General features: G+C 36.5%; 3 protein-coding genes and 1 pseudogene across 3 annotated transcripts in view; 2 read left to right on the top strand and 2 right to left on the bottom strand.

Annotated features, from left to right (window-relative positions):
* Positions 1 to 27,130: 27,130 nt before the first annotated feature.
* On the top strand, positions 27,131 to 29,126 carry LOC138307047 (uncharacterized; annotated as a pseudogene).
* Positions 29,127 to 29,258: 132 nt separating this feature from the next.
* On the bottom strand, positions 29,259 to 38,508 carry LOC138307046 (uncharacterized). The gene is made up of 2 exons (XM_069247671.1): positions 38,128 to 38,508; positions 29,259 to 29,411 (listed from the first exon to the last, which is right to left on the bottom strand). Exons 1-2 carry the CDS (start codon positions 38,506 to 38,508, stop codon positions 29,259 to 29,261), a joined length of 534 nt encoding a protein of 177 aa, XP_069103772.1.
* A 26,946-nt stretch (positions 38,509 to 65,454) lies between these two features.
* Positions 65,455 to 200,170, bottom strand: LOC138307496 (cyclic nucleotide-gated channel rod photoreceptor subunit alpha-like). Its single transcript, XM_069248275.1, has 5 exons — positions 197,242 to 200,170; positions 94,896 to 95,189; positions 74,819 to 75,124; positions 72,508 to 72,931; positions 65,455 to 72,475 (listed from the first exon to the last, which is right to left on the bottom strand). The coding sequence occupies exons 1-5, from the start codon at positions 198,635 to 198,637 to the stop codon at positions 71,929 to 71,931; spliced, it is 2,967 nt and encodes a 988-aa protein (XP_069104376.1). The 5' UTR covers positions 198,638 to 200,170; the 3' UTR covers positions 65,455 to 71,928.
* A 61,492-nt stretch (positions 200,171 to 261,662) lies between these two features.
* The window catches only part of LOC138307223 (uncharacterized), a 5,362-nt gene continuing 488 nt past the window's right edge, over positions 261,663 to 266,536 (top strand). The window contains exons 1-3 of the mRNA XM_069247856.1: positions 261,663 to 262,565; positions 265,293 to 265,386; positions 266,278 to 266,536. The exon at positions 266,278 to 266,536 is cut by the window's right edge and continues 488 nt beyond it. Coding sequence (XP_069103957.1) covers positions 261,888 to 262,565; positions 265,293 to 265,386; positions 266,278 to 266,536 — 1,031 coding nt within the window. The 5' untranslated portion in view covers positions 261,663 to 261,887. The remainder of the gene's footprint in view (positions 262,566 to 265,292; positions 265,387 to 266,277) is intronic.

Here is a 266,536-nt window from a genome sequence, read left to right as displayed (position 1 = left end):
GTTAAACAATAGGTATATATTGGCATCAACGCTTAATTATATTTTTTTTCCAAATCCATACGCAATGTCGATGTCATGATAGCGTCGGATTTACGCGCATTTCTCGGATTTTTTCTTCAAAGAGTAGTTATGAATAAAAATAATTGGCCAATCACAAAATATCTGAGTGTACTCTAAATAAACAGCGAAGCGGTTTATGATCATAGTACATTCAGATTTTTGTGTTTCATCTCCATAACACAAAAAATCTATTCATGTTAATCCTTCATTATTTTTCAAATCAATATGCAACGTCAATGTCTATTGTGACAGCACAACAACGTCGGGTTTTCTCGCCATTCTCGGATATTTTTTTCATAGCGATATGAAAAAATCGGCCATTCAGAAAACCAGATTTAGTATTAAAACAAAGAAAAATGATTATTTTGGTATGAAAGTAAAGAAAAAAATACCATTGTACTCAGTTATTAACGATTATAACATGTGCGGTAGACCTCTGGACGAAGTTGAATGACGTCACTCACACCCGATTAGGTAACGTCACTAGATCTAGAGTATCTTACAAACCACACAGGTATTGTGGGTATTTAAGGTAGCTCCATACTTTTGGGAAAACCCATGTCATTTTTTTCTAACAGGTCTTATTTTCTTGCATTTTTCATGTAGATTTCAAATCTGTAAAGATAAATGGGTGTTCTCGAACTACTTTTTGAGATATTTGAGCTTGAAAAATACCATCCATGCAAATTTGCTAGCCGAAAATAGATAAATTCATAAAATTATGTTTTCTGTAATATTAGGGTGAATGTAGTCTCGATCCTGTTGATTTTTTGTCCTAAATTTCTAACGATAGAACAATATACAAAACTCTTGTATTTTTACAAATGGTAACTAATTTTTGTTATTTTTCCAGGACCGTTTCTATACGTAATTATCATGTTTTGCCATATTTACGCCCGTAAAAAAATCAATGAATAGGCCAAAAAGGAAATGAAAACCCATGTCAATTTCACAATATTTGTATATGATATGCCCAAGAAAAAATATTTTTTTTCAAATATCATATAAAAACATGGGGTCCTCGATCAAAATTTCACAATTTTGTAAGCTTGAAGTTTGTAACTCATAACCCTACCCCCATTCCATCCATTGCTAAGATGGGTCATATTTGACTATTTTTTGAAAATCATGCCGCAAAAAAACATTACACATCAGTTCATATGTTTTTGTGATAGTATATCTGGTTTATGTCTGTTTGTTTTTATGATTTTTTCCAAATTTTGTGTTTAAAGGAAATCCGTATGCGATTTTTTTATAATTCCGGAATTTCGGTCCGGCCGGGTCCCCTCTTATCATTTATAGCGACGAACGGCTCTTCCGGTGTTTGAAAATCCATTCCCATTTACGAAAAAACCTCAGAGATTTGATTTATTTAATGATTTTAACATTCAATATTATAAGTAGACGATTTTCACATATTGAAAAAATATCCAAGTGGGATGTCGTGGCGTATTCTGGAATTCAAAACAACCTCCGCAACTTCCGGTATAGCGTCATATGAATTGGCGCGGTTTTCAAAAGTATGGACCTACTTTAAAATCTCTTTCTGGTGGTTCTATCGAAGGATAAAGTTGAGTATGGTATCGATATTTGGAATGGACCGCGAAGCGGTCTATGAAACAAATATCGATAGCCTACTCAACTTTATCCTTCGATAGAACCACCAGAAAGAGACTTTAATCCTTATATTTACAGTCTTGATTATTATTTTCATAGCTCAAAATTTACCCGTAATAGTGTTTGTGGCATTTATAAGACTTAAATTGAATTATATCGTTTGGTTCCGACAGGCATTTGGAACAACGACTCGAAGTGGCGGAAATTCCCGCCAATTTATCATTGAACATACAAATAAAATGAGTTCCGTCTGATGAAGCATATATCTGGGGTTTTCCTGGTATTGATCTATAAATCGTTTACCTGTTGTTAAAACACCATGATGCAAATCAGTTTGGTTTTAATCTTTTGCTTCGTATTATTACACACGCTTACACAATTCATAACGTGGCAGGATATTTAACGTAGTTGTGACGCGGCTTCCGATTCAAACCGGCTGTGTCAAGGAGGTGTGACATCAGAGAGTTTCTTCAATTTTGTGATCACTTGAGCTCTACTAAATCAGTTCACGTTTGAAATTTCTTGAATACACGGATGTTTACATAGCTCCATGTATTTATTTCCGGATTTTGGAGATTTTCAAATGTATCGGACGTCGTTTCGAGGAACATGTACAAACACAGATAGGCCCAATACTGTAAACGTTTACCGCTCTCAAAATGTTAGCTTATATTTATATTGTTGTTTCAAACACTTCAATAAATATTAGAGATATCTATTACAAGTATTGTAAAGCTACAATTGTAGGATTCCGTTTCATTGATATTTCGAAACACCCAAGCGTATATAATATTTTCAAGTTTGCTGATTTATGGAGTATGCTGGATGTGGGTTGTTGGTTCATCGTCTGTGAAGATTCACGTAGTTGCTGTGTTGATGAAAGACGAAGGACTCCAATGTAGTGTCGACGTTTTATTTCGTGTGGTACATTTTACAATATACGTGAATACAGAATCATGCCGTGCCTAGCATCTTGAATCCCAAGTGGGACCGTACTCCCGAGGGAGCGGTGCAGACCTGAGACTCTCTAAGACTCCCTAAGATTCTATCTGCCTATCTCTGTCAGGCCTTTTTATACCCTATGTGAATATGTGCCTACGTGTACAAGTTTGTCAGAATAGATACGACATGGACATACTTGTCAATACAACATATTAAGGTTATTACATATTACATGTATATGTCACATCTGACCAGACACTAACATTTAATCGGACATGTAAAACTGACAAATCTGTCATGTTATGGCCTGGGGACATATACACGACGTATCAAATGTATTTCTGAAATATGTGCCTGAAGAATATTCACACTGGTCAATCATATTATCAAATATATATAGCTACCATCTTCATCCAGCACAACGGAAGTCCTCATACCACCCCGCTACGAATACCGGAACCTCAATTCAACGTTGTATCCACGCCTGACATCTTTAATGCCACCTCCAGCGATAGAAGTGGAGCAGTAATTGCTTATAACAATAACTTTATGATGTCTTCATTGTATTATCGACTTGTTTATGTATTGTTATGTATGACACTAGATACATGTAGTTATGAGATAAGGGAGATAACTCCTATAGCTTTTTTTTATCAATACATCCTATGAAGGTCATATCATTGATTTAGGTTATAGAACTTTCTAGAATATAATCATGTATAAACAAATATGTTTGTAAACATGTTGATTTTAAGTAGATATCTAGAATGATCTATTTCCAGAAAGTTATGTGTGTTTACTTGTTTACTGTTTTTAGTTAGATATTTCTAGAAGTAGGAGGATCTCCAATATTCTTGAATTACGGTTTAGCTATATATACTCCAGCTGCCCAAGGCTAATCAGAACTGTAATGAGACCTGTAATAAGACATATCAAGAATTGTACAGCGCCATATAAGATTCTATTGGGAGAGCTATTGTGACTTTATCTGTGGATTATTACAACACTTTGTGTGGATTTATTCATATTGCCTGGAACTTTACAAATCATCTGTGGACATTCAATTTTCCTTGTGGATTTGTGATTATTGTTAATTTGAAACCTGGAAGGATCAAGGATTATACCAGGACATTCGCATACAGATAAGTAACACTTTAAATCATCGTACTAGTCTTGTACCACCACCAATTACTTTAGATATCGTAAACCATCTCTGTATAATATTGTATATATAATTAAATTGTGTTTTGAATTTAGCTGCTGGTTTCTCCTTTCTGTTATTCGTTAATGTAACAGAAATTGGGGGCTCTTGTCCGAGATCGATATTTTATTTGTGAAATCTAACTTTGAAAAATTAATTAAGAAATTTTCAAAATTTGTGTACAAACTTTGAGTTTACATTTGAAACCAACAGCTAGATAAATATGACTTCTATGCAGGTAGAACAGTTTGTTAAAGCGCCATCCCTGGAAGTTCTTTTGCAAGTTAGTAAGAAGGATTTACTGTTATTGGGTAAAACATTTAGGCCTTACTATCAAAACTAATTTGAGGAAAGCTGAAATTAGGAATGTAATTATAAGATATTTTGTTGACAATGGCAAATTTGACTCTAGTGCATTAGATAGTATAGAGGAAACAGTCACTTCAGAAATCCAAATTAGACAAATGGAACTTGAACATGAAATGAAAATGAAAACAAATAGAGAATGAAATGAAAATGAAACAAATAGAGAAAGAAATGAGAGAAAGAGAAATAGAAAAGGAGTTAAGAGAAAAAGAAATAGACAAAGAAAGAGAGTTAAGAGAAAAAGAAATGGAAAGAAAATTAAAAGAAAAAGAGATCGAGAGAGATCAGATGTTAGAACTAGAGAAGCAGAAAATTCAAGCTGAAACAGAACTTAGAATTAAAGAATTAGAGCTAGCTTCTCAAGACGGTTCAAGTAATCCAACTTTTAGGGGTTTACAAGGAAACAGAGGTTTTGATGTCAGTAGAAATATTAGGTTAGTTCCTCCTTTTCAAGAGAAAGAAGTTGACAAGTATTTTCTACATTTTGAGAAAATAGCTGATAGTATGAAATGGCCTGAAGATAAGCTTACAATGCTTCTTCAGAGTGTCTTGATTGGTAAAGCTAGAGACATTTATTCTTCTTTATCTGTTGATGATATTTCAAATTACCAAGTAGTCAAGAAAGCTATTTTGAAAGCTTATGAGTTAGTTCCTGAGGCTTACCGCCAGAAATTTCGAAACTCGAGAAAGAGAGATGAACAAACTCATGTAGAATTTGCCAGAGAAAAGGAACAATTATTTAATAGGTGGTGTGATTCTAAAGAAATTGATGAGGATTTCGGTAAATTGAGGCAATTATTGTTGATAGAGGAGTTTAAACGTTGTGTCCACTCAAACATAAAAACTCATTTAGATGAGAGAAAAGTTGAAACACTTAGTGAAGCAGCTACAATGGCTGATGATTACGCTCTCACCCACAAAGGCTCATTTGTTAAAAAACAGTTCTCAAGACAAAAACAGTACCACAGGTACTAGTAAATTTGGTCAGCCTAGGAACCCAACCTTTAGTGGCCCTTCCAACGACAAACCTAAAATTAGGTGATAAAACTAAGTCTGCTTCTAAAACAGATGATAGGGTAGGTGTGGGGTCTCCTTCTGGTCCTGTTTGTAATTACTGCAAGAAAGTAGGGCATACTATGTCTGAATGTTATTCTCTCCAGCGTAAGGAGCAAAGGCGTAAACAGTCAGTTCCTTCTGTGTTAGCTATGTCAAAGCCTAGTCAGAAACTTAGTGATATTGTGGAAGATTCTAAAGTGTCTGTTGAGATTAAGAGCTCAGAGTCTGATAGCGTCTTGGAGAGAAGTACTCTCCCTTCATTTCTGAAGGTTTTGTTTCACTTACTAGTGATATTACCAACTTGAAACCTGTGAAGATTTTGCGAGATACTGGGGCTTCTCATTCTTTGATATTAGATGGCGTAGTGCCTTTGTCTGAGGAGACCTCATCTGGTAGTAGTGTTTTGCTTCAAGGTGTAGAGTTAGGTTTTGTTAATGTGCCTCTCCATTGTGTTTATTTAAAGTCAGATTTGGTTACTGGGCCTGTCACCATTGGTGTTAGACCGGAACTTCCCATAGAGGGCGTGTCGCTCATTTTAGGCAATGACTTGGCTGGAGAGAAAGTTAGGGTAGATCCCTTAGTGTCCAGTATTCCAGATAAAACAGATGATGCTGAGACTATTCAACAGGAATTTCCTGGTATTTTCCCTTCTTGTGCTGTAACTCGTTCAATGAGTAAGAAGGTTTCTGATGTTGCAGTAGTTGAGGATCATTATAGTCCAGGGTTAGGTGACACTTTCTTGGCTCATGATATAGAGGATGTCGGGAGCAAGTGTGATCTTTTGAGCAATCCTGTAGACTTTGATAGTGATAGAGTTGTTCCTAACAAGGGTACTTCTTTGTCTGACATGATGAGTAAATCATCTTTGTCTAGAGAGGAGCTTATAGTAGAACAGGAGAAAGATCCTGAAATCTCCTTATTGTGTAATCGGGCTTTGAGTGAGGAAGAGGCTGAGAAAGTCCCGGTTTGTTACTTCCGTCAGTCAGGTGTGTTGATGCGCAAGTGGCGCCCCCCTGATGTGTCTCCCGAGGAAGACTGGAAGGTTGTCAATCAAATAGTTGTCCCACCAAGGTATAGGCAAGATATTCTAAGTTTGTCTCATGACGTACCTATGGCAGGGCATTTAGGTGTGACCAAGACTTATAACAGGATCTTAGATCACTTCTTTTGGCCCAAGTTGAAACGGGATGTGGCTGATTTTTGTAGGTCTTGTCATACTTGTCAGGGGGGATGGTAGGGAAACCTAATCAGAAAAATCCCTGTTGCACCTTTGCACCCCATTCCAGCATTTGAGGAACCATTTAGTAGATGTCATTATAGGACTGTGTAGTCCTCTACCCAAAACTAAGTCTGGGAATGAGTATCATTTAACTATTATGTGTGCTTCCACCACGCTTTCCTGAAGCCAATTCCACTCAGGAATATTAAAGCCCCAAACATAGTCAAGGCTTTGGTTAAATTCTTTTACACTGGTTGGTCTTCCAAAAGCTGTCCAAATCGGACCAAGGTTCGAATTTCATGTCTGGTATTTTTCAACAAGTCAATGTACCAGCTCCAGATCAAGCAGTATAAGTCTAGTGCTTATCATCCAGAGTCTCAGGGTGCTTTAGAACGTTTTCATCAGACATTGAAGAATATGATGAGATCTTATTGTTTTGAAAACAAAAGAGATTGGGACGAAGGTATACACATGTTGTTGTTTGGCGTTAGAGAATCTGTACAAGAATCTCTTGGCTTTAGTCCCTTTGAACTTGTGTTTGGACATACTGTACGTGGTCCTTTGAAAATTTTGAAAGACAAAATTTTGGACGAAGATTCTAAAGTGTATCTCTTAGAGTATGTGTCTAACTTTAAGCAAAGGTTGACAAGGGCATGTGAACTGGCAAAAGAAAATTTGGCCGTTACTCAAACCAAAATGAAAACATGGTATGATAAAGATGCCCGTGCAAGAAGTTTTGATCCAGGTGACAAAATTTTGGCTCAATTACCAATACCGGTGTCAGCCTTTGCAAGCTAGATATTTTGGACCTTATGTTGTTGAGAAAAAGGTCGATGATGATGTTAACTACATTGTACAAACTCCAGGGAGGCGCAAGAAAACTCAATTATGTCATGTTAATATGCTTAAGAAATATGTAGATAGAGAAGAGAGCAAGACTCTCAACCTATTGCTACTTTGGCCTCTGTACCATCACAAAGTGAAAGTACAGCTGATATTTGTAAATTAGACTTAGATGGTGGTGTACAAGATGTAGGTTTAGACTGTGGTGTTAAGTTACGGAATTCAGATGTGCTCGCGAACTTGGACAAGAAACTGTGTCATCTATCAGAAAAGGAACGCAATGAACTGAAAGATTTGATACTTGAGTTTAATCATTTTGTTTCCGGATACACCAGGCAAAACAGATGATGCTATCTATCATGAGACGTGGATGCTAGGCGATGCGCCACCTGTCAAGCAAACATCCTTACCGTGTGTCAATCCTTTGAATAGAAGAACCACTTAAAGTAAATAAATTCAGTATACATGTTGGACAATGAATTTTATTAATTCAGAACCAAGCAAAAAGTTGAATGGAGCCTCTCCATAGTGTTCTGGCTACCAAAGCCAGACACAAGACATACACGGTTCTCTGTACTGGACTTCAGGAAAGGTAAACTCAGTCGGAGATTGTCAGGTTAAACAGAGACTCTTAATCCAATTCCGCAAGTGATTGACACATGTATTGACAAAAGTTGGCAAAAGCCAAGTACGTAAGCAAGTGTTTGACCTTGTTTGACATGGATCCTTGGGCAGGTGCCATTTAACAGAACTCTATTGCTAAAGGTAGTGTCGGCATTTGTTACCTCACAAGGTTTGTAACAGTTACTAAAGTGTATGCCGTTTTGGTATTGGTATGGAAGCGTGCGCCCAGGCAACATTTCAACGTCTTCTTAACAGCGTGATATCAGACCTGGAAGGCTGTGGTGGATACATCGATGACGTCATCAACTACCACGACACGTGGGAAGACCATCTACGCGGGATTCGTGAATTCTTCGAAAGACTCACTACCATGAAATTGACTGTAAACTTATTGAAATGTGAATTTTGTCATGCAACTGTTGAATTTTTAGGCCATGTTGTAGGACAGGGGCAGGTTAAACCTGTTCAGGCCAAAGTAGAATCAATTATAGATTTTCCAGCTCCTGGAGGCAAGAGAGAGCTGATGAGGTTTTCTTGGTATGGCTGGATACTACAGAAAATTTTGTCAAAATTTCTCTGTTATAGCAGCTCCACTTACTGCTTTGTTAAAGAAAAATGTCAAATTTGTCTGGTCAGACGAATGTAAGTTCTGCCTTTGAGAAATTGAAAGCCATACTATATCAAGCTCACCAGTTCTGACTGCTCCAGATTTTAATAAACAGTTTAAACTGTTTGTTGACGCCAGCGATGTAGGTGTTGGTGCTGTTTTGATGCAAGAAGGTACTGAACAAATTGACCATCCAATTTGTTATTTCTCGAAAAAGTTTGACAAACACCAGAGATATTATTCCACCATTGAGAAAGAATGTTTAGCATTGATTTTGGCCTTAAACCAATTTGATGTGTATCTATGCACTACAGTTGTGCCTGTGTTGGGTCTTCACCGACCACAACCTTTTGACATTCATTGGGAAAATGAAAAACAAAAATCAAAGAATTCTCAGGTGGAGTTTGACTTTGCAAGAGTACAATCTTGACATCAAACATATCAAAGGGAAAGACAATATTCTAGCTGGATGCTTTATCAAGGATTTAAATTATTACTTGATATGTCAAGAAACGTTTCCTTTCAAGAAAACTTCTTTTCTTTAAGGAGGGGTGTTGTTATGTATGACCCTAGATACATGTAGTTATGAGATAAGGGAGATAACTCCTATAGCTTTTTTTTATCAATACATCCTATGAAGGTCATATCATTGATTTAGGTTATAGAACTTTCTAGAATATAATCGATGTATAAACAAATATGTTTGTAAACATGTTGATTTTAAGTAAGATATCTAGAATGATCTATTTCCAGAAAGTTATGTGTGTTTACTTGTTTACTGTTTTTAGTTAGATATTTCTAGAAGTAGGAGGTATCTCCAATATTCTTGAATTACGGTTTTTAGCTATATATACTCCAGCTGCCCAAGGCTCAATCAGAACTGTAATCTAAGACCTGTAATAAGACATATCAAGAATTCTGTACAGCGCCATATAAGATTCTATTGGGAGAGCTATTGTGACTTTATCTGTGGATTATTACAACACTTTGTGTGGATTTATTCATATTGCCTGGAACTTTACAAATCATCTGTGGACATTCAATTTTCCTTGTGGATTTGTGATTATTGTTAATTTGAAACCTGGAAGGATCAAGGATTATACCAGGACATTCGCATACAGATAAGGTAACACTTTAAATCATCGTACTAGTCTTGTACCACCACCAATTACTTTAGATATCGTAAACCATCTCTGTATAATATTGTATATATAATTAAATTGTGTTTTGAATTTAGCTGCTGGTTTCTCCTTTCTGTTATTCGTTCATGTAACAGAATGCCGTCTTCATGTATTATTCATCGAGTTCCCTATTTATATATCTTCATCGATGAAACTTTTGTTGAACGTGTTATACCACAAGTTTCAACTTTGCTTCTACATCTTCGTCGAAGAAACTTTTACAACATTTTACTACATTTTCAACATTCATGGAAGAAACTTCTACATCAATACCAACACATCAATCATATTTTACATCTTCTGGATAGTCCCCCTGATGTGATTCCTCACCAGGTTGTTATTGTAAATTAGGACTATGCCAGGCTATGTCAGAGTACAGAGATTGTGACGTGTTATTTCACGCACATTTTATATATATATATATCTGTACTCGAAGACATGAACATCAACACATTAACATTCATCACCTACAGACTCAACGGATTTGGAAATACCTGATGCAGTCTAATGCCAGGGGAAACATGTATTATATTTTCATCTCCGAAGAGGATCCACTACTACACTCAATTTATATATTTAACATTTTAATGGAACTCATTCATTTTATTTTTTCTCAGCCTTGTTGTGCGAGATTTCATCGTTGATTTCAAGATGGTTGTACATCGTTGTCAACACCCATTAAATTTCATCACGTGACGGCATATGATAAACATTTATATATCTACGTTTGACATTTTAAAGTTGTTTTTATATTTGAATACTGTGTTTTCACATTTCATATGTTTACTACGTTTTACATACTATAATGTATGTTGTTCAAATGAAGTTTTTCTTTCACTATGTTATCATAATCAATTATGTTTTATGATGTATATATTTCATTTTCAAAATATTGGAAATGATTTGGAAGAGTATATTATTCTTATTCTCATTTTAAAATCTTAATATCATGGTATGCTATTTACACACATATGTTGTTTGTACAAAAGTTTTGAAATTCTTTAATATAGGATATAATTGTCATAATTTATAATGACAATAATATAGAGTATGGAAATGTTAAATATTTAGAAAATTTCATAATATATTATACCAATTTATAGCTAAATTGTTATAATTTATAACATAGAGACGAAACCATGTGAAGTATTCTTTTCTTTGTGTTCTGTGTGTCCTCTTTAAAGCTGGTGTGGTGTGTTGTTGTTGTTAAGTTGAGTATAAGTCAAATGCTGAGTTGTGGTTTCAGTGCTTTATTCCGCATGGCAAAGTATGGCCCAGCACCCATGGTCGAATGCTGGGGAAAGTTGACATGATAATGGCACACGTACATTGTGTATGTAAGGCCTACTCTCGCCGATTCACAGTAGATAACGTACAGGACTTGTCTGTCCCCCAAGATGAACAAAAATGCATTGTCGTAGTAGATCATTTTGGTTAAACTTATCCAACTCAAAGACTGATGTTGTCCTGACATATCTTATCCATTTGCGTACAACCAAAGATGTTTAAAATACAAATAGGATATAGATCTAGGCTACATGTTGAAGCGATAAACACAGACTCACCGACACACAACATGTAAACATTGCGACGTCATCGGAATGTGCAAAACTGTATATTGTACAACATTGTTTATTTATCATACGCACGGAAGCATTGCTCGAAGAGGTACGGAAGTAACATAAACAATGTAACTTTACTACATTTGTATTTACACACGTACATGTATATATGTGTTCAAACCTATTTTGATACATGTACATGTTCATCGAACGTACGTTCGGTACTGAAAACACCAAAAGTTTCTGATTTGGACCATCATGAATTCATCCGCGCGGCTCCAAATTGCGCGTGACATATTCAATCTATCGAGAAATAAAGTTGAGTAGCCTTTGGTTGAAATCAACGAGGTTTATACTATCAATTCACCACTGACTGTAAATATATACTAGTTGTTGTTCAGTGTATGATATTATTGTAAAAACTAAACTTCCATGCACACTGGTGTGATGTACATGTACAGTGTTCAATCTACGATTATTTTTCGTGGGTCCTTTTCAATGGTTTTTGTGAAAACAATGGGTCCCACAGTGTTATAGGTACCCATTCCCAGAATTTTCATGGGTCCTTTTAAAATTCTTTGAGTCAAGGACTCGGGATGCGCACGTAGATTTATCACTGCATGTAGTTAGAGGGTTTGGGGAACGTAATTCCTCTCAAAGTTACATGCTGTACTGAGGATTATCACAACAAACACATCTGAACAAGAACCACTGTGTTCATTTTTTATCTCAGCTGTGCATGTTACAAGGAGAATTAGTATCAAGGGGAAATAACTGTGTATACGTCCAAACAAAATGATATCTCTTACATATCATACTAAACTTGCAATACCCATACAACCGCAACTTCGCTGGCCAAGGGTATTCAGCACGATACTAGTTTCAGGAGAGTAACGTACTGAATACCCTTCGCTACCGAAGTTGATACAACCCATAAAGTGGGTTTTGTATTATGTGTTTTTGACGCAGGATTCAGTGGGCTATCGAAGGGAGGTAACTGCTGTTTGTATCTATGTTGTGACGAGATCAAACTCCTATTCTGTGGCGGCACTGATAGTTAATTTGGTGTTCGCCTTCTTTTTGATGGAAAGTGGAGGAATGGAAGACTTGAGTGTTTTGCTTTTGCGTTGGATACTGGTAAATGTAAAAAGGTAAAATGTACCGGGTCATTCAAAACTGACCTTCATTGGAAATCAATTCATAGAGATTCTACACGCTGGAAAACATATGTGTTCTAGTAACCATGCCTTGTGTTGCCAATGATTCATTTATTGTTCTTACAATGTACTTCAGCATGACTATGATCCGTTTTACCATTCAAAATCTTTATTCAGCAATGAAATAGTCGAAGTCATGAAGACGGTAAACCAGTAACTAACACAAACGATCGCAAATACACAATTGTGTAACGAGAACAGTAAATGTGTGTCATGCACAATCATATAAAGGTTATCGAACGTGTCATAAAAGTTGTCAAACCTAAAAACAAGACATTGGTGTCTATTTACTGTTGCTAGAAATGTTAAAAATGAAAAGACAAAAGTGCTTCACCTTTGTAATACCATCGCTGGGGATGCTAATGGCAGCCTTCGGGAATGATGTACATTTGAAGTAGTTGCTCTTGCCTGGATGTCGGTTATACGCTATTTTAATCCCGACACTAGCGGTTAAGAATGATTTCACTTCTCTATGAGCGTGATTTGACAGTACAATCATCTTACGGGTATACAATGTACATGTACTTCTGTGTTTCGGTCGCTTATGTTGCCATGTTGTCTTTTGAAGGATTCCCATACTTTCGGGTGAGCTCTGTAAGTCTTTTGAAGGATTCCCATACTTCGGGTGAGCTCTGTAAGTCTTTTGAAGGATTCCCATACTTCAGGTGAGCTCTGTAAGTCTTTTGAAGGATTCCCATACTTTCGGGTAAGCTCTGTAAGTCTTTTGAAGGATTCTCATACTTCGGGTGAGCTCTGTTAGTCTTTTGAAGGATTCCCATACTTTCGGATGATCTTTATTAGTCTTTTTAAGGATTCCTATACTTTCGGGTGATATCTGTTAGTCTTTTGAAGGATTTCTATACTTTCGGGTGAACTCTATTAGCCTTTTGAAGAATTTCAATATTTTCGGGAGAGCTCTTTTAGTCTTTTGGTTCATCCGAGGTGGACTGGTAGCTTCCTCTTTTGATGACAGGATTAAGGACCTAACATTAGTGAGAGGTCGGATATAACATCAGCATCGTTAGTAAAAACCATTGGAGTGGACTCACCGCAGGCACACATTACTGACACACAAAACGAGGATTGATCAGTGGCGATTCTATCTCACTCGTACTCTGAATAGTTTTAAAATTATTCTAGCTAGCCGCCATATGAAGGCTTTTCGGTTTCCTGGCTGCTTTGTTTTAATTGATTAAATTCCTAGATGTTGTAGGTCTATATAGGAAATATAAAAATAAAATCAGGATGATCGTTTGAATTTTAGTTTTTAAAGGGCGTTAGTCCTATCGCCAGAAAGTCGATAGGGCTTTCCGTAGTTCATATTGCTGTACATAAGGAAATAAGGGCCAACAGTAACATCACTTCAGTTGGTATACCTAGGACAGTGATAAGGGCCAACAGTAACATCACTTCAGCTGGTATGCATAGAGCAGTGATAAGGGCCAATAGTTACATCACTTCAGATGGTATACATAGGACAGTGATAAGGACCAACAGTAACATCACTTCAGCTGGTATACATAGGGCAGTGAATAAGGACCAACAGTAACATCACTACAGCTGGTATACATAGGACAGTGATAAGGACCAACAGTAACATCACTACAGCTGGTATACATAGGGCAGTGATAAGGACCAACAGTAACATCACTACAGCTGGTATACATAGGACAGTGATAAGGACCAACAGTAACATCACTTCAGCTGGTATACATAGGACAGTGATAAGGGTCAACAGTAACATCACTTCAGCTGGTATACATAGGACAGTGATAAGGACCAACAGTAACATCACTTCAGCTGGTATACATAGGACAGTGATAAGGACCAACAGTAACATCACTTCAGTTGGTATACATAGGACAGTGATAAGGACCAACAGTAACATCACTTCAGCTGGTATACATAGGACAGTGATAAGGACCAACAGTAACATCACTTCAGTTGGTATACATAGGACAGTGATAAGGGCCAACAGTAACATCACTTCAGTTGGTATACATAGGACAGTGATAAGGGTCAACAGTAACATCACTTCAGTTGGTATACATAGGACAGTGATAAGGACCAACAGTAACATCACTTCAGCTGGTATACATAGGACAGTGATAAGGACCAACAGTAACATCACTTCAGTTGGTATACATAGGACAGTGATAAGGACCAACAGTAACAATTACTTCAGTTGGTATACATAGGTCAGTGATAAGGACCAACTGTAACATCACTACAGCTGGTATACATAGGACAGTGATAAGGACCAACAGTAACATCACTTCAGATGTTATACATAGGACAGTGATAAGGGTCAACAGTAACATCACTTCAGATGGTATACATAGGACAGTGATAAGGGTCAACAGTAACATCACTTCAGATGTTATACATAGGACAGTGATAAGGGTCAACAGTAACATCACTTCAGCTGGTATACATAGGACAGTGATCAGGGTCAACAGTAACATCACTTCAGCTGGTATACATAAGACAGTGATAAGGACCAACAGTAACATCACTTCAGATGGTATACATAGGACAGTGATAAGGGTCAACAGTAACATCACTTCAGCTAGTATACATAGGACAGTGATAAGGACCAACAGTAACATCACTTCAGTTGGTATACATAGGACAGTGATAAGGGTCAACAGTAACATCACTTCAGCTAGTATACATAGGACAGTGATAAGGGTCAACAGTTACATCACTTCAGCTGGTATACATAGGACAGTGATAAGGACCAACAGTAACATCACTTCAGTTGATATACATAGGTCAGTGATAAGGACCAACAGTAACACCACACTTCAGTTGGTATACATAGGACAGTGATAGGACCAACAGTAACATCACTTCGTTGGTATACATAGGCAGTGATAAGGACCAACAGTAACATCACTTCAGTTGGTATACATAGGACAGTGATAAGGACCAACAGTAACATCACTTCAGTTGGTATACATAGGTCAGTGATAAGGACCAACAGTAACATCACTTCAGTGGACAGTGAAAGGCAACAGTACATGATATAAGGACAGTGACAACAGTAACATCACTTCAGCTGGTATACATAGGACAGTGATAAGGACCAACAGTAACACACTTCAGCTGGTAATACATAGGACAGTGATAAGGACAACAGTAACATCACTTCAGTTGGTATACATAGGACAGTGATAAGGACCAACAGTAACACCACTTCAGCTGGTATACATAGGACAGTGATAAGGACCAACAGTAACACCACTTCAGCTGGTATACATAGGACAGTGATAAGGACCAACAGTAACACCACTTCAGCTGGTATACATAGGACAGTGATAAGGACCAACAGTAACATCACTTCAGCTGGTATACATAGGACAGTGATAAGGACCAACATTAACACCACTTCAGCTGGTATACATAGGACAGTGATAAGGACCAACAGTAACATCACTTCAGCTGGTATACATAGGACAGTGATAAGGACCAACAGTAACATCACTTCAGCTGGTATACATAGGACAGTGATAAGGACCAACAGTAACATCACTTCAGCTGGTATACATAGGACAGTGATAAGGACCAACAGTAACACACTTCAGCTGGTATACATAGGACAGTGATAAGGACCAACAGTAACACCACTTCAGCTGGTATACATAGGACAGTGATAAGGACCAACAGTAACATCACTTCAGCTGGTATAATAGGACAGTGATAAGGACCAACAGTAATATCACTTCATTGGGTATACATAGGACAGTAACAACCAGTAACATCACTTCAGCTGGTATACATAGGACAGTGATAAGGACCAACAGTAACATCACTTCAGCTGGTATACATAGGACAGTGATAAGGACCAACAGTAACATCACTTCAGCTTGGTATACATAGGACAGTGATAAGGACCAACAGTAACATCACTTCAGCTGGTATACATAGGACAGTGATAAGGGACCAACAGTAACATCACTTCAGCTGGTATACATAGGACAGTGATAAGGACCAACAGTAACATCACTTCAGCTGGTATACATAGGACAGTGATAAGGACCAACAGTAACATCACTTCAGCTGGTATACATAGGACAGTGATAAGGACCAACAGTAACATCACTTCAGTTGGTATACATAGGACAGTGATAAGGACCAACAGTAACATCACTTCAGCTGGTATACATAGGACAGTGATAAGGACCAACAGTAACATCACTTCAGTTGGTATACATAGGACAGTGATAAGGACCAACAGTAACATCACTTCAGCTGGTATACATAGGACAGTGATAAGGACCAACAGTAACATCACTTCAGCTGGTATACATAGGACTGATAAGGACAACAGTAACATCAACTTCAGATGGTATACATAGGAAGTGATAAGGACAACAGTACATCACTTCAGCTGGTATACATAGGACAGTGATAAGGACCAACAGTAACATCACTTCAGCTGGTATTACATAGGACAGTGATAAGGGTCAACAGTAACATCATCTCAGCTGGTATACATAGGACAGTGATAAGGACCAACAGTAACATCACTTCAGCTGGTATACAAAGGACAGTGATAAGGACCAACAGTAACATCACTTCAGATGGTATACATAGGACAGTGATAAGGGTCAACAGTAACATCACTCACTTCAGTTGGTATATAACATAGGACAGTGATAAGGACCAACAGTAACATCACTTCAGCTGGTATACATAGGACAGTGATAAGGTTACCAACAGTAACATCACTTCAGTTGGTATATACATAGGACAGTGATAAGGACCAACAGTAACATCACTCCAGCTGGTATACATAGGACAGTGATAAGGACCAACAGTAACATCACTTCAGCTGGTATACAATAGGATAGTGATCATGACCAACAGTAACATCACTTCAGATGGTATACATAGGACAGTGATAAGGGTCAACAGTAACATCACTTCAGCTGGTATACATAGTCAGTAAGGACCAACAGTAACATACTTCAGGGTATACATAGTGAGTGATAAGGACCAACAGTAACATCACTTCAGCTGGGAACAGTATACAGCATAGGACAGTGATCAGGACCAACAGTAACATCACTTCAGCTGGTATACCTAGGACAGTGATAAGGACCAACAGTAACATCACTTCAGATGGTATACATAGGACAGTGATAAGGGTCAACAGTAACATCACTTCAGATGGTATACATAGGACAGTGATAAGGGTCAACAGTAACATCACTTCAGCTAGTATACATAGGACAGTGATAAGGACCAACAGTAACATCACTTCAGCGGCATACATAGGACAGTGATAAGGACCAACAGTAACATCACACTTCAGCTGGTATACATAGGACAGTGATAAGGGTCAACAGTAACATCACTTCAGCTAGGTATACATAGGACAGTGATAAGGACCAACAGTAACATCACTTCAGTATGGTATACATAGGACAGTGATAAGGACCAACAGTAACATCACTTCAGCTGGTATACATAGGTCAGTGATAAGGACCAACAGTAACATCACTTCAGTTGGTATACATAGGGCAGTGATAAGGACCAACAGTAACATCACTTCAGTTGGTATACATAGGGCAGTGATCAGGGCCAACAGTAACATCACTTCAGCTGGTATACATAGGACAGTGATAAGGACCAACAGTAACATCACTTCAGATGGTATACATAGGACAGTGATAAGGACCAACAGTAACATCACTTCAGCTGGTATACATAGGACAGTGATAAGGGTCAACAGTTACATCACTTCAGCTGGTATACATACATGTGAGGACAGTGATACATCACTTCGGGCCAGCAGTGATAAGGACAACATAACATCACTTCAGCTGGTATACATAGGACAGTGATAAGGACCAACAGTAACACATCACTTCAGTTGGTATACATAGGACAGTGATAAGGACCAACAGTAACATCACTTCAGCTGGTATACATAGGTCAGTGATAAGGGCCAGCACAGTAACATCACTTCAGTTGGTATACATAGGTACAGTGATAAGGACCAACAGTAAACATCACTTCAGTTGGTATACATAGGACAGTGATAAGGGTCAACAGTAACATCACTTCAGTTGGTATACATAGGACAGTGATAAGGGTCAACAGTAACATCACTTCAGTTGGTATACATAGGACAGTGATAAGGACCAACAGTAACATCACTTCAGTTGGTATACATAGGACAGTGATAAGGACCAACAGTAACATCACTTCAGCTGGTATACATAGGACAGTGATAAGGACCAACAGTAACATCACTTCAGTTGGTATACATAGGACAGTGATAAGGGCCAACAGTAACATCACTTCAGCTGGTATACATAGCAGTGATCAGGACCAACAGTAACATCACTTCAGCTGGTATACATAGGACAGTGATAAGGGACCAACAGTAACATCACTTCAGTTGGTATACATAGGACAGTGATAAGGACCAACAGTAACATCACTTCAGCTGGTATACATAGGACAGTGAATAAGGGACCAACAGTAACATCACTTCAGTAGCTGGTATACATAGGGGACAGTGATAAGGACCAACAGTAACATCACTTCAGTGGTATACATAGGGCACAGTGATCAGGGCCAACAGTAACATCACTTCAGCTGGTATACATAGGGACAGTGATAAAGGACCAACAGTAACATCACTTAGCTGTATACTTCAACAGTAACATCACTATATACATTTGTACAACAGTAGCATAGCTGGGTTACAGTGATGGCACACGGCACCAACGACAGTCGAGACCAACAGTAACATCACTAGAACTACATGGTGTGTTATACTTATCACTTCATCTGTATAGATCTACGTGACCAACAGAAACATCACTTCAGTTGTATACTTATAGCAGTGACTCATATTGTGGTACTTATGTAGTGACTCACAATCACTATTGGCGTCGTCGTCTGGCAAACTTTTCGAACGAAGTACATGTCGAGTTACATCGAAAAACACGTGCATGGGGTCGCCATTTTGAATTGTTGTAGTCGCAGCTGTTGATATTAGAGTATACTGGTCTTTGGTAAATATTTCGTTGTTTGTCACTGTTATTTATATTAATTAACGGTGATATATCTCTCTCGACTTATTTTCGAATAATATTATATTGTTGTTGTTATCTTTATATATTGTTCTGCAGGATTTATTCTGCATAACGTGATATTTTCATTTCGTGAGGAGCGAGCAATTTGTTTTCGTCGACTTGGGTTGTCTATTTCAGATAATTCACGAGTTGTCGTTCTGATATTGTTGTCTACTTCCTCAGGATATTTTGTTAAATATTTGACATTTTCTGAATTACACAGATAATTATTTGCTGTTTCATATATTGTTCGAACTTAAAATTATTTGGTTCAGAGTTTTGTCATTTTTTAGACTATTTATAGGTCTGAAACTGTTATTTTTTAGTTCTTAAACTGTTGAAACGGTGGTGATTACACAATATAAACTGTTTATCATATTTATTGATGAGCATTTCGTGTGTCCATTGTATTAGTTTACACATAGGGTAGCCAACGATAATAGTACTACTGTTCATTAATATTTTGATTTTATGTAGCATTTTTCGTGTAGGTCACATTGTATTAGTTTACATAGGGTAACACGATAATAGTACTACTGTTCATTAATATTTTGCTTTTCTGAGCATTTCGTGTGTTCTTGGTTACATTGTACGCAAAGAGTAACACGATACCACCTATTTGTTTACGGTACTACAATCATGACTGGGAATTACGACGCGAGAGAAGACGTTAGTCCGCATTAATTTTGCTACGTCAAGGGACTTAAGAGCCCTTCCAGGTGTGGGCGAGAAGACGGCTACCCAAAATTATTCAGGTCTAGATCCCATGGCAATATCACGCCAGAGAGTCTGGGGGGCATATTAAGTTTGTTCGGGCTGGGGAGATAAGCCATTTGTTTCTGATTTCGCGCCTAACCCTTTATTCACTTTTAATGAAGGGATAGTGCCGAAGAAAAGTCCGAACTGAATACGTCCCGAATCATTTAAACAAACATTGCCAACTGGACAGGTAAGTCAGGCAGGCTGACACACTATTGCTGACACTTTAGAAGCTAATGTATCCGAGCTCATCGAGAGACGTCAGCCAGGCCCAGTCAACACTGAGGCAACAGGAGGGGCTATCGCTAAGATACCCTCACCTGGTGTAGCGACATGCAGGGTACAACCGTCCCTAAATTTGCCGCCGCCGTTGCTTACCAGTCCGAGAACTGTAATGTCTACGCCGGTAATTGCGACCGCGAGTAGCCCACTAATGGCTACTGGTCATTCTGCGTCCCCGTCGCCAGTACATCCAGGTTCATTTTCCAGTCAACAGAACCAACCATCCCAAACATGGAGCGTACCCCCTATGTCGAACCCATATACAGGCCCTAGTAACGTGGGTGGTGTTCCTACACTGTCTATGAACGAATCTCAGGCCGGCTACCCTCCCCAAGGTCAGCCAGCTTATCAGGGGTATCAACAGACCCCCTATGGGCCCAATATGAATATGCATGGGGCACACGCAAACCAGTACCAGGTCAACCACAAGGTTTTACTCTCAAGGTGGACCACAAGGCTACCCTCAAGGTCAAGCCGCCAGGGCTACCCTCAAGGTCAACCCCAAGGTCTTACCCCAGGGCTACCCTCTAGGTCCCAAGCCCCAAGGCTACCCTCAAGGTCAACCCCAAGGCTACCCTCAAGGTCAACCCCAAGGCTACCCTCAAAGGTCAACACCCAAGGCTACCCTCAAGGTCAACCCCAAGGCAACCCTCAATTTTCAACCCCAGGCTACCCTCAAGGTCAACCCCACGGTACCCTCTAAGGTCACGCCCTCAAGGTTATCCTCAAGGGCAACTACAGGACTATCGCAAAGTGGCAACCCCAATGTCATCCACAAGGTCAACCCCAGAAAAAAAAAGGGAAAGTGGGGGTAGAGAGGGGAAAAAAAAGGAGGTGGACCAACCAGAACACCCACACGATTATCCTCAAAGGTAACCCCCAGGGATACCAGCAGCAGATTAATAATCAGGGTCCACTTGCAAGAGGCAAGCACGCCAAGGGGTAACAACCCCAATGAGCAACCCAAATGCCATCAACCCCAAGAGTGCCAACCCAGATGTCAACAACAAGCAGTGCGGAGGCCGACAGTAACCCTGATAGGCAAACTGTTGCTCCTCCTAAGTGTGCGTGAAATTCGTATTGTAAGGACATTTTGGCTGGGTTTCAAACACACGTAATAACCGATTTCGCTGAAGTTAACAATCTGGACAATTGAAGTGATGATGAGGGACAACCAATGTTGTAGCTCTGGAAGGTAAATGGGCTAGCTGATTTTCTATGCCTCCACCATCCATCATTATGATGGCATAGGTTTTCACGACCTCTGTATGAAAAACATGAATGATGCGTTTATCGGTGGGTATAATAATGCCCGATTTCTGCTCAAGATCAGTTGTGCAACTCGAAGCCAGAAAGTAGGCGAAACCCATCGAGGACTGGGCGGACAGGGAGAAGCAGTTAGCATATCCGCGCGTACCCTGAATTGCGCCGGCCAATTTCATGCAGCGCCAGGCAATGAAACGTCATTGTGTCACGGATGTTCCGTCAAGGACTGCGGGGGGACAAAATGTCGCTAATTGTGAACCTCGAAGCGGTGGATCTGTTAATTGAGAAGAAATAGAAATTTACAAGTTCAATCACCAGACCATATACGACAGAGCTTCAAAACGCTATGTGTACGCGATGAGTTATGGGTCGTCAACGTGACGCAGAGACCGGTTTAGCTAAGCGGACTACCGAGCTGGACACACCGCACGTGCGTCAGATCCGCAAACAGGGCTTCTTCAGGGACCCACCGAGGCGAAATGTCAACAATAGGATTGATGGGGATTTGGGGGGACGACGAAAAACGAACGGATGCTAGTCAGAAAAAACAGTCAATACTCCGGACGCTAGAGTCCCTTAAATCGGGGTCCAGGGACAAGCTACGGACACGGATCCAAGGTGTCACATCATCAAATAATGTGAAGGTAGTGTTTTCCTGTAACGGGTTTAGGACACATGGTCTCGCGAACTGTCCGAAGAGAAATGCAGATCTTCGTGCTGCTTGCACCCCCAGTCGCTAATTCAATGTGTCCATCCTCGGAAGTTTTAAACGCAGGAGGGATCAGCATAGAGGGTCCAGAGAGCAGGATCACGTTGAAGTAATGGCCAGAACTATCCAGGCTAAGAGACGTCTTTGGTTAATCAGACAGCTCATAGTCTCACATCGTGCTTACACTGTGTACCTGTATTCATACCATGGTATAGACGAATCAATGCTATCATATGATACAGCATCTGAAAGTTGACGCTGATCGCTGACAAGTTATATAACTCTGTTTCAGAGTCCACCAAGTGTCCTTGAAGAATTTTCCTTTGCGAGGTAGCTGGTAGAGAGATGGAGATTAAAGGAAGTCCTAATGAGGATCTAACAACTATTGATCTAGAATGCTTTGAAGTTCAAAGAAAAAACGAGTATTTCGCGCCCAACTGAGGACGAAATGCTACATAGGTTTGGGACTACATGACCACAGATTCAAGCTACCCGTGGATATGTAAGGTTATACTTTTTGTATTCAGTACAGAAAGGATTGCCTTTCCAGACGATGACAGAGGACTCCCAACAGTGCTGTCTCTGCAGTGAGGATCAGAACGGCTCGACGCGTTACTGTGCCGGCGAACTCTGTTCTTCGGTTACCAGTGTGTAGTCAGAACAACCTCTGGACGGATAAAGCCAACTACATCCGAGCCAGATGTGAAGACCAATGCTGGCAGTGTCGTGTCTGTTTTCAATGGTACACAGAAGTCCGACGATGTCGTTTATCAACCTAGTCCAGACCTGGCAAAGTAACCCTGTTCCGTAACCAGACGGGTTGGTATGGCACATGAAGTAGACGACAATAACTTCCAGAGAATTCACAAAGGATTTGGATACTGACGCCGATTTCCTTACGTACAAATATCTCTCAAATCTGAAGCTTGCGGAGGTTCCCGATTATCTTAAAAGATTAATTATGAGAGATCAACATCAGGACATCTGGAGGAAACACAAACGGTTACATATTAGAAGGCGCTTGCTTAATGAGTAAAGGAGCGACGTGTTTTCCTCAATCTGAGTTTGATATTGGGAATTTTTACGGGGCAATAAGAGCACGCTATTGGACACGGGCGATGCGCGTCCAATCAAACAGCGGTTCAGAAGAACACCTAGCTGTTTTAGTTTGGGGCAGGTAGGAGAAGCACTTTGGAGAAGATGTTGAAAGCTGATGTCATTGAACCTTCAATGTCAGAGTGTGGCGTCGTCTCCAGTGTTGGGTACGGAAACGTGATGGAAGGCGTGAGATGGTGCATTGGACTACAGGGCTTTTAAATATGTGACGATGAGAAGGATGTATTCCCTATACCGTTGGTGGAGAGAATGTATCGACACCTTTGTCCGGAAACAGTGGTTTTCAAAACTGGATGCCACATGGGGCTAATGGCAAATAACAGGTCAATGGACGAGGAATAGATGCAAAACAGCGTTCACCACCAAGTAACGGCCTATACGCACTTCAAACGGATGCCCTTTTGTTTGACCAATGTCCACCAAGCACGTTTTCAAGAGTCATGAAGTTTGGTAATGAAGAGGACTACCAATGGAACATTTGAGAAATGCTATACCAGGGATGATGTTTCTCGAACAACTTCTATGAAATTGAGGGCCACACCTGTACAACTTAGCCGCAGGTGTTCCAGCGATCTCGAGTAGAGTACGGTATCAAGCACAAGGCAAAGTAAATGCGAACCTAATCCAGACAGAAGTAAGAGTATCTCGGCAGAGTTGTTGGGCGTAACGTTCTAGAGTTGAGCAAATGGGTCTATCGAGACAATGCGCAATTGGCAGCCCCCTAAATGTAACCAAAGTATGTAGAACGTGTATTCGTGTGGGTATTGCCAACAACCAAAGAAATTTCATCAAGGACTTTGCTGAATTGTCCGTGCCGCTTTACGCACTGACGGGAAAGAATACAGTTTTGACTGGGGACAGGAACAACAGGATTGCCCTTTGAGAAGCTTAAAACGGGCTCTATGTAGCGCTCCTGTTTTGAGTAACCCACCCCAGAAGGGCAAATTTATTCTGGACACCGACGCATCATGTACTTCGCGATTGCGCATGAATTGCAGCAGATACAAGACGGTGATAGGAAAAGGTGTATTTCTTATTGCAGTTTCTCGCTAACTCCTGAACAACGTCAGATATTTTGCACCACCAGGAAGGAGTTACTAGCGGTGATAAGATTTACGCGCCATTTTCGTCATTATCTTCTGGCCGTGCATTTCAACGTACGAAACAGACCATAGCAGTCTCCAATGGCTGATGAATTTTAAGAATCCAAACGGCCAGCTAGCTCGGTGGCTAGAGGAACTCAGCCAGTATTGGATGGAGATTAGTCATCGGCCAGGAGGAAAGCATGTGAACGACCGACGCTCTTTCGCGTCTGTCCCAAGACGAAGATTGTCTGGAAATATCGGCACAATGTAGGTTTGCCAGAGCAATTGCCGTGGTGGTGGCTGTAACTATTGCACCAAGAAAACATCAAGAATGGAGTCTTTTCATTGTACTCTGTGGACGATGCAGTACCACTAGCACAGCCATCACCATCGATCAGAAACAGAATACCCATGGTGATAACCCATCACCACTGGATTAACGGCTACTCATGGCAGGACATTATCACAGTCCCAGAAGGGGAGACTCAGAGCTAAACATCTTGTGTGCTTGGCTGAAAACCAGAGAAACTCCAACTGAGGAAGCCCTAATGCTGATACCATAGCCAGGAAGTAAACGCATTATTGGATCAATAAGTTGAATTATTTACCTTAGATGACGATGGTATTTTATGTAGACGTGGATCCACAACATCTCACTAAGAAAAGTGATAGTCCCACGCTCCAACTAGCATGAGACAGGAAATACTGGCCTTGTCTCATGATCTACCTTCAGCGGTCCATCAGGGTCAGGAACGGAACTATCGGGAGGTGTAAGCCCGGTATTTATTGGTACAATAATGTTCACGTGATATACGTAATTATGTGGCCTCGTGCGCAACTTTGTAACAGGAATAAAAAACCTAACCGGCGAGCGCGAGTCGAGGTTTACATCATATCATGCTATGCGCGCCCATGGAACGAGTACATCTCGATTTCATGGGGCCGTTCCCAGCCACGATAATAACAACACGTGTATCCTGAATGATCGTCGACCAATTTACCAAGTGGGTAGAGTGTATCCCGCTCCCAAACCAAACAGCTGAAGAAACAGCTCGAGCCGCGGTGAACCAGTTTTTCTCACGGTTGGAATTCCGTTACAGATCTTTACGGATATGAGAACTAACTTCGAGGAGCAACTTAGTTCGCCGAGCTGTGTAAGGCGCTTAAATACACAAAGCTCGGACCACGCCGTTCAGACCATCCGCCAACGTGTCAAGTGGAACGGTTTAACAGGACAGTTATGGACGCAGTGCGCTGCTTTACCATTCGGTCAGCTAGTAAATGGTATGAGTATCTACCGCTCCTCGCTGGAGCCATTAGGTCGGCTGTAAATCGTAGCACTGGGTTCACACCAAACATGTTAATGTTTGGGAGGGAGGTTAATACCCCTGTCGAGCTCGTGTTATCCCAGGTCCTCATCCTGAGGAGTCTGAGGATTACTAACGCGTATGTGGCCAGGTTAGTCACGGAAATACAAGCCTGCCCATAAGCTTGCTCAGAGCCAGCTGGCTACCAGCCAAGCAAGGAGTAAGCGAGATTATGACCTGAAAACCTTCCGTAAGGTCATACTCCGTTGGCGATGCTGTATACGTGTTAGATACAGCCACGGTTAAGGGTGTTTGTAGCAAACTCTCTCCAACCTGTGAAGGGACCGGCATTAATCGTGCGGAAACTCACCGATTACGTATACGAGATAATGCTCAGGAAAAAACCTCGTGACAATCAATCACGATCGCATCAAGCCTTGCCGAGACAGGGATTTACCAGCTTGGTTACAGAAACAACGCCAGTTACGCAGCCAAAACAACACTAGGGGTCAACCGCTATCACTGACCACGAACGAAAGTTTGTATTGCGTTTTGTCGTGGCCCCGATGTCGGCGAGCTCATGATACAATGCGCAGAGTGCAGAGAATGGTATCATGGGTCCTGCGTAAATGTAACCAAGGAACAGGCAAAGCTCATCGATGTGTTACCTGTGTCCTGAGTGTTTTTCATAGTAGTAACCGGTTCCTACTTTCTACTTGCAGGAAAAATGTCGGACAGCCCAAGCAAGCGTGGTTGGAAGGTTGCCTCCAAGCCGAAGCGCTCAGGCAGGTAAGGCAGCTCGGCCCGCTCCAAGAAAAACCATCGCCGCCCTCCGGACCAAGGATGAAGACCAGTCTCCAATGCATCCGGAGAGTAAGCCAGGCCGGGACGTTGCTGGGAGCCAATGGCGTTTTACACTGCCATCTTGACTCTAGCCGTCGATGAGAAAGAGGAAGTTCTGGGACTACAGTCTGCCCTGGCCTATCAACAAAGAGACAAGAGGTGGATCCGGGTGAGATGAGGTTGAACTGTCGGTGCGATTTTCCCGACCACTGGATCGACCAGCACCTGCCCTCAACAGATGGAAGCCGCTTGTCACGCCCCAAACGCCAGGAGGTAACGTCGACTTGGACCCCGGCAACAGGAATGTGTAAAGACTTCCGTCTCCAAACAGACCCGTCGTTGTCGGTGGTTCGGGCTGACGCCATGGACGGTAGCCAGAAACCAGAAGAGACCGGTAGCGCTGATGACGACCTGGACCTCACAGTAGATGTCCCCGCACATCTAGAGGAGCCCATGGACTTCACGTCGTCAGTGTCGCCCTGTCGTCCGCACCACGAGAGTGTGTGGCCGTTGCAGAAGTAAAGAAGCGGACTGCATCCAGAGCCCCTGAGGACCAGCCACCTCCAAAGGTACGGAGACCTATTAGCCCAGTCCGGCCGCCAGTAGCAACGTCAGCATCGGACCAGCAGGCCAAGACCGTGCCACCGTATTGGTCCCTTGTCCGGATGCCAGTCGCGGATAGACGGATCAAGCGACATGCAGTCTCCAAGCACCTGCCTGCCGTGTTCGCTGACGTCGGCTCTAACATCCCTGGCCAGATTGAAGCCCTGAGGTGGTTGGTGCGAAGAGTGTACGGAAGAAAGACAACCCTGCAGACGGTCGTAGACAAGGTCAACCAGTCTGGCCGGATCCCTGAAGGAAGCTTTTTGGAGCCGTGCCATCAAGACGTTTACGGACAAGCCTGCAGGGTACTGGGGACTGAATGCACCGAGGGAGTTTTCACTACATCCTGTCAACTCTCCTGCTGTCCTCTTATTTCTGGAGGTGTTTGATGGCCATCCTAGACTCGTGCTCTAGGTCACTGAGGCGTGATTTTTATCACTACAGGGTGGCCAGACCAACAGTGGAATTGCCAGACAAGGACGGTAGGGAGGAGTCACGTGTTGTGGAGGAGTTGTGTGTGGCCGAGGTCATCGCTACGGTGCAGGGACCAGAGCAGTCGGAAGAGATCGAGGAGGAGGAGTTCCCAGGTCTGGAGGAATTCGTCGTGGTGGATGAAGCAAGCTCGGCGACGACGAAGAGCCACAAAGCCACGCAGAGCAAGGCAAGCTCGAAGTCTATGACAGCCATTTTCCATCTCGACCGGACCAGTCGCCAGATCTGGGGAAAATCTAGCGGTCATACTGTTGAGGAGCTGCTGAGCTACAGTTTCTCTCCAGCAGTGTGATCGAACAGCCTTCGGTACCAGCAGCTCTTGTTGGAGGGGTCATCATCTACAGCGAGCCCAGCAACTATCCACCTGTGGAACTTCACGCTGGAGGGCCCATGGAAGGTAGCAGTGGGGGTGCATCCAAAACACTGCGAGACCCTCACTGTGGACCAGAAGCTGCACCTCCAACGACTGTTGCAGCATCCGAAGGTTGTGGCTCTTGGAGAGTTCGGCCTGGACAGAACCATCCCCATTGCCAAGTGGAGGCGCCAGACGGAGGTCTTTGCCAAGCTACTGAAGATGGCAAGACCAACCCAGCCAATCGTGCTCCACTTGAGAGGAGTGAAGGGGGACGTTCACGGGACGGATATCTACAGGGCAGCATTGACCATGGTGGAGGACGTGTGCTCCAAGGAACAGCCCATCCATCTCCACTGCTTCATGGGGGAGGCGGATGTGGTGCGTGCGTGGCTCCGTAGGTTTCCCAACACCTATTTTGGGGTCACTGCCGCTGTTCACAGCTTTGACAGGATGCAGTTGGAGGCCTTGGAAGCGATTCCGCGAGACCGGCTGCTGCTGGAGACAGATTCTCCCTACTTTCCACTGAGGAAAGCCAAGGTGAGCACCCCTGCGTATCTCGGGGACACCGCGTCTTTAGTAGCATCCCAGCTCGACTCACTCACCAAGGACATCGCGGAGCACACCACTCGGACAGGGCTGTGGGACTTTGGTCCCTATAGTTCCTCACTATCCCCTAGCAGAGGGCTACAGGCTGTAGGGAGGACCTCCCTAAGCCTCTAATTGGACTCCCAAGTCTCATGCCGTTATCTTTACGTGCGGAGACTTTATGTAAATACTTGTAAATACGTTGGAACTCATCTGGACCATCGTGAGCCAGGAGACCCACCAATCGTCGCACAGCACAGGGAGGATCTAAAACGGGGAGGAAGTGTGGTGAAACAGGCTTATGTCGGCCGGGAGCAAGCCTTCGGTACTTTGTACTCGGAACACCTCGGGTGTTACTGCGCTTCCGGTTGGCACACGGCACCAACGCGAGTCGAGAGAACCACGCCGAACTAAGAAGACCTGTGTTTGTGAACAGTAACATCACTTCAGCTGGTATACATAGGACAGTGATAAGGACCAACAGTAACATCACTTCAGCTGGTATACATAGGACAGTGATAAGGACCAACAGTAACATCACTTCAGCTGGTATACATAGGACAGTGATAAGGACCAACAGAAACATCACTTCAGCTGGTATACATAGGACAGTGATAAGGACCAACAGTAACATCACTTCAGCTGGTATACATAGGACAGTGATAAGGACCAACAGTAACATCACTTCAGCTGGTATACATAGGACAGTGATAAGGACCAACAGTAACATCACTTCAGCTGGTATACATAGGACAGTGATAAGGACCAACAGTAACATCACTTCAGTTGGTATACATAGGACATAAGGCCAACAGTAACATCATCAGGGTACATGGCAGTGATAAGGGACCAACAGTAACATCACTTCAGCTGGTATACATAGGACAGTGATAAGGACCAACAGTAACATCACTTCAGCTGGTATACATAGGACAGTGATAAGGACCAACAGTAACATCACTTCAGCTGGTATACATAGGACAGTGATAAGGACCAACAGTAACATCACTTCAGCTGGTATACATAGGACAGTGATAAGGACCAACAGTAACATCACTTCAGCTGGTATACATAGGACAGTGATAAGGACCAACAGTAACATCACTTCAGCTGGTATACATAGGACAGTGATAAGGACCAACAGTAACATCACTTCAGCTGGTATACATAGGACAGTGATAAGGACCAACAGTAACATCACTTCAGCTGGTATACATAGGACAGTGATAAGGACCAACAGTAACATCACTTCAGCTGGTATACATAGGACAGTGATAAGGACCAACAGTAACATCACTTCAGCTGGTATACATAGGACAGTGATAAGGACCAACAGTAACATCACTTCAGCTGGTATACATAGGACAGTGATAAGGACCAACAGTAACATCACTTCAGTTGGTATACATAGGACAGTGATAAGGACCAACAGTAACATCACTTCAGCTGGTATACATAGGACAGTGATAAGGACCAACAGTAACATCACTTCAGCTGGTATACATAGGACAGTGATAAGGACCAACAGTAACATCACTTCAGCTGGTATACATAGGACAGTGATAAGGACCAACAGTAACATCACTTCAGCTGGTATACATAGGACAGTGATAAGGACCAACAGTAACATCACTTCAGCTGGTATACATAGGACAGTGATAAGGACCAACAGTAACATCACTTCAGCTGGTATACATAGGACAGTGATAAGGACCAACAGTAACATCACTTCAGCTGGTATACATAGGACAGTGATAAGGCACCAACAGTAACATCACTTCAGCTGGTATACATAGACAGTGATAAGGACCAACAGTAACATCACTTCAGCTGGTATACATAGGACAGTGATAAGGACCAACAGTAACATCACTTCAGTTGGTATACATAGGACAGTGATAAGGACCAACAGTAACATCACTTCAGCTGGTATACATAGGACAGTGATAAGGACCAACAGTAACATCACTTCAGCTGGTATACATAGGACAGTGATAAGGACCAACAGTAACATCACTTCAGTGGTATACATAGGACAGTGATAAGGACCAACAGTAACATCACTTCAGCTGGTATACATAGGACAGTGATAAGGACCAACAGTAACATCACTTCAGCTGGTATACATAGGACAGTGATAAGGACCAACAGTAACATCACTTCAGCTGGTATACATAGGCAGTGATAGGCCAACAGTAACATCACTTCAGTGGTATACATAGGACAGTGATAAGGACCAACAGTAACATCACTTCAGCTGGTATACATAGGACAGTGATAAGGACCAACAGTAACATCACTTCAGCTGGTATACATAGGCAGTGATAAGGACCAACAGTAACATCACTTCAGCTGGTATACATAGGACAGTGATAAGGACCAACAGTAACATCACTTCAGCTGGTATACATAGGACAGTGATAAGGACCAACAGTAACATCACTTCAGCTGGTATACATAGGACAGTGATAAGGACCAACAGTAACATCACTTCAGCTGGTATACATAGGACAGTGATAAGGACCAACAGTAACATCACTTCAGTTGGTATACATAGGGCAGTGATAAGGACCAACAGTAACATCACTTCAGCTGGTATACATAGGACAGTGATAAGGACCAACAGTAACATCACTTCAGCTGGTATACATAGGACAGTGATAAGGACCAACAGTAACATCACTTCAGCTGGTATACATAGGACAGTGATAAGGACCAACAGTAACATCACTTCAGCTGGTATACATAGGACAGTGATAAGGACCAACAGTAACATCACTTCAGCTGGTATACATAGGACAGTGATAAGGACCAACAGTAACATCACTTCAGCTGGTATACATAGGCAGTGATAAGGACCAACAGTAACATCACTTCAGCTGGTATACATAGGACAGTGATAAGGACCAACAGTAACATCACTTCAGCTGGTATACATAGGACAGTGATAAGGGCCAACAGTAACATCACTTCAGCTGGTATACATAGGACAGTGATAAGGGCCAACAGTAACATCACTTCAGCTGGTATACATAGGACAGTGATAAGGACCAACAGTAACATCACTTCAGCTGGTATACATAGGACAGTGATAAGGACCAACAGTAACATCACTTCAGCTGGTATACATAGGACAGTGATAAGGACCAACAGTAACATCACTTCATTGGTATACAAGACAGTGATATACATAGGGTATACATAGGCATGATAAGGACCAACAGTAACATCACTTCAGTTGGTATACATAGGACAGTGATAAGGACCAACAGTAACATCACTTCAGCTGGTATACATAGGACAGTGATAAGGACCAACAGTAACATCACTTCAGCTGGTATACATAGGACAGTGATAAGGACCAACAGTAACATCACTTCAGCTGGTATACATAGGACAGTGATAAGGACCAACAGTAACATCACTTCAGCTGGTATACATAGGACAGTGATAAGGACCAACAGTAACATCACTTCAGCTGGTATACATAGGACAGTGATAAGGACCAACAGTAACATCACTTCAGCTGGTATACATAGGACAGTGATAAGGACCAACAGTAACATCACTTCAGCTGGTATACATAGGACAGTGATAAGGACCAACAGTAACATCACTTCAGCTGGTATACATAGGACAGTGATGAGGGCCAACAGTAACATCACTTCAGCTGGTATACATAGGACAGTGATAAGGACCAACAGTAACATCACTTCAGCTGGTATACATAGGACAGTGATAAGGACCAACAGTAACATCACTTCAGCTGGTATACATAGGACAGTGATAAGGACCAACAGTAACATCACTTCAGCTGGTATACATAGGACAGTGATAAGGACCAACAGTAACATCACTTCAGCTGGTATACATAGGACAGTGATAAGGACCAACAGTAACATCACTTCAGCTGGTATACATAGGACAGTGATAAGGACCAACAGTAACATCACTTCAGCTGGTATACATAGGACAGTGATAAGGACCAACAGTAACATCACTTCAGCTGGTATACATAGGACAGTGATAAGGACCAACAGTAACATCACTTCAGCTGGTATACATAGGACAGTGATAAGGACCAACAGTAACATCACTTCAGCTGGTATACATAGGACAGTGATAAGGACCAACAGTAACATCACTTCAGCTGGTATACATAGGACAGTGATAAGGACCAACAGTAACATCACTTCAGCTGGTATACATAGGACAGTGATAAGGACCAACAGTAACATCACTTCAGCTGGTATACATAGGACAGTGATAAGGACCAACAGTAACATCACTTCAGCTGGTATACATAGGACAGTGATAAGGGCCAACAGTAACATCACTTCAGCTGGTATACATAGGACAGTGATAAGGGCCAACAGTAACATCACTTCAGCTGGTATACATAGGACAGTGATAAGGACCAACAGTAACATCACTTCAGTTGGTATACATAGGACAGTGATAAGGACCAACAGTAACATCACTTCAGTTGGTATACATAGGACAGTGATAAGGGCCAACAGTAACATCACTTCAGCTGGTATACATAGGACAGTGATAAGGACCAACAGTAACATCACTTCAGCTGGTATACATAGGACAGTGATAAGGACCAACAGTAACATCACTTCAGCTGGTATACATAGGACAGTGATAAGGACCAACAGTAACATCACTTCAGCTGGTATACATAGGACAGTGATAAGGACCAACAGTAACATCACTTCAGCTGGTATACATAGGACAGTGATAAGGACCAACAGTAACATCACTTCAGCTGGTATACATAGGACAGTGATAAGGACCAACAGTAACATCACTTCAGCTGGTATACATAGGACAGTGATAAGGACCAACAGTAACATCACTTCAGCTGGTATACATAGGACAGTGATAAGGACCAACAGTAACATCACTTCAGCTGGTATACATAGGACAGTGATAAGGACCAACAGTAACATCACTTCAGCTGGTATACATAGGACAGTGATAAGGACCAACAGTAACATCACTTCAGCTGGTATACATAGGACAGTGATAAGGACCAACAGTAACATCACTTCAGCTGGTATACATAGGCAGTGATAAGGGTCAACAGTAACATCACTTCAGCTGGTATACATAGGACAGTGATAAGGACCAACAGTAACATCACTTCAGCTGGTATACATAGGACAGTGATAAGGACCAACAGTAACATCACTTCAGCTGGTATACATAGGACAGTGATAAGGACCAACAGTAACATCACTTCAGCTGGTATACATAGGACAGTGATAAGGACCAACAGTAACATCACTTCAGCTGGTATACATAGGACAGTGATAAGGACCAACAGTAACATCACTTCAGCTGGTATACATAGGACAGTGATAAGGACCAACAGTAACATCACTTCAGCTGGTATACATAGGACAGTGATAAGGGCCAACAGTAACATCACTTCAGCTGGTATACATAGGACAGTGATAAGGGTCAACAGTAACATCACTTCAGCTGGTATACATAGGACAGTGATAAGGACCAACAGTAACATCACTTCAGCTGGTATACATAGGACAGTGATAAGGACCAACAGTAACATCACTTCAGCTGGTATACATAGGACAGTGATAAGGACCAACAGTAACATCACTTCAGTGGTATACATAGGACAGTGATAAGGACCAACAGTAACATCACTTCAGTGGTATACATAGGACAGTGATAAGGACCAACAGTAACATCACTTCAGCTGGTATACATAGGACAGTGATAAGGACCAACAGTAACATCACTTCAGCTGGTATACATAGGACAGTGATAAGGACCAACAGTAACATCACTTCAGCTGGTATACATAGGACAGTGATAAGGACCAACAGTAACATCACTTCAGCTGGTATACATAGGACAGTGATAAGGACCAACAGTAACATCACTTCAGCTGGTATACATAGGACAGTGATAAGGACCAACAGTAACATCACTTCAGCTGGTATACATAGGACAGTGATAAGGACCAACAGTAACATCACTTCAGCTGGTATACATAGGACAGTGATAAGGACCAACAGTAACATCACTTCAGCTGGTATACATAGGACAGTGATAAGGACCAACAGTAACATCACTTCAGCTGGTATACATAGGACAGTGATAAGGACCAACAGTAACATCACTTCAGCTGGTATACATATGGCAGTGATAAGGGCCAGCAGTAAAATCACTTCAGCTGGTATACATAGGACAGTGATAAGGGCCAACAGTAACATCACTTCAGCTGGTATACATAGGACAGTGATAAGGACCAACAGTAACATCACTTCAGCTGGTATACATAGGACAGTGATAAGGACCAACAGTAACATCACTTCAGCTGGTATACATAGGACAGTGATAAGGGCCAACAGTAACATCACTTCAGCTGGTATACATAGGGCAGTGATAAGGACCAACAGTAACATCACTTCAGCTGGTATACATAGGACAGTGATAAGGACCAACAGTAACATCACTTCAGCTGGTATACATAGGACAGTGATAAGGACCAACAGTAACATCACTTCAGCTGGTATACATAGGACAGTGATAAGGGCCAACAGTAACATCACTTCAGCTGGTATACATAGGCAGTGATAAGGACCAACAGTAACATCACTTCAGCTGGTATACATAGGACAGTGATAAGGACCAACAGTAACATCACTTCAGCTGGTATACATAGGACAGTGATAAGGACCAACAGTAACATCACTTCAGCTGGTATACATAGGACAGTGATAAGGACCAACAGTAACATCACTTCAGCTGGTATACATAGGACAGTGATAAGGACCAACAGTAACATCACTTCAGCTGGTATACATAGGACAGTGATAAGGGTCAACAGTAACATCACTTCAGCTGGTATACATAGGACAGTGATAAGGGTCAACAGTAACATCACTTCAGCTGGTATACATAGGACAGTGATAAGGACAAACAGTAACATCACTTCAGCTGGTATACATAGGACAGTGATAAGGACCAACAGTAACATCACTTCAGCTGGTATACATAGGACAGTGATAAGGACCAACAGTAACATCACTTCAGCTGGTATACATAGGACAGTGATAAGGGTCAACAGTAACATCACTTCAGCTGGTATACATAGGACAGTGATAAGGACCAACAGTAACATCACTTCAGCTGGTATACATAGGACAGTGATAAGGACCAACAGTAACATCACTTCAGCTGGTATACATAGGACAGTGATAAGGACCAACAGTAACATCACTTCAGCTGGTATACATAGGACAGTGATAAGGACCAACAGTAACATCACTTCAGCTGGTATACATAGGACAGTGATAAGGACCAACAGTAACATCACTTCAGCTGGTATACATAGGACAGTGATAAGGACCAACAGTAACATCACTTCAGCTGGTATACATAGGACAGTGATAAGGACCAACAGTAACATCACTTCAGCTGGTATACATAGGACAGTGATAAGGACCAACAGTAACATCACTTCAGCTGGTATACATAGGACAGTGTTAAGGACCAACAGTAACATCACTTCAGCTGGTATACATAGGACAGTAAGGGCCAACAGTAACATCACTTCAGCTGGTATACATAGGACAGTGATAAGGACCAACAGTAACATCACTTCAGCTGGTATACATAGGGCAGTGATAAGGACCAACAGTAACATCACTTCAGCTGGTATACATAGGACAGTGATAAGGACCAACAGTAACATCACTTCAGCTGGTATACATAGGACAGTGATAAGGACCAACAGTAACATCACTTCAGCTGGTATACATAGGGCAGTGATAAGGACCAACAGTAACATCACTTCAGCTGGTATACATAGGACAGTGATAAGGACCAACAGTAACATCACTTCAGCTGGTATACATAGGACAGTGATAAGGACCAACAGTAACATCACTTCAGCTGGTATACATAGGACAGTGATAAGGACCAACAGTAACATCACTTCAGCTGGTATACATAGGACAGTGATAAGGACCAACAGTAACATCACTTCAGCTGGTATACATAGGACAGTGATAAGGACCAACAGTAACATCACTTCAGCTGGTATACATAGGACAGTGATAAGGACCAACAGTAACATCACTTCAGCTGGTATACATAGGACAGTGATAAGGACCAACAGTAACATCACTTCAGCTGGTATACATAGGACAGTGATAAGGACCAACAGTAACATCACTTCAGCTGGTATACATAGGACAGTGATAAGGACCAACAGTAACATCACTTCAGCTGGTATACATAGGACAGTGATAAGGGCCAACAGTAACATCACTTCAGCTGGTATACATAGGACAGTGATAAGGGCCAACAGTAACATCACTTCAGCTGGTATACATAGGACAGTGATAAGGGCCAACAGTAACATCACTTCAGCTGGTATACATAGGACAGTGATAAGGGCCAACAGTAACATCACTTCAGCTGGTATACTTAGGACAGTGATAAGGACCAACAGTTAACATCACTTCAGCTGGTATTTAGGTCAGTGATAAGGACCAACAGTAACATCACTTCAGTAGGACAGTGCAAGCAATATATGATATAGTATCATTGCCTGGCCTGGTGCAATTTTGCTACTTCTTGGAATTTATTTTTTTAATAGATAGAAATAGTCATTATCAAACACATTTAAACCATCAAATTATACAAAACCTGTTATTGGAAAAGGCAGATTAAGTAAGAACCATTATAGAAAAAAAATGCGTAGAAACACTTTGCTATAATGTTACCTACCTACCTGTTACCTGTCGTCGAGGTCTTTAAATATGCCGTAGGCATCTCTGACCCATTTGAATATTGTTCATATTGTTTGGCGGTTGTGTGTTCTCATAGCAGGTAGGGTTGAACTTCTCTTGCTTGAATTTCCAATGGCTGTTTAGTCTTGACTTAAACTGGTTTAAAGTTTCTGATGATATGACATTTTCAGGTAGAGAGTTCCATTGATTTACTACTCTTTGTGAGAAACTATTTTTCTGGTGTTAAGTCTAGAACGTCCTTTGACAAGTTTTTTACTATGACCTCTTGTTTGAGTATGACTTCGGGGAAGTAATTTATTTTTATCACATTTGTCTATGTCGTTCAGAATTTTGTATACTTCCACCATATCACTCCTGAGACGTCTGTATTCTAGGGTTGGCAGTCCTAAATCTAGTAGCCGTTCTGGGTAAGATTTGTTTCGAATATTTTTGATGAGTTTTGTTGCACGCCTCTGTACTTTCTCAAGTGTGATTTTATCTTTTTTTGTATTTGTTGTCCAGACGGTAGATGCATATTCCAGATGTGGTCTCACCATGGCTTTATAAAGGTTACAGAACGATCTTTTGTTCAAGTATTTTAAGCTTCTTTTCAACACTCCTTGAATTTGGTTTGCTTTTTTAGCTGATGCTTCGATATGTCTTGTGAATTTCAGTTGTTGGTCAATAGTAACGCCTAGATCTTTCTCTTCTGTGACTTGCTGGATTGATGTATTATCCATGATATAGTCCCCGGGAATTTGTTTATTTGTTCCTAAACGTAGGTGTTTGCATTTTTTTGAATTTAAATTTCAACTGCCAGTCGTTGGACCATGTCATTAAATTGTTTATGTCACTTTGTAGCTTTTGGTGATCGTTTACATTATTGACAACAGAGAAAAGTTTAGTGTCATCAGCGAAAAGTCTAACAGCGTTTTCAACAATCTCTGGTAGGTCATTGATGTATACTAGGAATAGGATGGGGCCAATCACACTGCCCTGAGGGATTCCACTTGTTACCGAAGACCAGTCAGAATTTCCGCCATTTAATACCACTCGTTGTTTTCTGTCAGTTAGAAAGTCTTCAATCCATTTTAGTAGATTTTCTGTGATTCCGTATCCTGATAATTGTTTGAGTAGTCGCTGATGCGGTACAGTATCGAAAGCTTTTTGGAAATCTAGGTAGATGATGTCAATATCATTTTTGTTGTCTAGTTCTCCTGTCCAATTATCTACCATTCCTTTTAGTTGGGTTGCACATGAATGTCCTTTTCGGAAGCCATGTTGGTATTCGCTAAAGAGATTATTAGTTTCCATGAGGTTTACGATGACCGCTCTCACAAGTTTTTCCATGATTTTTGATGTTATTGAAGTGAGGCTAATGGGACGGTAATTTTCAGCTAGATTTTTTGGTCATTTCTTGTGGATGGCAGTGACATTAGCCTCTTTCCAAACTTTAGGTACCTTCGCATCATCGATTGATTTTTGAAATACAATTGACAGTTGCTTGGATATAGTGTCAGCTGTTTCTTTTTATGGTCTTGGATGGATGTTGTCAGGTCCCTGTGTTTTCTTTGGATTGGTATTATTTAGAAGTTTTTTGACTAGTTCTTCTGTGATATTCAGGGTAGAGAGTTTATTTTCAATGTCCTTCGCTGGAACCTCAGGGATGAATGACAGGTTTTCCTTAGTAAAAACACTTGTGAAAAATCTATTTAGTTCTTATGCTTTTTCTTGATTGTTAGTTATGGATTCTCCTGTTGGTGTTGATAGGTTCCCGATCTTGTTTTTTAGTTTCGTTTTGGATTGTACATAGTTCCAGAATGCCTTAGGATTTTGCTTGATGTTTTCAGCCAGCTCCTGCTCAAACACTTTCTTTGCTTTCCTTACTTCTACGCTTGATGTATGTTTCGCTCTTTGATAGTTTTCAAAGTTTGTATTGTTTTTACAGTACTGGAATTTTTTCCATAGTTTCCTTTTTGATCTAATGGCTGTCATTGCTTCTGTAGTCATCCATGTTGTTCTGTATGTTCGTTTGGACTGTTGACATTCTGGTACGTTTTCTTCTATTTCTTTATTTAGGATTTCAGTAAACAGACCCCATGCATCACATATGGATTTGTTGCTAAGGAGCAGATTCCAGTCAATAGCATTGATGTTTTCTCTGATTTTGGTATAGTTCCCCTTTTTGTAGTTTTTGTTCATGGTTGGTTTACTTTCGCTGTTGGTAACGTTCAGATTGATATTGAAGTTGATACATACATGGTCGCTATTTCCCAACGGGCTTGACGTTTTGACTTCACTTATGAGATTTTCTTCATTTGATAAGACAAGATCTAATATAGATGGTATATCATTGTTTCTCATCCTCGTGTATTCCCTTATATGTTGGAACAGGTAGTTGTCTTGTACGATTTCTATGAATTTGTATGCTAGATGGGTTTCACCAGTGCTGGTAGTTGTGTTCTCCAAATCAATTTCTTTTAGGTTGAAGTCACCCACGATAGCCCTGAATGTATAATGGTGGTTATTTAGATGTTGTAATAACAGGATTTCTTCTAATTCTTTTATACAATTTTCGTGGCTTGGACTTCTGTACACACACTGAAGAATGAGCCAGTCGGAGTTGTTAATTTTTAGTTCTATCGCAATTTGCTCCAGACCAATGTCATGTGATGTTTTAATAATTGTAGATACATATGCCACGTCCTTGATAGTGTTCGATTGGTTTCATGTGTAGATTGAAGCCTGGAGTTGTATTCAGTTTGTATTTGAGAATTAGTCCTATTTTTGGGAAGTACTTCAGTTATTGCGATTATGTCATAACTGTCAGTAATTGTATTTTCCAGTTCATCCATCTTATTTAGTAGACCATCAGCGTTTGTATATAGTACTTTCAGGGGTTTAGTTTGATCTCCATTTGACACATTTAAAACAGTCCTATTCACACCTAGGTTAAAGTTGGTAAAATTGTTTATGGGTGATGATTCAGCACATGTGAGGTGTCTGTTGCATCTAGCCTCTGAGGTTGTCCTTGGATGGCACTTATATCAGTTAGACGTTCTTCCAAATGGGGCCACAGAGCAATCTCTATTGCCTACACTGGAAGTGTCTATGATCGTAGAGTTGTCATAGTTGTCGGAGTATATCCAAGTTGAGTTTTCGTCTGCTGAGATTGGGCTACCTATTAGCGATGATGCATCTGGATCATGTGCGTTTTCTGTTGTAGGTACAGAAATCGTGGAGTTGGATCTGTTTGCTGGTGGTTGTGTTTGTTTTCTTACAGGTTGATGTTTTTTTCTCTTCTCTCCTTTTCTTATTTTCAAGTCTTTGCCTGAGAGTTAGGTCTTAACTATGATGACATTTTTGTAAACGGTACACGTTGAACTGATAGTTCTTGCTTTTTGTAGGAGTTCGTATCGTCCTCTTTTGTTGTCTAAAATGGCCTTCACCGGTCGTGTCCTTGGCGGGTTTTGTTCACCAAGCCTTATTGATGTTTCTATTCCTACTGCAACTTCCAATTCTTCAAAAATCATTTTTAAGGCTTTAATATCATCTTTTCTTCTTAGTTCCCCAGTAGTTTTCTTTGATTCGGGGAGGTTGAAGGCGACTACGTTGAGTGAATGCTGCTTTTGATCATCTAATTCTTTAACTTCCTCCCTGACTTGTTGAGACAGATTGCCTGGCAATTGATTTTTCACTTTTTTTTGAACCTCTAATTTTATGTCTTTTTTAACCTCAGTTTGTATTTGTGTTTTAACTAGTGACATCTCTACTTAGATCTGTGTCTGAATTTTGTTTTCTATTTGGTTCATTTGGTTCTGCAGGGAATCAAAACTGGTGGTAGTATTGGTGTCTAGCCTGTCTAGCGTATTCTTCATACTATGGAGGTTTGGGAAGGTGGTTTTACAATGATGACAAGTCCACATGAAAGCACCTGCACATTCTTCATTTTTCATCAAGTTGAAAAAGGCTTCCGTGATGTGTGCACAGTTTAGGCAAAAGTTCATCTCACAGATTGAGCAGCTCGTATAAGGGGTTGATTCAGTTAAATTCTTGTCACAGTTTGTGCAGGTCTCACTGCCACGCCTTGGTCTCTTATCAGCTCGTGACTGTAATGGTGCATCCTTTGTAGCCATGGTTAGTTCACAGTGCTTACTCGCAGAGTCTATCCCACAAACGTTTGATTTTAGTAGCCCAAAGATCAATCAGGATTTGGCCTGGGTGGATACCATCTTTATATAAAGACCAGTCTTTTTTATATTTGATTTTCTTGTTCTTCTTTTTTTTGACACTTTATTATATCCTGTGAAAACCTTGGTCCTTGTGTTTCACCATTGATGTTCTTAATTTCCACGTTCAGGTGTCGATAGATTGATTAAGGCACAGGTTAGATATGTCATTTACTTCTGAATAGTGACTTCTTGTTTTATTCCAGATGTTGACATTGAGATAAGGAACATCCAAATAGATGATTACAGCGTCGTTATTCCATCTGTGTATGTAGGATTTGAGGTTTGAATAATCATAGATTACTGCCTCGACTGTCTTATTTTTGTCTAATTTGACAATGACGTCTGACTTTGTTGTCAGTTCACATGTACCAAACCATATCATTGGGTTGGTAACTTTGGGCCTACAAATTGATCGCTGGAGTTTTCTTTGGAGTTCACTATCCGCAGCCGTTGCTCCTCCTCTGTATATGTACTCGATACGATACTCATTAATGGGAGTTATTTCGTTGAGTTTGGATTTAATGTATCCACATTTGCTGTCCCCGATCTTTGTGTTGACAGTTTTGTACACTAAGTTTACTTGTATATTTAGAAAGTTTTTTATGCAAAGACATTTGTATTAGGGATAGTTCACAATAATCTAGTAGATCACAGATGTCAGACTTAGTGTATATACATATGCCACGTCCTTGATAGTGTTCGATTGGTTTCATGTGTAGATTGAAGCCTGGTAGTTGGTATTCAGACAGCTGTATTTGAGAATTAGTCCTATTTTTGGGGAGTACTTCAGTTATTGCGATTATGTCATAACTGTCAGTAATTGTATTTTCCAGTTCATCCATCTTATTTAGTAGACCATCAGCGTTTGTATATAGTACTTTCAGGGGTTTAGTTTGATCTCCATTTGACACATTTAAAACAGTCCTATTTACACCTAGGTTAAAATTGGTAAAATTGTTTATGGGTAATGATTCAGCACATGTGAGGTGTCTGTTGCATCTAGCCTCTGAGGTTGTCCTTGGATGGCACTTATATCAGTTAGACGTTCTTCAAATGGGGCCACAGAGCAATCTCTATTGCCTACACTGGAAGTGTCTATGATCGTAGAGTTGTGATAGTTGTCGGAGTATATCCAAGTTGAGTTTTCGTCTGCTGAGATTGGGCTACCTTTTAGCGATGATGCATCTAGATCATGTGCGTTTTCTGTTGTAGGTACAGAAATCGTGGAGTTGGATCTGTTTGCTGGTGGTTGTGTTTGTTTTCTTACAGGTTGATGTTATTTCTCTTCTCTCCTTTTCTTATTTTCAAGTCTTTGCCTGAGAGTTAGGTCTTAACTATGATGACATTTTTGTAAACGGTACACGTTGAACTGATAGTTCTTGCTTTTTGTAGGAGTTCGTATCGTCCTCTTTTGTTGTCTAAAATTGCCTTCACCGGTCGTGTCCTTGGCGGGTTTTGTTCACCAAGCCTTATTGATGTTTCTATTCCTACTGCAACTTCCAATTCTTCAAAAATCATTTTTAAGGCTTTAATATCATATTTTCTTTTTAGTTCCCCTGTAGTTTTCTTTGATTCGGGGAGGTTGAAGGCGACTACGTTGAGTGAATGCTGCTTTTGATCATCTAATTCTTTAACTTCCTCCCTGACTTGTTGAGACAGATTGTCTGGCAATTGATTTTTCACTTCTTTTTGAACCTCTAATTTTATGTCTTTTTTAACCTCAGTTTGTATTTGTTTTTTAACTAGTGACATCTCTTCTTTGATCTGTGTCTGAATTTTGTTTTCTATTTGGTTCATTTGGTTCTGCAGGGAATCAAAACTGGTGGTAGTATTGGTGTCTAGCCTGTCTAGCGTATTCTTCATACTATGGAGATTTGGGAAGGTGGTTTTACAATGATGACAAGTCCACATGAAAGCACCTGCACATTCTTCATTTTTCATCAAGTTGAAAAAGGCTTCCGTGATGTGTGCACAGTTTAGGCAAAAGTTCATCTCACAGATTGAGCAGCTCGTATAAGGGGTTGATTCAGTTAAATTCTTGTCACAGTTTGTGCAGGTCGCACTGCCACGCCTTGGTCTCTTATCAGCTCGTGACTGTAATGGTGCATCCTTTGTAGCCATGGTTAGTGCACAGTGCTTACTCGCAGAGTCTATCCAAAAAACGTTTGATTTTAGTAGCCCAAAGATCAATCAGGATTTGGCCTGGGTGGATAGCATCTTTATATAAAGACCAGTCTTTTTTATATTTGATTTTCTTGTTCTTCTTTTTTTGACACTTTATTATATCCTGTGAAAACCTTGGTCCTTGTGTTTCACCATTGATGTTCTTAATTTCCACGTTCAGGGTGTCGATAGATTGATTAAGGCACAGGTTAGATATGTCATTTACTTCTGAATAGTGACTTCTTGTTTTATTCCAGATGTTGACATTGAGATAAGGAACATCCAAATAGATGATTACAGCGTCGTTATTCCATCTGTGTATGTAGGATTTGAGGTTTGAATAATCATAGATTACTGCCTCGACTGTCTTATTATTGTCTAATTTGACAATGACGTCTGACTTTGTTGTCTGTTCACATGTACCAAACCATATCAATATTATTGGGTTGGTAACTTTGGGCCTACAAATTGATCGCTGGAGTTTTCTTTGAAGTTCACTATCCGCAGCCGTTGCTCCTCCTCTGTATATTTACTCGATACGATACTCATTAATGGGAGTTATTTCGTTGAGTTTGGATTTAATGTATCCACATTTGCTGTCCCCGATCTTTGTGTTGACAGTTTTGTACACTAAGTTTACTTGTATATTTAGAAAGTTTTTTTATGCAAAGACATTTGTATTAGGGATAGTTCACAATAATCTAGAAGATCACAGCTGTCTTAACATAGTCACATTATGTAATTTAGAATAGATATTTCGTCCGTGGGTCCGGTGTCAGGTTAACGTGAACGTGTTGTTGATTTTTGGTGTTCTAAGCGACACAGGTCCATAAGTTAGTGGAAGTGTTCATATCAGTAATGTCCTTTCAGATTTGCCGTCTGACAATATATTTAAATATCAGTATATAAGGAATAAGCTATTGGATTCGTTGACACAGGTGAAAGTGAGTACAATTATCCGCCATGATGATGTAGAAAAATGGGACCGGCCCCATCAGTCGTTGATACTATATACATCGATTTCAATCCGGATATATCAATTTTGACATTTAAAATTGTTTAGTCACTGTCAACTATCATCGGTTGCAAAATAGCCACTTCCAAACTTTGGTTTAAATCACAAACTCGTGGTCGCGAAATCCGCCATTTTGTTTTTGTTTTACATGGTTTAGTACAATTTTTTATAAGAACATTTTTTGCCTTGTATTCCGTTCAGAGTTTTAAATAAATTCACACAAATGTCACTTGTTACCTATCCAATGATTGTGTGGGAAGAAATTCTCCATAAAACACTTATAACATGGTCGATGGTTGTAGATTCTTTTACTTATCGGACAAACGATGTTTCCTCACCGGCCGCCATACCGGAAGTATAATAATTATATATTTATACCAAATATAGTTAAGATTTTCTTTTCTTTTAACACATTTTGTTATTAAAACTTGTTTGAAATGACATTTACGGCAATAAATATTGTTTCATCCTTATTAAGCCTTGGTGGACCGTGAACAACGAATAGGAGCTTGATCAAAACGTGTAAAACGTAGCAGACCTCACCAGATCGTAACAGGCCTAGAGAGAACGTAGTGGTATCCTTTATAGACCGTGCTAAAGCCGTAGTGTACCTTTAACCTCCGGGAAGAGCACTTTCCCCTGTATCCACGGTCCACCACGTAATCCGTAAAAGACCGTGGCAAAACTTCACAAGACCTAGCTCAACTTGAATACAGAGACAAAAATAGTCAAAATTCCACGGCGCACCACGTATCGGGCAAACGGGGCAACCGTGGTCGCCGGGAACATAGTGTAAACCTAGCATTAGGAACCATATTTAAGATGCCGTTAGAGGTATACTGGGGATGTTATCTACTGTATTATTACTGACTACAAATTAAATGTAGTTAACTATATACGGGCATGTTTCAAATGTGTAAGCTACGTATTAAATAGGCCTTAATTTTCGGAGCTCTGTATTCAGTATCACAAATTATACAGGACAAAAAGCCAAGCAGACGACAGCTATGTCATTTTTGGTATTATAAAACAACCCAAGGTCGCTTGCAGGCATAATTAAAGCATTCCAAGGTCAAACGTCTGGCTTAAAGGTCGCAAATGGAAACGTTTGTGACGCATTTCGACTTTATGCACACTAGGAGTTACGGAATTATTGTAACATATGTTCCTTCATTTTAAGAATTTACACATACTGCGCTGTTTTTCCATGGTTTACATTAAGAAAGCAGCGAGAAGTTATGTTTGTTCTTGTCTGTTAATATTTCAGCAGCAAATTACAATATACCCGTTTTGTCGTATATACTTATATAACTTGTGTTTACTGAATTTACTATCAAATTTCTGTCAAACAAAAATGATGCTGTTGTGTCATTGAGAGGTTGGTAAATACTGTATTGGGGAAACTCGCTACATCTTCGTCAGATAAACGATAACACGTCTTTCTTTACTCCCATAACATGAGAGTCGACTGGTCAGCCTTTTTTATCGGACGTTATTTTGCTGACTGTCGACTCTCATTCCCGAAGGCCTATTTCTTTGATGAAGCTTCCGACGTCAGATGAAAGCGGAAGGAAAAATGCAATAATATCAATATTTCTTGCTCGAACAGTGATAAAATTGATGTGTACTTACAGTTTAGGTATTAATGATCCCATTTGTCTAGGAAAACCATAACTTGAGGCCTCATAAAATAGTATTTTAGCGGATTAAATATGATGAATCCCTTCCGTAACATTTTGACCTAGTTTTAATATGGCGGCTGGTTACTACAAAAAACGGAATGTGAATTCAAGCGGGCAGAATGCAAGTAAAAGTAAGGGCAGATCAAGCGTTTTTGGGACTTTGCAATTCGTTTTTTCTATTTACCGGCCGGATCGCTTTCACCATGAAGTTTTGTCTGGGTCATGAAAGTTTACGTTAGGAGATGTAAATATTTGTTTTAGATGGATTTTACGGCTGATTTTGTCAAAATACTTGTTGATTTATGAAAAACAGGTAGGTATTTGACATTGATGGCGATTTAAATATGATTTAAACGTTTCATATTGTCACAATCCAAACTTTGAAAATGTTACCCACAGCATCGGGTACTAGTGGAGCAACACCTTAAGGGGTGTTGCGAATGAAATGAGAGACACTAAGGACCATGAATTGATAACTCATGGCAATTCTCCAAAAGAAGTGCAAGTATGCGCATATGCCGATACAAATGAACATGTATACATTGTATACGTGTATGGAAATTGAATGAAGTATAACGCACAAAGGACCATGTTACAGATCTTGGATCTATTTTGTCGATTAAACTACTATAGTGTGTGTGATATTTAGTAGTCTACTGGACTATACATTGTACCGTCTAATAAATCGAATTTTAATTTTACTAGTAATTAAGTAGAAGTAATGGCAAACCAATTTTTACTGTGTATACTACATGAATAATAACTTTAAGATCACTTATGCTTATCCTCTCGACATCTGTCCCCACACCCCAATCATGCATATAAACTACTTTTACGTACTCTATTCTCTTCTCTCCTATCTCGCCCCCCACCCTACCACCCATCCCTACCACCTAACCTATTTTATGTGTATATTGATTAAGAAATCTACGTGCTATTTTAAGACGCAAACTCACCTCGGAACCATATTTCCGTGTACTCATGTAATATATTCAATCCGAGCACGAAACGCTACTTTTCACTTACTGTTACATGTAAGTGTTACTTAAATGCCTGTTTGTCTAAGTTCCTATCGTGCTCGGGTTGGTCTTACTTCCCGTGTGAAAAGTTACTTCTGTTTAAACGATACTATTTGCATAGATTTATCGTTTTTAATCCTAACACATGTTATGTACTTTCACGTATTTTATCTCCTAAATAATATTACTCGTGTCACTAACCGTGTCCCAGTTGAAGTTCTGGATGTTGCCTTAAACACACTGGTGGTGTTATGTGTAATTGCGATGTCGAAGATATCATTATTACTTGCTGGTATTTCTGGTATTACTTTCTGGATATTGAAAGTAACCCGGGGCCAATTACGAACTCCGAATTGTCCTCTGAATCTTCGTGTTCATATGTCAGTGAGGAGCTTGACCATACGAAATTCTCTTTCGTTCATCTGAACGTCCAAAGTTTAAAACACAAAGTTGATATCTTTTTAAGTGAATTTTTCAACATAGATATATTATCCTTTACTGAAACATGGCTTACCCCTAGTGACGATTTTAACGAATTAAAACTAGCCGGTTTCTCTGAACCTTTCACATACTGTAGAACTGGGCGTATGGAACGTCATAGCTGTCTCGTATGATTCAAATATACTATATGAATTTGTGTTTTCGTTATATTATATGGTTTTATCATTATATGATTTGATCTTATCAATATATGGTATCATTTTATCTATATTTGATTTGATATGATCAATGTATCATTTGTTTTTACAAATAAAACAATGGTAGATGTAAATCAAATATGTGTGTCACCAAATCAAATAATGATAACATCGATTGATATACTGATAAAAGACAATAATACCATGACAAATGAAAATAAAATAGTGATAGAAGCAAATGATATATTGGTCAAATCAAATCAAATATAGATAAAATGATACCATATATTGATAAGATCAAATCATATAATGATAAAACCATACAATATAATGAGAACACAACTTCATATAGTATATTTGAACCATATGAGACAGCTATGGCGTTCCATATGGGCGCATAGGGGATGGTGTTGCAGTCTACGTTATGATATTGCAGCGACGTGCCGGACTGACCTTAAAAATATTGCAATAGAATGTGTTTGGTTACAATTACTTGTAGGAAATAGAAAAATACTCTACGGTAAGTCATATAAGTCACTCTATTGACCAGGCATTTAATACCGGGATACACGATATCATAATTACTGGCGATTTTAATGCCAATCTGTTATGTGATAAACATTTACGAACTTTATTATCAAACTTCAATCTTTCCCAGGTTATAAATGAACCTACTTTTTACACAGAATCTTCTTCGTCATTGCTTGACCTCGTTTGTACAAATAACCCTGAATTATTCGTTGGCGAAAATTTTCTCGATCAGCCAACCAGGTACCACTGTCCGACATATGCATCGCTCAATCTAAATAAACCTAAACAGACTATTAACAGAAGGAACATTTGGCTGTTTGACTTGGGGAACTATGACTCCTACTGTCAAAAACTTCAGGATGTAAATTGGCACGATATCATCGACATTAACGATATAAATTAATCTGTTGAAAACATAAATGATATCATTATTAGTACCGCTAAACAATGTATACCTAATAAAATTATTACTGTCAGACCAAATGACCCTCCGTGGATGAATATCGACATTAGGAAACTTATCCGGAAGAGGAAAAAATTTCATCGCATGGCAAAACGTATGTATTCTAATGCAGACTGGGTTGATTTTAAACGTGTCCGTAATAAATGTGTTAATTTAGTAAAATGTTCTTAACTACTCTACTATGAGAAACTCTGTAAAAAAAACTTGAAAACAAGAAAGCCACAAGTCCTAAACAGTGGTGGAAAATCGTATTTGTCCTTATTTGTCACCTTATTGTCAAATTCAGAAAAAAATTCCTGTTTCCTCCGTTATACTCTGACAATAAATTACTGTCTGATGATATTGACAAGGCAAATGCATTTAACACATATTTTAGCTCTCAGTCTTCTGTGAACAACACCAACATGCATTTAACACATATTTTAGCTCTCAGTCTTCTGTGAACGACACCAACATACCATTACCATCACTAACTAAAAATCATAACTTGGAAATTTCAAATATAGTAATTTCTGTTCAAGATGTTATAGATGTTATACTTAGTCTTGATTGCTCTAAAGCTATAGGTCCTGATCTTATTAGCCCACGCCTACTTAAAGAAGCAGTCAATATTCTCAGTATTCCTCTCCAAACAATATTTAACTTGTTTCTTACTCTTGGTCAGTTCCCACTGTTATGGAAACAGGCTAATGTTACAACCATTCATAAAAAGGGGAATCGCTCCATTTTTAGTAATTATCGACCAATTTCTCTTCTTTCTATAGTGGGTAAAGTTATGGAAAGATGTGTCTTTAAATCCACTTACAACTTCATTATTGACCACTCCCTATTAACTTCTAATCAGTCTGGTTTTAAGTCTGGAGATTCCACCGTCAATCAACTACTTACAATAACTAACAATATATTTTCGGCTCATGATAAGGATAAAGAAATTCGAATGGTGTTTTGCGATATTAGCAAGGCCTTTGATAAAGTTTGGCACCGGGGTCTTCTACAAAAATTATTAAACTTTGGAATTAGTGGTAAACTCCTTGCTTGGTTCAAAGATTATCTCAATAATCGTAAGCAAAGGGTTGTTATTAATGGAAAATTCTCTGTATGGACTAACGTCACTGCAGGTGTACCCCAGGGTTCGATCCTTGGCCACTTCTTTTTCTAATTTTTGTAAACGACATAGTCGATAATATTAATGTGTTAATTAAACTTTTTGCTGATGATACGTCATTATATTTAATAGTTGATACACCTAATACCTCTGCAGCTTTTCTAAATGAAAACATTCTAAAACTCCAGCACTGGTCTGAGTTATGGCTTGTTAACTTCAACCCTAATAAAACTGTATCTCTAACTGTATCCAAGAAAAGAAACACACCCTTTCATCCACGCTTAATTATGAACAACATCCCTCTTCGACAAGTTTCTTCTCATAAACACCTTGGGGTCGAATTATCAGAAAATGGAGGATGGGCTAACCATATTGAAAGCATAATTGACAAAGCTAATATGAAATTATGCCATATGGGGAAGTTAAAATTCAAAGTAGACAGAAATTTTGTACTTTTCCTTTATTAGACCGGTTCTTGAATATGCTAATATTGTCTGAGATAACCTTACACTATACCGATCCACTTTGTTAGAAAACGTTCATTTAGAAGCGGCTAGAATAGTAACAGGTGCAACCAAACTTACAGGGATTGATAGATTGTATCGTGAAACTGGTTGGCAAATTCTCTCCACTAGACGAAAAAAAACAATATCCAATTTTCATAAACTGGTTCATAGATTGTCACCCTCCTATCTCACTGACCTTCTTCCGCCTCGTCAATCAGATATGCATCATCACAACACTAGAGATGCTAATAACTTCCGCTCTATCACATGTAGAACTCGGTACTTTAAATTCGGTAAATCGGTAAATTACCTATTTGCAGTACATATAGTACTAACAATACAAAAGAATTTTTAAATTTTCAATTCTGCCAACCAATGTTGTTGTACGCGGGAAGTCCTCTGTTAGCTGGATAATTAACGGTTCCTTGTCAGACACATCATGCGATATACCCCTCCTCTTATTTCCCCATTACCGATCCCTTCTTGCACTTTTCCTTGAATTTCCTTGAACTTCCCCAATACCTTTCCATTTCTTTCTTTTCTTCCTTTTAGATAAGTATGCTGCCCCCTAGTTACATTCAAAAGGAGACAGATTTACATAAGTGTAAATCACATTTTTTCTGAATCCTTATTATGTTGTATGTGTACCTCATGAATTATTGTGTTTCAAAGAAAATAAAGTTTAACTTGTGTTTTATAAAACTTCACATCTAAAAATAAGTGCACTGTTTGAATGCATGAATCAAATGAAATATTATAATATGTTATGGTGTTTACTTGACAACCACAGTAAATGATAAACAGTCATAGTTAAAGTTTCAAAATGGATAGTTTTTCTTTTGTTTCTTTGTACCTGAAGATGACCAAGAGGCATATCTACTGTTTGAAGTTTATATATATATATACTCCATCTGGAGGACTAGTGTTTGGATCTAAAGTGATATCCTTCTTCCTAACTATATGTTTATGAAATATATTTAGTATACAGGCAATATGTCTTCAGGTAAATTTGACCTGAAATTAACCTGAAATTGACCTGAAATTGAGGTCAATTTCACATGGAGATTTTTCAGGTCAATTTCAGGTCAATTTCACCTGAAATTAACCTGAAAAAATCTTCATGTGAATTCAGGTCAAAATTTTCATGTGAATTTCAGGTAAATTTCAGGTCAATTTCACCTGAAATTTTTTTCATGTGAAATTCAGGTCAATATCAGGTCAAATTGACATGAAAAAAGCTTCAGGTTAATTTCACCTGAAAAATTCTCCATGTGAAATTCAGGTCAATTTCAGGTCAATTTCAGGTCAAGATTTTGACCTGAAATGACTTTTTTGCTCTTTTCAGGTCAATTTGATTGACCTGAAAAAATTCACCTGAAATTGACCTGAAATTGACCTGAATTTACCCGAAGACATATTGCCTGTGTACATGGTCTTCTATATTTAATTAAATGTTGTTAAAATGGATAATCCAAAGGCAAAAATAGCAATTGGCGCTCAACGGACCCGAACAGTTAACAATATGATTTTCATTCTGTGACAATATCTTTAAGATGATGCTTGACAAACCACGAAACACTTTGCGTTGGTAGCTGATGAAGTTTCAGTGTTAAACCCAACTCATAAGAGATGAGAACGATCTAAAACCTGCAATTATGGTGAAAGTTTGCCTATAAAAATATGTACAAAGGTAGAACTATCAGTTCGATCGTCATAACAAGTTATACAAGCACCCCATGTTAGGTTCAGAACTGTGTCGGGAAGTCGATAAGGGCTAACAGTAGGTCATTTAATCGAGTAATTCCGTCCAATCATGATCCTAGCAAACACAAAGATGAAAAGGAAAGAAAACACATTAGAAACTAAAAGAAAACTAAAGATCATATCCCTGTATAATATACAGAATGTATATAAAACCAAACAGAAAATTAGCAATACCACAGGTTTACGGCGCGCGCGCAAAAAAAAAAAAAAAAAATTTTTTTATATTTTTTCTTTTCTTTTTTGCGCGTCGTAAACCTGTGGCAATACTGTTAGTGATATTTCAAACAACCCTTCTATTAGAAACAGTGAGAAAATAAAACAAAAGTGATATACAAGTAAACAATGGTACTTTGATTTTAAATATGCATGGGCTAGGCAAAAGAATGGTACATAGATTTACACCTCCCTAAACAAATAGTGTCTGCCACCAAGTCAACGCCTCCGGGCGTCTCAAAACGCAATTGCGTTGGGGCATTAGTCTCGTGCTTACGGGATCCGTATTTGTGATGCTAGAGTAGAATTGGAATCTCTTGGCGGAATTTCTCTATTTTCATTATAGTTCTGTAAAAGTTCCCGGCACATTTAACACAAGGCCACCAACAGCACATGCATGTTCCAAAGTTATGTTGCTGATCATTGTAGGTATCGCTACCAGACCGATAGTATGACGTTCAATGAGCTTACGGTTCGTTAACCTCCCCCCTCCCAAAACAAATATATATATAAATGACAGATAGTAGAGAATTCACACATTATATTTTGAAGTGTATAAAAACAATTTCCATGTGTAAAAAAAAACAATTTCCATGATTTACAACTCACCTCACATGTACTGAGAAACAATAGTATTGCAAATCATGGAAATGGTTTTTATACACACGCTTTCAAAAGCAATGTTTGAATTCTCCACTATCTGTCATTTATATACACGTTGGTATGGCATATCTGCATATGACATCAATCTCTCGAAGATGTCCTAATTCTCAGACTATAAACCACTCTATTTAGCTGAACCTAGGAATATGTGAACTCATCATCTGATTGGTCATCTACCAACATGTGACCGTTTTCCCACGGTGCTTTATCGCGATTCGGATCGGTCATTATCAGGCTGTATATATCACGAATGCATGTCGTGATACTTTGATTTAACGACATCGATTGCCACATGGTGACGAATTATAACGAGAATAAACAAGGATATCACAGGTCAGGATAGAGGGTGCATGCTGGAGATGTTGTGGACAGGAGGAGGGGTGGTACGGGAATTGGAACGGGGTAGGATGAGGGTGGGGCGGCAGACGCTGATGGGGTGGGGAGATTTAAAATTTTTATGCAGATGTACTCATGATAACGTAAGAGAGGAAATACAAACACAACATTTGCTCTTCTCCAGAGCAAATAACCAATTTAATCGTTAATTGAGAAATCAACCCAGTTGGTCTGTTTCTAATCTGTTGATATAAAAGAGAAAACCGCCAATGTCGTGAGAGTGATTGATACACGGCCTGACAGTTGTATACATAATACTTATTGATTGGCCTTCTTTGTCATTTCGTTGTTACCAATGCTGCTTTATTTTGTGCTATTGTCTCCAGGGAATATGTAACGCTTTATACAGGGTACTGGAAACTAAGGACGACCATTCACGGCCAACAGGAAGTTGTGTAGAATAGAACAAGACTCCATGATATCCGATGAACAGCCAGGGTCATTTAAGGACGGGATATTTTAAAATGCCTCATTTTCTAGGAGCAGACTTTTTTGTCGACATCGACAACCTTTTCGTTATATGTCGAATTGATACCATTAATGTAATCTGGCATATATAACGTAAACAAACATGGAATAAAGTATGTTCATCGCATCACCGCATTTCTCTCTGTATACTAACATGTGATACTTCGTGGTTTTTCCTTTTTGTTTTTCCATTCGTGAAACAATCGGAAATGATTGTTTTCTTTCTTCGGTCCGCTATGTCATATTTTCAAATAATTAAAATAAAATATCAAAAGGAATGTAGTTGTTGTTTGATCTGAAAAAAAAAATCACCTGTCATTCGTTTGACAGGGCAGAGTCAACATTTCTTCACGTTAACCAGTCCTTCAGGTAGGGCGATGAGATTGAACCTGATGCCATTGTCAATAAAATATTACCAGGAAAAAAGAAAAGTTCAGTATCGGGGGCAGTATACTTAAATGAGGTGGCACTACAAACGGGAGAGAGTTCCACTATTACACGGACCGTAGTACAAATATACTGTAGTCTCCGGAAAACTCATAGCATACAGGGTGACCTAAATAACGTTAATCGTCTTAATCTCCAATTAATTATATGTTAATTCACCTTAACTGGTTTCATTAAACCTTTGCAGTCTAGATATAATTTGTAACAAGATTTTGGATAATTTCTCGCGTGTTGTTGATTATGACGTTAAAATTACGATTTTAGTTACATGTGATCTCCATTGAAGTTAAAACTTGTAGAGTACGTTCTAGGATTTGCATTCCATATACATATTACAATTTTGATTTGAACCATATCACAACTAACTTTGTTAAAGATCTCGATCGCATTAGAGGAAATGTTCAGACAGACACGTTGCGAATATCACACATCACGCGGTTTCATCGTAAATTTCAAATCAATCATAAATCATTGCCATGAAAGTGGATTATTTTGACTTATTTTTATGGAATATATTCCGAGGTCGCGATAATTTCTCTCACAGACACTTGGTTACATAAGAGGGCTGCAGCCCTGATAACATTAATATTGCACATCGACAGTCCGACTGACGGCATAAATGTAGGTAATCTTGTACAGACACTGTTGGCTTATATCTGACCAAGTCATAAAATATTCACGTGGAAATACATATCAACCAGTAGTCCCAAAGTTTGTACATCAGGACGATCGTGGAATAATATAATATTCACCTCCATTGGAATGAGATAGAAACATCTCTAACTGAGGGGTAAGATTCTTGGGCTTTCGAACACGAGACAAGAATGTTTGGTAACTTAAGTCTTATCCCGAGGTTTGAGCTTTCCTGTCACACCCCTTAGAGACTAAATTATTCTTTCTGTGTACCACATTGTAAACATGCGTATAATATTGAAGCAAAGAAAATGTTTAAAAAGATCTGTTCAAGGAAATATTTATATTTCAATCGAATTCATTGACATTTCAGATTTCTCGAAATATTCTTTCCTATATATCAATACATTGTTGTATCAACCAATCAGACGCGATGTCAAAAACATTAATGCTTTAGGATGAAAAATAATAAGCAATTAGAAATATTCATTGCAGGCAGGTTAAATAATGATGTCATGTCCTCGTAAAATACAAAACTAATCATTTTTAATATCGAAATAGTTAAATACCACTGGATGCTTCCATGTACATTGTATCAATGTCGTAGTACTAAAATGGTCGACGAATCCATTTATTGAGCTTGGCCAGCGATCTTTCCAACTCAGAAAAATGTTATTCAAACATGTTAAACAGATCTTGGCTTTTTGGGTGTATTTAAAGTGGTACTCTTAAACAATTAAAATTTCCGGTTAAATCGCAAAAAATCATCCTCACTAAAAAGCTCGCTCTACTGTCGATCTACTGTCGGTCTACTGTGGTCTACTGTCGGTCTACCGCCGGTCTACTGTCGGTGTAGGCACCAAGATGGGATTTCATCAGATGAAATAAGGTATTTGACTGAATGCAAATAAGTCGTATAGCAAAATAATTTTCTGATTCTGAGTATACACATTTTGACTACATATTCTAAATGCCAGACCTTGATTTATGAACTGTGAACTATGTGCTTGTAGAAGAATTGTCGTTAAGGAAGTTTTCTATACAGACCTTGGGGATCAGAGGCAGTTTGAGCTGAAGCACATTTATAACACACTCCATTTATAATACTTCACCCGTTTATTTTGGGAAACTGTCAACACTGGGATTACTATATTCTAGTATGTGATAAATTTATTTCTCACTTTCGGTGAAGCAATAAATCGACAATGCTCGCCATTGTCTCGAAATATCTCCAGAAAACAAACACATCCCATTGAGATTTGGTACATCTTTCACCGCATCATTCTGTCATATCTAGCTCACTTGCCAGAGGTGTTAACAAGACGATTAAACTTCTTAATTACATTTGTATTCACTTTGAAGCATAATATATATATATAAAATTTGAAACAAACTTGAATTTAAGGTATTATATAACACACAACACGTGCCTGAGCATCGTTGGTAACTCACGTAACTGACCTTAGACGTAGCTTACACTATTTTGTGGTCTGATAGGGTATAACCGGAGTGAAGTAGAGTTTAGACACTGGGTTTCCGAGGATGGTGCCTGGGACGCTATACCCATACATTTGTACCTTCCTAGCTTGGAAATCTATTTCAAACGTATCGAGCTATTTGCTGTTGAAGGTAGATATAAATTGTTAATCAATACGTCATGTGATTGTAAGTGTACTTTGATCATATTGTTTTAAAAAGACAAAGATTTCCGCCCAAACATTGCAACGATTCATACCTACTATCAAGAGCAGATAACTCCTGTAAAATGTAAATTGGAAGTCATCTACTGCCACATTACAGTAGTTTCCCCTTGGCATCCATGTCTTGTATTATAGACACTATCATTTAAAACACACAAGAGTGAATTACGTCAGCTACAATAACCTGTGTGGGGTCTATACTACTAGATTAGCGATATATACATGTACTATATGCATTTAGCCAAAAGAAAATATTTCTGTTGAGGGTTATACATTGGCAAAAAAAAATAGGGTCGGTGGGTCGGGAGGATTTTTGTTTTTTTAATGTCTTTCACTCTAAAATGATGGCCGGAACCGGAGTCAGAGATCGAAATCCCGACCTTTTAACATTTTTTTCGTAGAAAAGTGGAAAAAAAATTAGGGTTGGTCGGGTCCCTAAACAGACATATTTTTTGGCCTTTTAACAAAAAAGGAAAAAAAATATTACAGTTTGACTTTACATCAGTACTCAGTAGTATCAATGCCATCAAATCACATATGAGTTCCGGCTGTATGGTTTTTTTTTATAAAATGCCAAATGGGAGGCTCATGTTGAGAAATAGAAAAATCAACTTTCAAACGTTCATGTACGGAGCCTGTACGTGTTGGACAATTTGGCTTAAACGTTAACTTATTCAACACGTACATGCAATGCTACAATTGTCGGAATGATTAGGAGGTATTTATTCGTCATTGTCAAATCCTCGTGACGTCATTTCACACTGAACTTTGGTGTCCTGCTCGACATTAATTCTACTTCTCCATAGGGACAAAAGGTTCAGTTTGTCTGCTGAAAAGTCCTCCCACTCGACGAAGTGAAATGGGCTCTTTTCACGCGAGGCAATGAAAGGGTCATGATTATCACGGGCTCATTATTGGCGAACGCATTAAAGTGGATAAGATGGATTAGCCTCATTCTCAGAGCTGTCGATATTTCGGTATGGCGGTCAGGGCGATCGGACCTGATAAATAGATTCCTTAATGGTAATATTGGGGAGTATTCTGTAGTAGTTTGTGATGTACGGCTCAGTCGGGAGGAGGGACTTTATCATATCAAATATAGTCACCATAAACAGTCGTATGGTTTATATAGAACCATGTATATCAACTTAAATACACTATAAGAATGCGATTGTTTGATTTGCCAGAAAGGAGAGAATGTGAAAACTCGATCTATCAGCTAATGTACTGGCATTTCTAATTCGATCATGTTAAGAAAGGACTGAGATGAAATAAACATACAAAACATTTAAATAAAATATGAGGAATAGATGTATACAATGCCATTACAATAGACTGATATGTGGTACAAAAAGAAGTATGTCTGTAGATACAAATGGTTAGTATTTGGTCTAAAACGATGTTTTCCTTCACCTTGATCGCCATCAAAGATGGTTTGAATGCATTTTTAGATCTTATATTGTTATACAGATGTGATATATCCCAATTACGTAAAAAAAACTTCCAGTCGTTATAATATAATTTGTTCGTTTAAATTCCAAATTTCCAAATGGACTATATCATCTAACAAATCGCTATTTCCTACTTTAGGGGATGGTTACATAAATTTATGAGCCAATGGAAATCATCGTTGAAAGGTAGATTGAATTATTGAGGAATACATGTATTTATACCTGGGTCCAACTAATAACTGGGATATGAAATAGTAATGGGATATATGTATAAGGTTGACAAAGCTTTGAGAATCTGTACCATACGCAGTTAGTAACCTTCCCCGAAACAGACTTTAGTAGGGGTTGGATATCGATGGACGTCCAGGAACCAGTCCGGGTGACATTTGATTATTACCCATGATCGAGCCCTGTCATTTCTACTTGGGCAGTTTGACGAAACATAACGAATACTACTCCCAACAACAATGTGCGATTTCAATTGACTGCAAACTTAATTTGTCTGGTCAAGGGATAGACATAGAAACAGATTGATCCAACAACAGAGTTGTATATGTCAATGTTGCTCAAGATTTCATGCTATCTGAATTCTGAAAATGCCACAGGAGCACCATCCTAGCCAGACTCATTCAATTTGTGTAAATCCTGGTGAGACAAGGAAGTCAGTTCGGTGACAGGGGATGACCTCCCATCAGGGCCATATGGTATAAATTATCTGTCTTTGTTTAAGCTGACATACTCGATCATGACCTTTTCCATCGCTGCATAGTACACAGTGACCTTCCTTGCGGGTAGGAATCAATTGTGACGTCATTATTTGTTACCTAAACTCACGTTATTTCTCTGACGTTCTGATTATGAAGTTACGATCACATGCATATAATGTCACAATCAATACCTACCCGCAAGGGCAGACAACTCTGTAAGATGTAAATACAGATACTCTATGCTTACTGACGTAGATATTTATATGTAAAGACACAGCGAGAAGATAAGATAAGATAAACGGACAAAAAGCTTCTATAAACAGCAATGACACAAATCACAGTTAAGTTCCGTCTTACGTACCCGATGACTCTCACCAGCTGTCGCTAGGTCTGTGATGTGTTGTCTTATATATAGGTCACAGTTAATGACAGTCAGTTATATTAGCGTCATCGTTCGATACGGCAGATTCAAGAGAGTCTAAGTCCTTTGAGTAGGTTATGTTCACCTTTCGGTAAGTGTGACGTCATACAGTCCGACTCAATCTGATGACAAAATCACTGAGATCTTGACTAATTCTATCCAAGTAACACCGCTTTCATAGTCATTGTATTAAAAATCAGATTTGTGTTTCAATTTGTGTTTGTAAATTCAGGCAAATGTTGACTTATAGAACCGTGTAGAAACACTATTGTCAGCCGTTAATATAGACTTTCGGTTCGGTTTATAAAATCCGAATACAACCATTGATAGTTGTTATTTGTGTCATTAAGATTTTACCTTAAAGACATATAGAGCAGGCATGGGTGACAACTCACAACTAGCACTCAGTTATTATGTAAGTAATAAGAACCTATGTAACTAGGACAGATCTAAGTATTCCTGTGCAATAAAGTCTCATTTTTGTCTTGTTTTAATAGAATATCAATGATTGGCCATTAAACAATTGATATGAAAACACCATGATTGCTGCCAAATATTTGGGATATCTTTTATTCTATTGATGCTTGTAATTTACTGTGTAGATTTTCGGATATATCATCAAGCATTTGCAATAACAACCAATAATAAGAAATATGCGCCAAGTGGACATATCGTGAATGGTTACTGTGACACCTTTGACGTGTGTTCGTTGCCGTCAATCACCTGAAGTTTTTAAAGATACAATAATTTGTATTGCTAACGAATTAAACTAGTACACCCCAAATTCCACTGCGAAATATGCCCAGATAGGAAATACTCATGAATTCGGTATGGTCTAAAAGCAGATTATCCTGTATATTTTGTATCAGATACACTCTGTATTCCACGACCTACGTATAAGTGAACATAATAGCAGAGAGTTAGACGGGGTATACATCTAGGACACGAATGTGTGACGTCAATCAATTACTGTTGACGAAAATAATCGATCTTCTTAGCCACCGAAAATCATGATTGGAATGATCAATGTTCAAAATATTATCATAATCAATGTTCTGTACTGTACGCGCTTTGTCAATGAAGCTTCGATATGTTAATGAAGAATAAATGATTTATTTTATCACAATTATGTGTAATCAGTTCAGTATTCGACGGTGAATTCTGTATAATTCCAATGAAAGAGGTATAGGAATAGGAGAACCGGTGATTGACTTTCTCAATGTTGATAGAATCAATATAAAATGAAGAGAAGAAAACTCCATATTTGGATATGTTTTATTCAACATTTATTAAACTTCCAGTAATAATGAAAATTTAACAAATTGTAGGAAGAAAAGACAGACCCTCTCTTTCGAGCAACGTTCACGAGTTATCTGCAGCAGTATACATTTGGTGGTCACAGCCCGCATGTCCCCCATACACTTCCTCTCTCACACATTAAATTAATCATACATGTTAATTCGTCTTTCCTTGTCTATCGGTTTCTGCAATCATGAGCAGGTCTTGACGTTTACGTCATTTATTTAAGCAATTAACGTCTTTAGTTTATGAGATTTATTCTCACGCATACAAATGACGTCATAATTAATACCAACTCGAAGGGAAGATAACTTCGAATTACGAAGTGACTCAACAATGAATTTCGGAATAACTTAAATAAATACTGGATATGATAAAACAGACTCAATAAAGACTATATAACAATACGGATAAGATAAAAATGAAACACAATAACATTGGTAAGAACATCGTAGAATAAATGAGATCTGATTTGAATTAGAATGTAAAAACATAAAATATTTAATATCAAGAAAAACGTACAGTATTTACATATCTGCTTAACGTATGCCTGATCTGATTCTCGTACATTGTACGGATACATGATAGGTTAACTTTATATATTACCCACGGAAGAAGACGATTATATGAATTAACCAACTCAGTTTTGATTTGTAAACTATTGCTTATTTGAACAAAAATATAAATATCAAATTATAACTGTTTATTTATAGACTCAGGTAAATACAAGGGGATAAGTCAACAAGTAAAATGTCAACAAATGTTGTTTTGTCATTTACAAAACTATGATAAGACAATCTGCTTGAGAATGCATTGAAGCCTTAACCATAGATATAATCGGTTCTCAAAACATTAATTGATATAAGACATACGTAAACGCATGCTTCCTCCATGTTACCCCTGAACAGGACAGTTCTACAATTAGGGTCCGATCTTTGAAACTTTTAGTGTGAAATCAAGTTTTTAACTTTGCCGAGGTATTCCGTTACACAATACATACGAGCAATATCTTTGTCACTAAGACTGTCTTAAAACATTTATATTATTATAGAACTGTACATGACTGAATTATGTAGATGTCCATTTACTTGGATTGCAAAGTATATTGCTGGTAACTGGGATAGATATGTTACTGCCCTACACAATTCCGTAATCTTTTTTTTATTAGAAAGACATTATGATAAACCGACGCCAATTGGTCTATACAATACCTTTTTTGTATTAGTGTTCACGATATTTTGGTATCATCTGAGCACGTGACCTCTGTCGGGGTACCTTCAGATGTTCAGACAACGAAACAAGACAAGGACAGGTCAATGATTTCAGTCAGACGGTGCTAAATACCAAGTATGTCATTTAATATTGACGGATTCAATTCATACTGATAACAGAAAATATTAAATCTAACGTAAATCATATATAAAGTCAAGACTTGCCAGGAAGAAATGCGAGGTAGCGTATGTCATGGTGAATGCAAAGCTTTTTTTTTTTACCTCGGGGAACAAGATTTGGTAATGTTAAATCTGCTAATATCTATAATTAACCTTGGAGTTTAGTGTTTGTGTAATTGGTAATGTTAAATCTGCTAATATCTATAATTAACCTTGGAGTTTAGTGTTTGTGTAATTGGTAATGTTAAATCTGCTAATATCTATAATTAACCTTGGAGTGTAGTGTTTGTGTAATTGGTAATGTTAAATCTGCTAATATCTATAATTAACCTTGGAGTTTAGAGTTTGTGTAATTGGTAATGTTAAATCTGCTAATATCTATAATTAACCTTGGAGTTTAGTGTTTGTGTAATTGGTAATGTTAAATCTGCTAATATCTATAATTAACCTTGGAGTTTAGTGTTTGTGTAATTGGTAATGTTAAATCTGCTAATATCTATAATTAACCTTGGAGTTTAGTGTTTGTGTAATTGGTAATGTTAAATCTGCTAATATCTATAATTAACCTTGGAGTTTAGTGTTTGTGTAATTGGTAATGTTAAATCTGCTAATATCTATAATTAACCTTGGAGTTTAGTGTTTGTGTAATTGGTAATGTTAAATCTGCTAATATCTATAATTAACCTTGGAGTTTAGTGTTTGTGTAATTGGTAATGTTAAATCTGCTAATATCTATAATTAACCTTGGAGTTTAGTGTTTGTGTAATTGGTAATGTTAAATCTGCTAATATCTATAATTAACCTTGGAGTTTAGTGTTTGTGTAATTGGTAATGTTAAATCTGCTAATATCTATAATTAACCTTGGAGTTTAGTGTTTGTGTAATTGGTAATGTTAAATCTGCTAATATCTATAATTAACCTTGGAGTTTAGTGTTTGTGTAATTGGTAATGTTAAATCTGCTAATATCTATAATTAACCTTGGAGTTTAGTGTTTGTGTAATTGGTAATGTTAAATCTGCTAATATCTATAATTAACCTTGGAGTTTAGTGTTTGTGTAATTGGTAATGTTAAATCTGCTAATATCTATAATTAACCTTGGAGTTTAGTGTTTGTGTAATTGGTAATGTTAATATTACTAAGTGTTTGTGTAATCTGCTAATATTATTAACCTTGGAGTTTAGTGTTTGTGTAATTGGTAATGTTAAATCTGCTAATATCTATAATTAACCTTGGAGTTTAGTGTTTGTGTAATTGGTAATGTTAAATCTGCTAATATCTATAATTAACCTTGGAGTTTAGTGTTTGTGTAATTGGTAATGTTAAATCTGCTAATATCTATAATTAACCTTGGAGTTTAGTGTTTGTGTAATTGGTAATGTTAAATCTGCTAATATCTATAATTAACCTTGGAGTTTAGTGTTTGTGTAATTGGTAATGTTAAATCTGCTAATATCTATAATTAACCTTGGAGTTTAGTGTTTGTGTAATTGGTAATGTTAAATCTGCTAATATCTATAATTAACCTTGGAGTTTAGTGTTTGTGTAATTGGTAATGTTAAATCTGCTAATATCTATAATTAACCTTGGAGTTTAGTGTTTGTGTAATTGGTAATGTTAAATCTGCTAATATCTATAATTAACCTTGGAGTTTAGTGTTTGTGTAATTGGTAATGTTAAATCTGCTAATATCTATAATTAACCTTGGAGTTTAGTGTTTGTGTAATTGGTAATGTTAAATCTGCTAATATCTATAATTAACCTTGGAGTTTAGTGTTTGTGTAATTGGTAATGTTAAATCTGCTAATATCTATAATTAACCTTGGAGTTTAGTGTTTGTGTAATTGGTAATGTTAAATCTGCTAATATCTATAATTAACCTTGGAGTTTAGTGTTTGTGTAATTGGTAATGTTAAATCTGCTAATATCTATAATTAACCTTGGAGTTTAGTGTTTGTGTAATTGGTAATGTTAAATCTGCTAATATCTATAATTAACCTTGGAGTTTAGTGTTTGTGTAATTGGTAATGTTAAATCTGCTAATATCTATAATTAACCTTGGAGTTTAGTGTTTGTGTAATTGGTAATGTTAAATCTGCTAATATCTATAATTAACCTTGGAGTTTAGTGTTTGTGTAATTGGTAATGTTAAATCTGCTAATATCTATAATTAACCTTGGAGTTTAGTGTTTGTGTAATTGGTAATGTTAAATCTGCTAATATCTATAATTAACCTTGGAGTTTAGTGTTTGTGTAATTGGTAATGTTAAATCTGCTAATATCTATAATTAACCTTGGAGTTTAGTGTTTGTGTAATTGGTAATGTTAAATCTGCTAATATCTATAATTAACCTTGGAGTTTAGTGTTTGTGTAATTGGTAATGTTAAATCTGCTGATATCTATAATTAACCTTGGAGTTTAGTGTTTGTGTATTGTAATGTTAAATCTGCTAATATCTATAATTAACCTTGGAGTTTAGTGTTTGTGTAATTGGTAATGTTAAACTGCTAATATCTATAATTAACTTGGAGTTTAGTGTTTGTGTAATTGTAATGTTAAATCTGCTAATATCTATAATTAACCTTGGAGTTTAGTGTTTGTGTAATTGGTAATGTTAAATCTGCTAATATCTATAATTAACCTTGGAGTTTAGTGTTTGTGTAATTGGTAATGTTAAATCTGCTAATATCTATAATTAACCTTGGAGTTTAGTGTTTGTGTAATTGGTAATGTTAAATCTGCTAATATCTATAATTAACCTTGGAGTTTAGTGTTTGTGTAATTGGTAATGTTAAATCTGCTAATATCTATAATTAACCTTGGAGTTTAGTGTTTGTATAAGAGGACATTTGGTATTCATTGTTAATTAGTCATAGTGATAAGTCAGCCGTATAATCAACGTATCTCTTTAATGTTTATAACAACTACATGTGATCCTCATACTTGTAGGAGAATAATAATGTTGATTTTCATTCGTATTTATTCTAAGTGAAACTCACTGATAATATTGCTAATGCGCCATTACTACATGGACTAGATAATCTAGTAGAACTATGGTCTATTGTATAGTTATTACATGTTATTCGCCATGTCATCATTGACTGATTTGAAATCGCAATTTACACCGGGTGTGACTTAAATGACGGGCAACGTTGATAGAACAGGAGATGAAGAGTACCTATCACCTAACACCAATCAGTCTTTAGCGCTAAGCCATACACTTCATTTCAAATATCAACAAAATAGGACTACAGTCATCCGTATTCACGAATACAGTTTCTTCTCCTTATTTGGTAAACATAATAATAAGATTTCTCTTTAACGTCAAATTCGTTTTCAGATCTTAAAATAGTTTGCAGATGACCCCTGTATATTGATCATTGTTTCCAAGGTATTTTGATTAGAGAGACATGATGGTTGGTATACAGGGGTCATCTGCAAACCATTTGAAAGATTGTTTTTACCCCGAAGGTTTTACCTTATTCCGTAAGCTTTTTAAGTTACATTTATACATTTCACCATACTGCCGCTGACTGTATCGCCCTAGCCTTGACCGTTAAAGCATAGACGAAGTATTAAATAGATATTAATATTCTGCCTGACCATCGCCCTATCCCCATCAATCATCCTGCTACTGTGGTTGTTGAGTAGTGAACCTTGACTCTCTCTATCAAAGCTTCTCAATGGACTTTATTCTCCATCAATATTCTTGTCTATAACAATATAAGTGTGACCTTCGTCTAACACGCCTAGACTACCTTATTTGTATGTATTATCCCGTCTAACCTCTCTCTATATACAGGTCAGCCAATGGTTGTTGGGTATTAATTATCATGCCCACCCTCGACTGTCGGCATGGTCAATAACGTGGCATAGGCCAGCCTTGCCAAATGGATTGTCGATTGATCTTCAACTATAAACTGTTTGTTATATTAAAACCCATTTTTATTCATCAACGAATATTTCCTTATTGTCTTGTATCATCATATTATATATAAATATGCTTACACCTGTAATGAGTTTTAAAGTATTGGTTTTATGTTGCAAACTTCCCTGACGCCTATTACAGGAATGTTCCTGTACCATTATTCACGTATGTTATTGTAAACATTAGTATACTTATATTATGAACCTATGTAAACTGTTTTGTAACACGAAATATGCGTATTTGTACGTTTTTATGTTGCTACCTCGAAATGATAATCAAATACTAAATCATCAGTAAGTCCCGTAAACACCTATCTTCCCCTTTCCAAGGAGAGAACGATTTGGATACCTACTCGTACGAATTGCTTAATTTAACTATTGTCACACAGATTTTGACGGATTACGACAATTCCTAAACTGTCATAAATGTGTCATTGTCTTTGCAATTTTGAAGTTATATTTTACGTTATGATATATGATAGATAAAAGATGATTATTTTATCTTATACCCTTAGTTTTGTACGTGGTGAAGATGACAATTGCGATAGGAATTTTCCAGATTTGTATACATGCTTATCTGTGTGCTATTTGATAGTTAAAAGATTTTATTAATATGAACAAAAAAAAACAATGAACTCATAAATACATTTGAATATGAGAACAGAATCTGACATGTTCGTTATTGCTAATTAGTGTTTTTGTAATTACGTATTAATCATGATTTTAATTTCATTACCCGTAATCAATGTAAGGAATGTATCCTACATATATATGATGTATTCAGATGTTTAGACACGTGTTTAATGTTGATATCATTATCATGTGGATCGCTGACCATGTTAAACAAGTTCGGTCATTTGTGAACCGTCATAAGATGGAAATCGGACTAATTAGTGTGCCTCATTACATCACATAACGTTTGTGTGGGACTAGTATGTCCAATGGTGATGCAACGTAACTGTTTATAATTTTCGCGCTAAATGACATTTACACTGTAACGCGGGATACCATGGTTTAGCGTAACTCTGTCACCAATAGAAACGTTATCAGGTATCACGTGATACATGAATAAGTCCCTTTAAACACAATAACAACTTAATAAAGATATCAAATATAACATAAATCAAAACAGTTGGCTGAGCTGGATTATTGCATTAAGGATTGGAGGCGTTGGCTGGGGATTATAAACAAAGTCGAACTACACCAATTTAGATATCGATGTAGTCCAAAGTTTTTGAAAATGTTGAAAAATTATCCATTTTATGTACATGTACCATGTATACGATAATAATTTATTTCAATATAACGAATGGAGCAATTGTATCCTTGACGACGCGCTTTTATATCATTAGAAAAAAATCTATAAACATCATTAAACTAATAAACAGTTCCATCAGTATATAAAGGAATATAAACAGTGTTGGCATACACAAATAAAACAAAATTGAAGACCTTGATTAAAACCAACTTCATCGACGTTCAATACATGTACCTCTCACATCCGGTCGCTTTCGTTCAAAAAATGGAGTATTCAAAATAAAAAAAGACATATTCAAAATGGCTATGTTATAAAGCTGAATGTCACATCGGGTACTACAGTATTCCGATGTTTATATACACAGAATGAGCAAAAATGTCTATCGTTAAAGTACTACCGGTACTCAATATCATAGCACGCCGATAAATAATGGTAATTTTCAGATATTAATATTTTCTATTTATAGAAATAAAAAACACCAAATGCCAATCTAGCTAAATATAAAGTACGACGAATTGTAGTAAATGACATATCGTCTTTAGGTTTTATTAATCATCGACAACCGTCAGGTCATAATGATTTATTTTACTGAATATATAAACATTTGTCGCAAATGGTTGCCTAGTAACATATCGTTACATAAGAACATACTGTATACAATTTGAAACCATTGGCAACCCAATTGTTTTCTAACTAAAATTTATTTTGTGGCAAGCCACGAGACGGATACACATATTGGACACTATATCATCTCTCACGTTTACTAGTGTTCTTAAAATATATTCCTCACCCTCCGTACCATATTTCATTTATGCATTATCGAGTGATAATTGATACTAAATTTGATAAAAATATGTTTCCATTTCAAATATAAACAACACATTCGCACATGTAGAGGTGAAACAAATCATGGGAAAATACTATATAACAATTCAACTTGGTAACTTATACAAGTTGTTTTTACTTGAATTAACGATGTTTACCATATTAATTTGTTTTGTATTTCAGGTCTCATATCTCATTGATGGGGCTTAATTCCTTGTTCCTGTTATAACCGAGCCCTAGGGCAATTTCTGTTTTTCTTGGTATTTCATAATGAGAGTAAACGAATTGCATTGTTTACACTGGCGACTCACAACATTCTGAATACCCGAAAAAAGATAATTATGTCAATCTCCGTCAGGTAATGTGATGTATCAGCAGCAATTATAAGGAATGTATACGTGGGACTGGCTATTGATATGAAGTTAATCTAATGAACCAAACAGTCATATTTCACTTACGTTAAAATATGAATTGTTTTTATGAAAATTGTACTCTAGAAGATTTAAGACCCCATTTTGATTAACTGAATTTATTACATAGTCTGAATACATGTTGGCTTAAGAAATACAGGTAATGGTTTATCATCATTGACAAATGTTCCTAAAATAAACCAAAATAAATTGTCATTTACATATATCTTTTCCGTGTATTTCCTAGCGTTATGCCAAATTACCTAACACGCATTCCGACCTGATCACGTCTTTCCAGATAGTTTCAACAAAAGTGTGAGAGGTCTTCATACCTTTTCTGATAAAATTGTTAATGAAGGTTAAACGGTACTGACAAATAGTTTATCATTATGGATTTTGTTCTCTGTGTGTCTTCTCCAATAGTGTCATATTAAAAAAACTGCATAATCCCCGCGAAAGTATCGGAGTGATAATTTTCCATTTATATTATGTAATGACGTAATATGACACTATTGGAATTTCATCATTATTGATGAGTATATATTAAATTTATATACTATTATCTCAATTAAATTAATACAATCGTAGTGTAATTAATAATTAAACATGTCCGGGGAATACACAAACTGAATTGAGGTTTTTATCTTATAACCATATTGTAAAAAACATGTTCGAGTTGTCAGACTGTCAGATTTTGGTCATCCTCGATACTCCAGGGGTTACTATAACTGACATTATATCCACCCTAAATTATCTTATTGTAAAAATCACGGGGGGAACCGGATTAGGGTATCTGCAGTTACCCATATTAAACATGGCGACAGTATAAAAATACGAGAAAATCGTACTGTCTGTTAACAGAATAGACGGGCTTTTTCTTGCATAACCGCCATAGATCATGTGTCTTCTAACAATATTAGCCAAATTTGAAGTGTAAGTCATATGCACAGAGATCCACAGACGTTAGAATCAAGCATGTAAAATTGCTAATGATTAGGGTAACTCAAAAGTGATGATTAGGGTAACTTATTTACTATCTGCAGAAATAATGCGGGTAACTTTGATTCTATGGAATATTTAGGTTTTATTATTTTACACGACAAAATTCAGGGTCTAAAAACCAAGACAAAGTGAAAATTTGGATTGCACCAAGTAAGCTGAATGTGTATCGCAATCGTATGAAGACGCGATGACTGATGTACGAATACCTATTAAGTATCACTATTCAATAATGTATCGGTGAGTTACACTATTGACGATGTTGCACTTACCCTAATCACAGCAACATTGACATTTAAAGTTACCCTAATCATACGCAATTTTACATTCTTGATTCCAACTTCTGTGGATCTCTGTGCATATGACTTACACTTCAAATTTTGATAATATTGTTAGAAGACACGAACTACGGCGGTTATGCATGAAAAATACCCGTCTATTCTGTGAACAGGCAGTACGATTTTCTCGTATTTTTGTACTGTCACCATGTTGGATAGGGGTAACTGCAATCCGGTTCCCCCCTATGAAACTGGAGACAGCTCTGGAGAAAAAAATCTGAATCAATCACAGAACTGCAAAGATTTTCTTTGTAGACTACAGAGAGAGCGACGCCCAACTTCAAAGTCACACATTCAGCCACAATGTAACGCTATACGGCTCTTTTGATGTGCATCAAATGACTAAAATACCCGTGTGTTTTGTTTCCAGTTTTACTATGAGATAATCCAGGGGTTGATACAACGTTAGTGATAGTGACCCCTGGAGTATAAATGATGGCATTGTGGCTACCTTCTGAAGTTGTGGGGGTAAAAAACGGGGATGATAAATTGATCATTGATGTACTACAAAGGACTAAAATACCTGTGTTCTGTTTTGTTCAGTTTTACTATGAGATTGTCCATTGGTGGATATAACGTCAGTGATTGTAACCCCTGGAGTATCAAGTATGAGTTTATGTTAATGTGGTGAATCGCCATTGTAAACATTTTTTTTATCTAAAATAGTTTTATCTGAAATATTCCAGTCATAAACACATCTCTGACATTATGGTTTATCGGTCACTTTCGACATGCATTTTATTTTATTAATGTTTATAATAATAAAATGACCCGCCATTTTTAATATGGCAAGTAAGCCGCATGGCTAACACGTTCACATCAAACATATGTCCCCGTCTATTTGGCAAGGAAAATGGGTAAAAAGTAAAATATCTATGTCAATTGGTATAAAACATATTTGGTCGTATTAATATCCATATATAAGTAAATTTTGACATCACTGTTGAATACCGCACGGTTGCTGACATACCTTGTTATAACGACATTTAAATACAGAGAGTGAGTATCCAGTCACAGTGACCTGCTGTATATCTACGTAAGCCACGTTTCCAGCTGAAATGTATTATTGGCACAGAATATCACTACTGTTCCACGGACAACACATGCACTTTTCCTCACATCGTCTTTTACTTTATCCATGAATTTCATTTTTATGAAACCTGATGTTTGGATACTTTTCCGGCACATTGTATAAACACAATTCCCGACAGAACCCTCAGCAACACCTTAAAGAAAACATTCCAAAGGCATTTCACAGAACGGTGTCCTTCAAGATTGTCCAAATTTCTCATTTTGGCCACGGAAACAAAATGGTTTTATAAAAAAGTTATCCGGGCCACTCCAAGTATTATTATTTCACAACGACTTGGAAGATGTGTACGCAATCAGACTTTTTCCTGAATGTATAACCGGAACGTAAACCATTCAAACCAACCTCTTTATAAATCCATACAGGAAGACTGGCAATTATTACCCCAATAATTACTTATGGTTCTCATATAATTGACTCGCGATTTACTGGGTCAAATCGCTCCGTCCGTTCCTCCTGACTGGTCGTACTTGCTACACTTGAACTATGACATATATGCATCTCAAGTTCTGCAAGTCTATGTTCAACATTCCACTGTTGTTGACTCAGCTTTACTGTCATGGCGGCGTTTTCGGATTCCAATGAAATCAGCCGCTGACGTAAAGTTGTTATTTCTTGTAATAGCACTTCTTGTGACGTGTCAAATGAAAAGGAGGCAGGACTCACGGAAGCCATATTGGACGTCATAGCTGGAGACACTGGCATTGTTGGTTGTTGTTGGTAGTACAGACTGTGAGCCGAATGTGTTTGCGGCGTAGAAGCGAGGTTTGTTTGGGAGGACGAGAGGTTGTCCGCCCGCCCCATTGTCATAGGGGAAGACGGCGGATGGAGACTGTTAGAGGCACAGTAAGGGGACAGGAAGTTCACAGGATGGGACTGTTGGGTCGCGGGATATGACGGTGAATATGCAAGATGGAGTGGCGAGAGTTGTGTGGGTGAGCCTCGTGATAAGGCGAGAGTTGTGTGGGTGAGCCTCGTGATAAGACGTCTTGTCCAAACGGCAGACAAGCCGATCCACGTCGGGACACATTTTGAGCTTGGGTGACCAATCCTGGCGAGGGAGGAGGGCTGATCGTGAACTTAGTCTCTGAGTAAAGCGGCGATCGTTGAGGCGGGGATCCCGCGTTATATGACGTCATACTCGATATTGTCAACGATTTTGTCATTGTTCCCACTGTGGCTATTTCCACAGGGGGAGTGGAAGGATCATTTACAGCACCACCCGCCTGATTGTCGGGCGGGGCCTCGGACGTTAGGGGATGTTCTGCGTCCGGATCAGAACTCTGAGAGTGAGGTACAGGAAGCCCGGCCGGAAGTGTGTGATGCCGGGATATAATCATGGACTCTAAAGGAACCTTCCCATCAGATTCCACCAGACCTGGCGTACTCTTGCTCCGAGATAAGGTGGCTAAAAATGAATAAGGAATAATTAATGGTAAAAGTGATAAACATAGACTGCAAAGGATGCAAAAACGTTGTTGTCGAAAGCATCTGATAAAAGTAAACAGTTTGGACGTTTAATTTAGAGTCACCGTTGCTTTTAATTTCAAATACAGGCTTAAACCATATTACCCTTGGTATATTTATTTTATATCAAAACATATATATCATTACCATAACTAATATAACTCCGTGTGATTTATCACATCTGAAAATATATCAAACCGGTGGGAAAAGCAGTTAAATAAGAAAAATCGACTCTGAAAACTTGAATTTCATATAGGACAACCAATGAACAGCGCTTGATAGTAATTATGTCGTACATCGATTGACATATACCATAACGCAATGTAAAGGGCAAGGGAATTATTTTTTTAAACGTGTTGCAGTAAAATCGTTAACAAAGGTATCACATTCACAGGAATAAACATCTCAATGTAAAAATGTCCCTTTGTTTTGATATTACACATCAGGCAATCACAGGAACTCTGTCTACATTGTCAATAGCGTTAGCAACATAAACCCATTTTTTTATAAACGTAATAAGATCGGATTAACGTGACGGTATGAATTTTGTATGATTCCGCTATGATTGTTAGAGCAGACGCCATTAGTAATTTAGGAGGTATTCACAATATAAGGGATGGTAACCTGATCACACACATTTGACATTGGACACCGGAATACTGAGATATATATATCAATGTCACGTTATATACATATCTATCACTGAGTGATAAAATATTCAACTAAACTGCACATGGGTGATATTACGCAAAATGACGACTGAACAATCCATTCCATTGGTGATAGTTTATAAATGTATTTAACTTAACATATTTGGTTAATGAACCAGTTCCTACTTTATAAACCTGGTGTTTACTGGTCAATGGGTTGGTTCACCTAAAATGCGATCAGAGTTACAAGAGGGTACTTTTATTGACATAGTAGAAACTCACAATAGGATACTACGGCAGACAAAATCACGATTAAGAGGACGATAAGTACGTTAACACCTCTACAGAAATTGAAATATACTTTAGACGCGCTATTTTTGTCTCGAATTATGTATTTGAGAAGGAAAGCTAGCTATATGAGGTACATTATAAACCTAAAATGGGATTCACGTGTCCATGACTAGCTGGAAACATTCAACGAAACTCATTAAAATGCGGATGTGAGGCAGGCTATATCACGTTAATTTTATTGACTTTGTCTGGCACGTAGTCTTCTTATAGGTGTCTGCTCAATATTAAACCCGAAAGCGGAGTCGTTTAGAATGCTTATGAAATATTAATTTAAGTGCAACACAACCTAAATTTCTGAAACACAAGACATGTACGGTATACGTTAGGCCATTAACCCGGACTCTTAAAGAGGGCCCCTGTACATCTGCGCCAATTTTCGTTCTCTTCAATTCTTTATTCGTTTTTAATTTCTCTTCGGTAGAATAAATGAGCTTAATGCTTATATTATTGATAGAGTGATTCAAGATATACATAACTTGAAATAAATTGTTTTATTCTCAAACTCCGTAATAAATGCAATCAGAGTTTCAGAGAGCGTATTTGTGTTATCTAAATCTCAAACGTTCAATTGAGACAAAGTTAATATATTTTACAATCAGGCAGATGATACATGATATCTTAACGAGAACAAACAGTTGGCATACATGACGTTTAACTGTTCTATTGAGACTGTTCTATATTCTACTGAGCTTACCGCGAATTAGTATCAAGCAGGAGAGAGCATAATTGTCACGTAAACAGTACGCAACAACTTAACATTATAGGAGGACGCAGTATCAACCTATTTTTAGAAATACCTCCGATATTCAGTGTCCGGAAGTACTTACCTTTTTCTATAGGTGATTGCTTTGTCTTCTCTAGTCTTTTTACAGCAATAGATTCCAATTTTACACGTGCTTGAGGATATTCCTTTAGTACATCCCACATATCCTCTTTTGATAATCGGAATAAATCCGAATACCCCACTGACCTGACCGAAGCAGTTCGTCTGTTTCCGGACGTTCCCATATTTAAAATACTGATTTCCCCGAAATAACTCCCTGGTTTTAATGTAGCTAGCACTGATTTTCCATTGTCTCCAACAACATGTAGCTTTCCTCTGTTCACTATATACATTTCCTTCCCCACCTCACCTGAAACAAAAACGGAAACAAACATTAGCAAAGAAACATAATATATCTATTATTAAATAATCACACAGAATACATTTATGTTATCATCAAATAAAGTTATTTAAATTCAGCACGAAGTAAATATATAGGCAACTATCATGTCTAAAATTACTAAAGAGGACTAGATTCGATGATTGTGTTTATATGTATTGAGAAAAAATAATTCATGTTGATTTAAGACACCTCCACGAATTACTTCCTTAACTTCCCCGTTTCTAATTTCCAAGTTTTGAAGCCATTGAATAGCAAATATCTCAATAATAGGTTCAGATAATTCCATCATAAGTCGCGGAGGTGCCTGATTTCCCTAACTTTCTGAACAGGTATATTTCTTATGTAAATAAGTGGAACTCTGTGTAACCAAAAATGACGTCACCTGTCCAGAAACTAATGTGATTGAAAACAACCTCGACACCATTGACAACCGCAAATAACTCAACTCGACACTTATGCTGACCAGCTAACTGTAAATGACAGTTTTTAGACCCTAACACAGTTAAGTCAGCTCATATTGTACCTCTATCAGTGCATCAAATAAAATTGATTTGAGGTTCGAGGTTTGGAAAAGTTCCAGCGTCCACGATGAACAGTGCGATAGAGACCTGTACACATTTCCGTCCGATACGTCCGATAAAATAATATTAACTTAGATTCAAATTAAGTTGAGATTGTTCCCAAGAGGAAAGTAGTTAACGTCATCTGTATGAATATATAACGCGACATTCACGGAAAACAATAAATACAGGGAATATATGGACAATTACGAACCTTAATGACTAGTCTTCAAAATAATGATAATTCTTTATTACATTACATTAAATTAAAATGATGTAATCAACAGTTTGTGTTTCGAGATTCAGCGCCAGAACGGTTTTCCTTTGATTATTCCAATATGATACTATGTATTTAACTATTGGGTTTTTGTCATAATATTTTCGTTTTGTCCGGCATAGAAATGCATACCACTTAACTAGTAAGTATCTTCTTTAAAAAGTTTTAACCATTATATGTTTATGGTGAAGATAACGATAGTACAGCCTCTATTTAACATACCTATTGATAAGGCATTGTGCGTAGTAACGGTACAGAAGCTACATGTATATACATTGCGTGGACGAAGCGAACAGGCTGGATTTGGATTAACAGAACTGGATTTAAAGTATTATTGATATCCACCCGTCCATTTTTGAATTCTTCATGGTAAGTTTAAATTAACATTCGCATGAATCATAACGAGTACAAACAACGACTTTTTACTTTGATAATAAACCAAAGGGTACTGGTATTGTTAACGGAAACGAAAATACTAGGTTCATTAAGGATAAATCAGTCGGATTACCAACGGACAGTTTAAAAGAAATAAATACATTAATCAAACGCTTATTATAAACACTGCAGCCATGTCAAACGTAATTCTGAATCAAGAAAAATAAATGGAAGAGAAAAATTTAGAACCACAGATGGGAAATCTCCAGAAAAAAAACAACTTCTATGCAATTAAGATATCACACACAGAAAGCATTATTGGGAAAGCAAGTATGTATTTGGACACATTCTCTGTTCTTCTGAGATTGCCATAAGATTTTACGTTTTATAGTCAACAGGAAATAAGTGCCTCAAGAGCCAATGTAACACAACATCGAAGCGTTACTTTTACATACTTACAGTTTACAACAAATTAAAGCCTATGTGTTTCAACGTAAATACGTTTCTTGGTCAATCAATCTTACACAAAGGATCTAATGCTGCATCCTATGGAAAGATTGGGTTTAACTATGGTAACTTAAGTTTCATCAACATCAAATGGTAAGGTTGTACTAAACGTAGACTTTTAAGAAAGTGTCGTTCAGCGTCAGTTCCATAGCCTCTGCTTCTTCGCCCAGGGTGAATTGATATTTCAAATTTAGTCACGACAGGTTGTTTTTGATATACAGATCTAAACGCCAATTACCGATAAAGCAAACCCAGTCTCTCGCTTTAGCAAACTAAAAATACTCGGAAAAGCTTATGGGAAATAGTTCCTGTCGAAAAACTAGACCCGCATATAAATGGAAGCAAAAGTGATTTGGAAAAAAAAAGTGTTTCACATATATCATACGCGCAAAAGCGCATGTAACATTACGATTCTGAAATAGCAACATAAAAAACGCATACAACATATGGAAAAGTATAAGACACTAAATTATACACAAACCCCAGAACAACATCGATGCTAATCATCTTCATCCAGTCTCCGTATAACTATTATAGATAATGTTTATCATGGGACATTGTTGCCATGGCAATGCTATTTTTCATTACACTAAGAAGGTTTAGTGGGTGTCGGTAAGAGTTGAGTGTTGTTTTGCATGGCCCCTGGGACTTTACATGTCAAAATTATACTGAATTAGGTCTGCTAATGTGTCATTGAATTATCAGTCGTGAGTAGTGCAGGCTATTCCGTTTCACTGTGATCTTTTAACCTTTTGATTTCCGTCAAACATCTCGGCACAGATGAGAAATTACCCTTTTTAATGAATTGGTAGGTTTTAGAGAGTGCATAGGCATACTTGATCTGTAAATTAGGAGCAGCATGGGAACTATTTCGTGCCATTTTACCACTCCCGGAAGTCAGTCCGCGTGCACATCTTTACTCCATATGTGTAGTTGCCATTCAGTGAGTCACACTAGTTCCAAAATGTCATTGGCTTATAGGTATGGATTGAAATGTGAAATCCTATTTCGAAAACCAACTAATAATCCGTCGAGATTTATGATAAATTTGGCTATACGTTCAACAATACACTCAACTGGTTTTTTTTGTTTTTGTTTTTTTATTTGAATAACCTCAATTATAAGAATGGTTGTTTGTAAGCATTCTATGACAGAAAGTTTATATTATTTCATTGTTTTGATGAAATTATTCACCAGATCACCAGGTTTTAGACTTCACCTTGATGATATAATAGGAAATAAAACATTTGATTAAATAGAAGGTGTCATCTCTAGGATATTTAGAATGACAGAATGCATTAAAATGTCGCAATGCGAGAATATTTAATGGAGTAATGATTTAAAAAAGAAACAACAGGATAAACATATTAGCAGTTATCGCAATATTAAAATATTAAATTTCAATTAATATCTGTGAGAAGACTCGTTTCAGGTTTTCATTAAAATCTGTTTGAATGAAAATCCAGCACAGAACGACAGCAGGTAGCTCTCCAGTTAAGGTAAAATTAATTACCGTATTAACAGAATTAGGCCGCTCTCCAGTTGGAGATTCATAAATGATGCAATGGTCATCGCATCATGAACGCATTAAACATCGCCAATGTTAACATCCAAAGTTTTAAAGCCTTCTCTAAAACGATTGCCGGCCCGGTTTTGATGGTTGTTCTAGGCATTATTAACCTCCTTTGTGTGTAGTTCTATGAAGCATTCTGTATATTATCTTCTATATTAATAGAAAAATATTTACATTCACTTTTCACTTCTACAATATAAGCTAACCAAGGCAAAGTGAAGGATATGCCAGTTTAACTGACACCCAAAACGTGACTATTATGACGTCACTAATGTTAACGTAGTGACGCCAACTGATCACCGTCAAAATGGCTGTTCCATCTCGTGAATTAAATCATCGTTGATAAACGGTTTCCTGGTCTAGCTTAAACAATATTAATGCAGAGACCCTAACATTAGTTGATAATGTAAATATAAGCATTAAACTATCTTCCTATGGCATCTATGGTCTATATAGATGCCAGAGCTTAGCAAACAATCATCTCATAATGCACACAGACAATCATCTCATATATATAGTGCGCTAATGCGCATTATGAAGATTGTCTGCTAAGCTCTGGCATCTATATAAACCATAGATGCCATAGAAAGATAGTTTAATAGTTAATTGTTTTTCACCTTAACTAGAATTATGGTGTTTCGTTTGTTTTCTTTTTCGTGTTCAATGCTTGTTGTATTTATGTATAATTTAAAACTAAGAAATGGAACAATTATTTACAGTCTAATTATTTGAACTTTATGATATGTATATATTTGTTAGTTCCCCTCTGTCCATGTTGTGTTGGTAAATGACGGGCAAGTAGTACAAACAAGCCTGCCTTAGCGGCCATCTCTATATACAGACCTGCCTTAGCGGCCATCTCTATATTCAGACCTGTCTTAGCGGCCATCTCTATATACAGACCTGCCTTAGCGGCCATCTCTATATACAGACCTGCCTTAGCGGTCATTTCTATATACAAACCTGCCTTAGCGGCCATCTCTGTACACAGACCTGCTTTAGCGGCCATCTCTATATACAAACCTGCCTTAGCGGCCATCTCTGTACACAGACCTGCCTTAGCAGCCATCTCTATATACAGACCTGCCTTAGGGCCATCTCTATATACAGACCTGTCTTAGCGGCCATCTATGTACCCAGATCTGCCTTAGCGGCCATCTCTGTATACAGACCATTTGCACAATAAAACCACATTATCTGTGTTTTGTTTTCATGCTATGCATGTGTTTGATTTCTTCAGTTTAATCTTTAAAAACTCATTGACAGAACTAAACAGACAATCATATTTTCGAACACAGTCTGACCAGGACCAAACCATCCAAATTTGAAAACCGTGTCTGTTTTATATTACTTCAAATAATATATATTATTTTAATCTAATAGACATATTAAAATATCCTACGGGTATGAGAAAGGCAATAGCTTGTAAGTTTTGTCGTCGTTACGAATTTTCTATAGTTGCTTAATATTACATAATTAAAAAAAATCAATTTTATGCTGAATGGACAAGCACAGTTTTGTGTGGTTATAAGATAATGTAGAAATCGTATTTCAAGTATTCATCTTATGTATAAAAGTCTATAATGTGGTTACGAGAAATGAGATAACATTTCACTTTGAAAACGACAGTAAACAATTATTGTAAATGAGAATATTTTTGCAGGAGTTTTATTTCGGGATTTGCTCTTTTCGCGATAAATACAGCTGCTATCTTTTAACATAATCATATAGAATAGATATTACGGGCTTAACTGTCCTTCGCTTAATTAGCATATTAAATTTCTCCTACGTGTCCACGTGTACAGTATACTGCAGTCTCCCAAAAAAACTCATTCTTATCAACTTAAGCAACATAATCCATATAGGATTTCAACAGTAACTGACTTATTTACGTACAACTTATTCCATCACTAGAATATTGCTTTATGAACCATCGACGTCAAAAAAAACTTCCAATTTTAGCTTATCGCTGAAACAGGTATGTACACTAGCGCCAGACAATGTATCCACAACGTGGAATATTTGACTCTAGAAGTTCGTTATAAATGCGTTATAAATCGTCAGTTCTTTGCACCGGAAGTCGAACCGTCATAAGACGGTGCGGCCAGAACAGAATGTCGGCGATGTCGACATTATTACTTTCTATGTACGAGATGACCGAGTTCGACCTCTCTCAAGCTGATTGGATACTGTTATTGCCTCCTGCTGTGATGACCGAATAATTCAAAGTTTCTTGACGGAGACAGTGGAAGGAAATTGATAATTTTAAGGTAGCGAGGATAATTTGGCTTATATTTACTAAATTTTCATTGCCTTAGCCTTTAATATATATATTTTTTTCGTACATGTACTTTTGTTTTGAGTTATTATATATATTGCTAGTGTTGCAGTTTGGGAAATCGAAATCAAGAGGAAGAAGTTATCAACTAAAAATTCTACTCGCTACCGAAACCCAAATACTTCTTCCGGTAAAATCACCGACAAAAAATTAAAACATGCAATAACGGAACTATGTGGTTGAATAACTACAGCTCCGGTCAAAGCAGCATTGAATCAGATGAAACTGGACATTCTCTGACTATGAACAGAAATGGCGATTGCGTTAAAGTATACAATACACTTGTAATGTAACTTTTGGAGTATAAATATCATCAAGACGTGACATCTTATAGTGAATATGATCAGACCTTTAGTACAAAGGAGTCGAATACGGGTCTGCATTCTAAATAGAATTTGGGCTACGTGGTCATGTTAACTTATGTCGCTATTTTCAAGCATTATGGTGATAGAATAACATGAGTGACATGTGCCGCAGTTCAGTGATACGGATCAGGTTATGCCGGAAGTCACGGACAACTTCAAGGTTTATGAGTCAAAAGGCACTTTGTTATTAATTTATATCAGAAAAAGATTAGTATTTTCAATGAATACATGCATACATTAACCATAATAGTTATGTTCTGTCTGCTCTATTAGACTATCAATTTGTTTTTTTTTTATTCCATAAATATTCCATAAATACTGGAACGCAACATTAAGTTAAATTTATATGTACATACAGGGTATCACACACAGGTTTCACAGCACCACTGTGATAAAACACTTGTTTCCTTCAATGGCGAGTTCGAAAGTTCATAATGATGCGAGGTCAAGAACAGAGACTGTCTTGGCATATATATTTCGCTAAGAGACAGCTTTGCTTGGGATGACAAAAAGCAGAGGGCCATTATTCTAATACGGCGATATATCACGGTCTAGGATCAATATTGCGGTGTGTTACACTGTATATAATCTAACTGAAGCGACGAATGTCTCCTTCAATACTGTTTCCTGAAGTTACATATATTAATCTACCACAGAACAATAATTACAGCTTTTGTTATAGAGGTTTTACAGTCATCTCTTTTGGTCACCTAATATAGCACGGGTCAACGCATTTTAGCCTTCCTTATCAATAAATTTTAATTCCTTCAACTGTTAAAAAACATATCCTTCTGATCGAATACAAAATAAGTGTTAAAAATAATATTTCAACCTACAAAATGTTTTCATATGACGTAAACAACTGATTTACGGATCTGCAATAAAATTAATGTGAAAAGTGATGGACTTTCTGTATATAAAGGTTCATTATGGTAAAAGATGTAGCCGCCATTCATGCATTAAGCATTGCCACTTTTATATTCGAGATCGTCATCGTATGGGTTTATCGAAAATGTCCTAACAGTATTTAAACTGAAATTTGGTTATGTAATACACAGCTTGTCATCACTTATTATTACTGTATTGATACGACACTTGTTTGTGCAAAACGTAAAACCAGTGAATGGATAGCGCAGCAATGAAAAGTCGCATAGTCACATGTTCTTGAAATATTTCCAGAACTTGTAAGAATAGCGTCACGTGGTCGTTGTCTAAGTCACGGACCGTGCGACACTGTCAATTGCCATAGAAATACCCCGGTACCAGGAGACTGTACATACGTGTAAGTCACGGGCCGAGGGTGGCAGACAGAGGGTCGTTTACAAGCCGAGCCAGTTTCTCTATCAATTAAGCACCCTCATCTTCTGCCATAACAGAACAATTATAGAAAGCAGTACAGACATTCAGTTTCTTGTGTAATTTTTAATATGAAAATATGAATGACTTAAGGTTAAGTGTAAGGAAATATAAATATTTCTTCGTTTTAAACATTTTTAAGGGGGTCAAAATAACGTAATTGGGATATATGTATTTATCCTGAAATTATAATCTCTACACAGATAATATATTGATGCACCGAGATCAACCGACTATCTTAGAAATTTACAATCCTCAAAATGTCGACAGGAAGAATAACTGAAAATCACAAACAAGATATTAAAAGATCTTTTCTTTGCCCTCGAAGTTTCTCTCGTCTAATAAAACATTGGTTCCATGAGAAAATCACACAGTTAATACAACATGCATTGCCACAATTCAGTTATATATCTACTGTTATGTTTTCCTTCAGTCTCAATATGAAATCTGTACAAATACAACATTCACCAAAATTTGGGATCAATAACAGGGTCTACAACAAAATATTAGTTTTGGATAAGTCCGATAATGGGAACAAGTGAGAGCAATATAAAATGGGCAGTTGTTAAAGAGATACTACAGCAATATACTGCAGCCTCCTAAAACATACTTAATGAACATACATCATCACCGTATATCTGCTCTCAAGACGTGAAACCAAAGAAAACAAATAAACAAAGCCAAAAAGAACGCACAAACTAAAATTTAAAAATCGCTTCACTAAAAGTCAATTCAATGTACTCCTTATACTTTAATCTAATCACGTAAAATTTCACATTTTTTAGTAGCTATTTTTCTATGACAGCATTGCGCTGTTGTTTTAGCCAATCAGATTCGGCGTTACAAACAAATATCCAGTCTTGAGTGACATATTGTTTACACTTCACACACATGTCGCATATGTTTACCACGGTATCTGACCTAACATCATGGTATTTTTGTTCTTGGAAGCAGAAAGGCGAATGAATTTCGTGACCTTTCCTGAATTTAAGCTATTCATGACCGGAGTTACAAAATTACTTTTCTATTTTATATATGCGTGTGCCGAGTTCCAGAGAGACAGTAACCTGAATAATCAATGGTGTTTCTTCCTTACGCGAACGAAAGAGGAAGAAACAAATCTAAGCTACAAACGGGGCGGTAATTATTCATGTTGTGGTGATTGATGAACATAGCCGACGGATGACCCGATCACATGACTAGGAATGATTGGCGCATGGATTGGACCATCGATCAGAAATTATGTCGTCTTCAGTACGTCACGTGACAGTCATTGCTATTATTACTCAATATTCCAATGCCAATAAATTTCTCAGCGAACAAGAGATGCGTGTTGAAAACATATACCTTAGAGCAGGAGTCTAACGCAGAACCGAATCCTAACAACATTTAAATAGACAGCATAATTCTTGTTTCGGTGACTGAGCCTATTTTTAGACCTATTTAAGAACCATCAATAACGCCTATAGTTTATTGTTAGAACTCCACTTGACCTTCACAAACGAACATTCCGGATTATTCATTCAAAAACCAGAAGAGACATTAGCCAGAAAATGTCACTAACCTTCTAAGAATACATTTATATCCCTTTAAATGTCATTTGGGAAATTCAGCAGAGCGCATAGGATTATCGCTAGGGTTAAGTTGCCATGGTAACTTGTATAGGATTTTCGAGTGTTAATCAGTCATTTTCTTTGCTCCATCCTGTTATAGATTGGCAAATCATTTCCTCTTCCATTGTGACAAAGGAAACAGCCAAGAGTAGTATATGAATGCTGTTTGGAACCGTTTTAAAATCCTAAGTACATGGGATCACAATCGTTACGTCTATCATTTTCATTATGTAAATCTAACAGTTATGCAAATGAATGCATAGTGTTACATAAAATTAAAAGAAACAATCTGTACTTAGCCGTTTTTCTCCTTGTATTCGTCTTTTTTAATTCTAGTTCTTGTATATGTAAACAGGCAATGCCTTTATTTTAACACTATATTTGTCAGACGAAGGAAGGTGCAGAGAAATAAGACTAACGTAGAGTGTTTAAACGAGTGCTAGAAGATGATGGAACCGGTACCTTGGTTTCCATAGCAACGCAGCTTAAATGTCGATTATTTCCCGAAAAATGTCATATTTATATTTCCGTATAATGGTATGTTGACAAGCCGCAATGCTTTTTTTATATCTCTACGGCGACAGTTCTGAACAACGTACTCTTCTAGGCTTCACAACTCTTCTCCGACTTATAATAGGACTTATTTTCTAATGACTTTTTATTTCACTTTTGTTTTCTTTATGGGAGTTCTGGGAGGAAATGAGTTGACATATCATTCTTTTATGAGCGGAAAATAAGAGCAATCTATATGCGGGTGACAATGAAAAGGTAATTTAGTATTGAATACTCTTCATATAGATACACTGTTTGTGATGACAAAGTTACCATAAATATCAGCATGTCAGTGAATCTTTGGCAATAATGGCATCATAAACACACAAATGTTTAGCGTGTAACTATTGTAAAATAACACCGTCTACCGTGAAAAACAGCAACAAAAACACAACCCAGTGTTAAACTCAGCAACACGTATCATTCATTTGCTTAAAACGTGCAAAAACTATGTCTTTGACAACTTCCAATCATTTTAGTTCTTATAGAATGTCATGAATTACATTATATTTAGACTCTTGAGTTGTTTTAACGACTTTAAATGGTCTTCATCCCATTCGTCCTGGTAGAAGCATCATGGCAATTATCCATTTGTGATCCCAGCACTAGATAAGTTTGATTTAAATGAGCTTTATCAGAGATGCTTGCGTTTTCGTTGGCGAGTCATTTAATCTGTGTCACCTATACGCTTGACTTATAGGACATTTCAAGTCCTCTGGAGACATGGCAACAAAGGAATCTCAATATGTTTTCTACAAAGAGGGAAATTAAAGATCCAGCATTCGCCAAACGAAATAAAAACAAAATGAGACAAAAAGGAAATATCCAGAGCCAATGATGTGTCAAGATTTACGTTGGCAGCATATATTTTAAAGCCTTATTGGCAAAAGGGATTTTATCGGCAGCAATCAATTCTGATGTACGGGCATTTATTAAAAGAAATAAAAAAATATAACACTACGAAAACAGTGGATGTTACATAAAAAGTGATTCTTACTGACTCTAACTGTATATAAACGTTTGTAAACCAAACATGGAATTAAGTATTTAATAAATCACCTGCCTGGTATGAAGAATCATTTTTGTTTTAATTAATTTACTTTCACTTGCATATTATACAATAACCAAGCGGAAAGAGACTCGCTTTAAGATATTCGATATAGAACAGTCATCCTTAAAGTTATAAATGAATGCATACTATCGAAATTTGACATGATTCGATTTTGTACATAACTAAGACATATCTATGAGAAAAGAGTGTTTCAGCCTCCAGAAGGCACAACGTTACAACAGAACGGAGCAAGACGGAACGGGACTTAAAACTAAACCTAGCGAGGGAATAAAGACAGGATTCGCCGTTAATAAACACTATTCATCTCAACAGCCTTGTGAGACGGGACGGGATCAAAAAAAGATTCATATTAACAGCCTTGTGAGATGGGATAGGAATAAAAACTAGATTCAGTTTAACGGCTTTGTGAGACGGGGCGGGAATAAAAGCTAGATTCATCTTAACGGCTTTGAAAGACTGGACAGGAATAAAAACTAGATTCATCTTAACGGCCTTGTGAAACGGGACGGGAATTAAAACAAGATTCATATTAACGGTTTTGAGTGATTGAACAGGAATAAAAGCTAGATTCATCTTAACAGAACGGAGCAAGACGGAACGGGACTTAAAACTAAACCTAGCGAGGGAATAAAGACAGGATTCGCCGTTAATAAACATTATTCATCTCAACAGCCTTGTGAGACGGGACGGGAACAAAAAAAAAGATTCATATTAACAGCCTTGTGAGACAGGACGGGAATAAAAACTAGATTCAGCTTAACGGCTTTGTGAGACGGGGCGGGAATAAAAACTAGATTCATCTTAACAGCCTTGTGAGACGGGACGGGAATTAAAACAAAATTCATATTAACGGTCTTGAGAGACTGGACAGAAATAAAAGCTAGATTCATATTAACGGCCTTGTGAGATGAGATAGGAATAAAAACTAGATTCATATTAACGGCTTTGTGAGACGGGACAGGAATAAAAGCTAGATTCATCTTAACAGCCTTGTGAGACGGGACGGGAATAAAAACAAGATTCATATTAACGGTCTTGAGAGACTGGACAGGAATAAAAGCTAGATTCATCTAAACAGCCTTGTGAGACGGGACGGGAATAAAAACTAGATTCAGCTTAACGGCTTTGTGAGACGGGGCGGGAATAAAAGCTAGATTCATCTTAACAGCCTTGAAAGACTGGACAGGAATAAAAGCTAGATTCATCTTAACGGCATTGTGAGACGAGACGGGAATAAAAACAAGAGTCATTTTAACGGCATTGAAAGACTGGACAGGAATAAAAGCTAGATTCATATAAACGGCCTTGAAAGACTGGACAGGAATAAAACTAGATTCATCTTAACGGACTTGAAAGACAGGACAGGAATAAAAGCTAGATTCATCTTAACGGCCTTGTGAGACGAGACAGGAATAAAGATAAGAGTCATCTTAACAGCCTTGAGAGACGGGACGGGAATAAAACCTAAACATTTATGACTTAAACTCCCCTATTTTATGACGAGAGCTTAAAAACAAGATTCAGCTAAACAGCCCTATAGGTTTTTTTTAAAAACTAATCTGATATATGGATCAAGACAAGGAAAATGGGAGAAAATAAAGCTTTGTAATTAACTTATGATGACTATTTCAAGCATTTTATTTGTTTTATCAGAGAAGGTTCTCTGAACTTTAGTTCTTCTAAAATAACCGTTTGTACAGCTTATTGCATGAACGTTGTCGTAGAAACTACAGCGTCAAAACAAATTTAAATACCATAATTTGATTTATCTTGCAATTTTAAGGCAGTCAAATTCTAGAACAATATGACATCACATTACCTTGTAGAGTCAGATATGTCGACAAATGGTATTGCATCTGTACAAGGAAGCAATGCTATTTATTACAGCTTCAAAGGGTTCAATGTACATCAAATGGGACCGTCTAAATGTGGACTGCAGTAAATTTCAATATTAATATGCTTGTCACAAAATCAATATGCTCATTTATAATTAACGGTTTGTTTTTTTAAATTATTTCAAACAAGTACTTCATACTTCGATAACCTACCTCCAAAGTATTATCAAAACACGTGCTTTCAAATTATTAAAAAAAACTAAAAAACAAAAAAATGTGCAGGAAACGGCAAAAGTGGAATTCTTTCTCTAAAAGACAAAATTACCATTGCATTGAAGCTTCAATGAATGGTAACGTCCGCGGTAACCTTGTTGTACTTAACATATCTAAAACATAGACATTTTAGGTGGAGCCAGGATTAAAGCCAACACACCGATATTTCCTATTATTACACATCGCATAACTCATAATTAACTCCCTTGATTTGAGCTCTTCAATGCCGTTACCAGGGAATCCTACACCTTAGACTTTATTGTAATGGAACAAAAGAACAGTATATATGTGGGGTGGACTGTAATATACATTGAACTTACCCTTTTTAACGTACATATGTAGATAGCCCAATACAACTAAATAATAATGATATAAAAATAGGACTAGAATCACACTAAACGAGTTCTTCTTTCTCAGATAAGTCATTGATGGTAAAGCCGATATTGCACAAGGAGATTATTAGTGGAGAAGGTCAATGGCAAGGTCAATGGCATGGTCAATGGCAAGGTCAATGGCAAGGTCAATGTCCTCAGGTAGAACTGAATAAACCTCGTGGCACTATGACAGCAATCTTCGTTGTACTAAAGAAAATCAAACAGGGACGACAACTCTCCGATGCCAAGCGGAATCATTTTTACAGCTACTGAACGTTTATTATTAGCATTACCATCTTACCTCTTTGAAATAATTTTAATAAAGCAATTTTTTTACAAAATTTTAATTGGTATGTTGAATCAAAGTGGATTTATAAGCAAAATTAATTTTAGAATTTTAATTTACCATCTGCATTCTTATGGATATGCAAAACAGCCACTTACGAAGCATGAACACCTTTACTAATGTTTCATGGATTATATATTATATCAATTATAACAAAAATATCAATCAAAATTAATTAAAGTTTGTAGATTATAATTTCATAGCGTCGTAATCGCGTATGTAAAAAATCAAAATGGTTACATGCTATCACATATTTCGCATATGCTATGCCTTCGCTTACTTCGAAGACCCGAGAAAGATTTGTCAATGCCAAACATATCAAAATATCAAAATAACAAAAGAACAATCGACAAGAACCGTAAGTCATAACATGCACTCTGTCCATGATATACGCATGAATATTGAATCTAAAGAGAACTTCCGTGTACTTTCATCATTTCATATTTTTTTTCGATGCTATTTCTTTGCATTGTCTATTTACGAGGGTGCAATATGACTCAATACGATAATCCGACAACTGTTTATACATAAAACAGTTATTTTTAGAGACACAATAAAATGTAGATCTGTGGTTAGATGGGACAAATACGGTGTATCGGATTGAGTGCACTTCCTGTTCTGTCTCTGACGTTGCTATGGTGACAGTAATATCAACAGATGACAGCGCTATATTTGCATTTGCGTTCGACTTGGAACAGCAAACATAAGTGACGACAGTAATTCTTAGTTCTTAGGTTTCAGTTTGAAAGCATAAACATATCACCAAGCGTTAATACGGAATCTGGTATTGGCGATTCGCCAAGCAAACCAACCGCCTATCGCACGGGACTTTGTACTGGCACCTGTCTATAATTGTACGTAAAACAAATTAGAACATACCTTCTGATTGTATGATGATGTATAAAGATACTAACATATCAGAAGCATTCCCAGCAATCGTAAATGTTCAATTTAAGCACCATAGCTTTGAAGAGCTGTGTACCATGATCGTTTGACGCAAATGCAACTATACGAACAATATATACGTCAACAGAATTTCAACGGAAAAATGGTGATGTCGTTTAGGAATAATTAAAATATTTTGTTACTAAAATAACAACACTTCGCTCTTAACATTAAAAAGATAAGTATGTCAGAGGTAGATGTAAAAACGAGACAATGGATTAATTTAATTAACTTTGATTGAGATTGTGCCGTTATATATGGTATAACATTAATACCCAGCAATACCACATCCTAGTAAATTCTGGAGGATGGCGGTATAAACATGTCGGCAGGCTACAGAATACTCTAAACCAGGCTGATTTACAATGGTATGTATGAGAGTCCGACTTAAAATGTGACATGTTGGTGTATATGTTGTAGTATCGATGGTGATCGATGGTCGGATTTCTCCACTGGCTATGAGAAAGGCCAGACAGGTCAGCTTCACGGACCAAATGTATGTTTCAACAAATGACATTCCTCTCACGTAGTGTATTTACAAGCCTTGCTGTAATCATCAGAGCGCCTAAAATAGCAACGCCGAAAGGGAGTAAACAACTGGACAACACAGACGAACAACAACTGGACAAAACAGACGAACCAACAACTAGACAAAACAGACGAACTAACAACTATACAAAACAGACGAACTAACAACTGCACAACACAGACAAACCAACAACTGGACAAAACAGACGAACTAACAACTGGACAAAACAGACGAACCAACAACTGCACAACACGGACGAACCAAAAACTGCACAAAACAGACGAATAAACAACTAGACAAAACAGACGAATCAACAACTGGACAAAGCAGACGAATCAACAACTGGACAAAACAGACGAATCAACAACTAGACAAAACAGACGAACCAACAACTAGACATAACAGGCGAATAAACAACTGGCAAAAACAGAGGAGCCAACAACTGGCCAAAACAGACGAATCAACAACTAGACAAAACAGACGAATCAACAACTGCACAAAACAGACGAATCAACAACTGGAGTAAAAAAGAGGAATCAACAACTAGACATAACAGGCGAATAATTAATTGGAAAAAACAGACGAATTAACAACTAGACAAAACAGACGAATCAACAACTGGACAAAACAGACGAATCAACAACTGGACAAAACAGACAAAGCAACAACTGGATAACACAGACAAAGCAACAACTAGACAAAACAGACGAACTAACAACTGGATAACACAGACGAACAACAACTAGACAAAACAGACGGACCAACAACTAGACAAAACAGACGAACTAACAACTGGACAAAACAGACGAACTAACAACTGCACAACACAGACAAAGCAACAACTGGACAACACAGACAAAGCAACAACTGGACAAAACAGACGAATCAACAACTGGACAAAACAGACGAACCAACAACTGCACAAAACAGACGAACCAACAACTGGACAAAACAGACGAATCAACAACTGGACAAAACAGACGAATCAACAACTGGACAAAACAGACGAATCAACAACTAGACAAAACAGACGAATTAACAACTAGACAAAACAGACGAATTAACAACTAGACAAAACAGACGAATCAACAACTGGACAAAACAGACGAATCAACAACTGGACAAAACAGACGAACAACAACTGACAAAACAGACGAATAACAACAGACAAAACAGACGAACAACAACTAGACAAAACAGACGAACTAACAATGGACAAACAGACGAACAAACTGACAAACAGACGAACAACACAGACAAAACAGACGAACAACAACTAGACAAAACAGACGAACTAACAACTGACAACTAACAACTGGACAAAACAGACGAACTAACAACTGACAAAACAGACAAAGCAACAACTGCACAACACAGACAAAGCAACAACTGGACAAAACAGACGAATCAACAACTGGACAAAACAGACGAATCAACAACTGGACAAAACAGACGAACCAACAACTGGACAAAACAGACGAATCAACAACTGGACAAAACAGACGAACCAACAACTGGACAAAACAGACGAATCAACAACTAGACAAAACAGACGAATTAACAACTAGACAAAACAGACGAATTAACAACTAGACAAAACAGACGAATTAACAACTAGACAAAACAGACGAATCAACAACTGGACAAAACAGACGAATCAACAACTGGACAAAACAGACGAATCAACAACTGGACAAAACAGACGAACTAACAACTAGACAAAACAGACGAACTAACAACAGGACAAAACAGACGAACTAACAACTAGACAAAACAGACGAAAACTAACAACTGGACAAAACAGACGAACTAACAACTGCAAAAAAACAGACAAACCAACAACTGCACAAAACAGACGAACCAACAACTGCACAAAACAGACGAACTAACAACTAGACAAAACAGACGAAATCAACCACTGGACAAAACAGACGAATAAACAACTAGACAAAACAGACGAATCAACAACTAGATAAAACAGACGAATCAACAACTGGCCAAAACAGACGAATAAACAACTAGACAAAACAGACGAATTAACAACTGGACAAAACAGACGAATTAACAACTAGACAAAACAGACAATCAACAACTGGACAAAACACGACGAACCAACAACTAGACAAAACAGACGAATAAAAGCAACTAGACATAACAACAGACGAAAAACAACTAGACAAAAACAGACGAACAATAACTAGACAAAACAGATGAACTAACAACAGACAAACGACGAACAACAAAAAAGACAAAACAACGAAAACAACTGACAAACAGACGAATTAACAATGACAAAACAGACGAATCAACAACTAGACAAAACAGACGAATCAACAACTGGACAAAACAGACGAATTAACAACTAGACAAAACAGACGAATTAACAACTGGACAACACAGACAAAGCAACAACTGGACAACACAGACAAAGCAACAACTGGACAAAACAGACAAAGCAACAACTGGATAACACAGACAAAGCAACAACTAGACAAAACAGACGAACTAACAACTGGATAACACAGACGAACAACAACAACTAGACAAAACAGACGGACCAACAACTAGACAAAACAGACGAACTAACAACTAACAACTGGACAAAACAGACGAACTAACAACTGGACAACACAGACAAAGCAACAACTGGACAACACAGACAAAGCAGCAACTGGACAAAACAGACAAAGAACTGACAAACAGACGAACAACAACTGGACAAAACAGACACGAACCACAACTGACAAAACAACGAACACAATGGACAAAACAGACGAAAACAGACAGACACTCAACAACTGGACAAAACAGACGAACCAACAACTGGACAAAACAGACGAACTAACAACTGGACAAAACAGACGAATCAACAACTGGACAAAACAGACGAACCAACAACTGGACAAAACAGACGAACCAACAACTGGACAAAACAGACGAATCAACAACTGGACAAAACAGACGAATCAACAACTGGAAAAAACAGACGAATTAACAACTGGACAAAACAGAAGAATTAACAACTGAACAAAAACTAATCCATCTTTCTAGCGAGTAACGAAGTCGGGCGATCATAGATTGGACAATAATTGTTATTTCTTAATCATTGAAAACCTTCCCGATAGATGCACAGGTGGCTAACTCAATGAAAATGGATGTTGTCATACATTTTTTGTATTTGGTGGATCGACTGATGAATATATATAACAGTCACGTGATTTTTTTTCAGAAAATACGAGAATCAAAAAATTCTTAAAAAATCGGGATATTTACTATAAAACAGAGAAAGGGACGACAGTCGCCATATTGTAATTTTTACCCCCGCCTCGAATAAAGTTTTTTTTTTCTTCTTCACAATAATATACCTTTTTTCCTAGAGTCATAGTCACGCATGAGACCATCGATAATCCAGAAACGTTCGGCTATATAAACGATGTCTGTATAGCCGAACGCAATATTTTAATCCCAAATTACCGCGCTTTCTGACTTGTGACATCGAAAGCAACGTCCTAGTGGAGAGCGATTAGAGTGACTTTCCCTGCAATGCTATTCAATCGGTTTAGTCAGAGATATTCCGATACATTTGTTTTCGCGGAAATTTAAATATTAAAACGTATCGGAATACCTCTGACTAAACCAATTAAATTACATTGCAGGGGAAGTCACTCTAATCGCTCTCCACTAGGACGTTGCTTTTGATGTCACTAGTCAGAAAGCGCCGGTAATTTTGTTTAAAACATTGCGTTCGACTTGGTGTGTGTGTGATTATGAATTATCGGTGGACTGATGCGTGACTTTGACTCTAGGAAAAAAGGTATACTATTGTGAAAAAAATAACTTTAATCGAGGCGGGGGTAAAAATTCCAATATGGCGACTGTTGTCCTTTCTCTGTTTTATAGTAAATATCCCGATTTTTTAAGAATTTTTCAAAACTCGTATTTTCTGAGAAAAAAAAATCACATGACTGTTATATATATTCATCAGTCCATCCACCAAATACAAAAAAAATGTATTATAACATCCATTTTCATTGAGTTAGCCCCCTGTGGATAGATGTTTTCTGATCATTTACATGGGTCATATAGCATAAACTAACTCCTTTATCAATTAAACTGTTAAGATATTTATTGTTTCCATATCACTTGTTGACTGTTTTTCATTGAGAGATATTCAACCTGTATTCAATGATTCACAAAAGAAATAAGTAATATCGATTGCAAACTATGATCACAGAAATTTAAGAATTATTTGTAATAGAACAAGATGTATACAAAACAAATGAGTAAATAAAAATGAAAACGAGGCTCGATATGGATTATTGAAATCAGTCTTATCATGTATAAATAAATCGTTGAAGACACTCCATACAGATGTGATGATATATACATGTGTGTTGAAAAGATAATATCCAATGATGCTTTGTTGGTGAAGGAAGACCGCAAATCCAAATCCAAATCCGTAAAGCTATCATCATAATTCTATACAAGACTATCCTTGAACCGTAGTATTATTTTTATATGAAACATTGTATTTCAATATTTAAAAATAATCGCTTGTACCACATGTCAAAGCATAGGGAAATTGCAATAAGTAGGATACCCATTTATAACAAACTTCTATAGCAAGAAGGTTCCAGTAAAACTTAATTGGTAGTAATGATATAAGTTTAAGTGTCTAATTTTACTGGTCTCAAACAGACCAAATGTGTGGTAAATTGAGGCTACTAACCCCCGGGACTGTTGATATCCTCCAGCAGTGTCTAAGGTCGGATATCTCCAAATGATCGCACTGAAGATTATGACAAATAAGTAACCATAATCTACGTGAGAATAAAAACGTTCACCTACCTTTTCTGCATATATAATCCCCAGGTGAGAATAATACTGGTTTTAAACGTAATACAAGTTCACATAAAAATCCTGCCTCAGTGTTCTGGAATACCTCGACACGCTTCAGGGTATCGAGATGGACGTGGATGGCTATTTCTGCCTTAAGTTTATCAGGAAGGAGGGAAAGAGTTCGTTCTTCGTCGGTAGATTTATTGCAGTACCAGAGATAGTCGAACCATTTGATGACCCGGTCCTGTAGACGTAGAGGTACCCGGCGTAGAGACATGTACGTCTTCACGCCGTCAAGTTTGGCTGCAACAAACAAAAGTAAGAGTTTAGAAACCATTTGTATAGACATCCAATATAAAAAGAAAACAAGACATTTTTCACCTAGAACGCAGAAAATATTTATAACATTAAGTGTGTAGTTTTTATTTCGTTAAGTTTTGGTATTTTAGGTACCATATGTACAAAGAGATACAACAAGAAAAATAAGAAAGTAGTTTTTTATCAAGAACAAAATGCAGAATGTACGTTTCACGTCGTCGGGGTTGACTACACAGAAGCAATATCAAAATCATAGAATGTTAACTGCAATAATCGAAACAATTAGATATATTCAAGTTACTGCGTGTTGAGTTAGTCAGGTATGGCTGCAATAAAAAGTCATATCGCTATTATATTAGTAATATACTCGTCATTTACAAAGGGATTATGGTGAGATTGCGTAGTCTTCCGCAACAAAAATGAACATTTTACTCATTGTCAAGATTTTAGTGATCATTTATAAGGACACAATATTCAACTGCGCTTAAATATCATTCAACTGCTGTCCATATAATTTGCAATGTGCTCTAGCACAAAAGGTCGTTTGTTATTTAAGGAATTTGAAATACTGCCATGTCATACGGACCCCGTTCAATGCCTGCACCAGACTCCACAAACATGCCCTCTTTATATTGGATATATATTATATATACAAAACACTTTCATTTTTCTCACTGTTAAATCGAGCATGACCGCCGAGCAGCCATTTTGAATTCGAAGCATTTAGGTGTGAGGTTTGTTCTTGGTATTCTACCAGATTCTTGTACCTGTTAATTAACGACTCAAAGCTGACGGAAACTGCACCTCTATCATTAACAGAATAGGACAGAGGTTGTCTGTAATAGGAATATATTGGTAAAGTTACATCTCAAGAATGATTAAGTTTAATATATTTTTGCGATACATATTTTGTTTTGTTTTGTAATGAACTGATGATAATAGTAAATATGTATGATTGTACATATAAGTTATTTATCCATGTAGGGGAAAATCAACATTAATTTGTAACTTTGAATGATTGTTTATACAACTGTTTATGCGGATCGTTCTACAGTACAATCAAACTTCCATTGTATTTTGTAATGCATTGTGTCAAAGGTATTGTTTTAAAAACAGGTGCAACATTTGACCTATTGACCTTTCACAAGCTAACGTGAATAGGCCCTACCACATCTCTAGAGACCCTTCATTGTGAAGGCAAAGACTCCCCCTTCGGGGCATTTTCATTTCTGAATACACTATCATTATAGAGAGCCTAGGGGAGCGGACTCCAATTACCCACGTTGGTAGCTAGGACTGTTCAGGGCCTTTCTTTGCACCCCGGGCTGACAGAAGAAGAATTGATCATTTCTCCAGCATCGTAATCAGACTTTCCAGCCAAATACATCAGCACATTAGATCGATACTGAAACAGACTCGCATTCTCCTACACAAACCCGATCCTCAGCAAGCATTCTGTTTCATCTTCTAACATATCACCTTTAATAAGATAATTAATAATTCTTATTATAATTACACCAGAAGCTATTCTGTCATCACATAAGAATTTTATAATTGTGAAGGTGTTTACCCCTTTCTTAAAATTCCTGACGAGACCCTTAAGAGCTGAGCTCCGTTATACCTCTGTATAATAACAAGGCTTATACTATCGACTGTTGTTTGGCGCTGGTGAAGGCAGTCACACTTTTCACTCCTTATATTTATTTCGCTTTCTCGGCTTTTACAACACTGCCTTGCTTGGGTTGTTGAATATTGTCGATGATAGCTAGATTTTGTCGCCATAAAAATAGATTTTTTCTTATACTTACGAGATGCTATTATTTTCAGCTTAATTATGCCATAGACAAAGTGCAGATTATTGTATCATAATGGGAAGACATCTACAACGAAACAAGACAAAAGCTAAATACATAAATCTGTACAACGACCCGTAACGTAATGCTATGTCAGTGATTTCTTTATGGCGTAACAGTCTTCCATAAATACCGGAGAGGTGTTGTGAGAGTCTTCCACAAATACTGGAGAGGTGTTGTGAGAGTTTCGCCGTTCTAACCTTGAACACAGATAAATGTGTAATGACCTCAGTTTTAATGGCGTCGATCCCACTTGTCTGCGGGACAACGGCAACACTCCGGCGTGCTATCCTATTAGGATGGTCAAGGCTACGGAAGCACCCTCTACATGGTTTGTTAAGAGATAACATACACTTGCATGCTGAACATTTTATTTGTTGTTTCTTAATCCCTACTTAGAGACTACAATTTACATGTGTATGGTATATGGGGATCATTTCAACCATTTTCCACCTTGTAAGAATGATGTGGTTTGATTGGTCGAACGTCCAGGGTCATTTCAGGACGTGACCGGTTTAGATGGAGGGAAAGCCGTAATACCCAGAAAAAAACCCATCAACCATTGGTCGATGCCTGGCAACTGACACACATAGGATTCTCGACCAAGAGGGGAGGATCTGTGATAATATGTCAAGACATCTTAACCACTCGGCCACCGCAGACCTTGTTAGAATGAAAGTTATATAGTATACTGTGACAACATATTGTCGCCTGCCCTATGAATCAAAACAAGTTATGGGCTAAAACACATTAATTGAAGAAATGTCGATCAGAACATGTCGTATTTTAATTTGAAATTTCCAGAAAATCTCATTTGAACCCCAGAGAACTGACAAGTTAAATCAGCATTAGCCGATAACCGGAAGGATTGATAGTCGATTTGTACAGCCGACATGGGTTTAGCTAAAGAATTGAAAGAATTCAGCGATAAAGAAGAATATGACAGGGGATTTGAAACAAATATCGGGATTTATGGCAGAAATAAAATTGCATCATATTTGTCGTCAACTGTCCATAAATTTGTTTTCTACGACATCTTGATTACAATGTTGGCGAATCGGCAATGTTGTTAAGACAATGATTTACTGACGTCATTTTTACCAAAAATAACTCGCCGATAGTATCACACAAACTAAGGATTTATACCATAAACATCACTAAAAATACTTCACGTCGTTTAAGGATTTCAAAGTTATAAAGGTCATTCGTAAAACAGCAACGACCATTTCGGTGGCATGAGTCGCAAGAGGTAGCTGTTACACGATCTATGTATATCCAAGACCAGTAAAAGTTTGTCTAGCTCATATGAAGTATCTTGCATATCAAAGAATTTCTTAAAAGTCCTCCTTAGTGCTAGAAGAACCCAAACATTCATCAAGCTAAAGTTTCTAGTGATTATAATCAGTCAGATGTAAGATTTGAAATAACTTTAATATGATCGAACTATCTCAGCGCACAACAATGTCTATAGCTCTCATCCCTCAGGATTTGTATTTCTTAACGTGATATGTACACCCATTGTTTGTATAGAAAATAATGGACTCCGTGACATTGCTGTCCCAAGTTTAGACCGATATTAGTTACTAGTGCCTTGGCACGCTTTGTAGAGTTTATTACAGCACCTTCTGGAAAAATTGATGCAATTAATTTTCGAGTTATCTCCCGTAGAATATATCAAATTACCAAATGTGAATCATCATAATGTAAGAAATTTGAGAAAATATGCTACGTATGTGGAGTTGTCTATAGGAAAAACAGACGTGTTACAATACTACACTTATATATGGTAAGTTGGTAACTTAATTTACATGTATTATAATCGTTTTCAAATAACAAAAACGTTTTATATCCATCGATGTTGAAATAAGATACTTCTGGCACTAATATAATATCCTTTACCAACCTTTACGTAGTACCATTCTTGAACCTTACTTAGCAATCTTTGGGATCAGTATCTTATGTAAATGATTACGAATACTAGTATTGATAATACCTTTTATTTTTGGGTCCTATTTAAACGTGCTAAGAGATATATTTATAAGGATCTCATTCCTATTGTGTAGTGTAAAGCATATAGTATTTATACTGTAGACACACCGAGAAGCACATCCCGTCTATTCACACTGTACTGAGAGTGGGTGAACCATTCGTTCCATTGCACTAAGAGTAAATCTGAAGCAGAAACAGCATCACACACACAAACTCTCAACTCAAATCCGAAAGTGATTCGGTGTCAAGGGATACATTAGATGGAAGAAAGTGACGAAAGTGAGACAGTACAAGATCAAATGTAGTTGCCGTTTTTGAACTAAAGGACGTGTACTTTGACGCAACCTGAGATAACGTCTCCGTAATTGAGAGATCCGATTGTCTATATAATCGTCTGTATGTGTCATTATCTGATGTATGAGTACTGACTATGGAGCAAAACTGTTATGGTATGCGCTTTGTGATATAACTAATTAGTAAAACAATAAATGTTGACCTTGACGGTACTTAAGCCTCGTTAACGTATATTACACACGATTTGTCGATAACGCTGAACGCCATCACTCATATCTTGTCATAAACAGAAACAATCTACCGTTTATCATGTACATATCTAGGATTTCTAACGTCTAATCACCCACTACTTCAGTAAATTATATATCTGCCTTTATTTTTACTGTTAATGTGGACTAACATTTTCGATGATTGAATATTTGAAGAATTGATACTGCGGAAATGTAATGAATTAAACAATGAACTAGTCATCGGGGTTATCAGGTCAATAATCGCTATATGTTACATATATATTTGAGAAAGAAATATCGACTATAAAACTGATTAATGTAAGGATTTATAGGTCAAAAGGTCAGTAGGTCAATAGTGAAAACCATAAACCTCCACCGTCCTGCATGTAAGACGTAGCACATAGACGCCACTGTCCTGCAGGTTAGATGTAGCACATAGACACTATATCCTGCATGTTAGATGCAGCACATAGACGCCACTGTCCTGCAGGATAGACGTAACACATAGACACTATATCCTGCATGTTAGATGCAGCACATCGACACTTTGTCCTACAGGATAGACGTAACACATGGACGCCACTGTCCTGCAGGATAGACGTAACACATAGACACTATATCCTGCATGTTAGATGCAGCACCTCGACAATTTGTCCTACAGGATAGACGTAACACATATACACCACTGTCCTGCAGGATAGACGTAACACATAGACACTATATCCTGCATGTTAGATGCAGCACATAGACAATTTGTCCTACAGGATAGACGTATAACATAGACACCATTGTCCTACAGGTTAGATGTAGCACATATACACCATTGTCCTACACGTTAGATGTAGCACATAGACACCATTGTCCTACAGGTTAGATGTATAACATAGACATCATTGTCCTACAGGTTAGATGTAGCACATATACATCATTGTCCTACAGGTTAGATGTATAACATAGACATCATTGTCCTACAGGTTAGATGTAGCACATAGACACCATTGTCCTACAGGTTAGATGTAGCACATAGACACCATTGTCCTACAGGTTAGATGTAGCACATAGACACCATTGTCCTACAGGTTAGATGTAGCACATAGACACTATGTCCTACAGGTTAGATGTAGCACACAGACACCGTTGTCCTACAGGTTAGATGTAGCACATAGACACCATTCTCCTACAGGTTAGATGTAGCACACATACACCATTGTCCTACAGGTTAGATGTAGCACATAGACACCATTCTCCTACAGGTTAGATGTAGCACACATACACCATTGTCCTACAGGTTAGATGTAGCACATAGACACCATTGTCCTACAGGTTAGATGTAGCACATAGACATCATTGTCCTACAGGTTAGATGTAGCACATAGACACCATTGTCCTACAGGTTAGATGTAGCACATAGACACCATTGTCCTACAGGTTAGATGTAGCACATATACACCATTGTCCTACAGGTTAGATGTAGCACATAGACACCATTGTCCTACAGGTTAGATGTAGCACATAGACACTTTGTCCTACAGGTTAGATGTAGCACATAGACACCATTGTCCTACATGTAAGATGTAGCACATATACACCATTGTCCTACAGGTTAGATGTAGCACATAGACACTTTGTCCTACAGGTTAGATGTAGCACATATACACCATTGTCCTACAGGTTAGATGTAGCACATAGACACTTTGTCCTACAGGTTAGATGTAGCACATAGACACTTTGTCCTACAGGTTAGATGTAGCACATAGACATCATTGTCCTACAGGTTAGATGTAGCACATAGACACCATTGTCCTACAGGTTAGATGTAGCACATAGACACCATTGTCCTACAGGTTAGATGTAGCACATAGACACCATTCTCCTACAGGTTAGATGTAGCACACATACATCATTGTCCTACAGGTTAGATGTAGCACATAGACATCATTGTCCTACAGGTTAGATGTAGCACATATACATAACCATTGTCCTACAGGTTAGATGTAGCACATAGACACCATTGTCCTACAGGTTAGATGTAGCACATAGACATCATTGTCCTACAGGTTAGATGTAGCACATAGACACCATTGTCCTACAGGTTAGATGTAGCAGACAGAAAGACACAATTGTCCTACAGGTTAGATGTAGCAGATGTATAACATAGACACTTTGTCCTACAGGTTAGATGTAGCACATAGACACCATTTTCTTTTACCTCAGACAGGGATATCTACAGTTTTACTGGTGTGAGATTTTTCTCTCTGTTACCCCGAACAGGGATATCCACAGTTTTACCGGTGTGAGATTAATATAATCTTTCACCCCCTTTGGGGTGAGACAGGAGAATCTCAACCCCAGGGGTAAGATTCTTAAGTTGTCAAACACGAGGCTGTACCGAGTGTTTGACAGATTAAGAATCTTATCCAGAGGGTTGAGATATCTTGCAGGACAGTGGCGTTTATTAAAAATGCTTGGTCAGTTTGATGTAATGATAAGGTGACCGATATTAAGAATGAAGTGGTGGGGGCGTTATGAAGTTGATTCTGATATTTGTGTTCCTTCTATTATAGGTGAGTTTTAGCAGACCTTCTTTAATCATTTAATGAATTACTCTCTGTGTGTACTCTTAATAAACCCCAATGCTCACCACAATTAAAGTTAAAATCACTTTTATAATAACATAAATCCGTTATTATGTGTTTATTTATATACGCCATGTTGAATTTCTTAATCAGACGTTTCCAGGACAACAAATGCTAAAGGACGACTGACACAGTACAGTAATCAACACTGTCAGAAACTCTCTTATTCCTGACTGTGTTCCTCCGTATCCCCAGCCCCTAGGGAGCCAGTCCATACACTAGACAGGGTCTTAGTGATCCTATATAGATCATCCAATGATACTCTCTACACAACCACCATTACTAGCACCATATCTACCGAATTCAAAGGGCTTCCAACGCCTGCTCAAATCGATATCATTCATCAAACTGTTACACAAAGAATATATCTTCTTTCAACCCTTTGTAAGCAACCTGAAGTAGGATTACTTAAGTCTGTTGACGTAAAAGACGAATTCCTGACTGTATGTTTGACCTTGAGATGACTTCTGGAAGACAGGACGATCAATGGTATTAAGCATTTTATGTCCGACCTATATAATTTAAAAGAGTTTATGAAGCTTCATACTATATTAAAATAAAAGTTCATCGATTTGTCTTTATTTATTATACTTTCCAATTCTGTCTCATTAAAGACTGATCAGTAAAAGAAAATATCAAACAAAATTTGTCTGCCGGAAAGGAAATCGAACCGAGAGGCAACTGAGACATGGGGACGGCCCAGAATATACAATTAAGCCCAAATATCTGTATTTCAATAAATTAGTCATATCAAGGTCATTTAGAGCTCTATATATTTCCTTGAGAATAATACATTACGTAAATAAGGAAGATCTATATTCTCTCCTCAATTCTAAACATTATGCAAAATGGCGACAAAAATATGCATGGAAGAAGTCAAGAATACAACAGAACGTTAATTATTGTGCACCACATCTATAAATAGCTCCATCATGTAAATACTTAATTAGGTTTCTAGGAAAAGTATGTTCCTTTTCTCGCTTAAACCTTGCAAGTGTATGTGTTTGTATGCGCAGAAGTGACAGTAGAAATGTTGACTTTTTATCTCCCAGCTGTTCTCCTAGTGGTTAACCAGGACTGCAGTGATAACACAGCTCTATAGAAACTATTTGACAATACGACAGAGACACGTTCACCAAACAATACATTCTGTGAGCTTTTAGCAAAAATAACAAACATTACATAATATCTTAATACATCTTGTAAAGAAGCGTTAATGCGATAGCCTAAAAGTGATAAGCCGTTTTTTAAGCTATGAATAACTCTTGGGACTCTGGTATGATTTTGATTTGTTGCCTCACAGTATGTTATGCAGTCACCTATCATATGTTCAATATGTATCTAAACCTCGAATGGATAAATATAATACACACTAGACGTCATATTTATGTATACCACATAATATGTGCAGAATTAGACTCGAGCTAAATTCACAAACCATTTCCAACAAATGAAACCTAAACCACAAACATACCATGATAATGGAGAGTTTAGAATAGAAACAAATATTCTAAATATAGATCGACGACCTGTGTTGTAGCCGGTTTTGGTCATTTAACTCTCCTACGTTTACAGTTATTAACGCGCTATGAGGACGATAGCAAGTTTATGGCCCCCAAAAGCGCTATAACTAGCAAGAAAGAGGGGTCTCATGGGTAATTACTACCAGAAACAAGGCTGATATCGTATAAAATCCAATGTGAAGGTCGCTATGGAAAGCAAGCGTTTCCTAGAATCAGAGTATGTATTTACGTCAGTGCAAGTGAACTTCGAAACGACCTAAATATGCACATTTATGATAAATTCCACATCAATAAACCAGTTTTTATATTATGATGACAAATTAAAACACAAAATCAAAATATGTTACGAAAACAAACTAATAAAAAACGAGACTCTACTTTACTTTTGCAGTTATTGACGAAACCTTTCTTTAAGCTTAAAGCTATCAGTTACATACCACGTATACAGTTAAATACTTAAAGAATAATAGAATCTTAACTGGGTCTGTCACGTGGACAGGGATATTGCAATCCGAGTGAAGGATTTTGGCTGGTAAACCCGAGGCTTGCCGAGGGTTGACGGTCAAAATCTTTCACAAGATTTGAGATATCCCTGTCCACATGAAAGACCCAAGTTTGATTCCTTTCTCCCATACTTAAACGAAACATGATAACAATACAGTTATGTAGAAACACTTCTAAAGCGCCGCCATCATAGGAATGTCGCAATGCGTCGAAATCAATGACGTCGTCGTCAATAGAGACCGCATGTAATGATGATGTCACATCATTGTCTAGTGTGTGTGAGCTGTCTTTTCCCTACCCTGGTAAAAGACAGAGTTATCTTTTCCCTAGCAACCGCGAGATAACCCTATCAAGTATGGGATAAATATGTATCATTACTTTACCAAAGGAAAAAACAAATCGTTATTTTCTCAAGTTTAAACAATATTTATATTGAAGTACACTACCATATGCATACACATACAAATACATTGAAGTTCGGTTTGGGAAAAAGCTTTATAGATTATTTCAATACTGTCATAAAAACTTTTAATTACTATATGGGAAGAAAGTAGGAAAGTCCTGAGACATTTTAAATGTTTTAAAAAGTAGTTCTAACATGAAAAAATACGGATTTTGCATAATGTGATATTCATTCGTTTATCGACATATATTATCAATGCAAAAGGAACTCACATTCATTGAGAGGTAGGTTCATACCTGATCTCAAATTTTACGCGACACGCAGATAAAAGTAGTCAATAAAACATTGCCGTCCACCTGAAGGGCATGAAATTTTCTTCTATCCTGATCAATACCATGTATCACCACAGATAAAGTTTCCCTTCAAGAGGTCATGACCTCCTGACCAGGCCATACTGCAGATTGAATCCTCAAGACAGTAAAGGTATTTTCTGACAACTTAACAGGACGAGGGATATCAAACATATGCATTCATATTCCGGGATGTGCCATTAACTCCGATAATACACTATCTAGTGTGTTTTAGAATTACTTGCAGTCTTTTTGTTTGATTAGTTTAACGTCCTATTAACAGCCAGGGTCATTTAAGGACGTGCCAGGTTTGTTGGTGGAGGAAAGCCGGAGTACCCGGAGAAAAACCACCGACCAGCGGCCAGTACCTGGCAACTGCCCCACATGGGATTCGAACTCGCGACCCAGAGGTGGAGGGCATGTGGTAATATGTCGGTACATCTTAACCACTCGGCCACCGCGTCAACACCAGTGACGTTGACGGATTCATTAATGAGACATTAGCTTATAAGAGCACATCGTCGATACTATTGTTAAATGGTTGCTCAAACTTCAAGGTTAACGTTGTTTTGATCAACTTTTGCAAAAACCTGTCTTTTGTAAAAAATCTTTGCTAAGATTAACAAGATTTTTTTTGCAAATATGCCTTTTATTAGAAACAAAAGATGAATATTTTGATATTAGACTTTTCGGAAACGAAATCTTGGTGCTTTACAATCTGAACTCAATAAATTATTGAACTTTCAAAGTACAACATAATCAGTGGGACACCCTGCAATATAGGGGGATGCTTCCTGTGATACTTATCACACCTTATAGCCACATATATATATCTTTAACAGATATTCTATTCCTTAACACGATCATCAAATATGCTAAACTCGGACGTAACGGAAAAAGAAATGCGACCAACGGCTGATAAAAACAGTTTGTGACGTATCTTGTCGACAATTGTCTATACAGTTTATTTCTAAAATATAACTTATAATACCTGAATCAACTGGAATCATATTAATATAGAGACAAACTTCCTTGTGGTGTGTGTACGGGTAACCAGGAATCAACACCCCACTTACACAACTAAACACGACATTATCTATAGTGCGGCCAAAACTGCTATATATTTCGCCTAGATTCTATGTCAATTTCCATATTTATTGAGTGAGTGGTATCTATCTGTAAAGACATGCTGTCATTGTACTGGTAATTAGTATGTCTGTTTAACATCAAAAGTGCAAAGAAAAGAATTCATACCAGATCCGTGGAGTTCTGTGTAAATTGATGTATGGATTATTAGAAAAAAACCATTGAAATTTGATATTTATTACAAATCAAATTGTAATTTTTTACATACTGCCATTGTACTGGTAATTAGTATGTCTGTTTGTCATCAAAAGTGCAAATAAGAATTTATATCAGATCCGTGGAGTTCTGTGTAAATGGATGTATGGATTATTAGAAAAAAAAACATTGAAATTTGATATTTATTTCAAACCAAATTGATGATGCTATTTTTTACTTAACACCATTTTGTAATGCACACCGGTTGCATGTTAATTACCAGCCATTTATATAATCCCCTAATTACCATTGTTTCGTGATATCAAAAGGTTTCGATATCAATTATCTAAAATGAATTGATTTCAATGAAGGTCACACATATTTGTACAGATTAAACCAAAAGTGAGTTCACATGAATAACACATTTTATTCCATTGTATTTGAAATTCATATCCTGTCTTACACCAACCGTGACAAATCACGAGGATATTTTATTAGACTCCTTAAGATCGTTATAAATAAAGCCTTTGATAGACGGGTAAATGCGTGAATCCAGCTCAAATTGGTATGCAATTTAAACACCTGATGAAATAGATTAAAACGCATCGGTATAAATTTCTCATATTTTCAATTGGTCTGATGAAGGTGACTGCTTACATACCGTACTCGCCATTGAAACACCATACACATGGTTGTGTAACAAATATCATTAAATAAATCATTGTTGTCAATATTATGAATACAATCAGTATCTTAACGAGACTTTCTATAAAAATGTGGAGTAGGCAAGATATACTTCATAACATGTAATCGGATAACAAAGGCACTTTTGAAACTAAAATTCTATTGAAGGTCTAAATGTAAGTAAACCTTCGACAGCTAGATTTGTAAATATACATTTGAGGTGTGCAGCTTTATTTTCCCTTCAGGCGCGTAGCTGAAGGATATAGATGTGTTTGCACTTTTTTTTTTAGATATTTTCCTTCACAAAGTTTGAAATATTTTTTTGTTTATTTACCTCATACAGTTGGATGAAGATATGGACACTATGTAGAATGATGATAATGAAACCTAAACTTAGTTACGTCGTCGTTCACGATGGAAAGGCTTTGCTGTTAAATTGTAATCATTTTGTGATGTTCGTTTATTTTATCGTTGTTAATTATGCTACATGTAACAATGTATATATATCAGGTGTTGTAGAACAGAAACTGCTAACTAAACAAAGGACATCATCTTATGGAAACATTAAGGCGAGGACAAAAAGTCGTATTGGACAATAGGGTCATATTGGACAATACAGTCATACTGGACAATGGAGTCATATTGGACAAGAGAGACTTCATCAGAGATGGAGAAAGTAGGTTACACTACTGTCAATGACATATTAAGAAAACAGGGACACGTTGAAAATAAGCGTTTCATATGACTCAACGCCACGTCTATGTGAGGGTATAGTTGAAGGCACTCAGCATAATGGAAGGAACAGATTGTTTATCAATGTCTTGTTAGGACCTTGTAACTGGCAGATTAGATGCCAATTGAACAACAACATAGTATTAAACACAATCGAACGGTCAGACAAAAGACACGATAGAGGTGATTATCATCTCATAGCTCACCCAGGTGAAAATTTAAATGGGACTTTTATGTTATTTGTGCAACATCTGTGCAAAGTCGATTTTATCCCGATCAATTATTCTTTTATCTAAATTAAGATTTTATAATTACTTTGTGTGATGCAGCACCTCACATACCTTGTAATTGATATTGCTTTAAGTAAATAATAGGTTTGTAAGTAGATGTAAGTAGATACTTTAGATATAGGATAAATGCATAATAGTAAACTACACACATTTGTATAATATATGAGAAATATGCACGACACGTGGTCGATATGAAACAAAAGGCTGATTTCCTCCGCGCCTATGACTAGGCAAAGTGACATTTATATTACGTTTATTTGTTGATGTTATTGGTCTAGACATCATAACCCGTTTGTCTAATGCCTTGCTTACTTTTATACTGACATTTTCATTCTGATGTATGAAGGGACGATTTGTCTGTAATGTTTTGTGGTATAACAACATAAGTAATTTATTTTACAAGTAATTGTTGCTTTATTAATATAATTATAGGTTTCAATTTCACTTAAACCTATATTAGCAGAACTATATAAAATGCAATACATGCATTATAACACTTCAAATATTTTTATTATATCAAAAACCGAGAATCATAAACCACAAAATAACACGCGTAAGAAATGGGCAAACTACCCCAAAAAAAGGTTAAAGATGCTCCACCACTGACAAATGATATTTTTTCTCTATCCAAAACAGGAGCGGACGGTGTAGCATCTTTAAAGCTCATTAAAGTCGTATACTACATTCTCTATGTTTCCATTGTTGTGATCCTACTTGAACCAACAGTTGCATGTTTGGGTTCGCAATCGCTTCTACATTTGAATGTCAGTTCATAGATTTAAGCAATTGAATATTTGTATGTAATGTTATAGAAACCTATTGAATACAAATTTGTTTCTTTTCATAGGAGTATAGCGGTATGCCGACATTTGGTTAGTGGATGTCGGGGAAGTGGCAAGATAATGAAAATATTGTTTTGTAGATCACAGAAGTGGTGATCAATATACACGAATTTGTACATAGTCTTAAATTGACACATTTACTAAGTTGATGACTAGCTGATTATTCTTTGACTTGAGATATAATCCAACTGGTATACACGTGATGACATTATTAAAATGGTTCATTGACAATGCAATTCAATTTCCTGTTTTACTGAAACGATTTAATATTTATATAACAAGTCCTTTTTATGATTAATAAAAATAACTACGAACGATGATCAAACTGAATACTATATGCTACACACATTCCAATACATAGTCGGGATGACCTAGATTTGAACAATGATAATGTCATCACCAATTCTACTTTTGTAGGCATGCGCGTACTTAAGAGCCCTGATGTTTGATGACGAGGACGGTGATCCCATCACTAAATTTTACAGTAACTATCGCGATAGGAAATACAGGCCTCCTGGCTCTGTCCGGTCACCTGTGTATGTCTCACGCATTCCTACTGTCTTTTTCTATTGTCATACCAGTTTTCCTTTGTTCGTTTGGACGTCTATTGATTGTGGCCACGACTCCGAGCTTTGTGTTGTAGATCTGGTACAAGGGGATAAGTTATCTGTCTTAATACCTACATCAATAGGACCACAAGATAAAAACTCTACAACAGTGTTCGTGTTTGTAAACACAAATGAAAGGTCCAACCAATAGAATCAAGGTATCCAATATATTGTATAGATCACATTGTTATTTAATGATATATGTCGTGTGCTGGATTTGTTTTCCTTTATACCTGGCTTAGTATTATACAAAATTACATATACATACTAGATTTTTGATTGCAACAACATCACAGTTCAACAACATCATAGCCTCGAAATAGTAAAACAAATCCATGTTCGTCAAGACATGATTCATTTTATTTGAAACTATTCCTACTAGCTGTTAGAAAACCCGTCATTCAGTGATAAATGTTCCCTACATAAAAAATATGTGTCAAATATAGTAGTAAGATATAGCTCTGAAAACGACAACAACAGTCTAAAATACTAAAATAACGCTGTCTTCATCCCAATTAAAGACAATACAGTACTACTCCTAAGGCCTCAAACTATCAATTTCAATAACAATATTTCTTTTGAATAAAAAGAAACTGATGTGTATAGCATTGCTAAGAAAGCATTGCAAGACAAAACAAATGTATGATGTCTATAGCATCACTATTGAAGCATGACAGGACGAAACAACTGTATGATGTCTATAGCATCACTATTGAAGTATGACAGGACGAAACAACTGTATGATGTCTATAGCATCACTATTGAAGTATGACAGGACGAAACAACTGTATGATGTCTATAGCATCACTATTGAAGCATGACAGGACGAAACAACTGTATGATGTCTATAACACCACTATTGAAGTATGACAGGACGAAACAACTGTATGATGTCTATAGCATCACTATTGAAGCATGACAGGACGAAACAACTGTATGATGTCTATAACATCACTATTGAAGCATGACAGGACGAAACAACTGTATGATGTCTATAGCATCACTATTGAAGCATGACAGGACGAAACAACTGTATGATGTCTATAACATCACTATTGAAGCATGACAGGACGAAACAACTGTATGATGTTATAGAATCACTATTGAAGCATGACAGGACGAAACAACTGTATGATGTCTATAACATCACTACTGAAGCATGACAGGACGAAACAACTGTATGATGTCTATAACATCACTATTGAAGCATGACAGGACGAAACGACTGTATGATGTCTATAGCATCACTATTGAAGCATGACAGGACGAAACAACTGTATGATGTCTATAACATAACTATTGAAGCATAACAGGACGAAACAACTGTATGATGTCTATAGCATCACTATTGAAGCATGGCAGGACGAAACAACTGTATGATGTCTATAGCATCACTATTGAAACATGACAGGAAGAAACAACTGTATGATGTCTATAGCATCACTATTGAAGTATGACAGGACAAAACAACTGTATGATGTCTATAACATCACTATTGAAGTATGACAGGACAAAACAACTGTATGATATCTATAGCATCACTATTGAAGTATGACAGGACGAAACAACTGTATGATGTCTATAACACCACTATTGAAGCATGACAGGACAAAACAACTGTATGATGTCTATAGCATCACTATTGAAGCATGACAGGACAAATCAACTGTATGATGTCTATAGCATCACTATTGAAGTATGACAGGACGAAACAACTGTATGATGTCTATAACATCACTATTGAAATATGACAGGACAAAACAACTGTATTATATATATAGCATCACTATTGAAGTATGACAGGACGAAACAACTGTATGATGTCTATAACACCACTATTGAAGCATGACAGGACAAAACAACTGTATGATGTCTATAGCATCACTATTGAAGCATGACAGGACAAATCAACTGTATGATGTCTATAGCATCACTATTGAAACATGACAGGACGAAACAACTGTATGATGTCTATAGCATCACTATTGAAGCATGACAGGACAAAACAACTGTATGATGTCTATAGCATCACTATTGAAATATGACAGGACAAATCAACTGTATGATGTCTATAGCATCACTATTGAAGCATGACAGGACGAAACAGCTGTATTATGTCTATAACATCACTATTGAAGCATGACAAGACGAAACAACTGTATGATATCTATAGCATCACTATTGAAGCATGACAGGACGAAACAACTGTATGATGTCTATAGCATCACTATTGAAGCATGACAGGAAAAAACAATTGTATGTTGTCTATAGCATCACTATTGAAGCATGACAGTACGAAACAACTGTATGATGTCTATAGCACCACTATTGAAGCATGACAGGACGAAACAACTGTATGATGTCTATAACATCACTATAGAAGCATGAAAGGACGAAACAACTGTATGATGTCTATAACATCACTATAGAAGCATGGCAGGACGAAACAACTGTATGATGTCTATAGCATCACTATTGAAGCATGACAGGACGAAACAACTGTATGATGTCTATAACATCACTATAGAAGCATGAAAGGACGAAACAACTGTATGATGTCTATAGCATCACTATTGAAGCATGACAGGACAAAACGACTGTATGATGTCTATATAATCACAAATGAAGCATGACAGGACAAATCAACTGTATGATGTCTATAGCATCACTATTGAAGCATGACAGGACGAAACAGCTGTATTATGTCTATAACATCACTATTGAAGCATGACAAGACGAAACAACTGTATGATGTCTATAGCACCACTATTGAAGCATGACAGGACAAATCAACTGTATGATGTCTATAGCATCACTATTGAAGCATGACAGGACGAAACAACTGTATGATGTCTATAGCATCACTATTGAAGCATGACAGGACGAAACAACTGTATGATGTCTATAGCATCACTATTGAAGCATGACAGGACGAAACAACTGTATGATGTCTATAGCATCACTATTGAAGCATGACAGGACGAAACAACTGTATGATGTCTATAGCATCACTATTGAAGCATGACAGGACAAAACAACTGTATGATGTCTATAGCATCACTATTGAAGCATGACAGGACGAAACAACTGTATGATGTCTATAACATATCTATTGAAGCATGAAAGGACAAAACAACTGTATGATGTCTATAGCATCACTACTGAAGCATGACAGGACGAAACGACTGTATGATGTCTATAGAATCACTATTGAAGTATGACAAGACGAAACAAGTGTATGATGTCTATAACATCACTATTGAAGCATGACAAGACGAAACAAGTGTATGATGTCTATAGCATCACTATTGAAGCATGACAGGACGAAACAGCTGTATTATGTCTATAACATCACTATTGAAGCATGACAGGACAAATCAACTGTATGATGTCTATAGCATCACTATTGAAGCATGACAGGACAAATCAACTGTATGATGTCTATAGCATCACTATTGAAGCATGACAGGACAAAACAACTGTATGATGTCTATAGCATCACTATTGAAGCATGACAGGACGAAACAGCTGTATGATGTCTATAGCATCACTATTGAAGCATGACAGTACGAAACAACTGTATGATGTCTATAGCATCACTATTGAAGCATGACAGGACGAAACAACTGTATGATATCTATAGCATCACTATTGAAGCATGGTAAGATAGTTTTATGATGTTTCTTACGTTACTGTGGTTGACAAAACGAACTCATTTTCATACATGAAGATACACTACCAGATAAGTGAAAGATAGATGTAAGTACAAAAAAATTTATCTAAAAGACCAATGCATTCATTGCATTTGTTAATTTACACATAAAGGACAACATATCGTATGGTTTGCGTGGTTTGTGATCCAAAACAAAAAGGTCGTATTAATACGAAATTAAATATTGATTTTTTCCCCTTTAAAAACGTATGACTGAAGATCAAACAGAACAACAACACGTTATACCGTGCTGTAAGTGCGGTAAGCCGTTTTACTTACAGACATACGTTATACCGTGCTGTAAGTGCGGTAAGCCGTTTTACTTACAGACACACGTTATACCGTGCTGTAAGTGCGGTAAGCCGTTTTACTTACAGACATACGTTATACCGTGCTGTAAGTGCGGTAAGCCGTTTTACTTACAGACATACGTTATACCGTGCTGTAAGTGCGGTAAGCCGTTTTACTTACAGACATACGTTATACCGTGCTGTAAGTGCGGTACGCCGTTTTACTTACAGACATACGTTATACCGTGCTGTAAGTGCGGTAAGCCGTTTTACTTACAGACACACGTTATACCGTGCTGTAAGTGCGGTAAGCCGTTTTACTTACAGACATACGTTATACCGTGCTGTAAGTGCGGTAAGTCGTTTTACTTACAGACATACGTTATACCGTGCTGTAAGTGCGGTAAGCCGTTTTACTTACAGACACACGTTATACCGTGCTGTAAGTGCGGTAAGTCGTTTTACTTACAGACACACGTTATACCGTGCTGTAAGTGCGGTAAGCCGTTTTACTTACAGACATACGTTATACCGTGCTGTAAGTGCGGTAAGTCGTTTTACTTACAGACATACGTTATACCGTGCTGTAAGTGCGGTAAGTCGTTTTACTTACAGACCTACGTTATACCGTGCTGTAAGTGCGGTAAGCCGTTTTACTTACAGACACACGTTATACCGTGCTGTAAGGGCGGTAAGCCGTTTTACTTACAGACATGTATACGACTGACAACATTATTGTACGAGTACAATCGAACCAACACATAAACCACCAAGAAAGTGAGAATTAAATTACTTCCGTATTGAATCTTGTTTGAAAGGTCCTGATCGACAGTTAGCAATGAAGTATGATATTCAAATTCATTTGTAGGAACTTATTGGAAAGGATATTTTCCGTTATCGGCAAACTGGTACCTATTGTCTCCTTTCCTAAACTCAGAATCTTTTGGAAAAGCTGAACTCTAGTTTATTTTATTTTGAATTGTTTTAATTAATCAAATACGTGATTATATTTCTATTGTATCAAGTTATTGACACCGCCCATGTCCTGTTCGACTATCTATAATCTGTTTATTATTCTGATATTCAAACGAGTATTTGCTATATTGTTTTAATATATACGTTATCACATAATTGTTAAATCGATTTGGTTTCGTCGTCCATGTTATCTTTGACCATGTTGTTGATGACGCCTTCGTTTGACCATATTACAGACGTGATGAGGACACAGTATACTGACCTCACGAACAAGACTATACACATCAAACATGGTATCTATGTTATAACGGAAAATCATAATCTCACATCAAAAAAAACCAAACGTAGTATCAAGGTTATAATGTTACATAAAGTAAAATGCTGAATAAAATTCCAACAATGTCTTTGCTCTGAATACTGCAGATTCACAGTTTGAGGAATCAGGAGATTGGCAAGATGGTCATCATGTCAGCTCTGCGATACGATATTATGACAATGGTGGTTTACACAAGTCTATCAGAGGAGAGGTTTTGATGTCAAACAAAAACAGACATTTGTTGATGGTGTCTGTTCCAATGTTCCCATGCTTCCCCGTGTCAGTAGATGTCGTGGGTCTAGTCACATTATGAGGATAACAATCAGTGAAATTAAAGCATGGTGTATGGCGACGGTAAAATCTCTCATGGTACACGTAATTCATGATTTTTTAATAAATGGAAAGGTCCACAAAGGACAAATTTGTGCTTGTATGTCTGTAGTTACACCGCATATACAGTTAAAATTACATCATCATACAAACATTAGTCAGTATCATAGCAAATACAATACTAGCATTCAATAACACGTCATAAGGGGATTCCGTTATAACTATTTTCATATATAAGTGAAAGATTTGGTCATTGAAAAGTGATCCTGGCCCATCCTCAAAACGGCGCAGCATCATTTATCTTCTATTCAGTATGCTACCTCACTGCAAACACTCACCAGGGGGCACCTGCTACTGGCCTTAGTCTCATTGCAATGGACAAATCCTGCATGGAAATGGTTAAGCAGCAATACAAACCGCTATAAATAACTATGTTTACAGTTTGGGTACCATGGTGGACCAGGATGACGCAATACCCCCTGGATAAGATTATTAAGCTGTATGACAATTTAAGTCTTACTCCTCGGGTTGAGATTCTCCACCCCAAAGGGGGTTAAAGATTCTATCAATTTCACAGTAGGGTAAAGACAAGCTGCACGTGCACATGCTCAACAATTGTATGACGTCACAACAACATTATCATGATGTCGCGGTAACAACACTGAAGTGACGTCACATGGACGGCGACGACGACAAGTCATTGAGGTCACGTCATCCTTACTCGCATTAGTGACACGTCATTATTAGAGACACAAAGTAGTGCACAGGGAAAGATGATCAGAATCATTCAAACTCTTAGAGAATGGACAGGAAAGCTTAATCCTCGGCAAACCCTCATGTGTGACAACTTAAGAATCTTACCCCTCGGGTTGAGATTCTCCTGCCTTATTCAAAAAGGGTAAAAGTTTCTATTAAGCATCGGCACTCCGGCTGCCGTACAACACGACAGGGGTCTGTATCAATGCAACTCCTGTCACCTCCCGGTTGCCGTACAACACGACAGGGGTCTGTATCAATGCAACTCCTGTCACCTCCCGGTTGCCGTACAACACGACAGGGGTCTGTATCAATACAACTCCTGTCACCTCCCGGTTGCCGTACAACACGACAGGGGTCTGTATCAATACAACTCCTGTCACCTCCCGGTTGCCGTACAACACGACAGGGGTCTGTATCAATACAACTCCTGTCACCTCCCGGTTGCCGTACAACACGACAGGGGTCTGTATCAATACAACTCCTGTCACCTCCCGGTTGCCGTACAACACGACAGGGGTCTGTATCAATACAACTCCTGTCACCTCCCGGTTGCCGTACAACACGACAGGGGTCTGTATCAATAAGGGGTCTGTATCAATACAACTCCTGTCACCTCCCGGTTGCCGTACAACACGACAGGGGTCTGTATCAATACAACTCCTGTCACCTCCCGGTTGCCGTACCAGTCGGCACATCGATCGACAGCCCCGTCTATTGTCTCGTGTGCCCAGTGAAGGTTAAGAATTTGTTACTTACTATACTACGTGTCTTTGATGTAAGATGGAGACATACAAGGATGATGTGATGATTGAATTAGACTTAGTATCAAGCTGGCCTCCAGCAGAAATGTGTGTGGATTCAAACCGGCTTGTAATGAATTGTCTGTTGGTTTACACTGAGAGGGCCTGAATCCATGCTTGGGCAAGTTGTGGTCGCTACCACCTAACTAAGGATATAACGCAACAAAATTACAAATATCTATAAATAAATGAAGCAGTATGTTGTTTTGTTAATTACTATTGAATATCAGATCTAGTGTATAACTCAACGACATCATAGAGGGAACTCTCAGATCTAGTGTATACCTTAACGACATTATAGAGGGAACTCTCAGATCTAGTGTATAACGTAACGACATCATAGAGGGAACTCTCAGATCTAGTGTATAACTTAACGACATCATAGAGGTAACTCTCAGATCTAGTGTATAACTTAACGACATCATAGAGGGAACTCTCAGATCTAGTGTATACCTTAACGACATCATAGAGGTAACTCTCAGATCTAGTGTATAACGTAACGACATCATATATATAGAGGGAACTCTCAGATCTAGTGTTTAACCCAACGACATCATAGAGGTAACTCTCAGATCTAGTGTATAACTCAACGACATCATAGAGGGAACTCTCAGATCTAGTGTATACCTTAACGACATCATAGAGGTAACTCTCAGATCTAGTGTATAACGCAACGACATCATAGAGGGAACTCTCAGATCTAGTGTATAACTTAACGACATCATAGAGGTAACTCTCAGATCTAGTGTTTAACTCAACGACATCATAGAGGTAACTCTCAGATCTAGTGTTTAACTCAACGACATCATAGAGGTAACTCTCAGATCTAGTGTATAACTCAACGACATCATAGAGGTAACTCTCAGATCTAGTGTATAACTGAACGACATCATAGAGGTAACTCTCAGATCTAGTGTATAACTCAACGACATCATAGAGGTAACTCTCAGATCTAGTGTATAACTTAACGACATCATAGAGGTAACTCTCAGATCTAGTGTATAACTTAACGACATCATAGAGGTAACTCTCAGATCTAGTGTATAACTTAACGACATCATAGAGGGAACTCTCAGATCTAGTGTATAACTTAACGACATCATAGAGGTAACTCTCAGATCTAGTGTTTAACCCAACGACATCATAGAGGTAACTCTCAGATCTAGTGTATAACTCAACGACATCATAGAGGTAACTCTCAGATCTAGTGTATAACTTAACGACATCATAGAGGGAACTCTCAGATCTAGTGTATAACTTAACGACATCATAGAGGTAACTCTCAGATCTAGTGTATAACTGAACGACATCATAGAGGGAACTCTCAGATCTAGTGTATAACTTAACGACATCATAGAGGGAACTCTCAGATCTAGTGTTTAACCTCAACGACATCATAGAGGTAACTCTCAGATCTAGTGTTTAACTCAACGACATCATAGAGGTAACTCTCAGATCTAGTGTATAACTTAACGACATCATAGAGGTAACTCTCAGATCTAGTGTTTAACTCAACGACATCAGATAGAGGGAACTCTCAGATCTAGTGTATTAACTTAACGACATCATAGAGGTAACTCTCAGATCTAGTGTATAACTTAACGACATCATAGAGGTAACTCTCAGATCTAGTGTATAACCCAACGACATCATAGAGGTAACTCTCAGATCTAGTGTATAACCCAACGACATCATAGAGGTAACTCTCAGATCTAGTGTATAACTTAACGACATCATAGAGGGAACTCTCAGATCTAGTGTATAACTTAACGACATCATAGAGGTAACTCTCAGATCTAGTGTATAACTTAACGACATCATAGAGGGAACTCTCAGATCTAGTGTATAACCCAACGACATCATAGAGGTAACTCTCAGATCTAGTGTATTAACTCAACGACATCATAGAGGTAACTCTCAGATCTAGTGTATAACTCAACGACATCATAGAGGTAACTCTCAGATCTAGTGTATAACTCAACGACATCATAGAGGGAACTCTCAGATCTAGTGTATAACTCAACGACATCATAGAGGTAACTCTCAGATCTAGTGTTTAACTCAACGACATCATAGAGGTAACTCTCAGATCTAGTGTATAACTTAACGACATCATAGAGGGAACTCTCAGATCTAGTGTATAACTCAACGACATCATAGAGGTAACTCTCAGATCTAGTGTATAACTTAACGACATCATAGAGGTAACTCTCAGATCTAGTGTTAACTTAACGACATCATAGAGGGAACTCTCAGATCTAGTGTATACCTTAACGACATCATAGAGGGAACTCTCAGATCTAGTGTATAACTTAACGACATCATAGAGGGAACTCTCAGATCTAGTGTATAACTTAACGACATCATAGAGGTAACTCTCAGATCTAGTGTATAACGTAACGACATCATATATATAGAGGGAACTCTCAGATCTAGTGTTTAACCCAACGACATCATAGAGGTAACTCTCAGATCTAGAGTATAACTCAACGACATCATAGAGGTAACTCTCAGATCTAGTGTATAACCTCAACGACATCATAGAGGTAACTCTCAGATCTAGTGTATAACTGAACGACATCATAGAGGTAACTCTCAGATCTAGTGTATAACCTAACGACATCATAGAGGTAACTCTCAGATCTAGTGTATAACTTAACGACATCATAGAGGTAACTCTCAGATCTAGTGTATAACTTAACGACATCATAGAGGTAACTCTCAGATCTAGTGTATACCTTAACGACATCATAGAGGTAACTCTCAGATCTAGTGTATAACGTAACGACATCATAGAGGTAACTCTCAGATCTAGTGTATAACTTAACGACATCATAGAGGTAACTCTCAGATCTAGTGTATAACTCAACGACATCATAGAGGTAACTCTCAGATCTAGTGTATAACTTAACGACATCATAGAGGTAACTCTCAGATCTAGTGTAAAACTCAACGACATCATAGAGGGAACTCTCAGATCTAGTGTATACTCAACGACATCATAGAGGTAACTCTCAGATCTAGTGTATAACTCAACGACATCATAGAGGTAACTCTCAGATCTAGTGTATATAACCTAACGACATCATAGAGGTAACTCTCAGATCTAGTGTATAACCTAACGACATCATAGAGGTAACTCTCAGATCTAGTGTATAACTCAACGACATCATAGAGGTAACTCTCAGATCTAGTGTATAACTTAACGACATCATAGAGGGAACTCTCAGATCTAGTGTATAACTCAACGACATCATAGAGGTAACTCTCAGATCTAGTGTATAACTGAACGACATCATAGAGGTAACTCTCAGATCTAGATCTAGTGTATTAACTCAACTAGTGTAACAACACATCATAGAGGTAACTCTCAGATCTAGTAATTATACCTCAACGACATCATAGAGGGAACTCTCAGATCTAGTGTTTAACTCAACGACATCATAGAGGTAACTCTCAGATCTAGTGTATAACTCAACAACATCATAGAGGGAACTCTCAGATCTAGTGTATACCTTAACGACATCATAGAGGTAACTCTCAGATCTAGTGTTTAACTCAACAACATCATAGAGGTAACTCTCAGATCTAGTGTATACCTTAACGACATCATAGAGGTAACTCTCAGATCTAGTGTTTAACTCAACGACATCATAGAGGTAACTCTCAGATCTAGTAATTAACTCAACGACATCATAGAGGGAACTCTCAGATCTAGTGTTTAACTCAACGACATCATAGAGAACTTTCAGATCTAGTGTTTAACAACGACATCATAGAGGTAACTCTCAGATCTAGTGTATAACTCAACAACATCATAGAGGGAACTCTCAGATCTAGTGTTTAACTCAACGACATAATAGAGGTAACTCTCAGATCTAGTGTATAACTCAACGACATCATAGAGGTAACTCTCAGATCTAGTGTATAAACTCAACAACATCATAGAGGGAACTCTCAGATCTAGTGTATACTTAACGACATCATAGAGGTAACTCTCAGATCTAGTGTTTAACTCAACGACATCATAGAGGTAACTCTCAGATCTAGTGTATAACTCAACAACATCATAGAGGGAACTCTCAGATCTAGTGTATACCTAACGTCAACGACATCATAGAGGTAACTCTCAGATCTAGTGTATAACTCAACGACATCATAGAGGTAACTCTCAGATCTAGTGTATAACTCAACGACATCATAGAGGTAACTCTCAGATCTAGTGTTTAACTCAACGACATCATAGAGGTAACTCTCAGATCTAGTGTATAACTCAACGACATCATAGAGGTAACTCTCAGATCTAGTGTTTTAACTCAACGACATCATAGAGTAACTCTCAGATCTAGTGTTTAACTCTAACGACATCATAGAGGTAACTCTCAGATCTAGTGTTTAACTCAACGACATCATAGAGGTAACTCTCAGATCTAGTGTATAACTCAACGACATCATAGAGGTAACTCTAAGATCATAACTCAACGACATCATAGAGGTAACTCTCAGATCTAGTGTATAACTCAACGACATCATAGAGGTAACTCTCAGATCTAGTGTATAACTAACGACATCATAGAGATAACTCTCAGATCTAGTGTTTAACTTAACGACATCATAGAGGTAACTCTCAGATCAGATCTAGATGTATAACTTTAACGACATCAGAGGATCTAGTAACTCTCATCATAGATCTCTCAGTCTAGTATATAACTCAACGACATCATAACTCTCAGATCTAGTAGGTAACTCTCAACGACATCATAGAGGTAACTCTCAGATCTATGTTAACTAACAACGACATCATAGAGGGAACTCTCAGATCTAGTGTATTAACCTCAACGACATCATAGAGGTAACTCTCAGATCTAGTGTATAAACTCAACGACATCATAGAGGGAACTCTCAGATCTAGTGTATAACTTAACGACATCATAGAGAGGAACTCTCAGATCTAGTGTATAACCTAACGACATCATAGAGGTAACTCTCAGATCTAGTGTTTAACCCAACGACATCATAGAGGTAACTCTCAGATCTAGTGTATAACGTAACGACATCATAGAGGGAACTCTCAGATCTAGTGTATAACTGAACGACATCATAGAGGGAACTCTCTAGATCTAACGTCATAGAGGAACTCTAGATATATAACTTAACGACATCATAGAGGTAACTCTCAGATCTAGTGTATAAACTTAACGACATCATAGAGGTAACTCTCAGATCTAGTGTATAACTTAACGACATCATAGAGGAACTCTCAGATCTAGTATATAACTTAACGACATCATAGAGGGAACTCTCAGATCTAGTGTATAACTTAACGACATCATAGAGGTAACTCTCAGATCTAGTGTATAACTTAATGACATCATAGAGGGAACTCTCAGATCTAGTGTATAACTTAACGACATCATAGAGGGAACTCTCAGATCTAGTGTATAACTTAACGACATCATAGAGGTAACTCTCAGATCTAGTGTATAACTTAACGACATCATAGAGGTAACTCTCAGATCTAGTGTATAACTGAACGACATCTTAACGACATCATAGAGGTAACTTTAAGATCTAGTGTATAACTGAACGACATCATAGAGGTAACTCTCAGATCTAGTGTATAATATAACGACATAGTAGAAGTTAGCCTCAGTCAGGTTTACAAACAATCCATGTAAACCACACACTTCAGTAGAAATACAACAGAGGAAACCCTTTTTCTATAGTATACAAATAAACATTATAAGAGAGGAACCCTTAGTCTATAGTATACAAATAAACGCCGAGGCGGCTACACTGACACATTGTTACACGGAGATATCACTGATTAATCATTGTCTGTGTTAAACTTTATCGATTACTCTCTGCCTTTATGTCTACAGTGGACTCATGGAGTACATTACTGACATTCCTTAACCTACATGTAGTAATTTAACAGCGAAAGAAAAACAGCTAAAGTTAGATGCGAGTTTCTACTTCCGTTGAATTAACGAAACGAGGAACCAGACCCGAGTTCCGTTTAAGTAAAACGGAACTAGGAACCAGACCCGAGTTCCGTTTAAGTAAAACGGAACTAGGAACCAGACCCGAGTTCCGTTTAAGTAAAACGGAACTAGGAACTAGAACCGAGTTCCGTTTAACTTGAAGGTACAAGGAACTCAGAACTGGCAAACAAATACAGCGCTCCTAAACAATAGCAAAATGTTATCAAGTGAATTTAGGTCAATGCCAGGCCAATTTACCGACAACGACAAAACTAATAAGGTAACCTGAAATTCAAATGACATTTCTACAATAAAATCAAATTATTTTTCTGAAATAGGAAATAAACGTGAAAATGGCATTATCAATTTTTTGCATGTGAAATTGAGACGTCTAACAACAGCAGTGAAAGAATTTTGTGATGCGGCTTTACGACCTTGTAGTGTCCAAGTGCATTGGAACCAATGATAAAGATAAGGGTTGTCCGTAAACTTGGTCTGTAAATCATGTCTCCGGGAAGGCTTAAGTGCAATACGAAGGTGACTGTCAACTACAGCATTGGTGTACCACTGGACTTTTATCACGGTCGCCATTATCATATTAAATTTTGTATATTGTAACATATGACATGGCGTTACTGATCGGTTGGTTAGGTATGAACGGACTATTATAACAATCTACGGCTAATTAAAAATTTTCGTTGATATATCAAAGTGACGCGTACTCTATTCAATAGCATGGTCTTTATTCCGGTAAATGTATGGTAACCCAGTTAAGTTATTTACATATTTACCAATAAATGGTACGTGCTCCACAATAGGCTGCATTGTTTTATTCAAATAGAGTACCAACCTACTTAGTTATAGGTCTCACAAGAACAGAGGGTACCCCCGGGGACAAACCGAAACTCACGTCATCATATCACCGATCTCTAATCCAAATTTCCATTCATTAAGGTATTCATGCACACTAAAGATACATCCTCAGTGCCTATTATTCCTGGCGAGATATTGGAGCTGTCAGCCATTTGGCTACCATTGGGAGAGATAAGTCACTAGACGTGTAAACAGGGGAGTAGTATTGTTAAAATATGCATGGAATACTTCACGGGTGTTAATGGGCTGATAATGAGATGGATATATAATACAATGACATGTAGGAATAACAAGTATCAATGGTAAATAGCACGACATGCTGCTAATCAGATTTATATAGAATACAATGACATGTAGGTATGGCGTGTATCAATGGTAAATAGTACGACATGCTGACAATGTGATTTATATAGAATACAATGACATGTAGGTATGACAAGTATCAATGGTAAATAGTACGACATGCTGACAATGTGATTTATATAGAATACAATGACATGTAGGTATGGCGTGTATCAATGGTAAATAGTACGACATGCTGACAATGTGATTTATATAGAATACAATGACATGTAGGTATGACGTGTATCAATGGTAAATAGTACGACATGCTGACAATGTGATTTATATAGAATACAATACAATGACATGTAGTATGACATGTATCAATGGTAAATAGTACGACATGCTGACAATGTGATTTATATAGAATACAATGACATGTAGGTATGACGTGTATCAATGGTAAATAGTACGACATGCTGACAATGTGATTTATATAGAATACAATGACAATTAAGTATGACGTGTATCAGAATACAATGACATGTAAGGTATGACGTGTATCAATGGTAAATAGTACTACATGCTAATGACAATGTGATTTATATAGAATACAATGACATGTAGGTATGACGTTTATCAATGTATAAATAGTACGACATGCTGACAATGATAATTTATATAGAATACAATGACATGTAGGTATGAACGTGTATCAATGGTAAATAGTACGACATGCTGACAATGTGATTTATATAGAATACAATGACATGTAGGTATGACAGCGTGTATCAATGATAAATAGTACGACATGCCATGACAATGTGAATTTATATAGAATACAATGACATGTAGGTATGACACGTGTATCAATGTAAATAGTACGACAGTGCTGACAATGTGATTTATATAGAAGTTACAATGACATGTAGGTATGACGTGATAAATAGTACGACAGGCTGACAATTTGATTTATATAGAATACAATGACATGTACGTATGATATGGTATAATAGTACGACATGCTGCTGATGTGATTTATATAGAATACAATGACATGTAGGTATGACGTGTATCAATGGTAAATAGTACGACATGCTGACAATGTGATTTATATAGAATACAATGACATGTAGGTATGACGTGTATCAATGGTAAATAGTACGACATGCTGACAATGTGATTTATATAGAATACAATGACATGTAGGTATGCGTGTATCAATGGTATATGACACATGCTGACACAATTTATATGCAAACAAATTACATGTAGGTATGGCGTGTAATCAATGGTAAATAGTACGACATGCTGACAATGTGATTTATATAGAATACAATGGACATGTAGGTATGACGTGTATCAATGGTAAATAGTACGACATGCTGACAATGTGATTTATATAGAATACAATGACATGTAGGTATGACGTGTATCAATGATAAATAGTACGACATGCTGACAATGTGATTTATATAGAATACAATGACATGTAGGTATGACGTGTATCAATGATAAATAGTACGACATGCTGACAATGATGATTTATATAGAATACAATGACATGTAGTTGTATGACGTGGTGTATCAATGGAATAAATAGTAACGACATGCTGACAATGTGATTTATATAGAATACAAATGACATGTAGGTATGACGTGTATCAATGGTAAATAGTACGACATGCTGACAAATGTGATTTATATAGAATACAATGACATGTAGGTATGACGTGTATCAATGATAAATAGTACGACATGCTGACAATGTGATTTATATAGAATACAATGACATGTAGGTATGACGTGTATCAATAGTAAATAGTACGACATGCTGCTGAAATGTGATTTATATAGAATACAATGACATGTAGGTATGACGTGTAATCAATGGTAAAATAGTACGACATGCAGCTGATGTGATTTATATAGAATACAATGACATGTAGGGTATGACGTGTATCAATGATAAATAGTACGACATGCTGACCCAATGTGATTTTATATAAATACAATGACATGTAGGTATGACGTGTATCAATGGTAAATAGTACGACATGCTGACAATGTGATTTAGTATAGAATACAATGACATGTAGGTATGACCTGTATCAATGGTAAATAGTACGACATGCTGCTGATAAGATTTATATAGAATACAATGACATGTAGGTATGACGTGTATCAATAGAAATAGTACGACATGCTTGACAATGTGATTTATATAGAATACAATGACAAGTAAGGTATGACGTGTATCAATAGTAAAATAGTACGACATGCTGCTGACAATGTGATTTATATAGAATACAATGACATGTAGGTATGGCGTGTATCAATGGTAAATAGTACGACATGCTGACAATGTGATTTATATAGAATACAATGACATGTAGGTATGACGTGTATCAATGGTAAATAGTACGACATGCTGCTGATAAGATTTATATAGAATACAATGACATGTAGGTATGACGTGTATCAATGGTAAATAGTACGACATGCTGACAATGTGATTTATATAGAATACAATGACATGTAGGTATGACGTGTATCAATGGTAAATAGTACGACATGCTGACAATGTGATTTATATAGAATACAATGACATGTAGGTATGACGTGTATCAATGTAAATAGTACGACATGCTGCTGACAATGTGGATTTATATAGAATACAATGACATGTAGGTATGGGTGTATCAATAGATAAATAGTACGACATGCTGACAATGTGATTTATATAGAATACAATGACATGTAGGTATGACGTGTATCAATAGTAAATAGTACGACATGCTGACAATGTGATTTATATAGAATACAATGACATGTAGGTATGACGTGTATCAATAGTAAATAGTACGACATGCTGACAATGTGATTTATATAGAATACAATGACATGTAGGTATGACGTGTATCAATGGTAAATAGTACGACATGCTGACAATGTGATTTATATAGAATACAATGACATGTAGGTATGACGTGTATCAATGATAAATATAGTACGACATGCTGACAATGTGATTTATATAGAATACAATGACATGTAGGTATGGCGTGTATCAATGGTAAATAGTACGACATGCTGACAATGTGATTTATATAGAATACAATGACATGTAGGTATGACGTGTATCAATGGTAAATAGTACGACATGCTGACAATGTGATTTATATAGAATACAATGACATGTAGGTATGACGTGTATCAATGATAAATAGTACGACATGCTGACAATGTGATTTATATAGAATACAATGACATGTAGGTATGATCAATGATAAATAGTACGACATGCTGACAATGTGTTTATATAGAATACAATGACATGAGGTATGGCAATGCTACGACATGCCTGACAATGTGATTTATATAGAATACAATGACATGTAGGTATGACGTGTATCAATGGTAAATAGTACGACATGCTGACAATGTGATTTATATAGAATACAATGACATGTAGTATGACGTGTATCAATGGTAAATAGTACGACATGCTGACGATAAGTGATTTATATAGAATACAATGACATGTAGGTATGACGTGTATCAATGGTAAATAGTACGACATGCTGACAATGTGATTTATATAGAATACAATGACATGTAGGTATGACGTGTATCAATGATAAATAGTACGACATGCTGCTGACAATGTGATTTATATAGAATACAATGACATGTAGGTATGACGTGTATCAATGGTAAATAGTACGACATGCTGCTGATAAGATTTATATAGAATACAATGACATGTAGGTATGGCGTGTATCAATGGTAAATAGTACGACATGCTGACAATGTGATTTATATAGAATACAATGACATGTAGGTATGACATGTATCAATATAAATAGTACGACATGCTGACAATGTGATTTATATAGAATACAATGACATGTAGGTATGACGTGTATCAATGGTAAATAGTACGACATGCTGACAATGTGATTTATATAGAATACAATGACATGTAGGTATGACGTGTATCAATGGTAAATAGTACGACATGCTGACAATGTGATTTATATAGAATACAATGACATGTAGGTATGACGTGTATCAATGGTAAATAGTACGACATGCTGACAATGTGATTTATATAGAATACAATGACATGTAGGTATGACGTGTATCAATGGTAAATAGTACGACATGCTGACAATGTGATTTATATAGAATACAATGACATGTAGGTATGACGTGTATCAATGGTAAATAGTACGACATGCTGCTGATAAGATTTATATAGAATACAATGACATGTAGGTATGACGTGTATCAATGGTAAATAGTACGACATGCTGACAATGTGATTTATATAGAATACAATGACATGTAGGTATGACGTGTATCAATGTATAAATAGTACGACATGCTGACAATGTGATTTATATAGAATACAATGACATGTAGGTATGACGTGTATCAATGGTAAATAGTACGACATGCTGACAATGTGATTTATATAGAATACAATGACATGTAGGTATGACGTGTATCAATGGTAAATAGTACGACATGCTGCTGATAAGATTTATATAGAATACAATGACATGTAGGTATGACGTGTATCAATGGTAAATAGTACGACATGCTGACAATGTGATTTATATAGAATACAATGACATGTAGGTATGACGTGTATCAATGGTAAATAGTACGACATGCTGACAATGTGATTTATATAGAATACAATGACATGTAGGTATGACGTGTATCAATGGTAAATAGTACGACATGCTGACAATGTGATTTATATAGAATACAATGACATGTAGGTATGACGTGTATCAATGGTAAATAGTACGACATGCTGACAATGTGATTTATATAGAATACAATGACATGTAGGTATGACATGTATCAATGGTAAATAGTACGACATGCTGACAATGTGATTTATATAGAATACAATGACATGTAGGTATGACGTGTATCAATGGTAAATAGTACGACATGCTGCTGATAAGATTTATATAGAATACAATGACATGTAGGTATGACGTGTATCAATGGTAAATAGTACGACATGCTGACAATGTGATTTATATAGAATACAATGACATGTAGGTATGACGTGTATCAATGGTAAATAGTACGACATGCTGACAATGTGATTTATATAGAATACAATGACATGTAGGTATGACGTGTATCAATAGTAAATAGTACGACATGCTGACAATGTGATTTATATAGAATACAATGACATGTAGGTATGACGTGTATCAATGGTAAATAGTACGACATGCTGACAATGTGATTTATATAGAATACAATGACATGTAGTATGACGTGTATCAATGGTAAATAGTACGACATGCTGACAATGTGATTTATAAAGAATACAATGACATGTAGGTATGGCGTGTATCAATGGTAAATAGTACGACATGCTGACAATAGTGATTTATATAGAATACAATGACATGTAGGTATGACGTGTATCAATGGTAAATAGTACGACATGCTGACAATGTGATTTATATAGAATACAATGACATGTAGGTATGACGTGTATCAATGGTAAATAGTACGACATGCTGCTGATAAGATTTATATAGAATACAATGACATGTAGGTATGACGTGTATCAATGGTAAATAGTACGACATGCTGACAATGTGATTTATATAGAATACAATGACATGTAGGTATGACGTGTATCAATAGTAAATAGTACGACATGCTGACAATGTGATTTATATAGAATACAATGACATGTAGGTATGACATGTATCAATGTAAATAGTACGACATGCTGCAATGGTGATTTATATAGAATACAATGACATGTAGGTATGACGTGTATCAATGGTAAATAGTACGACATGCTGCTGATAAGTGATTTATAGAATACAATGACATGTAGGTATGACGTGTATCAATGATAAATAGACGACATGCTGACAATGTGATTTATATAGAATACAATGACATGTAGGTATGACGTGTATCAATGGTAGTACGACATGCTGACAATGTGATTTATATAGAATACAATGACATGTAGGTATGACGTGTATCAATGGTAAATAGTACGACATGCTGACAATGTGATTTATATAGAATACAATGACATGTAGGTATGACGTGTATCAATAGTAAATAGTACGACATGCTGACAATGTGATTTATATAGAATACAATGACATGTAGGTATGACGTGTATCAATAGTAAATAGTACGACATGCTGACAATGTGATTTATATAGAATACAATGACATGTAGGTATGACGTGTATCAATGGTAAATAGTACGACATGCTGCTGATAAGATTTATATAGAATACAATGACATGTAGGTATGACGTGTATCAATGGTAAATAGTACGACATGCTGACAATGTGATTTATATAGAATACAATGACATGTAGGTATGACGTGTATCAATGGTAAATAGTACGACATGCTGCTGATAAGATTTATATAGAATACAATGACATGTAGGTATGACGTGTATCAATGGTAAATAGTACGACATGCTGACAATGTGATTTATATAGAATACAATGACATGTAGGTATGACGTGTATCAATGGTAAATAGTACGACATGCTGACAATGTGATTTATATAGAATACAATGACATGTAGGTATGGCGTGTATCAATGGTAAAATAGTACGACATGCTGACAATGTGATTTATATAGAATACAATGACATGTAGGTATGGCGTGTATCAATGGTAAATAGTACGACATGCTGACAATGTGATTTATATAGAATACAATGACATGTAGGTATGACGTGTATCAATGGTAAATAGTACGACATGCTGACAATGTGATTTATATAGAATACAATGACATGTAGGTATGACGTGTATCAATGGTAAATAGTACGACATGCTGACAATGTGATTTATATAGAATACAATGACATGTAGGTATGACGTGTATCAATGGTAAATAGTACGACATGCTGACAATGTGATTTATATAGAATACAATGACATGTAGGTATGACGTGTATCAATGGTAAATAGTACGACATGCTGACAATGTGATTTATATAGAATACAATGACATGTAGGTATGACGTGTATCAATGATAAATAGTACGACATGCTGACAATGTGATTTATATAGAATACAATGACATGTAGGTATGACGTGTATCAATGGTAAATAGTACGACATGCTGACAATGTGATTTATATAGAATACAATGACATGTAGGTATGACGTGTATCAATGGTAAATAGTACGACATGCTGACAATGTGATTTATATAGAATACAATGACATGTAGGTATGACGTGTATCAATGGTAAATAGTACGACATGCTGACAATGTGATTTATATAGAATACAATGACATGTAGGTATGATCAATGTAAATAGTATCGACATGTAAATAGTACGACATGCTGACAATGTGATTTAATATAGAATACAATGACATGTAGGTATGACGTGTATCAATGGTAAATAGTACGACATGCTGACAATGTGATTTATATAGAATACAATGACATGTAGGTATGACGTGTATCAATAGTAAATAGTACGACATGCTGACAATGTGATTTATATAGAATACAATGACATGTAGGTATGACGTGTATCAATGGTAAATAGTACGACATGCTGACAATGTGATTTATATAGAATACAATGACATGTAGGTATGGCGTGTATCAATGGTAAATAGTACGACATGCTGACAATGTGATTTATATAGAATACAATGACATGTAGGTATGACGTGTATAGTACGATCATAAGATTTATATAGAATACAATGACATGTACGTATCAATGGTAAATAGTACGACATGCTGACAATGTGATTTATATAGAATACAATGACATGTAGGTATGGCGTGTATCAATAGTAAATAGTACGACATGCTGACAATGTGATTTATATAGAATACAATGACATGTAGGTATGACGTGTATCAATGGTAAATAGTACGACATGCTGCTGATAAGATTTATATAGAATACAATGACATGTATAATAGGTAAATAGTACGACATGCTGCATAGATTTATATAGAATACAATGACATGTAGGTATGACTGTATCAATGTAAATAGTACGACATGCTGACAATGTGATTTATATAGAATACAATGACATGTAGGTATGACGTGTATCAATAGTAAATAGTACGACATGCTGACAATGTGATTTATATAGAATACAATGACATGTAGGTATGACGTGTATCAATGGTAAATAGTACGACATGCTGCTGACAATGTGATTTATATAGAATACAATGACATGTAGGTATGACGTGTATCAATGGTAAATAGTACGACATGCTGACAATGTGATTTATATAGAATACAATGACATGTAGGTATGACGTGTATTACAATGTGCATGTTTATCAGAATACAATGACAAATACGTACAATGACAATAGTACGACTGCTGATAAGTATTTATATAGAATACAATGACATGTAGGTATGACGTGTATCAATGGTAAATAGTACGACATGCTGACAATGTGATTTATATAGAATACAATGACATGTAGGTATGACGTGTATCAATGATAAATAGTACGACATGCTGACAATGTGATTTATATAGAATACAATGACATGTAGGTATGACATGTATCAATGAGTAAATAGTACGACATGCTGACAATGTGATTTATATAGAATACAATGACATGTAGGTATGACGTGTATCAATGGTAAATAGTACGACATGCTGACAATGTGATTTATATAGAATACAATGACATGTAGGTATGACGTGTATCAATGGTAAATAGTACGACATGCTGCTGATAAGATTTATATAGAATACAATGACATGTAGGTATGACGTGTATCAATAGTAAATAAGTACGACATGCTGACAATGTGATTTATATAGAATACAATGACATGTAGGTATGACGTGTATCAATGGTAAATAGTACGACATGCTGACAATGTGATTTATATAGAATACAATGACATGTAGGTATGACGTGTATCAATGGTAAATAGTACGACATGCTGCTAATCAGATTTATATAGAATACAATGACATGTAGGTATGACGTGTATCAATGGTAAATAGTACGACATGCTGCTAATCAGATTTATATAGAATACAATGACATGTAGGTATGACGTGTATCAATGGTAAATAGTACGACATGCTGCTGATAAGATTTATATAGAATACAATGACATGTAGGTATGACGTGTATCAATGGTAAATAGTACGACATGCTGACAATGTGATTTATATAGAATACAATGACATGTAGGTATGACGTGTATCAATGGTAAATAGTACGACATGCTGACAATGTGATTTATATAGAATACAATGACATGTAGGTATGACGTGTATCAATGGTAAATAGTACGACATGCTGACAATGTGATTTATATAGAATACAATGACATGTAGGTATGACGTGTATCAATGGTAAATAGTACGATAGGCTGCCAATGTGATTTATATAGAGAATACAATGACAATTAAGTATGACGTGTATCCATAAACAGTGCAAATGCTCTAACAGAAAAGAGCAAAAAGGAATAATTGTTTTGCACTACAAAGTACTGCATAAATATGCAAATAAAATATTGATGTACAGTGTATATACATAAATTAGTATTGTTATAGACAGGGTATAGATCTTTAGGTCAATTTGACCTGAAAAAATCTTGACCTGAAATTGACCTGAAATTGAGGTCAAGTTCACGTTAAGAAATTTCAGGTCAATGTTAGGTCGATTTCACCTAAAATTGCCATGAAACAATATTCATGTAAAATCACGTCAATATCAGGTCAATTTAACCTGAAAATTTCTCATGTGAAACCCTTTCAGTTATTAGGTAAAATTGACTTGAAATACCTGTACATTCAGGTCAGATTCTCTACCTGAATTTGGGTCAATTTCTGGTCAATGACTGACAATTTTTTCATGTTTATTTGTTATACAAATAAGTATTGTATTTTTTTCAATAATATTGTCTAACCGTTGCGATCTTCACACTTTAGGCTGAACACAAAGCACCATCACTCCCCTGGATTCATCATAACAATGCATCCCTTTGATTCCTCGATTCTGGAGTCAATAACCAATATGAAGTTAGTACAATGACGCCTTCTTCATAATTATTAACTGAGACACCTGGCAACATAGCTGAGAGATTCATGTTCTTACTATCAAGAGATACTAAACTTATAAAAGGGAAACTAAAGCCATACAGTTAACAATTAGGCGTCTTTTTAAGTTGACCAAGAAAAGTCGTTGACATGTAATCCCGGAATTGTGTTGCACAGTTCAAGCTGTAGAACAGAGGGTGAATTCAATTCCATACTTAACTTACATAATGAATGAAACGGTTTTTTTTTGGTTTTTTTTTTTTGTTTTGGCTTAAGTCAGTGTTTTTCGTAGCGGCAAATTGGGGCTTGGTCCTATTCATTGTTTCAGAAATGTACATTTGATTTACTTAGTATACATATAGTCGTTCGTTCCGTCACCAATTATATATTTGAATTACAGCGGTATGTTGTGCTTGTTCGGCCGCCAACAATATATTGGAACTGATTTGAACGTATATACAAATAATGTAATTTATCTCTGAGTCTCTGTACTGGTGGCTGTCTCCACCTGTCGGATGGGCCTTTCTCCCAATCTCGTTATCACAGAGACACTGTGGCCCTGATTAATTGTCTGTCCTCTGTCAAAGCGCCGTACTCATACGCTAAAACAATTGGTCGTTCTATAGCAATTCTATCCGCGTTGACCTTTCAGATTGTCGACAATGCCTTTGTTGTTCGTCTTAATGACTAACTTTACTATGACTCGAGGCTAGTTATCGCTTATACTATACACAGAAAAATAAATTGATTCTGTTGAAAACAAGATTTCTCCACAAGGATGTGTTCCCAATAGTAATGATTTTCCCCTCGATTATTACGCCTGAGAGGTTCGTATGAAAGACATTTGTGTAAAGTGTCAGCTACAGTCCAGCTGGGGTGACATAGTAACACAGCGGAATGGTTTAACGGGATTCTCAGGGCGAAGTCACATCGGTACGACAATGTACTGACGTCTGCTCAACAACATCACAATGGAAAGTTTATGTCGAAATGAGAAGGTATATTTTGTGACACTTAGCCTAAAAAGGTAACCATGTATGTCATTGTATATTACTTTGGTTCCCTTTCCAAAAGGTTAGAATATCCTATTCAACACCATGGATTCCTGGAAATACTTCCGATTTTCTTTCTGTACACAGATGACGAGTGAATAACACAAATAAGTGTATAACATAGCAATTGATTAATGTTCAATAACGGATTAAACTAGTCTCAAGTATTTAAATGCATGCTAATTCCTTAAAAGTAGGTTTTACTTTTTATCATTCAGAAAAGATATGAGGTAAAACGTAAAACATCACAATAACGTACCATGTTGTTCGATGTTGGAATTCGAATATTTCGAATAAGTTAAATAATATATGTAGTATTTATATTTTGAACAATAGTTTTGGATATTTCATGCTATGGTACACCCGAGTAAGTGCTAATATGGCAATCCTCCCAACTCGTCGACAGATCAATCGGATCCTACGAAAATTTGTATTGAAAAGAAAGTTGTTACGGATATTATTGTATTATTTAGGTATTTTAAGGGGAAGTGTAAAACAAACAGGAAGCTTTAAAAAATGAATATCGCTTCAAGTTCATGTTCCTGAATTGTATTCCAAATATATATCCCTTGATTTTGTCTTGTTTAAATCTAGTGTGCTTTGAAATAAGACAGATGACACTGTTAATTGTGAATGATGTGATATACGTATGGAACCAGGCCTATTAAAACACACACCAAGGGGAATTCTCCGTATTTCATTGTCTGATGACATTCCTAACCAAAGACGTGTGGTGCAACTTGACTATGTGTCATGATGTTGTATAATGTTCACCTGTAGAGCACCTGTTGGATGGCCATTATGATTAAACCTTCTCTGCTGTAAGCACGTTTGTCCCTTTTTGATCCCAACATGGAAATATACGAACATTATTTCACGATCATTCAAAGACTATGAGAGACGTTACTCCAAATTTATCTCCTACTTGGTGTTTATTTTGATGTTGATATTTACTATAAGTGTAAAGTTCTCTTTGAACTACATCAAGGTCACGTGCTCGAGTGAACAGCTCGTTAAGTCCATATTATTGACGCCGTTCTATTTATGCTATCGTATGCCCTTATTTGTGTTTTCTCTTTGATGTCTACCTTAGTTTATTAGTTTACCTCCCGGGGTGAATAAACTCGGTGTTCTTCATGTTTACAAGCTAGACCTGAAGATCCTGTGTGCAGTTCGGTATTCTATGACTCTATTCCGAGTATATGCATTGCTGATCGCCAATCGACAATAAACGATAGTATCTGGTACACGTTCTGTGATGTTAACATAGAGAGTAACGTTTGTGATCAAACTCGTTACGGTTGATTGCCAGCCATTAGCCTCGATACATACCAGTATACACTGATTGGAATCTTTGTCTCGGTATCGGTCACGCTTGGCTGTTCAGCTTCTGAACCTGATGTCTATCGGATATCGATGCTCTCTAGACAATATCATCACATAATCAACACATTCTCTATACAAATGTAATAATGTATTATTCTATTAATATTTAATCGTTGATACTGCGTAAATGATCTTAAACCAGACGCCCGCTTCATTGCATAGTGGCAGTTCTTTTATTTTAATTGTCTCAAATATATCCGCAAATATCTTATCAAAGATTTATCACCAATTTAAAATGATTGAAATGGCGCAAGAATAGCGTGTAACAGAACCCAAACGTGGCACTACATTTCACACAGCAATTTTTCTGTTCAATATAAATTGTATCCTTTCGACAATCTCCCGATGTCAAGATTGTTTGTCAGTCAACTGCTGTAAACTTTGTCTCACCAGACAAAAAAATATTCCGTCTTTGCATATTACAGAGTTAGTTCTTTTGCGGGTAGGTATCGATTGTTACGTAATTGTTTTGTGAGCGCAATTCGCGTCGTTTTTTTCGAAACGTATGACGTTACGCTCACAAACACATGACGTCACAATCAATACCTACCCGCAAGAGCAGTTAACTCTGTAATATGCAAATTCGGAATATACTTCTACGAATTTCCAATGGTATCGGTTACAACGTTGTGACAAATAAGATGGCTGATGTGTTGGGTTCTATAACATTACATATACAGATATCGGGAAATATCTGGAGGTTAAAATAATACATACATGACAAGTTCAAGATATGAATTCATTGATATAGAATAGCACAAGTTAATTATCTGTTATAAGGTTATTCGTTGTCAAGTGGCAACTTATTTAACTCATTCGATTATCTGATTTATTACATGGAACGTCAAATGTATATATGATCTTTCCAGTGCAAGCATATGGTGAGTTCGGCGAATTAAGAAGCTGAAGCAGGTAGGATACTACTTCTTTACATACCTGGCCAATATCACAATGTACTAACCAAAACGGCCAGTAGGACACGAAAAGGCCATGACAGCGAATTGATTTATTTAATTAAGGTTCGTTTTACAATATTGGGAATGTTATTGCCATCATATTTTAATTACATGACAACAAGTGAGATTACTGTTTTTCATTATAATGATTTCCTCCAGGATAAGTGTGCATTGCGAATGATACTATAGACATTATGAATATTGCACCAAGGTTCAAAACATTCTATGGAATTAATGTATTATTGAGGTGATTACTGGAATACCTAATACCTCCCCAAGGAGACTCTGTTATGTACAGATATTTGGGATTAATGTTTTTCAGCTCGGGGTCAGTCGACATGTGTTGCTAGCTATATGATTAATAGTTCGCAAGGGTGTGTCATATCTGATGTAGTCGTATTGTTCAATAAATTATATTTTTTGTATTGACCTCAAACGTGATTGACACATTTCGTTACCACTTTCAGTTTTTATGTTATTGTTATAGTAATGTACTCGTTGAAGATGAAGGTGTTACTATCGCAAGTGTCAAGACACACGTGTGCATCGCACGTGGTTTTGTTTTGAATTTGTGTTTTTAATTCACATGGAAAAATATAATTCATTTGGATACACAGAAAGAAAATGTTATAACATACCTACATTGTATGAAGACCAAGAACATCACTTCGTTATAAGTATGACTGATTACACACATATTACAGACACCTTATTGCAATCTATATGGGGAATGAAAATTACTAGGTTATAACTATGATATCGTTGTATGAATGTTCGAACATGTGTTAATGTACTTTAATTAAATGATTTTTTATTTTTTTTGAGACAAAAGATTAAAAGTGTAAAATTCAATCTCAAGTCTTAGTATTATCTATAGTTAATAGTATATATTAATAACTGTGTACATGGATATAAATATAGTTTTCTATTGGTTATTTAAAGAAAATCAATTACCAAATGAAAGATTTTTTTTGTAAATACAAAGAAAATATGTAAATGAAATTCGTTATTTTGACATGAATGCTATTGTTATTAAAGGTTAATTAGTATAATAGAAGTTTATTTTTCCCAGACGTCACTTATATCAATTATTCACTATCAATAGCCTATTATAAAACCATCTGATCATTTAAAACCGTTTTGTTTGAGGTTGTGTTTTGTGAACTTCAAAACTAGTTAAAAATTTAAAAAACAAATTTAAACTATTGATATGTCAATTGTCAGCAATTTTATCACATTCAATAAATTTTTTGTAGAATTCGATGAAGATGACGTAATCACATATACATTTTGAACGCACTGTTGTTAAAATCAGGAATCCTTCTTCCGAAACCTTCCACTATTTATGAGTTAAAGAAGAGGTAAACTAAGTTGTGCTAAGTGGGTTCGTGACAGAGGCATTTCGAGACAATATCACTTTGCCGCATTACCTATGGCGTGATAATGGAACCCTAATGGTGGCATTTCCGCTTCCGGAATTGCACATTAGTGACACTGGGAATTGAAAAAACCCGATTCCTTTTCAACAACTAAGATTATTCCGGCAATGATACGATATCACTTAACATGCTCAATTCGAGCGTTGACAAACACAACGTTCATTGCTTGAGCTGCGTTTTTACATGAAGACTCCATTTTCAAACAAGACAAAACACCTTCCGGCACGAAACGACATTGTCCCTTGTATGCTTCAAAATTAGCATTGAAAATAAGCCAACGCGATACCTGTCATTTCAACAAATGTATTTAGGAATGAAATTCGATTTATTATTAAGAGGCATTTGAGGCAGACATTCCTACGGCTCGATCTCGTCATTAAAATCTCAGGTAGCAACGTGTGAAAAACGTTGGAACTGTTTGATCAATAATTTATCTCCAACATAGTGCTATAAAATGGAGGTTTTATCAGAGGAGCTTTTCTGGGCTTCATAGAGTGTCATATAAAACACAAACCATTCAGATTCGTTCATTTGAATGTGTCGTCAGATCATACAAATAGAGGATCAGATTCTGATGGGATTGAAATACACTGCATTTCTTAAGAGGTCGTTACGGTACTTGGCAATATGGCACTGGCATGCAAAGCTGTTTTAATAGATATCAATGATCTACCTGCTCATATCCAGGGATTTATTATCAATGTTTTAATAAGTGCAATCTTGAAATGTGTGTGTTTTCTGTTCTAGACAGACAATGACCTAAACCCTAATTTAGTTTTGACAATTTACTACATGTGTTAAAGCATAATCAAGTAAAGCACGAGTTAAACTTATTAGTCAACTGGACTGAGATCAATAAACGTGGAGTATTAATTTTATCTTTTCACATTCATGGGAAAACCGAGGCTAAAGACAACTACATACAATAATATTAAGATCAGGTGCACAAGAAAACGTTTTCTATATATCCACGGTGATAGCTGACGTGACATTCCAGGTATGCTCTGACGTTTGCTCCAACATTGAATAAGTAACGTGCGTTTGCATGCATGTTTGCAAGCACATGACTACATACTTCTCGGCGATCGGTTAACAGTTAACTACTGCTTTGATATTATACAAGCTTTTATAAGTAAAGAAAGTAGCAGGAGCCAAATAGTATCTATATACATCCATAGAACAAATTGCGTCATGATATAGTCAGCACATTGTCGTATATGATAAACTTATGTTTGTGGTAATAAGTTTATGACGATAATTACATAATATAATATTGTAACATTTTACATGTATCTATTATTCAGTACCAGAAACTTATAAGTATAATTTGACGGTGATGGATTTTAATGTTTATTGTATACAGGATTATACATGAGTGTTCATTTCATCTGAGTATTTATGAAAAGAAATTTTGTTTTATTTTTGCGACTATTAGCGAGCAAAACTAAAACTGCGTTTTATAAAATCTAATAGCAAATGTACACATACTACATATCACATATCTACATTTACAAGAACGTTTTTTTTGGAAAAATCTTAATACCAAAATGTGACTCAAAATTCAAGCAAATGCCGCCATTTTTTCACGCCACCATCGAAACCTGACGTCGTGTTATTGTTTACGTACATAAAGTCATGATGTCACAATGGACTTATAGCCAATGAAAAGCGCACAAAATTATATTACACTAGTTACAAATCCGTCTTTGCATATTACAGAGTAAGCTCCCTTGCGGGTTGGTATTTTAATTTGTGAGCGTAACTCCCGTCGTTTTCTCAGAAAAATATATCGTTACGCTCGCAAACTCATGACGTCACAATCAATACCTAACCGCAAGTGCAGACAACTCTGTAATATGCAAATTAGGAATACAAAATTATTACATGGGCGAACTCACTAGATATTAGGCTTAATGACATCAAACTTGTATTGGAATCTAAATATGGCAACTGTTGTAAATCCACAAATTAAAATTAATGTTCACAAATTAAAACCACAGACGAAATGAAATTTTACGGTAAATGCCACAACGCCTGTTTCTTGAAATAACAATTCAGAGAGGGCAGTCTGGCGTTTAATTGTCAGACATATTAACAACTCAGGTACAGTAAATTTAATGAGTTTTAGAGGTACTGAACAAGACAACCATGCACGTGGATCTGCACGAGTTCATATACTCGATCATCATACCTTTATTGAGGAGTAGGAACTGTGTACAACACCACACAGAGGTTTCATCAGGACCAGGTGTATTTCCCTTGGGACACACGTTATTGGTCCTGGCCTATCACAAACATAGCGTGATCAGGCAATTTGTACATGTAAAACCGTTATTTCAAAAGGAATAAGAAAAGTGATGGAAATACTGTAGATTGATGTCTGGATAGAGGTACAAACAAATCGGGCAATCTCTCGTGAGTGATCCTATACAAAGTAGTTATAGTACTAAATGTAAAGTCAATTGAGAGTAAATTGTGAAGTTTATTACGGTCTGTCACGATGACAGACACGCTGTCTTGAACCAAAGTCGACACACTTCTGCTGGCCTGGTGTTCAACTTCAGTACCCTGATAGGTCTGTTAGCTACGGAGCGCAGCACTAAAACCAAACATATTATGTTTGTTTAGTCAACATCAAATAATAGTTATTTTCAGATGATTATTTATTCAACATCATATATGCCGATTTAAATTACTTCAGACTGCTAATTGATATTTACAGATAATTATTCATCTAAAAAAAAATATTGACGCAATTTTAAATAAATTTACTCTTAGTCGCTAATTGATTTCGTCCGCTAGTATACGTTTAAAACATTTACTTTCTATTTAGGGTTTATTTCGCTATTGAAACTTCATTAAAATTCATTAAATTATTCAGGATGACAATTGTACAAACTGTATCGGAAATAACTGTCAGGCGTGCTATACCGCTGGTGTTGGAGTTTGCAGTGCTATATCAAAACGTTTGCATGCCATCCAGAAATGTAAACATTTGCACGGCTAATAGTCAAACGTTTGTATGACGCACATGGATCTTAACATGTTTTAGAACACAGACATCTTCACTACACACGATATTGTAAAGTATCTATATTGTTCTACAATACATATAAATAAATAATGGGGCATCAGGAATATCGTATCAAAATTAACAGAAAAAAATGTAGTTTGTTTTCTAAAACTTATTTTCGCATAGATAGTGTACGTCAGTACGGTACATGGGAAAGGCTGGGGATAATCACTCCCATCCTCTCATCGCCCTTTCCCGACGTTAGCCAAGTATCAATATACTAACTGTTCAAGCGGGAGACTACACATGTATCAACTTCATGATGTAACCCTTTGTTACTATATACGGCTGTCTAATGTTTATTTTTTCTTAAAGTACCCTTAATGTCAATTAAGGAGTCTGTGTTGTACTTGGAAGGAGACAAATTATAGTCGATCGCTAATGTAAATAGACAAGCAAATGGCAAACAATCCGTTATCTAATTATAGTCTTACTAAACGGCTTCTAAAAAGCGTAAGAAATAACAGCAGATTTTTTTAATTGATACACAGGCAAAATGTTGGCAAGTAAATTCAAGTCAATTTCAGATAAAGATGTTTAATGTCAAATGAGCTTGAATATATATTGCCTATATAGCTGTTGTAAAGTATATTTTTCCGGTTTTAAAAATACAATCTATTGCCCCCGTAGACTTGTATAATGCCTGAATTAGGACCCTGCATCTTATGTCCCAGTATATCCGCCTCGTTTGTGGGACAGTTTGACATCTTGTGTCGTTTGCATCCACCCACACCAATGTAGAAATGAGTGCTCAAAAGTCACAGGATAAACTGATTTGCTGTTCAGATTGATATGTCAAAGGCAGATTTAGCTTCAGGATGTTATCCAGGACGCCACAACATAAACCGGCAAGATAATGCGGCTGATCTTCCAGTATGCATTACTAATTTGTGGCCAAGGATGCTTTGACTCTATAGCCCCACTCACAGACTGGAGAATACTAAGCACTCATTACTATATACATCACCAGTCGATAAAGCCCACAATAAAATACAAATCTTAAATGCAAGCGATGAAATTTTTGTCTGTCAGAAAATAAAATAAATAAAACAAAATAGCTAAAATATTTTTTATAAGCAGAACAATACATTTTACTTGTATTTGAAGCTAGAGTGGAGAAATTGTAGCGAATTGCTAGCTGGATACTCCGCCAGTTTAGATAACCGTTAAATGATGATCGACATTGACACGTACCCCATCATATATCACATGGACGGACAAATTTCTGAGACTAGAAAGAGCGCGTACTTGTTATAACCAAACACTACTGACCATTTCAAGACTGATGCCCGTAGGGTAGTATGAATCCGTTGGCGTAGATAGTGCTGTAGCATGACAGCGCGAAAATACCGCAGTTTCCCAAACACACAGGGGGAACATCCATACGTAACTTAACTGTTAATTATTTAGACGCTTAAAAAACCACAAATGATGGCAATACCAAAATCAGCATTCTTCCAGCGGACTGCATTTTGTTTCAAAGAGTTGATATATTTTTGTTACCAATTCAAATCAGTGATACACAGCATACTGTCCAATCGAGCCTATGTTTATTATTTTTCAACTGCCTTATTCTAATAAACATGTAAAATTTGGACATAATTAGATAGTTTTAAAATGATTTATGACAAACAAAGTGCGATAAAAATGGCCAAACATTAAAAACTACCAGTTTATCACATTTTTAAATAATGTCATCTCCTTTTATCGAAACTTGCGAATATACATCTTCTTTACATGACTAAGCCGTTAGCGATAGGTGAAGCAAATACGACGAATCTACCTTGAATTGTTTTCTTGAATGTCTGAGAAACGTCTCAGGAAACATGTTCATGTAATCAGTTATATTTCGACACTCCTTACAAAGTTTGTATACTATCTAATGAGACCGCGGAGACTCCATATCACTGCTGACAACCATATTCGTTTTAATTGACGTTTAAAAAGCAGATTTCACTTCACTTGGAGAGGCGCTGAAGCAGGGTTTAATGACCCAGCTCCCGTCTACCTAAGTTACATCATACCATGTATGATAATTTTAATTGCCTTTCAAGCTACTGTTATTCATTAACCTGGAGGATTCAGGCATGGGCTGCACGCGCGGTAAGCCTCATTAGTAAGAATGGATACATACAGGTTGACATTCCAGTCACGCGCGCCAGGATCCGTTTCTGTTCTCTTTGGAATTGTTTGGAATCGCCTAGCTGACACATCAAGCTGGGGTTCCGCCAGAAACAATGAGATATTTGCAAGGCAAGTCGATACGCTCTAGAATCTTACATCAGAAAAAAAGTTCTTTCGAATTGCTTTTAATAATCTAATAGAAAGAAGGAAGAGAAAATAGTAAAAGAAAAAAAAACTAAATGAAGTCTCTTACAAATGAAACACTAGAAAGTAAGCGAATTGAATAGACGATATTTTCTATTTATACACCTGCATTTTAATTATAGTTACATGAAAAGATTTTTGCACTTGCCTTGTAAGAAATACAGTCATATTTTCCTTGAATAATTGATTATGACATACGTTGAGATATTTAATGCAGTAATTATGATGTCGTTAAATGTGATATACCATATATTACATTTGAAACCTGATATTAAAGTTATCATTACAAGTATTAAGAAAATAACTTTTTCCATTTCATGTTACATGTATTTGTCAAATTGTTTGACTGACGATTTAAATACATACACATTATTGCTATGTTGTTAAAAGGTTACTCATAGGTGTACATAATATGTATTCAATAGCCTTGTGAAACTAAAGAGCACATACATGTACTTTATATATGAATACAGATATACCTTCAAACCTTTTAAAAAAATAGCATTCTGTATAATTTGGACCAATAATACTTTTATTTTCATTGCAAGTCGTTGACATTGACAGTCTGAGGATAGATATTGTGGCATCAGCCGTGTTGGAACCAGTAAACAGAAGGCATACACCAACCAAGAAATGAATACATTTACATTGGAATACAAAGAATAGTAATTCACGAATACACACCTACGGACAAGATTCCTTTCCTATATCATAACTATGGATAAAGCATTGGATCCAAAGAAGAAGAAACGCTATCGATATTGACAGTAAAATTTGCTTTCTAGACGACATTCGACATGGAGGTAAAAATAAAATCCATTGGCATCCTCATACTAAGAAACAGAGGCTTCCTGTAGGGTGTGGATAAACAGAGCTGCGAGCTTAATTAAGAAATCCCAGAAAAAGCTAATTGAGATGAAGTCGTTCCGTTACAGACTTGATGCTAACAGCATGGGTCGTTCCTCGTCAACGTTCGAATCTCACAAAGAAATATTTTTTAGTGAATATCACGAGTGTTGAAACTTTTTTCCCTAAACATAATCACTGAGCACTTGCATTGTAAAAATCCTAGCGTGGATATACGAGAGGTAATACGTTAGGTGGTTTGCGGTATATCAGATCCCATTTTCCATGTCGTTGGTGACAAAGTACTTATATTAATGAATCTTTTCTGTCAGCACTGCTGCTGAGGTTTACGTGAATATGTAAACTAATGAGGTAAAGTAGCTGAGGATCAAAACAAGATTTAAAACAATTAGCAAATATATTTATCTTTTGTGCGATCCATGTGTACTCGTCCTGTAAAATATTCGACCTATTCATTCTATTTTCACATGACGTATACACAAAACAGTAGATTATTTTGCGTGAAGTAGCCCATTCAGGGTATACTGACAATGAACAAACCAATCGTTCCATTTTCGTTATGATGGCAGGTGTAACCATGCTTGATTAAAGACTATAAATTATACATCGGTTAACACTAAACCTTTATTTTCAAAGGTCGAAAAATCTGTTCAAGGCAAACAGTTAGATGATATTAAGAAAGACATAAGTAAATTGCTCCGATTGAACGATACGGAACCTAACTATCCATAGTCGTTGAAATGTTAATACAGACGCATTAGTCACACCAAAATTTGAGTCTTAAATTCAATAAAAAGGAATTTAGGCTAGATTACGATTTTTATGCAGATTGTTGCATCTTATGATACTCATTTTGTCGATTTTAAGCCACTTATTATTTTTTACGATATAAGGGCGCTTCGTCTCAAGGTTGAGTATTAAGAGTTAATATACATGGTACAACGACGATGTGCACATTTTCGAAATTAATTAAGAAATTCTCAATCATTATACAAATAGCATTGTGAGATATTACGAGATCATCAATTGATGCTTGCTTCGTCTCATGTAAAATTACATAATCACACTAGATTACTCCACCTTTCCGTACAAATTGAGACATTTGTGCCCCAAATGTGATTTTTCTCAGAAATTATTGCCACTTCCAAATATTTCTAGCGCTTTAGAATGAATAATTGGCACATTGCATGGAACGTTCGAGCGACTGAAATAACCCGACTGACACGGAGCCTCCATAGATTGTATTTGATTGAGAGATGTTATCATACATCCCTGTCCAAACAAGACAGTTAGTGATGTTGGAATTCTGCATCAAACTGGTTGTGTATGATATTCAATAAAATATTTCCATAAAAAATGATCTGTGAATTTTCTTATAATTAATTATATTGAAATTCTAGCAAAACGACCTTTCCATCGGATTTTTGCCATTTTTACAATATTTCATTCATATTTTAACATTTGTATGTACAATAAAAACGCTATATATTTGTAGCAATACTAATAGCAAATTATGCCTGTTCTTAAATCGCATTCATCATTGAGTAAACTTAAGCAAAATTGAAGTTAAACTAAAATTGAATTTTAATGAGTCGGCTTACAGCAACAGAAGCTGACATAGAAAATAGTATATTTATATATTTTTTGATATTGAAATGCTAGACATTTATCGTTTTATTTGGAATAAAAAATCTTTAAAATATCAGTGATGCAATATATAGGTTTTATATATAAATCAATGGAGTCTGAAAACTAAAAACTTTGTCTTATACCCGCGTTCTTTTACATAGAATCCCCGTACAAATATTTGCGTTCAGTTGATACTCTAATTTTTTGACCGATTTTAGTTTAAACTGTGATGCTGTTATGTCGGCATTCATTATTATCTCACCGATATCTGAATGACAAAATAAACATAGAAGGTCGCGCCTGAGAGACACGTCGAGTTTAGTCACCTAAGTAGAGTGTGCCTGTTTTTTTCTCGCATTAAATTTCAATGCCCGTGAGAGATGTGCCAGTTCTATATCGACTTGATCCACAGTGCTTGTTGACACACTCGTTTGTCTCCGTGATTCGGTAACTACAAATGGGTTTTAATCATAATGATATCGACATTGTCTTCTATTCCATTAGTAGGTCTCTCCATATCACCATTGGAGTTGTGACGTCATCAGCGTTCCATTCGATTTCTAAATCCATTATTGTGAGATCAATAGCATTTATCGAAAAGTGTGACGTAAGAAACTAAATCCATCGTGACGTCACCCATCCGTTTATTCCAATATGTTAAAAGATATAATTCATATTCATGGTGCTAACCATGTAAAATTTTATACCGAAAGTCCATTATGATAACCTGTTATTATCAAAACTTAACTGAAATAACAATTTTCCTAACATATCACAAAACATATTTTTGTTTGCATTGTCTTTATAGAGGATTATTGGTTTCTCAATGTTGAGAAATTAAGTGAAACTATTGCAGAGTAGGTTTGCCATTTACTATATATGTAAGTTGTATTCAGAAATGAGTCAATGTTAAATAGGTTTGTGACGATTATAATTATAATATGAGTTTTAATCATAATGTAATTGATTATTGGTTTCTCAATGTTGAGAAATTAAGTGAAACTATTGCAGAGTAGGTTTGCCATTTACTATATATGTAAGTTGTATTCAGAAATGAGTCAATGTTAAATAGGTTTGTGACGATTATAATTATAATATGAGTTTTAATCATAATGTAATTGATTATTGGTTTCTCAATGTTGATAAATTAAGTAAAACTATTGCAGAGTAGGTTTGCCATTTACTATATATGAAAGTTGTATTCAGAAATGAGTCAATGTTAAATAGGTTTGTGACGATCATAATTATAATATGAGTTTTAATCATAATGTAATTGATTATTGGTTTCTCAATGTTGATAAATTAAGTAAAACTATTGCAGAGTAGGTTTGCCATTTACTGCCAAGTACTGCCAAAAATCATTTATTTACATCAATAGTGAAGTGAAATGAGTACATACGGTTAGACTATGATGCTAAATTGTGGTCTACAATTTCATTACACATTGTTACAATGTTATTAGTAATTGTAAAGTGATTTCTGCAGGTATGTTTACATGTAAACATATTTAAGGCATAAAAACAACATTTTTACAGTACAAAATTTTAGTGTTATAACTAACGTTTATAAGTCATCTGAAGCCATTTGAATGATTTTTACAGATTTATTCATCAAACCTTATGGTTTTTAATAGATTAACGATGAAAAAATAGCATGTCAAAATTTTCGCCAAGTGACGGCACATATAACTTTAAACACTCCTTCTATTCATTGTTGTAGAAATCGATGATAACTAGTTATTGTGTTGTTTGGTAGTGAATACCTTCTCGAAATGATTAAACACGTGAATTTGACCTGAACTTATCTGAAGGCATTTTGCCTGTGTATGTATATTAAATTTAACATAACGTTTTCCTTTTAGTTTCAACAAAGTGAGTAAGAAAGTAATGCAAATCTGAGAGTGCCGAATGACATTAAGCATATGGGAATATATATGGGGATTTAATGTGAACGGACAAGTATTATTTGATAAATTGTATCTTTTCCTGAATTAAGTGTTGTACCAAATACCGAAATAAGAAAGGTGATAAAAACCACTTCAACAGATCTTAACACCAACAGGTAAGTGTTCAAACCAATTGTCAAAAGTAATACCAGCGAAAAACGTCCTTGTACGCTATAGGCAGCAGATGGTTTTGTTGACAAGATGTTACCAAATTTATGATCATTTTAAGAAATAAAACATATCGTTACTCCATAAATATGACAAACACCACTATTTATATGAGGTTTATATGGGGTTTATAGACGATTTACCGTTTAGTTGAATCAGATGTATACCTCAGAACGCACTTTTTGGCAAGTGATATTTCTAACAATGGTTGTTATTATCATAAATATTGTCAACAAAAGGACAAAACATATAGGTCAACGCAATCATTTGAAATCCGGAAATAAGCAATAATTAGTAAATGGAATTCCTGTTAATAGATATAGATAAGTGTTAAAATATATTTCTAAAAATGATTTAAGTTTTTTGCTTTTATTCATTTATGCGACAAATATGTAATCCTAACCATGTAGACAAAACATATTGTCGGATGGTCAAGGCAGGTCAACCTGTATTAAGACACATATGATGCAAAAACCGCCACTTTGTATATCATTCGCAATAGAAAATGCAACATGACAAAGGAACATTTTGTTTGACACCGTAAGTACAACGAAAATAAATAAAGATCAATATTATCAATAATTATCAATAATTTATCATGTTTATTAAAAATGTTATTGGTATTAAAATCAACTTTGCATAACAAATGCATAATAGCAATATGACGTTCTTGTTCTGATTCAGGGGTCGTCTCAAAATGCAGTTTTTAATTATGAGAAACACAAGCCATATGTCAATAGTGTTGTGGCAAGTCCAGAAATAGAACCCGTAAACATGTCTGGACATTTTGAGAGAATAAAATTGAATTCTCGACACAGTAAATCACGGGGCCTGCCTAAACGGTGCATGTTGAACAATAGTATCGATCTGCCGTGAGATTAAACCACTCTCCACAAGGGAAACACACGCCGTCATCTTCCTAAGTTACGTGGATTTCACGTTCATGCTAATAGTACTTACTTATTTTGTTTTCCAATTACTCACATGTAAAGCTGTGAGCGAAAACAAAGGATATTCCGATATTTAATAAGTATGATTTTATTTCGATTTGAAACAGTACGACATTATCTTTGGGTGTGTTAAGCTTGATAAAACCATGTTGAATCCGTTAGAATTGATGTATTTCGATGCATCCTTACAAAACTAGTTTCTGTACTAAGGAAATTGAATTAATTACACAGATTTAATTTAATAAAAATGATGTATTCCCGACACCGTTTCCACAAGAATAATATGAGGTTCTGACGCAAGTCCATGGGAATGTTTAATTTAAGAAATGCTGTATTCTTACATTTACACTCACTGTCTGAATAATTGTGTAAAAAACAATAAATGCATTATAACAATCAATGCTACAGGACTCGTAGCTGTATTTATAGTTATCGTTTATGTGTGAGCTTTTATGATTTATGAATCAGAATGTATTGATGTAAATGGTATATCACACGAAATCTTTCAATAACTGATCCGATCTATATCAATTGCCTTTAATTACTCTTTGCAAATGAAATATTTGCCAAATGAAATTAAATATATTTTACAGTCGTCTGTGCTAAAGGAAGCCGAGAAATCACACAAGGTCCCTTCTTTGGTTTTGTAGAGGGTTCTATTACACTATGTATTCATAAAATTATTAACTTTGCCAATAAATTACTGACATTAGAGTTTTTTTTCAATATGTAAAAATTACATCAGGATGCAAATCATTCATCATATTCATTCGTTCATCTTAATCATCATCATACCCACTCAATATACAACGTCATTCAGTAAGCATCATATCCCACAGTAGCAAATTATATTTGATTACCATTATCACACTCAATAAACAGAATCACTCTAGCTACAGCTTTGCACACTAACATCATCACTCAATTCGTATCTTCATTGTCACAAAATATCCGCACTACATGTATTTAAATATCATGATCAATAACTCTTATATCTTAATATCATAATAAATGTTATCACATATCCTCTTATCATCAAACATAGCATTGAATATGGTATCATCACCCACATCGACAACATAGTAATAGTAATATGGTATTGGATTATTAGTAATATGGTTACTGTGAATCGACCTATATCTGGTGGTGACTTGATTTGTTTAACATTACGACCATGTCAGTGTACATAAACTCGCTGATGTACTTCGGTGTCATACCCTAGGTATGGAATTTACTTCCAATCGAGCTTACGGCGACTTTGCTATCAAGATTACCTTTATTCTATATTTATAATGATAAATATCCGGACAATCTATGGGAAGAAATGAGCAGGATGTAAATTTTCCTGTTTGCTTTGTCCATTTAATTCCCCATAACCGTTCTCGATTGTTGGGACGCAATTCCAGCAAGTTTTCCCATTACGACATACTCTGGAGATAAATGTGTGTTTGTGTCACGGATGTGCCGATAGGGTCTCCATACAATCATATAACACTCGGTGCGTAAAACATGATTCGCGATAATTACAATAAAAACTGCGACAGTCTTAAGACAGAAGGGCATCAATCTCGGCCATACCAAGGAGTCTACAATCGATACACTGAAACTATCTATACCGAAAACATACAAGTTAATACCATTGCTTTAAATTGAAATTAAAACCTAACTACTCTAGTGTTTGTTTGGTGTAGAGATTATGGATTACTTTTGCCTGATTGGATTGCTATCGCTTCATCTTGTGGCGGTTTTATTAGTTTTGAGGCGCTGATAGGTGCTCGGCCTAACTAAAATATCTTCAAATGCCTTTCACAATGTCTCTCCATGTAATTATTTTAGAATCTTAAAACTCACTAAAAGTACAGATTTAGAATTTGGTTCTACGATTTATTCTAAAATATTAAACGATTATATGGTTTTATAACATTACTATCAAAATCGATAATTGAAAATGTTAGAAATGCATTTCTTTTTCATTTCATTTTCACTGATTCTGCAATAATCTTTCATATTTCATATGTGGAAAATAATTATGATTTTAAACATTTTGTTTTTCAATTTACAAACACGTTTTGTTTAATATCTGCTTTAACTCTAACGTAAAATATCTAACTGCTCTATGATGTGTTAATTGGTCACGTGCTCGATCATGTGGGTTTACGGCGGGTAATCTGAGCACTACAATTGTAGCTATAGATGATATAGCAATCGATGGATGAGGAATGGATATTTTTTTTCGTTTGATATTCAAAGCTACATATAGTGCGACTCTAGAGTTCCCCATGCGGAGCCTCTTTGTCAGTTGTGCCAATCTGTTCCCCCGCCGTATAAGGCAATGCACGACACGGTGCGTACAGCTGAGTTATAAACCACGCTCGCAATGTTTATATCAAACTTTTGAACCAAATTAAAAAAAAAAGGAAGATGTATATGATTAATCGCCTTTGGAAGAGTAAGTTTCAGAGGTTTTAAACGCTTTCCGGAAGAATGTCTCTATTTCTGCCAGGTTGCAGTTTAGTTGTACAAAGATAGTGATTACATTTCGGTAACTATTCGTTCACTTCGCTTTTTCATCTATAAAAAGTTGTCAGTTAACTCTGTCAGTTGAAATTTCTAGTCTGTGTTGCAATGGGCGAAATTTTATGGGGAAATTGTGCCCCAAATTAAGACATATACAAAAAATGAAGAATCGGAGTGTTTCTGTTAAGTTAAGCAATTAATAATTTGTCACAAAATTGCCAATAACGATTGGTTTGTAAGTCAGCAAAGACCTCCTGTGAACAGAGACCAGTTAGATAACTTACCTTATTACAGTGTAACATTTGTCTGTGTCATTTCGTTTATTTAATATATTATTTCTATCACTTGCCAACCACGAACATTTACCCTTGAAAAAAAAACCCTGAAAATCCAAAAAAGGATATAAAGTACCATGACTATTTCATGTTATACATAATCCTGGTCATCACAAGCCGCAATATACCGCTTAGCAAGCGATACATTCTCTTAAGCTCGATTACTTGATCGTAAGACTACTACTACAAGGATCATTAGCTCGATTTCCTGACTAAATTTATAAAAAAAAAAATCATACGCAATGTTAAACAAAGATGCAAGGTTAAAAAATGCAAAAATTGCATACAGAAATTAATAAATAAGGGGATTCTTTTACTCAATAAGCTATGTTGACTTATTTTTAGGTTATAACCATCCACAATAATACGTGGACGCTGGAGGTCATGCTAATGAGTCAGGTGAAACTGCAGCTCATGAAACTAGAGACGAATAGTAATCAGCCATCACTGTAAAAATGCAACTTTGAAAATAGCCTTGCAGTCGAACGTCAAGTGGGATGTTCCATGTATTACAATTCAACAGAAAGTCAATTTCCTCTTGTCACAAGGATCCTTATAGAGGGATTGGTTGTTGAAGTATGACAAAAATAAACGTCAAATCTTGTAAAACTTTCTGTTTCTAAATGACGATTTTAGAGCTAATGGATTATGATTCTCCTTTAATCGATATAGGCACGTGTAATCTCAGAGGGATTTCCCACCACATCCCACCAATGGAACTCTCTGCCTCATTCTCTTTCATTAAACCCTTCTAAAGAAGCGTAAAATACCGGTCAAGCCAAACTTCTCATGTCATCCTAATTGACGGTTTTGTGATCGGGTTCCCATGGTTACTTCATAATTGATAAAATTTGGCGAGGTAACGGTGTCGTCGGCAGTAATATTATATGATGTGTTGAGATGACAAGTCGGAATCCGCACAGGAAATTTAAGCAGGATAGACGGCAGCGGGACATTTCCTCGCTACATGCAGTTGACAAGGGCGCACGCTTAAAATATGAGCTCGACACAGAAGTTGCAGCAGAGCTCGTTAAACCATATCAATGCCTCGCAGATCAAAACAATTAAATAGTACCTCCTATCGAATGGGCTAAACACACGTAGTTTTCATGGAAAATGATACAGAAAATCGACTTATGGAACAAATATAAAGCTTTGGGACGCCTTATGGGACATTTGGCATCGTCATTTCATTTTAACACATACATGCATTTGGGCATTGGCCCAAGTGAATTTGTTCAAAACAAAGAATATTTGTCAAATTTGATGCAACCCAAAATTATGAAAGTTATTCAAATATTAATTAATAGTACATAATTTTTACAGGTAGACGTGTTCATAACAAATTGTCTACTGAGGCCATTTACTTTTGTCCCATCATTGCAATAGCCTTTGCAGAACATAAAGACTACAGTCCCAGACTTTTGTCCCATCATACCAAAAGCCTGTGTAGAAAGTATATACTACAGTCCCGGACTTTTGTCCCATCATACCAATAGCTTGTGTAGAAAGTATAGACTACAGTCCATGACTTTTGTCCCATCATACCAAAAGCCTGTGTAGAAAGTATAGATTACAGTCCATGACTTTTGTCCCATAATAGCAAAATCATGTGTAGAAAGTTTTACTACAATCCGGGACTTTTGTCCTATCATACCAATAACTTGTGTAGAAAGTATAGACTACAGTCCATGACTTTTGTCCCATCATACCAAAAGCCTGTGTAGAAAGTTTTACTACATCCAGGACTTTTGTCCCATCACACCAATAGCCTGTGTAACAGTTCCGGACTTTTGTCTAATCGATCTCTACCCTAGATATTATCTCCCGAAACTTATTAGTTATATCGTGTAAACGGCGGTTTGGACTATCGGCAGAGTCATCTCCGCCACGTATACACTACATACAGGCAGCTAATGCACTTGAGGAAAACTGCAAATTAGATTCTATTGATATCGCCCTGTAATGACTTTTTTGGGAGGAAACATTTCCAGTTAATTTCTCAAGGGGCTAAACGGTTTCTTTTGAGATCGCCTGGTATCTTCTATCAGTATAGTTATAGTAAACTGCTGAAGTATCACTCATATCTATCTCTTGAAAGTACATTGATTTATGTGCAAATACGATATCGGTAGGTTTTTTCCCGTTTACTTCTATAATATTTAATCATATCGTTTTCAGCACGTAGCCGTACTTTCTAAAAAGCCGATTTGTCTATATTTAGATATGCACTACACAAATGAAATGACAATCACAAACATTTTTCATGAATTTATTTGATTTTAAAACAATCAATTTGATAACTTCCATAAAACATCATATTCTAAATATAACACAACATTGACTTATATTAGGGCTTTCTTTGGTAACCTTTGACTTTTAACGATTAGTTTTACACAACCCAAAACTGTTTGTAGCAAGGTCTTCATCGTTCTAACGCATGCGTGGTCTAATCCACTTGGGACAGATAAACATAACATTATGTATTTGCCCGACGCGTTTATCGTAGAATCAGGAGAGAAATAAAAGGTAACCTTTGTAGATTGGTAGCAAGAGTGCATTTGTTAGTCGATCTAGACAGCATCTAATCGAAAGCGAGACAATTCCCCTCCCTAGAATAGGTCCTCTAATACATTTGGTCTATACATCTCAAGACTTTCTTCTCCTCTACAGTTATCAATTAGGTAATGAAACAGATCAACACAATCTCCTTTATTAAATGGCGAGAGGTGAAGGTTAAGTGGCATGGATACATACAGGAAGAAAGGCTACAAAGATCTACATGGTATATATGTATAAAATTGGGCACTATTCTACTGGTACAACGGTAAAGCTGTCCCGTAAATTACCTTATATATTCTTGTCTTTTCACAAAACGAACATTGGTTTGGATTTCTGAAGGCAACCAATGTTTCACTCTTATAAAGAAAATTGTTATATTTACAAGGGGTTTTATAGGTCATGAAATCTAATTCATCACCACTGATATATGAAAGTACATAAACGAGTACGAATGGAAGCTGAGTGATGGATCGGGGAAGGATACCACTTCTAAAATATAATTCGAGTAGACCAATCAACTCACATCAGCACTTTCTAGTTTTTGTAATGTTATTGTTACATAACCAGTAAATATTTCATGTGTGACATTTCCATGACTAATGCCATAGATACACCTTCATTAGACAAATGACAATTACGAGGACAACTCGTACATATTTTACTACCTTTGCGTGCATAAGCTGCCTGGGTACTTTCTTAATGGGATGTCACTGTACAGACCGTATAAGTCATAGCAATATCATGCGTGAGATATTCACTAATTATAAAACAAGTATAATGGCATAGACACATCGAAATTTAATGAAACAATTACTTGCAATCTCATACAGATATTATGTAAGTCTGCTGATACAGACAAATGCCGTTATTTACCATTATTATCATTTTGTTTTATTTTTCGTATGTTCTTTTCCCGAATTATTGTTTTCAATCAAGTTTCTATGGCCTTGGATCTATTTTTTATTTTGATTTACAAAGGTTTCTTTACTTTGTACTAAGCGTTTGCTGCTTTAATAGCATATCGAATGAATAACACTTCCTGTTACTATTGGTAATAAGATCGTATGAACCATCATGATTACACATTTACTGATACTAGTAGTGATATTAGATGTTCTTAGTCAGGTAGGTTGTATGGGTGATGTAAATGCCATAGATGGCATAGGTCAAGCCCAGGAGGCGGTATATATGTACTTTAAAACATGCTCTGTTACAATTAAATGTCGATGAAATAATATAGAGAATTTGGACGCTGCTGTTTATTTGAGAAAGACTTTGTTCCATATCTAATGTTACGATGTCACGCAATGCTTATATAAAATCAAGCGAACATCTATATTATCAAAACAGCCGATACCTTTTATGACATGTAAATACATTATTATCCATATTTCAGCAAGTTAAATCGACAATAGTTAGGTCTCAGCAATTAAGTAAATCGTCATTATTTCAGAACGTTTATTGCTTATACAAACAATAATGCGGACATTATCATGAATGGATAATCGAACGTGAGATTGAGTGTTGGTGTGATTGACATCCCAATACGTTCAGGCGTAGATCAGCCATGTATTCTGATCAGTGATCTAACACCTTCATAGCAGAAGGCAGGTTAAAAAGACAGATTTGTTTAATTTTGTTTTTAATTTACGTAAATGATAATAATCAAATTAACAAAGTTAAATGTCACTTTCTATTTTCATTCACACATTGCAATTTTGTTCCAATACGATAGTTTGCCTTTTCGATATAGAATTTGACATCAGATAACTGTTTACACTGTCACTGCTTCTATTCCTACAACGAACACGATCGTTCAATTAACACCCGACACAGTCGTGTCTATACCGCTACAGTGATCACGCATGTCATATCTCACACGTTTCACTAAGTGGTTCTAACTATAATATGAACAATTGAAGGAAACATTGACAAATAAAAGTGCAAAACTCGGGTAATGAATCTAAATTTGATAACGTGCAGATACTCTGCGATAACGACAATTCAGATAATTGGTGTATTGCTTGTCCAAAAACTTTATTTTACCGTTAATATTAGAACGAATATACGTACCCGGCCTACTATACCTTTCGGCCTAAAGACGACATCATTTTCTGTCTAAAAGTCTTTTGAGCTACAAAATTACAGTTAGTTATTCAGTGAATATAAGCTGATTATATTTCTATTTTTATTAACCGTTAATAAACGAGCTGTGTCGTCTTTTTAGAGAGCGTATCATTGATATGGATTGTTCGGACTATAAATAACGGTAAATTTAATGTAAAACACAACTTACACGAACAGATATGTTTAAATTCCGACCTAGACCATGTCGTAGACAAAACTGTTTCACGAATAAGTGTTTGTTCAACATTGAAGTTGATGTGGTTTTAAATTATTAGTATCCTATCTCATCAGAACCAAATGAATGATAAAAACACGAGTGAATATTTGTTTGCACCACACACAGAAACAGCTCCATTTCTATGTGGATGTCGAAAGCTCAGTGTACACGGAAAGGATTGTAGCAGACATGGTTATACATAACACTTAGTTTGCAATCCGATCAGTTAGTGTAACAGCTTATCAGCACATGAGTGTACTTCTACAAATAATAGTTTGTAAACAAGTCCGGGAAGACAAAGAGGAGTTTGGAGCAAAGTTTTAATATGTAGGAAATCATAGCGTAATAACTGAACCTGTACAAAATGATTCCAGACCAGATGGAGACCGTAGTAGTCATAGAACAAAACATTGTCAAATGGCGACCGTTGCCATGGAGACGTCCGAAGAATCATCTAAAGAGCTGATTGGAATGACATATTTGATTTGCGACTTAATCAAAGATATGTGCGTTATGTGTCCCTGGTGAGAGCGAACGGTCATCGTCTGTGTTTGCTCGTTATAGTGACCTATAAATATCACGGACATCAAACATACTGTCACACTAACTAAAAGTGATACGCTTCATCCATGGCGTGACAAACTGTGATAGGTATTCCGATTTATGCTTCGCTAATCCAGAGTATTCGCAATCCGAATATATTGCTTCTTCCACCATAACTTTATTGGTGTTAAATGGGCTCGGTCAACGTGTGTCCCTCTCTCAATATGACATCCACAAGACACTGTACATTTTCTGAACGAGTATCTTTGTAAACTCATTCGTTACTAATTATATTTAAGTTCAATTTATATGCATACGAATCTGTTTTGTTCGAAAATTCCCTTGCCTGCCATCATGTATATAGTTGATATGGTTTAAAATCACGCAAAATCCTATAAACCACTTTCATATATGCACTCTTATGCGTTGTAAACACTGCAATGCTTGTCGTAAACTTGCCGACATCAGACACTGTAGCGTCAATACCTCAGGAGGTTTACCGGTAAATTGGCACAAAATTGAAAGCAGGAAAACAAATGAGAGGAAATCTAGATATATATCAGTATGCTATTGTGCATTGAGGTAAATTTAAACATTTGTCACTAACTCGCAATAAAGTTCCGATTGAAAAACAAGATTACAAGTGATTGTGAAGGCTAGGTCGTACAATGATAAATAATCATATCAAGCAATTTGTGTGTCCTCATTACTTGTGTATTGCGCATACAGAGGAAATTAACCTGTGTCAAGCTAATTATTCGTATCGCAAATAAAACGAAAATTTCATCGCATTTCTGATTATATTATTAATCCTTAGCTTATCCCATCTTTGTAATATGGTCGGATCTATGGAATGACATATGTACAGATATGGAATGTGAATTTTGTGTCATTTTCGTTCGGTTAACAATAAAAATATCCAGCCTCCTGAAATCATCATATAACATCGGTTAATGGCCCAATTTCAAATGACATTTACGTTAACAAACTAAATCTCGGACCGGATCTTAAAAGTTCCGGATCAATATTTGAAATCAGTCTCGACACGTCATAGTCACGGTATCTGTGTGCTCCGGGACTCTTAGATGGTCTCTGTCATATTTGTCAGCACCACACTACTCTCTTATGTCAATAGCCAAATCCGTTTTCCCGGTATTTGTATTAGTGTTTACTTTCCGGATCCAACTCTCTGTTGACCATTTCATATTTGCTGTATCCCCACATGACGCTAGACGATAGCGTTATGCATACATCGTAAACAAATCGACAAGTTAAATTACAGACCACGCTCACCCACATATAAAAATGTGGCTTCTTTTGGGTCTCTTAAGGCAGAGTACCTCTTTATAGGTAGTAAATTGTAGATTTCTTTTTATGAGTAATTTAAGTAAAATTTTTCATGCAGCTGAAAAATCCATAACTAAATACTGATTTCTTCTATTAAACCATGAATGTCTTTGGTTCATTCTTCATTGATTTTTTTCATAACAACGAAATGAAATGGATACATATGGCTTGGTGGAAATATTTATATCGCTCTTTCTCATTTCTCAGCTTGCTTAACATTGTTCATATGATAGAAAAAATGCGTAAAATTGGTTCTGTGAATTCATCTGATAAGAAATTTATATTGTCCAATTCACTATGACTGCGCAATCGGTAACACAAATATAAGAAACATGACGCTTTGACTTGAAATAGTATTGCGCATCTGCACCCATGACAATAACGAATTGCTTATAGAACAAAATAACCAAGAGGCATTTCATATAATATCATTTATTGTGTCTCTTCAAAGTCAGAAGGCCACATACACAAGGCAGATATGAGATTTGAATTAAGATTAAAGGAAATTGAAAAAGCGTCTGCTGGAAATGGAAACTGACATCAGGCACTGTACCAGTGTAATCTAGGTATCGATCGAAAGTATTGATGGAATGCGCATTTGAAATATTTTACCTTTTTTTCATCAAGAATATTTTTCCTATACCAGAATTTTCAGATAAAAACAACAACAAAAAACCATTGTCCTAACATCGTTTGGCTCGGTGAAATAGCAACTCTATATAATATAACATAAATTATAAGCAATCTACATATATATGTATCAGCCTTACAGCAGTGATGTCGTTTAAAAGACAATGTAGGTGTAAGGAAAGCGTCAAAACATGTTAGCGAAACGAAAATGAAATAACAGCATCACGAAGATACAGAACATCTAGTTCGGTAATCATAATATCCTCTAACTAGGCAACATTAAGTTGTGGTTCACTAATATACCTTTTAATTAAATTGCTGTTACTACTTATCCATAAGGTATGTTGATAAACTATCGTTTATCCGTTTGATCTGTACCCGTATGTTGAATGCGGTAGACGAAGCAAAGCATTCGCCGATGCATCTCTCCACATTTACATACCATGAATTATTCAGAAGCCACCTCAATACCAACAACCTGGTCGACAAGCTGTCTACAGCATTTCTTCTTTGCATATCAATGTTTGAAGAGGATTAATGAAAAACGAACTCTATATACTATTTAATCTTAAATCTCGGCAACATTTTGACCTCTTTGTGTCATACTGTCAGGTGGTGTAAAGACTGTATTAATTTGTTTGTCAACTCCACTGAAAATATAGGTAGGCTTAAGGGAAATGTAACAATACAATACAATTACTCGTTGTAGTACAAGACCTGATTTATATGCCCTTCACGTTCAGTGTAAATCAAATATAAAGCAGGACATTAAAACAGAAAAAAGAAAAGAAACTTTTTTTTTCAAATTTAAGTCGATTGTTAAACATGTTATACAAATCATTTTCGATTGTTCATTTAAAAGCGCGCGAGGAACTTAGATTGCACAAATAATACACATGTGATCGGGCAGGTATTTCTGTCCGGCTATTATGTGCTTCACAGACTATTTGGCCCACCTAGCTATATGCTGTTTTGTTTTCTTTTTAACGATTTGTTTTTTTATCTTGAGGTTATGCATTCAATGTCTCCGATTTTGTTTCAGTATGTACTTTCACTGGTGAGGTACAGCTGGCCCGATATCCTACTACAGTATACGGCATACTTTCCGAGTATATGTACTTATCACTACTATACGATGGCACGAGTGCGTATCCATATTTGATGCTTTCGGCAAAACAGGCAATTTTGTATAAATATTGTATTTGTAAACTTTTGAAACGGTTCTTTAAAGTTCACGTTACTGTTAAACTGTGAAATATGACTGCATGCATGCCATTTAAACAATTGCGGTTATAATATAAAGTGTGAATTTTGATATCTGATATTTATATCAGACTATAAGACTTTCTTTTCCCTGTTTTGTGAAAAATCATTGCATCCGTGACATCATTGGTGTCATAGAACAATACGAAAAATCATTGCATCCGTGACATCACTGTTGTCATAGAACAATACGAAAAATCATTGCATTCGTGACATCACTGTAGTCATAGAACAATACGAAAAATCATTGCATTCGTGACATCACTGTAGTCATAGAATAATACGAAAAATCATTGCATCCGTGACATCACTGTAGTCATAGAACAATACGAAAAATCATTGCATCCTGACATCACTGTAGTCATAGAACAATACTGAGTATAGACACAACATCAAAATGATAATGCTATCCCAAATAAGGTTAACAGAAAAAATATGAATCGCATTGAATTATTCAAGAGAAATATAAAGATATGTGTTTAAGCGTTCCCTGTGTCATTGGCGAAATTAGTCATAAAAATAAAATTTGATCCAATTGTTGTTTATGTGCAATTTAGTGGTGACAGGGGAGACAAAGGGTACAATCAGGAACAAAACAATTGAATAATGATTATTTTTCTATCCAACCTTGAGCAAAGCAAAACTGTATCTAAAGTGTTAATAACTTTGTTTATTCTTTTTTTTAATTAAATGGCAACTATAATAAGAACATTAATTAAGCGTATCAATAATATACTACTCCATCAGGTTGTGATCCTCTGACGTCAGGCGATGTTGGTTCGAGCATAGGTAATCCCGAGAGCATTTGAATTGGTACCAGAACCGTTATTAGAATTTGATTTCATTACTACATCATCATTCTGAAATGAGCGGTCTGTGTACATTGAGAAATGACGATAACTTTAATCAGCGGTAGGGAACTAAATTCAACGATGATGTTTAATTCTTCTGGCTGTATTGAGATTAAGAGTAAAGCACATTTTAGAATTACAAAAAAAAAATCTTTAAATCGCATTATAAGTATGTGCGTAGGTCGGACGTGTGGGTCGGAACATGGTTTCGTCAATCATGTGTTAACGAACCCTGATACAGGAGAGATAGCGATTACCTGTTTTCAATAGACCTGCCCTTTGATCTAACCAGAAGCTGATGGACCTTTCTCGTTTATATGGCTGCCTTTGTTTAAGGCTCAACATCCACGCAGTATTTCCAGAGATATCTGAATACATCACTATACGGGGATGTTTGGAAACTTTAAGTGCAGTCTTTGTATATATGTGTTTATTTACACATCACAACGAACCATGTGATAAAAACGCATGATCACGCCTACATATACAGCTATTGGTAGAATAAGTCCATATCAACCCTGGAAACCTTCGCTAAGCAGAAAGAAAAGAGCGAAAACGAAATAAATCCTTTCTAAATGCATGAAGGATTAACTTCGCTACATTTGGGGTTAAATCATTTTTTTCTCAAATGAAATGATACGAAAGCCAGAGAAGCTGTATGACATAAACGTTAGAGATTAACAGTAGCCACCTGTTTAGGTGTAAAGGAGAAATAGCGATCCATTTAGTGTCTTTCACTCTAAAGTAATGGCCGGAACCGGAGTCTGAGGTCGAAATCCGGACTTTTATTTTTTCCGTAGAAAAGTGTAAAAGATAAGTTCGGGGGTTAAAAAATCAGGTCTGTCGGGTAACCCTGAACAGACATATATATATTGTAGCTTTATTATAGGATCTTTCAGTTCTGTTCTGATGTTAATGAATCGATTCATATATTTTTTATAAAACACCTTCCACGCCTTTTAAGTGTTTTAGATATAATGTAGCGAATGAAGTTGCTTATGTTGTGTCTTAGATGCATACACCCTTTAGCTTCATCAAATATTTCATTTACATCTGCATTCTTCAAAAGCATTTGTTGTTGGAAACTGAAACTACAATACGAATGAATCACTTCATGTTTTTGTTTAAAAAAATCATTAACTATTTCTACAAATACTCTAAAAAGTCAGTTGGTTCCTCTGAATTTTTTTGCAAATGAACATAATTTGGTTTTTAATTACCTATTTAAACAATTCGAACTTAGGTAATCACAAAATGGATTATAATTGAACTATTTTTTCGGTATTACTACACGCCACTTACAGAACTAATATGATACGTAAATCATTGTTATCACTATCAACTTAATCTAGTCAAGTACCGAAGACATGGAAATTGGACGAATAAATCACCACTATTTATGTTTTAAATCGATTTCTGGTAAGTTGTCTAAAACAATCTATTAAAACACACAAATGTGTTATATTAGACAGAAATAAACTAAAACTATAAATGGCAGTTCAAATACAAGCAGCGAGATGCAGTTATCGGCATCACAAGGGTTAGCAACTATTGTGTTTACTTTGTCTGCAAACGAGTTTATTTTCCATTCAGGAATTATCGGTTTGTAACGGCCAAGTCTTTTCTTATCTTGGAGAAACACTTGTCGCCACCATAACAACCCTTATAATCCCTTCTTTAAATTCCCGGGTTGTCAGGCATTTCGTTCCGCATATAGAAAGAAGTCAGGATGTGGTAAAACAAACGGATACGGCATGACCACCGTGACAGTTGAAGTTGGCTGTTGTTATCAGTGTATGCCAACGAACATTTAGGTATAGTACTAAAATGATAAGATGGCACGGGTCCTCTAATTTACGTAGTTTCCATTTAAGTATGCATGGTGCGGTACTCATACGAAGATTACACATCTTTTAGTCCTTTCCTTAACTCGACAAAATACATTTGTGGCAAAGCAACAAGATAATTTTTGTTAGTCCTTTCCTTCACTCGATAAAAATACATTTGTTGCAAAGAAACAAGTATTCATCTTATTAAATTATTTCTGATAAAAAATGATAGGGTTGTTGGGTCCCGGTAACAGCTCACGGAACAATGTTCTCCTAACGAACTATAGTGAATTATATACAGAATTCACAACGATGTTGGAATTTTGAAATGACAATTACATCACGATGCCAATTTTATTAAAAGAATATAATTTGTAAAGTAAAGGTTACAGACTTGAATAGTTCATTTAGATTATCTGTGAAATAACGTACAGCTACAGTGTATTCTAAATTTCATTTATTCGATTGCATTAAATTTTTGAACATCCTTGACATTAAAACATTTGAAGTGGCATTCGTGAAAAGAAAATATCTAAAGAAGTTCTTTCCTAAAATCTCAATAAGATATATTTAGTATTATTTATAACGAATAAATGTTTGAAACAATAAACACAGAAAACAAAACGTTTGCAGGAAATGCTAAAAAAATATTCGATAAAAATAGAAAATCATATTATTTACTTAAAATATATGAAATGCTAAATGAGCATTTGGGGTGGAAATTATTTTGTATTCAAGTTTTTGCAACAAACACTACAAACTATAAAAAGTGCATTCAATAACTATTGGCTTTATCTGTTTTACCCAATGTCTATACCATATTATCGATCAGATGAATGCATTAAAGAAACTGCTAAGTCAACAAATACGAGGGTACATAGTACCTCGGCACGCGATACATCCATTGGCAAATTTGTATGCATTTTGCAAAAACCAAAACACACGAGAGCGTGGCCAGATGATAAGTAATCAGTTGGATTGTTATACATTAATCACATCTTCTACACCTCTACACTGTTATACCAGTGATCATTCCATATCGTCTGGTTCTTCTCTTTGTTTGTATGCCAAACTACTCTTCAGGCGAACGTGCAAAACGGAAGCGACAAATCACACTAGTTAACCAATGCTTTTGGTTTCTAGATTTGGCGTTCTGTTTCCCGTTGCAGATTCTGCCAGATGGCAATGCGTTACACAACTCCAGCCTTTCTGATTCAGGCCATGTCGACTGTTCAGTGACAGGCGACTACGTGGAGTTAAACGACGCCTAACATGCCATCTGGTCATCGTAGCGTAGGAGATACCAATTGGATACAGTCAAGGTGTTGGTCGCATTACGGGGACACCGGACGGGAGTTATCGACATTACTTAACCCGATGGATTTATAGTCCTTTGGCACAGAGATATTCAGATTTATATTTGCCATGAAATACCGGTAATGTATAAGTTCAAAATAGTATTGCAGAACAATTGTTCAATGTTATGTATCTGTTTATATATGATAAGATCGTCGTCAAAAAACGATTTGAATAATTAAGAGATTTTTTGTTTCGACACGTCTCTTTGGACTTGGTAAGATGACGTATTTTTTATCAATGAAATGCCACAAAAGAACGTCAAAGGTGCGAGTAAATCTATACACAAATCATGCTTGAAGACAACACGAATATCACACGGAGACACAATACAAATACACTGTAACTCCCACAGACATTTAGGCAGACAAAAGATTATATACAGAGGAGGCCGCACTTAAATGACTTTAGTTATTGTAACGTTCTGCCCAATAATCAGCCAACCAATCGAACAACAAGAGCGTGATCTTTTATAAGATTGACGGGGAAGCAGACATGTTTGATATAATAAACATACACGAACGAATTCAGAAAAAAAGCAAATAATATTACACTTTTGTTATCTTCGTCAGATTAACACAGACATGACATACTAATATGCCAACAAACACACTACAGCTTATCAGGGATATGGTTGTTTAAAGCGATCTTCGAATTCTGTCGCTTAAGATTAATTTTTGCAAATATTGAGATCAAGAACCAAATATTCAGCTGCTGTTGTCATAGCCTGTATTAGGAACCCATGGCATAAAAAATAGGATAACCCGCGGGCAGTACGCGGGAAGTTACGCTGCACCGTACTTGGTCGCTTCTGTGCTGTAGCGTTCAACTGCAAATGGAAGACTTCCCCATTGTCATACCAATAGAGGAAGCCTTTCACCACAAGATAACGGAATAAAATTGCCTTTCGAAAAACTTTTTAATCGACAAGCAACACTGTTATAATGAGGGATTGAACTCCTCTTCTTAGTCTGGTACAATGCGTCAATTAAACTACTAATTGGGGTCATTCGGTGCGTGAATCTGGTCCTGGAGGGGGGCGTGCCCGGGATCTATAATTCACGCAAAACACGTGGACAGTTAATATTTTGTACCCACACAGGACACTGCCATGAAGAGTCTGAATGAGAAAAAAAGATTATTACGGAAAATGATTGAAGAAAAAAATGTTTTTATTGATGTTAATAATAGCTTGCTTTACTGAATGTGCAGTTGTAGTAGGGGAACTATACGAATATCTTCTTTATTTGTTTTTATCATTACGACTTACCTCATATAATAAGATAAAAATACGAACATTAGAATCGTACATAAATACATGGTTAAGTAATTTTGCTTTCCGTTCGAAATAGATTTAAAAAGAAATGAACTCTTATTTAACCTCAAAGCATGCTCAATATGAAGCATTTAAAAAAACTTCCATTTTACAAAAAAAGGCAAGAATAAAACTTTGTTTGAACGTAGGCTAGATATATTTAAATATATATATTTGTCCTATTAAATCGATGTGAACAAATATCAGAACGGGAAGTAAGGACAGTCAACAACTGTATCATTTCGGAGTAGAGAATGACACATATTTATTGTCAATTCCTTTCTAAATAGGCCATGCTACACAATAACGAGGAAAATTGCAAATAGTTTATATTTATCAGGTTGTTGTTATTTCTGGTTACACCACTATGGTATAGGGCAAAGATGATTAATGTCGTTATATTAACGTTCATTACAGAAAAATACTTGTAGAAACGACAAAACTGGACCAGCAGACCTTGTACGTATTCATGAATAAACCCCATTTCGTTCCGGACAAATACCAGAATCAGTATTATCTATTTTACCCATAATTCCAAATGAAGCAATCTAAGCTAACAAGATGACTTACCGTAAACGTCCGCGACTATATACGGTCAGCCGGACGGAATGACTATAGTGTTGTTATAGCCAGGGTTGACATAAAACCTAGATGGTCATATGATAATTGTTTTCCTCTTTAATACCGGTCACACAAAACAGATAAAAATGGCGGGAAAGTGTCATCCCGTGATATTGATGTGATTAGGCGGGAACTGATGGTGGCTATTCCGCACGTACAGCGTCTGACCACAGTCTATACAGCCCTAATCAAACCAACAATGAATTACGTTTTCTTTGGCTATCTTCTTATCAGAAAGTAATGGACAAAATCAGAGAAATAGGAAAGTAACAATTTGAATGACTGTTTTCCTTTCTAGAAATGAAACATACTTCCTCAAATAAAGGATAAAATCAGATCGGGTATGTAAACACTGGATCAGTAAATGTAATCTGTTTCCGAAATCAGAAAATGCCGCCAACTCCAAAGCCACCTCGAAAAGATACGAGACTTGTGTCTTTTTTGTAAGTCAGTAAGTCTCGGCTTTCTTAGTTGGAATTCTTGAAGGAGTTTGGAACTGTTTTACATTTAAATGAAATAGAACGATTTGTATGCTGTAGACGTGCCGTGTCTGACTGAATTACACGAGTACATACACGACGATGATAGCACGCGCGCGTTCCTATAGAGACTTGGTCTGCCAGACTGCATGTCGGTTAATACCATGAGGTGACACTACTCAAGGGCTTGCTGACTTTGTAAAATATAGAACGGATTGTCTCATATCACCCTTAAATGTATAGAATATAGGGCAGACTATTCCATCCAAACATAACATGTATAACATAGAGCCACACATGCGAGATGGAAAGCCAAAAATATATTCCTGAAAATAAACCATGCAAAATATATAACTGTGTAAGACGGGGTATGAAAGCCTTATGCTGATAGTAGACAGTGTCCTTGCAAAGACGGGTTCTGTAGGATAATATCAACGACTATTTATTTCAACCGAGATGTGTATGGCCCAGAAATTGTGAAAGTCATTCACGTGATATGATATGACCTTTGGTTAACGTAAATACCTTGTCAGCTTTTAAATCTGTCATGGTCAGCAAAATACCGTAACATCTCTTTGTACAAAACCGTAATATGATGCATCAATGTAAAATTGGAATGGACGTTATCATACAGCATGACGATGTCTATGTACTCTAAGACCTAACTATAGGGTCGTGCCAAGACTTTCCCAACCAAGGGGAAACATGCTTGACGAGTCGTGGTGGCAAACCCCGAACATTGAAATTGGAAATAAAACAATCACTGTTTAGTTGATCTTAGAAGCTTACGTTACCAGGGTCATGTTACCATTATGACAGTTTGATAAGTCTCATTACCATAATTATTAGATTAAGAAATACTATTTACCTGTTGGTTCTTAGCTAGATGAAATATTAAAATCACAAACATTCATGAGTTGTTTGAGACATAAGCATTCCTGTCACGGATTTATGCATGCTTGTACTGGAAAAACCTCTTTCTCTTAATAATTTCTCGTTAATAAACCATGACACGCGATACATATGGTAATTGAATTTCATTCGGTGATATAGCGGTATACTCATATGAGGCACGTGCGCATACATTAGAATAACTAATTTGAATATTTCATTCACTCAATAAATATTCATCCAGTTACTGCGTTCCATCTATATCCTTGATGGTAATTTTACTAAACCGTGCCGTCATAAGTATATGTAACGGTAGAGGAGAAATTGAAGCGACCAGACCAGACCTGAAAGCTACCCGGATGCTCTGGTTACAGATGATCAGTCCAGTACAGTCCATAGTCTGGTCTAGACCAGTACAGTCCAGAGTCTTGTTGACCAGATCACATGTTTATTAATTTCATATTATCTATAAATTTGTCCATGTTTTATTGTTTATTTTCGTGTAGAATAGTGTATATGTAACACTCAATACATAGTAAAATCAACATAAATTTTTGTCAAAATATGTTACACTAATATGACATTTTCACGGGTAATCCTTGTAAGAGAGAATCATCCGACCGTGACGGACCACCTGTTGGTGCGCGACAGTCTGCTCACAGTTACACAATGTATAGTACTGTCCGATCTGATGGGTCTGATTCATAGTCTATATATAAGCCTTATCGAAGGACATCTGCGGTATTACAAATAAAAAAAGCAAATATCATCCGATAATATGTACATTTTCCATTAGCCGTCCGTGCTATATATCTATATTGTATAAAGGTTGTTGCTTAATGACTTCAAGCAAAAAGGCCTGCTGTACAAATTGACAAATGATGCTGAAATCCGTGTCTTTGTTAACTTCCCGTTTTTATAAAACGTTCGCTCACAAAAGCTGTATCACTCACATGTTTATTCAATACAAATGGAATATACTCTTCTTTCCATTGACCTATTACATGTTTAGCTTCGCGAATCGAGTATTTTATGACATATTTCAAAGCAAAAAAATTAATGTCGTGATGTTTCAATTATTTAGTATTTCACAACATAATTATGACACTTTAAAAGCTTAACTTATAGTCATGCATATGTGAACAGGACATAAGACAAATATCATTTAGGCGGAAATAGTGCATGGCTACGATATGGATATGATGACTCTCCGAATGTTATTGGAGAAGTAACGGTTAGTGTTAATACATATCCGTCGAATTCCATTGATATTGTTTGGTTTTTGTGAAAAGTATAGAAACTATTTGATTATAGTTTTTGTTAGCAGACTAGAGCATTTGTGGGTGAGTTGAGTAGTTGTATCATTTGTGTTGGCGTTAAGGTAACTTTGGCGGGGGCATTCGTCCTTATTTTGTCATGAGTTTGAACCTTGTAGTTGTATCCTTCGCGTAAACGTTCAGGTTAACATCTTCTTTTAAGTACCTATATATATAAATCATTCAAACAAACACCTAATGGCGACATGGACGTCTAGTATAATGCCTGCCGAAGATACCACCTTGCTTTGTTACAGTGCCTATATATTTCAATGCAATAATCATGTCATTCGACGTAAGTCGTCTTAATTAATTCAGAAAATATTAAAAACGTTTTGGAAACTCTTAGTTGGAGAACTGTATATAAATAATTTAATTCGAGAAATAAATGAACTTTCCAAAAATATAAACTCACTACACACAATATATCACAATATAAATTATTGCGATATGTCGTTAGGAAATATGTGTGTATTACAATGAGTGTATTTCGATCACCATCAATACTCCTCAGGAACATATAATATAATGCAAAACCCTACATTCAATTAATAAAACTAGATTCATTTAGGTTCAAATAGAGTACTCAGTGTATTTGTAAATGGTGAAAGAGGTCACGTTATACAGATTTATAAGACGACTGGACTTGACTTGCCCTAGACTTTAAACACATAAATTCACTTGTATAAAGGTGTGTACAAAGTAAGTGAACAAAAGCATATACAACAACGAAGTATTGCAAAATATAGTTATATATAGATATTGTAGTTACATATAGTGTCGTTTGACCTCGGTCTCGTCACTAATGAAATCGACCTTATTCCACAAAAACATATTAAGGTTCTGAGGAGTATTGAGCCGTAGTAAACAGTCTAGACATATCCGGCGTAGGAATACACAATATATTCAGCGTTAAATCCTAGTTAAACGGTCTCGAGTAGAATTTCGACTGTCGGTTCACTGTTCGTATAGCGTATAATTTTGTAATACACGACATCCGTCGCAGCGCGGATTGGTAGACATGATTTGCTGACGCACGATCCGTTTCTATGCCGGTGTGAATATATTTTTTTTAAATATGAGCCAGTTATTAATGGATCGCTAATAATATCGTATCATTATGTGCGAGTTCTTTTCTCAGTTAAACACTTCACCCCCATCCCCACTTTTGAATTTTCCATTTACAGTTATTTTGCCTCCCCTCTAGCCTTCCCTCTAACAAAATGGTAGGTAACTCGCAGTTGTGTTCTGATGACTTAAATTGAAATTCGAATTATCCTGATATCCAATTAATCTGTGTTACTTATAGTCACAAATACTTTCCTAGATGCATTTTTGCGTTTTGCTTAGTGATGGGTCCGAATGAAATTTATATATCTCTGATATTGTACTTTCAAATATTTCTGGTTTGTTTGTTTCATTATCAATAGTCCCTTTATCTTTACCCCGGCGACCTTGATATATCTCTGTTACAGTGTTACACGACTCTTCCAATGCCCTTGATTTTTTCTGGTGTTCATCCAACTGTTTATTACTACCACACCACCACCAAGTGTTCATCCAACTGTTTGTTACTACCACACCACCACCAAGAGTCCTTTTGTCTTCGTTAGCCTACTGTATGTGTGACTACACTATGGTCTCCCTAGGTCTTCCTTATTTGGCTTCCTCTAGATAATGTTGAGTGTGTTTGACCTTGGTATCTCCCCTCCAATCACAAAGAATCCCCTCAGGTCTATCACTCCCAAGGTCATCCTTATTATCGACACCACTTTTGAATCTTTATTGGATAAAAGTTGTGTCTTTCTAAGAAGCCACAGAAAGGGATATAAAGGGAACACTTTAAACACGTGAAAAACAAAATTCGCCTTCAGTTCTTTAACATCCATATTTGCACATTGAAGTCTTCATATATCGTATGAAATTGTAAACGCTTTGACAATAAAAAGTCAAACCGCACGAAAACCCCTTTTTTATCTGCAAAGTATTGATTTAGATGCAATTTCAATCAGTTTTTTATTAAGATGGTCACACAAACCTTAGCATAGCAAGCTGTATAGACTTCGCCATCAATTCAGTAATTATACACGATTGATCAGCGTGTTAAGACGCTATTTTTCCTCACAAACGTAACTTGATTTCAAAACAGGTCTGACATTACGATAGTGCATTAACAGATGAAATAAAATTCGGTTTTATTACCAACGAAAGCACGACAATAATAAGCGAACTGAAAGCAAATGACATCCTATGAAATTCAAAACTAAGATAGCAGTTAAAAGATTCATTTGTAAAACTCATATTTTTATTAAAACGAGAAATTTTTTGAAATCTTTTAAATCAAAGAGCACGAGGTGTAAACAAGGATAAAATAATACATGTATCATCAAATTGTAATATAGACCATTTTCTTAAATAACATTGTGGTTGAAAATATATCAATATTTGGAAGTGAAATTTAATTTGAAATATAAAGAAAAGACAAGATAACATACCAATTAAACTTTATCACTAAAACCAACATGTTGTGTATATATGCATAAGATATTAATCAAGTTATCCATGGCTTCGTATACAGTAACAGTAACAAGCTTAACAGTCGTACATGATAAACAATAATTGCCCCTAAATACTATCGAAATAAATAACCAAAATCAACTGTACAGTACACATACGTGCGTATCTAAATTGTACACTAAATCTGACATATAGAGATAAGTACTTCACGTGGTAACTTTATAAAATATTCGTAAACTTTGAATTTGACTTAATGTTTAAAAATAATTTTCATATAAAGGCTTACAATCCTGAACGCTGTGAATACAAACGTAACGTCCTTACACATGTCATAACAAACACCTCAAAACAGCTTACAAAAACACTACTTTCCTTAAATGCATTGTCCTATATTTCGGATATTTCACTTTGAACATGGAACTGCCTCAGGAACAGCGACTAACGTCAAATGTCATTCCCTCTGATGCTAGGAGATCGATACCAGTCATTATTTCATATCTGGTCCAAGTTATTTGAAATTCAAATCAAGAACTCAATCATGGAGGCGAACGGACAGCACTAGCAGAACAGTCGCATTTCTAGGGACTCACAGAGCTTAGCCACTGACGGTATTCATAACAATCTCTCGGGGAAGGAATCTAGAGGTGCCAGGTTTCGGCTAGGCCTTAGAAGGAAGAGGCCAGGTCAAAGAGTAGGACAGATGGTCATGTAACACGTAGTTATATAAGTACATTGACATATCCTTCACAGAAGGTACAACAATCAGTACATATATGGTCTTCTCACCAAACAGACAATGGCTGTTTCATATTTTGTATATTTCACAATTATAGAAAGGCCTATATCTAGTACATGGTAGCATATGTGTATTTCAATAAACAGATGATTCAGAAAAAAATACAAACACAATCAAATATTTACCACAAATAACCGAATCAAATGTAATGTTTATGAATATACCGTAAGAATGTGATGCACTGTGTCGATTAGCAAAATGTTTATATTAAACTTGTTTTCAATTTGACCCATATCGGGTTAATTACGTATAGATGTGCTAAATCCACTGATCACTTATTGAAAAAATGTTAGTCAACCTTGTGTAATATACCCCTCATGTATCTTTGTTTCACTATTATAAAAACTTAAAAGGCCAATTGATTTCTCTCCAAGCGTACGGAACGATTTCCTGACTTGTGTTGTCCGCTTTTGTAATCTTATACAAAGACGAATTATACAATACGAACATCAGCGATTCCCTGCTCCACGACTTCAGACCGGAGCTAATTACCCGGGCATTAATTCTAAGGTTACACCTATCCAATAACAAAACCCCGCCATTAGGAAATCGTTTCGCCGAAAGACTTTATTCGTGTACTTTTATTGCTAATGATAAATAATTGATAATCAATGCAGTGATTTGCATACGCCCGGTGCTGTAATATGCTGTAATTCTGCCTATGCACGTTGTATGATAGACCAGGATTAGGTTACTATGTCACATCTTATGTGCTTACGAGGGGCTGATGAAATCGCACTGGTCCTTTGGTCCAAGTGCCATTGAGCTAGTTTGTTAGAAAGTGATGCTGACAAAATGCCCTAAAGCTAGTTTGTTAGAAAGTAATGCTGACAAAATGCCCTAAAGCTAGTTTGTTAGAAAGTGATGCTGACAAAATGCCCTAAAGCTAGTTTGTTAGAAAGTGATGCTAACAAAATGCCCTAAGTGATGCTGACAAAATGCCCTAACTCTTGTTTGTTTGAAAGTGATGCTGACAAAATGCCCTAAAGCTAGTTTGTTAGAAAGCAATGCTGACAAAATGCCCTAAAGCTAGTTTGTTGGAAAGTAATGCTGACAAAATCCCTAAAGCTAGTTTGTTAGAAAGTGATGCTGACAAAATGCCCTAAATCTTGTTTGTTAGAAAGTGATGCTGACAAAATGCCCTAAAGCTAGTTTGTTAGAAAGTGATGCTGACAAAATGCCCTAAAGCTAGTTTGTTAGAAAGTAATGCTGACAAAATACCCTAAAGCTAGTTTGTTAGAAAGTGATGCTAACAAAATGCCCTAAATCTTGTTTGTTAGAAAGTGATGCTAACAAAATGCCCTAAATCTTGTTTGTTAGAAAGTGATGCTGACAAAATGCCCTAAAGCTAGTTTGTTTGAAAGTGATGCTGACAAAATGCCCTAAAGCTAGTTTGTTAGAAAGTGATGCTGACAAAATGCCCTAAAGCTTGTTTGTTAGAAAGTGATGCTAACAAAATGCCCTAACTCTTGTTTGTTAGAAAGTGATGCTGACAAAATGCCCTAAAGCTAGTTTGTTAGAAAGTAATGCTGACAAAATGCCCTAAAGCTAGTTTGTTTGAAAGTAATGCTGACAAAATCCCTAAAGATAGTTTGTTAGATAGTGATGCTGACAAAGTTTTACAGCAAAATCAAATAGCTTTTAAAACATATTTTAATAGGAAACTGATATAGTACAGGATATATACAGGATATATATTTCTACAATCCTAACATAGAAATATGGCGTCCTACGGACCAAACCTATTTGTCAACAGTCGTCATTGTTAACAAAACCCAGACGGATCAAGCCCATAACAAATATTAATATTATAGTCACATCAAAATAACATCATTGTTATTTGTATCCACGTCATTTTTCGAATTCCAAAGTATTACAAAAGAAAACCAAAATCATTTTGTTTCTTTCTAAATGTCTACTTTTATTCAAATTTTGATATTAATGGCAGGCCACACACAAAAAATAATTAATCATTTTTTAATAAATCCGAATGAGAATACAGGAGTTTTGTCCACAATTCTTCATTTGAAATGACATACATATGGGTCAGGTTTTGGATACATTTATCCTATCGCCAGTTCAACACTTAAAGGGAAAGTCTTATGGTATATGCATTTTTGCAGAGTAGTGGTGTGCCTTTCTGGTAGGTGGAATGGTTTCCTTTCTTAAATTACTATGTGTTTTATTCGTCTTGTTTAGTAAGGTAAAATTAAATCATTTAACAAGTACACTACCGTACGTTTCGTGACGAAAGTTACATGTGTACAAAGCAATAATGTTGCTAATCCTCAAATCGCCACAAGAAATTTGACCCTTAATATACTATACGATGCAATAGTCACACTACAATCGAGCATACTGTAGATGTATATGTTGTAATACAGCATCGATCAAGTTAAAATGTTCAGGACTTTATTGTATCAGAAACAGTCCTCACTTTAACAAACCATGCTCGAACATTGAAATTCATCCAATGATTTCGTGCGTATGGGATATGTTGCAGTGGTTGTAATTAAAAAACACTCGATTACGATGTTAGGGTAGGTTGATATGAATTACTGAGTTAAAATCGAACGCGAGCGTCAATTAGTAATATATTGTGTCATAATACACATGGGGTAATTTGACTGGCTATAGTGAGTGACAGTGCGCGCTGGCCTATCCATTAACGCTATCCAATATTTTATTCTCTGTCATGTTTATGTGTATGGGAAGTTTGAATCTAACTCTAGGCTTTAACGCGATAATGAGAAATCGTCATAAATTTGCAGAGACAATTTTATTTCGAGTAAAATATTGATAATTATGATTAAATCAAGAACATATGAGGCATTTTTACAAAAGTCATTTTTGAATTGACCCCAGTTTCAACACCCTTTATTATCTAGGAAAATGGGAAACTCATAAACTTACAATATAGGAAAACATTACAGAAATTAAGGAAAAATTTCTTACAATATCAGAAAGCATAACAGAAGTCAAGGAAATGTCCTTAACTCAACAAAGTTCCTTAACTCAACAGAGTTCCTTAACTCAACAAAACTCCTTAACTCAACAAAGTTCCTTAACTCAACAGAGTTCCTTAACTCAACAAAACTCCTTAACACAACAAAGATCCTTAATTCAACAAAGTTCCTTAACTCAACAAAGTTCCTTAACTCAACAAAGTTCTTTAAATAAACAAAGTTCCTTAACTCAACAAAGTTCCTTAAATAAACAAAGTTCCTTAACTCAACAAAGTTCCTTCACTCAACAGAGTTCCTTAACACAACAAAACTCCTTAACACAACAAATTTCCTTAACTCAACAAAGTTCCTTAACTCAACAAGGTTCCTTAACTCAAATTATATAACTATAGATTTTTACTTAATGTTGATTTTACATGTACTGTAAGGAATTCATTTAAGCTATGGAATGTTCGGGAATCTTGAGGCTAGAACAACACAATACCATTTTTTGAGACTATATCAGTAGAATGCCATTCCAATCTGATGTGACGTATGGACATTTTATCAACACGTCCGCTTGATTTGTGTGGATCAGCACTGACATATCGACTTAACCGAATTACGTAGTGGAAAATCTTACGTCAGCCTATACAAACACAGCAATATGTCTCGAAGAAAGGCTTCTCCAAGGTAAATAAATCTAGACTGTGTATAAAATATAGGAAGAAGTTTTTGATTGATGCGTCTGAGTTCACAAGGTTATCCTGGAGCGATACGACTTTTATGTGGCACGGTCTGCGTGAGACAAGCGTTTTATGTACTTGGATCGAAACATCATAGGTTCACGACTTTGCAGCCGATGATAACACCGGAGATAAAGCGTTTTCTTTATACAGCAGTCAGTAAAACACCCAGCAGACCACGCCTGTCGCCGACGTACGATTTATGCCCTTATTGAATTATGGGTCTGAAGTATTGTATTTCTATATATGATGTCTCATTGACTTCTGCAATGTTTGGCGTTGCTGTCTTATTTTTTATCCCATTGTTCCTTCATGCTGAGGAAAATTGATTCAAAATGTTGATCATCATACCACATTAATATAGGAGTGTGAACATTAAAACATCTCGTTTGATGCAAAATCCAAACACATCATCGAGGAAAAGAATGTCAACAATTCTGCTGATAAGTTAAGAAGAATATAACGATGCAAAAAGCAAAACAAAGACCTACACGAAATAACAAGCATCTTCTGCTTGACTGGCAGTGTAAGGTAAATATTATAAGACATCGATACTTAAGTTATCTAGAAAATATACACGATACTAAGTAATCCTATTTTTTTTATTGGTATTGATAAAAAGACGGGTACCTTTATTGATAACGTTTGGTAAATAACGTAAACGCGATACGACAGTAGAAACTGAAAACTAGGTTTGTAAGCCCTGAACACTTCTGTGTTTTATCTGTTCAACAACACACATCGAGAATGATAAGGAATGTTTCTTTGTTCGACATTTTGACCTAGAAACAACCATGCAGGAAAATGTCAGAAAGGTCAATTTCGCCCCAGAAGTCCTACCATATGAGTCGCATTATTGACAAAACGTCACCTAGCCCATAAAGAAAACGCTAGTGATATTGACATTCCGTTTGGGCTTCCAACCGGACAAGACCGGTCATTATAACCTCCGGCGACGGACTGGGGGACGTCCATATTGACAGAAAGTCAGTGATAAGGATGTCCCGTTGTCTCACCGTCTTTTCGTTCCGTGCTGTCACACAGTTTCTGGGGCATGTGACACAGGGCGAGCTCAGTAGAGTTCAGGTTAATACACAAAAAAATGTAAAATAGGGCGAGCTCAGTAAAGTTCATGTTAAAACACAAAAAAACATGTAACACAGGGCGAGCTCAATAGAATTCAGGTTAATACACAAAAAATGTAAAATAGGGCGAACTCAGTAGAGTTCATGTTAAAACACAAAAACATGTAACACAGGGCGAGCTCAGTATAGTTCAGGTTAATACACAAAAAATGTAAAATAGGGCGAGCCCAGTAGAGTTCAGGTTAATATACAAAAACTTATAACATAGGGCGAGCTCAGTAGTGTTCAGGTTAATACACAAAATTATGTACCAGAGGGCGAGCTCAGTAGAGTTCAGATTTATGCACAAAAATGTACCATAGGGCGAGCTCAGTAAAGTTCAGGTTTATGCACACAAAAATGTACCATAGGGCGAGCTCAGTAGAGTTCATGTCATTATACAACATGTGTTCAGCTAGTAACTACTAATTCTGAAATTTTCATTTTGGCACTTTAACATATATGTCATTGCTACAATTTGATATATATATATATATCATTTGTACATTTTTGTAAATGAATTTTTACTTGGAAATAATTTGTTACAATACAAGGACATTGCTTCATTTAAAACTCTTACATTGCCTTCATATTGCTTGATGGTTTCAAGCTTATCGGGTAACTTCTTCAAAAATATTGTAAATCATCCCATATTTTAGCAGTAAAACGCTTTGCTGTGATGCGTTGTCGTTTCAACGACAAGAATATACTTGAATCCGGACGGTGATATGTTGATGCATCAACATACACAGGCAGGTAAATAGGTGTGTTTCCAGGAAAGGTAAATAAAGAAGTAACTTACAGCAAAATGATGATTACATGCCGCCATATCAAATTTGTAATGTCTAATGAGTATTGAATTGTGTTCTGTAGATTCGATAACACATGTGGGAGAGTATGACGAGTTCGCTTAATCTGATCAATAGCATTTAATTCCAAAAGCCACAATTAACGCTGCGTGCACGTTCAAATTAAAGAGATATTTCCATTTACTAAATTGGTTCTGGAGTGATACAGGAAATAAATGAGCCGCAAAACACAAAATATGGAATGATTATAAAAATATTAAAAACAAAACGCAAAAAATAATCCTGTTTGCTTCTAAAGTGTTAATCCAACTGTACTAAATTATGTTATGTTCTTTTACGACACCACTCAAATATTAATCATTTGAGACTAGTTATAAAATACTACCTTAAACTATTGAGTCGGCCTTTGGGATAAATTTAATACACTAGGCAATACTTTCATGATGACATTTTTATATTGAAAGCATACTTAGTGTATGGCGCAAACCTTTTAATAATTAGTGTGCAATGTAGAGACTAAAAGGCGGCAACCTTATAAATAGTATCATGACAGAGTTGTTTTACTGTGGATATGCTTTATTAAATATTGCGGTAATTTTTAATTTCGGAATTATTAACAAACCTTGGTTGTCAATAAAACATCGTAATACTCCTTGTCATTATTACATGACCAATGAGATATACTGTTAGGTGGTATTGCGAGTAAACTTCACTGGGATAGCAATATAAATACGAGGAGTTCCGCTATTGCAAGAAGACACAACATGATCATACCGCAAAAAACAAAAATGACAAAATTAAAAACAAAAATTAATTTTTAAAAAAAGAAAGCCCACAGAACAAAAACAAAAGAATAAAGTATAAATTACAGTTTTCAACTCATCTAAAAAGTATAGATAATTTTATACCTACTACAGAAAGGGAAGAACCTTCGTAATTCAAATTATTCACAGGCTGTAATGCAAAATTCTAGTGCAATTTGACATTGTTGTTTTCAAAGTTTATGATAAGTCGATAAACAACAAAATAACACATCAGTTGTAATAATTACACAATAGAATAGTTATAGTGAACGACAGTCAGTCTTTCATGTACCAACTTTGATATGATATCAAATGAAATGTTAGGAACTGATATTGTATCATTGAAATGTTTGCTATACGGTTGATCGAAACCTATTTCACCATACTTTATCCGTAATCAAGGCAAGTCATCCAATTCTTGTATTATATAACAACTTCCTTTATCCTGTTTCATAACATGTCAAATACATGTTACATTGCACTAGCCTATATTATACACCGATTTTTAAAGAGCTACAAACTCATTGGAGTGTTAAGGATTAGGCTTTAAAATCTCTGAATCGTTCAATAGATCGTGTTCGCCAAGAACCGGATTCCAAAGTTGTGCTTCCTGCGGGAATTCCGGGCGTATCTGCATATTCCTTAAATCATTTTGTTGCCGTCGATACTGGATGATGGGAGGTGTTGTGGGGGATCTGGAAGTTGTTGTCCTGAGGTGCTATCCACTAACACATTATATTCCACAGAGATGGCCGTATCAGGTTCCCGTAGACATGACTCACGACTGTTCAGTTCACAATCCGATTCCGAATTAAAAGATTGTGTCGTTTACTCAATCCGACCTCTAACAATAAAGTAATCATCAAAAACCCTTAACGATTGTTTTCATAAATATTCCTGTGTTGATTATGTTCAAATAACTGATAAAAGGTGGAGGGACGCATGTTTTTCTTCAGTTCTCTACCGATACATTAGATGATAACTATTTTATTATATATATCGTTTGTAGTAACTATGTGTATGTCTATGGTGTATTACCTTTACATTTGTTACATTTGTTATTGACACCATTGTTAGCTATTCGCTAAATGCGGCGCGTTTTGATTGTTTACATTTAAAATTTGTAGTTTCCCACCGTCAAAATAAGGTATTAGTAATTGTGAATTTATTGTCCGAAAATACACCAGACTGTCACATTATAAACGTATAGACCAGACACCCTTCTGCCAGTACACTGAACATTGAGGTAGAACAGAACCTACTGTGTTAAGATTACGGTGCCTTGTCAAGAAACAGAACTAAGAACCTTCCTCACAGGAGCGAATTCCGCAGCAAATACAATACTCAAATCTTAGATGCAGGGTAACCATTGGATGGTACAGTATACCTTATATGTTCACTAGGTTGATGCCAGGAATGTGGAAGTTTAGACTTCGACATCTGAAAAGTGATACTAAGTATACATATAGTTGTAATAATTCGGTAAAAGAATTTGTTTCTGTTGTACGATGTTGGATCACACTTTTTAAAATTAGAAATGGTCGTGTAAGGACGACCGTTTTCTAGGCGTTGTGTGCTGTCCTAGAAGACAAAATGTGCGCACGAACTCTCACACGAATTCTGATGACCATTTGTCATTATTCGTTAATCTTTATTCCGTGACGAGCTCTACGCAATTCCGATAAAGTCGCGCTAGTACCATATATATAGACACCGTGGCAGTTAGGAAATATCTCCAATTTGAGGCGGATTAGTTTATGATCAGTAGTGGTCCATTTGTAGCCCTATACGGGAGCTCATACACTTATATCACGTCATTCCGACTAATGGACCATGTACGTCTACCGTAATATAGATGTGGTCTTCCCATTGGTGTCAGTGACCGTAACATTAACGGATGACCACTGGTCATTTACAGAACCCAATAGTACACGTAATGGTCGGAGCTTAGTTGTAGAATATAACAGTCCGCTGTACGATACACATTTTAGTGAAATAAATTTCTTTGAACGTAGAATGCTGATATTTTCTTGTGTACCTAATATATGACGGTTGCTCTCTGTTGGTTAGATGTACTTGCATGTCAAACGTCAAATATCAAAGGTCAAATATCAAAGGTCAACCATAGGACTTTACGTTAGTATTCACAATGTACACTTTGTTAATGTACGTTGTATTTTAATATTACACCTGTTTTACAAAACTATACTGAAACAGAGTAAGGTTACCTGGTGACTATCGGTAACTATGTTTCAACTGAATCCACATCCTCTTAATGTCTTAATATTTTTACTGTATCGCGTTCTTTTAATTAAGAATTGTCGGCTTGCAGGTAGGGCGTTAAAATTCTCTCTTCTGCCCCTATTGCATAGTCGTAAAAGTGTTTAAATATGGGATTCTATATTTTGCTCTTACTTACTAATTTTCTTCTTCCTAACATCTTCATTGGTACAACTCTGTTGATCTTAATTTAAGCAAATGCGCGTGAAGAAGGTTCATGGTTTTGTTCCTGGGCGGAGATACATGTACCCTAGTCTATAAGAAAGTGTTAGTTACTACTTCCGTCTTACACTCAGCAATTAATGGAACATGTGTTGGAAGCTTTCTTCAGTGAGACAGCACTATAAAAAAATCATACCTTTTCTAAACGACATTAGCTGTTAATAGGCCAACCGACCGCCCAACAAATAAACAATAATTTGTCATGTAATGTTTAACGTGAACTAGAATCATTGCTCTACTCAGTAAAAGACAAAGTATAACTCATCATAACCGGTCATTGATTACTCCAGACCCTATCTATTCTGATGCAGTTGTATGTCATTTCACTTTTTTATTTACAGTAATTGTAACCTGTATAATCCGTCCGGAAACTCGGGTATAGCGGCCAAATATGCTGATCCCAGTAACCTACCGATTTAACGATGATATTGCTTTAAAACACAATTAAACACACCTTGATACACGCATCTCATTATCTACATCAAACACATCAGCATTGATCCAGTTTTTAATCATGTATTTCCGAGTGTAAGTTATCTCGTGTAAGTTTTCACTCGTGAAATGCCACCGAGACACACATCAGCAGCCTCGCTAGATACTGCACTAATTCCTAACTCGGATCAATAAGCATACAGAGAAAGATCGATATACATGTATCTTGATCACTTTCTTTGTAATGTTTACGTAACAGAACCTGAAATATTTACGTGATAGGTTTACATACACACGTGTAAATCTGGCTGGAGATTATGAACAACAGCCTATTTCTCCTCTTTTTATTGCGGAGTGTTCAGATATTCCAAAAAAAAGGTTTTCTAAAACAACGTCACATTTGTAAACTAAAATATGTCAGAATATGACATATATAAAATTTTAGATATCATTATATCATTTTTGTAATACATTCATGTAATGAGAATTAGCAATTGCTATTGTTATAGGTACTTCATGATTTCTATAACTATACTAATGATTTGCACGTATATTATGTTTCCTTCTTATATGTACATGAATAAATGATGATCTGTAAATGTCTATCGAAGACTGAAGAGAACTAGTAGTCATGTTTATAAACCTATTCTATGTTGGTAGCCTCGGCAGCAGACCTAACTCTATAACCAATGTCGTCATAGAAAGGCTTTTTATTTAGATGTTAAGATGCTATTCACTATTTTAAGAAGTTACTACAGACACAAGTAGTGAATGACGATTGGATATACGATCCATATCAGTACGCCCTCCAATGGAAACGCATATAGCACGTGCAGTGTCCATTTATAGCGATTGTTAAACTAAATATAGACCCTAGCTATTTGTGGACAATGTCATTCTATATATAGACCTCAATCCGCTTTGAGCGACCATAAGCTTGTTACATCCTATCATGGAATAGTATATATATGGAATATGCCTCTTGATGATAGTCAGAAACAGCGTTGTTATCAAAATTACATCTGGCATGTGTGGGAGATTGACTTCCGGGACATTATCGTTCTAAATGTCTCTAAATAGGAAGAGTTAGAAGGTAGGGTTGTAATGTTTTAGCCATGGATTTTGCTGCCTATATTCAAAGTATTGCTAAGGAATTTAGTCGTTTATTGCATGGATATCGATTGTATACAAACAATAAGTAGGAATACAGCGGGATTCTACTACTGATAGGTGTAACAAAGGCTACCAGTGTAGACTGAATGCGGTTTAATGGGGTTATTCAAATATTACGGACAGGATATTAGGAATGTATTGACAAACAAATATCCATGCATGTTACTTTGTTATTTTTTTCAGAAATATAATATTATATCTAAACATTTGTAAGTGACACCGGTGAGAAGATTTGAGTAATAACGATAAAATCCATCGATACAAGTGTTGTTGTTACGTTGTTATTGTAACATTCCTGTAACATCTGGTCCTAGTATATATATACAGTGACGTAAACACACATGGAACACACGAAGTAACTATGGAAACCTCCCGATATAATGCTTCCAATTGGGTGATAAATGGTCATTTTATATAGATAATGCAATGTTTCGTTTATATTTGTCGCTGTTTCCTTGTCCCTGAGTTTCTGTTATATAATTTTTATTTTAACATAGCGTTGGTGTCTGTTACTGCTATAACACAACAATGTGAATACCACGTGTCCGCTCTAATGAGGGTGTAACTGTACCTATTATTGCATAACTTTTTCATAATTACCATACCTGTATAATTCCCATACCTGATTTCCATACCTGTATAATTTCCATACCTGTATCAACTGAAGTTTGCGTTAATTTCAAGTTACCTATGGAACCACACATTTAAAAACAACAACTGATATTTTATACATCATAAGTATCATTGTTTCATCGCCAAAACATGAAAAATTCTATCCGCGACATGAATTGAAAGCTCCAAAATAAACAACCGCGAATAATGTATGGTATATACACACATTATATGGTTTTTGGTTGTGTTATTTCGTTGGTAACTGTAGTTAATGAATGTTTTCCTTTATCAGCGCGCCATTATATTGTGGGGTTTGTAATATATATATATATATATATATAATTGTTTATTTAATGTATATACGTATTTAATATGGCGTAAGGCATCTGAAGAATGGCTTTTCTACATCTACATGTACTGCAACTTGGAAATTATATTCGTCTATTCGCATTTTATGTCATGGCCAATTTAATGATTGATTGTTTACTGACAGGAAATGAAACTTTCCAAAAAATCCGGCATATAATAAATTGATGATGGCCAGGAATAATTGTATACAATAAATATCTACAAGGATTAATGGAACAATTGGAAAAAAACTCAGTGGCGCGTAGTAATATCAGCGAAAGGTCACCTACCTTGTGCGGGGTCGCTGAGTAAAGGTGTTCAGCTACGGAAGTAATCATTGACATTTAAATGGCGTGAGTCGAGCCGTTATATGCGGTTGAACGTTTATTTAACGTAATTATTGACACTGTAATGGAAAGGCTTGACACACAAACCTATTATTTAGTCTAATTTCTACTCGCAGTCTATGTGCGTATAATATCAACGTTCAAATTCGCCTCTTCCCGAGAACAATAGAAGTAGTAATAGATTGTATTTAGATAACAATTAACTGTTGTTGATGTGTGTAACATACCTTTGTGACATGTATTGGGTGTCTCGTCGATATGACGATTTAGTTACAAACACGTGTCAGTTTCAAGTGGTATTTAGAAATCGACACAGCTGGTGCAGATTGATTAGGACGAATGGGTTCGGATCAATCAGCCTCAAAAAGGAACTCGTGTAACACTGACGACTAGCATCTAGATTGTAGGAATTATCTCGTCACATAAACGTTTCCAGCAGGTAGCTTTGTGACACACAGATCCATCAGAGTACACCCACATGTAACCGTATATTGTATAGGAACAGGTATCAATGTGTATCCGTTAATGTATATTTTCTTCTTTTTTATTGTTTTCAACTTTATTATAATATTTTGTTCCGTTGTCTTCCTGTATTTTTTATTGATTATTCTAAAATGATGTTACTATTTTGGGTTTAGTGTGTCTTGATAAAGGAGTAGACTGCCTTGAAAATACGACAACATTATTGTCTACAAGGTTTGTGTTATCTTCCTGTCCCATGTTTGAACTCGTATCCTACAGTAGCATTTTGTCCATCCTTTCCGACGAGTGAGACGTTAAAGAATGACGTCATAAAATGGCGTAACAACCATTGGACGGTGGAGGGCGAAACATCGAGTTGATATCCTTGTAACTAACATGATTCCGACATTACTCTCTGTGAAACAGAGAGATATACAATGTATCTTTTCAAATAAATGAAGCATTAAATAAAACTTCTACATATTAGCAATTATAATAAGACTTACATGCATATTTAATGAATTATAATAAATGTTGTTTTGGTTCGACATAGAATATCCTTTTAAATAATGTTGCCTGAGAAATAGGTCTGTAGGCTAATTGTCCGAGGCTAATGCAAATCTAAAGAGATGATTCTGTGAGATTAATTTGTTTTACATATGGCCCATTTGTTAAATCAAATCAATAAGGGATAAAATTATCCAGGATTTTCATCTGAAGGCACACGAAATCCAATTGGATCCAAATTATAAATCATCTGAACATGAGAAACGTGTTAGGTTTATTGAATTTCAATGATAAAAAATAGTAAAAGTAGATTCAATGGAAAATAAATTCTGAAATGCTACATTGTTACGGAAAAATATAAATACTATCAAGAGGCTAAATCACGAAACTCTTCCCTTTATGAACGTTTTGTTTATGTGAAAACATAAACTTGTTCATGGAACTCTTCCCTTTAAAAACGTTTATATACGTGCATACTAAAACTTGATCATAGAATTCTCCCCTTTATGAACGTTTTGTATACGTGAAAACATAAACTTGTTAATGTAACTCTTCCCTTTATGAACGTTTGTCTATGTGCAGACTAAAACTTGGTCATACGTGCAGACTAAAACTTTGTCATAAAACTCTTCCCTTTATGAACGTTTTGTATACGTGAAAACATAAACTTGTTAATGTAACTCTTCCCTTTATGAACATAAACTTGTTAATGTAACTCTTCCCTTTATGAACGTTTGTCTATGTGCAGACTAAAACTTGGTCATAAAACTCTTCCCTTTATGAACGTTTTGTCTATGTGCAGACTAAAACTTGTTCATGGAACTCTTTCCTTTATGAACGTTTTGTATACGTGCAGACTAAAATTTGTTCATGGAACTCTTCCTTTTATGAAAGATTGTGTATGCGGTGACCACACCTGCATACGAAGCTCTTCTTTTTATGAACGGTTGTCTATGGGATGACTAAAACATTGCTTAAGAAACTCTTTTCTTTAGCAACTTCTCATGAAACTCTTTTCTTTAGCAACTTCTCATGAAACTCTTCTCTTTATGAACGACTGTCTGTGGGGTGGCTAAGTGCACTATTTACTAGTGGTTTGTATTCCTTATAGAAACATAACAATCCACTACAGCCCAGATTCCCAGGGGAGACATCTGTATTGAATTTCTGTACAATACTGCAAATGCAATTACACTACGATAACTGTAGCACTACTTTTACTGTGGTATAATAAATTTGAACTATCTTACACTGTAGCAGACATTACGACAGTAAAGCAAATCTAAACTTACACAAATATCACAACCAAATGTGATCACATTGGAGCAAATTTACATGATTCTATTTCTGACGAATTTACGAAGCTTGTCTGATATGCCATTAACAGAGAGTGGTAGTTTTGTATCGATCTGTACTGTGTGGTCCTTAGTCCTGTTTTACTGGGTTACAGATAGTAACATGTTACTAGAGAAAAGTTTATACTTCTCATGGGAAAAAAAGTTTCACGTAAAAAAGCTATATTTATACTCGGCGTGGTTTTACGTTCAGAAGTATTTCTCTTCACCATAACAACTTTTAAAGTTAAATGGAGTTAAATTGACACCAACACACTTATTGATAATACAAACTATATTTAAAGATGTCATAAAAACAAATAAACCAAAAAGAATGCATTAATGAATCACGGTATCGTATCATTGAACTCGTAATATTGAGAAAGGATATATCCGAATCTGCGTTCATTTGCAATTACTACATTTCATAAACGCATAAATTTGACTACCCAACAATCTCGATTGGTGGCCATATATCTATAGTAACACAGTTAATATGATAACTCCTTCATCAGTATGTGAACGTAACTTTAAGATAAGTATATACTAAACCGAAAATTAAACAAAAAATAGTGATGGCAACATACCGCCATTTGTCGGTGCAGTTGGTACCTTGACGCGACACTAAATTCAAATGCACCAGAGATAAACAAAAATCGTTCAAAAAAGCTTTGTCAACATTTGAAGTCTTTTAGATAATTTAAAAGTCAGAATATGTTTTCTTTTGACCAAACAACAGGATTGCTGCATATGTATATATGCCCCGTGATTTATACATTATAAGGTGTTACTGTAAAATAAAATGCCTAACTACAAAAACGGTAAAGAAAATATTTAAGCTATGCATTAAGCTGACAATACGGCAGAGGTAAATATTCTTGGGTAATTATCGATAATAATCAATAGTAAATTAAGTTACTCTACTAGTCTGATCAAATAGCAGCTAATTAACTACCAGAAAATTAATGGCAATCGGCACTGAGTGTTAGCGGTCAGTATTGACCCCAGTCCGGAAACCACATAGGAAATGTCATTGAAGCCTTGACCAATTGACCAGTGGAAACAACAAACTAATGTCTGGTCAGTGTAGGATGGTGTTGCTGATGAAACAATTAGTACAGAGTCAATATTTAGAAGGACTTGTATACATTAATCAGCCCCGTACATCTGGGACTCGCTCGATGAGGCACTGTACTGACCGCATTTCTAGGATTTGGTGGTATATATTACTATTAATGTACCGACATACAGCTATTTATGACAATATCACGGCAGGTTGTATATACGAAGTGTTAGAATCCTCACATTATAAATTCATATTGTCCATATATCGTTATATTGCAGTATGGGGTAAATGTCTAACTCGGGTCTAATAAAGAGGTAAGAAGTTTGACACTTAGGTCCATTCTGTAGGCAACACATGATCACTTACTCTCTGGGTGGTAATTGATAACCATGCATCGGTTTACGTGCGGTTCAACAGTCAATTGTAAATCAGCTTTCTTTTGTGCGATTTCCTTTTCAAAACAATAAGTTCATTACTTCCATACCATATTGGTCAAAAGTCAATACTATTTCCCGAAGTATTGGAACCCGTGGAATTTTTCCTCTCGAAAAACTGAACATATATTTGAAATGAACCGTCGTAAAATGCTGACAGTAACTTTTATTACTGAAAACAAATACGTGATTCTTCTGCCCTTGTTTGTAATAGATAAAAATTTCCATGCGTCAACGGTGTAGCACCTTTGAATAAAATGACTTAAATTCTTACACCACCAGTTTCTAGTTCTCTATCTCGTTCTGCACTTTTTCTTGTAAATGACATGAATTTCCTAATTCGTTTAATGACCGGGTTTTGAAGCACAATTAGAACAAATGGACTTTACAGGGTACCTTAATTTGCAATAGACTGTTGTTGGCCTCCATAGGGACCGTATTATACAAACGCCACGGCATCATTTTCTCTGGCAAAAACCACCGTGTGGATCTCCCAGTGGAATCAGGGAGAGAACCTCCGCTAGTGTGTGATACAGGTACCGGCATGTAACAAACCAGTACAGTTACTGTGTAAAACATCATGCCTGTATAAAAAGACACGTGCACATGTCATACAGCATAGGAGTAGTGCAGTGATCTCCGCGCATTCTGTAAATCTTCAATACTCAAAGGTGAATACTGAAAACATCGTATCGGATTTCAATGGCATACTTTCAAGCACATTTTTCAAAACATTTGCTTTAGGTTGGAAAGTTTGGTATATCCGATGATATTGTACACAACCAGTGAACATTTTATACGTGTAATATCGATGACTATTGCGGGGTTTTCTCTGCCACAGTCATCTGAATGGTCTAATGAAGATGACAAGGTACACATCATACTTGTCATCGAAATGTCGCCCATACATTTTGACTGGATGTAGCAATATCATTATATTCCCCGACTTTATATGGATACTCCCTTTTGAAGTTTCGCCCATGAGCGTTATAGTTAAATTGAATGAGATTTTACAAAACACGCTTGTTTTGACAGAACATTAAATATTTTCTTTAATATATGACAGTGTTAAATGTCTATGTACTTTACACCTATTTCTGTGTTTTTTCTTCTCTTCATCTCTTTGAAAAAGACATTTAATGTATGAAGCCATTTTTTCTTTAAAAACTTCAAAAGGGGTCATTTGAATTCTGCTAAAACAGTAAGTAGAAACGAAATTTAAGTTGTAAACTGATATATGATATAAGATTAAGTCATTAATACTCCTGCACCTTCCTAAACAGTAATAATAGCTACGCATTAGATAATCATGATTTTGAACGAATCGTGTCTTCTGGCATGTTGAAGATGTTTCTATAGTATGTAGCATACATTCATCAGCTTTATTATCAATTTTCAAGGTTATCCGAAAACATCTGAACTCAACCAATCAATGTCCTACATCTTTTTTGTCTCCAGGTATGTGATTGGTTTATGTTCAGCACACTAGATTTCCACTATACTCTTAAAACGACCATTGTACAGATAGACAGAAAATGTCCAGAAATTGAGGATACATCTATATTAAAAGATCTGTCTTTGATATAAAGCATACGATCAACTCAATTGAAATATGAATAAAACATTAAAATATTTAACAGAAAAAGCTCAGAGTTTGGCATAATTGTATTTTTGAAATGAAAAAAAAATGAATTTGTACTTTTAGGGGAAGATCGACCAGTGGACTGTTTCTATGAGATGTTTTAAATTTTTATAAACACCGCCTTATAAAAACAAAGAAAATCACTTTAGTACAACTGTGGCACACTTGTTGGTGTATTGATTCAAGAAGGTGTATCGGTATCTCTGTAAACCGACCCATACAGATCGGTCAGTATCAACAATCACTTGGCACTGTTACAAACAATACACGGGGTCGCTTACAACAATAACATGTAGCCTTTCCTTTATTTTACAAAACATCGCGTTAAAGAGGATAAAAACAAATAAATCCGGGAGAGATAATCGATATCGGCGCGAGACTGCTACTGTATACTAGAACGCTGCACGTGAAGTCGCGTGCGTCAGGTCAATGTCGGGATAATCCTTTCAGATTTTAAAAGTAATGAGGCACTCGACTTGTCATGTTTTTCACGTGCAAACGTGTGACAGCAGTGATAATGATGGAGCAGTAAATTGATGCAGTGTCTCGATATCCTTCAGCTACCTCAAACTGATAAAACAAGCACACGTTTCTTTCACTGTGCGCTTCGCTTTAAAACCAAAAGACAGTATCCCTCTTGGCTATTTAGTGCAAAAATCCCATCGTGGTTTTATTTCGAATGCAAACCTGAATGGATTCAGGATTTCTTTTTCTTCCGAAACGGCAACGTCAGATGCAGTTTACACTACCATTATTCAAGAAAATAAAAACGTCGTGCACTAAAGAAAATCTGAACCAATGTCTATGTAATCCCTGTGGATACTAAATGTGATGTGTCCATTTATTGTGACTCAGACCGCTTGTTACATATATGTAAATCTTAGGGTAAGACTCGCCGTAACACAGCAAAAGAATATTACAATGATACTAATGTAAACCAGTTATTGCCGTGTTTTCATGACCAATGTATTTTCACGTCGACTTACTTTCATGTTTACAGGTAAACGCGCTAGTAGTTTTTTTCTCCTTTTTAGTGACCATGTGGTTTACATGTAAAATGCTCTAGTATACTTATCTTCTAGGTGGCAATTTCATTTTGTGGTTTACAGGTAAAATCTATATTATCTTAAGTGAATAAACCTTCATATCACATGCCACCTGGGCCATATATTATTTATTATAACGAAATTCACGATTCGCTACTCTGCGTTGAATATTACTTAAATTTCCGATGAGTAAAAATTACGTTTTACGCTTCCTCCGTCATTGTTGTACATATTGTATAATCGAAAGGGGAGATAACTCCTTGTGAAAGACGGGTGGACACCAAAGGGGCACTAACCCCAAGAAAATACAATGTGGTTTTTTCCCCCGAGGGAAATTCAACGTTTTATTAACCTGTCATGTGATGTGTTTCAACTAATGACAAACAGTGTTATAAACATGAGGTGTAATTTTATTTATAATGGTATTGATAACCACGAAAAATAAACCAGATACCAATACCAAACGCGACCTACAGAAATCATTTAACATTTGAAACCCAGTACAGTATACATGCATTTAACGAACAGCAATCGTAAATCCAAGTATCAACCTTGAACAATACATTTAGGGTAGGATTCATTACAAAACAAAACACCACTCGTTATCAGAGGCTGCAGTACTATATACGATATTTGGGCGTTCTGACGAAAGATTTGGACAACGATGTTTACAATTATCTCTATTTTTGTCGTTTTTATGTGAATACATTTTTCAGCTAAATATTAAAGCTTTGTAGGCTTCTATAAAATGTAAACAGCAGACATATTCAGACAAAAACACGGAAATGGTTAATTGTTCTTTGAGTAATTATTGATAGTCATGTCTTGTCTATACAATATGCATACTGTGTTAATACCAGTACTTTACTGTCGCCGGATAAGACTAAGTTTAAAACTACAGTTTTACCCTAATTGGATATGACTTGTATTTACAGCGTTCGATACGATTAACATCACACTCACGGGCTAGCTGACACGATGGCGTGGTTCGGAGTATTAAAAACGAATATTAAAAATGAAAAAAAAAATAGTTCTAAACCATACATGTACATATCAGATGTTATGTCTGTAAAACTCTAAATGTGGAATTATTGGCGGTTTGGAAAGTTAACATATAGTTTAACAAGTGTTAATCATTAGATCAGGTTAAATGTCCAGTGTTAGTGTTATCATACTGACGAGAAGTTTAAAGCTTACTATCCACACACGACGATAGCCACGGTTACAGAATACCTTTGTTATGGCCTAGTAGACAATACTGTGCTCCCTCCGTTGCTTATCTGAACGATTTCATTACTTTATTGTCGCCTGTGATAATGTGGGTTATTTGTATTTATCATTAATTTTTTTCGATAAAGCTTGTGATTACTGAGGATAATATGAATGGAAGAGACACACGATTCCTTTCCTGGACTTTACTTTCAATTTCTAATTCCTGACGACTTCGTTGCAGATGACAGGCACACTGACCGAGCTTATGAATAGTATAATGACCTTTTTCTATTGTTGGACAAGGACAAAAACCGGAAAACTACGAGCAATGATAGAAATGGGTCAGATATATTACAAAGTCATCATAAATTCAATAACCGAGTTTTAAAATATGATTACAGGTCTAGTGTATGGTAAAAACACCTGCGACCGGTTGGGAATGCGGAGAGGGAGGTAAACGATAGACCGACTAATCAATTATTACTCTACAATGTAACAAGTATGGTATAATAATCCTCTAAAACGTCAGATATCATTAATCACTTTATGTTTCATTTCTCTTTTTAAACATTTAAATGGTTTCCTTCATCACACATACCGACTTCCCGTTTCAACCGAGGCGACTTTCTGTAACAACCAAATGCAGTATGAAATACATTGCAAAGACATATCATCTCGTTTGTTCCACAGAAGCCGGTACACTTTATAACCAAAATTGGTTCAGAGATGGAGGTGCTTTGGTAGAATTGGTTACAATTGTTAAACTTTAATTTTAAGAAAAAAATAAAACCGGGGACTAGCGGTAGAGCGTTCTACGCCTTTATAGTGTAGTCATTTCTGCCTCAGTGTCCCAATGACATCGGAGATACTAGAAGTAATGTGAATAGACAACAAGTGCTATGCCTCATACATAATTAAACAAACAATCGCACTACTTCACAGTTTATATCATATATATAGCGGATAGGGTTAAGTTCAATACTAACAGAGAGACATGGAACTCTCATACAATACCATACTCAAATCTGTCCCGGATTTACGTATATCAGAGACGTTTTAAGGATTAACGTGGATAGATGTTTTATGTTAGTGTGAGGGTTGCCTCAGTGTTTTGGAGATATACTTCCATAACATAATTATTGCAATTAATCATCTCCTCAAAGTTCCAATTTTTACGAGGGACTTTATTTACTATGAAATCATTACACCCGTATAAATCAACCAATCAAAAGATGTTGTCCTTTATAAACCGATGAGGTATATAAGTTGTGAAGCTTATGAAATTGCTCTCCTCAGGCAAGATGAAATTCTACACAGATAAAGAACAAATAAATATCTGGTATACTAGTTTTCTTCAGACTTGTTTCATCACCAGTGAAACGGCATTCCCAATAAGAAGAAATGTATCTGTCATTTTGTAACGACATCAAAATACTTCAAATAGTTTTTAAGAAGTAGATCAAATTACGACAGATTGGTTATGATTTGTTTCCATAAACTCCTTCAGATCTCTGAGGACACCTCCGGCGGTAAACTTTAAATAGATGATATATTTCTGTACTATAAGCTAGAGCACATATAATGTGAGAAGAGTGATATTTTATGTCGCATGGACTGAAATTGATGAATATTAATCAGTGGTGTTTAAGATACTTGTATAATGCTATTGATTTATTTGTACTTTGTAGAGAGTGTTGATTTACATGCATTCGAGCCATCTGTGTAGTTTTATAAGGAAACAAGCTGACGGATCATACATTATCGTATAGTCCAATAGTAGAGATTCTTTCCTTGATTCACACTCCCCCTACCCATACAATCTCTGTCATATTGTCTATATATATATATTGTAACCGTCATGACTTTGTGAGAAAAACGTCATGTTATTTAAGGGGCAAGGGCGTACTCACACACAAGCTGATGACGTAACAAGCAATTCCCACTCCAAATGAGAGACATCATTGTTAATTATATTGGTGTAAGCCCTATGTATACGGGTATGCTTAAAAGAATTACAATAACGAATTAACAAGATAACAAATATATACGGAAAGACAAGAACGGTCAAAATGTAAAACTTATTTCATCACAACTCCAGACCTATTAAACGGAATTAGGAACGGATATATTCAGACACAAAATATTAAAAAAAAAGCCTATGATAGCAATAAAAAATAGTGGAAAACAACCAATGGGGTCTATTAGCGGACAGAAACTAGATTCACGTAAACTTCTAATAATATATTCCCAATATTCTATAAGGTAGTCTGTCAACTAATTTCATTATGGATCATATAACGGATATACAATGTATATACAGGTATTTTATTTTTCAAATCTATCTATGATTTGTTTTTAAAACAATTGCATTTGTACGTCATACTTATCTTTACCTTCTATCGTTGTGTAAGTAGCGCATGTAATTTAATTGGACAGACTAAGTCACAGCACGTAGATATGTGACAGATTCCATGAATGCCTCCATATGTTACAAAGCCACACTAGTCCAACACAATGGTAATAAAACAATAGTTATTGACCGACAATTAACATGAACTCAATAATGGTCAGGCTGACACCTACATTTCAATTATGTATGTATTTTGCATATGTTTTAAAACAAGTCGATACTGTGGTGTTGACTTCATATAATAGCTTGAAAATAAGACTTATTATTATTCAATCCAGCTTTTAGAATCAGAGGTCATATCCATAGAACATCAAGGCCCAATATTATACGCTCAATATAGGGTTATGACGACCAGTTAAAATTGATTAATGAAAAAAAAAATGAAAAAAAAATTCTACCAGGTTGGCAAAAGGACATGTCTACCTTAGCAAATATCCATAATTGTTTCTTTCTTCAACTTTGGCAATGAGGCGCAAAGAGTAAGGGCATATTTTCGCAATAAGACCCACATGTCTTAATGACCGGGTGGTGTAGTGATCACGTGGGTTTTCTCTGGGCACTCCGGTTTCCTCTCACACTAAGATCAATCGCGCGCTTACTTCCGGGCCATCGAGAGTGATTCGCATAGATTGTACAACGTGTTTCGCAATCGATGTCAAATAATTAAAGTTTATTTATACGTCTTAAAAAATGATGTCTGATTGCCCCTGATTTTCACGAATATTATCGAACCCTACATCAATGCCGCGTCATCGAAATACAGGGATTTGATAATTTTGTTATTTACTTTCACAATGTAGAGATTTAGTGAATTTATACACGTATCAATATATATGACATTGTTGTCAGGATGATGTGAACCACAACTGTAATTGATTATGGATATGAATCCCGAGTGAACTCTATGCCGGTATTCATACAGTTCATATCTCCATGAATATTGATACAAATCCGTTCAATCCCTCAACGACTTATTGGCATTGTTTGTACCTGGCTTGTGTAGCTGCATACACCATAGCGATGATACAGTATATAATTCACCAACGTAAGGATATCGAGTCAAGCAGCTTTCTCTAATAAACGCTTATTCTTCCTAGAAGTCACAATAAACTAGGTCTTACTTTATCGAAGTCACATTAACTAGGTCTTACTTTATCGAAGTCACAAAAAACTAGGTCTTACTTTATCGAAGTCACAATAAACTAGGTCTTACTTTATCGAAGTCACAATAAACTAGGTCTTACTTTATCGAAGTCACAATAAACTAGGTCTTACTTTATCGAAGTCACACTAAACTATGTCTTACTTTATCGAAGTCACAATAAACTAGGTCTTACTTTTCGAAGTCACAATAAACTAGGTCTTACTTTATCGAAGTCACAATAAACTAGGTCTTACTTTATCGAAGTCACAATAAACTAGGTCTTACTTTATCGAAGTCACAATAAACTAGGTCTTACTTTATCGAAGTCACAATAAACTAGGTCTTACTTTATCGAAGTCACAATAAACTAGGTCTTACTTTTTCGAAGTCACAATAAACTAGGTCTTATTTTATCTCAGTGTTTCAATAGTAGACTATTATTTTACGGTGTCAGATTAAGGGTTTTACTGTATTGCAAGTGGTCAAGATGTGGAACGATTCCAAAGCAACCACAGTAAATTCATTATAAAATAGAGTAAACAACACTGGACGGATCAAGAAATGTTCTACAAGTACAGATACGAAATATCTTTGATTTTGTTACAATCACCTTAATCCTGATAATTACTGAGTTTTATATTTGAGTCGGTGGAGAGGAACTTCTGATCCCGTACTGATACTTTACATAATGTATGTATATATTGCTTAGGTTGCACAACTGTAATGTTGTTTGACTTTACTGACAATATAACATTACCAATATTACTTAAGAAATAGTATCCATTGTAACATGTATGTGTGAGGTCGAACTAGTACTTTTTTACAGAACACGTGCTGGGAAGCATTCTTTCCAAAAATCCACCCGATTGGTTTCATTCCTTCCACAAACGCCATCGATACGCACGTTGTATGGTGTTAGTAGCACTACATGGTTTCATGTTGCAACGAACGTATATACAATACCAAAGTAAAATTGTAATTAAAGACTGACTTACCTTGGAAGTCCTTTCGGGCAGCACTAATACACGTAACGATATTGGACACATGTCCCAGAACAGTAGCAAAGAGAAGCAGTCCGAATATCATCTCAAAAATGATGAACAGATAGTCCTTTATGGTGACCGGATATGGCAGATTGCCGATTGTCGTTAACGTTAATGTACTCCAGTACAACGCGTGAAGGTATTGTCGAGCAACATTGCCATCATCCTTTGGTAAACTCCAGGTGCTCGAAGACCTTTGAAGTCGTGAAGCAACAATATAATATAAACAAGCGTTCCAATGAAACAGAGCGAGAAGGTAATGCATTAACATGAGTGTTCGCATAACATTTGGGTAATTTGTATGTCGTTCAGTTCGATCTAGAAATGCCCAGAACCGATAAACTTTTACTAATCTAAAACATCTCAAAATTGAGCAAAACCCTATAGAAAGGTAGAGAAAGTCTAGAGGGAGCAAACAAAGTAAGTCTATGTAAAATATCGTATCATTCATGTAATGTATTCTAAGTTTGACAGAATCCGTCTGAAGAACCCCGTCTTCAAGGTACCCTGTCCGGAAGTGGAAAACAATATCGAGTATATACAGGAAGTCGGCCGTGTAATCAAGGGCAAACCACTCTCCGTGATTGTTGGAATTAATCTCCTGGAATGCAAATCGGTAAATGATGACCCAGAAATTGTACAGGAAGGCTACACTGACCACTGATGACCACCAATAAGCGAACCTTCCAGCCGGGTCAAACACAAACGTCCAGTTACATCCGTCCCTATCACTGACGGCCGAACTAGACTCACGAATGTCATTGGTTCTTTGGCTTTTCTTTCCAAACTTTTCTTCGATATCTTTCTGTCTCTGCTTTCGAATCTGTCGAGCTGTTAAAATTTCTTTTGATTTTGATTTCGTAAGTAATAACTTCTCGTCCTTGGACGAAAAGCTTTTCTTTGCTTTACCTCTGTCTAGCCTCGTACCAAACAGATCTAGCAGGCTCTTCTGAGAAGTAGACCGCGATTTCTGTTCCACCACTTTGCTTGAGTAAACAGGCGAGGACAAACTTATCCTTCCGCCCGAAGAACTAAGCCTTGCTCCTATAGAATGCGAGTGTGATCTCACCTTAGGGGACGGGAAGGCTTGGAATGTCCCGATTCCTGTGAGCCTCGGACCGTTCGCGGTCGGAGTTTGGTTTCTTGAATCTATATCATGGTTTGACACGGAATCGAAACTAGATATATCCTTCCCTGAATGATTGTCTCTGATCGCACCATGATCGTGTTTCTCTATGGAGATCTCCTCCAGTTCATCGTCCGTAGGTTCGCCCTTGGCACACGGTGTGTACTTCACCGCCACCCCAGGCTCACCACCTCGATTTCGGGTCGTCAGCGTACCTGCCATGTCCCGAGCTAAATGTCTCACAGACAACCATGAAACCAGTGTTTACTGACAAGGAGGCCGATCGCAGCACCATTTATTTCTTTGCCGTTCCATCCTTTGTAGATTTACTATATTTCCCACTTTTTACAAGATTTAATCGATGAACATGCGCTGTTGTCCCACATCGTTCCCCATTGTATAAATCCATATTGCAGAAAAACACTGAACTATCTACTGTGTAAATCATTGTATCGGTTATGTTTCCTCGTGTCATTCAACCATGACGGCACATTCCACAGGGAGCCGACTGGGATTGAACACAAATGTAACATTAAATATTAATAGATACAATTGAACAGTAGTTATGGATGCTGTAGGATATAGGTGTATTCCGTCTATAGGTCTCTGTTTACCTGCCACTAGTCCCTGTCCTCGCCTCCGATTGCTATCGCTGCGGTCGTCGTCGCCGTCACGGCTTTTTGCTGTAGCCCATTCTCATGTTTGAGTTGTGCTTAAAGTTGATGATAGCGAAGTTAAACAGAGAATCAGATACAACTATGTGTGTTGTTGATACGATCGAATTTTTATATTTGTAAAAATATTTCCCCTGTGTATTGTAACTATTTACTTTTGGTGTTCTATACCTTAACAATATCTAATTCTTTAATCCGGTACATTGATTATACGAGAATGGCGTCAGATTAACACTGACTAAATATGCTTGCTTTGTAGAATTATCAAACTCTGTTTTCTAATTTCGCTGATGTACTTAAGGTCACAGAAGTTAGTCCATAATTGGCACAGTTTTGTAACACCTGATATGAAGGGATACTATTGTAGAACAGACAGCTCGGAAGGTTACAACTGTGTGTATGACACACTGTCAGTCGACTGTTTAGTATTTGCTATAATTTCCTTTAGACTAATGCTTTCACCAATCAATTAACAAATGTATTTTGTGTTTTTGTGATGAAGCGATTTCCCTGTACAAACATACTACCTGTATTGGAGGCCCTATCTATCAGTGATCCACTACAATCAACACTAGTATCTGGCTTTTACAACGACACCGATAATTCTAACATGTAGAACCAAGCGTACTAAACCACAGATATCGGAAGGAGTGAAATATCCGAAAATCCTAAACTTATTTCTTTTTATACCAAGATGAGTGGACTAATTTATTTTGTTTCTCTTTGCATTATCCATGAAACTATATCCATAGACTTATGGAAAACGGAACGTCAGACAAATAAACAGCATGATAGGAGACAGCACTTCCATACATACACGGAGTGATCTGATTTTATGATGTGTTTGATAAATATCTCACGCACAGAATGTATTCCGCACACTGGTAGGACCGATAGGACTAAAGGCGTCCACGGGGAACAGATGGCGTGGTCTTGCGTAGACCGACTTGTACTTCCTAGGGCAATCACGCCAAGCCGTTTATAGTCCTCAATGTCAGACACGGTTGACACAGGTCGTTCCAACTAATGGCAGGCACAGCAAGCGAACACACGGCCCTAGTTTGACACACAGGCTCCGCAGTCTTCTGCAACAATAAATAAATAAATAAGCAAATAAATAAATAGCTAAATAAATTAACAATTTATACATATAAGAGTATGGTATTTGCAATTAATTGGTTAACGTTGTTTCTATAATGTTGTAATGTTTGAAAAAGTATTATTCAATTTCATTTTATTATATTTTTTCGTATAAAGGAGACCTAAAGACAATCATATTAATATACAGTAATTGTATTATTTAAACATCACGTATATATACATAATGCATAAATTTAACATTTTAAGATAGCAGTTCACTATTAATACACAATGATTAGACACACACACACGATAGCACGAACATTTTCGTCCACGCCTAATGTTCGATTTTGAGAGCTTATATGATATACTATATATCGCACATGAATCAGGTCAGGAAAGCCATACGATATCATAAAATATATTATCTCTCACTGATATCTGTTTCTGTTCATTATTTGAAGAGTTCAGAGAATTTGAACTTCGACAGTCCGGCTACACTGTTGGTCAAGATATTTTATGTGTATGCTGGGTTACAATGAACCTAATCATTTACCGGAACTTTAACTCGTGACTGCAAAAAATCATATGGACAATTTCAGTGTTAATTCATCGTTGTCGTCATTTCAAACTGGAATTAGACTAATGATCTATTATGTAGGGTTTTATACAGATCACGAAGCTCCATTGGCTACATTTGAATTTGTGTTTCCTTAAATAACGTTAATTACGGTAACTGTATCGAACGCGCCCGATCGTCACCTCAGCCTCCTTATCATTATCTCAGCGTCATTAGTAAAGTTCATTAACCGGTAAATTATACTAAACACAAAACACACCTGACAGGTATGTCAATAGCGGAAACAACAAAACAGGAAAATTTACACACCGAGTCTAGACAATGATAAAGTGCCCAGAGGAAGTGACGTCACTACGAGTACTCTAGGCACGTGAAACGCTACTAAAGAGAGAGGGTACGAAACTAACAAATTATATATAACACTGTGTTATGTATTTATCTAAATGTAATAACATTGACATATATATTACATAAAGCATTCCCACAAAGAACAAAACCTAAAATCCACTTCGATCAATAAGAGCAATGACAATCTCAAAGTAACCAATCCGAATGAAGCGTCAAAATCAGGTAGAATTAGTTCTCCAGAGAGTGAATGTTGGTATTGTAAGGTCCTTTATCATTTTGGCTGCAGTTATATTACATATCATATATACCGATAGCTAAGATACCAGAATGAGTGGGGTTTAAGTCGAGTGGAATAAGAGCATTTAACAATTACCGATAATATTTCGATAGTACTGTAGATTTAGATAAGAAAAAAATATCATTTTATGATTCTATTGCGGATTATTAAGTTATGTAAAGTTCTAATTAATACCAACTTTACTTTAGTATTATGAAATATTTTGTTTCGATAAAAGGTCGTGTACCTATCCACGTCTCCTAGTCAATCCTATGCCGATTAGTCAACAAAATTAACGAAAACACAGAGTTGGATACGAGGATGTTAATGATGTTGGTTGTGGCTTGAAACTCATCGGCATAGGACTATTTTCCGTACGCGTAGAAAGATCAGAAATGTATTATCCACATTTAAATAGTCAGCTTACAGACATTCGTACGTCAATTGTGTTTATGTGAAAAACGATATGACGTTTTACGCCATGAGTTCACGTTTACCCCTAAATATCTAAGTTTTCTGTTTCTGCATGAGTGGATATCGATTAATGCGCGTCATTTTGTCCGACCGATTGCTAATCTCAGGACGCTATGCTCTATTAACTCCATGGATAGGGATGCATATTAAATTGGAGATTCAAGCTGTCTACGAGCATCAGCTGGTTACCACGCTATATGCCTATGTAGTATTCACTGATTTAAGCATTTAGGATACTTACTACCCCAGCGAGATGGTATTTATGACATCATGAATATTCATAAATCATTTATGAATTTTCAAGAATATTAGTAGATTATGGTTCCTGAGAAAACGTTCATAACTATTCATCAAATGACACTCATGAAATCTTTATGAAGTTTTATGAATCCATGAAACATTCATGATTGTTCATGATCAATGTGTCGAGAATTGTCCATGAAGCTTTATGCATGACTGATATTCATTAAAATTCGTCAAATGAATGAAAAGTTTTCATTCATTTTTAAGAATTTTAAAGTATATCAGTTATGCATAAAACTTCCTGAATGATTCTTGACATGCTATTTTATTTAAGTTGATGAATTTTAGTGGATATCCACTGAAGTCACATGACTTGGCACATGACCACATGAGTCACAAGTTTTCTGTATATATTTCCCGCCAAAGAAGTCACAATCCAAAATGGCTGTTGTATCTGCTGGAGTGTGGAAGGGGAAACATTATTCATCATAACATGGAAGTTTTGGCACACTAGTGAACGGATTATTCCATTTCTGGATTTCGTCAAACACAGATAAACATTTTCAGTAAGTTTTGATTTATCTGCAGTTCTTTTTCAACACGAAATTGTTGCACACTGATATTGCTATGTTGATTATGCATATAGATATTGGTTTATGAAATTTTGTCAAGTGTTATTGAATTAAATTGCCCATATAAACTATTATGGACACATATATAATTTACTTGGAATGTATTATGAAATGGGTTGCTGCATATCAACGAAAACAGATTTTGTTAGCACTTATATATCTGTGGCAGTATTAAACTATAATGAACACAGTAAAGTGTTGGTGATTTCATGTTAAACTCTGATGTTATATATCAGCATATCGATTATACCCATTGTTATGAGAATATGATTAATCAAATATCGAATTGAATCCAATAAAAGTGTCATGGGTTTGATGGAAAAATTCAATTCTGGACCCCAAGTAGAGTTCATGAAATTATGATTCCGCTGACTCAAACTTGCGTTCATAAATTTATGAATAAAAGAATTTATGAATGTTTATGAAATAATGTAAATCATTTATTAAGTTTTAAGTTCATGAATGGCATGAAAATACTCATGAATGATTAAAGAATATTCATAAATTTTATTCTTTACATGACTTAAATGATCTGTGGCTCATGAATTATTTATGAATGCAGCACATCTGACCAGTGACCCAATGTAATCGATTGTCGTTATGTACAGAGACGGACGGCGTTGGTGCACGCGTACCAGTCAGCAGACATATGTATTCCGAAATAAGATACAAGAAATAAATGCGATTGTGGAAACTTCAGGTAAAATGAGTTTGGTTTCTCGATATGAGACATGTGGCCAAGAATCTGACCCGTTAGATCTCGATGTACAAATGTACATTCAGTTGACCTCACACAACACGACCGCGCGGGCAAAGGCATATATTAGAAAAAAAGTGAAAGATCAGTTTAATAGTTTGGATGTACTTTGAAGGGACATCACACCAGTGTTACGTTTGGGGATCAAGGGGATGTTGCCGAGATTCCTGTTGATACGGAGTAGAAGTTTTGACCTGAAGTGTTCCAGCCAGGGTCGAACTGGATCTATATTAGTCTGGTCGTCAGTCTAAATGGGAATCCCCTCTTAACAGACCGTACTATGGCTTTGAATACGACTCTGAAATTATGCATCCCACTGGGAGTGGAGACACTCACAGATATAAACTACTGCTCCCAATATAAACTAAAAATATCATCCGCCGTATCCCCGCCATATAAAGGTACGCTGCGCTTTATTGTTTGTGTGGATTACACGGCTTTGTTTAGGGCCCAGCCTACAATAGAACTGACAAATCGTCAGCATTAATTATGTATCGTAGGAAGCATCGACTGTGTCCTCTCTCCAATAGTATCAGTACCAGCCATTCATCCCGTCAAGGACTAGCCTTAATGAGGCACAATTAACACAGATGGTCAGCGGATCAATTATTAACAATCACCCACTGTCACAAACACGCTTATGTATTGGTTATGGAATGTCATTTCATTGTAAAACTATTTCCTGTTTTGCCTCATCCATTCAAGCGTTATGATACAGTCATGCCTCTAACTAAACCACTTGTTAGCTTATCATGGATATTTTTTTTTCGGGTAAAGTGTGTCAAAATTGATCTACTGAATTCATGGGCAATAACCTATTTGGTTGATTGGCTGTTTAGACGAATGGCCTATCAACAGCCGGGATCATTAATGGCCGGCCTCAATGTATGCAGTGTAATGCGTGTTTTGGGAGACTGTGGTACTGTATGTTCGTATTCCCACCCTTTTTATAGTGGAACTCTTAGCCTTTATATAATGCTTACTGAAGCATTCGGCCAAAGACACATATCAAGCAGATGGCAAGCGATTCAAATACGTGTTGACGAGCATCTTATAAAAATATATTTCAAAACATTAGAAATGCATTCTTTTATCTTATGACACCCATAACCTTCAGCTTAAACAATCGCAGAAATTACATTATAAAGTGAAGATACAGCACGAACATACCACAGTAGCCCAAACCACACACAAAAAGACGTGGAATGTCTACATTACATTAGATTCTGGTGGACATACATAGTTATTACACATTCTAGAAACAAATATCACCAATATATATTAAATACTTAATCTATCTCATTTGTGTTGTAGATAAACAATTCCTAACATCTATGTTTTGCTTAACTTGATCAAGGTCAAACTTCATCCTACACCAAGATATTAGGATTGTACACGTTGCCCCCTTCATATGGTCACCAAAGGTAACTTTTGATATATGTATATCATTTCTCCTTCTTCAACACTAATTACTAATTCTGTCTCCCTTGTACTGTCTCACTTTTGGCCAAGGCATTAGCGCTCGTCCCCGTGAGAAAGGCTCTAGGTTCTATCCCCTGACCGGGACAAACCAAGGGCTATTAAAGTGAAAAGGCATCCGACGACTGGTTTGCCCGTTGTCAGTATCATGTATTAGGATGAGCATTCCTTATCTATCTATTCTAGCATACTTTAGTGATATAGCACAATGCAATGGTTTTTACTATTGCAAGAAACATGACATGAACATACCTCATGCTTCCAAAATATACAAACATACACCACACGTAACATACCTCAGGCTCCCAAAATACACAAACATACACCACACGTAACATACCTCATGCTTCCAAAATATACAAACATACACCACACGTAACATACCTCAGGCTCCCAAAATACACAAACATACAACACAAGTCACTACCTCAGGCTCCCAAAATACACAAACATACACCACACGTAACATACCTCAGGCTCCCAAAATATACAAACATACAAACACGTAACATACCTCAGGCTCCCAAAATACACAAACATACACCACACGTAACATACCTCAGGCTCCCAAAATATACAAACATACACCACACGTAACATACCTCAGGCTCCCAAAATACACAAACATACACCACACGTAACATACCTCAGGCTCCCAAAATACACAAACATACACCACACGTAACATATACCTCAGGCTCCCAAAATATACAAACATACATACACACACGTAACATACCTCAGACCCCCACAAACATACAAAACATACACAAACATACACCACACATAACATACATCAGGCTCCCAAAATACACAAACATACATAACACGTAACATACCTCAGGCTCCCAAAATACACAAACATACATCAACGTCATTTCCCAAAATACTAAACATTACATATCGAGACAGAATTGAAGTACGGCTGCACTTAACATTACTTATTGCATTAATACCCAATAAAAATTGAGGTCCCAATTCCAAAGTAATCCTCGAGACGATTGACGGCTGCATACTTATTGCATTATAGCCAATAAAAAATGAGGTACCAATCGAGTACGGGACATATCATTATCTACGTACGTATATCTACCATCAGTGTGGGTGTTAATACAATGGCTTCACAACTAATTGTACATGTATATCAATATTCAAAACAAACGATTTATCAATGTAAACAAAAACAAAGGACACTTGAAAGTCTGGGTTACGTCAATGTTTCACAGTCGATGTACGTATCACGTAGACAGTTATTTCCGTGAACCAGATTTACACTAGGAGTGTACATGTGTAGTTAGTGGAGGTATGTCACCATGTTCATGTCTGGGTTAGGCTAGGGTTACCAGATATACATTTTGTCCTGACACATATTAAGAAACTATCTACTTGGTACATGTATAACAAATATAAAGTATTTAATAACTGCATAATATATATCATGACCGATATTCAGTCCCTTATTTATTTACTCCATTTTCAATCCAATAGTGTGTACATATGTATGTACTGTCGTATAACGAACCTATAACGTTATAAAATGTAAATGTCATAATACAACATTAACATGTGTACAAATCTCATATAAAAACATGTCTATTTTTATGAATTAGGTCATGTAGACTGTAAACTGTTTACATCTGGCACAAACCTTGTAAACATCGTTTATTCCATACACAAACAATATATTCAATATTTCCTATATCAAAATAGCATATATAATATAAATATCACACAATACAACATATCAAGTGTATATATTTTACAACACGACATATAAGCTTACATTGTATAAATCTCAACATAACAACATATACACACTATATATATCACAATAAAAAATACAAACAACATGCAATGTGTATATTTCACACAGATAACACAATTACATGTATACATGTATATCCCACACAACACGACATAATTACATGTATATATTCCAAACAACATAACATATTAACATATATATATATCTCACATAACATAACATGATAACATGTATAAAATCCCACACAACATAACATAATTACATGTATAAATCCCACACGACATAACGTAATTACCTGTATAAGTTCCACACGACATAACGTAATTACCTGTATAAGTTCCCACACGACATAACATAATTACCTGTATAAATCCCACACGACATGACATAGTTACATGTATAAATCCCACACGACATAACGTAATTACCTGTATAAGTTCCACACGACATAACATAATTACATGTATATATCCCACACAACATAACATAATTACATAGAGTTTACACAACGAGCAGCTATTGTGATTATTGAATTTATATTTCACTCGATTGAATTATTTTTTTAAAAGTTACAAAAGACACGAGCTTTAGCGAGTGTCTTTTGTAACTTTTAAAAAATAATTCACGAGAGGGAAATTAATTCAATAATCCAATAGTTGCGAGTGGTGTGACCTGTTTTCTACCACAATGTTTTTCGGTGACAATAGGCCCCACGTTTTTTTACTAGAGTTCCGTATGCAAATATAGGTCGTAGTGATATAACCTGATGTGATACAGAAAACTAAATAATATGCAAAACATTCAATTTCGTAAGTTATTTTTTATTACTTTAATAATTGATAATACACAAATATTTCTATAAAATAATGATAAATTAAATGTATTTGATATCCGAAACCCAGTTCATAACATTCACTCTTTAAATCATATTGACCGGGGACACTATATGCGCGCAAATTTAACAGTATGTGTGGCCTAGGCATGTGACTTAATTGTTCCCGCGCGATTGTTCAACCCACTCTAGGTCCGTGTCACTGTCGGAGTAAAGTCACCCTTGGCCTTTGTCGTTTCCTACAAGTACACACGGACTTGATTGTTGATGTATTATTGTTGAAATATCCACCATTAATGGGTCCCGAAAACAATGACGGGAGCGTGTTTTGGTAATGGTGGTCTGTTTGATACTTTTTGAAGTTGAAACATCAACCGTTTGATGACACTAGTGATGATGGCCGGGGGCCGGATGATGGTATTGTTTTTGGCTGGCTGACCGATCTGCTCTGAGTGCGGCGTATCCGACAATGGTTCTTGAGATCGTCCTATGTTTGGTTTTGATTTAATGTCCGAATAGTTTGTTAATTACTCACTGGATGTCCTAGTGTCCGGAAATCTGAAAGGATAAAAAAAAATGCAAAAATATGCAAAGTGATTCGTAAAAAAGTTACAGTAGCCCTACTGTACCGAAATATTTGTGATGGGATGTATTTTTTTCTTAAATAAAGGTAAGTCTGCATTAAAAACATACATTTTGTTATTATTTAACGTACAAGAATATTTATTAATACCTGCATAATCTGATTGGGAGGCAACCCGTTATCATTCAACTTCTGTACAAGATACTTTCTTGCGCTATGGTTTTCGTGAGGCGCTTTCCATTTCCCCCCCTGTTTTGCTCGTCAAGCCTAAAACATTTTTATTGCAAATATTTAAAAATCCTGTATCACGGGTCATAATTCAGTAATCATTTAGTATTAAAGTGCAAATAACCAGGACAATCGACCTTGACCTGTTTGTGTGAAATTTTTGAAATGCAACATGACATCGTGTACTGTTTCAGTACACACTGTAATACATTGTATAGCCTGTGGATACAATCTGAAAAGGGCGGGGCTTAGTTTTTGTTACTTTGTTGTACAGCAGGCTGTTTATTATAATAGTAAGTTTTAGGATGAATTCATAAAATTAATTACCTGCATTTTCTGCCATTGTAGTCATGAATCTTCCCAGTTTTATTTACGCCGACAGGCTGGCACTTAAACCACCTTCTAGATTTGTCCCCATGTTTGTATTAGTGGCGATAATAATATGGTGCACACATCATGGCAGTATGTTGGCGGACGGCGGAGATTGGTAGACCCTATAGAGTAGCGACATGGGCAGCGTGATGGGGTTTTAGGGGGTAGCCTCAGGCGCGCGGGCGGGACGGGCCCCTATACGATTCTTAGGAATTGTGATCCAGGCCTTGTTGATAGTTTGCCTGTTCACGAAATTCCAATGTACTACAGTTAGTCTCCTCTGTAATCTAATACATAGTCTAAATATCCCCCCAACACATAATCCCTGTGTTTCCATTAGACACCATCGCATGTCCAAAAGATGCACAGTAGAATAGAAACCAAAACTGTTCTTAAAAAACTGTCAGGGTTGTGAGAACCAATTGTACCCTACTTCATACAATTTAACAATGTCATTTTGTCTGAAACAGCGCAACAGGCCCACTTTTCTAAATTTCCCTTTCCCTCTCGATTTAGTCATTTTTTGCTTTAGATTTTGTTAACTCCCATTAACCTTCAGTAAAAATCTCAACACTGTGATGTTAGTTGTGTTTGCCGTAATCATACGATTTTCAAATACCGATCAAAGCTACAATGGCACAATTTTTCTAATGGTATGCAGGTGTTCAAATTCCTTTCCATGAATGTTTTCTACCATTCATAAAAAAAGTATCACAAGGTAACTTGTTACAGCTGAAACAGTCGGAATCGATTCTAATTGCCTTTTTTTCCTTGAGAACACACTGAAAAAAAAAATCTCGTAACTTTTTTCATATCTAAATCTATTTTTTATTCTTAAGTGTTTTTGTATGACTCTCTGGAAGGCAATGAATCTGATCAACGAACATCAAAATCTTCTAATGAATCTTTTGTCTTGACAAAATATTGGATCAAGTGGTCTGTATCAACTGGTGTGTTGTTAATGTAACCTCTGAATGGTTTTCCTGATATCCGTGGACAGATCTAACGTTAGTTTGTGATATTGTAAACGTCGCGACTTGTTGGCATGAACGGTTATGACGTCGAACCGATACCGGGCTTACATTTGCTAATTTTGCCCTGAATCAAACTGAATTTCAAATCTGGTCCGAAACCATTAAATAGTGTCCTGCCTTATGAAATAGACATGATTACTTCCCCTTTCTCCCCGTCACATATGCTTCAACTCTGTACGCCAATAATGACCAAATCTTCGTCCATGCGGCAGCCATGATTGTAGAACGTTGAAATCAGGACTCGACGTATCAACGATTGAATCACTAGTGGGGTAGAAAAAGGTAGTACCGGTCAAATAGGTCAATTTCCTCCACCAATACAAAACGCCGGAAAAAAAGTGTTATAATTCCACTATTGGAATATCAATAGATAATAATCAACCGGTGTGTTACATATAACCAATGGCCAGAAGAGTTTGAATAAATCGACACACATGTTAGGTAAGAAATGTATATATCCCACACATTACGACATAATAGACCTGTATAAATATCCCCCACACGACATAACATAATTTACAATGTATACAAATCCCACACGGACATAACATAATTACCTGTATAAATCCCACACGACATAACTTAATAACATGTATATATTCCAAACAACAAACATAACATAATTACATGTATAAATCCCACACAACATAACATAATTTACATGTTATAAATCCCACACAAACATAACATAGATTACATGTATAAATCCCACACAACATAACATAATTACATGTATAAATAACCACACAACATAACATAATTACACATGTACAAATACCACACAACAATAACATAATTAACATGTATATATCCCATACGACATAACATACAATGTAATTACAGATATATATCCCAAACGTCAAGACATAAATTACATGTATATATCTCGCACGACATGACATAATTACATGTATAAAATCCCACACGACATGACATAGTATTACATGTATAAAATCCCACACGACATGACATAGTTACATGTACATGTGATATATATCTCACACGACATTACATAATTAAAACGTATAAAATCCCACACAAACATGACATAATTACATGTATTAAAATCCCACACAACATTGACATAATTACATGTAATAAATCCCACACGACATAACATAAATACCTGTAAAAAATCCCGCACGACATGGACATAATTACCTTTTATAAATCCCACACGACATGACATAATTACATGTATAAAATCCCACACTACATGACATAGTATTACATGTACATGAATATATCTCACACGACATTACATAATTAAACGTATATATCCCACACAACATAACATAATTACATGTATATATCCCACACGACATGACATAATTACATGTATAAATCCCACACGACATGACAATAGTTACATGTACATGTATATATCTCACACGACATTACATAATTAAACGTAATATATCCCACACAACATAAACATAATTACATGTATAAATACCACACAACATAACATAATTACATGTATAAATACCACACGACATGACATAATTACCTGTATAAATCCCACACGACATAACTTAATTTACCTGTATAAATCCCACACGGACATGACATAGTTACATGTACACGTATATATCCCACACGACATAACATAATTACATGTATATATCCCACACGACATGACATAATTACCTGTATAAATCCCACACGACATGACATAATTACCTGTATAAATCCCACACGACATAACGTAATTACCTGTATAAATCCCACACGACATGACATAGTTACATGTACAACGTATATATCCCACACAACATAACATAATTATATGTATAAATACCACACAACATAACATAATTACATGTATAAATACCACACAACATAACATAATTACATGTATAAATCCCACACGACATGACATAGTTACATGTACATGTATATATCTCACACGGACATTACACGTATATATCCCACACAACATAACATAATTACATGTATAAATACCACACGACATGACATAATTACATGTATATATCCCACACGACATGACATAGTTACATGTATAAATCCCACACGACATGACATAGTTACATGTAAATGTATATATCTCACACGACATTACATAATTTACATGTATATATCCCACACGACATGACATAGTTACATGTATAAATACCACACGACATGACATAGTTTACCTGTATATATCCCACACGACATGACATAGTTACATGTACATGTATATATCTCACACGACATTACATAATTAAACGTATATATCCCACACATAACACATAACATAATTACATGTATATATCCCACACGACATGACATAGTTACATGTATAAATACCACACAACATAACATAATTACATGTATAAATACCACACAACATAACATAATTACATGTATAAATACCACACAAAATACCATAACATAATTACAATGTATAAATACCACACAACATAACATAATTACATGTATAAAGTACATAAATACCACACAACTTAACATAACATAATTACATGTATAAATACCACACACAACATAACATAAATTACATGTATATATCCCACACGACATGACATAGTTACATGTACATGTAACATAAATCCCACACGACATACATAAATTACATGTATAATCCCACACGACATAACATAATTACATGTATAATTCCACACGACATGACATAGTTACATGTATAAATCCCACACGACATGACATAGTTACATACATGTATATATTCCACACGACATGACATAGTTACATGTATAAATCCCACACGACATGACATAGTTACATGTATATATCCCACGACATGACATAGTTAAAAACATGTACATTACATACATGACATAGTTTGACATGACATACATCATAAATCCCACACGAACATTACATAATTACATGTATAAATCCCACACGACATAACATAATTTACATGATATAATATTCCCCCCACCCCCCCACACGACATGACATAGTTACATGTACATGTATATATCCCCACACGACATTACATAATTACATGTAAATATCCCCCACACGACATACATAGTTACATGTACATGTATATAACTCTCACACGACAATACATAATTACATGTATAAATCTCATACACAACATAATGTACATATTTACACATATCTATATCCACACGACACGACATAATAACATGTGTTTATCTCACACAAACATAACATACACACTGTATTTGTCTTGAAACAGGACAACATATACATTTATTCAATTTACATATGTAGACTGTGTCAATTTAACACAATTACGTGTTAAATATAAATGAACAAGTACATGGATATATTACGGTGTGGGGTATACATTTTACATAAGTCACGTGTTCGCATATACACTAGTATTTAACATTGCATACTTTTCGCACAAAACTCTCATGTGTTCAAATACGGATGTTTTGAAAATAATTATTGGTACTTTTTTACATTCTCTATCTATAACAAAAACACAAGCCATCATATAACAATTATGTCATGACAGAATATTGGTTATAACATAGCGAACCATTCACACATTCCTACTCCAGATTGTACCATCAAGAAATAGAAATGAACATTAATAAACCTGATGTTCGTCGATTCTTCTAATCAATTAAACGGGGTTAAAACTACCTTCTAAAACAGTATGCAAATATAAATATCGCCATCCCTAAACTCGAGTAATCCTCATTCACGCACCGCTAACACAACCCACCGCTAGGGGGGGGGGCACCAATACTTACTTCCCTTGATCAACACTTGCCAAACGCGCGCCAATGTCAACTGAGACTTTGTACATAGTGTATTCACTTCTTAAGCTAGCTTTAAATCAAACCGCTCGAAATCTACATAACTCTATATCACAGTAATACGCTATCTTAATGTGTCTGTATGATAAATCACTCTATAAGAGTTCCGTTTTTATTCATATAAAAATATATCTATCATATTGTAATGATACATCACCCAAAGCTAGTGACGGATCTGTACTTAGGTAGATCCTGAATGTGGTCCACCCAAATTAGAGTCATTGAACTTATTTCGTTGAAGAACGTATATTTCTAAAATCGAGCCAGGTTGCATTTCCGAGAGTATATAGCACAGTAATCTGGTAAGATAAGTTCTTAGCATTGCTCGGTCTTGCTATACCAACTGACACAAGACGCAGTGATAACAGAATATTCTAAAGGAAAATTCTGTATGCACAGACAACTAGCCGACAGGTCTCGTGTTAATCTACAGGAACACTCGCTGTACATATCGTAACGTTATTGACAAAGACCGGACTAAAAATCATGCATATTGCGTTCTGATGTACTTCTTCTTTCCTCTCTCTTTTCATCTTTGATATTCAATTTCCATTCACAAGTACTCTTGCATCCGACACTTATCCTTATAGTAATAAGTAGACAGAGATCCATTCGCGACCATGTCGATGGTCCCAAATTTTCCACCAGCGAGATTCTCCCGTTACAGCTGTCTCACACTGGTCTCAGACCTGAACTATTAAACACTTGCCAGTTTGGTACCGGATTGATCCGCTAGTTCGCTATATGTCCCCCGAACATCACACCCGCTACATAATATCTCTGGCCATCCCTTGGATTGCCCCGTTTTTAAACATGTCCCACATTACAACGCGCTTCCTTCGGCTATAACTGTAGGGTTTGATGTGGACGGTGTCGGGGTACAATACCTAACTATAGGGTACTGATGTGGACGGTTCCGTCCACGGTCGGGGTACAATACCTAACTATAGGGTATTGATGTGGACGGTGTCGGGGTACAATGCTTTTTACCTAACTATAGGGTATTGATGTGGACGGTGTCGGGGTACAATACCTAACTATAGGGTACTGATGTGGACGGTAACGGGTACAATACTTAACTATAGGGTACTGATGTGGACGGTGTCGGGGTACAATACCTAACTATAGGGTACTGATGTGGACGGTGTCGGGGTACAATACCTAACTATAGAGTACTGATGTGGACGGTGTCGGGGTACAATACCTAACTATAGGGTACTGATGTGGACGGTGTCGGGGTACAATACTTAACTATAGGGTACTGATGTGGACGGTGTCGGGGTACAATACCTAACTATAGGGTACTGATGTGGACGGTGTCGGGGTACAGTACCTAACTATAGGGTACTGATGTGGACGGTGTCGGGGTACAATACCTAACTATAGGGTACTGATGTGGACGGTGTCGGGGTACAATACTTAACTATAGGGTACTGATGTGGACGGTGTCGGGGTACAATACCTAACTATAGGGTACTGATGTGGACGGTGTCGGGGTACAATACATAACTATAGGGTACTGATGTGGACGGTGTCGGGGTACAATACTTAACTATAGGGTACTGATGTGGACGGTGTCGGGGTACAATACCTAACTATAGGGTACTGATGTGGACGGTGTCGGGGTACAATACCTAACTATAGGGTACTGATGTGGACGGTGTCGGTATGATGTGGACGGTCGGTACAATACTTAACTATAGGGTACTGATGTGGACGGTGTCGGGGTACAATACCTAACTATAGGGTACTGATGTGGACGGTGTCGGGGTACAATACCTAACTATAGGGTACTGATGTGGACGGTGTCGGGGTACAATACTTAACTATAGGGTACTGATGTGGACGGTGTCGGGTACAATACCTAACTATAGGGTACTGATGTGGACGGGTACGGGTACAATACTAACTGTGGGTACTGATGTGGACGGTGTCGGGGTACAATACCTAACTATAGGGTACTGATGTGGACGGTGTCGGGGTACAATACCTAACTATAGGGTACTGATGTGGACGGTGTCGGGGTACAATACCTAACTATAGGGTACTGATGTGGACGGTGTCGGGGTACAATACCTAACTATAGGGTACTGATGTGGACGGTGTCGGGGTACAATACTAACTATAGGGTACTGATGTGGACGGTGTCGGGGTACAATACCTAACTATAGGGTACTGATGTGGACGGTGTCGGGGTACAATACTTAACTATAGGGTACTGATGTGGACGGTGTCGGGGTACAATACTTAACTATAGGGTACTGATGTGGACGGTGTCGGGGTACAATACCTAACTATAGGGTACTGATGTGGACGGTGTCGGGGTACAATACTTAACTATAGGGTACTGATGTGGACGGTGTCGGGGTACAATACTTAACTATAGGGTACTGATGTGGACGGTGTCGGGGTACAATACCTAACTATAGGGTACTGATGTGGACGGTGTCGGGGTACAATACTTAACTATAGGGTACTGATGTGGACGGTGTCGGGGTACAATACTTAACTATAGGGTACTGATGTGGACGGTGTCGGGGTACAATACTAACTATAGGGTACTGATGTGGACGGTGTCGGGGTACAATACCTAACTATAGGGTACTGATGTGGACGGTGTCGGGGTACAATACCTAACTATAGGGTACTGATGTGGACGGTGTCGGGGTACAATACCTAACTATAGGGTATTGATGTGGACGGTAACGGGTACAATACCTAACTATAGGGTACTGATGTGGACGGTGTCGGGGTACAATACCTAACTATAGGGTACTGATGTGGACGGTGTCGGGGTACAATACCTAACTATAGGGTACTGATGTGGACGGTGTCGGGGTACAATACCTAACTATAGGGTACTGATTGTGGACGGTGTCGGGGTACAATACCTAACTATAGGGTACTGATGTGGACGGTGTCGGGGTACAATACCTAACTATAGGGTACTGATGTGGACGGTGTCGGGGTACAATACCTAACTATAGGGTACTGATGTGGACGGTCGGGTACAATACCTAACTATAGGGTACTGATGTGGACGGTTCGGGGTACAATACCTAACTATAGGGTACTGATGTGGACGGTGTCGGGGTACAATACCTAACTATAGGTACTGATGTGGACGGTGTGGGGGTACAATACCTAACTATAGGGTACTGATGTGGACGGTGTCGGGGTACAATACCTAACTATAGGGTACTGATGTGGACGGTGTCGGGGTACAATACTTAACTATAGGGTACTGATGTGGACGGTGTCGGGGTACAATACCTAACTATAGGGTACTGATGTGGACGGTGTCGGGGTACAATACCTAACTATAGGGTACTGATGTGGACGGTGTCGGGGTACAATACCTAACTATAGGGTACTGATGTGGACGGTGTCGGGGTACAATACCTAACTATAGGGTACTGATGTGGACGGTGTCGGGGTACAGTACCTAACTATAGGGTACTGATGTGGACGGTGTCGGGGTACAATACTTAACTATAGGGTACTGATGTGGACGGTGTCGGGGTACAATACCTAACTATAGGGTACTGATGTGGACGGTGTCGGGGTACAATACCTAACTATAGGGTACTGATGTGGACGGTGTCGGGGTACAATACTTAACTATAGGGTACTGATGTGGACGGTGTCGGGGTACAATACCTAACTATAGGGTACTGATGTGGACGGTGTCGGGGTACAATACCTAACTATAGGGTACTGATGTGGACGGTGTCGGGGTACAATACCTAACTATAGGGTACTGATGTGGACGGTGTCGGGGTACAATACCTAACTATAGGGTACTGATGTGGACGGTGTCGGGGTACAATACTTAACTATAGGGTACTGATGTGGACGGTGTCGGGGTACAATACTTAACTATAGGGTACTGATGTGGACGGTAACGGGTACAATACCTAACTATAGGGTACTGATGTGGACGGTGTCGGGGTACAATACTTAACTATAGGGTACTGATGTGGACGGTGTCGGGGTACAATACTTAACTATAGGGTACTGATGTGGACGGTGTCGGGGTACAATACTTAACTATAGGGTACTGATGTGGACGGTGTCGGGGTACAATACTTAACTATAGGGTACTGATGTGGACGGTGTCGGGGTACAATACCTAACTATAGGGTACTGATGTGGACGGTGTCGGGGTACAATACCTAACTATAGGGTACTGATGTGGACGGTGTCGGGGTACAATACCTAACTATAGGGTACTGATGTGGACGGTGTCGGGGTACAATACCTAACTATAGGGTACTGATGTGGACGGTATTGACGTCAGGATATAATACCTACCCAAAGGTTATCCATTTGTTTATGAATCATTCAAATACATTTAGTATTTTTGATATTGTTACCATAACGCTTTATTTGTAGTATAACACTAACTGAATATATCATTGAAAGACCTTTTTAACATTTCAACCAATATACATATATGTACATTTAATTGTAAGAAATAGTAAATATACATATATGTATATTTAATTGTAAGAAATAGTTTAAGGGGTTAACAATAATACATGTATTGTCTTGCACAACTAACAATTATAATACATAAATTGAAACAAAAATTTGACATTTCTTTGTTCTGGTTAGTAAAGTCACCGTGGACTGATCGAAGGCTGCTAATCATTGATCAATGGGACACCACTCTAACAGGACAGTGGCGGATACATGTATAAAACATTGGTTTGATTAACTAATAATGGGACCTTTTATAATGACCATCTTCATTGGCTTAAAATTATGTTGCCACATCATAACGTTTGTAACGTTACATCTGATTGGCTGATCAGAGGACTTAATTATTTAATGAAAAGTTAAAGTCCTTCATTATTGATTTTTATGTTTTATTATACATTGTGTCTCCATGACATAAAATATATTCAAGTTAAGGGTTGGGTGTTTATCTTTTAACACATATAAACTATAAAAGGACGTATAACTATACAGGTTAACTATAATGTGACTTATAACAGATATGTATAACATGTTCAAACCTATCTGAAAAAGTTCTGGAGTGCAAGACACGTTTAAACGACAAAAAGTACTTATATTAGTATTATACAAAATTATTTACAGGCTTTTTCTCCCACTTGTCTGATACTTGTGCCTACCTAAAGCTGTATGCATTACTGAAAACATGACAAATAAGCAAAAATCGGTAATGCGTTTTATGTTATATCTCATTATGTGTGAATATCGTTTCTGGCTGGCTAATAGCGTAGCGTAACGTCTTCGCGGGAAAGTAGCTAATCAAGTAATAATGAATTTCATGGGATTTCATAATAAGACTTAATTATAATGAATGACTCAAAAGGATTTATAGTATGTTATAGGGTTATAGCGCAAAATAAATGCGTAATAGAATTAGTTTATTCAAAGAACAGACTGATTTTGGTGTTATATTTCAAAATGATAAACTTTTCTCTCCCACCATTCACTGATTTGTCATCGATTTTAGCTGTGGGAGATTTCTCTGTCAACCCATAGGGTATGATTTCTCTGTCAACCCATAGGGTATGACAGATTGCGCGCGCTAACTTTTTGAGCATGAAGACAATTTTGTGACGTCATGACTTCCTGAATGCGGTGTGACCGTGGCTTGCATTGTCGATGACGTCATCAATATTGACCTGCAGACGACGGAGCCATGTAAATGTCGCGGTAAAAATGCTTCTTTTTAGGCTATTACCTAACTTTTCTTTTGTATATGAGAGAAAAAGAATCATTCCCTACCTATGAGGGTATGACAACAAAATCACAACCCTCAGGGGAATTCCCGAATGACGTTCATGAATTCACACCCTCTAGGTAGGGAATGATTTTATTAGCCTTAATGTTGATTATCCTTCATTATATGTACAAAACTAGTCCAACTATACTTACCCGAGGTGGCCACACAACACGTTAATGTCCACAACAGTTGAGTATCAGTGAAGTCACAGAAAAAGCTTCGACTAATCTACAGTGTAGGAACTGTTCAGATGCAGGATATATATAAATAAAAACATCTTCTTTCCGTCGGGTATGAAGCATATTGTCAACACATATATCATCGCAATTCTTAGTGGACAGTGATTTCAAAAAAATGGAAAATGATGGAAAATAATTAGTTTAGAAGGTATTCTATCTCCATCAATGGCTGCTACGGATCCCTATCTCTGAGACCGTCCCTAGGAGAATTTAATCTAAAAATCAATCAGTTATCTGTTAATCTGTTTCACGTGCATTCACTTTATTTAGCCATAGCAACGAATCTTTGTGACATTGACGGAAAGCACCAGAAATAACACGACAGTCCGCTCGTCCGTCCGTCCTTCTATCGTGTAATTAGAGGCACGCGCGGACCTGGCAAACTTCACACACCTCGCGCGCGTTATGACGCTGAAGGTGATTCTGACGTCAGAATAACAATGTCAAACAAAAACACAGCTAGGTTTTTATCAGTCTCGCACCATGCGGAGTCATCAGCTATTTAGGTTCCAGAAACACTCTAGCTGATTTAAAACTGCAAGATCAGCAAATTAAAAAAAGGAAAGTCAGTAGATGTTTCGGGGACCCAAAAATAGCCTGTAATGAAATCAAATCACAGGAAGTGCTATCGGTTTTTTCCCCAAGTCAAACCAGGTAGTGTACATGATTTATCTCTCACACACCAGCAATTAACATTAGCACAATATTATAAGCCTTATACCATCATATAGTACTTTGTGACCACCTTTGTATAAAGACCATCTGCTTTATAATAAATTACCACTTTTTCCATTTTAGCACAATTTGTCGTGTGTGTAAACCTAGAATGTAAAAACTATTTTTCTTGGTTTCATAGATGGTATTTATAATCCGGTTTGACTGCATGTAGTTATGGTATTTTCACAATGTTGCAGATTACATTTTGTCAGACCAATATGGTATGGCATATGTCGAAATGTATCGGACGGCGTACTCGGTCACTTTGTTCAATATTAGAGTCCAAATAGTCAGGGAGAATATCAAAACGCTCAAGACAAAATGCATTGTTGTTGGATGGCCTATTGCATCTCCCATACATACCAAGTGAAATAGGTGCCAGTCTACACTCTGATTAGACGGTCGGGACATATTCATGACCATTTCTTTTTCATCATTGGATCAGACTGGAATCGTAGTTTGATCATTTCCTTTACACAACAGTTGTTTGGGTCATTTCGGATGTATGTGGCCGTACAGTTATTTTATCATTGCATTGGATTTCCAAAAACAATATGTTTAAGAAATATCGTGTTTATACTACGACCGTTGTATTTTTTTGTAAATATACCATTATATCTCCCTTAGGTCTTGGTACATATGTACATATCTTGCTTATATTGATGCGTGCATGACACTAAATTTAGGCCAATATGGAATCCCATTTTTTTATTTATTTAGACAATCTTGTACACGAAAGTTTCCTAAAAACTCTTCTTGGATAACCGATTCCAGAGGTCACTGTGAACCGTATTGAGGACTACGTCAGTTTCTTCTAGACAGTGCTAAATATGTGATAAGTGCACCCCACATATGGCTCTCATACCAAAACGAAAACATGGAATAACTTAAGAAGTAATTGAAATTGTGAAAAGCGTTCCTGGAGTAAAACTATTTTTATCTCAAAACAAGGACTTATTAATCAAATAATAATTTGTTAAATTAATTTCAATAATGTAAATAACTCACTATTTCTATTATTTATTGTTTGTAAATCTTTTAACAGAGGTCGAAAGAAATTGATTGATTTATTGATGACTATGCCTGATGTATACAGAAGCCTTAATGCCATCTAAGTTTTGTTTTCTCGTTTAACCTACATGACACGCATAGCCTTCCGTAGATAAATGTGCATAATCACTGACTCAAAGCTGATATCGTTGGTACACCCTGTTTTATGTTTCAAAATCTTTTCTTAGTAAAAGTTAAGCTTTAAGTCGTACTTGTGCTAATTATATGGCTATATAATCATTATCCGATCATGTTGTGGTATACCTAAATTCACTGATATTCATCAGACTGTACATGTGTCCCGTATGTTGTGTGTCCACCTTTGACGAGAGCAGCGCAGCAGATGATAAAACTACCAGATCATTAGGACGACACTATATATAGCATGTCGACTTCCCGTAATAACTTACAGGGTAGATTGACACAATGAAGATAACGTCAGGGAAGGCCCAACTAACTTAACAGTTTCATGCTTAAATTTAGTTTTCTATTTAAAGGCAGAAGTAAGTTTAACTACTGTACTGGTGACATACCAGTATAATCGGGCGTTTTGTCGCGCCAAATACAATCTTTTGTGACACGTATGGTTCCACGAGAAACTCAATTGTATTAAAAAGATATTTTGAGGTCTGTGTGCCTGGAAAAGCGGGTCATTGCTCCGTGGAAGGACAAAATTAACGGCAAGGATGAAACGACAAGCTGTTGAAATTATGATGTAATCCTAACTCGATAGTTTTGAAAACAAATCAATAAATTTACAGTTTAATAAATAATAAGGGTAGATTATGAGTAAGTTACAGACAATATAAATAATGTTGATTATGACTTTACTTAGCCTCCCTCCTGTATTTAAACAAGAATGGCGGCCTCTTCTATATGAAATGTGATACATGTGAAGAGTGTTTTCTGGTACATTATGTACCGTGGTACATCTTGTCGCGTCTCCATGTAATAACCTCTTATAGAAGCGTGAAACCAAAGGCACCGAACAACACACTTGTAACATTATACTAACTACAGCCGAACCGGTCGTCCCACCTCCTTTATGCTGAACAGAGAGCATTCAATAGGTAGCAAGGACTGAAGGTCCCATGTATGAGAGATGTAGTGTCAAAGAAGATGTTAGTGAGAAAGGATGAAAGCCAGGTAGATAGCATAAAATGATAATTGTGTTTCCTGTTTGCAATGTGTGAACACGAATGTTATTATTCGATGTCTGAAATACTTTGTACGAACGGCATCGCAGATGAAGGTAACGTACGGCAGTATCGAATGCACTTATTTAATATTCAGTAATGCTAGGTTTACACTATGTTCCCGGCGGCCACGGCAGCCCCGTTTCAGGCCACCGTGGACAAAACGTGTTGACCGCGAGATAACGTGAGACAACGCAGAAGGACGTGGTAGACAAACGTGAGCGGCCGTGATTACCGTGGATGCCGTGCAAGATTTTTAAACTGTCAAAAAATTTGCCACGGCAGTCACGGTACAGATGGTGAACGTCACAGGACGTAATAAAACGGGATTGACGTAACAAAACGTGACAGTGCGTACGAGGCCGTAACATAACTTCAAGACGGTCCGTGGTGGAACGGGCAGCAAGCACGTTCCCCAGAAACTCACGGTGATTTCAAGTTTTGTGACGTTCTGTTGGTTTTTTTCCACGGTTGATCACGGTTGATGCAGATTGGCTGCACGTTTTGTGCCGTTTTGTCCAGGTTTGTCAAGGTTTTTACGGCAAGCCAAGGTGGATGAAAACCGTTTGGATGCGTTCTGTCAAGGCATCTCACGGCTTGTAGCGGTTGAAAGAACCGACGTGATACGGCATGTTACGTAATATTACGATTATACGTTGCAAGCAATATATGATGGAGTATCATTGCCTGGCATGGTTTATATTTGCTACTTCATTGAATTATTTGTATTAATAAATAGAAATAGTCATTATCAAATACATTTAAACCCTCTAAATATACCAAAGCTATTATTGCAAAAGGCAGATTAAATGAGTACAGAAAAAAAATATTTGCGTAGAAACACTTGGCTATAATAATCATATATTTATACCAAATATGCTTTTAACAAATTTTGTAATTAAAACGTGTTTGAAATGACATTTTCGGCAATAAATATTGTTTCAGTTGCCCCAAAAAGCCCGGCATAAGACTTTTATCCTAGTAAGCCCTGGCGGACCGTGAAAAACGTATTGGAGTTCGATCAAAACGTGTCAAACGTAGCAGACCTCATCAGATCGTAACAGGCCAGGAGAGAACGGAGTGGTATCCTTAATAGACCGTGCTAAAGCCTTAGTGTTCCTTTAACCTCCGGGAACAGCACTTTCCCCTATTGCCCACGGTCCACCACGTAATCCGTAAAAGACCGTGGCAAAACTTCACAAGACCTAGCTCAACTTAAATACAGTTGCAAGAATAGCCAAAATTCCACGGCGCACCACGTTTCGGGCAAACGGAGCTACCGTGGTCGCCGGGAACATAGTGTAAACCTAGCATAAGCGCAGTCAAGTTAATATCCGATTTCTTTACCCATGCACTGTTCAAATGTTATAAGCCCATGCCACGACAAGTTTTACCAAAGATCTCTCCTGTTTACTGAAACTTAATAAAGTTCATAGATTTCTAGCAGAAATGTATACCTGTCGATTGGAATGCTCAGTGAACATAATTAATGTAGGATGACGTAAGACGAGAATCAAAATCACAAAACATAAATTGTTGACTCTTGATTCGTCATTTCGCTTGCCGATTTTTCAACTCCATTGCCTTATGATATTGCTTATAAAACGTAAAAGCACAAATCATCGGCAACATGGACATTTTAAATTTATGTAAATTTTATCTGTTTGTCCCATTGTTTATCTATTGCGTCCTTTAAAAACTCCATTATGATTGTTTCTTTCCCGCCATTGTCAGGAGTATAAAAACGTCACTTTTTGTTTGGACATTACTTTTTTCTTATTTCCCAATAACTGTTCTGTTCGTTTTTTTCCGTAATATTTCGCTGTAAACAGTCAGGCCTATGACAGGATACTTAGAGTCGTACAATTCTTTGCGGAAATGTCGGGGTTTTGTAGCCTGGTCGTAGTCCTGGCGTGGTCTATACAACAATGGTTCAAATTGATGGAGAGACAGTGAACAGAGAGGGCTAGTTGTTTAATGGTTTAAGTTGATGGAGAGACAGTGAACAGAGAGGGCTAGTTGTTTAATGGTTTAAGTTGATGGAGAGACAGTGAACAGAGAGGGCTAGTTGTTTAATGGTTTAAGTTGATGTCGAGACAGTGAACAGAGAGGGCTAGTTGTTTTAATGGTTTAAATTGATGGAGAGACAGTGAACAGAGAGGGCTAGTTGTTTAATGGTTTAAGTTGATGGAGAGACAGTGAACAGAGGGGGCTAGTTGTTTAATGGTTTAAATTGATGGAGAGACAGTGAACAGAGAGGGCTAGCTGTTTTAATGGTTTAAATTGATGGAGAGACAGTGAACAGAGAGGGCTAGCTGTTTTAATGGTTTAAATTGATGGCGAGACAGTGAACAGAGGGGGCTAATTGTTTAATGGTTTAAATTGATGGAGAGACAGTGAACAGAGGGGGCTAATTGTTTAATGGTTTAAATTGATGGAGAGACAGTGAACAGAGAGGGCTAGCTGTTTTAATGGTTTAAATTGATGTCGAGACAGTGAACAGAGAGGGCTAGCTGTTTTAATGGTTTACATTGATGGAGAGACTGTGAACAGAGGGGGCTAATTGTTTAATGGTTTAAATTGATGTCGAGACAGTGAACAGAGAGGGCTAGCTGTTTTAATGGTTTAAATTGATGGCGAGACAGTGAACAGAGAGGGCTAGCTGTTTTAATGGTTTAAATTGATGGAGAGACAGTGAACAGAGAGGGCTAGCTGTTTTAATGGTTTAAATTGATGGCGAGACAGTGAACAGAGAGGGCTAGCTGTTTTAATGGTTTAAATTGATGGCGAGACAGTGAGTAGTGAGGGCTAGCTGTTTTAATGGTGTAAGTTGATGGCGAGACAGTGTACAGAGAGGGCTAGTTGTTTAATGGTTTATTTGATGTCGAGACAGTGAACAGAGAAGGCTAGTTGTTTAATGGTTTAAGTTGATGTCGAGACAGTGAACAGAGAGGGCTAGCTGTTTTAATGGTTTAAGTTGATGGAGAGACAGTGAACAGAGAGGGCTAGCTGTTTTAATGGTTTAAATTGATGGAGAGACAGTGAACAGAGAGGGCTAGTTGTTTAATGGTTTAAGTTGACGTCGAGACAGTGAACAGAGAGGGCTAGCTGTTTTAACGGTTTAAGTTGATGTCGAGACAGTGAACAGAGAGGGCAAGTTGTTTAATGGTTTAAATTAATAGAGAGACTGTGAACAGAGAGGGCTAGCTGTTTAATGGTTTAAGTTGATGTCGAGACAGTGAACAGAGAGGGCTAGCTGTTTAATGGTTTAAATTGATGGAGAGACAGTGAACAGAGAGGGCTAGCTGTTTTAATGGTTTAAATGAATGGAGAGACTGTGAACAGAGGGGGCTAATTGTTTAATGGTTTAAATTGATGTCGAGACAGTGAACAGAGAGGGCTAGCTGTTTTAATGGTTTAAATTGATGGAGAGACAGTGAACAGAGTGGGCTAGCTGTTTTAATGGTTTAAATTGATGGCGAGACAGTGAGTAGTGAGGGCTAGCTGTTTTAATGGTTTAATTGATGGAGAGACAGTGAACAGAGAGGGCTAGTTGTTTAATGGTTTAAGTTGATGTCGAGACAGTGACAGAGAGGGCTAGTTGTTTTAATGGTTTTAATTGATGGAGAGACAGTGAACAGAGAGGGCTAGCTGTTTAATGGTTTAAATTGGTGACGAGACAGTGAACAGAGGGGGCTAGCTGTTTAATGGTTTAAATTGATGGCGAGACAGTGAGCAGAGGGGCTAGATGTTTTAATGGTTTAAGTTGATGGAGAGACATTGAACAGAGAGGGCTAGTTGTTTTAATGGTTTAAGTTGATGGACAGACTTTGGACAGAGAGGGCTAGCTGTTTAGTGGTTTAAGTTGATGGAGAGACAGTGAACAGAGAGGGCTAGTTGTTTAATGGTTTAAGTTGATGGACAGACTTTGGACAGAGAGGGCTAATTGTTTAATGGTTTAAATTGATGGACAGACTTTGGACAGAGAGGGCTAGCTGTTTAGTGGTTTAAGTTGGTGACGAGACAGTGAACAGAGGGGGCTAGCTGTTTAATGGTTTAAATTGATGGCGAGACAGTGAGCAGAGGGGCTAGATGTTTTAATGGTTTAAGTTGATGGAGAGACATTGAACAGAGAGGGCTAGTTGTTTTAATGGTTTAAGTTGATGGACAGACTTTGGACAGAGAGGGCTAGCTGTTTAGTGGTTTAAGTTGATGGAGAGACAGTGAACAGAGAGGGCTAGTTGTTTAATGGTTTAAGTTGATGGACAGACTTTGGACAGAGAGGGCTAATTGTTTAGTGGTTTAAGTTGGTGACGAGACAGTGAACAGAGGGGGCTAGCTGTTTAATGGTTTAAATTGATGGCGAGACAGTGAGCAGAGGGGCTAGATGTTTTAATGGTTTAAGTTGATGGAGAGACATTGAACAGAGAGGGCTAGTTGTTTTAATGGTTTAAGTTGATGGACAGACTTTGGACAGAGAGGGCTAGCTGTTTATTGGTTTAAGTTGATGGAGAGACAGTGAACAGAGAGGGCTAGTTGTTTAATGGTTTAAGTTGATGGACAGACTTTGGACAGAGAGGGCTAATTGTTTAATGGTTTAAATTGATGGACAGACTTTGGACAGAGAGGGCTAGCTGTTTAGTGGTTTAAGTTGATGGAGAGACGGTCAACAGAGAGGGCTAGTTGTTTAATGGTTTAAATTGATGGACAGACTTTGGACAGAGGGGACTAGATGTTTAATGGTTTAAGTTGATGGAGAGACAGTGAACAGAGAGGGCTAGTTGTTTAATGGTTTAAGTTGATGTCGAGACAGTGACAGAGAGGGCTAGCTGTTTTAATGGTTTAAATTGATGGAGAGACAGTGAACAGAGAGGGCTAGTTGTTTAATGGTTTAAGTTGATGGAGAGACAGTGAGCAGAGGGGACTAGATGTTTTAACGGTTTAAGTTGATGGACAGACTTTGGACAGAGGGGACTGTTTTTATGGTTTAAGTTGATAGACTCCTCATTTAAGCTAACTATTAATTCATGTTATCGATAACTTTGTCAGAACCCCAAACAACAGTCACCCTAGACGAAGCTTCCGTGTACATAGTGATAAGGTACGATTTATAAACTATTTACAAAATTCCTTGTTTTGTTTGACTGACACCATTCCGTAACAGGCCAGAGCTTCCACGGCTAGAGTGCGTGGTTCAATACAGTAAGGCACCGCGTATTGTCGGCGAATCTACAGAATTGGGTTAGAACTGTATATTGAAAGACACTTTCCTATAGTAATTTCATCAGCCAGTGTTTCGTGGTAGCGACTTTCTCCCTAATTTGATACAGTTACGTAACAAAGAAATCGAAACAATTCCAGTTGATCAGACTAAGTAGAGAAGCCAGTATTGTACGATACCAGATTATCAGGCTTATATACCGTCCATTGTGTTAAATGAGCACAGCACTGTGGTGAATATTTGTCATACTATGACAAAGGAATTGGCAACTACGCATGCGTGAAATCACCATGTTACATGTATCAAACAGTTGTGGCCCTTGTGTAATTGCATATGATGATTAATGTGTTCCGGTTCAATGAGTACGGATTTTATACTCTATTTACAGAAACACTACTAACATGTTCACAGTACAGAGAATTGACGCAATATGTATGGAATGTGTTGTAATTTCAAATGTTAATGTGTGGTTATCGAAAAAGTCTAAAGAATTCGGCGCCTTTTCGTTTCAACACGTATTGTAAGTCGTAATGTAATTTTAGGCATAGCCTATCTGAGAGCGCAGCAGTTGATCCATTCTTTCGTTTTTTTTTGTTTTTTTTTTTTAAATGTGTAACCAAATAGAAATATGCCAGGTAGATCTAAATAAAGGATTTCCAACGGCGAAAGAGTAATTTCCCCTTACCTATCAGTCTTATCGATATTGACATGTGTTTTGTTTTTATTGCTTATTGTGTGTGTTGACTAACTGTACTGCAAAAACCATATATAGAATTATCAATCATTAATCATAGCTTTGCTGAATAACTGGCTTTGAGTTTATAACAAGAAAAACAATATTGAACATAGAAAACTTGTACTTTCACTTTTCTGCAAAAAATACGTGACTGCGGCTACAAATTATATCTCAACGTCATTCTCCGTTGCCAGACGGAAAATTCCGAAGCAACTGCTCACGTTAAACGGCTTTTAAGTTAATATTCAGGGCAAAATGTAATTGTTAGATTCAGGTAAGAATAAATAAGAAAGTTTATCTTTCACTTGTTTTCATTTTGAATTTTTGCAAGCGTTACTGGTTTGTAATTACGCGAGAGTGTGATTTTGTAATCATGCGAGAGTGTGACTTTGGATACTGTCTTGCGTGATGCTAGATCTTGTGTTGACTTCCTGTTTCCAGTTTATCATAATTTTTTCCAACTCTACATATATGGATGAATTACATAGAATAACGTTACCGAAACACCTCTATCACAAAAGTTCGCTTCGCGAAAGGGCCTTCGGCCCGTTCGCTGCGCTCTCTATAAAAACTATATATGATGCCCTTGCGATGTAATGTGTGTTAATTAGGAAAATCCCTTAATAAGGGCGCAGCCCTTCGTGCCCGAAGGGCACGAAGTGCGAAACACTTCTAAGGTAACAGATACACGAAAATATAAGAAAAAACACAATCTTCAAAATTCAATCCTACATACTGACAGCTTCAGTTTGCGGCCGCCATTTTTTCATACATATAGGGAGGTTGTGCGTTGCTCCGGTACTGCTCTCCCCAGTAAATAGATATTTTACTAATGCAAATGCATAACAGGAGGTATCAAACATTTTTTATTATTTTTTAGATAATAGCAATAACACCTTGAAAAATAAAAGCTGTGGAATGCAGTCAATATATCCACCAAGGCGAAGATGAGCACAAGGAATCATTACGTCACACAACGTCAACAAATGGCGCGAAATCATAGGATTCGCATACGCGGCACTCTATGCCTTGAATGGACACAGAGACAATTATTAGATCATATAGACTACTTCTGTAGTTTAAAGTGCGTCCTTTTATTTCTAAATTATGTCTTCTACATGAAATAGAAAATTAAATAAACAAGTTGAGCTTCGCTCTTCCCATGCCGTGCATCATTAATATTAAAACATCTGGCTGCGCCCTTTAAGGCCTTGCCTTCAGTCATATCTGATATGAAATTAAAAATCATTTATTACTACTGATTAGATTAACTGAGTCACAGACGCTTTACGTTATTTTTTAATGATAAGTAAAGCGAAATAAATATCCATTTCCTAATGTCCATGTATTCCATATACATATTTGTTCATACCTGCTGTACGTATGCAACTTAATTTTAATCCAAAATATCATTTTAATACAGTTGCTTTGCAGAGATTGATTCGAAATATATAATTAAACACTGTTCTGGTCATTTGCTATGACGTTACAACGTGCATCATGCATGACACTTTAATATAAGCTGTTATTGTGGTTGCCGTCATTTACAGGAAAATGTATCTAATTGCATAATAATGTAGAATTACCAGGAATTCTTGATCAGATTTCCTGGTAAGCTTAGTTTTGTTGTTTGAAATATACCTTTGCATAAAATAATGTAACCGCAGATAATGCTGAAAGGCGATTATAGATAATGTACAGGTGATAGTGTAGAGTTGCTATATATGACACGTGTAAACTAGCCTAACAGTGGTTTGGACTGGACTAGGTGAAGTAAGGGGACTGGGACGACCAGCAAGCTTATGTAAATATGTGTTAGAGGAGACTTTTGTTTTGGTTACATTTTATTTATGACATACGTCTGATACATTTACATGTCGCCTGTTATGCAGCAACTCATCATTGTGGACAATGAGAAGCACCATTAATATGGATATTTGAACAAATACTTACCTATTCCATAAATTGTCCTTCCTATGCCCTTTGGTTCAGAGTATCTTGATCATAATCACTAGGACAACTCACAATTTCGTTTATTTGTCACTGAGGGGAACTGTTTCCACATAAGCTGTTTCCATGGTAACGATAGACACACCTGGAAACAAAAGCTGTACTCCGTCGAACGACTCCAAATAATCTATATTGTATACATTATTTTAAAATAGCTTACTGCTAACATTGAACATGTGTAATCAGGAGTAATTCCTAGTTACATACACCTCTGCTACATTAATTACATTGGACTGTGAATGTTCTCACGTCAGGTGATGTTCTTGGTGTACCTATCCTATTTGATTAGTTTCGGCTTTGGTTGGTCATTGTTATTGTTGTTGGATAATTTATAATATATCATCGTGACGTCACAGTGGGGTGTCCTCTCCATAAAGGATACGCTGTACATTACGCGCTAATGTGTTGTCAATGGACACACAGATAAACCCACTTTAAACTTCAATGACCAAACCATGGTTACTGCGATTTTAATTCTAGAATCTTATGTTTATACATTCCTCAAGAAAACTTGACAGATAAAACATCACACCCACTGTCATCCACTAAAGCCATATTTACAAGCAACAGTGGGGGACAATTTATATCTTAGTGTGAACTTTTCTGGTAAAAGTGTGAAAAAGTCTGAAACATTTTAATGAGTCTCAGCGGTAAGACGTCAGTCTGTTACTTTCCCGTCAATACATGTTCAATTCAAGATTCAAGATTAAATTAGGAACAAAAATAGTAAATCAGTATCGCGCGAGCAATGCGGCCATTGCTCACGTGCTTTTCCATCCGTTTGGACACTCGATCAGTCGTCAACGAAAAACAATGTTGGTGATGCCATCAGGAGACAACATTTAACCAATATACAAAAAGATTTTCAACTGGAAAGTAAATCTCTATTTTTTTGTTTATTTTTAGATATTCATCAAGGATTGTTCATTTGGAATGCTAACTCCATTTTGTAATGTACAAACAGTCAATACATGACATGCAAAACTTTTGACTTAATCAAGGTTTGGAAGATACCTTCACGTGCCTCACGCCCCCTCTCGTGCTACTTGACACAATGATTTGCGTAGTTGCATATACGGGGATCAGTGTTAGACATTTCTTGAAATGCTTTTCTTGTTTGTCTGAATTTATCGATATAAAAAGTAAAAACATAAAACAACGAGATAGGCTAAGAAGATAAAGGGATGTCTCACATTTATCATACAAGGTTTATCACATCACCGATGGTCATGGACTGCATGGCTGCTTTTCATTACATGTCATATTGCAATTACCCCTTGTGAAATATGTGAGTTGGTTTGAATGTCAGAAAACAGTGTTACTAGTGTTATGGTTATTATTCTATTCAATCCTAAAACCATTTCAAACTTATTACCGTACACATATCCGTGGTTAGCAGAGAGAATGGCTACTACATGTCAAATTAAAGGCGTTGACTTTGTCAAAGTTAAATGTCATTTTCACTAAAAAAATAATAATAGAAAATCCATCATTACAAAATGATTCCAATAACAAAGCCATTTGTTACCTTAACTCATTGGAGTTACGCAAGACTTGATACCCATGTTTTAACGTTATCCGTGAGGTTCTCTGTATTTCAGAATATACTGTAATGCTACATGTAGATTCCAATAATTTGCAATCAAAATGAGTAAAAAGGATACTGTATATAGTGTTGGGTTGTCAGTTGTTCTCGTGCTCTAGCCTTAAAACGTATTCGGTTAGATCGGTAAAACCTTCCCAACATTGTCGTGTTCGCAATATATGAGTGTCGATAGCAGTCAGATACACGTGACAAAGACACTCCTGGAGGACTGCTTTTCATGTTCCTCAAATGAGCCAGTTAAATCATGAAAAACTGTCAGTTTTCTGTCGTCTCTAGTCAACGTTAATTAATATTCGCAGTGATTAAGGAGTCGTTAGGGATCTCGTAATGTTCTCAGACAGACATAGTTACATCGTTCTTGTCGTTAACATTTGATTGTGAGTATAACAAACCCATATTACAGGGTCATTCCATGGGTATATAGGCTCCTGGTTTTACGATATTTATGTCGCGCATTGAACTAATGTTTATAGTTTTATTTTTGAAGATTTCAAGCTATTTTGGGTGTCTGGCGTGCAGAAATTACCAATTCAAAAGGCATCCTTCATAGATCTATTTTTTTAACTATCAATATTCGCATATAAGTGGAACGAAACTAGTGGTTTATCCTATTACAGTGAATGTTTTATATGGCTGGTGACTGTATGGGTGGTACATGAATTTCTTTACATGCATGTATCTTAGTTAGAAACATGACACCTACGATAATCAAATGATACTTTCCTAAGGCATGTAAATATGTAAATATCGATAATGTCTACAGACTGTGGGAATTAAACCGACGGATATTTATTTAAACATCTTTGAGTCATATAAAACATTGAACATCAGATGTCACAATCAGAAAAAACCCAACCAAATCCACACATCAAAGGCAGATTTCGAGGTAAGAACTATATCATGGTATTTTGTTCCTACACAAAAATACACACCATCTCATGTTCAGCTATGTAATTCATTTACAGTTCTACACAAAAAGTTCTTACACTACAAGTGTGTGTCCACAGCAAGTGATGGTTTATTAACACTATAAAATGTACTATCCTGTTTAAAAATAGAACAACAACCACAGGGTACAAGTATTAACAGCCACACGCGCATTAACACGTGTTTTAATGAAACACCTGGTCAGCGGGACATCAATATACCGATAACGGCAAGTCTGCTTCACTATGTCCTATCGTTTTATTTCAGTAAGTATAAACGTTCAATGTAATTTCGCTTCACTAGGTCACAAGTCTATGTACTTTAACTTGACTAAAGATTGTTATAGAATTAGAAATAATACAGCAGAATAAGCATTACAGTATGTTTAACGACAGGGATACCAACATGCAGTTCCAACAACAACCAAATTGTCGCACTGATACACCATGTTTAACGACTGGGATACCAACATACAGTTCCAACAACAATCAAATTGTCGCACTGATACAAGATGTTTAACGTCTGGGATGCCAACATACAGTTCCAGCAATATCCAAATTGTCGCACTGATACAAGATGTTTAACGACCGAGATACCAACATACAGTTCGTACAACAACCAAATTGTCGCACTTATACAAGATGTTTAACGACTGGGGGACCACCATATAGTTCCAACAACAACCAAATTGTCGCACTGATACAAGATGTTTAACGACTGCGATACCAACATACAGTTCGTACAACAACCAAATTGTCGCACTTATACAATATGTTTAACGACTGGGGGACCACCATACAGTTCCAGCAACAACAAAATTGTCGCACTGATACACCATGTTTAACGACTGAGATACCAACATACAGTTCGTACAACAACCAAATTGTCGCACTGATACACGATGTTTAACGACTGAGATACCAACATATAGTTCCAACAACAACCAAATTGTCGCACTGATACACGATGTTTAACGACTGGGATACCAACATACAGTTCCAACAACAACCAAATTGTCGCACTGATACACCATGTTCAACGACTGGGATACCAACATACAGTTCCAACAACAACCAAATTGTCGCACTGATACACCATGTTTAACGACTGGGATACCAACATACAGTTCGTACAACAACCAAATTGTCGCACTGATACACGATGTTTAACGACTGAGATACCAACATATAGTTCCAACAACAACTAAATTGTCGCACTGATACACGATGTTTAACGACTGGGATGCCAACATATAGTTCCAACAACAACCAAATTGTCGCACTGATACACGATGTTTAACGACTGGGATACCAACATACAGTTCCAACAACAACCAAATTGTCGCACTGATACACCGATGTTTAACGACTGGGATGCCAACATACGGTTCCAGCAACAACCAAAATTGTCGCATTGATACACGATGTTTAACGACTGGGATGCCAACATACAGTTCCAACAACAACCAAATTGTCGCACTGATACACGATGTTTAACGACTGGGATACCAACATACAGTTCCAACAACAACCAAATTGTCGCACTGATACACCATGTTTAACGACTGGGATACCAACATACAGTTCCAACAACAACCAAATTGTCGCACTGATACACCATGTTTAACGACTGAGATACCAACATACAGTTCGTACAACAACCAAATTGTCGCACTGATACACGATGTTTAACGACTGGGATGCCAACATACAGTTCCAACAACAACCAAATTGTCGCACTGATACACCATGTTTAACGACTGGGATACCAACATATAGTTCCAATAACAACTAAACTGTCGCACTGATACTAGATGTTTAACGACTGGGATACCAACATACAGTTCCAACAACAACTAAATTGTCGCACTTATACACTATGTTTAACGACTGGGATACCAACATACAGTTCCAACAACAACCAAATTGTCGCACTGATACACGATGTTTAACGACTGAGATACCAACATACAGTTCCAACAACAACCAAATTGTCGCACTGATACAAGATGTTTAACGACTGAGATACCAACATACAGTTCCAACAACAACCAAATTGTCGCACTGATACACGATGTTTAACGACTGGGATACCAACATACAGTTCCAACAACAACCAAATTGTCGCACTGATACACGATGTTTAACGACTGGGATACCAACATACAGTTCCAACAACAACCAAATTGTCGCACTGATACAAGATGTTTAACGACTGGGATACCAACATACAGTTCCAACAACAACCAAATTGTCCGCACTGATACACTGATGTTTAACGACTGGGATACCAACATACAGTTCCAACAACAACCAAATTGTCGCACTGATACAAGATGTTTAACGACTGGGATACCAACATACAGTTCGTACAACAACCAAATTGTCGCACTGATACAAGATGTTTAACGACTGGGATGCCAGCATATAGTTCCAGCAACAACCAAATTGTCGCACTGATACACATGTTTAACGACTGGGATACCAACATATAGTTCCAATAACAACTAAATTGTCGCACTGATACACGATGTTTAACGACTGAGATACCAACATACAGTTCGTACAACAACCAAATTGTCGCACTGATACACGATGTTTAACGACTGAGATACCAACACATAGTTTCAAAAACAGCTAAATTGTCGCACTGATACAAATGTTCAACGACTCCAACATACAGTTCCACAACAATCAAATTGTCGCACTGATACAAGATGTTTAACGACTGGGATACCAACATACAGTTCCAACAAAAACCAAATTGTCGCACTGATACAAGATGTTTAACGACTGTGATACCAAAATACAGTTCCAACAACAATCAAATTGTCGCACTGATACACCATGTTCAACGACTGGGATACCAACATACAGTTCCAGCAACAACCAAAATTGTCGCACTGATACACCATGTTCAACGACTGGGATACCAACATACAGTTCCAACAACAACAAACTGTCGCACTGATACACCATGTTCAACGACTGAGATACCAACTACAGTTCACAACAACAAATTGTCGCACTGATACAAGATGTTTAACGACTGGGATACCAACATACAGTTCCAACAACAACCAAATTGTCGCACTGATACACGATGTTTAACGACTGAGATACCAACATACAGTTCGTACAACAACCAAATTGTCGCACACGATACAAGATGTTTAACGACTGGGATACCAACATACAGTTCCAACAACAATCAAATTGTCGCACTGATACAAGATGTTTTAACGACTGGGATACCAACATACAGTTCGTACAACAACCAAATTGTCGCACTGATACAAGATGTTTAACGACTGGGATACCAACATACAGTTCGTACAACAATCCAAATTGTCGCACTGATACAAGATTGTGTTTAACGACTGGGATACCAACATACAGTTCCAACAACAATCAAATTGTCGCACTGATACAAGATGTTTAACGACTGGGATACCAACATACAGTTCAACAACAATCAAATTGTCGCACTGATACAAGATGTTTAACGACTGGGATCACATGTTCACACATAACACTGACCAACATACAGTTCGTACAACAATCAAATTGTCGCACTGTACAAGATGTTTACGACTGGGATACCAACATACAGTTCGTACAACAATCAAATTGTCGCACTGATACAAGATGTTTAACGACTGGGATACCAACATACAGTTCCAACAACAATCAAATTGTCGCACTGATACAAGATGTTTAACGACTGGGATACCAACATACAGTTCCACAACAATCAAATTGTCGCACTGATACAAGATGTTTAACGACTGGGATACCAACATACAGTTCCAACAACAACCAAATTGTCGCACTGATACACCATGTTTAACGACTGGGATACCAACATACAGTTCCAACAACAATCAAATTGTCGCACTGATACACCATGTTTAACGACTGGGATACCAACATACAGTTCCAACAACAACCAAATTGTCGCACTGATACAAGATGTTTAACGACTGGGATATCCAACATACAGTTCCAACAACAATCAAATTGTCGCACTGATACACCATGTTTAACGACTGGGATACCAACATACAGTTCCAACAACAACCAAATTGTCGCACTGATACACGATGTTTAACGACTGGGATACCAACATACAGTTCCAACAACAACCAAATTGTCGCACTGATACACGATGTTTAACGACTGGGATACCAACATACAGTTCCAACAACAACCAAATTGTCGCACTGATACAAGATGTTTAACGACTGGGATACCAACATACAGTTCCAACAACAATCAAATTGTCGCACTGATACAAGATGTTTAACGACTGGGATACCAACATACAGTTCCAACAACAACCAAATTGTCGCACTGATACAAGATGTTTAACGACTGGGATACCAACATACAGTTCGTACAACAACAATCAAATTGTCGCACTGATACAAGATGTTTAACGACTGGGATACCAACATACAGTTCCAACAACAATCAAATTGTCGCACTGATACAAGATGTTTAACGACTGGGATACCAACATACAGTTCCAACAACAACCAAATTGTCGCACTGATACAAGATGTTTAACGACTGGGATACCAACATACAGTTCCAACAACAACCAAATTGTCGCACTGATACAAGATGTTTAACGACTGGGATACCAACATACAGTTCCAACAACAACCAAATTGTCGCACTGATACAAGATGTTTAACGACTGGGATACCAACATACAGTTCCAACAACAACCAAATTGTCGCACTGATACAAGATGTTTAACGACTGGGATACCAACATACAGTTCCAACAACAACCAAATTGTCGCACTGATACAAGATGTTTAACGACTGGGATACCAACATACAGTTCCAACAACAACCAAATTGTCGCACTGATACAAGATGTTTAACGACTGGGATACCAACATACAGTTCCAACAACAATCAAATTGTCGCACTGATACAAGATGTTTAACGACTGGGATACCAACATACATAAAGTTCCAACAACAACATAAATTGTCGCACTGATACAAGATGTTTAACGACTGGGATACCAACATACAGTTCCAACAACAATCAAATTGTCGCACTGATACAAGATGTTTAACGACTGGGATACCAACATACAGTTCCAACAACAATCAAATTGTCGCACTGATACAAGATGTTTAACGACTGGGATACCAACATACAGTTCCAACAACAACCAAATTGTCGCACTGATACACCATGTTTAACGACTGGGATACCAACATATAGTTCCAATAACAACTAAATTGTCGCACTGATACAAGATATTTAAGGACTGGGATGCCAACATACAGTTCCCACAACAACCAAATTGTCGCACTGATACAAGATGTTCATCCATGCGATGTGACCAAATTATCTTGATTTTTAAATTTTAGCCTTTGTATACTCAAAATGAAAACTTACGTGCTATGAATTTTCATGAAAGGATCTGTTTCTCTCTTTTTTTCAACCATAAATAAATAATGATTCTTTGTTTTCATTCTAAATCTGGTTTTCTGATTGGCCGATTTTTTTCATACCTCTATGCCGCGCACAGTATGCAAACATTTTGTTTTCATACCCCGATGAAATTAAAAAAAAATAGTGACATCAATGCTTAAATGGTTATTGGAGGTAAATGCAATGTATTCCATGGAATGATACGTTGATTGTTTGTGACTAAGCCAAATGAATCTAATCTAAGATAGAAGAGTAAGACAAAAATCGTTGATTTATATATAAGTCAACGATACTTTACATTTTGGGTAGCATGGTTAGTTTTTAAAGTCAAATATTTATTGTTTGACTAAATCATATTACAATATTACTGTAATACTAATATCAATAACAGGGCGGAAATAACATAAAAAATCCACATATATATTAAACAACTAAACCGAATTATAACGACAACATAAAATCTTACTTATTTTAAAAATCGGCTAAGGTAATATTATAAATAGTCGAAATTATTACGACAACACTGGCATTCACAGAAAAAATAAAATCTTTTTTTGTTAATGACATCTTTCATTTAAATTTACAAAATGGTTTTATAAAATCAAAAATATGAAATTCAATTGTGAAAAAAATTCTCTACATTTACAGTCAAAAAATACACAATAACTGAAACGTGTTGTTTAACATCGATATCTCTTATAATTGTATCAAAAAGTCATATATCCACTTTTCGTAAAGTTTGGCACAGCGAACTACCTTAATTCACAGTCAACCTGTGTGCTGCAGAACTTGGATCAGACGCGAGTTTGAGAGAAGATGGAATACAAATTTAACTGGTCTCCATCCGAGGATGAACCCACGGTGTAATACCGGATTTACAAATAAAACTCCCAATTTGATTATTTAAATTTGAAAGCCTTCGCAGCATAAGGGTATTGTGGCAATAAAAATCTTAATACATTCTTCAGACACCTGCATCAATTCTCTATAATCTAATAAATGCGGAGACCCTGTAATGAAATTGTGTTCAGTAAGCATGAGATTGGCTTATGGAAAAACAGCCTAACCTAATTGACGAAAAAAATTTGAATTACTGCTTTGTTGGTTTTTAAAATCTGAGACATTTTGTTTAATTTTTTGTCTGCCTAACGTTTGCACAAAAAATACTAATATGATACTGTAACATGCGGACAAAGTAATTCAGTTTTACGACGTCAGGTGTAAATATCTATGTGACATTTGGTTAAGTGGGTAGTATGGTACGTGGGCAGATCGTAAGCAAGCTCAGGTTATCCTGAATTTCAATCAATTACAGGTGTTATTGTATTGACTACTGTAAATGCATTTGTAGCATGTTAGTATTTGATATTTAAAATATCTAGTTCAACCTCAGATGCATATTTATTGAAAGTATATATTCACAATATTTTAAACCTTAAAAGTGTTGTCGGCTCACAACACTCACTGAAACATTAATAAACAAGTTCTGTTAAGTATGAACAAAATGCACGATTCTTTAAACCATAAATTCCACAGGGGCTTTGCTATATATGTCAATATATCCATGCTTCACTTTTCTCCTTTACCGATGTTCCAATGTTGAATGTAGAAATTTCTAATTATGATGTGATGTTCGTGATTTCATTAAAATAAACTACACTTTTTAATTTATTGTTTTAAAATCTCTCTGCATGTCTTAATCAAATTCAACACCAAAGTCGATGAAGCATGCTTTTGATTTTATTAATTTTCGAGCGTTTTGAAAATCTCGACAATCCCAGTGAGTAGCTTCGGAAAACTAAAGACGCGAGGAATTAAAAGAAACATTCATTGCATGCAATCAAACTGATAGGATAAAATCCCTCTTATATCGATTTTAGATTTATTCAAACAGACTAATATCCGATGTGATAAAATGAAAGTCACTTAAATCAGATTTTATCAATTAGTGCTTGGGTGCGTCATACATGGTCTGCGCATGAGCAAGCTGTATGAGGGACTTAGACACCGATATAATCGACATAATTGCTTTAAATGCGACAGAAATATATATTTGGACATTTGAATGATATGACACAAAACTTTCCAAATTGAAGAAAATAGTTAGAAATACTTTCTACGATCGCTTCGACTGATCTACGGTAACAAGAGGGTTTTTAGGGGACCGTTTTGTTAAGACATGGACAAAATATTTTAAACTACACTTCAGTTGTGAAAATCATTCAAAGACACAGTAACAATGTGTGAGGCCTTATCAACATTAGATGTTTTGCCCTGAAAAAGTTCTTATGCTATGCTTCATACATGTTTACATGAAACCATACATTTTGTATCTGAAAAATTCACTATAAATTGCTACTAACGATGTAAAAATGTGACATGAAATTGTAGACCACAACTCGACTTCGTGGTCTGTCCATATATACTCATTCCACTGCACTGTTGACGTAAATATAACAAATTTTGACAGCACTGCCAAAATTCATTTGAGCTCCAATTATTAAAACCTGTGCATTGTAAGTATAATATTTCTAAAACTGTTGGTAAATTGCGTTGAGGAAAATATATCAAAAGTTTTTCTTCTTGGTTCGTTAGTATAGAGCCAATGAAAAATGGTACAGATTGGTTTCCGTTACGATAACCTTGCATGGTTTTTGAAAACAAAAATACGTTTTGATTTTTGTGTTTTTCAGTACATTCAGCAGTTTCTCATTATGATGTAGAAACGATTGGCGAGAATCCCAACAATAAGTTTAATAATGAGTGTCTGTCGCTTGCTAAGGCTATCCACGTGATAACAAGCCAGTTTCCTTCTCAGTTCTGAAGTAAAGTGCACGAACACTCATCTTAATTGAGGAGGAATCAGGACACAATGCCAGGTTCTTCATGCCTAACTAAGAGCTTAGCAATATCATGCGGAACGCAAATGACATTTCTGAATTATGTCAAACTAACTCTTCTGTAGCGCCATATTTACCGAGTGGCTGTTGTGTGGATACCAAGCTTGTATGAGTAGCCATCTATAAGGTCTAAGGTTGGACATGTCGTGTCAAAGTGTCCCTGTTAACGACACCTTCAGATAATGCAGATATAAGTACTACAGGACGAGCGGTGTACATATATTACCCCTCTGTAGGTGTCTTACCAAATTTTCGAATATTTACTGGAATTGCTCGTAAAACTTCATAATGCATTTTTAATGTTTGTCTCATGTTCATGTTTTCTCTGACTAGACACTGACCAATGTCTCAGGTACACTCAAACATATATAGCGTCATGGACCATCATGAGGCTTGATGACCACTTGGTAGAGTAACACATTAACCTGGACCATCCAAATTGGTCACGGTTCTACAAATTAAGTTATTTTTCAAATGCAGATATCCAAGAATTAAACAGGTTACAGGAACTAAGTACGTACAAACGTACAAACATTTCCACCTGAATTCACAAATGAAAATCAATTTACAAAAGGGTGTTGAAATACATGCTAGCAGTAACTAAATATGGTTAAATATGTGTACCGGTTATGAATGTGATTTTGAGCAAAACAGGTGTCTGCTCAATTAGCGTCGATTAACATAACGATATTCTTCACTTTGAAGTATGGTGTCTCTGTTGTTGTTACGTTATCACTGACATGCTTTGTTTAATCTTCTAACTGTAACGTATACGTTAGTATTAAATATCAGGTTTTTGGTATGTACGTGTAACCTTCATAATGTTCTCTCCGACAGTTGGCTGTGATTACCATACATCTGTTGTTGACATTTTTGTCTTATTAACTAGTAACATGAAAGTAAAAGAAAATCAATATATTTTCACCCTTTGATTTTTTTGTTTGTAACCTTTGAGGGGATTTACTAATCCTACGCAGCCTGTTGCTGGCCCTGACATGGTAAGTAAAGCCCCTACTACCGGTAATTCGCTGTATGATTGGCGTGAAATCAGCTTTCGCGTCACAGCAACAGTTGTCCTGGCGTTAATCTGGCAAGGCTTTCCTCATTTCTCTTCTGATCGGTTCAATCGGTACATAACATCTAAAAAACACAATATAAAGTGGTATTGTTCAAAGAGAGTAAAATCTCGTTTTTCTACAGTAAAAAGCTTTTAATGGTATCGCTGTGGTAACAGCTTGACAAGAAGATACACGTGTGGCGCCTTATTTACTCGTGTTGGTAGTAGATGGAGAGCAATGACGGAAATGTCACAGTATAGTGGACGCATTCTCTGCTTAAAAACAGATCATTTCGGAGATGTGTGCGCTAATGCAACAGGCAGGTCACACTCGACCAAGAAATCGTATTCTTCAAAATATGAATGGTTCTTGGGTATGTTTAGAGATTGGAAGATATTTCATATTGAGTATATTTATAAATACTTGTAGTAAGCATAAAGTTATATGTGCCGTAATTTTCATACTCACAAATCAAAACGAGCTTTTAATATTTTATTCGCCACCAAACATTACTATTACTTTGATAATTACAATATTTACAATACATAAGTTAATTTTACAAAGTCCAATGAGAGTTCAAAGTGAACTTTGGCACTACTGCCAAAAGTCATGATGAGTACACATGGTCTTACCAAGGGCCAAGTTGTAGTCCACCATGTCATTTCATATTTGTACAGTGATATAGGTAATATTTATGAGACTTCAAATATGTTTTCATCTTAATATAAGTAACGCATAAAAACCAAGAATTTGTTGGCGCACACACTCTGTGTTATAACCAATATCTATAAGGCACCATACATGTTTGTCCATGCCTTGGTTTGCAATAGAGAATCGAAGAAAAAATATCCTGTCAAAATGTTCGCCCAGTTATTGCCCAAATACATATATGTACAACTTTTTCTCAACGTGTGATTCTAAGTTCGGGAGTAATCACGAAAACAACGATCAATTCTAAATAGAATAATGTTGTATGGCATAAACTTTTACAGTCTAGTAGTAATGCATAGTTGTGATTGCATTTCTTGGTTTATATTTTTAGATTTGTGCTCGTTCATATGTACAATACACACGAAGTCTTCGGACACTTTCGTTTAAAAAAAGATAGTGTTTAATATTTGCCTCAAGGAGTTTTTCCAAAGTCTTTAGAAAGGGAGCAAATTTGAACAAAGAGTATTCATGGCAACAGTGATGTGTTATATTGAAAACCCCTATCGTGTTTTTGAAGCTAAATATAAACTTCTAGTCTATATTGCCCCGAGTAAACACATTATAAAATTTAACGTGATTCCCGGAGCCGCGGTCTTCTAGGATCCAGCGGTGTTCGCCCATAGACTAACTGAAAATTTCAATTTTACTGAGTCGTTTTATTTGGCGATATTTAATAATCTAGAAATAGATTGTACTCTGCCCAGAATAGAAGCTTTAAACAGTATTAACAGACAATTTTCTACGTTATCGTTCCAGGAGATTTCCATTGGGATATCTAGCGCAGGAAACCTACCGTGGACGAGTCGAATACCACGGCTTTATCAGCTGATATATCAATTCATTAAAACGGTTTGATGTTTGAGGCTAGGGATATTTGCTATAGAAAGATCTAATCATTACCAAACCTGCATCAAATTAACGTTCAGTATACATTTCATCGTATTATCCATTAACATGGGTGCACTCTTAGATTTATTTACATGGCGTAATATCCCTGTGTCCGTCTAGATATCAACGTCCAATAACCCAGCATTGTATTTTTGTGATTTAAATTGTAGACCTTTTTCATTTCATATTATCATTTATCGATTTTCATGGACGTGAGTTGAGCATAGCCTATCAGTAAAGTTGTTACGACGTATTTTGATGATTTAGCAGTTAATGTACTGTATCAAAAATCAAAGTTAGATTACTAATTTGTTTGTTTGTATTAAACCAAAATTAAAAAAAAAAAACAAAACAAAAAACCCAACTTATTATATATTGAACACGCATTGTCAAGTACATTATATGTACAAATGTAAAATATAGTGTCCGAAACTGTATGAAAAGGGAAACGACTCGCATATACGCTCTTTCCAAAGGACATTTTATTGTTTTATTGTCATAGTGAAGATGAGTTGTTGACACTATTATGACTTCATTGGAATGGAACTCGGTGTTAACTGATTTCAATTGTATGGAATATAATTGTTTAATTAAAAAAGTTTTGAGTGAACATAAACAATCAGATACGGATTAATGCGTAGACAGGTATTTCACTTACAAATTGTGGAGCTCTATATTACACATGAAAACGATTAAACGGGTTTAATTTGTCTTTATCTTCATTGTTAAGATGTGACAGGGTATTGATATGTCTTGGGTCATTGTGCGTATAGAAGCTTAGTGTATCCCCTAAAGTTATATATACCGTTACTGGACGAAATTTGTACACGTTAGTTTTTCTTCGGTTATCTATAAAAAAAACCACGAGGTTTGTTGAATGAAGCTGTGAAAATCATTCAAATGGACAAACAAATATAAACGATGCATTATAGATGTCAGCTAGAATACTGTACAGATGTTTTGCACTGTAAAATAATTGGTTTTATGCTTTCTGTATGTTTAGATGGAAACATACGTGCAGAATTAACTTTACCATTACAAATAAAAAACACTGTTAAATTAAATTGTAGACAACAATTTGGCTACTTGGTCTGACCGTACATTGTATGTACTAATTTTACTGCACTATACAGATGTAGGTGTTAATGTAATGATTTTGTTTTTACTTGTAAAATTATAACCTATGCATTGAAAGTATTATAACTCTCAAACTGTTTGTATTTTTTGGTGCTGAATAGCATATTAAAATCTCTTCTTGATTTGTGAGTATGAAAAATACGGCACATATAACTTTGAAGATGCTACACCGCTGACAAATAATACTTTCTCTATCAAAACCAGGAGAAGACGAAATTTTATTTTTCTTCGGTTACAAAAGTTACTTACTTTACACCATCAAACTATTGAAAATTTGAGTTTCTAACTTTAATTCAAATTTAAAAAAAAAGTTTCCCAAAAAAATCTATACACTATATCATATATTGAATGAAGTACTGATTGCACATGTACCAAAAGTTAATCAGACAAATATATATGTCCATTATTAAACACTAATTATTGTTCAAATGACAAGTATCGTGTATATGCTCTGTCGGCGGTGAAGCAACTTAAGAATTAAAGTTCACTTATAATGTATTCATTTCTGTAGATTGAGAAATTACGAAGATTGATGATATATCTACAGGTACCTTATTTAAGTATTTTTTGTAACTTGTTTGTCGGCTTTACCTAATATATCTTACTTAACAGTTGAGTATTAAAAAATTGTTCGAATGATTGGGTTTATCAATGGGAACAATTTTGCTATATTGCTATAAAACGACTGACTGTTGCGGCTGTTATCTTATCCAATATGAGTATATATATTGAATGACCTAAAGGACAATTTTATACCACACGTGGTTGTAATATTAGCGTCGGGTTTTTAAAATATGGTTTAATTCCACCCATTCTATTTTAACCCTTTGTTCTCATTATGTCGGCATCTATTTGGCTTGAGGACTTATGACGTCACAAATGTTTCTGCGTCAATGTTAAATCCATCGATTAACCCCTATGTGAACCTGTTGCTGGCATGAAGGTATTTGCATTCTAGTTATAGGCTATTTATACTCATAAGCTACACAGTTATTGATCTAAACATATTCCCAGTTCATTTTATCCAAAACAGGCGTGCTGATCCCGTGGGTGCGGTACAGTCTGTCCTCATAGATATCCAATTTAGCATGGTGATAATTAATCCCGGCAAACAGCGCGTGCGTCATTGGTACTCGCAGGAGTTATGTAGTACTTACCACGAGTTTAAATCATACAACTTTATCATAATATCTCCTACCTAAGAATTTAAGCATTAAATAACATACTGTTTTAATGATTGTATACATATATCGTTTATTGATATCACCTATTGAATACTATGGAACGCCATAGCTGCCTTAAGACTAGATGTTTAATTGCATCACGTCACCATGTTATAGCATCGTGTCACCATGTTATAGCATCGTGTCAACATGTCATAGCATCGTGTCAACATGTTATAACATCGTGTCACCATGTTATAACATCGTGTCACCATGTTATAACATCGTGTCACCATGTTATAACATCGTGTCACCATATCATAGCATCGTGTCACCATGTTATAACATCGTGTCACCATGTTATAATATCGTGTCACCATGTTATAACATCGTGTCACCATATCATAGCATCGTGTCACCATGTTATAGCATCGTGACACCATGTTATAATATCGTGTCACCATGTTATAACATCGTGTCACCATATCATAGCATCGTGTCACCATGTTATAGCATCGTGACACCATGTTATAGCATTGTGTCACCATGTTATAGCATCGTGACACCATGTTATAGCATCGTGTCACCATGTTATAGCATCGTGTCACCATGTTATAGCATCGTGTCACCATGTTATAGCATCGTGTCACCATGTTATAGCATCGTGTCACCATGTTATAGCATCGTGTCACCATATCATAGCATCGTGTCACCATGTTATAACATCGTGTCACCATGTTATAATATCGTGTCACCATGTTATAACATCGTGTCACCATATCATAGCATCGTGTCACCATGTTATAGCATCGTGACACCATGTTATAGCATGATGTCACCGTGTTATTGCATCGTGTCACCATGTTATAGCATCGTGTCACCATATCATGGCATCGTGTCACCATATAATAGCATGATGTCGCCGTTTTATTGCATCACGTCCCCATGTTATAGCATCGTGTCACCATATTATTGCATCGTGTCACCATGTTATAGCATCGTGTCACCATGTCATAGCATCGTGTCCCCATATCATAGCATCATGTCACCATGTTATAGCATCGTGTCACCATGTTATAGCATCGTGTCACAGAGTTATTGCATCGTGTCGTCATGTTATAGCATTATGTCACCGTATTATTGCATCGTGTCACCATGTCATAGCATCGTGTCGCCAAGTTATTAAGACGTTTTCTATTAAGACTACTCGGAATGCATTTGGATTTTACCTTACAGTCAAGCGAAAAGACGATCCCGATCACCATCTGCTAGCCGGAAATTATCTTCAGTGTTGTTTGGCGGGAGGACGTTTGGTAGGTATGATTAGATCTATGGTTAGATCTACAGCTACAAAATGACAATTTTCAAATGACTTTTTTAATGACTAATGAAATAGGTAGCGAATATATATTCTGTTTCCTAATAGTTTCGTATCTTTGAAAAGGTGTCTTTTTTTATTATGATACAGTCGCTCTATTTTTGGCGGTGTACAGTCAAACAGAAATGCTTAGTTTAAAAGGTCCCAGTGAAAAGATTATACACAACGGTTCTGTTTCTATTAAAATCCATGAAACATATTACGGCTTTGTTGTTTATTAATATTTCAACTGTTTGCAATGTACGTTGAATAGTTCAAAGTATTGTGGTATGAAAGTACATGTACATGTAAATAAAACAATAGAAAGTAAAACGATCAATTAATGGTTATCGTGTTTTTCATCTTTCTTTTTTTCATATAATTGTCTTAAAATACTTAATTTATCTTAATGTCTAGAATTGATTTTTATTGCTTCTGTAGTAATAGTTATAAGCATAAATATATTTATCACATTTTGGCTGATTCGAAGGTATCAAGTGAACAAGTTAGGCCAAAATTTCGCACGTCTCTCTAAAAAATCCTTCCTTGCAGTCAGTAGATAGAGAAAGTGTGGAAAATATGGGTCAAATATAAAGTGGGTTTTTTAATTGCGTATCTCTATTATGAAACTGATGTCCGATAGTTGTTGTCTTCAAATTTCTTGTGGTACCGCGGCATTTTAGTTCTTCAATCTGTACAGATACAGTCATTAACACTCAGGGGCGTAGGAGGCGGGGGCGACATTGCAAACATGTCCCCCCATTTACGCCAAATGTGATGTTCTAAAAAATGCACATTGAATGCACATTGAAAGAAAAAAAGTGTCATCCTGCACATTTTTCGTACTTCATTTTTAGAAAATTTTCCGCTGCGCGGCGTGTTTCCCAAAACTTTCAAGCATGTAATGTTCAAACCTTGTAATAATGATAACTAGATATACACAAACTAGACTAAAATGTCCATCAAGAGATTATAGTGTTATAAAAAATGTTTCTTAAAAGATTCGTTTGTTTATATGTTTTAGCAAGACAATTAATTCATTATTATTTTTTTGAGATACACAACAATGTGCCGATGGTGTGAATTTGGTATACATGTACATGTTCAGATCGAGCAGGGTTGCATAATGGTATGACGACATTCACAATTATCATTTCTAAATGCAGGTACTTTAAATCGAAAAATTACCGTGTTAGGAACGCTTTTAAATCAACAAAATACATTGTAAAACTCATCTCAGTCATTCTAAATCGTAATATTTTTTTCCCGAGGGACATCCTGGACCCCACAAACAACAAAATCTCGAACCTTCGGCGCTCGCAAAATCATCGTAAAACTCATCTCAGCCATTCTAAATCGTAATATTTTTTCGGAGACCCCTCGACCTTCCAAACAACAAAATCTCGCGCCTTCAGCGCTCCAAAATCATCAAAATACATCTTAAAACTCATCTCAGTCATTCTGAATCTTAATATTTTCTCCGGGGGATACCCCCAGACCCCCAAACATTCAAAATCTCGAGACTTTGGCGCTCGCACGCTACTTTGTGTATTCATTAATTTTCTGTTAGCGAAGCTACTGTCTATAGATGTGTACAAGGATTATATGTTATGATATATGAAAAAATTTATAAAGTATCCATGTGGGTGCGGGGCGCTTGGGGGGTTACAAAATATTGAGGGCCTTTCCCTACCTTCCCCCATTACGTTTCATCTTCCTACGCCACTGTCACTGTTCTTGCAAAATAAGAAAGGTATATTTGTAAAATCCTTTTAAAAATGCAATTGACCTTGTGCGTCTTTAACACATAAAATAACCTTTTTGCTTGAGGGATGTTTTAAGTTTTTGTTTGTTTCTTTCTTTTTTACAAGTCCGTTCTGCCACACGTCCCGCTCAAGTTTTTGTATTTGTACAGAGTGACCGGTTTAGTCTTTTTAGTCACACAAACCTAAGCATTAAGTGGTAACTAATTACATTGTAGCGTCTCTATCATTCTTTAAATTCTAGCAATGCGATACTGTACTTATAGGTATTTTAGACAGCGATAATGGACCGTATGTTTTAACAAGGATTTATAAATATACGTCCTTGGTTTTAATGACATCAACAATTTTGTTGAAAGTGAACGTTTTATAACATGAATCTTATATCTTCACTCTTCTCTCTGTGAACTGCCCACAGACAAAGGAAAGTTCTTCAAAGATAGAATTTTGGAGTGAAAGTTTGACCAATAAAAATGCATATTATTATATCTATAAGCCAATTAAATCAATAAAAATTCAATCTATCAGTCCGGTAAGTCACCTAACTGGTACCTACCCTCACCTATAATTAGAAGAGGCGTTTGTAATATTTACGATAATGTTTCCTTAATTGTATATATTTATGTATATATATACATTGTATTTATAAATTATTTTCTGTAGAATACATTTCCTATGATATATTGATTGAACTGATGATGCCGCGCAACCAAAATCACGGACTGAAGCCAAATTAGATATAAACGTCTATATAGTTTTCTTACTATATAAACAAAAACTTATCGGTGTATACACAACGACATGTATCATATGTATCCGGCCTTAACTAATTCTTAAAAGGTTATCGTTGGATGAATTTCTCTGAAAAAAAATCACAGCTAAAAAAAAAAATCTTCTGATGATTCTTGTTCAAGCATTCGTGTTACTTTAAATAAATATATCACATACACACCTTCTAAAACACTAATTTAGATAGTATAACAGGGAAGTTGTTCTTGTCATTAATTTACTTACATGTAGATCTACAATGCACATGTAGAAAAAATGTAGAGCTATGAAATGGACAAGAATAAGGGTTTTTGTTTTACAAGGGAGGTAACCCCCTGTGATACATGTATACATGTAGTCCTACAGGTAGTTGGTAATTTGGCCGTTGTCCTGCGGATCTCAAAACAGTTTGTCAAAAAATAGGCGAGGTGTTCCGATTGGGCCTAGCAGGTGATCTGGATCGTCTTTGTGCTTGACTGTAAGGTAAAATCCAAATGCATTCCGAGTAGTCTTAATAGAAAACGTCTTAATAACTTGGCGACACGATGCAATAACGCGGTGACACGATGCTATAACTTGGTGACACGATGCAATAATATGGTGACACGATGCTATAACATGATGACACGATGCAATAAAATGGTGACATCATGCTATAATATGGTGACACGATGCTATAACATCGTGACATGATGCAATAACACGGTGACATCATGCTATAACATGGTGACACGATGCTATAACGCGGTGACACGATGCTATAACATGGTGACATGATGCAATAATACGATGACATCATGCTATAACATGGTGACACGATGCTATGATATGGTGACACGATATTATAACATGGTGACACGATGTTATAACATGGTGACATGATGCTATAACATGGCGACACGATGCAATAACGCGGTGACATCATGTTATAACATGGTGACACGATGCAATAACACGGTGACATCATGTTATAACATGGGGACGTGATGCTATAACATGGTGACACGATGCTATACCATGGTGACATGATGCTATAACATCGTGACACGATGCAATAACGCGGTGACATCATGTTATAACATGGTGACACGATGCAATAACACGGTGACATCATGCCACGATAATATGGTGACACGATGCTATAACGCGGTGACATGATGCTATAACATCGTGACACGATGCAATAACACGGTGATATCATGCTATAACATGGCGACACGATGCAATAACGCGGTGACATCATGTTATAACATGGTGACACGATGCAATAACACGGTGACATGATGCAATAATACGATGACATCATGCTATAACATAGTAACACGATGCTATGATATGGTGACACGATGCTATAACACGGTGACACGATGCTATACCATGGTGACATGATGCAATAATATGGTGACATCATGCTATAATATGGTGACACGATGCTATGATATGGTGACACGATGCTATAACATGGGGACGTGATGCAATAACACGGTGACATCATGCTATAACATGGTGACACGATGCCATGATATGGTGACACGATGCCATGACATGGTGACACGATGCCATGATATGGTGACACGATGCTATAACATGGTGACACGATGCTATGATATGGTGACACGATGCTATAACATGGTGACGTGATGCAATAAAACATCTAGTCTTAAGGCAGCTATGGCGTTCCATAGAATACCATGCTTCATCGGCATCTGCATGAGGTATCTTGTTGTCTTGAAATATTATCTTAAATTACTTGTTAATTCACACAAAATATGCAAATGCAGAACATTTGTCTTTCAGTGAGAAATCCCAAGATAGTTATAGTGACATAGCAAGCACCATCACGCTGATGCTTCTCGGCGGCTTGAGCTTGACCTTAAAGGCCCACCACCTTTCCGAAACGGCTTTTAATTTTTAAAATGGGAATGTAAAACAAGATCGATAATTTTGTAGAGTTCTAAAAATTATTAACTTACCGTTAATACTACATTTATCATCACCTTCTGAACGATTTGATTAAAATAAATAAAATGTTTACTTTCATAACGCGGGTCGTATTATGTTTCCCGCCATCGTCCTAAATACCGCGCGGTAGTTGACTATCACTGCGCCAGACGGCAAAACAGCGAATTGACTCTCCACTGTTTTCATATATTACGCAGGCAATCTTGCATATGTTTGGTGTCGTAACCTTATTTTAGATCATCGGTATGCATTTTCTGGTGTTATTAATGTTTTTTTAAGAAACCTTTGTATTTTGCTCCGGAAAGGTAATGGGCCTTTAAGGTCATGCTTCAAAACTTGGAATGTTAAAGATGCTCCACCGCTGACAAATGGTATTTTTTCACTATCAAAAACAGCAGCAGACGATTTAATATTTTTCTTCAGTTACAAAAGTACTTAACACCATTACCATCGTTTAAAAGTTTGAACTTCTAATTTTACTGCAAGTTTAAAGATGCTCCACCGCTGACAAATGGTATTTTTTCACTATCAAAAACAGAAGCAGACGATTTAGTATTTTTCTTCAGTTACAAAAGTTACTTACTTTACACCATTGCCACCATTGAAAAGTTTGAGCTTCTAATTTTACTTCAAATTAAAAATATGAAAAATAATTAATTGCATCCCGAAAAAATTTCGTGTCACTATATCCTATATGGAAGGAAGTACTGATTGCGCATGCACCAAAGGCGAAATAAATTTATCTTATATTATTTTTTGTGTTAATTAGACATATATATACATGATCAAACACCAATTATTGTTCAAATTATGAATATCATTTATGCTTTGTCGGCGGTGGAGCATCTTTAAAATATCGAAAATAATTAATTGCATCCCGAAAAAAATCCGTTGCACTATATCCTATATGGAATGATATACTGATTGCGCATGCACCAAAGGCAAAATAAATTATTTTATATTATATTTTGTGTTAACTAGACATATATATACACGATTAAACACCAATTATTGTTCAAATTATGAATATCATTTGTACATGTACAATTAAAAAAAATGTACATGTACATATTTTGCAAAATAAAGTCGTTGTACTGTGCTTGAACAATTGTACATGTACATTTTTTGCAATATTCAGTAGTTGTTCGGTACATGTACATTTTTTGCAATATTCAGTAGTTGTTCGGTACATGTACATTTTTTGCAATATTCAGTAGTTGTTCGGTACATGTATATTTTTCAAAAAATGTGCATGTACACAAAATAATTACTTTGATACTGTTATGTGACGGCTGCTAACGCCCATCGTAGTATGTAACTAAGTCTTGTATGTATTGTGTAACGTGTGTGTTTGCCATTGATAAGCAGACGGTGAAATCTTGACGAATTATCACAATAGTAGCTGCGTATGTGTATACGTTTCTTTTTGTTAAAGATGCTCCACCGCCGACAGAGCATAAATGATATTCACCATTTGAACAATAATTGGTGTTTAATCGTGTATATATATGTCTAATTAACACAAAAAATAATATAAAATAATTTATTTTGCCTTTGGTGCATGCACAATCAGTACTTCATTCCATATAGGATATAGTGCTACGGAATTTTTTCGGGATGCAATTAATTATTTTTCATATTTTTAACTTGAAGTAGAATTAAAAGCTCAAACTTTTCAATGGTGGTAATGGTGTAAAGTAAGTAACTTTTGTAACTGAAGAAAAATACTAAATCGTCTGCTCCTGTTTTTGATAGTGAAAAAATACCATTTGTCAGCGGTGGAGCATCTTTAACTTTTTACTATTGGAGTAAATAAAAAATAATAATAATGAGTAATAAACTTTAATAGCTAGGCTGCTTTTGTGTTGAGCAGTAATTTCAAGTTTAACGTGTGGAGCAGTTGAACAATATTTACTGTAAGAAACTCTATAATTCGCAGAGTAATATTCACAGGATATTGTCACTGTGACTCCATTTTTCCAGCAGTGAGTTATACTTGATATTCCACAGTTTGACGACTTAATTAGAGTTAACGGCCTTCTTACAGTCGAGGTTAGGACAACCCACCATCCCACCTGCGACCTAATTTCTCTTATACAAACCATTTATAACATGACAGTTGGTACAGCTAATTTGCATATATTACTTACATGTACATGTCTTATTCAACGTTTATCATACGTTTTCTAAAGGGAGGTAACTCGTGCATAAAACGTCACACTAGTAATATGGGGTCTACCGTCATAAATCTGTAAAGTTATCATTTTGATAGCATTGTTTTTATGAGATATCACGAAACACCATCACCAAGAATCGGAACATTTTGATGTCGTGTCTGGTTGTTTTTCTTTCACGTTCCTCCATATGTCAGTAACCACGACTTGTGACATTTTTTGACAATTACACTCAGATCAGGTATTAACATCTTTAGAAATACAGGAACCATTATTTTGTTCTATTCCATGCATTTTTATTGCTCAGTTCTTAAAATAAATCTGTTTTTAACATATATATGCATGACGTAAATCCTATCAGCAGATGGACAAAAAAAAAGTAAAATAAAAAAAATAATCAATCAACAATGGCGTTTTAAGCATGTTTCTGACGAAACCCCACCATATGCATAAAGTTATGTGATGTTTTTGATTGTCTTTATTATTATTTACTTGAAAAGAGGAACATTAGTACAATCGATGTTTAATGGAATTGTCACATTTAGGTTATAACTGCGATTATAACTAGTACGGAGTCTTTGAATTTTTATACCGATGTGACCATTTTATTATTTTGTACGGCATCATTGGCTGGCCTTTCATGTGATATTAGATTTATCTAATAAACCGTTATCTTATGGCATGCTATAGTGATAAAGTACTATAAAAAGTACAATTTTGCTTCACTATACAATAAGACACAACACGAATATACCACAGTCTCCCAAAACACACACGCAACACACCGCATATATAGGGAGGCTGTCCTTACATGACCTTGGCTGTTAATAGGACCATAAAGATGCTCCACCGTCGACAAAGTATAAATGATATTCATCAGTTTAACAATAATTGGTGTTTGATCATGTATATATATGTCTAATTAACACAAAAAATAATATAAGATAAATTTATTTCGCCTTTGGTGCATGCGCAATCAGTACTTCCTTCCATATAGGATATAGTGACACGAAATTTTTTCGGGATGCAATTAATTATTTTTCATATTTTTAATTTGAAGTAAAATTAGAAGCTCAAACTTTTCAATGGTGGTAATGGTGTAAAGTAAGTAACTTTTGTAACTGAAGAAAAATACTAAATCGTCTGCTTCTGTTTTTGATAGTGAAAAAATACCATTTTCCAGCGGTGGAGCATCTTTAATTAATCAAACAAACAAACAAATCGTATATAAAATGTTATCATCTTGATAAAAAGGTAATTTTGTGATTGTATTTACGCGGAGCATGCATAAATTAAGACAATACATATAGCTTATTTTATGCAGCAGCACATACTGTTGATAATAATAAATCCATAATCATTAATTGATTTAACTGCTTACTCCACAGATTTGATATAAGAGTCAATTATAATCACAGAAACAAAAACTACAAAAAATGAGAGCAAATTATGTCTGAACCTACATTTAGCGCAGATACTCTATGGTCGAATGTATGTTTTTGATGTGATATTTAAAATTCTGCGGCACAAGTTTATTGTACATTGCATATATATAAATATATATACTAATATTCTCTATCACAGAGTACAAAAAAACACGGAAGTACTGGTCAAAACTATAGCTAATTATACAGATTCAGGCATTACTAGCATTTCACAATACACATAAACGGAGAAGATTCGTATACTCAACAGAAACTGTAGGTAAATCAGATTTATTTTTCATATTAAAAAGAAAATGAACATTTCTGCTTATTTTATGTTGATTCTTTTTGTGTTACATCTGTAGGGGACGCCATGTTGCACTTGTAACTGCATCACCACTCACTGAAAATGTAAAATACATGTAGGATTGAACGCGATAAGTCTTTGATCTATCGAAGTGTAGACCGGAAATCGAATTGCACTAAAACACTTCGAATAAACGTTATTACATGACAGTGGTATTGATCTATACATATCACATTTTTACAAATATTTCCTAAGAGGAAACGGGATTAAAATGATTAATTGATTGAAAACCTCATTTTTTAATGTCTTTGTTAGTAAGCGCTTAAAGGGAGAACACTCCGAAATGACTACTCAAATATTTGGGTTTAGTCCGGTCGCGGTTATAAAATCGATAAATGTAAGGCTTATGGAGAGTTGTATCTTGGCATACATGTTTTAAAATAATAAATAGTAATACATGGATCACGAACAGGAATTCAAAATACTTCATTATTTGTATAGCAATTTCAGAGTAAAGAACTGTGTGTGCTTCAGGCTCATTTTGGGCCTTTTGGCACACAAAACCATTATTTTGCTTTAAAGAAGGTGTTAACAAGTTTTAAGTTGTTGTGCGTAAAATATTGAGTATATCACTGATTTAATTATACTGGTAAGTTTCTGTAATTATTTAAAGTTCTAGTTCTAACACTTTAGAATTTGGTCATTGTTTGGCCGCAATCTTATATTAATTGAGTTCACTCTTGCTAAAGCTTTAATATCTACAGAGAATATAAATGTACTTACATCACACATTTATGGAAGACATGAAAAATTTGCTTGAGGATGCGCTATACGATTTTTTGATACAAAATTAAACAAAAAACGGGTAAATATTGACAAAATTTCCACATGTACATGATTTATACATATCCGTAAGTTTAAAGAAAACATTTTTTTAAAAATCTATTTTCAAGTAATAAAACCCGATTTCGATGAGATGACACAATTACGTAATACGATATAATTTGATTCAGACACTAAAATAAAACTTCCAAGTATTTTGTAAGTGTGAAAACCAAACTACACTGTGGGCGAATGATGTTAACCTGGACAGATATCTGTAGGATGTTTTACCAGTAATCGGATACTCTCGTTATCTATTAATAGGAACTGATACTAAACTTCTATTAAAAGGTCATAGTACATTATCTAAACCAGGTCAAATTAGAGAGGGATTCACCGCGTGAGACATGCATGTAAGTATGCATGTCCATGAATATGTATATACGAATATTTTGTGGTAATGCATTCTTAGAGGTGTCATACATGTATTTTCGTTTTATGTTTTTCGTATCGCTTTATATTAAGATAGTATATAAAAATTCAATATATAAAATGCACCACAATATTCACCAAATCTTTAGCTTTGTATGAAGATTATTATCTTTATTTTCCTCCAAAATGATGAGAAGATATTAACAATGATATACACGGTAATAACTTGAAATAGTGTGTACAAAATTACGGAAAGAGAGAGAAAGAGAACAAAATACACAACATGATTAATGTATTAGAGATAGAGAGAAGAAGGCACAATTCTCTCGGATATTTCTTTATCAAAATTATTATATATATATTATATTTCCGTTTTCTCTTTGCTATATAACCCTACCAACTGCGAAATTGTTTACACTTGCGTAAACGCAGTGGTTGCCGCGCAAGAATATACACAGGAACACTGATTTCTGCAAGAAGTGTGAATGCTCATCCGATTAGGCCTATTGTTACTGTATGACAAATCTTCAATATACTGCATGTATGAATGTAATGTAAATCTTTAATTATATATCAGCAAATAAACTATTTAACAAATATTGTATAACTTGGATGTAAACAGATAAGTTGATGTGAAACTATATTTTGTGTACTCTCTGAATTTGACAGCATTTCCCGCCAAATTGAAGCCAGCTGGTCCGGCATTCCATCAACTGGCCGGCTGTTCCAACAATCGTATAACATTGAACAAACAAAGTTTTATTTCATTTGAACACTTAATTTAAATGAAATGGTCGGTCAAAATGTAAACATAAGGAATGATTTTCATTGTTTGTTATTTACTGGTGTATAAACTGTATTTTTTACAGATATTTCAACATGACGCACTAACGCGCGTCATTTAAAAGATCAACAAACAAGCTAAGAATAAAGAGTGCCGGCCACATTATAGACATGAATATTCAAACTTTGGTGACTGTTTGAATCATTTAATTTTACTTTTAAAATAATATATTTATTACTGAATACAAAATAGTTGTTTTCCTAACTTTGCAATTTGTAAGATTTTATTCACTAAAACTGAAAGTTGAAAAATCAGTTGCAATAAAAACAGAAAATTAGACAAAAATATCATTTGAAAGAAATACTCAATTATTGATTTCATAAAACTACTAGCCTATGAGTAACCAAATTAATTATATATATAATCTCCTTTTAAAGGTAGGTTTCGCCCAACCAAATAAATATTTTTTTTGTGAAATGCGATAAGCGGAAGAAAAGATGAAAAAACATATTAAAATATCTCAATTTAATTTCTTTATGTGTTTGAGATTAAACAAATGTGTCTTGAATACAAAATTGAAGGAAATCCTTGATTTATTACGGTGTCCGTCAGACAAAATAAATATGCAAATGAAGCTGCGATGGATTGTGTTGTCGAAGTTTGGCGCATGCGCATTGTCACGCACTAAAAGTAAACAAAATGGCTGAACGAAAGTGTGTGAGATGAAAAAAATATATCTGAATCGTCAACAAAGTGGAGGAAATTATAATGGATTCGGTAGCACCCTAGGATATCTATAGGGAATTAAATTCAGAGATGGCATGTAGCAAAAGAAGAAACAGAAGCCACATCTCAAGCGGAACTTGCCGGGATCTGTTGGGACTCGGTGTTAACGGCATTGCACGTGGTGAGTTAAATTTCAACACATATGCCAGCGCACAAACAGCCGCAGACTAACTACATGTATATTTGATGTACAAAGTTAGCGAGCGTATGTAAGTAACATGACGTGTTTTAGATTATATGATATGTATAAACAGTCCCTCGCACTTCGATTTGTTGTTGTTGTTTTTTTTTAAATAAACATGCCGTGGCAAGACTGTCACTTCTATCTGACATTTTGTTGCACGCTTCCGTTTGTTGCTGCGGCCTCGTTTTGGAAAAAATACGTCATGTTCTATGTAAAGCTTGACTTCGCTCTATTTTTAGAGGAGTATTTTCCTGGTCAAGCTAGGCAACTGACCACCCATATTGTTCGCTGTATGCATTGAAAATGATCTGAAGATTATATCTATGTATAGGATAAATTTCAATTTCGTAGTCTTTATATTTCATTGGGCGAAACCTTCCCCTTTTAATTCTTATGTAAATCAATCTATATCAACTTCAGTGTCATACACTCACAGGAAGAGGCGATACTGTCTTGAGCATCCTTTGAACATCAGAGCAGTTTTTGTTAATTTACATGTATGTCTTTATTTATTGTATTGTTCAAAAGTTTAAAAATGTATTTATCCAATTATATATATATATAAAGTCAGAATGAATATATTTACATTTAAAATATAAACATATGATCACTCTGTCCTGTAGGTGTGTATGTAAAAATGAATGAATGACTTTGTGTATGTGGTAAATGTTTATTGTATTGGATGAATGAGATGAGTGGAAGCCCCAACTCCCTCCCCATTAGATGGGGACATTTGTTTATATTTTTGAAGGCTGACGCCCAGGACCCGATCTTGGCAGGTACCAGATATGATGACTTATTGCTGGGGGATTAATGTTATTTTGGTATAACAAAAGATATGATGCTGTAATTAATAGGTCAACATACATTTGTACTTTAGACCTTCTTGTATTGGTTTATTTTGTTTTATTGAAAGGAAAACGAAGTTATACGTCTATGTCAAGAAATCTTATATGTAACCGTTTATTTGACAAGCAAGCGTCAAAGTTGAGTTGTCAAAAACAATACTCCCAGCAGAAGTATGCCAGCTGATCTGACGCTCTTGTTAAAGCTGCACGTACATGTCAAACATAGTAACAACACCCTTGGGATCACAGATTCTCAAAACATATACTTACCAGTGTAGATTTAGAACGGGGTCGGGTCAATTGAGGACGGCATTTAAGTACGCTCTAATTGTGTGCCGTTCGTTTGTTTTCTCTCGCCTTTGTTTATGTGAACGATAGATATAACATATTAGGTTGTATATATATACTCAATATCTACAATAATGTTTTAAAGAACTAAAACTAAAACCAACTCTTAACATCACTGGACATTATCTTAGCGCAATTAATTTAGGTCCGAATACAAAAGAGTAGGCTAACTTTTGCACGTTCAATAGATAAACCGATTATCTCGCTTAAAACATTATTCGAATTTACCAAGATGTCGACATAAACATAGATCAGTTTACTATTTATTGACATTTTGTAAAATCGAATGACTTTCAGATGTTAAACGAAAAATATGTATGTTTTAAGACAAGCTTTGTATCCAAATTATCACTGATGTTTTTTTTCAGGGACAGGCCAAGAGTCATTTCCAGATATGCTGAATGGAGTGTTACCAGTCGTCACAAGGATAATTAGTCACTGTTACTCTCAACTTGGACGTCTCATTCAGCAACAGGCAAGAAAATAAGAAGCGTAAAGGGTCATAACTGATGTCAACTGTTTGTCAGTTATCTTTGTAAAATATTCTAATATCATATTGTGCAAATTAGTTGATAAACTTAATGAAATAAAATAATTTGAATTTGAAATAAGAATTTCAGCACGTAAACCGAGGTCTGGTAAGGTAATTTATTATAAAGAAGTTACCACCATGTTGTAATAGTGTGTTGTGAGAGTGTATATAGACAATGAGTCAGTGTGACACTGGATTAGTGCATGGCTTCATAAAACTCAGAATGATGCAAAGGTAACAACATATTTATAAATATTTACAATTTATGTCGAGTTACGGTTCATAGCAGTATTAAGGTTCCATTTGATAGATAATACAAACTAAACATCAATACACCTGATCAATTTATCTCTACTTAGTCAAGTCTTCACAGTATCCACAACCTTGCATGTTTATAAATATATAATTAGAACATGTAAATGTCATTCATACAGTCTTAACAAATTATATTTTATAGAGAAGCATAATTATGTTCTTGTATACATCTGCTAGCATAACTATGTACTCAGTAATGACAACTTTAAACACACACATAGTATCAGTAAGCATAGAAAATGCCTCGTGATTCCTTTATGCAATATATACACATAGCTCGGGGTTTCCCCAGGATTTTCACATGTAGGATTAATCATTGCATTTTTCATTAACTGATATTGTCACTAAAGCATTAAATCTATCAGTAAGAAACAAAAATGTACTTTTTTAAACAATAAATGTATTACAAAACGTAATCGGTTCTTTAACATTCTTTGTTTGTATGTCTGTTAACCTAAACACATAGCCAGGAATTCCGTGACGTCTTTTTATATAGATACAAAACAGAAAGTAGGAAATGGGGAATTCCCAAAACACTTAGGTAAGCTGTTTAAAATGGTATTTTACTTAATGAAGAAAAACCACAAAGAACATCCGATATTTGTGTATGGTCATCATACATGTATATTTAATGTGTGTAATCGTATGCCAGAGGATTTACTGTTCAGCGTGACCACATGTGATTGCTTGTGTATATGTATCTTTACTCGTGCGTAGATATATAAACATCGTCAGTGTTGACGAGGCAATGGACGAGGTAAAGCCTAACCTTGGCCAGAAACATCACATCGAAAGTGACACGATATTAAACATACACGGCGATAGCAAAACTAAATCTTCGGCATTCAACGAAAGTTTCGATATGAGTGACGAGGATGCCTATGGTACTGGGAGTTTCACCGTGGACGAGCATCAGGAAATGCTGTACAAGACTGTCACTAGGAATCTTAATAATGCTCCCCCTCCTTGTACGGACAGAGGCCCAAACTCCGAAAATTCTATGACGGTTCGACTGACCAACGATTTCATCCACACACCTTCAACCACCGTCACGCCGAGAAACGTCATAGGTCATTGTAAGTTATACGGTCTATTGATTTTGGTGATATTATCTGTGGCATTGAACGTCGTGTTGGTTACAATAACAATCTGGTACGCGAGGATGAATTTGCAACCGCCAGGAGATCACACCCCGTTACCAACAGTAGAGATACCAAAGAAAGATTACAGTCGATACATTCCTTTACCAGCTGGTAAAGTGGACAATCTTATTGCTGTCCCGTGCAATGCACGTGCGAACTTAGTTGAACGTTTCCCCAATGTCTTGACAGAGTATGTAAATGTGTCCGTGATGTTCCCTGAAAATCCAGTCCAGCAGTTTTGTTACCTGCCAAAATCAGAGCCACTTAATCACTTTCTGCGGATCGTAAGTTCTGTTTTGCTTTTACAATAAATGTTTTTATAGGAGTTTGTAGCTTTCCTAGTTTCGGCCTTCATCGTGGAAAAGTGTACTGGTCAACAGCTGTTAATCAATATCAATTAATACTTTATCAACTATATTGCCTGGCTTTAAGCATACTAACCTCTGACGCATGCTATGTTACAATTTTTGTTTTAATCAACGACACGTTTCTAACGTCTTTCCTAGTTACATTGCTTATTGAAGTTTTGTATTGTTTTTTGAATCTGAAATCGCGAAATGTAATAGCTGCGAAAAGCGTTGGTTTACAGTAGTGGAATGCTTCAATAAATGCATTTCCTTATCACAGTGGAGTTGTATTTGTATGTTAGTTGACTTTATCAACGAGTAATGTAACATACAGAGAAATCAACATATGTTTGGGGAAAGATGCTTGATTTTAATGAATATGCTGTATAAAGAGATATCGATTCCGTATCATAATGCTCGTTTTCTAATGTGATTAAAATACATTGATATTCTTATTAACATGTATATTTCCTATTCTCTAGTTCGTTCTACTATATTAGAGACGCTACATCGCCGGAAAATGGCATTTGTTCTATTAAAACAAGAGCAGATGAATTAGTATTTTCAATCAGAAACAAAAGATAGTTACTTTACACTATTACCATCATTGAAAAGTTCGAGCTTCTTATTTGACTTTAACATAAAAGTATTAGTATATCCTGGACCAATTTGTGACCCAGCCGCATCATCAACTCGATCATCAGGAACAAGTCAGGACTGGAGGCCTCAAAGACATTCCGCCCGCCAAAAACAGTGCCATACAGACAACCTGGTGGCATGTTTGAACTAGGCCGAGTGTAGAGTCATAATTCCTTTCTTCAATAAAAAAAAAACTTTCTCAGAAACTATGCAGTCTTCTAGGTAATCACGCGGTATTCTGTCGGTAATGGGTCAAAACTGATAACATAGCTTATTATTATGGCAACCTGTTTTGTCGGTACAAGTTAATCCGATCTATTAAAAGTAGGTGCAAGAATAAATAGAATATATACCTTTTTGTTTATCTACATATAATAACACCGATGGTACAGGTATTTACAATGAACATGCAATGATCCATCATCTACGTAATTAAGAGTGTGGGGGATCACATTTACAGTTGTATAATATGAACTGGATAATGGAGGTTGGGTAACTGAGGTAGGGATTTAGTACGGGAATAGAGGTTTGAGGTAGTAGTTGATTTAATGTGTGAGAGAGGGTGAGTTAGTGAGTAAGAGAGCGAGTGAATTGCGAATCGCTTTTACAAACGTTATATTAGAAAAAAAATCAAAATAATACTTCGTATTTAAGTTTTATTTCAAAGGATCACACATGCTATATATTTACATTCAGTGCATATTTGTGTAGTTTCGTTTTACTAGTAAGTATTGCTTTCTTAATTTTGCGAAAATGACAGTTCCTTCAACTGACAAGTTTCTTGTATTGGTAACTTGACAATTAAAACACCTAACATTCATTGTGATGTTAAGGGGGAAATATGTCAAATATATGGACCATTATTAGAAATCTATGTATGACAGATGCCAAAACGAAAAGACTAACTGAGTTCTATATAGGACTGAACTTTAAAAATTGCATTCAGCTATAACTATATATTAGAATAGATAAACAATGTTTAAAAACAAAAGGCATCAGTGAACGGTGCATACGAATCATTACACAAATAACAATTATCAAATATCGGAATCGTTCGGGTGCTATTTAAATAGAGTACTTTGAAATGAAGTAAAATTCATGTGTACATGAATTCAATGCATTTCCTCTTTGATTAAATAAAAGTCTGTGTTTATAGTCAGGTGGTCGTTATAGACAGATCGTAATGTGTTTTATTAGCCTTATTTAGCAAATGGCCTTCAGAGGTGTTCGCTAAGGCAGACTGACTGTATTTTGATGTTAATCGTATTCTGTGGATAAAACGTAATCTGGTTGAATTCAAGAAGTGCAAAAACATGTTTGATTGACGAAACGCTTCATAGAGCCAGCACAGTTATCAAAATAATTATGCGTATGCTCACTTCAGTTCATAATACATCTGGCAACAGCTCATTTAGGTGATCAAGAGGCTTTGCTTAAAATAGACCGAAATCTGGTATATATCTGGTATATATAGAGGCCATGTTCTGGTGACCTTTCTGATTGACCAATCACATCACCACATTCAAATTCCTTGACGTGGGCAAGAGCGGTCAACATTATTTTACAGTATGCAAATATACATGTTGGGACAAAATGTCTTTTGAGGATGTATTTAATAGCTACCCATGCAATTAATTGTTGTCTTTGTAAAAACTTGCATGTCACTTTCTAAAACCTGATGGTAGTATTATTAAGAACGTAAACAGTGGGATTTACGTAAAATCATCGAGTAAATTTTTTTTTTGAGAAATGACTTGCACTCAGGGGTTTCTTAAAACTTATTACAGGAAAAGATAAATAAAAATGGCGGGATATATGTAATAATAAGATGAAAAATACCCTTTCATAAAGGAAGGATGTGGATATTATATTTCGGGATCACAAAAGTTGTAAAACCCTCGGCAAAAGCCACGGGTATGACTACATGTTGTATCCTAAGATAAACTATTCCTTTATGTCATATCAACATATCAAATAGCCTTATGATATTTGACTAAATACATGTATGTTATGTTCTATTTGTAGGTGAACCTTGTAAAGCATGCCGTGAACGGCTCTCTTGGAATTCAGAGGAAGCACTGTGTATCATTAAAGTTCTCGCCACCTAATGGCGTCTATGGTGAGTTTATATGCAATCGTATGGCAGACATAATGTACATAATTTATATTCCTGTTCTTTTAACGTGGTTATCAAAATGGTATAAGCAGCATGAGTAAATTAAAACCAAATCATTTTGTCCTAAATGTATTTTTCAGTAAAGAATTTAAGATATAAAGCAGTTGTGTGAATTTCAACATGTACAAGCCTTCAGTAAATGTATGGTGTTTTGCACCGAGGTCTTACATATGTGCAGTGTATCCCATGGTAAATATGCACAAATACGTTGCAATGATTTCAATAAGCTTATGGCAATGTACAGTAATTAAGTTTATGATTGTATCAATACTTCGTTTCCGAGTTATCAAATCGACCTGAGAAAAGTACGATGTACCGACGACTAGCCCATTGTACGGTGATTATGACATCATATTTTGACGTGAATGTTGTGACGTCACTATCACAGGAAAAGGTATATTCTGTATTTCCTATTACAGCAGATTACATCCATCCTCGATATTCCAGGAGTTCCGATCATTTACGATCTCTACGCCCCTGAACTATCTCATAGTAAAATTGAAGGTAGCTCAGCGGAAAACATTTGACCAATCACAGGTCAGCAAAGATTTCCTCTGAAGACATAGAGAGCGACGTCTAACATCAAAGGCACACAGTTGACCACAGTGTACCATTATACCGCTCTTTTGATGTACGTCAAATAACTTAATTACCTGTACTGTTCTGTTGCCTCCAGTTTTACTATGATATAGCCCAGGGGTGAAGAGTTCGTAAGTGATCGGATCCCCTGGAGTATCGAGGATTATTACAGCTAACTCTGTAATATGCAAAGACGGAATATCCAAACCCCATAGCTATGAATCTACTACACTATTCTGTTGTTTTATGTTACAGAAATCAGTAAATACAGGTGGGAAGAACAAGGTCCAATAGATGATGACAACATTTTTAAGGTTCTCCATAGTAAGAGGACCAACCAGTTACAACTGAATGGCCCCAGTGGGTACTATCTGGTGATGGCCAATACGGTGTACCGGTCCAGTGAAGCTATCAACACACACCCTGTTACTCTGCAGATGCTGGTGAACGGACAGAGGGTGATGAGTCAAACCAAGACTCTATTTTCAACTGACGCGGGATACCTCTCTCTGTC

Source organism: Argopecten irradians, chromosome 14, assembly GCF_041381155.1.
Source record: "Argopecten irradians isolate NY chromosome 14, Ai_NY, whole genome shotgun sequence".
NCBI classification, from domain to species: Eukaryota; Metazoa; Mollusca; class Bivalvia; order Pectinida; family Pectinidae; genus Argopecten; species Argopecten irradians.
The sequence above is the reverse complement of the archived record's forward strand: the minus strand, read 5'-3'. Positions and strand labels throughout refer to the sequence as shown.

What these genes read in the sequence shown, in the direction of transcription:
- LOC138307496 (XM_069248275.1), bottom strand. Translation starts at nt 198,637, where the DNA reads ATGGCAGGTACGCTGACGACCCGAAATCGAGGTGGTGAGCCTGGGGTG. An exon ending in TGCCCGAAAGGACTTCCAAG is followed by an intron (nt 95,190 to 197,241) that starts GTAAGTCAGTCT and finishes TGTTTGTTGCAG; the next exon opens with CCAAACTTGACGGCGTGAAG. An exon ending in GGATTATATATGCAGAAAAG is followed by an intron (nt 75,125 to 94,895) that starts GTAGGTGAACGT and finishes TTTTTGTTTCAG; the next exon opens with GTGAGGTGGGGAAGGAAATG.
- LOC138307046 (XM_069247671.1), bottom strand. Translation starts at nt 38,508, where the DNA reads ATGGATAATACATCAATCCAGCAAGTCACAGAAGAGAAAGATCTAGGC. An exon ending in TCAGGAGTGATATGGTGGAA is followed by an intron (nt 29,412 to 38,127) that starts GTATACAAAATT and finishes TCACAAACACAG; the next exon opens with GTCTTCTTAGTTCGGCGTGG.